Source organism: Poecilia reticulata, chromosome 1 (assembly GCF_904066995.2).
Source record: "Poecilia reticulata chromosome 1, P_reticulata-male-v2, whole genome shotgun sequence".
Classification (NCBI taxonomy): Eukaryota; Metazoa; Chordata; class Actinopteri; order Cyprinodontiformes; family Poeciliidae; genus Poecilia; species Poecilia reticulata.
Window position 1 is genome coordinate 4,511,406 of NC_088830.1, and position 288,358 is coordinate 4,799,763.

At 39.9% G+C, this 288,358-nt stretch overlaps 6 protein-coding genes and 4 long non-coding RNA genes across 37 annotated transcripts in view; 6 read left to right on the forward strand and 4 right to left on the reverse strand.

The window, feature by feature from the left end:
• LOC103458988 (LIM and calponin homology domains-containing protein 1-like) overlaps nucleotides 1-12,968 on the forward strand; it is a 41,620-nt gene extending 28,652 nt beyond the window's left edge. For 3 of the 8 annotated variants that reach the window (XM_008400197.3, XM_081614873.1, XM_008400533.3), the window contains 16 exons: nucleotides 657-950; nucleotides 1,165-1,200; nucleotides 2,501-2,630; nucleotides 2,717-2,874; nucleotides 4,106-4,727; nucleotides 5,758-6,051; nucleotides 7,708-7,798; nucleotides 7,889-7,914; nucleotides 8,119-8,232; nucleotides 9,397-9,489; nucleotides 9,595-9,802; nucleotides 9,894-9,993; nucleotides 10,480-10,554; nucleotides 10,639-10,747; nucleotides 11,010-11,112; nucleotides 11,792-12,968. In XM_008400197.3, coding sequence (XP_008398419.2) covers nucleotides 657-950; nucleotides 1,165-1,200; nucleotides 2,501-2,630; nucleotides 2,717-2,874; nucleotides 4,106-4,727; nucleotides 5,758-6,051; nucleotides 7,708-7,798; nucleotides 7,889-7,914; nucleotides 8,119-8,232; nucleotides 9,397-9,489; nucleotides 9,595-9,802; nucleotides 9,894-9,993; nucleotides 10,480-10,554; nucleotides 10,639-10,747; nucleotides 11,010-11,112; nucleotides 11,792-11,817 — 2,479 coding nt within the window. In that variant the 3' untranslated portion in view covers nucleotides 11,818-12,968. The remainder of the gene's footprint in view (nucleotides 1-656; nucleotides 951-1,164; nucleotides 1,201-2,500; nucleotides 2,631-2,716; nucleotides 2,875-4,105; nucleotides 4,728-5,757; nucleotides 6,052-7,707; nucleotides 7,799-7,888; nucleotides 7,915-8,118; nucleotides 8,233-9,396; nucleotides 9,490-9,594; nucleotides 9,803-9,893; nucleotides 9,994-10,479; nucleotides 10,555-10,638; nucleotides 10,748-11,009; nucleotides 11,113-11,791) is intronic. The other 5 variants (XM_008400284.3, XM_008400773.3, XM_008400849.3 and 2 more) reach the window with 3 other exon arrangements.
• A 501-nt stretch (nucleotides 12,969-13,469) lies between these two features.
• Nucleotides 13,470-27,675, forward strand: tmem192 (transmembrane protein 192). 4 transcript variants are annotated; one of them, XM_008400078.3, is made up of 6 exons: nucleotides 13,470-13,627; nucleotides 15,380-15,535; nucleotides 15,651-15,912; nucleotides 16,653-16,775; nucleotides 25,297-25,402; nucleotides 27,129-27,675. In XM_008400078.3, the coding sequence occupies exons 1-6, from the start codon at nucleotides 13,598-13,600 to the stop codon at nucleotides 27,241-27,243; spliced, it is 792 nt and encodes a 263-aa protein (XP_008398300.3). In that variant the 5' UTR covers nucleotides 13,470-13,597; the 3' UTR covers nucleotides 27,244-27,675. The 4 variants fall into 4 exon arrangements, with proteins under 4 accessions (XP_008398300.3, XP_017161851.2, XP_017161965.2 ...); XM_017306362.2 differs by having other exon boundaries at nucleotides 13,472-13,627; nucleotides 15,383-15,535; XM_017306476.2 differs by lacking the exon at nucleotides 13,470-13,627 and adding an exon at nucleotides 13,659-13,762.
• A 979-nt stretch (nucleotides 27,676-28,654) lies between these two features.
• LOC145554874 (uncharacterized) lies at nucleotides 28,655-30,074 on the reverse strand. Its single transcript, XR_014090914.1, has 2 exons — nucleotides 29,733-30,074; nucleotides 28,655-29,117 (listed from the first exon to the last, which is right to left on the reverse strand). It is a non-coding gene; the product is annotated as an uncharacterized LOC145554874 (long non-coding RNA).
• Nucleotides 30,075-32,663: 2,589 nt separating this feature from the next.
• On the forward strand, nucleotides 32,664-36,529 carry LOC103458856 (uncharacterized). Its single transcript, XR_532636.3, has 3 exons — nucleotides 32,664-32,884; nucleotides 35,712-35,737; nucleotides 36,120-36,529. It is a non-coding gene; the product is annotated as an uncharacterized LOC103458856 (long non-coding RNA).
• Nucleotides 36,530-42,591: 6,062 nt separating this feature from the next.
• On the reverse strand, nucleotides 42,592-49,889 carry LOC103458368 (uncharacterized). Of its 7 annotated transcripts, XR_014090880.1 has the most exons (8): nucleotides 49,563-49,889; nucleotides 46,627-46,870; nucleotides 45,589-45,807; nucleotides 45,450-45,504; nucleotides 45,264-45,377; nucleotides 45,039-45,175; nucleotides 42,921-43,008; nucleotides 42,592-42,797 (listed from the first exon to the last, which is right to left on the reverse strand). It is a non-coding gene; the product is annotated as an uncharacterized LOC103458368 (long non-coding RNA). The 7 variants fall into 7 exon arrangements; XR_532580.2 differs by lacking the exon at nucleotides 46,627-46,870 and having other exon boundaries at nucleotides 49,563-49,878; XR_001776833.2 differs by lacking the exons at nucleotides 46,627-46,870; nucleotides 49,563-49,889 and adding an exon at nucleotides 47,151-47,818.
• marchf1 (uncharacterized) lies at nucleotides 48,129-79,055 on the forward strand. 5 transcript variants are annotated; one of them, XM_008399352.3, is made up of 8 exons: nucleotides 48,129-48,216; nucleotides 64,146-64,196; nucleotides 66,466-66,521; nucleotides 68,630-69,445; nucleotides 70,265-70,445; nucleotides 71,840-71,984; nucleotides 76,511-76,555; nucleotides 76,651-79,055. In XM_008399352.3, exons 1-8 carry the CDS (start codon nucleotides 48,130-48,132, stop codon nucleotides 76,968-76,970), a joined length of 1,701 nt encoding a protein of 566 aa, XP_008397574.1. In that variant the 5' UTR covers nucleotide 48,129; the 3' UTR covers nucleotides 76,971-79,055. The 5 variants fall into 5 exon arrangements, with proteins under 5 accessions (XP_008397574.1, XP_081471192.1, XP_081471235.1 ...); XM_081615066.1 differs by lacking the exon at nucleotides 48,129-48,216 and adding an exon at nucleotides 57,279-57,486; XM_008399521.3 differs by lacking the exon at nucleotides 48,129-48,216 and adding an exon at nucleotides 62,459-62,599.
• Nucleotides 50,340-52,629, reverse strand: LOC145554712 (uncharacterized). The gene is made up of 3 exons (XR_014090703.1): nucleotides 52,412-52,629; nucleotides 52,047-52,208; nucleotides 50,340-51,926 (listed from the first exon to the last, which is right to left on the reverse strand). It is a non-coding gene; the product is annotated as an uncharacterized LOC145554712 (long non-coding RNA).
• Nucleotides 78,458-82,289, reverse strand: tma16 (translation machinery associated 16 homolog). Of its 2 annotated transcripts, none has more exons than XM_008399758.2 (7): nucleotides 82,141-82,252; nucleotides 81,944-82,047; nucleotides 81,823-81,860; nucleotides 81,627-81,711; nucleotides 81,067-81,215; nucleotides 80,924-80,966; nucleotides 78,458-79,359 (listed from the first exon to the last, which is right to left on the reverse strand). In XM_008399758.2, the coding sequence occupies exons 1-7, from the start codon at nucleotides 82,216-82,218 to the stop codon at nucleotides 79,176-79,178; spliced, it is 681 nt and encodes a 226-aa protein (XP_008397980.1). In that variant the 5' UTR covers nucleotides 82,219-82,252; the 3' UTR covers nucleotides 78,458-79,175. The 2 variants fall into 2 exon arrangements, with proteins under 2 accessions (XP_008397980.1, XP_081471531.1); XM_081615405.1 differs by lacking the exon at nucleotides 78,458-79,359 and adding an exon at nucleotides 79,389-80,758 and having other exon boundaries at nucleotides 82,141-82,289.
• A 3,349-nt stretch (nucleotides 82,290-85,638) lies between these two features.
• On the forward strand, nucleotides 85,639-98,276 carry tmem154 (transmembrane protein 154). Of its 4 annotated transcripts, none has more exons than XM_081615468.1 (8): nucleotides 85,639-86,483; nucleotides 88,063-88,137; nucleotides 89,695-89,745; nucleotides 89,844-89,924; nucleotides 90,029-90,196; nucleotides 93,324-93,378; nucleotides 93,737-93,813; nucleotides 97,301-98,276. In XM_081615468.1, the coding sequence occupies exons 1-8, from the start codon at nucleotides 86,408-86,410 to the stop codon at nucleotides 97,303-97,305; spliced, it is 588 nt and encodes a 195-aa protein (XP_081471594.1). In that variant the 5' UTR covers nucleotides 85,639-86,407; the 3' UTR covers nucleotides 97,306-98,276. The 4 variants fall into 4 exon arrangements, with proteins under 4 accessions (XP_081471594.1, XP_081471623.1, XP_081471659.1 ...); XM_081615497.1 differs by having other exon boundaries at nucleotides 85,650-86,483; nucleotides 89,844-89,873; XM_081615533.1 differs by having other exon boundaries at nucleotides 85,651-86,483; nucleotides 89,844-89,873; nucleotides 90,068-90,196.
• Nucleotides 98,277-103,973: 5,697 nt separating this feature from the next.
• On the forward strand, nucleotides 103,974-207,807 carry fbxw7 (F-box and WD repeat domain containing 7). Of its 4 annotated transcripts, none has more exons than XM_017306189.2 (13): nucleotides 103,974-104,397; nucleotides 135,656-135,898; nucleotides 135,998-136,525; nucleotides 177,698-177,780; nucleotides 179,034-179,175; nucleotides 183,286-183,420; nucleotides 183,511-183,634; nucleotides 185,760-185,896; nucleotides 186,392-186,505; nucleotides 195,870-196,051; nucleotides 197,880-198,105; nucleotides 199,385-199,595; nucleotides 205,595-207,807. In XM_017306189.2, the coding sequence occupies exons 2-13, from the start codon at nucleotides 135,725-135,727 to the stop codon at nucleotides 205,861-205,863; spliced, it is 2,325 nt and encodes a 774-aa protein (XP_017161678.2). In that variant the 5' UTR covers nucleotides 103,974-104,397; nucleotides 135,656-135,724; the 3' UTR covers nucleotides 205,864-207,807. The 4 variants fall into 4 exon arrangements, with proteins under 4 accessions (XP_017161678.2, XP_008396813.3, XP_008396735.1 ...); XM_008398591.3 differs by lacking the exon at nucleotides 103,974-104,397 and adding an exon at nucleotides 128,195-128,748; XM_008398513.3 differs by lacking the exons at nucleotides 103,974-104,397; nucleotides 135,656-135,898; nucleotides 135,998-136,525 and adding an exon at nucleotides 140,312-140,709.
• Nucleotides 207,808-288,358: the final 80,551 nt, after the last annotated feature.

A 288,358-nucleotide genomic window follows, 5' to 3' on the forward strand; every position in this document is an offset into this window, starting at 1 on the left:
AGGTAAGCCGGGGCAAGATTATGCAGTGATTTAAAAACAAACATAAGAATTTTTAAATGAATCCTAAAATATATGAATTAAAAAACATAATTCTTACATCAAACATGCAAATATTTAGTTCAGTAAAAAATTAATTATATCCAATCTGATGAATTCTGTGGAAATTCAGTCCAAGTCATAGTATAAAACAGTGAAGAACATTAGTATGGAAGAGGATTATGGCCACTAAAAAAATGAAAGAATTCTTGACTTTTTTTCTCTCTGAATTCTAACCATGATCTAAGAATTCTGACTATTCATTCTTAATTAAAATTTTTGTTGTCAGAGGATTAAAGTCAGGATTTTGAGATTAAACTCAGCATTATGTGAAAAGTCTGATTACTTTTTTCAGTGGCCCTAATCCTCCTAATTTTTAAATCAAACCAATCTCCAATTGTTTTCGTTGTTGTATTTTAGTCAGGAACAAACAAATGTTTTTACGTTCTGAAAGCACAGAAAGGTCCAGTTTGCCCAAAACAAATCAGAAGACAATGATTTAAAATCAGAGTGAACTTATCCTACAAGGCGATGAGCTGGCAGTTTTTGTGGTAGCAGTTCAGTTCAGTGTCGATGTGTTTCTTGTTAATCCTGGCTCTGTCATTGGATCGTTGTTTCAGCAGCTTTGTTGCCATGGCAGCGGAACTTGAAGCTCCGCCTTTCAAAGCCCCATCCAGCCCGGCGTGTCCTGGGCTGGCAGGGAGGCAGGTCCCAGACGCAGCCGTTATCGATGCAATCGAACCATCCTCTTCCTCCTCCTCCTCACTTATACATCCTCAAAGTCCTCCATCAACTCACACCTGGAGTGTGGAGGAGCAGGTAGAGGCGGGGAGAGAGGAGGAAAAAAGCGAGGATGGGAAGATGAGGCGGGAAAAGAAACCATGCTGGCTGGAGGATGAGCTTCCTCCAATGATGTGAGAGTAATGTTTGATTTTTCATCTTTTCTCTGATTTGACCAACAGGACAGTAGCACTGACATCACAGCTGCTCTCTCTCTGCTCGGCTCGCCATGTCTTCATATCAATGATAGAAACGATTTAACTTTGTCTCATTTTCACCTTCCATACCTGCTTCTTTGAGGCGTGCATTCCTGTTATCCTCAAACTCTCCCCTCTGCTGCTGTTATAGGGTGAGCCGACGAGTTGCTTTTCTCTTAGACAACGAGTAAGTTTCACCGACTCGCTCTCACTGACGTCCTGCATGGTGACATATATGCATGGCCTGCATGTCAACGTGTTGGTTAACAAACTGCAAAGACTCAGTTTGCAACACCCAAACGTGCTGGAACCATGTTCACGACTGTTCACATCTCACTGCATTTCTACCGCTGGGCCACAAAGTTTGATTCACTTATTCAAAACAAAAGATCTGTAGTAATTTTCCTCTAGTTTCTTGTACAATATCTTGGTACACTTGAATAATATGCAAGGAAATTTTCATCAAGATGTAGAAGCTTGTCTTAAGTCACTAATTCCTTATATTATAAGCGAAATAATCTGCCAATGGAAAAAAAACACTGTCATTTCAATTTGCGCAATTTTACAGTCAATGGAAACGCAGTAGAAACAGTTGAACGATGGACGGATGGATCACACTGGTCAACAGAAAAGAAATTGTTTGGTGTTTTTCAACTGTTTTGGGTCATGTTGATGTGCTGAATTAAAAAATCACATTGGTTTTGTGCAATCGGGTCAACTTTCTGTTAGTAACTTTTATGTTACTATGGAGTAACATGAGCATCAAAATGCAGGTCTTGTTCTCACTTATGGATCAGTTTCCTGAGAATCTGATAAATGAGTGAAGAGCAGAAGGACAGATTCCATCAGGACAGAAAGGAGCAGAGAATTTTACACAATGAAGACAAAATGTTCAATTCACAGTGTTTATTATTCAATTTGCAGAACTCCAAGTTTGTAAGATTTATTTTGTACACTCTGTTAGAAAACTATTTTTTTCATCTAAAACTTTTTTTGGATGATAAATATTAACATAAATGAACTGATGATGTCACAAAAATGACATCAATTCAGTCAGAAGATCAGATTTCTCTAAATGACATTAAAATAAAAATCTGACCTGATTGAGAAAAATGGATGTCATTTTCAGATTCAGTGCCGCAAAATAGTCCTAATTCAGTTGAAAAAACAGACAACTTCAAAAAATATTTTTTTGTAACTCAAGTGTTTTATACATTTCTAAACCTGAAGCTGATTCTGATTATTTGGTTGAAATCAGTAAATTCCTGCAAATACGTCTTGCTGTTTTTTGGGGGGGTTTTGTCAGTCGTTTCTGTTCACTGTAATTTTTTGTTTTGCCTGCTGCTTTTTAAGTATGGACTGCGCATTGTTTATCATCGCACGTTACACATCGCTCCAAACTATGTGCAACACAAGAAAAACCGACACGTGATTTTTGTCAGACAAAATCCTTACAGTGTTTCCTTACAGTTTTTTTCCATTTCCAGGAGTGTGAGTATGGGAGACATGGCCAACGAGGACGAGGCAGGACACTTCCCTTCGCTGAGCCCGTCGCGATATGAACGCATGCACCAGCAGTACAATGCTTTCGTGGAGGAGGAGGACCAGTGGCAGGATGTGAGGCTCTTCTTGTCTTGAAACGGCGTGCGTCAGGTAGCGTTCAGCAGACTGAAACTGATGGATGCTGTGAACTTTTGTCTCAGGACCTGGCCCGCTGGAAGAACCGCCGCCGCAGCGCGTCACAGGAGCTGATTAAAAAGGAGGAGGAGAGGAAGAGGATGGAGAAAAGGATGAAGGGGAACGGAGTGGACGGCAATAAGAGGAAGAGCATTAAGACTTACAAGGAGATCGTGGAGGAGAAGTAAGTGTAAGACAGTTTTACCTTAAACATGAGAGTAGCACATTTGCAGTCAGAGTTGGGTAGCAGCTAATTACATTTACTTAAGTAACATTTTGGAAAAAAATGTACATTTAAGAGTAGCTTTACTATACTGTACTTTTTACTCTTACGGAAGTAAAATTTCTGGATACTCGATCCACTGAGAGTAACTGCAGTGAATGAAGGAAAAACAAAAAATACACGAGATAAAAAAGTAAGACTTCTTGTTAGTGCTCAAGCTTTGTTTTTCTATTGTTATTTTCTACCTAGGTTTTGTGTTTATTTGGAAAAGCATAGACTGAATCTGTTATTATGCAACTATATCATTTATGTTTTTTCCATTTTAAAATACCAGAATTTGGACATAACTTTACATTTTTGTCTGTCGGGTGACATGATTTGTAAATATCAAATCAGATACTCTGATCAGTTACTCAGAAATCGAGTCGCCTTTTAATCAAATACTTTTGTTACTGTTGAGTAATTTCTTGGATGGCTACTTTTAACTTTTATCTGAGTAAAAAGTAAGTAAAATGTGTTGAAGTAGTGCTACTCTTACTTGAGTACAATTTTTGGCTTCTTTACTCACCCTTGTTTAGGGCTAATTAAAGCGGCAGTATTCTGTAAAGTCAAATTTTTTAAGCTTCACCTCATGTTCCAATCTTATTCCCACATCAAAACATTGCTGCTTGATTCATTCATGTATATTTTAGAAATTCTTTAATCTCCATGGTAACCATTCAATTGTGCCAAACTCCTGTGTAGATACAGCACCACCTTCGAGGATGAAGCTCCTCTTCAGAGCTGCAGTTTCCAAGCAATACTTCCCTATTCCATTCAACTCCTTCAGACTAGCCAGCAGCAATTAGCAAACAGCTGGTGGAACTGCGCATCTGCTGAGCTCATGATAGGAGCTACTTCTCTGAGCAACGTTGGTAAAAACGTTGTTAATGGGTTAATAGAGGAGCCATGTTGTGATGACTTTCCGAAGGCAGAGCTCTTTCAGAAAGAGCAGGAGTTTCTTACAGAGACAGAGGCCTAGTTTCAAGGCATTAAATTACAAAGTTAAAAACTTTGTAAGTTGTATTTTATATATACAGCATTTTTATGACAACTGAAGAAGTAGGAACATGATTGTGCTATAAAATGGCAGTGCGTGCCTGGAAAACACATAATACTGCCCCTTTAAATTGTCTTGGTTCCTGTTTTTCAGAGAACGCAGGGAAGCTGAGCTATGTGAAGCATACAGACAGGCAGCGACTCCAGAGGAGGCAGCTTTGGTTTTACAGCGCTACGCCCTCCGCTTCACCATCAGCGATGCAACACTGGACAGCCTGAAGCTGCCCAGAAGCACCAACAAACCCAAACAGTTCCTGAACCAGACGGAGCAGGAGCACAGCCAGACGTCAGGCGACGGTGACTCAGAGAGGCTGGAGCATCCAAACCAGCCGGACACAGACAGTCTCACCGAACAGGAACGCTGTGGACAGACAGAGGACAGCCATGAAAAACATCAGTCTGGTGTGAACCTCAGCAGCTCTTTGGAACCAGATGCCCTCCAACTCAAAGACACAAACACATACAGTGAGCAGCTCCAGTCGGAACAGCTTCCTGAGCCCCCCTCCCATCTGACAGACCCCCATGATGAGCATAAGAATCAGTCTGACCCAGGAGCCCCTCAGTCCCCCACTGAACCTGCTGCTGCACTTCAACCCAAACACAAACTCCCCTCCCTTCCATCTGCACCCTCCAGACCGCTCCCCCTGCTGGCGGCCAAGCCCTTCTGCCCGCCCAGGTGTTCTGCTCCTGAACACAAACTTGTGGAGGTCCAACAGGTAGGAGCGCTGCATTTCTGTCGTCTCATCCAGTGGATCTCAGGACTGTGAAAATATGTTTTTAACATAAAAATGAGAAGCTAGTAAATTACTTTAATAGCTTTTTCACCCTAAATGTGACACTGATTCTGCACAGCTCAACACAAAAGCAAACATATTGGTTAGGAAAATGATTTTAGCGTCATTGGGGTTTGATTGAAGACCATCAGTTTTCTGATTTTGATAAGAAGCTGACGACGATTTTATTTTTCACCAATTCCCACCGAGGATCCAGATCAACAAAATGATGACAGAACATTTAAAAAAATATTTGTTTAGATTGATTTACAGCAGGGTTGGACACAAAATCAATAACAATATATATCTGGGAGATGTAAGCAGAAGAAAGGCTTTAGCTGCTCCACTTCTCACAGTGAGCTAAACGAGGCTGGAGGCATCAGCTAACTCACTTACTCAGCAACCTGCTGAGTAACTTGTGCGGCAGCAGTTTCAGGTTTTGCCACTGTGCTTCATAACTGCTTAAAAGTAAAAGAAAAAAACAATGTAAAGTGAAAACTGAGTAAAACAGGAAAGGTTTGGCAGAATTTCAGATATTTAAAACAAAAATCTAATCAGTAATTATCAATGTAAACTGATATGAAACACTTATGTTGTGATTTTTCAGCCATAACATCCGGTCCAGATATCATTTTGTCTCCAATAGCTTGTTTTCTTAACAGAATAATTTCACAGATGTTTTTTTATTGTCACACCTTTTAACTAGAGAAGCTGTGATGATGAAGAATGTGCTTTAGAATAACCAACAAAAAGGTCAAATATTCTACAGTCAATTACAGGAATAAAGATCTGAAACCTGGGAGCTTCGGTTCAACATTTATGACCTTTCATAAAAGAAAAAAATACATCTGTAATAACCTGTAATGAACATGTTTTTTTTTTTATAACGTTAGCATAAAATTAGCTGCTTATTTAAAAGCTTGCATCAAAGATGTACTGTGTAAATGCTAACTGCTGTTCTGTTTCCTGCCAGCTGGACGGGTCGGTGCGGCTGAACGGAGAGGCGGCTGAGGACTTTGCTTCCCTTCCGGACCCGCTACAGGAAAACCCAGCCGTTTCCTCCCAGCACACACAGGAACCGGATCCCCCAGAGGACAGCACAGAGCAGCCGGAACCTCCACTGACTGAAAGACCAGCCCCGACTTCAGGCTCCGCCATCAGCTCCCTGATTGCAGGCCGAAACTGCATCATCACCACCACCATCGTAACAGAACTTACAAAGACCTACATGGAGCCGCTCCACCCAGACGTCCAGGACAACGCTGAGGTAGTTTTATGATCACGCTTTTTCTACAGTTTTACAGTTTAAGGTAGCTTGTTGAATGTGCTTTAATAAGTTGAAGGCAGAAACAAAGCTGTAACATAATTTATAGTCAAAGTTAGCATTATCGTGGTCAGTGGTTGATTTTACAGTGAGAAAACCAACAAGTGACTTTGTGTTGTTCAGGCCAGAAACTTATATCTCATCTCATCATATTCTGAGTACAGCAACCAAGGAGAAGAACATGATTTGGTCAGACATAACCAAGACTGAAAACAAACACTACAGATGACCCCTGAACTTATGACCCACAGAGTGACTAAGTGCAGCCCAATCCCAGATGGAAATTTGTTCTAGCCTTCAGATTAGAGATCAGACATTAATATCTGTATCGATGACAATGTGTCTGATCCATGAGGGCAGCTCTTCTATTCTATATCAGATCTATATTCTATACTTAGAGCTCTGAGTGACACCATGTTTTATTATTTAGTCTTACATTATATTTAAAATTTCTAATTGTTCTTTCTGAATCATTTGGAAGAAGGTTGTTTGCAGTTTATTTTTCACCAAGGTAGTCAACTTTTTGTTTTTGTCAGTTTCAGTTTTTATTATTTATTTTCCATTGGCTGTTCTACTCCTAATTGCATTGACTGAGCAAATTAAAGTTGTTTTTATATGTTTGACCAAGCTTGTGAAGCTACCGGTGTATTTAAATGTGATGTACTAGTGTAGAGTTATCAAATAAATTAGTATTTATTTGATAAAAAAAAATAGTGTTCAGTCAGTTTGGATCAGTATCAGCTTGTGCTAGCAAGAAAAACAAGGCTAAAGTTTCAGAGGGTATTAATGTTTCTGCAAGACACTGAAAAACTCTGAGCTGGTATAATGTGTAGTTCAGTCAAAATGAACAAAACGTTTCAATTCCATGATGTAAGGAAAGAAAAACAGAAGGAATACTGAGGAGGCGGAATACTTTCCAGCCTCCTGTAGACTCAGCTGTTTCCTTCACCTCTTAGTTAGCTTTTAGCTTCACTATGTTAGCATGTGAGAAACTGTACAGTAGAGAACATAGAGCTGTTGTTATATCACTTTAATTTCTTCCCTGGGAGGGTTTGTCATGTAAAGCAGGTGTCTAGTTTCTATTTGGATATTTTAACAGACATTTACATGAACAGAAAACAGCGACCTCAATAAGAACAGCACATTGAAAAGATCACCACAATGGTCAGGAAGTGTGTCAGAATGACAGTGTATCAGGGCCATTGTAGATGGGGGAAAAAAGGGAGGAATACATTTCTGCCAAAAACTAAGAGATCTTTAGATTAATACCAAAAACGTTTTCAGAAAAAACAAGGACATTTGAGTTTCAAAAGTTGAAAAACTCAGAAATTTTGAGATTATTCTCAGAAATGTTCTACTGAAAAATATGGGACAAACTCAAAAATGTCCTTGTTTTTTCTAAAAAAAAATTGAGATTATTCTTAAAATATTTGAGTTTTTTGGTGGAAATTTACTTTTTTTTTTACCCATGTACGATGTACTAATACACTGTCATAGTTCTAGTCTTTCACTGTTGTTGCTTCACTTTCTGATAGAGGCAGATACTTGGAGACAGTCTTTTGGCTTTAGTAGCTTATTTATTTTAAATATAACCCTCAGGATGGAGCCACTGAGACACCAGCAGAGAAAGGGAACCCTCAGCCTGTTCAGTCACCCAGCAGTTTACCAGAATACTCTCTCAGTGTCTCTGGTAAGTCTGCTCTTCTCTGTCAGCCATCTTGAAAACTTTGGACTGTTTCCTCCAGCAGTCAGGATGTTTAACATGTTCGTCTTTCCACAGAGGGGCTGGAGGAGAGCAACGTGACTGTAAGTATCTCTACATTTTCAGCTCCATCTCTTCCTTTCTGTTTCTCCTCCATCCTCAGATTTGACCCCATCCTGACCTTTTGTCTCCAGTGGTCACTGTAGTCAGACTTGTGTCCTCACCTTTCCTCTCTTTCTGTCCCTTTTGCTTCGTATACATGTGTGTTTTTTTTTGTGTTGGTGTGCTTGTTGGTCGGGTCTGGTCAGATTGAGACCCCCATGTTGAACTTGGCTAAACGTGTTAATCACTGGGTCTGGGACCCCAATGAGGAGCGTAAGCGCTTGGAAAGCTGGCAGCAGGAGCAGGAGCGCCTCCTACAGGTACTGCAGAGTGAGGTTGTATATCTGGAGAGAAACGATGTTCTGGATCGATCTGTCAAAACTCATGTTGGACATTTAGTTGGGCTTTTTTCTAGGGTGCAGTGATTGTAATTTTCGACTTTTGGACATCTCCTGAGTTTCAAAACCTAAACATTTTTGAATTTTGAAACTCAGAAAGTTCTGAGTTATTTCTAGAACATTTCTAAGAATAATGTCTAAATTTCTAAGCTTTTTCTTGCATATTTTCAACTTTTAGAGCCAAGAAATTTCCTTGTTTATTCTAGAAAATGTATGAGCTTAATCTCAACATTTATTTTTTTGCTAATTTTCAACTTTTGGAGTTCAAAGATTTACAATTTTTTTTCTAGAAAATTTGAGGTTTTTGGCGGAAATTTACTCCTGTTTTTTTCTATCCACAATGTCTCCAATACGTCATCATACAATATATATCATGACATAAAACAAGTCACTATTTTTGTCCATCTTTAATGTTCCCATGCGCTCGATATGAATTGCAGCTAACGCTACTTTGTCACTGAATCGTTTGGGTCCTTCTTGTCAAAGGTGTTATTTGTTTTGGGGTTTTTTTCTTGTTGTTCTTTTGGACTTATTTTTTCTCTATTTTTAGTCATATATATCCTGTTACGTATTATCTGAGGTTAGTCACTACAGTTGCGCAAACCTTAGCCGTTAACATCTCTAACTGCTCTCTGTGCCAAGCTAACTTTGTGTGGTTCTATTTTTTTTAATATATATTTTTGCCTAAAACATCTTTTGGAAGAAAGCGGTAAGGACTTTTTTTTTTTTTTGCCAAAGCCACTTTTGAGAAAAAATAACTTGGGTCATTCTTTTAGGAATAGTACTCGTAGTCCATAAGTGAGCCAGTGTCAGATGAGAGATTTTTGGGCCTTGTACGTATTAGAGAAAACCAGTTGAATCTTTTCAGTTCAGCTCTGATTTGAAAAATGCATCGATGCTGCTTGTTGTATCATTACTGCATCCTAAAAAAACAGCTGCTTATATATTGGAAAGCTTAAACTTACCGTGACGTTCATGTCCATGACACGTGGACCAGAACTGTATGTCTGTGTGTTACATTTGTGTGTGTGAGTGATTGTTCGCCTTTGATGATTGTCTTTGAACATAAACTGTGTCTGTCATCAGGAACAATACCAGAAAGAACAAGAGAAGCTGAAGAAAGAGTGGGAGAAGGCCCAGCTGGAGGTGGAGGAGGAGGAGAGGAAGCACAATGAAGAGGTGGGAGCACATGGATGGAGACGCTGGAAGCAAAAATCATTTTCTTCTTGGCCGGTTTATCCTAGATTTTCCTCTTTCTGTTCTCCATCTGTGTTATTCTTCCAGGAAAGACGCATTTTAGAAGAGACCGTAGCCCCTCTCAGTCCCTCGGCCTCTGTGCAGAGGCAGGCCGAGCGCACAGCCACAGCACCTTTTTCTGTCGAGGAAAACAACAACGGGACAGTGAGAGGGAACGTGTCTCTGCAGCAGAACGGACAGAAAATCCACACAGGAAGTGAAGATCAGCATGTGTCCAAGCTTCATTTTTTCCAGGGTGAGAATAAAGCACACATGCTCAGGACTACGTCCACGCGTTTGTGTGAACCGCAGTGCATGGGAGACATTATGATGTGTGTTTCTGCTAGATTCTGGATGTGATGAACAGCTCCCACAGAAACAGGAAATGTGGAAGACGTCATCTCTGGACCGCAGCCCTCAGACCAACCAGATGCAAAATGTCAAAAGGTGAATGTAAACATGATCAAAGCAGATTTTAATAGTGTTTGCCTCAGGTTACGATAAACATTAAGTGCACCCTCTCTGAGTTTATTACAGTATTTTTACATATGAGAATATAATAATCTTTATCAGGTTCAAAATTAATTAACGTGTAACCTTTTAGTGAACAATGCAAATAGTTTCCTCACTGTTATCATGTAGCCATACTAAGAAATCTATGTTGGGTTCAGACCATGATTTAATATCTTGTAGAGCCATCTTTAGCAGCAATAACTCTTTAGTATTATGTTACTGGTTAATGGATTACTTTCATTTATTATCATTAAAAGTAGAGCAAATATCCTGGAATCTTTAAAGAAGATCTATAAAATACATTCAGGCCTAAACTTGCACAGAAAATACAAGAAGCTCGTCTTTGATGGCTGAACTTGGCGGCTCACAGTCATGGAAGACTGAATGTGACAAAACTTCTTCTTTCCAAATGTAATTCAGATCAGGATCACATGATGCTGTAGCAGGTAACCAGGACGTCTCCCCTTCAGCACCTCAGCCTCCGTCTCCCAGCAGGTAAATAATGTTCACACACCGACACGTGAAGACGTCCAGGGTCAGCAGGTCATGCCCGCCGTTTTCTTCCTGTGTTTGTTTCAGGTGCGTCAGTGGGAAGCGACTTTGTTCGGGCTGCTCCAAACCTCTGGGAAGAGGAGCTGCTATGATCATTGACACTCTGGGCCTGTTTTTCCACATGCAGTGTTTTAAGGTCTGTTTCATACCACTGTTCTCTGCATGTACAAATAGACAGTAGTAGGGATAGAGAGAGTGATTGAATCAAGCCTAAATTTGCTCCTAAAAACTACATTTTGAAGAGCTTGAAAGCCTTTACCACTAGACAACAGATACAGTCTGAACACTTAGCTTCTAGAACTGAAATGGGATTTAGCCTCGCAGAAAAAATGTTTGACTTGGTCACCCAAGACTCCTAAAAAGAAGATGAAAAATAAAAAAAATGTGTCTTTTTTCAGTGTGGCGTATGCAAAGGGCAACTGGGTGACGCTACAGCAGGGACCGACGTCAGGATTCGGAACGGACTGCTGAGCTGTTATGAGTGCTACATCGCATCTCGAGGTGGGAAAACATTCACATTGATCAAAGAAACACACACACACACACACACACACACACACACACACTGGTTTCAGCACTTTGACTTTTGCTCTCAAAGGAAAAAAAACACTTTGAAAGCACTTTACACTATTGTAAAGTATGATCAAATTCAGTAGCTGTATATGTGCTTGGTAAGTCGCAGCACAGCCTTTATCATTTGACTAAATGTTGCCATCGCACTATGAGAGATGAATCATTTAAAATGTGTGGTTAGATCACAGAAAACAATTTAACTTGAAATGAATAAATGCAGTGTCATTGACAGCCTGCTTATAAGTTTGATAGCAAAGATGTCCTCTCTGAAAAGCTAATATTTAGATTAAATGTACGAGGCTAATTGGAATAAAATTGTTGCTTCAACAGCAGCTGAATTGTAAACTTGTTTTTTTCTCCTTTGAGTTTTGAAAAGAATAGATTTCTACTTGAGATTTTTTGGCTGACTCTAACTTTAAAGTTTATTATTATTGTTATTATATTGTTCTATCAGTGAAACACCACCTTTAATCAAATACTTCTTGAATTGTCAGATGCGCCCTCTAGAGGCACAACTAGAAAAACATGATGTCATGTTTTTCAATCCATTCAGATTTGAAATTTACATCCACTTGCTACAGAAACAAAACTTGTGCTTTTTTTTCAGGCAGAGGTCAGCCCACTCCTCTATAAGAACTACATGATTAACTGGAACTACAACACTGGAGGTGCTGACGGGATAAACTCCAGTTCTGTAACCTTGAGTCTGGCTGTTCGGGAAAAGCCTGGAACCTCTGGAATATTCTGTTTTTACTCTGAATTGCACAAACAACAGACTCCTTTTGCTTTGTTTTATTTTTAAACTAGACTGAACCTCTTGACAACGTACTTGGGATGTACTTCGTAACAATAAACATGTAAAAGCCTGTTTTAATGTGACTGGCATTGACGTATTCATGGAGGGGGGGAAAACACATTTAGGGGTTTGTACATCTATGCCTGAAATTTCCTTCGTTACACGCTAACCCCTTAAGCTGAACATTAAATGTTGACCCCTTAAATCCTGCTTTTGGACTGATGCGACTCCATTATTTCCAAATGTGATGCAAGGTGATTCAAATTGAATAACCTAAAGTAGCTTAATGATTGTAATGCCTTACTCCTAACTTTTAACACATAATTTTTGGTTTTGTGTTTACAGTTTTGCATGACGAAAAAAACATATATAAGTTATTGTGGTGTTTTCTCGGAAGGACAGTGAGCCTTTAGTTTTATTTTGACACCATTCTAATCATTTTAATGTTTTACAATCCCTTTTAACTTACAGAAACTGTTCTTCAAATTTCATTTTGCAAAAATGGCTCTGCATGTTATTGATGAATAAGTATTTTCCCGTTTTTGATGTTTTAGCTTTACTTTCTTCTCAGACTGCATCTGAATTAGTGCCTTATGTAATGAATGCAATGGTGAGGTGTTGTACGCTCAGTTTGACCTTTGGGTCTAGGCACAATGTGTGTGAGTGGGTGCATGCCTGATATAGAAGTGTTGTGTGTGTGATTTGATTCAAAGTACAGTTATATACCAGCAAATAATGTCTGAAGAACCACTACTTCCCCAAATAACCCACCGTCTACTTAGAGACAGGAAGTTAATTATTTTCTGGCGAATCAAAATGTCCTGAAACCTCTTCTATTTTGTCTAAGCGCTGCCTCTCCACAGATTTACTCCTTCCTCTGTCTCAGCTTGGTGTAAACACCTCACAGCCATGTTAGCCCTCAGTGGAACAAAGCTCTGATTGTCTTTTATAACAAGTGTATGTTTATCAATAAAACAATTTAATCTGGTGTGTGTTTTTGTCTACTTTCCTTCATTTTATTGGTCCTAAAGTGGTGACTTTACAGTAGTTTTGTAGAGAAGTGAAAAGGCTAATATTAATGCAGTAAAATAAGTTTTCACTTCCTGTCTTGTTGGCTTTCATGTCCTCTGACTGAGGGTGACTTACCACAGTGTTATAATTATAATTAATTGGGAATTTTATTTAGAATTAATTGGGAATACATATATGTAATAAAGATTAGTGGTTGATCCTGTTTTCATTTATTTATTTAGAGTCATGTAACCCCTGGCCTCTCCAAATTGTCCCTAGGTGTGAATGTTTGTGTGTGTGCATGGTTGTTTGTCCTGTGTGTCTCTGTGTTGCCCTGCGACAGACTGGTGACCTGTCCAGGGTGACCCCCGCCTCTCGCCCGGAACGTTAGCTGGAGATGGGCACCAGCAACCCTCCTGACCCCATTAAGGGACAAGGGTGTAAAGAAAATTGATGGATAGATGGATGGATGTAACCCCACTCCTTACCTGTTGGTGGCGGTGATGCTTCATCGGTCACCGCCAATAAAAATCAGGAAGAAGTATGTTGTTACGCACAGATGTGTGTTTTTGGTCTGTTTTATGATCTATAACATACTCTAAGTTCATGGAGTCAGCGAGACCTGCTTTTCATGCTGTAAGTAACCTGTCGTTTTACGGTCATTGGTTGCCATGTTAACGGCCAGCTGTAGCCAGATAGCCTTGGAGCTCGTTAGCTAGTTGGACCTGTGGGTTGTAAACATCAGGGTTAGTTTTTTGGCTCTCTGAGGCAGTAAGTTGTCATTAACTCTTTATGTTTTCAGGACGGACAGTCTGGGAGAACCCACAGAGTTCTATAACCCGCTTTCATTGTCGTTTATCTGTCATTTCTGGGTAATTTATAAGGCTAATGTCGAGTTTCAATTTTACTAGTGCCTATAGTCAGATTCTACAATATCAGCTTGAATTAGTTATATTTTAATCAGACACTCAATGATATATTTCTCTTTAATGCTGATTATTTTAGCGTTCAACTAACAAAAAGCTTAAATTCAGTTTCTCGGAAAAATGTCAATCCAACATCCATCTATCCATCCATCCATCCATCCATCCATCCATTTTCTTACGCCCTTGTCCCTCAGTGGGGTCAGGAGGGTTGCTAGTGCCTCTCCAGCCAACATTCCGGGCGAGAGGCGGGGGTCACCCTGGACAGGTCGCCAGTCTGTCGCAGGGCAACAGTCCATCCAACAAAAGTGTTCAAATCAGAAATGTCAGCCGACTGGAAAAATTGTTAGTTTGCAGTATATGGACTTAATACGAGGTTGGGGCTCCTTTAGCGTTAATGAATGCAAGCTATAGTTATTGTGAAGCAAAGCTAGAATCGGGAAGAGATTCATAAAACGTGAGCTGTGTACAGAACCAGAAGTAAAGGTTGATCAAAACATCACAGAGGCTTTTTGAAATCAGGACCCCAGAGTCTGGAGGAAGATGTACAGAATCAAAGAAGTTTGTACATTTTGGGGATGGTTGGGAAGCCATGTCATTTTCTCAGTCAGAAGTGCTCACATCGGCTTTAATGACCAGGTCACTCAGGCCTTCTTATCTATAGACCTGTAGATAAGGAGGAAGATCAGATATACCAGAGTCAACAATGCAGACAACCTGAAGGGCGTAGTTAAAGGGACGGTATTTTGTAGGCACCAAGTGCCATTTTGTAGCACAATCAAGTGACTGTTAGTTCCAGTTGTTATAAAAATGCTACATATATCAAACATGACTTAAAATAAATTGTGACTTTGCAATTTAGTACATTAAAATTGGGCTTTGGGCTTTTTAAGAAACTCCCGCTCTTTCTGACATTCCACCTTCAGTACATCATCCCTGCACACACTTCATAATTCATTTTATTTGTTATTTATGTTGTTTTATTAATTTATTTTGGATATTTAAAATGTGTTTCCCTTCCAGTGTTAAATGTTCATTAGAATTGAAATTATATTGATGTTTTACTGGGTGTATTTGCATTTGTTTTGCCATTACCACTATACCACTTGAAAATGGTCTCAAAACAACAATATTATCGTTTATCGCAATAAACCATATTCAGATAATATGGTTTATTAACTTCTGGGCCTTTTTATCGCCCAGCAAAATGTGTTATCGAGACAGGCCAATTCGTCGTGTGGCGTAGTTATGGAGTGGGCATTAAATGTATGGAGGCCATTAGTCTTTAACGCAGCCGTGCGGGGTTCGATTCCCAACCTGGTGACCTTTGCTGCATGACTTTTCCTTAACTCTCTGTCCATTTCCTGTCTGCATGCTGAAAAATAAAGGCCACGAATGCCCCCAAAAACCCTTAAAAAAGAGAAAAAACTTTTTTTTTCTTGATCAAGCTGGTGTTCTCCTCCAGCAGGCAGGCTCATCAGCAGACATGACGCGGAGCACAGAGGAGGACTCTCTGGTGGACGGACCACTGATCTCTGCTGATGCCCTCCAGTCTGCCATGAGGAGAGAGTTTCAATCTGTGCCAACAACCTGTCCGGCTGGTTTCCTGTCTCTAATGCACGTACGTAATGCGCGCATTTATTACCTTTCTATTATTGTGGTTAGTGTTTTACATTGCCATTACAATATTCCTCAACTTAAACCAGTTTCTGCGTCTGTTCTCTTGGTGTCCTCAGGTTGTGTACGTGGTGCTGTCGGTGTGTGTGGGCGTGTTGTGCGTGCTGAAGTTCGGCCAGGAGGAGGTGTGCTCGAGTATTTTGGGCAGCGTGCGGGGCGACAGCGTCATCGTGTTCGGGAAGGTGTTCCTGTGGGTGCTGATGCTGCTGCACACCGCCTGGATGCACCACCACCACAGCCGCGTCCGCAGCCGGGGATACCTGAGCTTCTACAGACGGACACAGAGGCTCAAGCAGCTGCCGCTCGTCATACATTCAACAGGTGGGACGGCACACAGCTCTCTGGAGCTGCGTTTTCATTACATCCATGGCGTTAGCACTCATCATCTCTCAGCCAATCAGAGGAGACGTCTAATAGTAACATCTGGCTGTTAATCACTTGTACTGTACATCTTTTTCCATGTAGTTGGAAAACCACCTCATCCTGGCGCAAATCCTCTTTATCGAGTTTATTGAGTTGTTGAAATTTGCGTGTTTGCATTGAGAGTTTATTTTTGTAATTTCAAGTTGCACAATTTTATGGCTAATGGAAACACAGATGGTGCTTTCACATTAATTAAGATGTTTCCTTTTTTCCTACAGCACAACCACAAATTTCACTGTAATATTTCTATTTTGGTATTTTATGTCATGTAGACAAAACACAATGTCACATAAAATTGGGAAGTGTAATAAAAATGATGCAAGTTGTAATAAAAAAAATTATAAAATCTAAACTTGCTCTATATCTATCCATCCATCCATCTATCCATTTTCTTACACCCTCATCCCACTGGGGTCAGGAGGGGGGCTGGTGCCTTTGTCCAGCTGTCAGCGGGCAAGAGAGAGTCACCCTGGACAGTCCATTGCAGCTTGCGCTACATCCATCCATCCATTTTCTTACACCGTTGTCCCCTAATGGGGTCGGGAGCTTGCGCTACATATGAATATTTATGATTTTCTGTAAAGGGTAAATTTCTCCACAAGATGGCAGTAAAGCGCTCATGTTTCTTTGTGTGCCAGGTAACGTTCTGCTGCTGCTGCTCCTGGCTCTGAGGTTACCGCAGACGATCCACATCTCTGTGATGCTGAGCATTCTGGGTGTTGAAGTTCTGGTGGCCGTGCCATGCCTCCTTTACTACACAGGTAAACTCTAACCGCTTACCTGACGCTTAATGTAGATCACAGGAATCTGAAACTCTGCTTTTTGATAAGAAGACAAACTATGGTGACGACTGCAAATTTACCAATTAGGAAAATCATTTATTCAAGGTTTTTACATCTGAAGCAGGACATGAGAGGTGCATCCCTCCACCACATCTTTAAAGATCCATCAATTCTATAAAAGGAATCATGTCTTTGTGGCTATGGATCCACTTTAAAGCTGGTTAGTTTGGAGGTTTTATGTGCTGGTTCCTGGTGAGCTTTTAGTTCTCTTAGATCTAAATGTCTCACTGGTAAAACTCCAAATAAGAGGAAAAAAAATGCCACATTTCTAAAGTTCAAATAAATGAAGAGTGGCTCCTTGAATACAGAATACAAAGAATGAATCACACTGTGTGTGTATCTACTCACACGGTGTCATTTCTTCTGGCTCTACTTCCCAACCATATGGCACTAATGGACAGTAACATTAGTTTATAATCGTGATTCATCAGAAATAATAACTACATAGAAAGATAAAAAAAATCTTAAAAATGCTCAAATATATTTAGTGTAGATTGGTGGGTGAAGAGTGAGAAGTTGTGTTTCCATCGACCTTATGATGTATGGTCGATGATAATTTGATGTTAAGAAAATAATTTCACTCAATGGAAACACAGCAATTTCCATAATAAGTTTTGGCACGAGGATGAAATGTTTTCTTTTTTTGTTTGTTGTTTTTTTAAATCTATATCAAACTTGGTTTATTTTGCAAAAACACAATAGAAACACTTATTTCATGTCACATTAGTCCAGTGGTTCTTAACCTGGGTTCAATCGAACCCCAGGGGTTCGATGAGTCGGTCTCAGGGGTTCGGCGGAGCCTTTGCCGCGGAGGTAAAGACACACTTGTGTAAAGTCGTGATGACGCCCCGCTTTGCCATCACTTGCTGCAGAGGATCACGTTACATTGTTTAGCCAATCAGAGGATCACGTTACATTGCTTAGCCAATCAGTGCTGCGGAGGAGAACTGATTGAAGGAGCTCCACTCTCAGCATGGAACTTGTGTCTTTAATTACTTCAGCAAAGCTCACAGTTTTTACCACATTCTGTAGCTTTCGGTGTACTTCTAAATCTGCTCCTTAGTTGCATCTTTTCAGGGTTGCTACTGCCTCTAGTGGCGTGGGGGTGGTAACACAACTAATATAATTTACTAAATCAGAATACCACAAAGTCTTTATTATTTATTATTAATTATTTATTCTCTTAAGAATATAGAGCTAATTAAATGATCTAAACAAAACCTTAAAGTGGTTCCAGTTTCTCTCGATGGTCAACCTGTTGTAACTGTGGCAAATTTTAAATACCTTGAGTCGTTCCTGGACAGTCAGCTCAACTTTGCTGAAAACACTGACTATATTTTGAAGAACTGTTTTCAGAGACTCTACCTTTTAAGAAGACTTGGTGATCATGGAGTGACTCAACTAGAGTCTAGTTGGGTCACCCCTATGTCTTGAATTTGTGGGGGGAAATCATATTTTATTTATCACTACAGAAGGGTTCAGTGAATGCTCATATGAAACTGGTGGGTTCGGTACCTCAAAAAAGGTTAAGAACCACTGCAATAGTCATAGAGGCACAAACTACGAAGAAGACGACAGGATGATGGTTCAACATTTTTGTCATTGACTTATCATGTGTACAAACCTATTCACATGTGATTTTAATTGCATTCCTTATTCAATTGAAACACTGCACATGCATGCAACATTTTGTTCTTTCAACATTAGCGGAATATAGACAAAGTTTTGCGCACATTTATGAAAATGCATCTCCAAACATTTCCTCGCAACAGACGATGATTAGATTCTGGAAAAATGCTGCTTGGGTTCTTCATACTTTTTATATGAAGTTTACACTGTAACAGTGTTTCTGTTCCAAGTTGTAACCTGTTATTTTTGTTAATTGATTCTATTTGTCTGCATTTTACATGTGGCAGATGGCTCCTTGTTGTACTTGAAGTCACGTATAAGAAGACCGACACAGGAAAATGATCAGCTTCCTTTGCAGAAACACACCTCACAGATTACATTAGACCCAAACACACACACACACACACACACTTCCCCCACTCTATCTGAGCATGTTTGCATCACAATACCCGCCCTGCCTTTCTAAGACTCAGCAGCATGACAATCAGCCATTCAGCTCTGGGTTCATCCTTTGCTGATTCTTTGCTTCTGGCACAAACACTCAGCAAAGTTTTCAGGATTATTCCCAAACCGGTCCAACCCATCCAGTAGTCTTTTCTGTTTTTGTCTCCACTAGAAATCTAAAACGAGTTAGTCACGTTTAGATCTTATCCAGTACTTTGGTCTAGTTTCTAGTGCAAATATCTTAGGACACCTGATATAAGACAAAACTAATTTACAAGTAACTTTTCAGTAAGATATAGGAGCTTGTTTTAAGTCAATAACTCCTTCATATTGATGAAAAATACCACTTTCATTGTCAGAATATTTCACTTAGAACATGACCTTTTTCCCATGTGAACCGTGAAACAATCTGCCATTGGAACGTCCTCAGCAAATCAGAGCAGCCAGAATTACAGCACTTACAATGACAGACATTTACAGAAACGTTTGCAGAAACTTTTCTGTACGAAAAGAAAAAATAATTTTATTTATTATTCATCTAGAAGTTAGATTTATTTTTGCTTTTTAAAGCTTGTATTAAACCTGTCAGAGGAAGTCGGTGTCCCTAAGCCTGCTGGCAGACGGCTCCTGGCCGTTTTTATCTGTTGGTTTAGTCTCTGAAGCAGAGGACATGGATCCCCCCAGCCTGAAAGTTTGGTGAGCTCCTGGCCCCACCCACCATTCATACACACACACTCCCCTGAGATTTAAAAGAGAAAGGCGGAATGCTCTGCAATGACTCATCAGCATTTTTAATTAGTTTTCTTAAAAAAGGGAATTTTATTGGTGCTGTTTGTGGTTAACCGAGTCGATTCACCAGATCGACTCGGTTACAAGAATCAAACCAGGCGTTTTTAAAAGCTTCCTAAAATGACTGAGCGTATTCCAAGCCTGAAGCAAAGTGGCAACACTGAAGTGGACACGGTTGTCCAACACCCAGGTCCAAACATTTTTCACTTGATGGCCGATGAGAAACAACAGCACCTCGTTATTTAAGCCGTCTCGTCTTGACAACCGAACCCACTTGGAGGTGGTTGTAATGGTAGACGACCTGAGTCAGGTAGAACCGAGCACTAGCGGAAAAAATTGGTGTAAGTCGTACTAGTTAATGTGGGCAGCCATGTTTGATTGATCAGAGCTTTGTGGGATGTTTAAAGCTGTAGTATGTAACTTTTACAAAAACCTGTTTTCTCCATATTGGTTAAACTTGTCACCATTTTATGAACGTTTAATATGAGACTGATCATCTGTGAAAAGATCGATCTCCTCCACCACCTCCCTGTGCTTTTGCTGTTTGAAGAAATGAACCGCATGTGATCAAAAACAACCAATCAGGACCACGAAGAGGGGCTTAGCGCTGTTAATCAAGCTTTGTATGCGTTGCTAAATGTGCTAATGGTGGAGAAACAACTTACTATTATAGAAAAACTGTGCAACTAATCGGTGACTGTGCTAATTAGGCTTATCATTCAGGGGCAGGGTTTGAGCAGCGCGTACACAGGAGCAGGTGATGGCGCTGAAACCTTCCTCCAGGTTGTGATTGGTTGTTTCTGAGCAACTTATTTGTTCAGATGACAGCAGAACCATAAGGAAAGGGACAGGCGCTCAATTTTTATTTTATTTTTTTATTCACAGATTATCTTTCTCATACTTATCTTATACTTTCACTACATTTTGAAAGTATAAGATAAGTATAATATGCAACAAAAAAAAGCACATATATTTTTATATAAGTTACATACTGCTGATCTTTGTTCATAATATTCTCTAAGGCCTTCCTGGACCAGCTGTATTCATATGGAGATGAAATGTCATGCAGCTGTTTGCAGTTTAATGAAATGGCTTCACTGCGTGTGACTTACAATTAACGTTACAATTACAATGTACCTTTTGAAAAGCCATTAAAATGTGTATGTTAGAGGCTGTCATATGAACAGAATCTCAAGAGATATTTAAAGTTAAATTTAAATATCTTAAGTTAATTTAACATAAAGTTAAATTAACGATGATATGGTTGATCATTGTTAGAACGATTGAGGATTTTCAATTACTATTACTAGTAATACCACCGAGTGGTAGTATTAGGATTACTATTATCCTACTATTACCTTTCAGCTTTTCTTTTGGCTGTATAATGAGAAAACTGCTGCTGAAGATGATGGATCAGAGGATGTTGCTATCGAAGAGTCTGGAATAAAAGGAAATCCATATTAAAGGTTAGTTTGGCCGCTTAAGGGCGCAGATGCCCGGGGGAGATACCGGCGGGCCACGGAGGGAAGATAAGAGGCACAAGGATTTAATGTAGCCAAAGGGGAGCGCTGTCTCCCCCACCCCCCACAACCCACCCAGGTATTGTTCCTGTGTTTACAGGGCAGCTGATCCAGTCTGGTGTTCCTCTGGGGTGTGTGTTTGTGTTTGACAGTCACATTCCAGCTGGGCTCAGGCTGGTCCAGCATGGTCAAACCATTCTACGTTTCCTGGTAGCTCTCGCTGACGCCAGCAGATGGAGAGTCGGGGTGACACCAGTGGAGTGGCTCCTGCAGCTATGGAGTCTTCACAGGAAGGCCTCGTTCAGTGGCTCTTTGAAGTGCGTCCTGATTGTTTGAGCTCCTCTGTATGTTTCTGCCTCTCATTTGAACGTGAATGCACTCTGCTCTATAGTGCTGCATGCACATCAAAGCCTTCAAAGGACTCCACTTAGAACACATCCTTCTGTTCTGCCAGTGCCGGAGTTAATGTGAGCCCTGCAGGGCACATGGCACCAGCAAGGATGCTGATACCTGCAGCATAACCCTACATGGTTGATGCATTTCTTCTTGGCATAAAGACATTCTGGTAATTTTTCAAAGGGGCAGTTTTGTGTGTTTTCCAACCACAGAGTTTTATTTTGTGGTACAATCAAGTAACTATTTTGCTTTCAGTTGTTATAAAAATGTTGCATGTATTAAATGTTACTTAAAAGAAATTAGACTTTGTAATGTAACACCTTGAAATTGGACCTCTGTCTCTTTAAAAACTAAGCCTTCGGGAAGTCATCACAATATGACTCCTCTATTAAACCTTTAACAACATTTTTTACCAGCGTTTCACTAAAAAGTAGCTCCTATGATGAGCTCAGCACACGTCCAGTTTACCAGGTGTATGCTAATTGCTGCTGGCTAGTCTGAAGGAGCTCAGTAGTGGAGGTGTTTAAGGGGAGGGCTGCTCTGTGAGGCAGAAGCTTGGAAACTGCAGCTCTGAGTTAGCAAACACCTGCTGGAACTGTTCATATACTGAGCTCATATGAGGAGCTCAGCAGATGAACGCCCAATTTCAGGCGTTTTTTTTTTATGATATTTGATATGTATAGCGCTTCCATAACTACTTGATTGTGCTATAAAATGGCTCTGTGTGGCTGGAAAATACAAGATTTCTCAAACGTGCATGAAAGAATCAAAGCAAAACTCCAGGTATGGTTTTGATGAGGGGATAACATAATATAAATCTCCAAAAAGTCCATTTTACGTCATACTGCTCCTATAACGTTTCAGTTATAGTCAACCTAGTGTTTTTCTCTAGTGTTCAGTTGATGCGTTTGACCTTGACAGGACGTTGTACAGAGAGCTTTTGAAAAATGAGAACATTGGATTAATCGGAAAACAAGCAAAGACTTTAGGCAGTTTAGAGTCTGAACTGATTTTTTATCCACAGAGTCTCAGAGAGAAAACCACGTCTGAATGTCCAACGTGTCGAACCCGGAAGCAGACGACCACACTGGGCTTCTCTCCGTAACAAAACCCCAGACCCCGCCCTCCTCCACCACAACGCTCCTGTGATTCCCGTTTATTATCGCCCAGCAGCACTGGAAATACTCTGACTCCTTCGTCTCCTGTTTAAACTCGTGTGGTGCCGTTGGCTGTTAGCACTTCTGCAGCTTCACTGTTATCACCTGGAAATGTGCTCTTCCAGGTGGGTGACAGAGGCTTCAGATGAGAGCAGTCTGAGTGCGTCCAACCATGTGAGAGTCTCTGACAAGAAGGTGTGAAATGTGCCACTTCCTCCACACCGCCTGCTACTGCTAGCTGTCTGTCACTCTGCGTTTGCCTTTCTGGGTTTAAATCTACTGTGACAGTGTTTATTTTATAGATGGGCTGCATTGTTCGTCTACTAAAGGCATTAATGTAGAAATGAAAGCTGTGAAAAATACACAGTTTTTAAATAATCAGCTGTATGGATTTTGGAGGAGAGGCATTGAAACGCTGTGAAGCGTTTCTGTTTTCATAATGTCCAATGTCCAAATGTCCATAATGTCCAAGAAGCTGCAGAAACTTTTAATGAAAGCACAGGATTGACACTAGAAGGTGTGACGTTTAGGCCCCATAATAATTGAAACAGTTGTGACGTTTATTATGAGTCACTAGTTGCATTTCCATTATAAAGGTGCACAAAACATTGTCGATATTCTGCTAATGTCAAAAAAACACGTTCCCAATTTAAATTACACGTTGATAAAGTTTGTTCACACAGTTAGTCATTTAAAAATATTCCGCACCATCATCCTCCAACCACTTCTTGCCGTTTTCTTTGTGGTTTTTGCCAGTGGCAACGTCCGGTTGTGGATCATGTGACTCGTGTGATGCAAAAAAAAAGTCTCCATTGCAGTTTTGCATAGTAAGCCAATTTCAATTCAGGTATAAAATAAAAAAGCATCCTTCGCTTTTATTGAAAAATGGGGGTTTTTTCGAAATCGTTGCGTTTCCCTTAAGCAAATTTATTTTCAAGCTGTCAAATCCACAGGGTCAATGTAAACACAGCTACTGACAGTGGATTAGTTCTGATTTACAGTGCAGAACATCCGTATCGGTTTCTGCTGAGATGATTCCCACACCAGATGTCAGTACCAACCCAGTTAACACACACACGCACACATACAGTGTGTTATGAATGAAACTGTACAGAGAACGCGCTTACTGAGATGAATTATACACTTTGTAGAAATCCTCATTTCATCGTCTCAGCTCTATGGTGTCCGGTCTGGAGGAACTACGGCGCGCTGCTCAGAGAGGTTTTAGTACGTTCTTTCACACCAGCTGTCTCCACATCTTCTACACAATTCCTCACCAGTCATTCTTTTTCCTTTTGCATTTGGGATAGTTTAGCAGCTTTGTTTTCTTTCTTCTAAACCTTGGCTGTGTGTGTTTAGTCGTCTTACTTTAAAAAACACACCCATTCAAATCCTCATCAGGGCTGTTTCAGTGAATTTCACTATTTATTTTCCATTTCTATGAAGTATGGAGGGACAATATGATGCGCCCACCTCCAAATGTTAAGCTCTAATTATTTTAGGTCTGGCTTTTAGTGAAAATATCTTGGTAGAATTGAAATAAAACAAAACTAACTTAAAAGTAATTTCTTTTTGTTAGTTTTAAGTAAATAATACCTTAATTTCGATGAAAAAATCCCAGTCCCACTAGCAAATAATTTCACGTATAACAAGATATTTTTCCCATTTTACAAGTAGTCTACCTAATCTCTGCTTCTCAGAATTCTTTCTCTCCCTCATATACTTCATTTACACGCGCGCACACCCAGATTTAGGACCTCATTATGCAGGAATGTGGAGTATTTCTTTATATTGTGTGGATGCTCTGAAGCTGAACTGCTCAGGTAAAGATAAGGCTCTGTTTCCTCTGGCTGATCACTCTGGAGTCTTATCCCGCTGGCCTTCCTCACATCATCCACAACTCTTCATCTTCTTATCTCGGTTCCCAGCAATGCAGTCGTGTGTTTGTGCTGCGGTTGTTCCCACACCTCGCTGTGAGCCACACCCCAAGTGTTAAGGTGGACGCTCAGGGCGTCAGAATTGGAGGCTGGGGAGCGGAGGACGGCGACTCCTGAGCGTAGGATGTAACGGCTCACGTGAGACTGGAAGAAGACCAGATGGAAAAACAGTAAACAGACAAACGGGAGACGTTTCACACCCAGCTGGAAGCCTCTCATTAACCGCAAATCTTTGTCTAGGTTCCGCTAATGTCGAAGGAAATGCAGTTGCTGTGTTTATATTAAATAAGAAATTATTACAATTAAAATCACACATGAATAAGTTATTGAGAAACTTGCCACACAGTCATCCTTCTGCCACTTCCTGTCATCTTTTCCCCAGTAGCTTCATCCGACTGTTGATCACATGACTCGATGCAAAAAACTGTTTCCATTGCACTTTTGTTAATTCTGTTTTCTCAATTCTGTTGTCAATAGAAACACAGCTATTAATGTTCTTCATTTACTCAGATTACAACCTGAAACCTCTAAATGTGTCGCTGTGTGTGCGTGTGTGTTTTTTTTTTAGTCAGGGTAATGCAGTTCAACAGACGACGAGCTGCACCAGATGTGAGCCAAGAGGAGCATTCACACAGCTACAGCGTCACAAACCAGCCGACTGAGACCGGCTTCAGGTACACCACACACACACACACACACACACACACCACAAGGTCAGGTCATTTAACTGGGGGGGATTTTCATTCAGCAAGTTCAGATTCAACTGAGGTTACTCTAGTTAACTAAATGACATAAATTGGTTGGAGTTTGAGAAGAAGGAGCAACAGAACTGACCGAGGAGTACTTTCTGTGATTGAGAGAAGTCAAAACACACACACACTCACACACCACAAGGTCAGGTCATTTATAAATATAAAGACAACAGTTGAAATAACAGAAAACAATGCAGACTGGAGAGTAGTAGGAGAAGAACGTAGCAGGTTGAGGGAAAAGTGGTCAGTTTGTCCTCCAGCAGCTTTAGCCTGTAGCAGCATAACTCCAGAGATGGATCAACCAGGACCAGGTGCTGTGATGGCAGAGGGGTGAACCACAACCCACTTATGGAGACCTTAGTCCTTGATGCAGCTGTCGCAGGTTCGATTCCCAGCCTGGTGACCCCTGCCGCATGTCTTCCTCCTCTCTCATTACCCACTTTCATGTCAATTCACTATCACATAAAGGCCACTAGAGCCAATAAAACCTTAAAAAAAAAAGAGATCAGGATAAGCTAACTCCTCAGAATGAGGCAGAGCCATGTTGATAGTAAAGCATCCTCTTTCACCATGACAACAACCCAAAGCATTCACTCAGATCAGAAAACGAGCGTCTGCAGTTTCCCTTAAGGAGATTTGTATTTTAAATCTTACTGAAAATCTGTGTCCTGTAAGAAAATCAAACTTCATCAGTGTCAGTTTAATCAATCACAGTTTCATACGTTTGTTCATACAAATAAACATGAGGGTTATCATGGGTATGTAAAAGATGAATTCTGCAAAAGGAGCTTAAATATGATATTTCTGCAGCCAGTAGGAGAAATACGACCTCCAGATGCATCTTTACTCTCATGTTTCTCAAGCCTTTATTGCATCTTCTGACCTGCTGACCCCCACAGAGAGGGAATCCACTGGATATGTCATTCATTACATTCACATTGGTTTAGTTTTAGTTTTAGTGGCCTGTTGTTTTGTCATGAAATCTTTTATGCAACAAATAAAACATGGCAAAGATTTACAGAGCCAGTGTTGTGTAAAATAAATTTTTTTTTAGCTTTAAATCATGTTATGCTATTCCTTCATAAAAAACATCAGACCTGGAGTGTTGCTTTGATTCTTTCATGAATGTTTAAGAAATCCTTTAATCACCTATGGCAACAATTCAGCCGTACAAAATGCCTGGGCGGTCCTAGCTCCGCCTTTGAGGACAAAGCTCCTCCTCAGAGCTGCAGTTTGAAAGCTCCCCAGCTTCTGACTCACTCAGCTCCTTCAGACTAGCCAGCAGCAATTGGCAAACACCTGGTGGAACTGCACATCTGCTGAGCTCGTTATAGGAGCTACTGCTCAGTGAAACACCAGTTAAAACGCTGTTAAAGGGTCAATAGAGGAGCCATGTTGTGATGACTTCCTGAAGGCGGAGTTTCTTAAAGAGGCGAAGTTGACAGTTCAGTGTACAGAAAAAAAGTGTTTTTAGCATCTGCTATCTCCCACCAAACTTAAGTCTGGTTTACAGATCAACTGAAGTATGATGATGGTGGAACAGCTGGTCATAAAAATGAGTAGAAAAGCAACTACAGTCCAAAGAAGAAGAAAAAAGCAGGCAGGTGTTTTGATAACTGAATCTCTGCATGTCCTCTCTGTGTCTCAGAGGCTCGTCTGGTCTGGAGGAGGTGGTGGAGAAGCAGGCCGACCTCATAGAGTACCTGAAACAGCACAACACCTTACTGAGCAAGAGGCTGCTCAACCACACCGCTCAGCACTGAGCTCACCCTGCTGATGAAAGCCTCCAGCTCTCAGGAGGATGAGCTCCACCGCTCTGAGAGGAGATCTAAAGGAATAAAGTGGAGCAAACACACCTGTTCACACACACTGAGCCGGCCGGCTCCACCGCCGAGGCCTCCGCACCTGAGATGGACTGATAGAGGAGGAGGAGGATGGGAGGTAGAAGGAGGAGGTGGAGTCGTGGGTCACAGATCTGAGGTGACGGAGGTTTTTATCTCTGCTCTACAAGCTTCACTGACCTCTGACCTCCAGTCTGTTCCTCTGAAAGCAACAGAGCAGTAAGAGCATCTGCACAAAGGACAGAGAGGTTATCATCTACCTGGGTCAACATGTACTGTTTTATTGATCGCATTACTTTTCTTACATGTTTTCTCGTTAATTCCGTGAATCAATAAAATCTTTGATTTTTCTCACTTCCTTTCGTCTTAACCTGAACTTTAGATCAGCTGCAGCAGCAACAGTATTGTGCTTCATATGTTGAGTTTAAAGCCATGGTAACATGGAGGCCGTTACTATCTGCGTCTCCATTGAAACGGGCAATTTGTAATGGACACATTCTTCACATTTTTCACTTAACCTCTTAAAAAATACAAATAAATATTTAAGTTCTGTTTTTAAGTAAGAAAATAGACATCTGATTTCCTAAAATGCAATAACAGCCTTCCTTAGTGTACTTGATAATTTGTAACAAAGCATGCACCTGCTAAAAATATATTTTTAATATAAACATGAGATTTATTTTTAATTTATTTTGTTGTTTTTTTGTTGTTGTTTTAACATAATTTGAATCTGGTGAGGCTAAAAATATTCCACTTAAGTAGTTCTGGGTAAAATATTTTTACATATTTCTTATTTTATCTGAAAGGTAAAGTGCATTTTATGGGTTTTTTTGTTTGTTTTTTACACTTTTGGTTTAATTACTGCTCTGAATATATTCTTTCAGCAACTTTTTCCTCCAGTAAACAATTATTTCAAAAATCGATTCATGCCGATTAATCCAACTGATTCAGCCATATTTTAACAGATCTCAGGCGGGACAATCTGTCCATAGGTCAACTATGAATCCTGCACTCCACAAATCCAGCTGTAAGGGAGGAAGATGGGTGGTGGTGGCAGCATCATGCTGTGGGGACGCTCGTCTTCAGCAGTGACAGAAGGTCGCCTCTGTCACAGACATAAACTCACAGCCAGAACTGCAATGGAGCCGTCTGTAATATTATTTCACTTATGGACCTTATGACTGTCTTGAAATGGCCTAGTCAAAGTTCAAACTTGATTCCAATTGAGAATCTGTGGAGATACTTAGAAAATTGATCTTCCCAGATGTTCACCATCTAACCTGACTGAGTTTCCAATAGTTTTTTGTTTTGAAGGAAGAATGGGAGAAGTAAAAACGATACAACTGCACTTTTTTTTATTAAAAAGGTGTAAAAGTTTCTCAGTCAGCAGCTAAAGTTCATACATAGATACATACATTATAAACAGACTGTTCAGTCTCTTTGATCTGCAGTGTTTCTGCTTAACGCTGAACATTCTTCATGATAAATCTTCTCTCTCCTGGTTATGAAATGTGACTCCAGGATGGAGCTCCAAGTCTCTGAAGTCACATCTGTGAACGCCACGCCGCGCTGCTGTCAGCTTTTATGGTTTAAACGCTGTCCTGAATGAACAGTTTTTCATCTTAAGTCTCGAGGAGAGGCTGACTTTGAAGTTCTCCCTTTGGCGGGGCGTCATGGTCGTCTCTGAGTGGCATTTCATGGATTTCTCTCCTCCACCGCCTGCGTCCGTCTGTCCTGATCCATCCACGCCGCCCAGGACCACATCCATCCTCACTCCTCTGAAGAGTTTCCTCTGCCTGGGATGGAAAATAAAACACTTTCCTTAATGTCCTGCTGAGACGACGTCAGAGTAAACGAGCAGGAATCGCCTCTCTGGCATTAAAGCATTCCTCTTCATCATTAGCTGGATTTATGCCTCAACCTTTTCCTCCACGCTCCCTTGTTCTGCATGAACCCACTGCTGCTGATCACAGCCACCCTGCTAACTGCCTGGCCTGTAACCCAGCTTTGTTCCATCCACCATGCAGCTTCACTGCAAAAACAAACTCTTACAAAGTATTTTTAGTCTAGTTTCAAGTTCAACTCTCTTAGCACCTTTGAAATAGGACAAAACTGACTAGCAAGTAAATTTTCAGCAAGCTATAGGAGCTTGTTTTCAGTCTTAATATTAATGAATAAGCATTTCTTTCTTTGGCAGATTATTTCACTTACAACATAAGTGAATCTAACAAAAGGAACAAATATTTTCTTCATCAATATTAAGAAAATACCGACTTAAAATAAGCTCATATTTATTGCTGAAAAGTTACTTGTGAGTCAGTTTTGTCTTACGATATTTGCACTATAAACTCGACCAAAATTGACTCGGTAAGATGTCGTGTTTTCGCAGTGTTGAAAGAAACACAGCTCACCTCAGGGGAACGGGACTCTGGAGTGGAGAGGCATGCAGCGCCTGTGAGGACAGTGGTGTCTGTGGTATTTTCTCTTCAGGTTCAGGAAGTCTGAAACAGACAAGATTGTATTCAAAATACACCAACACACGAGACATGGACGAGCTAGGCCCGTTAGCTGCTAGTTATGGCTGTTCAGACATTTAATCCAGCAAATAATCTGGAGGCCGTCCACTTGGGTTCCATGATTTTTTTACACCCCACTGTTTTTTGAACGCAAAGGAAAGTCCATTTAAAATTCATTATAAATATTATAGATACCATTTTATTTTAACCTTCCTGCAGTCTTTGCACGACACTCAGCTCCATCTCTCCCCTGGTTATGAAATTTTATTTTAGAAATATAATACATTTCTATAAATAGCACCATATGCTATTCTGTACGTAGCACATTTATAGAAACGTGTTCCTCACGCTTCCCCAGTGCTATTGTGTGTTCCATCAGACCGTCAGTTCTCAAAACAATACACACAAATAAAAAATAAATAAAAAAAACTTGCAAATGCACACGCTGGGTAAGTTCAACCCCACCTGACTGCGCACAGGATAAAAAGCTTGTGGGGCCCAATGGACCACGTCTCTTAACAGGGTTAAATGAACGCCATTTTGAACTTCTGTCCTCGCCATGTTTAGACCTTAAAAGTCCGTTTTAGCAAACAAAGTATTTCCCCCGCCCCATCCTAAATATAATTCTGATTATTTTCTGAGCATGTTTATGTCAATAATTGGCAGCAACACTGATTATTTATTTATTTATTTTGTGCAAATATTATTGTAAATAATTTTTTTCACCTATTACTTTACTCCAACAACTTGGAAGTTGAAAATGTATGAGTTTTAATTGTAATTATTCTTGCAAAGTTGCTTTTACATAACTTGCAGGAACATTTTTGGCTAATGACGTCATTTTATCCTTTAACATTTTTTTAAATAATCAAAATGATGCCTCAATGCTTAACCTGTATGTCAAACATTACCCCACTGTCTGGAAGGGATTTTTAACAAAACACAAGATTTTTCATGAAAACTAAAATTACTTTAATTTAAACAAATAAAATTTTATGGTTTGAAAAGGATCTAAAATGCTATAGAGCGACAAAAATGCCCTAAATTCAGTAAAATAAAACTTAAAAAATTGTTATGCTGTCTGCATCAACACAGCCGAATTAATGAAACAATTTCTTTAAGCATGTCCAGGGATACGTCTCTATTTCCTGTGGTCAGGTTATAAATGTAACTATACGCCATAAACTTGATCCCTCGTGAACACTTGCAAGTGTTTTACTGCGTGAAGTCATTTAGGAGCAGCTGGGCAGAGCGGGAGAGAAAGAGACCTAACACGTGATTATTTCTGAACGTCCCCAATAAATCCCCTCTGGCCCCGTGGTTCAGAGGCTGCTGGAGGCCGAGCCCAGGAAGAAGGAGGTCCACTGCTGGATGACTTTATGACCCCCACCACCACCACCACCACCACCACCAGCAGCACCAGCAGCAGCACCAGCAGCAGCTGCCTCCCTCCAGAAGAAGCGCCTGAAGCCCGGCCTCCACCTGGCAGAATCTGCATGGCGCTTTAACACCGTGATTAACCAGGGTCGCTACTACATATCATTCAGGTGGATGCGAAAACATAAATCGCCCCCCCCCCTTCCTCGAAAGAGCGAGGAGCGTAAGGGCGCGCTGAAGTATGTGCGAAGACATCATCTGCGCGCCGCCCCCTCCAGACGGGGTTTTGACGCCCCCTCTGGTGCTGCGCCCCTATGCGTTGCATGCGCTGCATACCCACTTTTTGCGCCACTGTGATTAACAAAAGCCCGCCGCAGCGCCGGAGGGGGGCAGACCGGGTCGCCCTCGTGGCTGCTGTGCGATTGGCCGGCGGTCATCTCCATCCTCCATCATCATCATCATGAACCCCGACCGCCACCTCACCCCCTAAACTGCCCAACCACAGCTGGTGGTCTTGAAATTTACCGCAGAAACAAATGAATTCATAAATTCATATTTTATTTTTAGTGCGTTCGCAAAAATCAAATAGTTTAGAGGACCTTTAAACCTGTAGAACACATGGGACCATCTGAGATGGATTAACAGACCCCAAAACAGTCTTCATTTTGCCTTTAAAGAAAAAAAAAAGATTTAAAGATTTCACTGATTGCAAACTTAATAAAAAAATTTTTTAAAAACAGGTTACAGGGCAGACTGATCTAGTGTGGAACACGATTTAAACTAATTTAACAACGCTGAAAGAGCTGCACTTAGCCCGTTATTGAACAGCTAAGTCCATGCTAACTTTAGCCTCTCGCTAACAGCAAAAAAATATTTTTGGCAGAAAATTAAACGTCTATCGGTATGTTTTATTAATTATCTGTTCAGAAACGGTGTTATTATTATTATTATTATTATTATTATTATTATTATTATTATTATTATTATTATTATTATTATTATTATTATTAAATTAAGCTCTGTACTAGCTAGGTATTTTTCACTGTTTAGTGTCTGACTGCTATTTCAGTTGCTGTGGTTATCAGCTGCGGTTTCAACATTTTATTTAGCTTTGGTTTAGAAATGTTTAGCTAAAGGCACAAACTTTATTCATTGGGGGAAGTATTAATGATTTGTTTTCTCAAAGGAGTTTTTACATTTACATCATTCTCAAATTTGACATCTTAAAACTTAATGTAAACCAAGCTGTTTGATTTTGAGGGTTTAGCAAAATGATTGAGTGAATATTATGAGCCGGGTAGTTGAGGGTTAGGATTAAGGGTGAGGTGTGGGTTAGGGGGGGTCAGTGTGTAGAGTCTTACCTGGTCTGACTGAAAACACGGGAGCTACCAACGCTGTGAGCAGCACCAACAAGTACAGCAAGTTGAAAACCTTCATGGCTGAGCTGCTGCTTTGAAAATTTTCCAAAAGTTTGGAGACTTCTTCTGGTTCTGGTTCTGGTACTGGATGGACTGACGATGCTCTGTCTTCTTGCCCTCCCCCAACTTGTTTCTAGTCCAGCAAACAGAGAGAAGCCATCAACCATGAGCCCTTTCTTCCTAGAACTTGTCAGCAGCTCCCAGTAGGATCTGTGAGTCCAGCCAGTGTGAGGTTGTCTCAAAGTGACCAAGGTAACATCTCCCCCCCTTCTGTTTTATACAGTCCTTCAGAGGGAGGGGTACACCCTGACAACACCCCCCTTCCCAGACCCCCTCCTCTCTCTCTCTGCTTTTGACTCACACACTCCCTCTCCAGCACACACTCTCAGGCGCTGCACATATTGACCCCACATGTAGAGAGTAATTCCAGTGCCAGGAAGCACCCCCCTGGTTCCCTCAGTCCACACAGGCTGCTGCTGCGTTTTGCATCTTGACTGATTGATTTGTTCAAGGAGAGCGGAAGAGGCAGGCAGAGAGGATTTATCACCGCCGCCATTTGAGAGGCTGAAGCTGAGAGTAGCAGGTCCTTCGTGAACCAGATCCCTGCAGTCGTCCCCTGCCCCCGCATTAATGAGGAACCACATCTGGGGTTGGGTGTTGCTCTTTGACCGGGACGGGGAGTGGGGAGGGGGAAGGGGGGACAGTTGGAGGGGGCTGTTGGCCTTTTGCATCCAGCGTTTAGGAGCCTGACTGAGTGAAATTCAGAGATCTTTTGCACAAGCCAATTAGCCGACGAAGACTTACTGACTGTCTGTCTGGCTGGGATGCCGTCTGATGTCTCCGACCGTCTGCTGGCTGGACACTGAATCAGAATCATCTTTGTAGTCAGTGTTGCAATAAGGACTTTGGTACTTCTCAATGGCAGCATGATAAATTACAATAGGCTATATATAAAAAATATACATGAATACATACAAAATACAATTCAAAAATCAGTTATTTCGGGATAGTTCAATCGCTCCAAATTTCTGTCATTTCCAAAAAATATGATTCCATAAAGCTGCAGTATGTAACTTTTATAAAAAAATTACTTTATTACATATTTGTCGAAACTGTCACTATATTGTGACAGCTTGGTATGAAACAGATAATTGGTTAAAATGTTGAGCTCCTCGGCCTTCTCCTACACTAACTAGAAACAACCAATCACAGCCAGGGGGCGGGTCTTAGCGCTGTCAGTCACTGTCTCAGTGGTGCTGCTCATTCTCCCTCCCTTGCGTTCTGCTACGCTGCAACTAGTATGGCCTGTTGTGAATAGTTAATCTAGTTAGCACAGCCAGTGATGACAGCGGATAGAGATTTTATGTAAAGGTGAGTTGTTATCAATCAAATCAATCAAATCAATGCCATTTGTATCTGCTTACTGCCAAATTATATCAATCAGTCCATCTAAATCCTTGAGAATTATTGTGGAAATTTATGAAAAAATCAGCAAATCTCCTCACATTTTTGCACTAACAATTGGGAGCTTATTGCAGACTTTTCTCAAAAATTGTCAGAAACTTTCATACTTGTACTATACAGATGCTTCAGCCTTGATTGATGTCAGAATACAGTCCACGCTAGAGCGAGTAATAAAAAGTCACATTTACTGTCATGAATAAGCGCAAGTATTGCAATTATTTCCAAATTAGCACCACAAACACCAAATCCTGGAGGGACTGAAAAAAGATGGTCAATAATATTGTTTCATTTTCAGAATTCATTCAAGTTTTAATAGCACAATCAGCTCTTTAAGAATATTTGCGTTGTGATAGTTTTTAGAATAATTCCCAAACAAAGCATTGCTGTGGGTTGCTGCATTCCAACCCGTTTCTGTCGGCTTTAATTCTGCTGTCAGTGTGGGACTCATTACAGTGTCTCTGTGGACTCAGACTCCCCATTCAGCAGCCAACTAATGAATTAAAACATTAAGATGAAATGTTGGCCATTACATGTGAATGAGGATTAGAAAAGCAGCAGGACACTAATGGACCACATGGCTCATAACAGAGAGAGACTTTGAACAAGCGAGTGGACCGTCGACTCTCCTGGACCTTGACACACAGACTGTTCTTTCTTCAAATAGTTCTTCCTGCTTCTAAAGACTGCTGTCCTCTTCATAGTGTCCCCTTTTATGGCGTTATGATATTTGCAAAAATGCGCCTTGGACCGTCTTGGTTTGGGTCAGACAAACACCCATGTATACACACACACTCATCCTGCTGCAAACACTCGGCCGAGGTATGTAGCTTGTTTCTTTGGCCAGCTCTCTTTGCATATCAGTTGCCATTGTCTTTTAAAGAACTTTTATTTTCCCCCCAACCTGAATATGCTAATTCGGGTCTTGGTTGTCATTCAGAGCCACCCGTATTCACTGCCCCTCTGCCAGAGCTCCTCTTCACCAACTCCCACTCAGCTAGCTCCTGCCAGTCTGCGCTTCAAAACAGAAACGAGACAATCGTATCAAATTCCCCCACCAGGTTTTCTGTGTGAGCGATTAAAGCAAGTTGTAATATTTGCTCTTCCTGGGGATTATACGTCTTTACGAGGATTAGCCAAACACCCCGCGAGAGGGAGGGTAACCTTTCATTAAACTCTGCCAGGAGTTTGGTACGACTACCATCATTTCTGCAGAGGAACCTGAAGGCCCTGGGATGTAGCTGGTGGGTCACTAAGGTTATTTTCTAGACCTTTGATGAACCTAGATAGGGAAATATTCAGACCTGACCAGAAATGATCTCAGATAAATGGCGAGAGCCTGAAATTAAATAACAGAAACACATAAAGACAAATCCCAAAAGATAGCAGAAGAAAATTGCTTCCTAAAAACCCTAAGTGCTAAAAATGTCTGTCTATGAAAATGTAATTAAAAAGTTAAAAGTTGAAAGAATCAACTCTACACCCCCATAAAGTTAAAATTTCAGCATTAAAGAATTGGAAGATGAATAAAAAGCTGTTGATATTTCCATGTTTTATGGGTTGATACACATTAACCACTAGCTCTAATCAGAACTTTTTTATGTTTATTTAACCACAGGTTGTTCAGAAAGACATCCTTTTGAGGTAAGATACTGACTCCTGATCGTTATTCTACAGAACCCTTTAAAAAGAAATCAAAAAACTCAGTTGAAGTGTTGTAAAAATGTTACAGTTTTCAATCTGGTCAAAGTTCCTCAAACTTTGACTAGCCTAAGATCTTAGACTGGTCAATCTTTGACCAGTCTAAGATTGATCAGTACAGCAGTTTGATGACCTGCATCCATTTCCTTATTTCTAACACAGATCAGCACAGATAGCTAAACAAAAAAGTTTTTATGTGGAACATCGACAGTTGGTTATTGAGAAGCAAATCTTAAAGACATTGTTCAAAAATAACTCAAATATTCTATTTCTCAGATTGGATCTTTCTGAAATGTTTGAATTTCCTCATTTTCTTCTTCTTCAGTAGTCTTAGCAGCGCTTAAAAGAGGATCTAACACAGGAAGGAGTTTGGCGTGCAGCAGCTCCGTTTGGTGTGAACGTTACAGCAGTCATAGCCTCCATAGAAGCTGTGATCTTTACGACTGCATTGAAACTTCACTTCATGCTTCCTCTGCCATCATCCTGACCAGGATCCTCTGATAAGGAGCTTCCTCTCTGATAAAACAGGTTACGAAGAACAGCAACTCCAACAAACATCACAATACATTTATTAAAGTCTGCAGATGATGTGACAAAGTGTAAAAAAAATTCAAGAGGTGTAAATGTTATTTTGCAAATACATTAAAGAGACAGTATCATTTGTTTTCCAGGCACATAATGGCATTTTATTGCGTAATTGAGTTACTATGTTACCTCCGGTGGTTATAAAAATGCTATCAAATATGACGTAAAATAAATCTGACTTGATAATCTAATCCGTGGAAATTGGGCCTCTGTCTCTTTAAAAATTCCTACTCTTTCTGAAATTCCGCCTTCATTAAGTCATCACAGTATCTGTCCTGTATTAACCTTTAACAACGTAACAAGAAGTAGCTCCCATAATGAGCTCATTATACATAGTTCCAGCAGGTGTTTGCTAATTACTAATGGCTAGTCTAAAGGAGTGGAGTAAAAAGCTTGGAAAACTGCAGCTCTTTGTTCTCGAATTCAGAGCTAGGTCCACCCAGGCATTTTGCGCAGCTGAATGGTTGCCATGGGAGATTAAGATCAAAGCAACACTCCAGGTACTTTTCTGATGATGGAATACCATTATAACATGATAAAATCCTCAAAAAAGTATCTTTTATATAACACCAACCCTTCTAAAACTCCGTTATTTAACAGAATGCTTGCTTCATAGAGATGACACAGGATCACAAGTTACTCATTAGAATATTTCTTCTTGGTTGCTGTCCCTACTGAAGCATTTGATTTACACAGAGAATGACCAAACGGCCCAGAGCAGTGGCTCTGCTGGTGTAGTCACTGTGTGAGATGAAATGCGCCATGATGTCTGAATGCTTTGGGAGTCGTCCTTCCGTCCACGCGTGCAAGTGTTGATTGTGATCTGGTGGGTCCGCTCGTTGTGCATCGTTAGAGTGATAGCAGCTCCTGTTGTCATGCCACAAGGTCATCAGTGTTAATTAGGCTCTGCAGTCAGCTGCAGCTTAATTACTCTTAAAACCCTTTATCTCTAATTGCCCAGTGCAATGAACCTTCATATGCAAGGAACGCGGCGAGCTGCCAATACGCAGAAACCAGTTGGACCATTAGTTAGTTTGGACTGAAGCAGAGATTCTTCTCCCTGCAGTTTCTAAACAACAGGATGACCTTCCATCTGATTACGTCCGTCTCTGTGGCAGAGCCTCTCCTCTAGACGGCTGGAGTGACAGAAAGCTCACAGGTCAAAGGGCAAACTTGACAGGGAGCAACGTCCAAACACCAGCCCACACGGACTCACTTATTTAGTTTAGGCGTTTGACTTCTCTGGATGTAGTAAGTCTGTTTCTGGATCTCGTTAGTTGTTCACATCGACATGTTCACCTTCCACCCAATAAAACCTTTCTCTCATCTACCAACCACCCACAGTCCTGATCAGAGGAGCCGGCAGTTTATGAACAATAGAAACATAAGCCTAATGAACAAAAGGTTTTGTTGTTCTGGAGTTAGGACAGCTGGCAGATGGTTAGAGTCAAAAAACGTCAGGAAAACAAGAATTGGTGAAGAACGACGAAATCAGTCAGAACTTTTGACATTTTTGATGAGCTAATATGTGTTGAATGTATCAAATCAATGCTGTTCCAGAAAATGACTTTTACATTTTTATACTTCACATCTAAGGAACGAGATACTTTTTTTGTAACCGTTGTCTCAACTTCTCCACGTTTTCTGACGATTTAAAGATTTCTGGAGTCTTTGGGAGCTTGCAGGACAGCCTATTGCTTAGTATGTGGCAAAAAGTAGGAAACTAGATCAAAAATTAAGATTGGTCAGGATTCATTAACAGTCTCCAGTATATATGATGTAAGCCGTGCATAAAAACAAATTCAAGAAGATCCAGCAAACACTAAAAGATTTTAGTTTTTATCATCTCCAGGTAGATAATTATTCTGAGCTTGATAATCACTTTGTTGAGATCAAAATTTTTATGTTTGGCAGTATTTATAGATTTACCTGTTTTTTGACTGAATGTTGGTAACAGGTAAATTTAAGGTAAATATAAAATTTAAGTCTGGTTCTTTGCAAATTTTTATGCTCACACAACACTGGTCATCTTAGCTTAAGAGTTTGAGATCACAGCTAAGTGGCAAACAAGTAAAAATCAGAAAGGCACTGAACAGAAACCGAGTCATGAACCATCTAAAGTTTAAAGAAAACCTCTAAAACCTTCCAGAAAGTCTGGAAGACTTGCTCAAAACCAAAACGTTACAAGAAGGCCAGACTGGCTGGAAGGAAAATAAAACCAAATTAAGAGTAACACAGGACTTTTGCACAGCGTTTGTCTTTCTGTTCAAACGACCACATAAGGTAATGCTGGCATGCTGTATTTTATTGTCAACATGGAATCCTGATGAATTTGATGAAAATCTAAAGAAGAAAAGGGACAGTTTAATGTGTTTTTCAGGCACTTGGTGTCATTTTATAACACAATCAAGTGACTATGTTAACTTCAGTTGTTATAAAAATGTTATATCAAATATGACTTTAAATTTTTTTTACTTAATTTATTGCTTGAAAATTGGGCCTTTGTCTCTTTAAGAAACTCCTGCTCTTCTGCAACTCCTCCGTCTACACTCCTTACCGGTTGATGGCGGTAAGGAGTCTTTTGACAAACCGCGAATGAATCTCAAGAAGAAGGAAAAAAAGAACAAGAGGAAACTGCCTGCAGAAAGTTATAGCTCCTGTTTTAACCCTTTTGAACATATGCTTATGTAATCCATATTACTGAAATACATTAAAAAAAAAAAAAAAAAAAAAAGAAACCACCAAATGTCACGTGAAATGTCTTCTCGGATTGGCTGTCACCGCTTGTTGGAAGAACATTTAGTCATCTGACAAGGGGCTGTCTGCATGTTAGGCGTCTGGCTGCTGCTGTGGCTGCTGGATTTGGCATTTCATTGATTACTCTTCATATTCATTGCTACATATAACTTTACATTTCACTAAGCGGTTAGCTTTTTATCTTTCCCATTTATGTTATCAATTAATTAACTATTTATTTATTTAGTTTAGCTGTTTAAAATATTTTCTTGAGTCGCTGCTATCACGACCGCGGTCCTCCGTTGTAATAATGGATCAATTTAACCATTATATTTACACTGGACCTTGACATTGTGCACACTTATTAATTTGAAAAGATGTGCTCTTCTATTCTGCTATGTTGCCTAATTGATTTTGAGTTTCAGATTTTATTTTTGATTTCATTTTGTGATAAATATGTTAACCGGAAGTAGCATATTTTTGAACTACTTCCGGTAACTGCGCAGTTAAATGAATGAGTTTTCCTAAGGAATGCTGCATTAAAAGCCTCATGATATCTGAACTGGTTGCATAGTTATTTTAAAATGTGTATTTTTGTTTCATTAGTGTTTACCAGTCAGCTGATTTAAATTAAAGATTGGATTTGAAGTGTTGTTTATTGTTTTGGCTATTTTCTGGTCAAGGTTTCTTTTTTTAAATCTACCTTCAAATGAAAATTGAACCGAACCTAACTGAACCAATACCACGCTGTTCTTCTTTATTCCCTTTTGTCCTGGGAAAACACATCTGAACTTTCAAAAATACAGGGAACCACTAGGAACATTGAAAACATATAAAACCACAAATAATTCTGAAACAAAGTCGTGAACAAACTTTTTGAATTAAAATCTGAGACTATGAAACTGTCAAACATTTATAATTTTGAATTTTTGAATTGCATAACAGCTGCTTGGAAAATGTATTTTTTATTTTTTTTTTCTTAATTGCGTAGCAAGTACTCTGAAGATTTATTTTAAAGTTTTGAATATTTTTTTGACAAATGCTTTGAATGGCTATTCCTTCCATTGCTGATGAATTGAACTACATATAATTTTGGGTATATTTTTGCCTTCTCAAAATGTATACATTTCCGTTTTTTTCCATCTGCTGTCTTTATTGGTTGTTGTTCACTTTAATTAGGCTCCATAAAGAACTGTTCTTCTGTGTTGAGGTCATTTGTATTCCTTTAGCCTTGCATTGTCCATTGGGCCACTAGTCTGAAGGAGCTGAGTGGGTGAGGTAGAAACTTGGAAACTGCAACTCCAAGGAAGCATTGCTAGGTCCACACAGACATTTTACCCAGCTCAATGGTTGCCACGGGAGATTAAAGGATTTCTCAAACATTCATGAGTGAATCAAGGCAACACGTTATGTTTTTGATTAGAAAATAACATGATGCAAATCTCAAAAAAGTCCATCTTATATAACACTGCCCCTTTAATGAGGGGAGTTTATAGTTCATTGGGCAAAGACAAATTGCTAACTTCTACATAAAACACAGAGAAGCAGGAAGTTGATCTCCAGTCCCAGTTCAGCTCTGATCCCAGCTTTAAGCCTTCTGTCCAGCCTGTTTGGTGATCTCTCTCTGCTTCTTCTTCACTAGTTGTTTTAACTTCTTGTTTTCATATGCAGCATCTTCTGAAAGAGAGTAGTCATAACTTGCATTAGACAGGTTTACATTTGTTGTGGCGGTTTTTATCTATGCTTACCTGTTGGGTCTTCCTCTTTCTGGATGCAGACCGAAGCCAGACTGAACAGGGAGAAGATGACGAAGGCTAAGATGATGAAGGTGAGCTCAAAGCCAGAGAATGGCACTTCCATCTACACAGCTGCCTAAACAGAGCATGAGGTGAAACTGAATCAAAGCTCACAATAAGATACAGAATTAATAACAATAATAATCACAGAATGTCTCTGTGTCGCTTAGACAACCAGGAAGATTTTACTACTTTTAAGGGGTCAGTATAATGTATTCATCAGACACGTGCTATTTTATAGCACAATGAACTAACTTAAAAGAAAATTGAATTCATGAATGAATGTCTGTGGATTGGGCCTCTGTCTCTTTAAAAACTCCTGCTCTTTCTGAAACTCCGCTTTCAGGAAGTCATCACAACATGGATCTTCTATTAACTATTTAACAATGTTTTTAACAGCTTTGTACTGAGATGAAGCTCCTGCAATGAGCTCAGCTGATGTGCAGTTCCACCAGGTATTTGCTAATTGCTACTGGCTAGTCTGAAGAAGCAGGGCAACACTCCAGGTATGTTTTTAATGTGGGAATAATAAAACATGATGGAATGCTCAAAAAAGTCGATTTTACAGAATGCCCCTTTAAATCAGGTTGAGTTATTTTATCTGGACTCTAATAGAGCTCCAGCTGTGCTTATGATATGATAGAAGCTGAAATGAGGTGATTGTTGCAGTTAATCTTTATGTTTCTATCATAAAGAAACATAAAGACAACTGCCTTGTTGCCATGTTCTATACAAAAAAAATTACTTTAAACTTACATTTTGTAATAAAGAAGATATTTTAAAAACAATTTTACAAAGACACTTTTCACATTAATTTGTACAAACAATATGAACTATGAGAAAATGAAGTTTTGGTTAAACATTTGGCAATTACTGTGCATGACATGGGGCTTTTTCAAACTGCACTGCTCACGTTTCTCCACTAGAGGGCCTGAAAGAATTCTCTAGTTCGTCGAGGTCTAATTTCAGAAACGCTGTGTATTGTGTACACTGTTTGACAGAAATAGTCATTCCTGGTTTGAAAAGCAAGATTTTAAAACCTCTCTTGCTGATTTAAACCTTTATGTATCCATAAACATTTCAGCAGCGTATTTACATCTCATTACTTCATTGCAGTAAAGTTAGACAAAGTTCAGAAACAGAATGATGTTGTGGTGTAAGAGTCGAGGCAGAACTGAGGGAATAATCTGCTTTAATAAAAGGAAAACACATTTTGTGTCAACTTTTAGCAGACTTTACTCCACTAAGTGACACATTTCAAGGTCAGAACTTCTCGGCAGCGTAAACTTTCAGTACAACACCTCAGCTTCCCTGTCTGTAGTGAACCGGACTTTTGTTGTTGACCAAGTGACACGCTTCAAACATTTAATAAAAAGCCAAAGTCAACTTCAAGCAAAAGGAGGCCACATGAACTGTACCTGCTGCATAAATATTTGATCCCTGAACTCATTCAAACTGTTAGGTATAATCAGGTTAAAGCCTGTTTGCAAACAGGTTCAGCTCTTGAATATCCAACGTGAACAAGTCACACCTTCATAACTATTTGACAGCAAACAGGTCCGACCAGCACACCTTTTTGTTTCAGACATGAGTTTGTTTTATAACCTCCATAAGCTGAGGATATATCCACTTTTCTCACAAATAAATAAGAATTGTTAGTTTGTTGTTGTTGGACTTACCGATGGGAGATACACACAGGCTGTTCTCCAGGTTCAAAGTTCACAGAGGAATCTGCTGGTGCTGTCTCTGGACATCCTACAGGACGAGCGGCGAGGCGATGCTGTCGTGAGCCACTTAGTTTGAGCACGTGTCTCTTTCTTGCTTTTTTTAGTTGAACAATTTGGCCACTCCTTTGTGCCTCATCCTGGAAGCAGGTTACACTGAGACTGCAAACAAAGCGCGCGCGCACACACACACACACACACACACACACACACACACACACACATGTTCAGAGGTCGGCCTGCAGGCCCGCTTTTATGAACTGATAAGGATTCACGGCCACACACCAGGAACAAGCTGAGCTTTTCTCACAAGCTGAGCATTAGTTGCTGAGTCACACCAACATCTCCTGGCTCTTGGTTCTCTCAGTATTTTCTGCAAAAATAAGGGGAAAAAAGCCTTTTTGATGTTGTTTGCTTTCCTTTAAAAAAATAAAAATAAATAAAAATGTAAAAAATAATTTAAAAAAAAAAGTAAAACCATATTTTATGTCACAGTAAATTTAAGAATTTGAACATACAAATGAATTTATACCATTTTTAAAATAGCTTGACTAAATATTATTGTGGATCTTGGTTTCAAACAATGTAAGGATATATTCATATTCACAGTTCTATTGTTTGTGAGTGCAGTCAAACAATTAATGCTGTAATTGTTTCCTGTCATTTAATTCATGCTGCACCTTCAAACAAGACACGGGTAGAAAAAAATTTTTTTATTGCCTTCACTGCAATGAAACATTTATTGCAGTGAATAGATGCAATAAATGTATATTTATTCATTGCAATAAATGTGAATAAATGCACATTTATTGGGCATCGGCGCCAGCAGGTGTGTTGAGTTTTCCATGTGTGTTCAGCTCAGCTGTATTCTGAACAGCCGCAGCGTTGTGACTGTAATGTTTTCTAACCTTTTCACTACGATGGCATGGTATGCCATTGTAGACAATGGCAGAAAGAAATTCCTACCAAAACATCAATAATTTTATAGAAAAAAAACTTGGAAAATTCTATTTTAAAAGTACTCAAAAATGTCCATGTTTTTTCTAGAATTATTTTTTTATTTCAAACTTGATTTTTTTTTTCTAGGAAATTGTCTACTTTTCAAACTCAGAAATTTCCAAGTTTTTTCTAAAAAGTTCTTGAGACCAAATTCAAAGTTCTTGAGGTTTTTCTAGACTTTTCAAACCTAGAAATGTTCTTATATTTTCTTGAATATTTCTGAGATTAGGCAAATTTTTTCTTTTCAGCAAATCTTCAACTTTTCAAACTATCATATCAAAAAACGATCAAATGCATCAGCATTTTAATACTGCACGTAGCTGAAGCTGCAATGTCAAACCATGAACATGTCATCTATGTTTGCTGCTGACTGAAAGAAAAAAAAGATGAACCATTTGAAACAGACCCATCATAGATTCCCTTAATGGCCTGCAGCAATTATTAGTAATTTATAGCCAAACCAAACCAAATGTTGCACAGCAACACATATATTCACATTTTAACAACACAAACTAGATTGTTTTTCTCAATATTCCTGCCCTAACATCGCCACTTTTACTTACTAGAGTAGAAATATGTTTTTTTCCCCACAGTTGAGAAAATTTGATGTGCCAACAGCAAAGCAACAGGCAAATTAAAACATGCAGACAATGTTTTAATTGTACTTAACTTATTTTTTGTGAAGTACTGTTCAGGCTAGTTTACATGAACTTCTGGCAATTTATTTATGCCTGTCAACAAATAAATTTTAAGAACAAAATATATCCATAAAAAACAAAATTCATTTTGAAGTTTCAGGCGTTTCCTTTTCTTTTTTTTATTAAAGATCCACCTAAATTATGCATGATTTGCTGATTTCACCTAATATGTTGGATTTTTTTTCAGTTTTAGTTTTCTACAAAATGTATTATTATTACACTGTAACTTTAAGTTATAGTTAATATTCATGCCCTCGGATGTTTTAGATTTAAGTTACCTTTTTGTTTTACCGATGTGTTTCATATTTCTATAAGTAATTTAAATGTCATGTAAAATGACCTGGAAAGTCCTCACCAAAGATAAATAAAATAAATACCAGTGGAAACACAGTGAGCCGTTATGAGAAGGGTTTGGCTGCTTTGACGCCAAGGAATATGTTTCCATATAAATTGTTTCCTATCTGTTTCTTTATTTAAACAAAATGGAAATTATGACACATTTTAAAACGTTTTCTTTTCAGTATTGCTGCTGTACATTGCTTTGTTTTTTGAAACTTGCTTATCTCATTTCCTATATAAAAAAAACTATTCTTGGTTGAATTTAGATTAAATCTAAATCTGCCAGGGGTCTGGATATTTTGGGGGGTTTGGGGAAACAAAAAAACACACATATACTCAACACGTGTGTGTTTCCCTGCAGCCTCACCTTTAGTTTGCGGACAGTCCTCGCTGATCATCCCAGCGAGTGTGAAGAGCGCAAAAACCAGGATGGAGAACATGATGGTCCACGCCTCGAGTTGGGTTATCAGAGAGGCCATGGAGCCGGAGTCGCCTCCTCACCGGCTGTGTGTTCACAGTCACAACACTGAAATCAGCAGCGCTGCACAAAGGTGAGGTCCCACCTTCACATTAATCAGAGTTAAACACTTACCTGCTGTGTCACGGGGGAGAATCGGCTGATCACAAAGCGGCTGCACTCTCTGCTTTGCGTTCCTCTTTCTGCCCTCCTCTCTCTGACACTGCTGCAAAGGCTGTGAAGAGCTGACTGACATCAAAAGGTGTCAAGTTTAAGTGGCGTCGTATTAACTCTAATTATTTATGGGGACCTGTGACTCACTGTGACGATGTGTTAAAACAGACGATTGAACTCATAGCTGAGTTCTCGCTGAATTCTGGGGGTTTTGAGGATCCGGAAGCAAAAGTAAAACCATTATTTTATTTATTTTTTGTTCTTTTAAAGTTTAAGGTTCTGATACCTGTTCTGTTGCTCTGCTGCTGATGTGCTGAGATGATTTGCACCAAAGCGCATTAGTGCGGTCGGTGACCACAGGTTTTGGCGGGTTTGCTTTTTTAGCATTAAACCACAGTGAGTCCACACAGACTTCTCTTTTTGTCTTCCTGGGGTTTTGTCATTTTGCGTCTCTGCACATCGACGTGTCTGTAAGCATGCACTGTAGAGTCGGAGGGCTTTTGTCCTGGAAATTACACGGACAGAAAAAAGGTTGCAAATCTGAAGAGAGTCACTAATGTTGAAAATACACACGCACAGAAAACCAGTAAAAATAATAATAATAAAATAGATCTTTAGCACTTTAATGTCAACAGCCTGTCAGAAACACAATTTGTTTCAATTTCTTCTGTAAAAAAAAAAGAGCCAAAAGTAAAACAATGACAGAAGGGAAAGTAAAGTTTTAGCACAAATGAGGTGATTCCAAAAAAAAACTTTGGTTTTCTTTAATTCATATGTCTTAAAGTCATAAGTTTCAGATGCTGTTTTACGCCATGTGATTATTATTATTATTATTATTATTATTATTATTATTATTATTATTATTATCATATTGTACTTTTAATAAGACATCCTAATACAATTGAAAGAAAAGAACAGAAACTGGGAAATAAAACTGAAAAACAAAACAAAGAAAAACTGCAAGTCTTGCTTTATGACTCAATGGAGGTGAAATGGTTTAGTTCAGGAAATCAGACTCACAAAGTGTTTTTTACTTTGAATTTGCAGCAAGCGAATAAAAAGTGATTAAGTTGATCAGGGTGAAGCAGAAATGTCTTAAAGGGACAACATTACATATTTCTCAGACACATAGCGCCATTTTATAGCACAATCACACATTGTGCTATAATGTGTGATTATAGCACAATAATCACACATTAACTGTAAACTTCAGTTGTTATAAAAATGCTACATATATGAAGTATGACTTATAAGAAATTTGACTTCATAATTTAAAACCTTAAAATTGGTACTTCGTTTCTTTAAAGTCTTTTTGAAACTCTACCTTCAGGAAGTCATCACGTCACTCCTCAATTAGCCATATAACAACATTTTACCAGCTTTGCACTAAGTAGCTCCTATAACGAGCTCAGCACATGCACAGTTACAGCAGGTGTTTGCTAATTGCTGCTGGCTAGTCTGAAGGAGCTGAGTGGGAGGGCTGCTCTGTGATGGGGAAGCTTGGAAGTTGCAGCTCTGAGGAGAAGCTTTGTCCTTGTAGGCTAGGTCCACCCAGGCATTTTGCACAGCTGAATGGTTGCCATGGAGATTAAATGATTTCTCAAGCATGCAACAAAGAATCAGACCAACACTCCAGATATGTTTTTGCTTTGATCATTATAACGTGATCAAAGATGTAAAGCTCAATCAATTTTACATGATACTTCCCCTTTTAATCAATTACATTTCAGTTCACTGTGAGGCATTAGAGCAGCTTCAGGTCAAAAACTTAACAGTTCTCACCATAAAAAAAAACATAAATTTTACCAATGGGTTGTAAGAAAATAATAGAAGTGATTTACTCATCACCAGTTGTTCCGGACTTTTTCCTCGATATCCAGTTTGGACGTTTGAACATGAAGTTTGAGAACCCCAGGTTTACTTCACAACTAGTAACATTTGTAAAAGGCAAACTATGAAAATGTTTACATCTGTTTATTTTTGGGACAGTGTATGCCTCCCAACCCCGGAACCACTGCTGTGTCAGCCATCCCTTTAACTCTCCCACGTTCCTATTATGTCAGTCACAATCCTCATGACCTGAGCCAGTCGCAAAACAGGATCCACCCTTCATCATCCTTCATCATCCTCACACGCTTCAGCAGCACTCTCTGATCGGGTTGATTTTTCACTTTGTGTCCGGTTGGATGTTCCTGTATTCCTCGCTCTAACCTGGAGGAGGACGGAGGTGTTTAATGTCTGTCAGCATATTGCTGCACCGCAGGGAGTCTGAGCAGTGTGTGTGTGTGAGAGAGACTGCTGTCCATGTGAACAAGCTGTGTAAGCTTATTAGCTCCACCGCTGGTCAGAGGAGCAGATTGGGGTTAGTCTAAGCCTTAATCCTCGTGAACCTTATGCCAGTTATACAGGAAGCACGACAGAGACCTTAGCCCCGCCACCTCCTCACAGCCACAGACTGCTCACAGACCCACGCGTCACAACAACACGCGCCGTCCCTGCTGTCTTGTTTACCACTTTACTGGAAGTGGAGGGGGTTGTGGAGGAAGGGGAGCGAACGGCACACACTGTTGAGTAGTTCCCCAGTAGCCATGACGACCTCACACCCCACCATCCTCAGAACTGTCCTTGTTGCCTCGGTGACCTGATCCCGTTTTGTCTCCATCCCTCCGATGATCCGGATTGGGTCGATAAGGGAGCGCAATCCGGCAGCCGGCGTCTGGTCTTCTCCAAGCAGCAGCCTCCGGTCCAGGAGCGGGGAGGCGATCCATGATGGGAATGCTGGGAGCGCTGTGGGAGTAGCACCGGAACGTTGCCTGGAAACAGCAGCATGCCAGTACAGCAGATAACTGTGGTCCCGGCAAGAGAGACGGCCGGCAACGGAAAGAGCGCCCCTCGCTCCAAAGAAAAGAACGAGGTGAGATCCTGACCCACACCAACACCAGCAGAACTCACAGAAACAGTTCAACTCCACTCACATTCCAGTCATCTGGATTTCCTGGTGGCAGGGATCTAAAACACGTTCAGTATTTATATATTTTTTTTCCTTCAATTATCAGCTGTCTACTTCTTACTCTCCTGGTTGTGTGATGGAGATGTACGGAAACCTTCCTAGCCTTAAAACAGCAGCGGCCCTATCACAACTCGAAACAAAGTAGTCCCAGAGTGTCAAAGAACTCTGCTTCAAGAAACCTCATGTTATGAAAAATGCATGAAGCTACAAAGTGATTTAATGTGGCAGCACAACGGAAACCTGAGGTCACAGATTTCCTGGAACGTTTGTGTTGTAAGCGCTCTGCTGATGGCACTCCTGATACACACTGTGCTGTGGTTGATTTGTATCTAGATCAGAGTGCAGGGTGGCTCGCCGTGTTTTCGTTCGCAGCTTTGATATCAGATGTCACACCGCAGAAGTAAGCTACGTCTGACCGTTGGATAGCAAAGCTGCTAAAGAATATTTAGGGCTTTCATAACTGTTGATGCAATCCCAACCTACTTCTATGTACTTCTGTGCTGAAGCAGGCCAAATAGTCAGAGATTAAAATGTATTTTTAAACAAGCTAAGACAATTCACAGACAACAATAGACTAAAAATAACTTCCTGTCCTGGTTCCCAGGTTTTAGCTCTCGCTTTCCCTCCAACAGCAGGCAGCTGATCCTATTGGATGCCGATTTAGAGTTAGAAAAAGTGGACCAATGATATCACCAACTGAGTCTTTGCTTAAGTTTGTCCTTTTTGCTTAAGCTGCTACTGTATCGTTTCTCATTGTGTTTTAGCGAAAATACATTTTACAAGAAAATCAAAAATGAAACATATTGTACGAAAACATGAAATCCTGTTACATCTGCAGTCAGTTATGACCTGAATCACACAGTAACCTGAATCTCCCTCCAATGACAGCAACTTCAAGCACTTAGCACACTGAGGCAAATGAATGAGAGCAGACAGAGCGTCGGCATAGCCTAGCATGAGCTAAAGTAATGTGATCATTGGATCACTGCTCCCACATCTGAGTAATATGTAGGTGTTTTATGATTTTTAGAAGAACCTGAAGGTAATAGAAAGTAGTAAAAATATGAACTCCCCATGGTCACAGTCACCTTTTACTGTGATATTTCATCTGAGTCAAAATATTTTTCTTATTATTCTTATCCATTTTTATCTCATTTATGCTGTATCATTTAAAGGGACAGCATTATGTAAAACTTACTATTTTGAGCTTTACACCATGTTATAATGTTATTCCTTCATCAAAAACATACCTGAAGTGTTGCCGTAATTATTTCATGCACGTTTGAGAAATCTTTTAATCTCCATGGCAACCATTCAGCAGTGCAAAACACTTGGAGGAACCTAGTGCCGCCTTGGAGATGAAATTCCTCCTCTGAGCTGCGGTTTCCAAGCTTCTGCCTCACAGAACAGCTCTCCCCTGCGACTCCCCTGCTCAGCTCCTACTGACTGGCCAGCAGCAATTAGCAAACATCTGGTGGAACTGAGCTCTTTTTAGGAGCTACTTCTCAGAGCAACACTGGTAAAAATGCTGCTAAAGGGCTAATAGAGGAGCCATGTTGTGATGTCTTCCTGAAGATGGAGTTTCAGAAGGAGCAGAAGCTTTTAAAGAGACAGAGGGCCAATTTCTAGTTGTTAAATTACAAAGTCAAATTTCTTTTAAGTCATATTTGACATATAGAGGACTTTATAGCAAATGAAGGTACCGTATCTACACTCTTAAGAAATAATCCTGTAAATTTACAGTAACATACTGGCAGCTATAGACGCCAGAAGTTTACTGTAAATCCACAGAAGCTGTACCGTAATTAATCCTGACGGCAGATTACCGTTCTGTGAAAGAACGGTAAAATACTGGCGTCTGTAGCTGCCAGTAGTTTACCGTTTTTTCAAAAGAACGGTAATCTACCGTTTTTCTGAAAGAACGATAAAAAAAATACTGGTAGCTACAGACGCCAGTGTTTTTTTGTTTTTTTTTTTACCGTTCTTTCAGAAAAACGGTAAAAATAAAAATAAAAATGCTGGCGTCTGTAGAGACCAGTATTTTACTGTACATTTACCTTTTCAATTCTGTAATTACCTTTTAAAGTGGTGTACTGTAAGTAAATACTGTAATGACGCCAACACACCGCAGACGTAGTACCGCCAACAGGGTTTATTAGAAATAAGAGGCTGCAGCTGCGCCTCTAACAAACCGTTACACTCAACTGAATAACACACACTGAACTCTCCGCTCTTCCGGTGTTCTGTCAGCATCGGTCCAGGTCCTCCCGCTCCCCTGATCCCTCGCCCACATGACAGGTCCATCACATGTGAGTGGGAGTCAGCAGTCAGACCGGGGAATCCCATAACACTCTACACATAACAGTGATCACAATGCAACTGATGACAAATACACATAACCATATGGAGCCCAGCAGAACTAAAATACAGAATCGTTAAAATACTACGGTGGCCGACAGGTGCAAACGCACAGCAAACACGAGAAAAACAAATACAACAAAGAAACGACGCAAACAAAAAATACATGCAAAAAAATATATAAAAATAAGTGTTCCAGACCACTAGAGCTTTGTGTCCGAATTCAGGGTCTGCATCCTTTCAAGCTCATTCTTTCTTGGGCTTGAGAAACGACCCGGTCTACGGAAACGGGGTCCTGCGAAGGCAAAGCATCGCAGAGAGAAGCTGTAGCCTTCAGCTAGCTGCCTAGCCTCCACCTCGGCGTTGTGTTGCTTAGCAGCCGTGACACAACATGATTTAAACAATGTTTGTAGGCGAGAATGTAGATGTACAAATCTCACATTTCTGCTCGGTTCATCAGTGCATCACCTAATTGCAATATCTGTCCGACGTTTTCAGAGACGTCTGCTCCCGCTGTATTAACACGCAGCTCCCCTCGCCTGCTGCCAGCTGGTCCAGGTTTAGTATAACCACGGGAGAACACCTGACTCATTTGGGCTTTCCCAAAACACATATATTAAGTGAGGTAACATCTAGTTGTAATATTTTGGTTCACTCAAATATTTAATATATTCCTGAGCAAATCGGTTTGACTGATTAAAGGTTAATTCTAAAACATATTAGTACAGTACAGTCTAGTTTTACGATAGAACATTAATACCTAACCCAGTGTAAGCTTCTTAGAAGTGCTACAATTGGTGCGGTTCTAAAATGCATAATCAGAACTTCACATAACAGAAGAGGATGTGATAACAGTCAGAACAGAATTTTTATTTAAAGGCACCACCCAAACCACATATATTTCCAGTATATTCAAACATTCAAAATAAATAACACATAACCATTCCTCAGAGAACTGGTAAAAAAAAAATAGGCCTTCAAAGTCAATATATAGTTTCACTAACACTGGAATAAAAATTGAAGACTTTCAGTTTACAGCGACATAAACTGGGTTTAACTCATTAATTTCTACAATCTTATGAACATAACACAGTTCTTAAAGAAATATCCATGCTTTGGTTATCACTAAACAAATCAAAGAAAAATTACTTCCAAAATCTAAAATTCAACATGGCTGAAATAATGTGGAATTCTAGAATTTACAGAGTATTAAAATGTGAACTATTAATGGTTTTCAAGAGTCCAAGTGACACTTACTTTATTAGATGCAGATGAAGGCACCGTCCAACATGGAAAAAGAAAAGACAATATAATTTAGATCCTAAATAATATGGAAACAGAAATATTTCAAAGAAAAGAAAAGGACAACAACTAACCTGAATGAGATGCCACTCAAAGTCCATCAGGTTTTTGATGAAGGTGGAAACCTGAACATTGACTGTCACTTTTTCTTTTGAATGGTCTTTCCAGTGTTTTTGGATACCATCTTCCCATGACCGGCTTTTGTGCCCCTTTCTGGGTCAATCGCAATGGAGGGACTAAAAGCCAAAATCAAAAGTGGGAAAATTCCTGAAAATATAAATAGTGTGGCATTCTGAATACAGCTGGTACAATATATAAATAAAGTTGTTTTTAATTACGTGAAGAGAAAACATCACCACCTTTGTCAAATGTTAATCATAACTTGCTTTAAAACCATGTCATTGTGAAAAAAAATAAATAAATACAGGAATGGTTTTACCGTTGAATGAACCAAAGTCTTGGCTGCCTCATTGGAGGCTGAAGATGAAGATGGACAACACTGTCCTGTCTGGAATGTTGGCTGGACCCTCTCAAAGACAATATGGCCTTCAATGCTGACCATGCAGAAAACTGCTTGCCACAGGGACTGTAATAAACCAAGTCCTTAATTGGAAGAACATAAAACAAATCCTCTTATTGATACAGTATGCTATGCATTTAAATGATCATCATAATAAATAGTGTCCACCCTATCAGGTAAAGTAAAAGCAAAGATCTTAAACTCCTCAATTGTCGTGCAAGTCACATCAATGCTGAAAACTGTAGGCTGGATTAATGTACAGAGGTTGTAGAGGAATTTGTACTGAAGGTGAAGAGTGCTTTCAAAGTTCATCAAAAGCTACCTTGGATGATCTTGTGAAGTGTCTTTGGTGCTGCTCTTGTTTTCACCAACATGCAGGAGAATGGGCTGTCCTGGTTGCACAGCAATGAGGAAGGTTTAAACGCTGGCCTGCATCTTGGACATAATGATAAGACAAATAATAAAAATTATTAAATATATTTAGTAGCACAGCTACATTCACATAGCAAACAAAGACAATGAGAAAGTGCTTCTACAAAGCAGAATCATTAGAATAACCACATACCTGCACATATCTGAAAACATAGTCCACAGTTTGACATGAGCTGTTTTGGATTCTTCTTGTGGCCTTTGGCTGTAGGACGAAGCACATGAACCAACAGAAGGACGCCTGGTTTTCCCAGCCTGGAGGAACAGCAGGATAAATAGCAGAAACATTAGGATAATAAATACAGATTTTAAAGAGAAGTGAGCAAAACTAACCAGACCCACCAAAATACTTTGTCCACCCGGTTTACCCTGTAGAGCATTTTTACCACCTACAACATAAAGCATAAAAATGTCAGAAATAATTACCATGAGCACAACTCAGACATTAGGCATTATAGAAATTACTCAGCTTATAGAAGCATTCTGGAGAGGATTTCTTCTACCAACCTGTCAGAAGAAATGTGTTGAAGTCATCATAACAGGCTTCAGTCACCAACATGAAGTACTAATGAAGAAAAAAAGAGGCAGCCAATGTCATTATTTATTATAATTATTATTTATAGAGACAAAAACATTTTGGCTTAGCTTTGCTCGCATAGATCAAACCACCGGTCCAGCACAGCCACTCTCCCCATTATGCCATCTATAGCCGAAAACTTCAAGAAAACGACTCCGCAGCTAAATACTGTTAACTCAAACGGCCTTTCTGACAGTTTTAATATTCGTTTAACCACCGACACCCCGTGCTACACCTGCTTGGCTAGCTTTAGCTGCTAACAAAAATAATAAACCAAGGGTGCTTACGTCCAGTCCTCGAGAGCTACCGTCCTGCAACTTTTCGATGCATCTTTACTCCCAACAGACCAGGATCAGCTCTGAACGGACCTGCTAACCAGCTTTTCATTTGATTCAGGTGTGTTAATGGGAGCAGGAAAGCATCTGAAAGTTGCAGGATAGCAGCTCTCAGGGACTGGACTTGAGCGCCCCTGTACTGAACAGTTGTACCGCAATATTAAAACAAATAAACTTACGTTAAGCATAAGTTGATACTGTTGCGCAAACAGAAAGTTAATGCATTCATTAAAAATAATCAAAATCAAAAACCAGTGATTCTTGAGAATAGGGACAAAACAGGTCCTACGGATAAAGCACAAAATCTGAATAAAATATACACAAAATATAATTTTTTCAAATATCTGACTAAACTAAGCTGGGTCATGTGAGCACAACAATGTATGTTTTCCTGGTGTTTGCTGAATATTTTTTTTATTTCAAACATTGTAGTCGGTGGATGATGCCTGTAAAATCCCTTGTCCAGGAGCAGAACTCAATACATTATAATAGTTTAAAACAATTAAAGAAATACAACAATTATACATTATGACAATTAAGTATATAAATAATTATAAAAGTATCAATAAATTGAATTAAAAATCATTTTTAGATATTTTCCAACTCCGTTGAAATTTGTCCCTAGTTTTTGTCAACACCGTCAGAATTGAAAAGAATGTAAAAAAATAAAATAAAAAATCAGGCATTATTGGGGGGCACCAGAACTTCTGAGGACCCCATGACCTCTTCCTTTCTCTTCCTTTGCTAGGAGGGCTAGTTAGCTCTGGTTAGCTTATGTTATTCTTTAGTTTTTTCTTCTGTTTTATTCTTAAGTTGCTTGTCACAACCATGATGTGTCAACTCCATAAGTGACAATTTTCAAAACTGTGATGAAATTTTGTGAAATAAAAGCTTAATTTTGGTATAATGTAAGGATTTCATGGACCTGATGAGCTACAATATGGCCTCCTTCAGAATAACATCATATAAATTGAGGTAGTTTGGCATTTCGTCAACTCTGTCAGATGTCAACTCCATCAGAGTTTTTGTGACTCTTTCAGTGAAATTGTTGTCAAATCTCACTTAAATGTGCAATTAATTAATTTTAATGTATTTTACATAAATTGCATTACTTCACATGTATCAAGTTTTTCATTTTACTCACTAGTTTGTCACCACCTTCAGTTCTGGGTCAACTCCGTCAGATGGACTTTTTGTTGTTTTTTGTTTTAAATAATATTTATTTTGTTTCTTGAGAAGCATTTGTCTGTAAAATGAGTAAAAATATCACTAATAGGGTATTTTAAAAATCATTTTATATTTATTTTTGTCAGATGGTGATGACAAAGTTCTGGGTCAGGTCGATTATAAATGTAATTAAAAAAAAATGTTGCAACTGGGAGCCTGCACCTTAGCATATTTACATTTCCAAAACATTATTTGTCATATTTGCATACATAAAGTTGAGAAATGATTAAAAAAGGGAAAATTGAAACCCATTTTGTTTCTATTCTCAAGAATCACATGATGATCTTAACATGAAACTTACCTTTTTTTTTTAAATAGATCTTTATTGAGATACAGAATACATAACAGTATAAACGCAGCATATATTGCGATATAATGTCCGCCAGGGAGTTACAAACATTCAGACAATACATCACCATTACATTACATAAATGCATTAAAGAGAGAACATTAAAAAGAGAACATAAAGACCAAAATTTTAATAGCTTTGGGGAACTTACCTTGATAAGCTCCAGACAAGACGCCATACTGCTGCCTCCCGGGCAAACACGTGACGTCACAGATACGTTGCGATTGTGGGGGCAACTCTTTTATTTTTTATTTATTTATTTATTTATTTATTTATTTATTTATTTATTTATTTCGAACAGACATTAAAACAGTCAAAAAAGAACAAGAAAACAAAATAGAATGAGACAAACTCAAAAAATAAAATATAAAACAAATCATTCTGCCCATGTGACATGCAATTCCACATTCTCTGTTCGAAAAGGAGCAGGTAGAAGATACATCTTATAATATCCTGCCCCCCTCATACTTGTCGATGTATTTATCAATTGACTTTCAGATCATCAACAAGAGACAACTTGTTTCCACTTTTCACTATGTTCCCTATGTCACTCTTTATCAAACACCATCTCTTTAGGGAAACTGACAAACCGATCTTTGAATTTGACTAAACAAGTGTTTAATTAACATTGTATTTTTAACATACAACACCAGCACTGGTATTCTAACATTTTTGATTATGCTCTGTAGATTTCGATTAATTCCCTAAAAGATTTATTATGGAAAGTATTTTTTTCTTTCCGTTTAATATTGTCTTTAAATGCGGGTTCTCTAAGATGCAAATACAAGTAAAATGTCTTATGCACTATTATTTGTGCAAAGAATATCTCCAGTTGCCATGGTAAAAGCCTTGAAGCCACTGTGTTATTTATATTTTATTACATGTTACATTTTAAGACTTATGTTTATTTCTACTAAAACCTGCTTAAAGCTGCAGTATGTAACTTTTATGTTTTAAAAATGTTTTTGTTTTTTTACATATTAAAATAATTAAAATAATGAAGTTATTATTATTATTATTATTATTATTATTATTATTATTATTATTATTATTATTATTATTATTATTATTATTATTATTATTTCATGGCAGTATGAGACAGATTATTTGTGAAAAGATCAAGCTCCTCTGCTTTCTCCCAGTGCTCCCAGTACTAACTGGAAAAATACACCACTCAGTCAGAAACAACCAATCAGAGCCAGGAGGAGGGTCTTAGTGCTGTCAATCACTCTTGTACTCACCCCCTCCTACTAGCTTTGTGCTAAGCTACAGCTAATTCACCACAACATAGCCTGCCATCAATGTTAAGGCTAGTTAGCATGGCTACCGATGACGGCCAATAAACAGTGGCAAGTTATATCTCCACCATTAGCACACTGAGCAGCATACAGGAGGATGATTGGCAGCACTAAGCTCTGCTCCCTAGCTCTGATTGGTTCATTTTGATCGTGAGTTGTCCGTTTCTTCAGATGGCAATAGTGGCTTACAGAGGAGGTGGGGGATCAATTTTTGTTGTTTTTTAAAAAAAATTTGTTTCCAATTATCTGTCTCATACCACCATTCTGTCACAACATGGTGACAGTTTTAATAAACTGTCACCATGTTTATTAAACATGGTGACATGTTTAATAAACATGTCACCATGTGACATGTTTATTAACATGTCACATGGTGACATGTTAATAAACCAGGTTACAAAACCTGGTTTTGTAACCTGGTTACAAAACCAGGTTTTACAAAACCTGGTTTTGTAAAAGTTACAAACTGCAACTTTAAACTATAAAGATCTGCGCCTGTTAAAAAGGCAGCAGATTGTATCTCTACTAAGGATTCTTCTTTTTCCAAACATTTATCATTCTTTAAAGCTAAAGCTCATTAAAACATATGCTGCACAAATACAAACGGTGCTTCCCGGGCGCCCGTCTAAATGCGGCTGGAGGTGGAACCAGAATTTATCCGCCGGTCCACGCCACAGCAAGTAATCCCCCTCAGCGCTAACCAGCACATGTCCACACACAGACTGTGTAAAGTCCTCTCTGTGCCTCACACTCAGGTATTCAGAGGAGCAGAGACTCAGGTAAGAGGAACACGTTTACTCTGAAATGATTATTCTAATGCAGTTCTATTTTTCAATGGGTTTTTTAAACAAGATGGGGTGGTGAGTTTTTTTGTTTTTTTATTACGTGAATTTGTGACATTCTCTTTTTTTTTCTTGAATTGTTCTGTAGTGGTCACCTGCTGGTGTTTACTTTCATTGTGCATCTACAGTGCTGGAAGGTTTGAGTACTGTAGGTATCTGTTGACTGCAGAGGCAACCAGAAATGTGTAGAGTAAGCCAAGCCTGTCGCCATAGGCAATAAATCAATCAATTGCATTATAAATTTATTTCCATTTACATAATCTATTGTTTTTCTCTTTTCTCTTTTTCTTCTAAAAAGTGGATGACAAAAGTTTTCAGTCACCAGACTGAAAGCCCTTTTTTAAAAAATGAAAAACAGTTTTGTAAACAGAGACTTCATAATTCATTTTATTTGTTGTTTTTGTTTATTTTGTATATTTAAAATGTCTTCCAGATCCAGTGATAAATATTCATTAGAATTTAAAATGTATTGATCTTTGAGAATGTGTTCTTGCATCATTATCCCCATTACCATTATATGACTTGAAAATGGTCTCAAAACAACAATATTATTTTTATCACAATAACTTCTGGTTATTGTACAGCAAATGTAGTTATTGTGACAAGCTAAGAGTAAGCGAGCAGCAAGGTTTTAAGGGCTTTTATGTAGAAAATTTGGATATTTATTTTCATCCTACTTCTTGGATTAACTTTAATTTCGAAAAAGTTGGTTATTACCAAGAAACATTGAACACTTACAGAAATTAAGGGTAATCCCCCTTTCCCTCCCCCCAGTTTTCAAGGCAAGGCGGTTTTATTTTTATTGCACGTTTTTGGCAGCAAGGCAGTTCAAAGAGCTTTACATCATAAAAACATCATACTTGTTGCTAGTTTCAATTATGAAACTAGCAACTAACATTACATTTTGTCAAATGCCATCATCAAGCAAATAATGTTGATTGATGTTCCACTTACTACTCATCTTACTAAAGGTAATTCGAAGTGCTTTACATGATGAGGACATTAAAACAGTAAACTAGCAGAAAAACATGACTTTACAGGGCAGAGTAAGAGAAAATGACGACACGTCTGTGCTGGAGAAAATAATTCTGCTTGTTGTTGCTGACAGCCAGATCTGCAGGAGTTACAACTTAACTGCTTTTTATTTAAACTTGAACGTAAGTTAGTCGTTTTTAAGTGAATATTACCCAATATTCTGACATTTTGATGTTGTGCTTTTCATGGAATAATAAAAGTTTACCAAGACATTAACCAGTTATTCATTTATGCTGTCCACTCAAGCAACCAGCAACTGCAGCTCATATATTAAAATACATCACTTTTTCTTTTATGTAGAGAATCCCACTCAGATATACAACCTATTTTGCGAGGCGGCTACGGCTGATGGAAATGTTTTCCAAACAGCTGAAGTTGGATTTCTGATAAGCAAAAAAGTGCATTTTCCTTCTTTAAGCCAGCTAATAGACAGTCGCAGCAACAGATGGGGGAGGGGTAATGGTCACATGATGGGTCTTTGCTTCTGGCAAACCTCCAGTTTCTGGGGTGCTTCTATAACTTTAAAATGTAGATATCACACCCATGAGGTATGAGCTAAAAATGTGAAACGACTCAGTTATTATGTCACTGAAAAGATGAGAGCTTTAGTGTGTGTGTGTGTGTGTGTGTGCGTGTGTGTGCGTGTGTGTGTGTGTGTGTGTGTGTGTGTGTGTGTGTGTGTGTGTGTGTGTGTGTGTGTGTGTGTTTTTTTCAGTATCATTAATTATGTGTGTGCAGTTAGGTTTGTGTGACTTTCCCAAAACCATCACATTTCGCTTAGATTTATTGCTGAGGGGGTTCCTGTTTCCTGTTTGGTCACACCACCCACTGGGATTAACACTACTCTCAGTAAATGTACAACAGTTCTAAAATAGTAATAATAATAATACTAATAATTAATAACTGGCCATTTCATAAATGCCAGATCTAAAATTGTTTAGATCTGGCATCTAAACAAATTTAAACCAAGCTGGTGCTTGTTTAGATGTCAGTAAAAACCTTTTCTGTTATTTATTTATTTTTTTACAAACAGGTATTATCTCAAACTATGTTTTAATAAAGAATCCGTATGTAGTGCAGAATAATTGTCCGATTAGGTGCAGATTATGAAACAAAACCCCGTGAAGCAGATCTTTCTCATAGCACTCAGAGGCCACTCTGGTTTCATGCTGTTGTAAACCTTTCTAGACTTTTCTTGCGGATGATAATTCTGACTAATGAGCAAGCATATTAATACTTTTGTGTCCAAAATATATCAGAGCTGCAAAACAGAAAAAACATATTACATTTTGAAAAGGAAACTTGCAACACATTGCAACACTAATCTGTTACAGCGAGTGAGTTTCTCTTGTTTTTACTTCGTCAAAGTTCCTCTCAGTATTTGATCGCGGCTTTTCTTCCGGATGGGAAGACCAGTTTTGATCCAATTTGTAACTGATTAAATACAAATGATTTATAATTGGTATTATATATGTAGGTAAAACTTGTGATACGTATTACTTTATTAGTGGGTTGGTTGTGCAGAAGGAAACAGAAGCCAGTCTTCTGTCAGTAAACCACAGCAACAAGTCATACTTTCGTCTTTGAAAGCGTTGAAAATTTCCACCAATGTGGAACCGAACTGAAAATCACAGTTAGAACAAAGGTCTCAGGAGTCGCGGTTGAGTGGAGAAACAGGTTAATTTTTCTTCTGACTCATCAGGACAAAGTGATCTCTAACTGATGAACCAATAGAGGTGCACACCTCTTACACATGGATGTGTCGGTTGACGGCAACGCTCGCTCTCACTCCTAACAGGACGGCTGGTTCAAAGGCGGCTGGCTATCAGAAAGTCCCTTGATCAGCTTAGAACATGTGTCCTGTTTGTTTCAGTGATTTTCGCTGATTGATATACGTTGCCGTAGCCACCCATAGGAAACTTTCAAAACACCAATTTGCTATTAGTTTTTTCTCTGATTTAATCCATCAAAGTTCATGAATTGTAGGTAAATTTGTTCTAGAAAAGCTCTTACACAAAAAACTGCAACTTTTATTCTGTCATTTTTAAAGCAATATGGGTTTTTTTCTACTAAAGATATATATTTTTTCTGCCACAAAAGGCTCAACAATAATGTTTTTAATCATGTCGTCATTATCTTGTTGGTTTTCATTCTGTAGAAAAACCTCAAGTTGTTGTGAATTTTTCCATCAGTTTGGTTTTTTAAAAAAAAGGTGTTGATCTGATTAGCTCTGTTTCTAGAGTGGTCGATAACATGCTATCAGTTATGAATATAATTTCAGATGTGTATGTGTATTAGAGCTATAAAGTCAGCGGAAATGCCCCTGAAATCACACAAACCTCAGCAGATCTACCTGCTGAGGTTCTGACCTGGGTCAGAAAAATGTCAACTTTGGGAAATGACCACAAATCGTTTCTACCGCTAGCGCTATGCTAATGTGCTTGTTTCTGACCCAGGTCAGAACGGTCAGGTAAAGTTTGAATTTTTTCTGGGGGTGCTGTGGTGGTGCAGGGACAAACCATGACCATATCATGTATTGAGGCCTTAGTCCTCATGCCAGTGGTCGCAGGTTTGATTCCTGGTCAAGCAACATTTGCCGCATGTCTTCCCCCTCTCCCATTGCCCTCTTTGCTGTTTAACTTCTTACAAATAACGGCCACTAGAGCCAACAAAACCTTTAAAGAAAAGTTTACATTTTTCCAAAGCCAACATGACAGACAGCCCTGTGTGGGATGTAATATGGTAATATGTGGGGCGATCACCTGTTTACTTCCTGCCTGTGGTTTGTTTCTGAGTAGATGTGACTCATTCCCTGAACTGTGTTCTGACTAAGTACTCAGAAGCCCACAGTTGTTTTGGAAACACTACATCCCCCCTGAATGCAGGTCATGCAATTCTTCATGGGCTTTTGTCAATCACACTTCAGATTTACTGCAGCACTTAACTTTTATTAGATTCTTTTTTTTTTTTTTTACGTAAGTAACGATCACTACGTCATGACAGTATGAGACAGATCATCTGTGAAAACATCTGTGTCCTCCACCTCCACCCTGTGCTGTTATTGCTGTCTGATAAAATGGCCATGAAACAATCAGAGCCAGGAGGAGGGACTTGGTGCTGTCAATCACACTTGTGTACTGCTAAATGTGTTAATGGCAGAGAAACAGCTCTCCGTTACAGGACAACCGTTTCTGTCACTGGTGGCTATGCTAAATAGCTTGAGCATTCATGGTAGACTGCTGAGGGGGAGAAGTTGTATCGTAGCAGGGACCAAGGAGAATGGAGGCATGATTGACTCCAATCTGGGGCGACTGTGGCTCTATGGATAGAGTAGTTGTCTTGTGATTGGAAGGTTGTAGGTTCAATTCCAGCTTCCTGATGTGCCTCTGGGCAAGGCACTTAAGGCACTGTGTATCAGTGTATAAATGTGAGTGTGAATGTGCACACTGCAGTAAGTACTGCAGTACTTAAAACCACCTAATCATTTTGAAGTGGTCAAAATGATTGGAAAAGTGCTATATAAGTTCAGTCCATTTCAGTAAATGAAAGACCCGCCTCTGGGCTCTGGTTGGTTGCTTCTAGTTGACAGTGGGAGTGCTGTGAAGAGGTAGAGGTCCTCTTTTTTCAGATTATCTATGACATGGTGATTAATATGTAAACACATATAGTTATTTACTGCAGATTTAAATGTTTCACATCATTAACTCAAATTTTATTTCAGACAAAAATGACCTGAACAAATCCAGAAAGTGTTTTCCAATGATGTCACTGATTAACTAGACTCTAAACCTCACTTCATTATGCCCTCTCTGATTGGCTGTTCAAAATAGCCAATCAGAGAGGGCAAAGTTTTCGACACAAACTTTGTGATTTCTGTTCAGCTAATCTGCTCTTGGAGTTATGATGACAAAATAGCGGTAGCTAACGTTTCTTTAGACTTATATTTTTTATACATTTATTTTGCTGTTATTGGAAATGGAAAATGATTTTTCAAACTTCTCTCCTTTGGCCTCAGGTGAGTAGGGTGGATTATGTTTTTGAACCCATTAAAAGCCAGAACATGGATATGTTTAAAAACCAAACAACTAACAGAGGGTGTCCTGACTTTCCTCCGTGGCTAAGTGCTATAAATATTTTCTACTGATCCAGCACGGAGCAGACCCAGTCTGTCAAAGTAATTGCCTAAATCCTGAACCGTTAACTCCTGCAGCGAAGAGCTGAGGTTGATCAGGCGATGGTGTAGTTCAAGGTCTGAGCGATCGCTGTTCTGGGTAAACTTCCTTAAGTTGGCTTTAAATAGCAACGCCCTGATGAACAGCGTGGTGCCCCTGGAGCTGGACAAACGGCTAATAGGATTCGTGGCTTTAGCGCGGATCACGGTGAAATTGTGAGGACATGTGACCTCTGACGTTGGACTTTAAAACTGTGAATACAGCAGGATCAGGCAGCACCGCAGAAACAGGAGGTGCGAAAAGGCGGTCGGATTGAACATTAGTTTGTTTTTTATCCACTTTGGGAGAAATTTTTTGGGAGTAATTACTGTAAGAGGATCTTGTTTGCTGGGTCATGCTAATGGTTCACACATTTTGATTTCATGCTTCTAATCAAACTGGTGTTCAAGGTTAAAGTTTGTTTTGGTGATAAAATCAGGTGGAGTTTCGTCTTCTGGTTTGCAATTAATATGCTTACAGGCATGAAGCCCAGAGCGGATGACTCCGCATATTTTTTTCTGATGACGAGTTATCCTTCAAATGCCTGGCACAACGGCAGACGGATGAAATTACATTTAACACACACACCATTCATCTTTTGCTCATTGGGGTGTGTGTGTGTGTGTGTTTGTTTTTCCAAGCCAAAGCGTTTTTCAGACACTTTGCGCTGTCTGAAAAATTCCAACGGTTTCTGAAAGGGGAGACCTGGCGCTTTCCAGCAAATATTGGGTTATTACGGTAATTTGACTCCCGCCGTTGCAGTTAGCATGTTTTCTTTAGTTTAATTCGATGAAACAATCTTTTTAATAGACTGTTTTAGATTGTAGACGGTAAATTGAAAAGTTCCTGTTGTTGTGGAGAAATGGGCAAATATATTTACTCACAGGACATTAAAAGAACTTCGTACAGTATATATATATATATATCTCCAGGTGAAGATTTGGAACTTAGGCCTGGTTAATTCACTATCTCAAGAAAACTAAAACAGGAAAAACAACCCGTTATATCTAGAAAACCGTCGGAAAATTAACAGATCTTGAGACAATGGGAAGTTTGCTCGTTGTATAGAGAAAAACCATCTGGAAATTAACTTATCTGGAAAAAAAAAACATTTGGGAAATCAACTCGTTATTTTAAAAAATGGGTAATTAACATAAGCCACGGGGGAAAAAAGTCTTTCCCGGCTTCCGTAGAAAACATCACTTATTCTCTGGATAGTTTAGAATTGATGGTAATTGTTTCCATTCTGGAACCGTATGAGTCAAGCTCCGTCTGGGCCAGCAACATTATGAGAAACAATATTGTTTTATGTTTCCTAGTGACTCAGAGTTACCTTTGCCTTCTTTGCAGGGAAGGAAAGCTCCTGGGCGCTCTGGCAGTCGGTCCAGCAACATTTCCAAGGTAATAAATGTGCAAATAATAAAACCTTATCAGCTAAAGACGTCATAATGTCTACTAGTGATGGGCAAATGAAGCCTCATGAAGCAATGAAGCTTTCCAGCCCTTTGCTTTGCAAAAAGATTCATTACTCGATGCTTCATTCATTGCTCACTAGTGACATCTGCTGGTGAAACTGTAACAGCCTTGTCACTCAGTTGGATCATACTTTCAAAAATTACTAAATGCAATATTGTCACAAAGTTTTCATCAAACTAATATTTATTAACAGGAGAATCAATGAAACCATATGTAATTGCCATATGTTTTAATTATTAAAATTATTTGGAGCAAATCTAATCCTGGTTTATGTTGAACGTCAGTGGATGTGTTGGGTTTTCTTTTATGTCATAGACGGATTTGACAATAAAGACATTTGATGTTTTAGTGTCTTCGGAGTCCAGTGCCTGTTGGGATGTTCACTTTTTCTTGGATTTCTAATTGACTCTGATCCCTTATATTTGGCTACATGTTGAATTTTAGTTCTGCAACAGGATTAAATCAGTTTCTGCTGTGAAAGACTGATATATCTTTGCCAATCAGACTACAAATAATAGTGGAACTTTGCAGAAGGTGAGAAATTGGGAGGTGGAGGGTTAATTATTGTCATCTAAAAATAATTTTATTGTGAGGATAATCTCAAAGTATTCCCAGATGTCAGAGATTTTCCTCTTGCTGGCTCCATTTCAGACGACAATCATTTAAGTTTATTTGTGTAGCACATTTCAGCAACAATGCAGTTCAAAGAGATTTACATCATAAAATCACAAAAATATAGCTTTAAAAAAAACATAATCTATAATTGATAAAAGCAGTAACAAACATTACATTTTGATGAGTACCATCATCAATACACATCAAATATGTTGGTCAATGTTCATTTTTTTGGCCACTGAAGACAAATATGCTCCTGATGCTCGACCAAATGGACAACAACCCATGATGCAGCACGGCTCATAGCGCTTTTATTTTGGAAACCGACACGCAAAATGAAGCAGTCACGTGACCCAGGCAATGCGAGGCCTAGTTTGTTGCCAGTCACGTGGTTTTCAGCAAGATGACACAAGCCTAGAAGCGGGGCTTCATTGGACACGCCCCCTTTTTACTCGGTACACGCTTCGAAGCCTGGATTCAGATGGTCCATCACTAATGTCTACCTGCCTGTGTCAAGGCACCATCTGACGTCGGCTAATATTCCAGCAGACTATGCTGAATGGCTCTCTAAGGAAACACTTTGTGTTCTTTAATAATTAATTTTTTATATCAAATTCGAAAGAAGCTACTAACATCTCTGTGACACAATGTCACAAATCCAAAGGTGTTATATAAAATATAAAACAGCTGAAGAACACCGAGTCGCCTCCTCCATCCTTTTGTAATTTTCTTCCAGTGAGTCAGACTCTGCTAGTCTTTTAAAATGGCAACAGTGAGTCTTTCAGGTTTAGATCTAATTATTCCTGTTATTTAGAGACATTTTTATCTGCTGGAAAGAGGTTTTAGGTTGTAACATTTTCTGCTGCCTAAGACAAAAAGCATCTTGTCATGATGTGGTACAAAATGAGTGAAAAAACAGTCACATGTTAAATACAAGCACAGACTGAGCAAGTCTTAAATTATAGTTCATTCACACAGGCTCAAGTATGCACACAGGCCACATACGTAAACAATCCCGTAGTCATAAGAGGTCGATGCACTGCGACCTCAGGCATGTTGTTGCCAACAGCAACACCCTGGCTATACATGTTACCCCTCTTCCTGTCAGAATCGGTACCGGCCCTTTAAACTGACTGGATTCCTGGACTGGACCTGGATTTTTAAGCACAGCTCACAAATTTATGATAAGTTAAGATTGGAGTCATTTCAGAAGTTCACTGTTTGCCAGCTTTTATCTGTGTTTTCATTTAATTTAGTCTTAACTTTTTTTATGACATCATTCCCTTTTTTTGAAACCCTCTCTGTGTCAAAGAACCAGACCCTCAGCATGATGCTACCACCACCATGCTTAACAAGTGACAATGTTGAGCATGCTTAAGGGTTGGGTCTGTACCTGGAAACCAGCCAGTTTGGATAAGTGTTATGAAAAGAGTGGTAGTAAAGTCATGAAATAATCATAAATATAATATTTTTGGTGCATTGATAATATGAATTTAGAATGATAATACCTGACAGACTGTTGTTGGAGAAGAAAATAAGCATAAAATAAATTCTTTATTTTTATTCTTATTCCTTTCAGGTCAGCAACACAGCTTCAAGAGCATCAACAACCCCGTCTGCTCAGGACATCTGCAGGTAAGACGGACGGCTCTCTGGTTGGTGCTACTGCAGAGGAAGGAAGGGCTCTGCATCTGAAAATGCACAAATAAACGCAGTTATTATTTAATATGGAGTCGGGATCGGTATGGAATGAGGAAAAGGAAAACAAGAGCTTGTTGTGGTGATAGTTTGTGGTGCTTTTGGGGGAAACAGGAAATGTGTGTGTGCTTGAACCTTTATGTCCCATCCTCTTCTCACTTCATAATGATTCACTATCCATATCAGAGATTCTCCTTCTGGGTTTTAGCGTGTAAGTTCTACTGCTGTTGGATACGTGTAGCGAAGGAACAATATGCATCCCGCCCAGGAACAGCTCAGGATATTAGCATTTGTTATCAAAAAGTGAATATGGAAAGACTGTGACAACATGTCATCAGCTATCAGAACAGAAGACAAACATTTCTGCAGGAACATCAGGTTTTATTTGCAACAATCTTTTTTTTTTTTACATTTTCTTTGAAGAATGGTGGTGGATGGAATAAATAAAGATGTCTTTTTTTTCTTTTTTTTACATAAAACTGAATTTTTCTCGTTCAGTGGTTTGGTTTGTATTGCCATACCTACAATAAAGTTTTGTTGCATAAAGTTTTCTCCCCAAATCAACATTTTCAGATGCTTATTTATCCATGATGCTCATTTTTTCTGCTTGAACCCAGAAATAAATGAATTGGTTATACTTTTGATGTTATAAGTGAATAGTACAACTTTTTCTTTTTGTCTGACTTGCACTTGTTATATCTACAGTTTTTTTTTTTTTTTTTTTTTTTGCAGCGCTATTAAAATCTTTTAGCATTTCCTTTCCATTCGATATATTTTTGCTGGATTTCATGTGACAGACCAACACAAAGCGGTGTAAGGATGTGAAACGGCAGGAAAAATAGGTTTTGCAAAAAAACAGTGAAAGCTGAAAAATGTGACTTGCATTCAGTTGCATAAAATTCAGCAATCACATAGGACATCCGTGTGTGTTTGATTTCACCTCAGTATAAATCTGAACATTAGTTGGACAACCAGCCTCAAACTGAGAACTCAAGGCTCCAACAGAGCATTTGGCTCAACACAACGTCATCAAAGTAATCCATGGTGGTGGCGGCATCATGCTGTGGGGATGCTTTTCTTCAAGATGTACATAGAATCTGTTCAGTGCACTGCAGATCTTACCAAGTATTTTGATCTGGGTTCTGGTGCAAAGATCATAGTTTTGTCTTAATACACTTAAATTAAGACAAAACTAACGTACAAGTAAATTTTCAGCAAGAAATAGGAGCTTGTTTTAAGTCAGTAATTCCCTAATATTTTCAAAAAGGACAAGTTTTTCACCACTGGCAGATTTGTTTAACTTATAACAAGACATTTTCCCCATATAATAAGTGAAATAATCTGCCTGTGGAACTAGTGTTTTAATCGCTATTAAGAAATTATTGACTTAAAACAAAGTCATATTTTGCTGAAAAGTTACTTGCAAGTTAGTTTTGTCTTTATTTTGTTCTTTTCTCATCAGATAGTTATTTGTAATAACCCTCTATTTTGCTTCCTCTTGCTTCCTCTTTTGCTTTGTCACATAAAATCCCAGTGAAATGAATTGAGGTTTGTGGCTGTAATTTGATAAATGAGAAAAAATTAAAGGGGCAACAAGTTTCTGACGCACTGTAGGGCAGCAACGATCCGAACATGCAGGAGGAGAGGCTGCTAATATTTTCATTCTAATTATTCACAAGAAATATGGTTTCCTCTGTTTTGATTTAAGGCAGAAATTCAACAGATGCACATCAGTCAATCAAGTGTATTTGTTTAGCACATTTCAGCAACAAGGCAGTTCAAAGTGCCTTACATCATAAAAACATCATACAGTAACCACTTGAAATCAGTAAAAAAAAAAACATTTTATCGAGTGCCAACATCAAAATCATTCATTTCCCCAAAATCTGCTGAATATTTTATTTCTTGTTTCCTTCAGTGCTCTTTGCCATGCTTTTTTTTTCTTTTTTGCACATTCAATTCATAACTTTCCCCCCCATTTCTGTTCCATCTGCTATTTTCATGTTTGTTCATGTCCATCTTCATCTGTGTGTTTGTGTGCTTAGCTCTGGCCAGCCGACCCGCTTAGATGATATTTCTGAGTCCCGCAAACCCAGCAAGCACAAACCCAATCCCTCTGCCATGACGGTCACCAGCACAGCCCTGAGCTCGTCGGCCCAGGCCCAGAAGAAGAAGAGACGGCACCGCCGTAAGAGGAGCAGCTGCTCTACCTTCGACTGCGTGGACCTGAGCGGCAAACAGGAGCAGAGTGACCGCAGCCTCAGCTCCGACCGCAGTGAGCTGGGCGAGAAGCGGGAGCGCACCGTCAGAAACCGCAAGGAGCTTCCTCCCCGCCTCAGGCGCTCCGGCGCGCCGCAGTCCGAGTCCTCCACCGAAGACGAGGCTTGGCGGGAAGCCCGCAGCTGGAGCAAAGAGAAAGCCCGACGAGCGCGGCGCCGCAGCGTCAGCAGCCGGGAGAGGGACGCCGCAGGCGGCCGCAGAGCGGGGCAGGACAAGGGGGAGGCCATGGAGCTGCAGTCAGTGAACTCGGACGAAGAGAAGGAGAACCAGCCCCTGGTGGAGGACAGCGGTGGTCTCAAGAAGCGACACAGCACCAGGGGCTCGGCGAAGAGCCCCGTCTCCCAGAATCGAAGGTCCCAAAGCAGAGAGGGGGAGAAGAAGAGCTGCCGGTCCCGGAGCTCCAGAGACAGCTCCTCGCTGGCAGAGGACGGCGAGCAACTGATCACCAAGCGATACCAGGAGAGGGGGTCAGGAGACGGGGACATGTCGGTGCCAATCCCCCAGAACCACTGCGGGGCCGGGGAGGGTCACGGGGGCGCAGCCGGACCCGGTTCAGACGACTCTGAGCTGGAGGTCTGCAGGTTAGTGTGTGAACAGGAAGAGACTTAGAGGCAGACCGACACACCGACGGCTGTACAAAAACACTGAACAGCTGCTTGTTAAAAGTATTCACTCCCCCCCAACATCATTCACCTTCATTCCTGATGTTCTCATAAAACTGCTTTATTTTATGTAACAAAGTAACAGTGGCTCTGGAGGAGCTGCAGAGCTCCACAGCTCAAAACCTACAGACATTTATTCAAACTGTGCTCATATTCATCTACACATCTGAGATTTATTGGAAAAAAAAAAAACTAGGCTGCACATCTCCCTGAACATACCCTAGCCCCAGTGAAACAAGGTGGTGGCAGCATCATGCTGATGGTGATGGAAGGAGCTGAGTATAGGGCAGGTCTGGACAAAATGAACCACAAAAGACTTGATGCTGGGTCAGATGTTCAACCTCAGGCTGGACAATCAGGGAGAGCTAGAGCACCATGGATTCAGATGACGCTTTGATACGCTAGAATGTCCTAGTCAAAGTTCAAAGCTGTGAAAGCTGCCTTTTAAAAGATACCCTCCATAAAGAACAACCGGCTGGTGGACATTTTTCTTTTTATTGGTTAAAAATGTTAAAGCATGCTTCATTTGCCTTTTATTTCATATTTTTTGTTGGTCTGTCAAAAAAAAAAAGAAATGCATTATTCATCAAACACTTCATCAATCTGTTGTAAGTTGACAAAATGTGAAGCAGTTCAGGGACATGAACACTTTTGAAGGGCCTTGTGGATCCCTTTCATGATGTGTGTGTGTGTGTGTGTGTGTGTGCGTGTGTGTGTGTAATGTGTGTTTCTGCGTAGGATCTGCCACTGTGAGGGAGATGAGGACTGTCCGCTGATCACGCCCTGCCGCTGCACCGGCAGCCTGAGCTTCGTTCACCAGGGCTGCCTCAACCAGTGGATCAAGTCGTCCGACACACGATGCTGTGAGCTCTGCAAGTTCGACTTCATCATGGAAACCAAGCTCAAACCTCTGAGCAAGGTGAGCTCAAACACACTCACCGAGCCTCCTGGGAACTCTGCTCTGACCACTGAATACCCAAACACTGAGCTTAAGTAAAAGTACAGATAAATGGACAAAAATGTGCTTTTTACTTGAGTAAAAGTAAGTGAGTTCATGCTGTTAAAAATACCTGAAGTATTGAAAGTAGTGGTACTTGTTATATGTATTTCCTGCACTGCAAACACAAAAATCCTACCAAGTATTTTTGGTCTAGTTCTAGTTTCTAGTGCAAATATCTGAGTACATTTGAAAGAAAATGAAACTAACTTCTAAGTAACTTTTCAGCAAGATTTAAGAGCTTGTTCTAAGTCAGTAATTCCTTAATATTGATGAAAAGGTTCAGGTTCCTTTGGCAGATTATTTTACTTATAACATAAGAAAAATCTTGTGCTATAAGTGAAATAATCTGCTAATAGAACAGATCATTTCTCACCAATGTTAAAGAATTATGGACTTAAAACAAGCTCCTATGTCTTTCTGAAAAATTACTTGTAAGTTAGTTTTGTCTTATTCTAAGTGTATTGAGCTATTTACTCTAGAAACTACACCAAAAATACTTAATATTTTGTTTTTGTAGTGTAATGCAACCGTTTTAAATCATTAAGAGTGCCTGCTGTATGTATTTTTCCTTTAATACATCAAGAGTGTTGTTGCATTTTAACGAACAATGAATATTTTCATTGTGTTTAATCTTCGTTATATAATTCACACTTGGATTTGTGATTCTGTGCATCATAATTTCAGGGACGACCTGCAGAGTTAAATGCCATTACGCTAAATAAGAAAGAAGAATGATTATATCTGAATGTTTTTATTTAAAACAAAGGAAACCGATGTGGTTCAAGTAAAACTTGTTTTAATCATTTCTACTGACACTTCTCCTCCAGTTTGTTGTCAATTCACAGAAATACAGTATGTTATAGCAGACAATATTTAAATTTCTTGATACCAATTTCAAAACTTGGACTGGGAAGTTGTTTTTGTTTTTTGGTTTATTTATTGTTGTTTTTTTTTTTTGAATCGGCTAACTTGAATAAATCACTTTTTACTTTAAAACTAATAAACAATTAAAAAACACTCAATATGGTCCCATCTACAATATGTTTTGCGTTACATTACAAATAATGTAACGCAGTACAATATAGTGGAAGAGAAAGTACTGATATTTAATGTAAAATGTAATGGAGGAAAAGTCACGATGAAACCTGCATACAGATACACAAACAATGTACATAAGTACAGTAATGAAGTATTTGTATTTCACTCCATCACATCACTGATCTAATATTTTAGTTCTAAGTGGAACCTCTCTCACTGTGTCTCTGTCTGTGTCTCTGTCTGTGTCTCTGTCTGTTTGTCTGTCTGTGTTCCAGTGGGAGAAGCTGCACATGACGAAGAGCGAGAGGAGGAAGATCTTCTGTTCGGTTTTGTTTCACTTCATAGCTATAGTGTGTATGTTGTGGTCTGTCTACATTCTGGTCAAGAGAACCACGGACGAGATCCGACTGGGGAAGAACGGTCAGTACGCTCCCATCAGCCTGAAACACAAACCCTCAGCAGGACCCTGTGCTGTTTCCCTCACATTCCTCATTTTAAAAAAATACAAAAATAATAGATGAATAACACTACAAATATTTGGAGTCGTTTCTTTATAGTTGTCTTGGAACCACCCAGATATCAAACGCCTCCGAGATTCAAGGGATGAACTCTTGAACTGTCGGCATTCTTGGCAAAGAGAAAGTTTAGTTAAGAACTTTGTCATCAGCAGTCTAAAAGCAAATAAATCAGTTTCCTTTTCTGGAGTTTAATTTTTGAGAAATAGTAAAGATTACACAACTTGACATTCTGAAGGTCGTCCTTAAGCATCAACCAGGCAAAGTTTTAGCTCATGAAATGTGTCGTACAGATCAAATGCAGGATAATTCATCTCTCAGCTCGTTTATCAGCTGTTTATTTATTAAATACATGAAAGATTCAGGTTGTCTACTTTTTTTCACTCTTGTCTATTTTCTTAATTTTCCATTGATACTGAACTAAAACTCAGTGAAAAGGCAGCCAAACTTCAAACTGATTAGGAGAAAGTTTGGTGCCTTAGAAGCAAAATATAAAGAAAAGACGCAATTCTTCTCTGAGTCGCTCATGTGGAGATGTTCTGACCCAGATTTATTTATTTTTTGTTAGTTTCTGATCTAATTTAAACATGCAGCTGTGAAAATGTGATATGGCTCAAAAACTGTTTTTAGAGCAAAAATACTTTTTTAAAAATCAAAAAATAAATTTTTATCTTGAAATTGCCGTGTTTCCATTAACAAGTTAATTTTCAGGACTGCATTATGATGCATTATGTCCTCCCTCCCAGCTCTAAAATATCTAAATCTGTCCACTGACAATTTGCCCCTAAAAACTCTCAGTCGTAAGACTGAGAGTCTAAAAAGTCTCAGTCTTTTTAAACTGACTTTTAAAAAGTCTAGATCAAATTAAATAAAATTTTATTTGTATAGCATATTTCAGCAGCAAGGCATTTAGATATTGGCTGATCTAGCTAACCTAAATAATGTATCTATCAATATACTCCAAACATGTTTATATGCATTTTGACATTGAAGTGCAATTATTTATCTTAAACTTCGAAATTAAAATGAGGTAAAAATATGACTAAGTGTCTTTGAGTACTTAGAAAAGCGCTATACAAATGAAATATATTGATTTCATGACCTTTAACCTTCATTTATGCCAATCATAGTTTTAGGTCGATTTATTTAAATGCTGACAAGAGAGTGCCGTTGTTTTCGCAGCTGTGTGTGTGGATTAACGTCCTTCTTAATATTTACTTTTCTGCTTCTGTTCTTCATATTTATTTACGTACAGTTTAAAGTCAGTTTAGGTTGGGGGAACTTTTGGATAACTTACTGTCGTCATGAGGAAACATCACAGGGCACCTTCAATCTTTTCACCTGTCTGACTTTAAAGATGTTGTTCATGAGTCATTGCTCTTTTTTTTCTAATTTAGTAAAAATTGTGATTGTGGTGATTAGTTTGTAGTGCCAGTAAAGTTTGGACACATCTATCCATTCTTTAACTATATAAAAGCAGTTTTTTACTGGTACTGAGAAACTCCTGTGGTGGTGGTCCTTTGAAACATTATTCTGTACAACCTGGACAAAAGTGTAAAAACTGAGAATTTTCTAGGATGCATCAAGAGTTTAGAAGAGATTTCCTCAAGGCAGATTGTGTCTCTCACAAGGTCAGGTGTCAATTCTGTCTATTTTCTGAATAGTTAAAGAAGAAACCTCCTGTGTGTTTCAAACTCAATTAAATCATTTTTTTCCAGGCCTGAAATTTTTAAAAAATAACTTTTTAAGCGTGCTTAACCCTGAAAAGCAGCTGACATTTTGTTGTTTAATCAAAATGAGACCCTTCTTACAGCCAAACACAGAAAGATGTATAGAATAATTAGATATTAGAATAACGGTTACATTTTGAAAATGAAATTGCATTAACTGAGCTCATTTCAATCCTGTTGATTTACTTAAAGGTTTGTGAGAAAGTTGAAATTGAATAATAATTTTGGAAAAATATATTGTTTGAAAATCCAAATGAAGGGAAACTGCAAGAGATGGAGAATTGCTGTTCTGTTGAAAAAATAAACTCAAAAGTCAAGATTCAGACTTTCGTGATAATCAGAAAGGCAACAGAAAGCTTTTAACTTCCTCACTGACTAAAATTAACCACAAACACTCCCAACCACCTGACTGCGAGAACGCAGCAGCTTTCAAACTGGTTGGGGTGTTAGATTTCTCCTCCTGTCTGTGGAAGGAAAAGTTGAGGACGAGAGGATGGTTTCACTTATGTCAAGGGTGTAGGAGTTTTCCACTAATGTGGTCAAACCTGTAACCAGTTTTTAAAAGTCAATAACAGCTGCAAGTCATCGCAAGGTGCTGCTTGAGTCCGTCAATGAGGACGTTCAGGATGTGTGGGGGTTAAAGCACAAACATGTCGGCACTCATTCAGCTTCTAGATGTTTCCGTATGACTCTAGTGGTTTTGGACTTTGTTGTTTAATCATTCCTGGAGGAGAAAGAGCAGCACAAACCAGCTGGCTAGCTTCACTAGCTTCTTTCTCATTACAAATATGCACAAAACTTTGTCTATCTTCCGCTGATGTCGAAAAGACACAATTGTGGTGTTCCCATTAAATAGGAAACGCAATTAAAGTCACACGCGAATAGGTTTGCTCACACAATAAGTCATTTAAAACATGCTGTGTCATCATCCTCATACTTCCTGTCATCTTCTTCGTGGTTTTCACCAGTGGCAACATCCAGTTTTTAATCATTTAACTCGTGTGATACAAATAAAGTGTCTATTGCAGTTTTTCTAGATAAACTGATTTCAATATAGCTGAAAACCACCTCATGAAAACCTTTGACGAAAAACAAGTTTTTTTCGAAATCAGTGTGTTTCCCTTGAGCAAATGTATTTTCAAAATCTCAAACTGTGCAATTAAATGATCAATGAAAAAGCAGCTACTGTTGCCAGCGATACGGTTGTTCCAGCCATTTCTATTTAATGGTTTTCACATATTCTTCCTGCCGGGGTACACTGATTAGTTTTATTAAGTACAGCGGTTTGAACTGATTATCTTGGAAGAATCTGAGGAAAATTCTATTTTTTATGTCTTCCTCGAATTCCTTTGATGTTCTCCTTTTACAAGAATATTGGTCAATCTAACAAGTGCTGTCGAATTAATCATTTTATGCACAAAATACTAGTTGCACTCAATCTTGATTATCAGCCAGACATTATTACGCCAAGACCTTGTCAGATGTTGTTAGAGAACTTTTAGCACCATCTGTTAAAAGATTTGGGTAGCTGTTTTTGATCATTTGTAGATTAGAGAAAACGTTTGATAAAGTTACACCTCCGCAAATATCTGTTCAGAAGGAGTTGAGGACTGATGTTGGTCTAAGATCTTTCGACCAATTAGGCTCCAAACGGGTTAAAACATTCGGAACTGTGAACACAGAAATGTTCACAGTTCAGTCCTTTCTAGAAATATTGCGCAGCACCATCTGGTATTTGTTAAAAGGAACTGCAACTGTTTCACAGGATCGGAGCAGATGAAGTCCTGCTGAATTCAACTGAAATGAATTCAGCAGGCAGGGAGTGTCGTTTAGTTTTATTTTGAGAAACGAAGAACAGTTTGTGGAAACGTTAACAAAAAGGTTAAGTTTTAGATCCTCTCTATCGCAGCCTTTTCTGAATTTGGCTATCCTGTACCAGGTTGATGAAAGTAACACCACAGAAGTTCAGTCTGTTTGACTCCATCTTGTTTTTCACATTGAAAGCAAAAACAAGACTCCCAGTACTTTGTTGTGTTGAAGTGTTGTGTGCTGTCGTCATATTTTAGATGCATAAAACATAGATGCAGTGTATTAAACAGAGCTTATCTATTTAAAAATGACTTTAAAGCTACAGTATGTAACTTTTATAAAGAAACAAATGGTAAAACTATCACTATGTCACAGTATAATATGAGACAAGATATAATTTGTGAAAAAATGTAGCTTCTCCACCTTCTCCCTGAGCTGCTACTGCTAACTAAAAGAATGCAGCATTTCCAACCAAAAACAACCAATCAGAGCTAAGGGGAGGGTCTTATCACAGTCAGTCACCTCATGAACCTGCCGCTAAATCGGTGGCCATGCTAACTAGCCTTAGCATTCACAATGGGCTCTGCTGGTGGGGAGAAGCTATATGGCAGCAGACGGAGAGACGGAGATTGAGCAGCATGCATGTAGGCTTGATTGGCAGCAATAAGACCTACTTCTGGGCTCTGATTAGTTGTTTCAAGTTGGCACTGGGAGAAAGCTGAGGAACTTGATTTTATGTATGTCTCACACCATACTGTCACAACATATTGACAGTTTCAACAAATATGTAAAAATAATACATATGCATATATATTTTTATGAAAGTTGCATACTGCAGCTTTCAATCATAGCTTCAGACAAACAGAGAAATTACTCCCGCTCTTGATTGCAGACGAGTTACGGAGATTTTCTCTTCTCAAGTACTATTCAGCTCAGGGTAAGCAGCTCTGCGTACACACACTCCCCCCGTTCTCCAGCGCTCCCCTTGCAGCCCGGCTGACTGTGGACTGGGGGGATTTTCTGTCTCCTCAGGTGTACTGGAGTGGCCCTTCTGGACCAAGCTGATAGTAGTGGCCATCGGCTTCACGGGCGGCCTCATCTTCATGTACATCCAGTGCAAAGTCTACCTGCAGCTGTGGCGCCGCCTCAAGGCCTTCAACCGCATCATCACGGTGCAGAACTGCCCGGAGAAGAACCTGCACCACCCTCCTCAGGCCCGGCCCGGCGCCCTGTCCAACGGGAAGCATGAAGCTGTGGAGGTTCCCGTCGCTCCGGCTCTGGCTCCGGCTCAGGACATGGACTCGGACTTGTCCGTGGAGGCTGCAGTGGCGCCGGACCCAAACCCCGTCTGACCGCTCCTGCTGCGTGCCGGACCACGCTCTGCTCTGTTCAGAGAGGCAGGAGAGAGAGCAAGGCGTGATTCAAGACTCAGGTGGTACATTCTACTCAGCTGCAGAGATAACTGGTCTTTGAGATGCAGCAGATGAGTCTAAGTACTGATCCCGTCCAGGACAGCTGGCATGATGTGGAGGGACAAAACGCAAGAGGTCGGTAAGAAAAGAGAGACAATAAGAAGGGGACTGAAGAGGAAAGACGTGGTCTAATGGCTTGCTGATGCCATGTTATAGTATGCACTTTCTAAACCTGCACTGATAGAAATGATGTAGTTGAAAACTCCTGAGGATGGGTTCAACCAGAGTGCTTCAAATACATCTAGCAAACTGAAATCTGAGTTCAAATATAAAGCTTCACACATCCCACATATACCGGACAATATATAACACCATAAACACATGATCAATATCAATGGATAATGCAGCTGTTAGAAAATTCAATATTGAGAATATTCACTGAACTGCACAGCATTCTGGAAGATGTAGGCAAAGGTTTAGCCGCTCAAGGCTAGCAAAGCAAAGTTGCTGGCATCAGGTGGCCAGGCAACAACCAGGTCCTTGTTCTACATCGTTTGCTTCGTACAGAGACTCTAGATTCTCAGCTGTTGAGAAACAATTGCTTCCTGGAGGCATGGACTCAGGTGAAGTTTTAAATTGAAAATTGTCTTCACTGTAAACAATCGTCCTCCACTGCAAAGAGAGAAGTGCCGAGCTAAACAAGATGGCTGTTAATGGTAATTCAATATTTGGAAGAGAGACCAAAACACACTGTGATCGACTTCGTTCACTTCCAACGCTGCCATTGGTAAAACAGTGCAGAAAATCAGCGTCATCGTTGTGGACTCCTCCTTGTTTCTGATTGGCCTGGTGGAAAATCTACTGGAGGAAATTCAGCGTTGGGAGAAAGCCCAGACTGAAGGCTAGTGGCGTCAACTGATTCACTCACTCATTGGTTACCTAGCAACAACCTGTTCAGTAACTTGAGCAGCAGCAGTGTCAGTTTTTGCCACAGTGCCCAATAAATTCTTAAAAATAAAAAACAGCATGGAGAGAAAACTGGATAAAACAGGAACGGTCACGCCACCAGTTTGGCAGGATTTTAGATATATAAAACAAAAAAGTAATCAGTAATTATCAATAGACTGATATGAAACACTTATATGTCGAAATATCCAGCAGACAATGACGTACATTAGTTGAAATCCTCTCAGCCTGCACTATTAGAAACCTCTAAACGTCACATTTACACGATCAGACCCACTAACTGGTTTTGTCTACATTGCAGAAGTATTCATGCCCCTAAAAATCCCTTCTGCCAAACTGCCCCAGGGTAGCAGTGGCTACAAGCTAGCTCCCCACCATCAGTGTGTGAAGAGCTGTGGAGATGTAGAAAATCAGGACTTTTGCAGATATTTAACATTCTGTCATTACAGCAACAAAATTCCTTCAATTTAACAGAATTTTATTTGATATACAAATACAAAATAAAGTTCTGGATGAGTTTTGATTCATCCTCCCTTTTATCTGACACTACTAAATAAAACCCAGAGCTCCACAGAGCAGTTCATATGAGACTCTGTCCACTGGGCGACTTCAAACACTCTGGGACAATCAGGTCTTCAGACACCAAAGACTTGTAATTATTAAAGCATTTAGTCTTAATTCCAGTGTGGATCTAAATATGTGACCTTTGAAAATGTATTAGGACAGTTTTGTCGTTGTTTGTTTGTGGTTCTTACTCTGCAGGTCAGTGATTTCAATGTCAATGATTAGAGGTTTTACAGTTGCCATCTGTTGGTGTTTTTTCGTTAGACTGCAGCCGTGTCTGTCTAAACCTTAAAAAGGGATGAATGTTTAATTTTCTCAAATTTTCTACAGATGTGATTTCCAGTGTCACAGGTTACAGTTCAGGGGTCAGAGCGTATTTATGTCTTCAATCCACAGTCCGTTCATAGGTCTGATTGGAGACGCTGTGGGTTACATGCAAAACCTTTTCTTTTTTTTTGTCTGTGCAATAAACGGTGAATGTAGAACATAAAAAAAGCTGCTGCTGTTATTGAATCATCAAACGGAAAAGGTTTGGGTGGCTGAATCTGAAGATCTAGCACCATCTTGTGGACAGTCGTGGCAGAGCAGCGTGATCCAGTCAGACTGAGGTGAGTGTTAGTGATACTCGGGCATCTCCATGTTGTCATCCAGTGCCTCCTCTTCATCTTCATCATCATCATCATCATCATCATGCTGCACCTCCTCTTTTTCCTCCATCTCAGTCTTTGTGTCCAAAACTTTGCTTGAAACTTTTCGCATTTTTATGTTTGGAAGTTTCTTCAGATCTCCAGTCCAATCTCTGAAGAAAATAAAAATAAAAAAATTCTATACCTGAGAAACATGTTATAAAAAAATCTCTGTATTTTCAACATGTTTTGTACTTTATTTTTTTTAAAGCATGCCGTTACTAGGAACAAAGGTTGTGAATTTTATCAGATTATATGGATTAAGCAAAATTACACATTAAGCCTTGAATATATACACTTAGGGCTGGACAATAAACCAATATATATTTCAATAGACAAATTATCAATATAAATAGATAATACATTAGGTAGAATAGTCAGTATATAGAATATTCACTGAACTCCAAGTGTTTTTTTTCCCCCGTTTTATTTATTGTTTATGGTTTTATTTTGAACATTTAAAATATCCAGTTCCAGTGCTAAGTGCTCTTTACAAAATTAAAGTTTATTGGTCTTCGAGAAGGTAAACAATTATACCTTTATCAATACGTCACTCGAATTTGGTCTCAAAACAGTGCCATCGTTAATTGCAAGAATTATTGAGGCGATTTATCGTCCAGTAAAATTTATCATCGTGACAGGTTGAAATTCAAAATGTCATATCTCCAAATATTCATCTGGTCACCAGCTGCATTTCCATTACAAATGTGCGCAAAGCTTTGTCAATATCCCGCTAATGTCGAAAAAAAAATCGCAATTATGGTGTTTCCATTGAACAAACATAATTAAAATGACACGTGGATACATTTCTTTACGTGATGAGTCATTATAAATCGTGCCACGCCATCATCCTCCAACTACTTCCTGTCGTCTTCTTCAGTGTTAACGCCAGTGGCAACATCTGATTGTTGATCATGTGACACAAAAAAAGTGTTTCCACTACAGTTTTGCGAGAAACAAATTTCAATACAGCCCCCCAAAAAAAGAAACCCACCTCCTAGCACCAAAGCTTCAGTGACAAACATCTTTTCAAAATTGCCGTATCCGTATTTCTATTACGCAAATTTATTTTCGAAATGTCAAATTGTGCAATTAAATGGTCGATGAAAATGCAGCTATTGAGGCCAAAAGGTTGATATTTTCCTCATCTGACTGTAAAACTTCTCACCAGCAGACATTTGGCTTGCCGATGTGAACAGTTGCAGCTTGAATGTATTTATTTAGCAGGAGTTATTTGTTTTTTGGGTGACACCCTCTGATATTAAGCTTGTTTCATTGTGGACAGTTTGTGGTAGCTCAGGTTGTACCTGATCAATGTCCTCTTTTGTGATGGTACGAGTTTGGGTCAGATGGGTTGAGTCTAGGACAGTGTTTCTCAACCCTGGTTCTCACCGCCCCCCTTCCTGCATGTTTTAGGTGTTTCCCTTCGGCCACACACCTGACTTGTATCTCTGGGTGATTAACAGGCTTCTGCAGTACTCGATGGTCATGCAATCATTTGAATCGGCTGTTCTGCAATAGAGGCACAACAAAACATGCAGAGCAGGGGGGTGGTGAGGACCAGAGTTGAGAAACACTGGTCTAGGACATGACTGCGTGTTTCATTATGATCCCCCAAATCAAAACTGGACTTGGAATGGATCAGTTAGGTCTAATTAGTGTGTCTCAAAATCTGACCTGAATGATTTCAGATGCTTGGTGTTGATGATGTCTGGGATCTCTGAAAAACAAACAAACAAAATAAAAACAACAGGGAAAGATGGAATCTGACTGGAAATATCAATGTGCACAGCTGCTTTGTGTTTCCGGCAGTGACTCACCCAACCCAGTGCCCTCAAACTGCGCCCGCTCTCGCTCTACGCTCTGTTTGATGGCCGCTTCTCTGGCGCCGTGGAGACGACCCTGACGACCCTTGATCCCGTTCACCAACTCGATCTGCTCGAGCTCCGAGTCGAATCTGTGGAGGTACCTGAACATTCCAGACAAACAATCAGTCCTAATAATAACAGCTGAGGGACAAGAGGAAAGCAGAACTGATGAACTCAGGCAGTGCTGGTAACGTTGGTTCTGCTGCTCTGATTTAAGCTCAACATTCAGAGATCATAGAAATCCTTCGAACTTGGACACATTTAAATCATGGAAGGTTCTCCAAAGTCTTGAACTAATTATCCAGATATATCAGTTATAAATGGTTGGACAAGAAATCAATAACTATCTCGCAATAGACACACAATATCTGTTAATAACCATCTACAATTAAGTCTTTGAAGAATTTGGAATGAATGAGTTACAACAACATTTAATTTCCCTTTGGGATCAATTAAGTGTTTCTGAATTGAATTAAACGTCTGGGAAGAGCCAGCAGAAACGGGTCTGGTACCTTTCAACAACCTCACAGGCCTCTCTTTTGGTGTAGTTCGTCTTGTTTGGATCCAGTTGACTCTGAAACCACAGCAGCTTCTCACCTGTGATTTATAACAAGCAGAACCATGAGCTTACAAGCCTCTAACTTCATAACAACAATGATTATTACTATTACCAGTTATTTTTTATTATAAATAGAACCACAAACTCGCCTATGTTGCTCAGGCGTGTTGCTTTTTCACTCTTCATCCTGTAACATTAAAGAATCGACAATTAGCCTAAAGCGGTCCAAACAGCCGGGAGCAGCGCTGGTTCTGGTTCTCATGGACTGACCTCTCCTTCCGCTTCAGGCGGACCTCCTCCCGGTTCAGGTAAGCAGCTTTCCTGCTGAACGGATGGACGACTTTGTCTGCAGCTTTGCTCTTCTGGGCCTTCGGCTGAGGAACACAGAAACAACCAAACCAAACATCAGTTCTCCGTCTTTCTAACCGCGGCTGCTGTCAACACACGGCAGACTCATGCTGCCTTACCATCTTGCTCTCAAGAGTATGCGCGTGGAGCTTGTGCTTGTGTTGACAACTGAACAGGAAACGGAAATGGTCCTTCATTGAAATACGTCCCGGAAGAAAATCCGCTTGCTGTGATTTTGTTCTTGAGTTCCGGATCACTTGGTTCAACTAAACTTAAAGAACCGTATCTTTCGACTACGAAAAACTCTTAACACAGCAGCACAGCCACAATACAAACCTGGTCATCTTCTTAAAAACACATTTTGTTAATTAAACACTAACTCAAAAATAACAGTTTCAGTTTTACAGCAGAGTGGACATGCTGTATAATTCACTGAGTACAAAGCGTTTATTCATTGATTCATTATTTTAGGAATTTGGTATATAATCTCTTTCCTGTATTTAGTAGGAGATGTAGTAGATAAATTGTAAATGGATGACAGAGATAAAAAATAACCATGAAAATAATTCAATTTAATTCAGTTCAGCACGATCATACAGACATTCCAGTTGAATTGTCAAACAGTGCATCAAGTTTGATTTACTATTTAAATTAGCTAAAATGTTTCTATTTAGGGAAGCCGAACTGTTTGCATTAGAAGAGCGCATAGCGACAGCTGTGAGGAAAATCTTTAACAAGAAGAAACCTCCAGCAGAACCAGGACCTGGCACTGAATGAGCAGCCATCTGCCAACACCGACTGCGGGTTGAGAAGATGAGCAGAAACACAAATAAGAAACGGATGAACCAGGTATGTTTTCTATGTTAATGAAAAGTGAAAGTTAATAGCAAGAGAGGGAAAACATTTAGTACTTGGCAACATTATAGTATCATCCCACAAAGTTGTGAGGAAGGCTGGTGCTTCTTTTCAGTAAGTCATTAGACAAAAATGATGGAGATGGAGAGGTTCTTTGTCATTTGTTGGGATTAAATTATTTTTCAATGAGCAATTAAGACCATTTTCAATGGATTTGAACATGAATGTTTTGCTTTCATCTTAAAATGTATAGAAAGTGGAACATCAAAAATATCCAGAAAGTTTTTACTCAAAAGTGGGCATGGCCTACTAACCTTGGTTAAATAGTTAAAATGTTTTCTGTTGGTATAAAAATGTTTTTTGAGCAATAAAATAGAAAAGATGACTCAAAAACTTAGGAAATTCTACATCTTTCCTTTTTAAAGCAAACATCTGGAACCCTGTTACGGACCTACGCTGACTGGTTCTTTGCTTTATCTCATGTGTGTAATTGTCAGTGTTCAGTGTCCAACATCCAATTCACTCCCAGGTCAGAATTGTTACATATTCTAAAATTGGCAAATCAAAAAAGAGCTTGTTGAAAAACAAAACATATTGATTTAAATAAAAATGTACATCAGTCAAGCTCCCACTTTTTCCTAGAGACCAGTTTAGACAAGTCAGACTCCTCCTGCATGCTTACTGGAAAAGAGAGAAAATGGCGTCAGAGTTCTTAAAATAAATCTGTTAAGAAGCAATTTGCTGTAAAATCTTTCATCCCAGTTTAACATTCACTGCCAGGCCCTGCAGGCTGAGGACAAGATTCAAATTTCAACGAGTCAAACCTCGTTTCAGTTCACTTTAGTTCACTATCAGCACTTGAAAGTTTGTCTAGAAAAAAAGAACCAACAGTAAATTTAGAATATTTTGGGGGGGTTTTCTGCAAGACGTAGATCTAGTTAAAACCAGATATTTACATATATGTATTTTTATACAGACACATACCATGTGTCTGTATAAAAAGATGCAAACACATTTTTTCTTTCTCACTGTTTGAAGTTAGGTTAGACCAAACCTTTCTTGTTTTAGTTTAGCTAGAATTGCCAAATTTATTTCTGTTTGCTAAATGTCAGAAAATGTGGCAAGAACATATTTTACATTTACATTTTTGAATTCCTAAAATATATTAAAAAGTTACAGTTGGTCAGTATAAGGGATTTCTTCCTCAAGCTTCTCTCAACAGTTTGTTGGATTGCAATTAACATACATTTCAATAGATAGCCAAAAGTAGTAAAAGTTGATAAGTTTTTCTTCCAGGTTTGTTAACTCACTCAACTCTACTAAATCAACCAATTATTCTGGCATAAGAAGGCTTTAACTCAAGCGGTGAACCAATGCTGTGCTGACATCTAACACAAAACAAGCGAGAAAAAAAAACAAAAAAACCTTTGCCTTTGGATCTTTTGGCCATTTGCAACCAGCAGTCTGTGTGACAAATGCAAAGTTTGATCAAATGTCTTCAACTTTATCTGCCAGCATCTGATAAGGCTTAATAGGAATCACGCTGTGGGCTTGCATGAGGTCATGTGGTGCTCAAAACGTACTGTGTGGGTGAGTGCCCAGACACACACGCGCGCACACGCACACACACACACACACACACACACACACACACACACACACACACACACACACACACACACACACACACACACACACACACAGCTTGATGGGTTACAGTAACTATGAGTACAAATTTCCAGTATCACAATAGCACAAATGTTTTTTAAAAAAAGAAAATGTCCTCTTCTCCCTTTTCAAAATCACACAAAGTCTGACTTGAAACAACACAGAAAAGAAGCAATCATATTTTAGACAACAATTAAAGTTGAACATTTCTCATCTGTCTTGTGTTGCTTCGCTAGCCCACATTTTCACATCTATGAGCTCAAAGTTTCACATGCATTTACTGCAGTCGCTCAGCTGGATGAGGAAGAGCTACTGTCGCCTCATCGCTCAGTTTCCTAGGAAATTAATAGAGAGGGACATTACTAAACTAAAACATTTAGAACAAAAACGATTTCCTTTGAACCTGCCTGAATATAAAAACGTAGAAAACTGATAATCTTCTGACACGTTTGGTTTGAGACAATTAAAAAAAATTGGAGAACAGGGCCAGTTATGGGTAGTTTGTCCAGGGCATCATCACAAAGGGTCTGGGCACCCAAGAACTAAAACATTAAATATTTGTCAGTTGCCCTTTGAACAAATTTGATACCATGCATTGTGGTGTAAGTTTCCCTTAGTTGCTGCTGAGTCCTGAAATTATCTGAAACAAAAAAAAAAACAGATAATTTCTTGCATTTTAATTGGTTGTAGTGAGCAGAAGGTGGGGCTTGCCCAGGCCACCATTCCTATAACTGCATGCATATTTTTATTTTGAGCTCACGAAGTTAGGCATAGTGATTAATCATGTTGCTAGTGCGTGATTAATCACAATTACATGTTTCAATAGATTGACAATGCTAGTTAAAACACAGTCATAACGCAACAATGTCAAAAAATCATCTTGATTGCTCTTATGTAATTTTCTGAGAATCCGAATTTTGTGTTTTAGTGCGCTAACAGCCACGATGATCCAATTAACAGAATGAAATGCCTGACCCTATTGGTAATGGATCTTTTTAACTTAAGTGTAACTTTTTAAAATTAAATCATTGAAATAAATGAACTTCCCCATGATCATCTCATTTATTTAGCCTGATGCAGCTGTCACTGTGTGAACTGCTCGTCTTCCCATACGGACATTTCTCTCTGCTCATCCGACGTATTTTCATCTCGTTTCTGGACCACAACCGAGTCATTTGACGTTGCCCGGCTCTTGTGAAATTCAGCCTTCCGAGGAAATTCTCCAGCTGTTTTGCTCCTCAATGCCACTTTTTGTTGTGCCGAAAAATGAGGCCTGCTTGACTGATGAGACTGGCTGCAGCAGTCGTGTTCAAACACGCCCCGTCTCTGTCGCTGTCCTGCCTGGAAGAAAACCATGTGGAGCCTTGTCTTTTTATTGAAAGTAGGCCAGCAAACCCAGAGATAATCACAGCGGCATGACCCTTGGATGCGTGGTTGCTTCCGGGACCCTGCAGGAAGGACACAACTGTGAACTGAGAGCCGCCTCGCTGCGGCTGTTTGACAGGAGACACCTGACCTGCTGGCATTCGCCACCGAGCCATTTCTGGAAGAAGTTCTTCCTTCCTCAAAGTTAGCTCTCTCTACCCCCCGCCACGGCACCGCACCGCCTTGGTGCCGTTGCCGACCTGACCAAAAGGAATGTGATCGCTGTGCAGATCAGGAGCCATCAGACTTGTAGCAACAAGTACACACTCTGCTTGTTACATCAGATCTGAGAGCAATCGGCGTGAGTCTGTGGGTGTGTTTCGTGTGGCTTGGTTTAAAAAAAAAAAAAAAACGTTAAGTCAGATCAGGAAGTGTGATGCTGTGACAGGACAGGAGGAAGCAGGCTCAGAATGGCAGTGTGTGTCTCTGCTTGATAACATGACGGGCCCCTGGCTGAAGACCCCGGCTCTGTTCCTGCTGCTGCTGCTGCTGCTCGGCGCTCTGACCGGGACAGGTAGGCCGACAAACCGCCGCATCACAGAAAACAGCTCTGTCATTGTCTGTCTCCACTCCCCATGCTGCTTTCCCTTTTTTTCTTCTTTCTTTCTTTCTTTTTTTTTTTTTTTGCTCTGATCCTCCATGACTTTATTGCCACATGATTTCCAGTTTTGGCTGAAAAGTCCAAATCTGAGCAGTCTTCCATCAAAAAGCACAAGGCGTTCCTTCCAGGTTCATCTTCTTTTCACGTAATCTTCTTCATGCCAGAAACTCGTTTCTCTGGAATCTGCTTTCTCTGTCCTGAGATAAGCTCCAGCCTGACTCCTCTGTTCCAAATTTCACAACTCACCAACCGCTCAAATAATCAGGTGATCAGATTAAAACGGAGAAAGCGGAAATCTTTTGGGAATGGCTCCTGTTTGGGAACGCCACCTTCATTCTGTGTAATTAGTGAACTTGGCAACTCCTTTTTGGATTTTTGTTGCAACTGGTTGTTCAGACGGAAGTCCAGAGTTCCTGTGTGACTCATTTTTTGATGGTGTTTTGTTCATCAGAGTTTTTCTTTTCAGTTGCTAACATGCCTAAGTCTAATCTGTAACACTTTCCCATTGTTGGCACATAGTAGCACAGTCAGTTCTAAGCCCAAAACCACAAGAAGTCATGATCCTCTCTGTCGCTTTCATGACAGCTCGCAAAACCCTTTAAATCCTTTCATCCACAGTCTAAACTCGTTACTCTTTCACGGTCACAGGAGAGCAGCCTAATTGTTTTAGTAAGACCAGAAAGCAGAGCGATACAATAACCTGTTTACAAAAAGGTGAGCTAAAGTCTCTGCTGTGGACTAGGAGAGAACTGGTCACACTCTGGCAATTTCCTCCAGATGATGTTGATGATGGTTTGTATCTTTACATCAAATATGTTCCCAATGTTTAAGGAACTGATTTGAATGTCTGCGACAATAACTAAAACTTCAGCTTTGTCTTTATTGAGATCAAAGGACAAAACTAAAATACATTTAAGATTTCGTCAGTGGGTCTGAGGTGAATGTCCTGTCTCCTGATGTCACCAATGAGTGATGCACTGATCCACTTTTTTCACTTCCTGTACCAATAGCTCCTGTAATAAACCTACTCATTAGGTTTAGTATCGGCTGATACCGATCCGATACAGAAAGGCCGAGCTCTAACGTCGCTCAGAGCACAAAGGACAGAATTAGACTGGTCCATAAGTTTTGTCTATATGGACCTGGCACATTGACGCTGATACCCAACCTAGAATTTTTTTTTCAATATTGGGACCCATACAGATATTAATACAGCATTGGTGCATCTCTACACCTAGCTGTAACACAAAAAGATTTTTAAAAGTGTGGAACACCACAGTTTTGATTTTAGTTTTCTGATTAACAGTTTACAGTGTTTACAGAGAATTTTCTGTTATGAGTATAATAAATTAGGACAATTCCATGAATCAGATTTCTTAGATTAGTGTGTCATAAAAATATGCAGGATGCTTCCAAGTGTTGTTAAAAAGAGTTAGTCTGTTTTTGTATTCATGTTAGTGTGCTTGAAGTAATGTGAGATGTTTCATTGCAGCATTTTGTGAAGGTGGGGCAACAAATAAAACAAGAAATGGAAGCGGTTCACCAAATAATACTCTAACTAGACCAGGTAAGACAAGAGAATAACATATAAGCAATAATGCTGATTGAATGCATGCAGACAGTTTTTACTGTTAATCTCACTGCTTAACTGCTTTGTGTAATGCTTCTAATAAGTGACAACCATATGTTAAAGAAAATTTTGTTCAGTAAAGCTTGCAGTGTTGGGAATATAGGCCTTTGTAAAGATTTAACATTTACTGTCTCAAACCGTGTTATTTAAAATTGGCAAAGAGATTCAACTTATATGTAGAATACAGATCAGAAAGTATGTAACATTTTTCTGGTAAGACTAAAACTGAACCTTATAGGCATCTGAGAATATATTTCATGTTGCTAAATTCAGTCTCATTCTATTGAATATTTCCATTTATTGTGATTTATTGACAGAAATCGACAAACAAAGAGAGAACTGGATGATCAGTTTGTTTAGATCACTCAGATTTAGGATAAATGCATTCTCAAGGTGCTTCAATAAAGAAACTCTTGCCATAATTATATATAAAAATATATTTTCAAGATATTACACTGCCTACCAGTTGTATAGACAGCTTCAGATTTAGTGGGTGGGAACACAACTACATCTCACTAAAGGCATTTCCTTCTTTATTTTGTGCTAGTTTCACTTTTTTCGTGTGTGTGTGCGCGCGTGCGCGTGTGTGTGTGTGTGTGTGTGCGTGCGTGCGTGCGTGCGTGCGTGTGTGTGTGTGTGTGTGTGTGTGTGTGTGTGTGTGTGTGTGTGTGTGTGTGCGCGCGCACGTGTGTCTGTGTGTGTGTGTGTACCAGGTTTTCATATCCTTATGGGAACCTATTTCTGTCTACAATGTGAGGTTATGGGGACCATTGCTCCTTGTGGGGACATTTTCTTGGTCCCCATGAGGGAAATTGTTGTTTTTGGGTTAGTGGTTAGGTCTGTGATGGTTAGGGTTAAAGTAAGGGTTAATATACATTTCTATATGTAGAAAAACACTCAGAGAGGCTGATCTGCCCATTTTAAAAACACGTTGCATCTTTTATAAATGTTTTGATAAATAACAACAAAAAATGCAAAACAAATAAAAATAACCCAAAATTGCGTTAATTTGGGCAGGAATCCTGCTAAATAATGCATCTTTTAAATTGAAAATATAACAAAGCAGATTATTGTTTGTTTTTTAATGTTCATATTTCCTCCTTTTAGTTTTATGAAAGTAAAATTTAATTAATCAGAACAAAACTTGGAACAGAATACAACCTACAAACTACTAATTATTTAGAGGATCATTTAGCATTAAACTGTTAATATCGGAGCAAGACCTAGAGAAACAAACTTAGAAAGTACCATGTAGTTTTATCAGAACAAGAATCCAGAGGATTCTTAAAGAAGTCATTTCAAGTCTTCCCACATCTGTACTCTGTTTTCTGTCGTGGTGCACAAACACTGCTTAGGATTAACTGGACCTTTAACTTCATGTTTCTTCATCATCTCCATTTTGCAGGTCTCAATGTGAAACTGAGAGTTTGTCACTGTTTCACAGTGTAACACAAACTGGTAAAAACACATTTATGTTGATTCTGATTCTTTCAGGGAACAGTAACACCACAGATGCTCTTTGCACAAACGCAACACAACCAGAAGGTAAATCCACAGGTCCTTCTCTGTTTTATTAGATGATTCTTTGTGGCTCCAATTTCTTTCTATTTAATTATTTTTGTTTTATTTATTTACTGCTGAAGTTTCTGAAGGATCCGGTTCAGGTGAACCTGGTAAGTCGAGCTATTTGTTTTGCATCTTATGGATTATGTCTGTGGTTCCAGGTACATGTATGCATAAACCTAACCTCCAAGTCAAAGTGCTAAAATGCCTCAAATTTCTTGATCAAATCTGGTCCTACAGTCTTTTTTCTGACACATTTCTGCAGAAACTTCAACATTCAATTTTCCTATAACTGAAAAATCAGAACAGGACGAATATGACTATGTCCAACCCATCCTGATTGGTGCGGCTGTGGCGGGCGTAATCATTGGTGCCGTCATTGTCGTTGGTGTTGTCATCTGGTGGAGGCGCAGTAAAAAAGCGAGGAACCAAGGTGAGTCTGCTGCGAAGAGACCAAAACATTTAGTCTTTTCTGTCTGGGGTCCAAATGAATGTTCATGTGTTTGAAGTCTCAAAACATCCAAAACATGTGAATCTGAGTTTATTTATTTATTTACCTGAGTTTATTGTGTGAATAACAGAGGAATTTAAACTCAATTTCAAGCGTCTTTTATTTATGCCAGCCTCTTATACACTCATATGGCAACAGATGCTGCTGCTGCAAAACTGTTGAAGCTGTAATAACGTCCTCTGCCTTTCTGAAGGTTTTATGCATGTGGGCATCTAAAATGATCTGAGGTTCAACAGTCAGGTCATTCAGACCTAACAGATTCCACGCTGCCGTTAGTTAGTAAACAATAACAAAATCAAATAGTAGAAAAATCTGGTGATCCAACAGCTTAGGTCGTCCTACAGCAATGACTGTAATTTTTCTGTCTGGCTTTATCAGTCATTGTGGAAGAAGTTTGGCCCTGAGGTTTGCAGACATTTTTTTCATCTATGGCTCTTAAGTTTGCACTACCACTTTTCAGTCTGGTTGAGGTCTGGGATTTAATTAGGCCACTGAAGCAAGTTTCAGCTGCAAGGCTATAACACGTTGAGATTTCAACTGAAGATATAAAGGGCTTTATAAATGAAATGGCTTATTATTATTATTATTATTATTATTATTATTATTATTATTATTATTTTTTTTTTATTTTTTTTTTTTTTTAAAGTAGTTTCTGGTCAGCACAGAGCAATTCCCCCCAGCAGTCTGGCTGTCAAACAAGCCCAAATCATCACACCTCCACCACCGTGCTTCAAAGTTGGTGATATGATTGTCATCATCAACTAAAACTCACAAAAAAATGAAAACTGAAATTGAGAAAACATTTTCTTTAATTTAAATAACTAAAAATGGTAATTAATGAAGGAGAAAACAGAACTAACTGGAGTAATACTATGTGTTTATAAAATTAATCAAAATACACTAAAATTATAGATATAATACCCTTTATTTTTGTGTTTATGAATATATTAATTAGCCTTTCCAGCTGATGTGAAATTGTACTTTTCCCCACAACACAAGCAGTTCACGTCAGTTATTGTTAAATTTTGGTATCCCATAATCCTCTTGGTGGCGCTGACACTAGTCCTCAAAATGGCGACAACAAAAGTTGGGAGAAAACACCAGTCAGCTGGTTGTTTAATATATTTTTTAAAAACGGTTTCTTCTGTTGCATATTCATTGTCCAGTTGTTGTTCACACAATCACAACACAAAACTTTGACCTTTTTAAATTCTGCACCAGAAAATGTACTATGAAAAAACTAAAACTACTGCTATAAACACTAATATTCAACTAATGCAAATCAAAAACACTAAAAACTAATTAAAACAAACTGAATTAGACAAACAAACTAAATAGCTAGACTGTAAATAAAACTATAAATAAAACTAAGCTGTAATAAAAACCCTAACACTCTAATAACTGGTTGTAATAAGACGTGTTTGCACTGATGTCGTCTGTTTGGATTTCACCAAACATGAATAATATTTACTAAAATCTGCTTCATTCAGTGGCCATTTTGCAAACATTCTGCTGTCATGTTCTATTAGAGGAACTCTGCCAAACAAACTGCACTTGTTCCTTTTTCTATTAGTCATGTTGTAAATTTTAACACTGAACATCCAAACTGAGTGTTTTTTAGGCCTTTAGAACATCGACATTTTGAACAGTAACCAGGGTTGACGAGATATATGTCCATATCCTTCTTTTTTTTTCAAACAAAAATCTGAAAAGTGTGGTGTGTATATGTATTTAACCCTGTGATGTAGGTGGTAGCTCACTTCAGCTACAACTGTGCATTTCAAATGTTCAAATTCTTCATTAGACTTTGGTCCAGGAGATTTGAATGTTCTGATCTGAAGCCTTTGCTGCAGCTCTGGTTGGATGTTCAGGACTGATGTTCTTACGCCCAACATTTAGCTGTTGTCATCATCTAAAGGACTGTCCTGGTTTTAGCGTCTTTCATCTACCGGTTGACTCTTAACAAGGTTTTCAATCTCTAATGAAGAAATACATCTCAGCATAATGCAGCCACTGCCGTGTTTCACTGGATGGTGTGTTTGTGTTCAGCCACCTCCATGCTTTGTTAGCTTCCTGTCTCACAAAAAGTTACATTTTGGTCTCATATTTGACAGGAGCAGCTTCCTCTGTACCTTCCTACCACTGTTTCACAGAAGTCAGATTTATGCAACTTGTAGTCATTCATTGTGTAAAGAGTTCCCACAGTCCTGTTGAAAGTAACATGCCTTGTTCATGTAGGACCAGGGTTATGATAGTTTTGGGTTATTTATTGTAGCTTAGTTTTAATTTGTTTTGTGTAATTCTGTTAGTTTTTATTAGTTTTTAGAGTGTGTTTGCTAGTTTGTATTAGTTATTACTAATTAGTTTTTGTCACACTTTGGTTCATTTGTAATTCAAAAATAATTCAAAAAGGTCAGAATATTGTGCTGTGATTATGTAATTATCAACTGGGTAATGATTACTCAATTCAATTAAAAAATAATTTAATTCATTTTTTTAAAAACTCATTCAATTATTGTTGAACAACCAACTGAGTGATGATTTCTCCCAACTTTTGCTGTCGCCATTTTGTAGACTGTAAGTGCTGCCAAGGAATTCCATAACTTGACGACGGTTGACTGCTGGGGGGGGGGATTAATTCATCTCTTTATTAGTATTTCAAATTGATGTGAAAATAACACAAAAACGAAGGACATTTCATCTACAATTTCAGCAGGTTTTAGTCCCAGTTAGCCTTTCCCCACCAATTGCTGATTTTTATTTCAGTTAAATTATTTTCTCAATTTCATTGTTTTGTTAGTTTTGGTTAACTATAATAACGTTGTGCAGGACTTCCCTGATATTTGGTCATTTTAATCCTTTAGTTTAACCCAAAGTCAAACCAGAGGTTATAATCAAACCATACAATGGTATCAGTCAAACTAGTGTAATCTTTCTAGATTTGTGTCTGTAATTCTGTTTTTTTGTTTGTTTGTTTGTTTGTTTGTTTGTCTTTTGAGAGGTTTTTGTTCTGCTAAAAGTGACGTTAACTTTTTGGCCTCTCTTCCAGAGCTTACAAAAGAAGACCCACACTTAGACGGACCAAGCTCAGAGAAGGTTCCTATGTAAGTTGAACCGTCTGCCGACGTGAAATGCTGTCGGCTATCAGGCAAAAAGATCTTTTCTGTCCACGGTTTTGCAAAAACGTTACCATGCTGCTGTAATTTCCTGTTAATGCAACCTAGGTCGTGTGTGACTCAAAAGTTGTGGTCAGAATTAACGTCTGAAATGTTTCGCACAATCCGCCGAGGTTTTCTGAAGACAAACGGTGTGTGTGTGTGTGTGTGTGTGTGTGTGTGTGTGTGTGTGTGTGTGTGTGTGTGTGTGTGTGTGTGTGTGTGTGTGTGTGTGTGTGTGTGTGTGTGTGCGTGTGTGCGTGCGTGCGTGCGTGCGTGTGTGTGTGTGTGTGTGTGTGTGTGTCAGGCCAATGTTCGAAGAAGACGTGCCATCTGTGCTGGAGCTGGAAATGGATGAACTGGACCAGTGGATGAAGAAAGACAGTACGTTTCATCTGTTTTTGTTACAGTAACAAGAGTCAAAAATAAACGAGAGGTTATAGTTATAAGACCTAACTATTTCTCCATGTAAACCTGGACTTTATGAAGGAAATGTTTATGGTGGGAAATATTTTTAGTTATATTTTTTGTTTTATTTTTACTTTTTATTTTGCGTCAAGGCACAAAATGCCAACATTCTGGGCTTCTCTTTGGCAGCTCTGTGTGATGAAATAGTTTGTCCAGCAGAGGTCAGTGTTGCTCTGTAAAAACTGATCACATTTTCTGAGGCACTTGCCAGCTTCTCCTGTAAAACTGCGATCATGAAAAAAAAACTTGGAAATATATGGAAGTAAATATGTGCCATCAGAATTTGAATAAAAAATGCATCTGAAACTTGAATGTTGTATATTTTGAATGTTGAATGTTTTTTTTAGGTCGAAATTGTATTCTGAATTAATTTTGAAATTGAAAAAATAAGCACAAATATACAACATTCAAGTTTCAGATGCATTTTTTATTCAAATTCTGATGGCACATACTTACTTCCATAGAAATACAGTTAAACATTTAGTTCTTTATAAATAAATGTTTATATATGTCTTTGTCAGTCTGTTATAAAGTTGCAGGCAAATGACAAACAATGACTTGGTTCTGATCACTAAATTAAAGATATAAGCAAAAATATTTATGAAGTTAAAAAAAAATAAATAATTTAAAAAAAATATATATATATATATATATATATATATATATATATATATATATATATATATATATATATATAACTGATTTTTCAGTTATAGGAAAATTGAATGTTGAAGTATCTGTTTATCTCAAAATGTATTTATTTATTTATTTATTTCATAATGGTGTTTTATTTTGTGATACTTTTGTTAAGCCACTTTACATATTTCATAGAGTTTTATTTCTGTAACTCCGTTTTTATTTCAGTCTTTTTTTTATTTCATATTCTTATGGGAGGGGTTGTGGTTTTCTCTGTGGGCGGGGCTTCGATCTGCATGTGGGTGTAATGTGAGAGAGGGACCACAAGGAGGAGACACAGGAACTCCATGTGTTTTCATCTACTAATTTTCATGTTACAACATTGCAACAGTTGTAAAAAATATATATGTGAAAGAAAAAGAAACAAAACCAAATAAAAAAACAACAACATTTTCATAAAAGTTGCCTACTGCAGCTTTAACTGAAGAAACTGGAAAAAATGCCTAATCCAATCAAAAAGAGGATCCCTAAAAGTCTAAATTCAGTTTATCTCTGAATGACGGAGGTAGTAAGCTTAACAAATAGTAAAAAAGAGAAATGTTTTTTCTGAAAATGAACTGAAAATAATTTTTAAAAAGCAGTAAAACTAAACAGAAAAACACTAAAATACCCTAAACGCCTGAGAAACTCATTGAAAGACATTAGGGCAGAGCTGAAGGAATGGGCAATGCTTTGAGACTTCCAATGTATTTATTAATCTAAATAACAGAAAATATGGATAGATATTGTAAAAATGCATTTGTGAACATTTTTTAATTCCTTTAGTCCTTTTGAAAAAGCGTTTCATGTAGAACAGCCAGAGTGAAAAATGATCAATGATGCAACAAGCTGCAGCCCCTGAAGCCCTAAATATCGACTATTAGCAGCACTCCTAGTGTCCCAGCGAATTAATAACATGCAGGTTTTGGCACGATAAACCCAGATCGTCACTGTGATGTGTTTGTTGTGATGTGTTGTGATGCACCAGCTGCTTTGGGCCTAGCCATGACCGATGAACTGTGGACATTTTCGTCATCTCGTGTGTCTGGGAGCACAAACCCTCCTGACATCTGCTAGCGATTACGACAGACATGCACACTTGGAAGTGTGGTGCAACCTAACCCTGGAACGGTGCTGCTTTACTGGAAACGCTGGGAAGTGAGGTCAAGGTCCACTTGGCTGACTGTTGACCAACCTCATTTAGTGGCTGTTTTGTTTCCCAGGCTTTTACTTCCAAAGCTGACTAAAGGTTAGCCGTCTCTTTGTACACGCACAGGGTTATGTAAGGGATCTCAAAACAGAAGTATACGTGAGGTTGTTGCTGCTGTTGCACAATGCGATGCCATCCTCTGCAGCAGCTGTGCTCTGTTTGTCAAACCTGGGAAATTCCTCTCTCACTCAAGCAAAACTACGACGGCGTGTTAGTGCCACAATAGATAGAAGAAAAAAATGGAGGAGTAAGTAAAATTTTTAGATTAATCTCAGAAATATTCTGGAAAAAAAATTATTTTCTGAGAATATTTTTTGACTTTTGAAATTGAGTTTTGAAAAGTTTTTCTTTTTTCTAGAAAATGTTCAACTTTTCAAACTTGGAAATGTCCTTACTTTTTTCTCAAAAGTTTCTGAGATTAATCTAAAAATTTCTGAGATTTTTGGTGGAAATTCACTCCTCTTTTTTTTCTATCTACAACATCCCTAATACACAGAACAAATGGAAAACAGCTTCACATTAGGGAGCAAAAGAAGCAAATCAGCTGTGTCTGAACCTGCTTTTAAGGTGCTTTTTTCCCTCCCGAAGCAAGTTAAGCAATTGAATTTTCTTCAAAATAAGAAATACTTCAGTCCAACACTAACCTTATAAACAGACAATTCTACAAAACAGAGGTAAACATCTCCGTTTGAGTATTTCAGAGTCAAACTGGTCAAGTTTCAACTTGTTCACTCCACTCGACGGGAACCGCCAACTGAAGCGAAAATGTGTTGAGCAGGAAGAAAACGAAGAATTTGTTCCCTGCAAAACTAAAGCAATAAATAAAGCGGTCACGAATTGTATTATTACAGCTTGATAGCGTAATGCTTAAATTTTTATCCTCATTTATTTCCTCCAACAACTAGAAGCTGCCACAGCATAGTAGTGTCAGCTTCCGGCAGCTGACACTAGGGGTGCCAGAGCTGCTGTTTTGGGGAACATGTTCGTAATATTGTCTGTTTGTAAATAATTATTTCTGAAATGATGATGTTATTGGCTATTAAGACTTGTACTATTTTCACTGGCTTTTACTTGATGGAGTAAAAGGCAGTTTTCACACGCTGACACAACTAAGCTGTGTCAGCTTCCGGCAGCTACCACCGGAAGCGCCATGACTAGCTGCCACTGCCACGGACTGAGCTTCCTGTCTTTCCACCCAAGAGAAAGTTGTTCATCTAACAATATCCCAAAATTCTATCATAATTATTCCTAAAATTCCCTCAAACCGATGCGTGGGAATGATCTGTAGTCAGAGGAAAGTTGTACTTGTCAAAAATTCAAGAATTTCACCAGATACTCAAAATTACCATGATTAACACTTTAACCATTCCCAGCTATTCAATGACCAAATGACCTTCAATGTGAATTAACAGGAATTTTTATGAATGCTGGTGCTTTTGTTGCTTATTTCAACTCCACGTCTGTTTTTAACCTTTCAGTCCAGGTCTGACTCTTGCTCCTTTTGTTTCTCCATTACAGGTTAGAGGATGACGCATCCCAGACCGTGCTTCACTTCCATCTTTCATATTTCAACTCTTTCTTGACTATTTTTCCTCAAACCGGAGGTGCTTGTTTCCTGTCAGGAGTCAACAGTGTGACGCTGGACACAACGCAGCGAAGTGTCGTCTCAAAGAAGCTGCACCTCCTGGTCTTCCCTCAGTGAAGACAAACTGCTACTAACGATGTCATTACTTACGCTTTGTTTAATGTGTTTCATTCAGATCCATGCACAGTGTTTCAATGCACATTTCATCTGATCTTTTACACATAAAAGTAAAAGAAGAAAAAAAAACTCAACCAAATGTGTCCTCAGTGTCTCTAGATTCACACAGTTGGTCTGTGTGTGTTCAGCTCGGCGTGTAATGGGAAAATAACCTTCCCCAGCCCTTCCAGATGACTGCTCACTGCTCCCCCGGTGGCTTTTCCTCTTGCTCAAATGTTACATGACTCCCTCCAGCTGCAGGTTGTAATGACTGTGGGCAGGCATGACGGAGAACATCTGTTTGTTATCGTTTGCAGAACAGATCTGGATTTACACAGAGATCGTTTTTATTCTAAGTCTCCAAGTCGTCGAAGCGATGAGACTCCAGCTTCCGAGACTTTTGATAAATTATTGGCCACTTCGCAGAGGCAGCCCGCTAAAAAGTGGCTGTTGATCAGATAAGAGATACCAGATAAATATCTTGACTAAATTTCTCTGATCGCCTGATGCTTCTCACAGATTTTCTTCCCCGCCGGTTTTGCCTGTAAAAGTTGTCGGATGTGAACGAGTAAACACTGATGGAGATATGAGTCCTTTCAGATTCAGGCAGTGTCAGACGTGAACTTGCACTGTAAATATTTCAATGCCAAAATATGTTATTGTGACATTTCTGTAAATATATAACGTGTGGAGTTTTGTTTGGCTTGTGATGCTCTTCAGTTCCATGATTAAAGTGTCCCAATGAAAAGACGATGTGCTGTGCTGTGCTGCCTTTCATTCAGACTATTGCTGGAATGGATCTTTAATTATTTAGAGATTCATGACATAAATCCCACAAGCCTGAGTCTGGCTTTGGTTCCACATCATTTGGCTCGTGCTTTTAGCTCTTTGCCCTCTCAAGATGACCTTCAGTTTGACCTTCAGTTTGCTAAAGCTCCACAACAAAACTCTCCTATAATCCCATTCCTCTGGCTCCATAATGAGCCAAACCGATGGATGGATGGATGGATGGATGGATGGATGGATGGATGGATGGATGGATGGATGGATGGATGGATGGATGGATGGATGGATGGATGGATGGATGGATGGATGGATGGATGGATGGATGGATGGATGGATGGATGGATGGAAGAACACATGGTTGAACAGATAGCAGCAACACCCATTTTTACTCTTTTCTTCCTCATTAAATGCTAACACTAACATCCATATTTGGTCCTTTTTCAACATTTGGAGCCTCCCAGTGTTTCTACACCTCAGGCCTCAGCGTGTGGTCCGGTCCAGTGTTGAAAATCCACTGCTGAGCCTGTCTGCTTTCCTCCCTGACTCTGACCGTCTGATGGCCATTTGTGCAAAGCTGATTACATTCACACCCGGGGAGGGTCTGAGGGCACGGGAACAGACAATCCAAAGCAATGAATACAAATGAGAAACGAGGCTCTGGCTGCAAACACAGCTCAGCAGGCCCGACTTACTGCTCACACAAACTGATCCCCAAATCACTTTCAGTCTGACCCAATATTCTCCAATTTTATTTGGTGTTTATTGGGAAATCTATCAAATTATGTTCTATCCTCAAGTTTTTAGAAACCTTAAAAATGAAGATTCTTTTGAATGTTTTTGATAAAGGGCCACTGTTTTTTCCTCCAAACATTTGTTATTGCACCAAATCTAATTCCTAAAACTGGTGTCATTCTGGTTGCTGCTTGCAGAAAGAGAAATATTTTACGGAAGAATCTGATTGTGGCCAAACTGTTTTACAAGTAAACAAAACTACAGTTTCTCATTAAACACAACTTCTGATTTTCATCACTTCTGATTTTCACTGCAACAGGTGAGAGAAGAAATGCACACAAGAGTGAGAGAAATAAGACATTTTTCTCCAGAGGATGGGTACAAGAAATCCTATTTTCTCTGTGAATTCTATTTTGTTCATGTTTGTTTCTTTTTTTGACTGAATCAGCGTCTGCCCAGATGTTGCTATCAGTTATGTTATCACTTTATACCTTTGCCAGACACACCAGTGTTCCCTGTTAGTTTGATTTAAGGAGCTACAATGTTAGCTTGGTTAGCATTTCAGACGCAAACATGACACACCAGACGATCCGTGTGTGTTTTTGTCACTGTAGAAGACTTCACTTCACTTCGGTTTTGTTTTGAGCCTGCCTCCGGCTTTAGAGAGATGATTTCCCACAGGATTTGGACAACATCAGACAGATTTGTGTGTGCTTTTAACACCTAGACATCGTGTCCTGCATTTGTATGATAACCGTGAGCAAAGCAGGAGAATAAGAATAAGAATAGCTTTCCAGGAAAGTTGAGACTGTGTAAAAAATGCAGACACAAGGAATGGGGAATGTTCCCCCTTTAGGTTTTCTTTAGTAAATCAGTTTCTAAATCCATCTGGAACAAGCTGCAAATATACTCCCTAATTTTAGAAGTATACCTGACTGGCTTCCTCAGTGAACAAAGAGCTAAATGAACCACCGCAAAATACCTGGTTTAAGAGCATTTGGGAACAAAGTGAGGACATCAACAGCCCTCCTTTGTTTCCTGGGTGTGCTTTTCATCTCACTGACTGCATGCTGGCCTCGGCTGCACACTTCCCAGGATCACATGCTCGCCGTTCGTGAGATCTCAGGGTTTCAGACTCTCCCCTGAGGATCCGCGGGCAGGGCATGAAAATTACTGCAAGCCAAAACTAACCAATGCTGGCACTCCAAGTTTAACTTAAGCTGTACACTAATCCACAACTAAGAAAAAAATTTATATATAAGGAGGCTCAAAATGCTGAAAGGAGTTAAGCCTTTTTCAGCGTGGATGAGTTTTATGAGTTTGGAAGCATCATGCAAATTACTCCCTTTCTGGGTTGTTTGTACATGATTATTCACAATGTTCTGCCCGTCTTAATTTATAACGTAAAAATAAGTGATACTGAATGTTTCAGTTTATTGTAGCATCCTTCAAGAAACTCAGGACGCGTCCACTAAAATGAAACTAACAAACCTTGTCCAGTTTGACTCTCTGAGTGTCGGTCAGGATGCAGAACTGGATCTTACGATCATGCTGTCTTCTTCAGTGAAGAATAATTAAATGTACAATCACTGTATCTCTTTAAGGCGGCATTGTATGTGTCTGTGTGTGTGTGATCCTAAAACACAGTAAGGAAGAATCTCTAAATAACATCAGGAAACTCTTACAGCTAAAGATTCTTACAGTCGTTAATCCACCAATAAGCATGAAGAATTGACTAAATCATAATAGTCAAATACAGCTTAGCGGCCGTACAGATCTACCATCATTGATAGGCTGGATTCTTTTACAGACTGTGAGCTGATAGTTACTCATTAATTACAGATGAGAAACATTTAGTATGAGATTTATGCCTGAAAAGTAATTCAATAAATGTAAAGTAAAAAACAATAAATGAACAAAGAAATATCTCTAAAGAAGTGATTCTGTCACACAGAGACCAAAGCACCAAACTGAAGACTTTCATCATCCACTTTTTGTTTGAAAGAGAAAAATAGAGATAAACAACAAATCATGCCAATGGGAATTATTGAATTTGCTTTAATTTATTATGCGATTAATTGATTATTGTTAAATGCCCATTTAACACATTCAAATGACAGACAACTTTGTATGAACTGTGTGGTGAGGTGAGAGCCCTGGTGGAGCCAGCTGCACATTGTTTGAAATAAAACACAAATATAAACCATCATCCTCCTTCTACCTCCTGCCGTCTTCTTCGTTATTTTTGTCAGTAGGATGTTACCATATGACTGAAAAACCACCTCATCCCAGCGCAAAACCATAAATGGACAAATGTGAGTTCCTTCAAAATTGGCCCGTTTCCATTAAGCATTTTTTTTCTTCCCATTTAAATTTGACTAATTTTATGGCTAATGGACCTAGTATGTTTATATAGATCAGTGACCAAAGCAAATGCAAGTGCTTACTTCTTATCTGGTTTCTTAAATAATTTTTTGCCTCTCCTTTAGAGTCATTTATATGCTTTTAATTTGCCTTTTTAGTTCCCTTCCATTCCAGAACTTCATGTTGATCTTTAGCAGTAGTAGTTTTGGATGAGACTCTCCTCCACTGCTGTTTGGTCAGAAGATTGTCTCTGCAGCTGACAGGAAGACAACAGCATCAGAAAACTACCAACAGGCTACTCCCTTCCTCTGAGAGCATCTTTTTGTTTTGCCAGCAGGTGTAGAAACAGGGTGTCACCCCACCCTCTCTATTCGTGAACTCTTCACCCTAAACCATCAGACCAGAGATTAAATAGCTTCACAGTCAGGGCAACAACACCAAAGTGAAGGTTCTTCCCTTAATTTTCACAATTTGAATTCCAAACTCTCTTCTTGCTCTTTCAGTTTCTTCTTTTTGACACCAAAAACACAATTATTTACTGTAGGATTCTAACAATCTGTCCACTATGGATGAACTGTGGAACTGTAATAAATCTTGCCCAAAGGTTTATATTGAAAAACTATGTTTTAAGTGAAAGTGAAGTCGAACAAGCAGAAAATGCCTCAGGGCCACATGGAAATACTAACTGAACATAGATGGTTCAAACTTTTACACACCCTTATAAACTTAGCCAGATTTGACATATTTTACAATTATTTGAAATACCTTCGTTGTCTTGATGGAGCTAGAGAGTTCTGGTAAGGAGAGGACATATGTGTTTTCTTATAAGACCTTTCACCTTCACAATCTTTAATAAGTAAAGACAACAGCTGGAACTGAAACTATGACAAAATCCATATTTTATGTGTAGTTATATTAAAAGTGTTCTGCTTTATTACAAAATGTATTTGTTTTAAGATTTGTTCACATTTTACTTTTACTTTATTTTATGGTTTACATGCTTACTCCATTTTGAAAATATCAATATACTGCATTCACACTTTTTTATAATTTTCAAGATAATGTAGCAAATCTACATATCACTACAATCTAACTATGCTGCTAAGTGTGACCTACATTCACCAACCAGTTTATATATATATAGACCAGCTGTGCAGCTATATATATATATATATATATATATATATATATATATATATATATATATATATATATATATATATATATATATATATATATATATATATATATATATATATATATATATATATATAATAATTCCCTTCTCACCCTCCCCATCCTCATCCTCTGAGCTCGGGTCCTCTACCAGAGGCCTGGGAGCTTGAGGGTTCTGCGCAGTATCTTGGCTGTGCTAGAACTGCACATTTCTGGACTGAGATGTCTGATGTTGTTCCTGGGATCTGTTTTAGCCACTGCTCCAGTTTGGGGGTGACTGCCCCAAGGGCCCCGATGACCACAGGCACCACTGTGGTCTTCACCTTCCAGGTCTTTTCCAGTTCCTCCCTGAGGCCCTGGTATTTCTCCAGTTTCTCATGCTCCTTTTTCCTGATGTTGTAATCACTTGGTATTGCTACATCCACCACAACGGCTTTCCTCTGTTCTTTATCCACCACCACAATGTCCGGTTGGTTCGCCATTACCATCTTGTCTGTCTGGATCTGGAAGTCCCACAGGATCTTAGCTCGGTCATTCTCCACCACTTTTGGGGGTGTTCCCCACTTTGATCTCGGGGCTTCCAGTCCATATTCTGCACAGATGTTCCTGTACACTATGCCCGCCACTTGGTTATGTCGTTCCATGTATGCTTTCCCTGCCAGCATCTTGCACCCTGCTGTTATGTGCTGGACTGTCTCAGGGGCCTCCTTGCACAACCTACACATTGGGTCTTGTCTGGTGTGGTAGATCTGAGCCTCTATTGCTCTGGTGTTTAGGGCCTGTTCCTGGGTGGCCAGGATGAGTCCCTCTGTGCTGTCCTTGAGTCCAGCTTTCTCCAGCCATTGGTAGGTTTTCCTGACATCAGCCACTTCAGTTATTTGTTGGTGGTACATCCCATGTAGGGGCTTGTCCTCCCATGACGGTACCTCCAGCACCTTGTCTTCTGTTCCCCATTGCCTGAGACATTCGCTGAGCACATCGTCCGTTGAGGCTTTGTCCTTGATGTATTTATGGATCTTGGATGTTTCATCCTGGACAGTGGCTCTCACACTCACTAGTCCTCTGCCTCCTTCCTTACGACTCCATCCTGACATGTGTATCTAGGAATTCTTTTCTGTATTTAGCTTCCAATTTATACCCCCGTATGCACCTTTATTTAAATTTTTATTATGACAATTATTACTAGTATTGTTATTATCATTCATTTATTCGTCTAAGTATAATTTCTGTGATATTTTCTTTTTACATAATATTTATTCTAGGTTTTGCTGGCTCCATGTAAGAATTGTGATGCGTTAAACGTATAATAATAGCAATAAAATAGGTTTTTATTTTTATAAATATTACTACGTCACATTGCGGCGCAGTGGAGCAAACAAAACCGTGACGTCATCACTTCGCGACAACCACTCTTTCCTGTCGGTAGAGACGAGCAAACCAGGCGCTTGTGGAGGAGCCTGTAAACGGCTAAAAAACACCAGCAACTGACGCGCAGTTTGGTCTCAGCAGTGTGCTTTCCCCCTCGTAACGACCCGAGACCACCATAAGCTGAACTCTACAAGAACCGAGCCAAGGGTTCGGGCAGACCACCCAGTATAAGCGAGCAGCTAACGTTAGCGGTGTTTTTGGCTCATCTAACCGGTCGTGCTAACGCATTAGCCTCGGATAGTCAGGTGCAAGCCGACTGCTGCTGCTGAAGGGAGGGAATCAAGCGTTGGCTTTCAGTGTCGAGCTTCCATGGATACATCGTCCTGGATCTACCCGGCCCGACGGAATTAGCGGAGGCTTCTGCTCTCTCCTTCTTCACATCCACCAGGTAAAAACAGTCCAGTGCAAGATCACAACTGCTCCGTTCAGCAGTGAACAGAGGGGCCTAGCATCAACTAGCATTAGCTCGGTGGCTATCCGTTAGCATCGCTAACTTAACGCAGTCTTTTGAAAGTCTTGTTAAAGGGCTGTGAAAGAACATGAAAAGTCTTGTTTTGGTTTAATTCTCTCGGTCTGACTTGAGTTTTTTCCTGAACAAAGCTCACTAGCATCCCGAGCATGCTAACTGCGGAGAGTTAATCACAAGAGCGCATGAACTGGATATCTGGAATTCTGCTTATCTTTATTCAACTATATTCTTTTCTCCTTATGCACAGCGTTCACAACGCTCGAGTCGAGTCACTTTGTGTCAATAACAAGATTTAAATTCTTAAAAATGTCAAATGTAGACGCACTAAGCAGAGAAACCTAGTGGACTAGCTGCATGTGGTTAACCCGGAGAGCTAAGGCTGGACTGTAGCCCATGTGTGCTCACGATACCTTATAAATATAAAGATCTGTTTTATTTTTTTTAACGATGATCAATATCTAAATCGCTGTTATGTCTGCAGCCAAAAGAAACCCCGCCTCCCCCTGATGAATACTTGTAGATGTCAAGAATAGTAGTTACAAAGTGTTTAAGGAGCCGGTGTTTGAGCCTTTTCAAACAACACTTAAGAATTAGTTTCAAGTGACGAGCATCACTGAAAAAGTCTATGAAACTGTAATGTTTACATGTGATGTCATATGAGAGTATTGTTGTCAGAAGTTTGTAGAAAAACTGTTAAGTATTTATTAAAAGGCTTCAAATGCTGAACCTCCAAGTAATGCACTTTGAGACTTTATAATATCAGAAAACTTGGTTTTAAAACCTGCATATCAAATTCATTTTCATATCTCAGGTAGGATAGATGAGATCAATTTTTGTCAAACTATTTGCACACATGGCAGAAGTAACAGAACAGGGATGTCTGAATAAAGATGTCAGCAAAAATGTTCAAAACAAATAACTTAATCTAGAAGAACATTAAGTGACCTTGAAATTCACACCAAGAACATTTTTATTGGTTTAAAATCAAGCAAAATATGTGCGTTGATTTTTGTACCTCCCTTTAGCCTAAAACCTCTGGAAAAGCTGCACAGAAATTTTCTGCATTTCAAAGCATTTTGTCAATGTCAGCTTGGAATGTCCAACAAATGACCTTTGATGAATGTTCCTCCTTTCTCATGCTTAAATGTCTTGTAATAAGTCTTGTTTTTAGCCAAATGGTTATTGTCTTTATTGTTTAAAATGATATTTTTTTTAGAATTTAAAATGGTGGCACTCAATACTCTGCAGTCAAACAGCAGCTGTTTGCTCTTTAGGAATCAAGTTGTTGGGCGTTGCATGCTATTTTAGCTCTGCAGTGTTTGATAATTTTTTGAATGAATAGGAATGTATTTTGTCCTTCTGGCAGGCTGTGTGTAACAAAGTGCTGAAATATTCAAGTGAAAATGGATCCATGGCTGGGCTCTTTGTAATATGAATGAAAGGCTGTTAACATGTGACTGTAGAAAAACAACACACCATGTGCATTGAGAGTATCATTCATTCCACATGAACTATGATTGGAAGTTATTTCAGATTTTGTTTTGACAGATATTCTGGTAAAGTAGAAAGTTTTGAACCCGGTGCTCTCTCTCTCTCGCGCTCTCTCTCTTTCTCTCTCTTTCTCTCTCTCTTTCTTCCTCTCTCTCTCTCTCTCTCTTCTTCTCTCTGACTATCATAAGATGAAAGCAGTAAGTTAAAGTGATGGAGGTGTAACCAGATGAAGCTTTTCTTTCTTGTTGTATGTCACCGTTTTCAGAAATGATCCATCTTGACTTGGATGATTTTAAGCTTGATATGAAGAAGTACTTTTATTTTTGTCAATGATACGACTTTCCATACAGAGAACTGTGTTGGTAGCAGTTCAGATAATCAGTACTAGGGATGCACTAATCTGTTGTCCAGAGACGGGAATCAGCCGATTTTCTCCTGATCGGCTGATCAAATACTGTTTCTTTTTTTTTTTTTTAAAAAGGCAAACTCATTAAAGTTCCTAGATTATAACAAGAATAGATGAAAATAAAAAGAAAGAAAGTTTATTAGCCGGAGTTGACAGTATTTTCATCATTCTTTGAATCCTGACACAAACACCCCCCATTAATCACCCGGTTTGGACATGGTGCAGAAATCAATTTCTATCCTACTGTGATGGATATTTTAGAACAAATGTTTTTTTGTGATTTGGGATTGATGGCTACAGATTTGTTGGTAGTTTTTGTGTTTCTTTAAAGGGGCAGTAGTATATATTCTCCAGGCACATAGTGTCATTTTATAACAAGTCAAATAACTGTTACCTTTAGTTGTTATCAAAATGCTATATCAAACACAACTTGAAATAATTTTGACTTCATAATTTAACACCTTGAAATTGGTTCTCTGTCTCTTTAAAACTTCCTGTTCTTTCTGAAACCTCATGAAGTCATCACAACATGGCTCCTCTATTAACCCTTTAGCGATGTTTTTACCAGCCTTACATGGCATTTTAATATTATTGCATTATAATGAGCTCAGCAGATGTACAGTTAGACCAGGTGTTTGCTAATTACTGCTGGCTAGTCTGAAGGAGCTGAGGGAGTCATGGGGAGGGCTGCTCTGCCTTTGAGGCGGTGCTTGATCTTATAGATTGACTGCAGCTGTTTAGCTTTACCCAGCTGAATGGTTGCCATGGGAGATTAAATGATTTCTCAAACATGCATGAAAGAATCAAATCAGCACTCCATGTATATTTTTGATGAGGGAATAAGATTATAACATGATGGAAATCAGAAAAGTAAATTTTCCATAACACTGCCCCTTTAAATCCATTCTGTGACAAACAGCATCAAATGAAAAGATAAAAACTTTTGGATTTGGTGCTCTCATGTTACCCACTGGGACACTGTAGTTGCTTTGCAATATTGTTAGATTAATCTGGTGTTAAGAAATAGACGAGCTAGCAATAACCTCATCGGTTTGTGTCAACAAGAACAACATCAGAATATATATGATGTATTCTCGTGAAAGAGTTGCAGAACTCATTGGTCGAAACGTGAAACGTTTTCTAGAAAGCCACCCTCGTGTTTCCCCCCTCGTCCTGGCTTGCAGCATTGCGGCTCGGTGATGATTTTGAAAATGTAAAGTGCGAAGATAGGACAATGGTGTCAGGAAAAGAATGGCATATTTTCGGTCCACATGGGGCATGAGGATGATGACATGAGATTTCCTGGCTGATAGCTGTGGCGAGGCCTTGAGAAGTGAGAGACCAGGGCTATCTCAAGAGTTTGTTTGCACAAAGCCTTACATTCCCACACTCCTGACTTGCGCTGTGTTACCCACCCCAGGGCTTTCCTAAGCCCTTTCTCATGTGGACAGTGGGTTTCCTGCCGTTTGAAGACTGTGTTGATAAATTGTGACGTCAGCTGGCGGCGCACACGTGGCATTTCTTCTAACGGGTCAAATTTATCCCTAAAATAGAGAACAGTTCCTAATTGAAGCAACGTGGAGCCTCGTGATATTGAATATTTATTTTCACTATGTAATGTAGTCATTGATATGTCTATTCTGCTGTTTTTAAACTAGGGAATAGGGATGCAAGTTACCAATTATCGAGTTAATCTGAAGTTCATTGATTTTATAGATTGACTACAAATTAATTGATAAGCGGCCATTTTCTTAAAAACTTGAGTTTTCTCTTGTATTAAGAAGGCCGACGGTCTTTACATAACATAAAGGGCAACATTTTTAGAATATACTGAAATAAATAAATAAATACATTTACATTAACTTGTGTGAGTTGTGTTAAATACTGAATAAAAGTAAAATGATGGTTTTCTCACATTATTAATCCTCCCGTGGTTAATAAAGTCCATTTGGCTCCACAAGCTTTTAACCCTGTTTGCAGTCTGGTGGGTCACTCTGACCCCGCGTGCGCTTTTACCGGGCTTTTTTTGTGTGTGTGTGGTTTCGGGAACTGACAGTCTGACGGGACACACTGCCAGCCGCCCGTCTCCCCCCTCTTCCGCTGTCTAACTACACCATTTGCTGTCCTCTGTTTCTGTATCTACTGGCTCCGCTTAAAGGTGACCAGTGGCGCCCTCTGCTGGATGGCGGTCACACCAAGAGAAGGTCTAAGTGTGCGTTATTAATCAATTGGAACAAATTTTAATCTAATAAAACATTAATTGACAACTAATTGTTAGTCAATTAATTATTTTGCTCTCTAATTTATACCCCTTGAAACCTTTCTCATTTATTAGCTTTGTTACCATGACAACCATCAGTGTATTTAATCAGGCATGTGAGTTAAGGGTGTGCCGATCGATCGGTCACCGATCATAATCGGCCGATTTTCGTGAAAAAGTGCATGATCGGTGATCGGCAATCATTGGCTCTTGTTGCCGATACCGATCACCTGCATCTCATTTCGCAGCCTGCTTGTGCAGCTGGTCTCCTCTTTCCTTCACACTGTGCAAATGCGCAGCAACAAATCCTAAGCGATGTGGAACTATAACGCACTGAGTGAATGGGGAAGTTTGCGTATTGTGGCGGAAAATTGATGCACGTCAAAATGCATCAACACAACGAAGCCAATTCGACATAAAAACAATGACATACTTGACGGAGTTTGGCTACATCAAGGCTCACTGCAGTAAAAAAGACATATGGAAGATCAGATAGCAGGTAAAGCAGCGCACAGCTACAAACACTCACCCGGATTAGCATGACGGTCAGAAAGCTAAACAAATAACCCGCAAAATTATTTAAGTCTTCGAGCTGTGATGTAAGAAGCTGGTTCTGCTCTCGCTGTTGAACCGCTGCTACACGCTACAAGTAGTAATATTTGACAGACGGAGCGCCGCTTCTGGTCCACCTGGTAGTGACTCTCACACTGAACCTCTGTTTAAAGCTGCAGCATCTAACCTAAAAAAATACATTTTACATACGTATTAAAACTTTCGCTGTCCTAACATGAGACAGATAATCTCTAAAAAAAAAAAAATCAATCTCCCTGCTCTGCATAATTACTCTTCTCAGTCACAAACAGCCACTCAGAACTAGCAGTAATCAGCTAGCCGCCATGCTATCAGGAAGTTTTCATTCAGTAACTCAGGATTGTTTATTGTAATGAAACCTGTATTTGCCTTTGAATGTTAAGTTTTATACTTGAATTTTTTTGGCAATGTTGAGAGGTTTTATTTTGGCTCTTTGCATTATTTAGCCTCTTCAGAGCCTTCATATGTTATCAGTCTGTTAAAGATAGTACTACCGATAGCAGTACAATTTGCAGAATGCCTGTTTTGTTTAGTTTTCTTCTTGGAAAAAGTTATTAAAAACAAGTTTTTGTCTAAATTGAGGTGAATTCGTGGTTCCTTTTTCCACATAATGTAACCGGTAGGGTTTATGATAAAAAAAAAAAATTAAAATAATTACGTGATCGGTATCGGTGATTGGTATCGGTGATCGGCCCTCATGGGTGATCTGTATCGGCAGGAAAAAACCTGATCGACACATCTCTAATGTGAGTGATGGAGGAGCACAAGATGGTTGTTAAGTGGAGGGAAAATGATGAATGTTTTTTGTTTGCCTTGTTTGTTTTTTGTTTTTTTTTGCTCCCAAAGCTCAGTCAGATTGGATCACGTTTGTCTTCAACATACTGAATATGATTTTCATAGAAGCCAATATGGTGCATCTCTGTGTCCATGGTTACATTGACAGGACAACCGTACGTTTAGCTCTGACAAACATTCCTGCCCTCTCTTACACTCAATCCCACAGCATATTGCTGCCAACGCCAGGTTTTGGGGAGGGAGTGCTGTGATCATGGGGATGTGTTTCCTGACCAAATGGTCAAATTTGGTCTGATCAGGCCAGAACACCGACGTCTGTGTTTGCGCTATTCCCTATCTGAGCTGGGATGTCTTAAAAAAATATCAAGAATGTATTATTTTTCATTTCACTTTGCTGTATGTTGGTTGACCACATAAAATCCAAATAAAATGCATAAATGTCTGGGTTTTTAAATGTAGAAAAGTTGTATTTTGCTCTGATGTTTGCATCATCAGAGCTGCTGTCCTTTGTTTACATTTCTGTTTGTGGGCTTTGATTGCTTGCAATGGAAACAGAAAAGTATGAGTCTCATGTTGTAGGCCAGTGTTTCTCAACCCTGCTCCTCACCGCCCCCTTGTCCTGCATGTTTTAGGTATTTCCCTTCTGCCACACACCTGAATTGTATCTCTGGCAGTACTTGATGGTCATGCAATCATTTGAATCAGCTGTTCTGGAACAGAGGCACATCTAAAACATGCAGAGCAGGGGGGAGGTGAGGACCAGGGTTGAGAAACACTTCTAGACTGAAATCCATCTTGGGTTGTCAAGATTGACTTCATGGATTTCATTAATAATAATAATAATAATAATAATAATAATAATACATTTTATTTGTCAGTGCCCTTCAAAGCACCCAAGGACACAACATTAAAAACACAAATTATGCAGTAAAAATGGCTATAAAGACACAAAAACCACAAAATACCATAGACCCTCTCAATATCACAATAGTACCACAAAATATTGCAATGAAGTTCTAAATCCTTATTACCCTACTCAGGGTTTCCCCCAGAAAACTTGGTAAGCCCGGTGGTCAGGGCGCCGAGGCGGTCCACCGTGTTTTTGTATTAAAAGATGTTAAGTAGACAATAAAAATAAAAATATAACTGGGTAATTATGTTATGGGAAAACGCCATCAGTGAACTGCTATATAAACCTACAATTAGTCTTAAAAACAACTAATCAAAAAATACAATTAAAATAAATATCAATTATGTCCACTTCTGTTAAATCCAAATTAAGTCAGCGGCTCCATCAGGCCTCCCAGGGCTTCAGGGGCCCCATAAATGCTAATATTTTAACATAGACCACAGATATATAAATGGAACATTTGTGTATTGAGATTATCATTGCTTCTAAATTTGACATAATGGTTTCAGCATATATAAATTAAAATACTTTAAATTGTTTAACATTTATATGTAAGATTTTAAGGAGCTGGCAAGTTTACTTTGTAGAAGTTCAAAGAACAATATTCATAGTCAGATTGGTTTGTTACCACAGCTACAATCTGATGCTGTGAGTTTAATCTTCTGAGTTTTAGCTCCGTTTGTTCACAAATACAAATTAGTAAACTGCAGTTATAATTTATTGCTTTTTAGGTTTGCCAGTTAAACTACACCCCTGGTCCTAGATTTCACTAAATCTAACACAGAAGCTGTTAGAGGTGCTGATGTTTTTAGCAACAGAAGGGGCCCCTAAGTCATATTCTGCTCTAGGCCTCATACACCCTTGGACCGGCCCTCCATGATGTGGTAATCCGCTGCACTGCGCAGAGATGCGCAACAAATGGGAGATTTAATTCAATGCTGCTAATGTGTCTTTAGTAGCTCTTTCATTTCGTGTCTGTTGAGTTTTTAGCAAGGGAACACAGAAACAATTTTGGCTGGTCGAGTTTCCAGACGAGTTTTTCAGATGTCCGGAGGCCGCGCGCATTAACTCTGTCTGACTCGGTGGACAAAACATTTGATACGGTTTGGTGCTTAGTGTAACTGGAAAAATACTAGTAATAAAATAATATAAAATCAGAGTGATGCGTGACTGCGAGGAGAGCGCGAAAGCTCCTCACCGGGTTAAACCTGCACGATGAGTGATTAGTGCTGGGTCGTTGACCACTAACGCACCGGCTAACCGGGAACACAGACCTAAACTTTACAGGGAAGACGGGGCCAAACGCTGGGCAACGTGTTGAGATGTAAATGTTACATAATGTTTTGTTCACAAATGTACATCATTCTCACCGCTCGCTCAAAGCACCTCTGAAAGCGCGACTACAAGTTATTCCTGCGGTTCATGTAGAGCTGCGCAACTAGAGGTTTAAACTCTTACCTTAATCAATAACTCCTCATAACTAATCATAATTCCTCACAGGCGGTTGATGTAAATATCTATAGCAGTCAGCCTGTGTCCAGTTGGAGTGAAAGGGGGAGCGAGAGCTGCTCTGAGGTTAACTTTAGACATCCAGCTGCTGCAGCGCGCGAGGCAACGCGCAGAGGCCCTCCGGTGTGATTGGTCCAGCTTTAAATGCATAAACTATAAACATATCTTCTATAAACATATCTTTTAGAAATAAATCTCCTCAGATAGTGAAACGCTCGGAGCAACAGAAACACTTGCAATCCGGCTTAAAAAAAAGGCAATTTTTATTTTATTTTATTTTATTTTCCTAAAAAAAAAATAAACAAGAAAGGCTTAGCCTGGCGGTGGCGCTAGTAAACCATGGCGGGGTTACTAGCGCCAGGCCTATAATACACTGGGGGAAACCCTGTCTATTCCTACTGGATAAAACACACTATCGGTATTTTGTTCTTGTAGAAAATCAGAAAACTGTTCTCAAACCTGATTGGCTGGGAAATGGGATACGTCAGATTCCCACAATTGTTTCTGATGTAAATATTAAAATATGCTTCTCAAAATATTGAGGCAAGAAAAAAATTTCAAACATTAATTGGACATTGAGGTTTGACGCTACAGCGACGAGGTGAAGTTAACAGAAAGACACTGTTAGATCTCCAGAGTTTGCTGTAAATGCTTTTGAGGTGTTGGTCGCTTAGCGATAACTAAGGCGCTGACGCCACATGCAAGCTCAGCAGTTTGGAAATGAAAGACTGGATTGCTGCTGCTGCTGGTGGTGGGGTTTGTTTTCTGGTCAGAGCGTTTTATGACCTCTTCCTTTGGACAAAAGCGGTTTGTCTGAGAAGTCGGGAGTTTTACATTTGTGGAAGGAAATTCAAAGCATTGGAGTCTGAAATGGAGAGGAGGAGCTGGAAACTAGTCCCAGACAGCAGAAGCAAAGTCCCGTCTGTTTTAGTGGTGTAATTTAACAGGGAACCGCTCTGATAACCATCAAAGAAAGAGACGGTGTTGGGATTTAACTGGCTTGGCTTTAGTATTGTATTTAGGCAGTTCAGAGGGTGGAGGAGGGAGGCGAGAGACTGAGAGCGAGGAAAAACCAAATGAAAGGGCTTTTTTTCCCCTGTCTCTCTGGAGGTCCATTAGGGATCTCCCATCTCCAGAAACTCCCTTAGAGGGTGTAAGTGATCAGAACCATCCAGCTGGTTCAGGACAGCAGAGCTTTACTGCAGTAAAGGTCAGGTTGCAGTTGGTTCTCACTCTGAAGCCCGGCTCTCCCTCCTGGTTGGGATCAAGCCTCTTAGTTAATCACCTGCTACAGAAAATAGAAACGCCACAGAGAAGGGATACAGGAATAAGTTCTAAGCTGTAGGTAATGCTATTAGATATTTGTTGTTATTGTTACCAGGTTTTGGACTTGGTAAGGTCTTCATTCGAACCAACTTACCGGATTTATTTCTCACCGTTATTCTTCTAAATTTCTCTGCCTTTTAAAATCCCCTCTGGATCACTTGGTTCTTCTCTACTCACTGCAAAAGCACAAAATCTTACCAAGTACTTGGCAAGATTTTCTACTGCAAATATCAGCACTAAGATTTCCATTGCAAATATAATTTTAGACTTGAAACAGGATAAAACTAACTAAGAAACTTTACAGAAAGCTATAGGAGCTTGTAAATAATTCCTTAATATTGATAAAGTACTTGTTCCATTGGCAAACGATTTAACTTAGAACATGTGGCAAGTGAAATAATAAACTAGAACTTTTTTTTTTAAATCACTATTAAGAAATTATTGACTTAAAGGGTCAGTATTATGTGTTTTCCAGATGCATAGTATAACCTTTGATCTCAGTTCTATATATCTGTATATATCAAAAAGAAATTTTACTTCGTAATTTAATGCCTTGAATTGGGCATTAAATTGGAATTGCCCAGAGAATTGATTCTCTGTCTCCTTAAAAACTCCTGCTCTTTCTGAAACTTCACCTTCAGGAAGTCATTGCGACATGGCTTTTCTATAATCCCTTTAACAACATGTTTACCAGCGTTTCACTGAGAAGTGGATGGTATAATGAGCTCAGCAGAGGCGCAATTCCTCTAGGTGTTTGCTAATTGCTACTGGCTAGTCTGAAGGAGCTGAGTGTGGGAAGTCGCACTCTGTGAGGCAGCAAGCAGAAACTTTGATACTGAACCTCTAAGTTGGAGGTGCTTCTCTAAGGTGGAGCTAGGTGCCCCCAGGCGACTGGCACAGCTGAGATTAAATAATTTCTCAAACATGCATGAAAGAATCAAGGCAACACTCCAGGTATGTTTTTTGTGAAGGAATAACATTATGACATGATGTAAAGATCAAAAAAGTAAATTTTACATCACACTTCCCCTTTAAAACCAGCTCCTATATCTTGCTGAAAAGTTTTTGAAAAGTTACTTATGTTGTTTTTCAAGTCTACTAAGATACTGAGAGAAACTAGACCAAAAATACTCTGTAAAATCTTGTGTTTTTGAAGTGTTTTGTCTTTCTAATATATTAAACTAACCCGGATGTTTGAGCTGCAGCAGCATTTCAGTCGGCTGTGAAGTTGTTAATGACCCTCTGCTCTGTATCTGTGAAATCTGTGACATCTATGAAAGATGTTAATAATTCAGTGCGGGGCATGTATCTTTAAGCTGTTTTGCAAACAGAGAGGAATCTCCCCGGTTCTGATGTGGGCTGTGTTGTAAACATGGGGTGACGGTGCAGAGATGATGGGACGCTGACAGTTGGGGACACAGCAAGTCAGACGCAGTGCTAGAGAATCTTTTCCTCACACTTTGCTGGTGGGTGCAAACCGGTGTTAAAATATGATGAAATGAACGGAGGCGCATGCTACTCTCTCTTCCTGTTTGGTTTTCTTGTCCCACAAAGGGTACCACCAGGAGTCTGAAGTACAGTCAGTCACTGCAACTAAAGTGAGTTTTCTTTCAAATTGGAGCATTTGTTTTCTCCTATGCTTCCATCTTTGATAGTAGACACTTTCTGTACAGCTGAAAATTGCCTGTGTATGAGATCAGTGTGAAAAAACGTTGACAGTTAAAGAAGCAAAAAATGTTGGGAATAAAGTATAACTTTCTTTTAACCCCACATGTCAATTTTCAGTTCACTTTATTTCTACAAACACAGTTTCTTGGGATACTTTACGAAAAAGTGAATTTTATTATTCAAATGAAAAGTTTTTATGACCATGGAATCACCGACATGCAGCATTCACTCCTTCTGGACCAGCACTTAGCGATAGCATGCAGCTAATGGATTGGACTCATCAGGATTTATGGACAGATGTAACTTAGTATCAATAAAATAATGGGGCAAATCAGTCCTGTGCTGTCTGATACATATTTTTAAACAGGAGAGAGTAGAATATGTCATAAATGCATATCAAGAAAGAAAAACTATTGACCTTTTTGTTGTTTTTAGTTTGATTTATTTTTTCTATGTACAGAGGCCAAACATGATGACAGAGGCAGAACTCTGTCATCATGGCATTCTTCCCCCTCCCCAGTGTTCACTGTTGCTATTTCTTATTAAAAACATGGAAATGTAAAGTTAAAAAGTAAATGATATTAATAATACATGTAGCCAGTGAGTTTGGAAACATGCTGTGTCTGCATGTTACATACATTTTGTAGAAAAGAAAAAATAGAACAAAGTATTGAACCTTTGAACTGTTGGCGGTTTCAGCAGATTTTCCCCGGCTCCGTTTCTCCTGTGTGACACAAACAGTCTTAAAATGTACAATTCAAAGTTATGTAGATTAGTTCTGTGGCCCAAATTTCCCTCCGCGTCAATGAATTATTTACAGTCTCTCTAAATTCAAGCAGGCACGCGGTAAGTCAGCTCTGGTCTAAAATACATCATGTATAATTTCATCTTGAGTTTAATCTGAAAATCTTTTCATCGTGTGGAAAACCTCGAGAAACCGCTGGGCTTTGAACTAAATGTTGATTTAAATTGAAGCTTTTTGAATGTTTTAGTTTTATTTAAGCTACTTTACCATGACCATTTATTTAAAGATGGATAGGGGACACAAGAGGAGGTGAAATGCTTGAATTATTAATGTTGGTGTGGAACAACAAGGAGAATGTGTTGGGTTGGTCGTGGCAGGATATCCTCAGACTTGACCTACAGGCAGCTGGCAGCCTGTTAAAGTGGCTTTTAAGTCTATTATAGAGGATAATCCTTTCAATGAGTTTCAGTGAGCAGACAGAGCAGATAAACACTTCCTGATTTCACTTGTTCCACTGTTCCGTTGTGTCCCGGTCTATAATATTTGTCCCATTTTTGTTGCTTTCATAAAAAGAAGACTGATTACCCTCGGTTACCCTGAGCCCTAGGTTGTAATCTCATATTATCAATGCCACAAACATTCTTTATCACACTTCATTTGCTACTGGAGGTGCAGAAAAACATTGATTGTATAGAGAATCACTGTTCCTAGTCATGGGAATCCTGAATCAATTTGAAATGCTCAAAAATTGACTTTGAAACATGTATAAGTTGTACTTCTTTGCTGCTCCTATTTGCGAGTCCACAGCACATTGCATTTTGCTTCCACTCAGCCACCGTATAAATTTTGGCCAACTTTTTGATATTTCTTTTATTTAAGAAAAGCTGCGTAACCAAGCTAACCCAACACTAATAAATGAATTTGCAGAATTCTATGCACAAATCCTTTTTTTAAAATATACGCCGATGAACTTTGAGACATTATAGAATTGTTTTAAATTAATGTTCTATTTGTTTACACTAGGTTTCGATTACAATGTTCCTATTGCTCATAATTTTGTTGATATTCTGCTAATGTCGATAAAACACAGTTTTGCAATTGTGTTGTTTCCATTAAGAAATGCAATTTAAAAAATCACACCTGAATTGCAATAAGTCGTTAAAAAACATGTTTGCGAAATACACAAATTCTGTAAAACCTCCTCTTCGTAGTGCAAAAACCTTTTTAGCTAAAAACTAGTTTTAAAAAAAATTGTTTGCACTAAGAAAATTTGTGTTTGTGAGTTCAGTATACACATTTTATTATCAATGGAAATGCATTATATTCAATTTGGTATGATTTATGCTGAAAACTAAGTCAGACACATAATTTAAACAGGACAACAAGCAGAATTGAAAATTGTTTCTGAATTATGACCCAAAAAATCGTAATTGAATCATTAGACAGAAATATTTGCATCTTTATTTGCTATTCTTGTTATGAGGTTACCTCATACAGATAACCTATCTCTGTCAGCCAAGACATAGGTTATGCCTATCTCTTGACTGACAGTCATAACCTTCTCTTATAAACAAGATGGCTTGCATTTGTTCCCCCAACTTAATTTCAGTTTGACGTCCAAACACATACTTTCAATTAGACTGGTCAAACATCACCTTCTTCCTTAAGACGAACCTGAAACCAGAAGAAAATCTTTCAAGATGATCAGCATGCTGACAAGTTTTTACAGAATTGTCTTATGGTATGGCAAACTTTAGTAAAAAATATTGTTTCACCATCCAAAAAAATGTATGACATTGCCAAAGTTGTTCTTATTTTTATTAGCAAACATTGATATAACATTAATTGGAAGGGTTTAAATAATGTTTAAATGCATTAACATTTATTTATTGTTTTGATTTTACTAAATGCACTAATATATTGTTATGGCCATGAGTCCTAGCATTGATTTTCAGATAAATGTGCTTATTGCCCAGAATATTAAACCCTTTTGTCATTCTGCTCTCAAGAACAAGCTGAAACCAACTGATTAAAGGACAGGCTAACAGTTAGCCACCTGACAGACAATGCTGCTCGCTGTAGAGTCAGAAGTACACCACCCCGATAAGAGTGCTGGGTGGAGCTCCTTTGGTTTCATGTCACAACTGGATAGTCTCTAAACTGCGACATTTATCTCTCCTAAAGCAGAAGTTGCCAGCTGACCGGCAGTGTGCAACAAGTGGGAGGAAAGCGGAAAAGCTGTTCCAAGGAATATTTGTGAAACTCTATTCTCATAAATGATTCACCAGATAACATTTTTTTTAGCTCAGACCAATGCTCATTGTTGCTTTTAAAAAAAATCTATTTAATGCCATCTTTATTATAAACACGACAAAATGGTTCTTGAGTTTATTACATTAAATAGCTAAAAGTCAGATGCATACATTCAATTTTCAATTTGGTATTTGTTTTGGAATTTTTCCCTCCAAAAATCTCACTTTTGAAAATTTTTTTTCCTTTTGTTTTACTTACAACTGTGTTGCCCTGCGACAGGCTGGCGACCTGTCCAGGGTGACCCCACCGCTCGCCCGGAACGTTAGCTGGAGACAGGCACCAGCAACCCTCCCGACCCCACTAAGGGACAAGGGTGTACAGAAAATGGATGGATGGATAGTTACAACTGTGTTTAGTTAAACACAGCTGAATACTGCACTGTCTTTATCCCACATGGACTCATGGGATGTACAATATAAAAATTTGGGTCAATATTAATAATGTTGGTGTGGCCAATAACTTATATTTACTGATATTGCATATATTTTCCTACCCTTTTGATACCAAGAAAATAGGATCAGACAGTCCTGTGTCCCCACCGCTGTCACATGACCAAACCAATACCACATAACGAAGCACAAGTCCTGTACAACTTAACAAACTTGTTGAAAATATCTCCCCCTAAACACCAGATCAGGCTAAGCTTGTCTTGCTATAGACCTGGGAATTATAACACTTCAGGATTTATTGAGGGGATTAAAGAGACTCCGAGACAGAAATGCTAGCAGCTCTACTCTAACTTTGACTCTATAGTCAGCAACTGATTGCACTGAAGAGATTGGTTTTAAACTTAGATGAAATTCTAATCAAAGTGCGAAGCGCTTTGGAGTCCTCTGGACTTGATAAAGCAATACACAAGTACAGGACATTTACTGTTTATTTCAGTGTTTGATGGTGTACTGTTTGAGGAAATTGTTGTTCTTATCAACATTCAGATGATTTGTTTTTAATAGATCCAAAAATAGCTATGAATGTCACAATAACAGAATCTGCTGGACAATAAATTGTCCCAGATATTATTGTGAGAAACAATATTATTTTGTGACAGTTGTCAACTAATAATAATGTTATTATAACCTGGTTCCCCCTGAAAAACTGCTTACCCCGGTGGTAGGGATTCTAGGGCAGTCAAAAAGCGACTCACTGTGTTTTTGTGTTTAAATTTTTTTTTAAAAATGTGGAGGTGCTTGAGCAAGCATCATAATACACTTGGGCAACCCTGAATAATAATGGCTTATTAATTTAAATATGTCCACTCAAAGGTTCTTTAGAAATGAAAGTTTAAAAAAAAAATTTAACACTGGAATTGGAAAGCATTTTAAATATCCAAAATAAACAAAATGATAACAATAATTAAAATGGGTTATGAAGTCTCCTTAATCAAAATTGGTCCAAATTTAAATGATCACACTCATTTTTGTTCACCGTGAGATTAATTCTTATGGTGAACGACAGGTTTAGCTATACATTTTTAAGAAATGAATAAATATCCGTCATTATGTCCTTCATGCAACTTTTATAGGTTTTTAGACAGATAAATTATCATTGTGACTAAGCTGAGAAGAACAGACATGTTTCTTGGCTGCCAGCCGTTGCCCATTGTTCACTTCCTATCTGTGACGCAGAGGAAGAGCTGACACGTGTGACGGTGAGTCACTGCGACATGCTGCTGCAGGTGTTGTATGGTGATCCTCTGTTAATGCTTTTACAGTCAAAAGAAGAAGTAACAGCATTTTCTCTGCCATCTGGGGAAGAGACTGTGAAGTCCCATCATCCTTATCTTGCTGCTCTGACCTCTCTGCTTTCTTCCCCCTTAATGCCATAACATTTAATTTGTTATGACATTAAGAGGACCTGCTGTTTTTCCGTGATCCAACCCTAGATAAGGTAATAATTAGTACAAGTTAGAAGATGTTTTTGTTGAGCCCAAAGACAGCCTGACGTAAATAATTATTTGTAAGGCTGTCAAGTGATTCAAATTCTTAATCTAATTAATCTCAGTGTAGCAGTGAATTCATCATTATTAGTCTTAAACTGCATTTTGTTAAAATGAATGACGTCAGTTAATAAATGAGTTATAAATCGTTTTATTTAGAAGACAAAATTAGTTCTCAATAATTATTCTTTGAAATGAAAACCAAAAATAAATCATGCCACTCCATAACTCTTCTGGTTCTTGCACCATTTATTAAAAAACTGAATGACATCATACTTTCACATATGAATACTAAATAAGGATCAATATTTAGATTCTTACCGAATAAAGTTTCCGAGTTTTAGTGATGAACTGTCACACCCGGATAGTGTTGGTCACTAAGGTCCAGTGAGCTCCTGTCATAGTGACATACCCTGCAGTTTTGCTTCCTTAATTGTTTTGTAGAGTTCAGAAATTTTAATAAGTACTGTGTCTCTTGACTGTGGATTGTAGAATCTGTTGAGATTTTTAGTTTTCAAATCTGAAAACTGAAAATCATGGGCAAACCCCATGTCCTTAACTATGTCAATGGGTCTATAATCCATGGCAGTCCATTCTGCAATAGTTGCAGTGAGCTTGTCAGATATAGATTTATTCAGTTGTCTGCATTTGCTGGGGGTTGTCAGGCACGCACTGGATGAAGCGGAGGCTCCGTCAAATAGGTGCGTGGTGTTAAGATGATACTCTAAACTCGAGGTGGTTGGTTGCAATGAATGTTTCTTTCCACAGCATGTGCAAATGCCAATGTGTTAACAGTCTTCTTCTTGTGTTTTATGCCAATTGGCAGACCAATTGATGGTGCATTACGACCACCAACTGGACTAGAGGGTGAATGCTGAGAGTCAGTGACAGCACTATTTCTCAGATTTGAGATGTTTTATACCTACTAGATGCAGATAGTGAGTGCGCTGGCTGTTCACCACTGCTCACAAGAGAAAAGGAATGGTGAAAGTACAGTTCCCTGTGTTTCTGACCACCTGGTTAGACACACAGTCCTTCAGTCTAAGAAACTGTGGTCTGTTAGTGATGTAGTCAAAGATCCAGTCGATTGTTGAGGCCTGTGTTTTCTGGAGTTTCTCACGGAGCAAATCAGGCTAAGTTGTATTAGATGTTCTGGAGAAATCAAAGAACATGATCCTCACCGTGCTGCCTGCTTCATCCAGATGACAGTGGGTTTGTTGAAGCAAGTGTATGATGGCATCATCAACTCCAACTCCATGGGGATACGCAAATTTCAGGGGGTCCTGATGTGCTGGTTTCCTTACTGGGCCAGCAGGAGTGTCACCAGGACCTTCAGGGCAACAGGTCTATAGTCCTCAATGACTGGTGGGTGAGTTTTCTTTGGTACTGGAACCAGGATGTCTTCCACATCCAGAGTTCCTTCTGGACTCTGAGCTGACGGCATCTGGACTCTGGACCTGCATCTTTGTTTTGGTTCAGTCTCTCCAGATGTCCCTTCATGTGACTTCTAAAGACAGACATGTGAAAGGGGAGGCAACGGGAGCAGCAGCATCTCCTGATTTGGGTGAAGACAAACTTGTGAAAGCAGATGAGTCCATGACTGAGGTGGTGATATTGTTCCGCTGTTGTTTGCTCTTCAGCTCCCTCTGGTACACCTTTCGCTATCTTTAATTTTGACCTTGAGCTGCTTATGTACAGTCCTCAATGATTCTGTCTCCCTGAAAGCTGCTTTTCCCTTATTGATTTGTTTCTAAGGTCAACAGCAAGAGATTTGGACAAAAGAAAAAAACAGAAGACATGCAACTCCTACAGTAGAGGAGACAGCATTTCGTTTAATGGACTGGGAAAGAGGCAACAGTTGTGCTTCCATTACGAATGTGCACAAAACCTTGTCAATATTCCACTAATGTCGACAAAACAATTTCACAATTGCTGTGTTTCTGTTAAATAAGAAATGCAATGAAGAAGTCACGCGTGAATAAGTTCGGTCATGCGGTCAGTCATTAAAAATTATGCCGAACCATGATCCTCCAACTACTTTCTGTTGTCTACTTCATGGTTGGCACCAGTGGCAACCATGAAGTAGTTGTTGGTCATGTGGTTGTTGATCATACACTGTTGTGATGCGAAAAATAGTTTCCGTTGCAGTTTTGCAAAATAAACCAATTTTAATACGGCCAAAAAAATTAAATAAAACCCTTCATTCTAGCACCAAAACTTTTTTGTTGACAAATAAGAGTTTTCCCGAAATTGCAGTGTTTTCATTAAGCGAATTTAATTATATGGTCAATGGAAACACAACTATTGAGGTTCAGAGTCTCTTACGGACTCTTCACCAGAGATAAGAACATGATTCCTCTGTTCCATGTACGGAAGAGCCCACCCTGTGCTTCATTGTTAGTTTCCCTGGCAGGATGCAGACCTTTCACACTTCTGACCAAGACAGAGTGGAAGTTATCAGAGACATTATGAACAGACTTTCACTCTGAGGCATCCTGCTTTTATTGGGTCATTTTAAGCCTTGTCCAGTGTGGACCAAATATTAGAATTTTAAGTTTTTTTTTGTCTGTGCTTGATGCTTGGTGTTCAAAGTTGCAATACTGGGGGTGTGGGGGAGTATTCCTTAAAGCCCAGGCGTGTGGTGCAGCTCCTGAATAATTGATTCCGGCCACACGTTGGTAATCTAAAGGTAAAGTGATAGCGCTCTGCGTTGTCTTCTTCAGGCTGCTGCTGCATTTTTAAAGTGTGAACTGGCACTCAGGTGTCAAAATGTTAACCTTTTCATCTCCTTAAAACTCTCCTGTCTGCTCAGGGGATCCTGAAAATGGGGGACATCAGATAGGATTTAACTGCTGCATCCCTGTTTTTTTTCTCTGCTGTTATACACAAGATAGAATTTTCTAATATGATGACATTTAATATTCACTCTGATACTTGGCATATTTCACAAAGCTTTCTCCTCTTCAAATGTTTGAGCAACTGCTGTGATCTCACTTCACAATAATTGATGAAAGACAGATTAGGAAATATAAAGCTAGAGAATGCAATCATACTAATTTAATTTGATTTGTAGCATTTTCTTCCATTTCTTAGCCCCTGTTTACATGGAGCCGCTCTTTTGAATCAGAATCACTTTAATTGCCTTCAGTTCACCAGGACGTTGTGAAATCTTTCTGTAACACCCCCTGCGGAGGTGTGAAGTACTCTGCTGATGCAACAGTGAACATGCGCAGAGTGTACAGCTGCAGCGTTTATCCTACGCATGAACGGGTAGACAACAACAAAAACGACGGCAGAAAGCGTGCTAAACTTGTTCAGTTTAATTTCTGATGAGGAATATATTCATTTAGATGAGCACTTCGTTCATGGGAGATGGCAACAGGTTACAATAACCCATGTTGCTAGCATGGAACCCAATTATTATGGACATTGGGTTCCATGCTAGCGACAAATAACATGTTAGCATGTTATCATTTCGGCATGATAACATGCTAAAATCACAGCGCCGTGTAGTGACCTGCCATGAACACTACAGTTGACCCACGGTGTCCTGGCGGTGCTGTCAAAACTTTTTCCCAATCAACATCTGAAAATACCTGCAGTTTCCAGTTAACTGTCTTGTGTATAGCCTCAATTGTATCTCTTTCTTACTGTTTGCAATTTATAGATAAATATATATTGTATACATGTGATGTTTTATTCGACGGACGCAGAAAGAAGTCACTGCTGTTGTTCTCCAACAGAGTCCTGTAAACTGCTTTCTGCAGCCGGAGTTGAAAGCGACTGAGATTTAGGTATCCTCTGTGTCATTCCCTAATCAGTCCCACAACTCCCACCCACTCATTCCCTCTAAATAATTTAGCACAACAATTTTCCAGCTTCACGGATCTGGTGGCGAAGCGGGACGGGGGAAAAAAAAAAAAACCTGCTGCAGCTGCATGTCAGTAATAAACAGCTCTGAACGGTTCTGTTGGACCTTTATTTACTACAGTCAGCCTCATGTTTGTGGTTTTGGTTAGTGTGATAAAGGAAATTCTTCTGAAACTATAGAAAATAAATGCTATAAATTGTCATTTTATTTCTGGTCCAACAAGGCATTACTGCAGAGCATTTCCAGCAGGAAACTTTTTCTGTGGTTCATAAATAAAAGTGACTCTTTCCAGATGAATAAGTTTAAAGCTCATGCTGTGTGCATGAACTTTAAATATGTGCATGTGTAACAGAGAAACTGAGTTCAGTTTTTATTACCTTCAGAAATGTGTGTGTAGTTGATGCTTTAAGAGTTTCCAAGCGTAGTCTGGGTGTTTGGGAAATGGGTCGTCTTCTCTTAGAGCAGCGTTCTTATGATGGTCTATAGCCTTATGCCACATTGCAAGAATGCTCGCGATGTGGCAGTCTTTTAGCTGCCTGTCAGTGGATGGTTTTAGCCACTAGAGTGCAGCACATTCATCATGTTTAATATCCTTTCAGGCACTATGATGAGATCTGTCTCATTTGACCTTCACTAAATACATAGTTAAAGAGGTCATATTCAGCTTAAAGGGACAGTAACGTCCTCTTTTAAGTGTCCAGGCTGGATTTTTTAAATATGGAAATTATTTAAAATCCATTTGGTGTGTTTTAAGCACCTAGTACATTAACTATAAACCATTTAATAAAACCAGTTCAACTTCTTGAAGTTAAACTGAAAATGCTAAATTTTGAGTTGATATTTAAGTGCCACTTTTGAAGCACATTTGAAAACAACAAATAGTTGACCAAAGTGCTGTACATCAAATAAAACTACTTAGTGAAGTTAAAATTTTGAACAGACAAAAATAAAATAATAATGTTCTAGTGACTTCACCAGTTGTTCCGATTAGCACCCCCTGACCCAATGCGTCTACTGTTTGATGTGCTGGTGCAGCTGGGCTGCTGAAAGCTGCCGGTGTTGCGCCCTCTAGCTGCAGCTGGGGAGATTTGCTCCTGGTCTTCCTGTGAGACCCAGTTCTGTGGTGCATTGACTCTCCTGTTTATGGATCAATATTGAAGCAGGGAGCTGACACAGTGAAAAGCAATATTCATAAATAATTAATGAGGCACCCTTTCACCTGGCTTTGTCTTCAAGTCCCGAGCAGGAAAAGAACAAAACTCTGAAGATTCAGCCTCGGATTTGTTGTGATGACGGATGAAAATATGCTCCTTTTGTAGACTATTTCTGAAGATTCTGTTTTAAAGGTGTGTTGTAGTGAGGTGATGATAGGCGGCTGTTTAAAGGGAATGTCTGCCTGTATGGCGTCTTCTATCAGGTTCTATGATAACATGGAGATTGTAGTTGCACTTTGAGAAGTTGGCTTTGAGGGCACGCGGGCTGCGCAAACGGTGAGGCATTTACAGCTGACGTTCAGATTGGTGCAGTATTCTTCTAAAAGATAGCTGGCAGTATACTTTAGAGGTGGAAAATGGTTAACAAACAAAAAAACAAACATGACAAAGAACTGTTGCTTTTATGACTTTTAGGCAATCAGAAGAAATGAAAAATATGGCATGTTCGTCTGACTTTTTTCCGCACCGAGTTTAAAAATTTCGACCAGGCGCCGCAATAGCAAGCGAGGCGAACGCACGTGAGGAAGGGTGCGACCGGCGCAGACCTCATGCGCCTCGTCTCACCTGTTCAACGCGTCTGCTGTAAACCTAAATTCAGATTAAGCCATATTATGATGCCTTTTATATTTGTAGTTTCTACTTCCAGACACACAAAACATTAATTTATAGCGAAATAATAAACTAGAACTTATCTATTATCCACCTGGCAGAAGAATGCTGCTGCTTTAAGACAACATTTCATCCAGGGAATGTAAACAGATTTTAGGATCTTCAGCCTCATCATGAAGTTCAGACGTTGATTTGTTGGAACTCGTTCAAGTCAACTTTTTAAGGAGCAATAATTAGTTTCTGTTCTAACATGGATTTTGTTCAATTATAAATCAATGTGTGTTTTCATGATGCCTCGTTGGCCTTTCCCTCTGAAGTGCTTCCATACTACATGGTGGCTTTTACTACTCAGCTCTTAACTAGGTTTGTTAGTTTAGACAGACTCTGCTGACAACAGTCAGCAGAGTTTGTAAATTCAGATTAGCACAGGGTGTTGACCTGAAGCTGCATCATGCCGCCCTTTTAACAGAACAGGCGTCAGCATCTGTCTGAACTGAAGCAGATTAAAGATAAGAGTTGTTCATTTTTAGATGGGGATGATTTTTATGGTGTGTAGTTGAAGGTTGGACAACTTTAAGGACTTTTGTGAATTTAGAATAAATTTAGATTATTCTTGCAGCTTCAGTTGAAGAAGCAGTAAAATATAATTTCTCCAGATAGATGTTGAGTGGAAAAAAATCCTTAAACAAGGTGAACACCACCCAGCTGCCTGAGTTAACTTTGAAACAACACTAACACGTAACGGACAGCTATACGTTATGAAATAACTGTATATAAAGGCTAAATACATAAATATGTCACCGTTTGTGTTCCTTCTTTTACTCATATTATTGAACTCCATTGTTGTGTGTGTCATCTTATCTTTGAAGTTGACCCATGATATGATATGTAAGGTCAAGTTTTATTTTATCTTCCCACAGCCCAGTTTGAGTCTGTGCCGTCTCTCATGATGGCAGGTTAGTCCAGGGTCTGTCTGCAGCGTTTACAGCTTCCCTGTCCCTTCAGACTGATGATGCAGTGCTCCCTCCCCAACCCTCACACCCACCCCCTTAATAGTGAAGTGCTGAGGTTATTTCTGGACATCTAGTTCCATGTGTCATTAGTTAGCATCATTCTACCTGAACTAGAATCATATTGGTGCATCTTTAAAAATCATGATAAACGTTTGTGTCTTGAATCTCAAAATTAACCAAAATTTTACCATTTTCTCATTTTTGAGCAGAAAATAAATTTTTGTAAAAAATCAGAAGGAAACTTAATAACTTCCAAGCTATTTGTGCCATATTCATGTATTATTAATATCCAGCTGTAGCTAGTCCTTTAACTGGAGCTTTTTCTTCCATTATTCCCTCCTGCGTCCCTCCTTGTCCCAAACAGTTAATTTGACCCCTGAGAGTAATGTGGGTATTAAAAATACACATTTATAAAACTCGTGTTTAACTGGCAACTATTGAAAATGCATTTTAATATCTGATATACTACTAGGATCAAAGCATGCACGCCGTTAGCCGCTTAATGACTCGGATGGATCTTAATTGCCACATTTCAGAGGATTTATTTTCCCGTCGCCTCTTGGTCTTTTCCATCAGTGGTGGACGTCTCTGCTTTATTAGGAATTTTTCAGCATCTCTCCCGTTAAGTGTTCCACACTGCATTCACACAGCACTGACATATTATTGCTGTATGCCCCCCCCCCCCCCCTGCTCGCCACTGTGGTATCCTCCCCTGCTTATCGGCCCCTGTAGTGCTCAGAGTGGCTCGGATCTCCTACTGTATTCCGTCCTTCCTCAATTAACGGAGCGTCCGGCTCAGATTTCACATGGAGAAAAGCACTTTTTTTAACAGCGAGTTGGAGGAGTTGAGTCTGAGTGGTTTACTGCTGCAGCCAGGGTGTGTGTGTGTGTGTGTGTGTGTGTGTGTGTGTGTGTGTGTGTGTGTGTGTGTGTGTGTGTGTGTGTGGGTGTCAGAGAGAGAGAGAGAGTGAGAGTGTGTCCGTCCGTCCGGGGGGGGGGGAGGTAGCATCCCTCCCTGCACAGCGGTCGCAGGCAGCAGAGGGAGCGGATCGGGAGACTGCAGGGACCGGCAGCAGACTGCAACCTGGAGAGTTAGTCTGATTACAGAGGAGGGGGCGTGTTGTGGATGGAGGAGAGTTTGTAACCGAGGATGTGGGGAACAGCAGGAGACATGTGCTGCTCCAGGACCATAGCCGAGCAGAAGTGGAGTTGAGAAGAAGCAGGACCACCAGGCACTCTAGTTCTCCACCTGTCCTGTTTTTCTTTGGATGGACCGTGAGCGCCGCCGTTCGTGCTATGAGCGTCTCTGAGTCGCCACCTGTGGATCAGAACCAGCCGGGTACCATTCCAGCTCCGAGGAGGTTACCTGGCGGCGGGAAGCGGGGAGCGGTTGTGTCCCGCAGCCCGTCTCGTCCCCCCCAGCCGCCGCGACCCCCAACGCCGGCGCAACCTGGTCCCCCATGAGCGGGTCCATGTGCGGTTGCGGCTGCAGCATCATCTCCTCCCTGATGAAGAGACTGGGCCGCTCGGCGTGCTGCTCGGACCTCCTCTCCTGCAGCCAGACCTCAGAGCAGCTGCAGCGCCTGGCCGCTGACCGCCCGCCTCCACCCAAGGTAACCACTTTCAGCGCCTCGCCGCCAAGCAGCCGGGGCTATGACTCGGAGCAGGAAGTGGGAGTTTAAAAGGCCAGCGTCCTTTTTTCCCCTCTCCTGTTTTCAGCCTGGAGAGCTGAGCTGTAATTGATTCATTAATGGAAGCAGGTGATTTAACAGCTGTCTGGCTGCCTTGACAACAGTGGACCTGCTTTCAGTTTGCCCATTTATTTAAATGGATGCCTTCAGTCTGCTTGTGGTTGACCATGATTGCTGCGGCCCCCCTCCTCCCACTCCAGCCGAAGAAAAGCTTTTTCTAATAACAACATGCTGGATGTTTCTGAGTTGGTCCTGATCCTGGCGGTGCATTTGAGGGTTACCCGTCTTCTCTGCGGCAGATTGTTCACAGCCAGAAGCCACAGAAATGCTAGTTGTTTTCTGTCTTCCTGGCAGCTTGTCTGTGTTGCACCAGAAGGCCGGTTCTCTGGTTTCCAGGAAAATTCACAAAGGATGCTGATGAGTTGTTGCATGGCAACAACTTAGAGCTGTTTATAGACATTAGTGTCACTCAGAGGTGGGTAGAGAACCAAAAAATTATACTCAAGTAAGAGTAGCACCAGTCCAACATATTTTCATGCAAATAAAAGTAAAAAGTAGCCGTAAAAGAAATTATTCAACTAAACGTAAAAATGTACTGGTTAAAAAAAAAAAAGATACTGAAGTACTGAGTAACTGATCAAATTGTCAATCATTTAATATTTAAAAATTACACAATCATATGGACCAAAATGGAAAGTGAAGTAGACATTTTGGTATTTCAAAGAACAAAAGGACAATTATTCATATAAATAACACAAAATAAGAAAATCAGGCAAAATACATTTTTTTCCAAATCAGTTTATTTTGGTATAAAACTTATGAAACTTTAACAAATTGGCAGGTGCATGTGTCTGATGATTTTTATTTGTTAAACCATGTTTGTTTTTCCTTCACTGGGTAGAGAATCCGGAATTTATACTGAAGTAAGAGTAAAAAGTACATCGTAGTAAAAATACTCAAGTATATGTAGCTGCGTAAATGTAGCTAGTTACTGCCCAGCTCTGGACAATACTGTCACTCAGAAGTGGGCAGAAAGTAAGAACTACTGGATCTGCTTCAGTATATTTTGTACTCAGATAAATGTAAAGAAGTATCTGTCCCAGAAATTACTCAAATTACAAAAACGTGAAGTTATGTTTAATATCTGGTATTTTAAAAACTAAAGTGAAAGAAAAGTAGAAATAAGTAACATGATTTCAAAATAACAGATTCAGGCAGCACTTCAAATCATTAGAACACTAAAACTAATACAATCTGTAATGCAAACACAGTGAATGTTAGAACAGGGTGAAGTACTTAAGCAGCTGGCTCAGCAGGGAGCAAATAACATTAGAAAAATAAAACTTGAGCACAAACAAGAAGTCTGACTTCTGCATGTCATGCATTATTTTTGTTTTTCTTCAGTCAGTGAAGTTACTCACAGTACATAAAGTATCCAGAATTTTACTCAAGTAAGAGTAGCGATGCCCTGTAATACAATTACTCCATAAAAGTAAAAGATTTAGTAGTATAACTACTCCAAAATGTACAATTTTCTCAGGTTTCTTGAGGAAATGTAACTGAGTAAATAAAACTATTTACTACCAACCTGTAGTGTCACTTTTAGGTTGCTTAGAAACTTTATGCTATGTTGTTGAGTAAATTAAAAATAAAAGTTCCTCAGTTGAGCTACTAATGACCATTTATTTATGCATTCAATTTTTATGAATCTAAATAAGCAATTTTCTTAAAACAATTTTAGTTTGCTTTATAAAATTAACTCACAAGTATTGCATAGAACAAAATGCATTTCACTTAGAACAATTAATGGTGTGTTGAATATCAATCCCTGTTGTTTCTCAATGTAATAGCCTGCATTGTCGTGAAGACAGTCCATCCTTCCTTATAATTCAGTGTGTCCACTCATCCTTAAAACGTCTTAAATTATTGTATCTAAAATTAAAGCCTAAAAATGTCTCAAATTAATATTAAATGATGTAACTGGATCACTCATCACAGCTATGAAATTTTGTCATGGCAGAACTATTGAATCTTGTGTGTCGTTTTGGTAACATTTTATTTGAAGGGGCGTGAATAAGACTGACATGACACTGTCATAAACATCTGTCATGAACAGGAATAAGCCTTCATGAATATTTATGACTGTTGTCATAAAGCGTCATTCGGTAAATTGACACTTTTAATACAAAGTTGACATTATTCAAAATGTCTTTGTTATGACAACTTGACATTAACCAAGAAATCATTACTGATATAAATTTGTTATAAAAGTATTACTGATTGCACTTTAAAAATTAGGTAACTTTATGTTATTAAAGGTAAAGTTTAAACAGTAATGATTTCTTGGTTAATGCCAAGTTGTCATAAAGACATTTTGAATAATGTCAACTTTGTATTAAAAGTGTAATAATTTACCAAATGCCGCTTTATGACAACAGTCATAAATATTTATGAAGGCTTATTCATGTTCATGACAGGTGTTTATGAAAGTGTCATGACAGTCTTATTCACCCCCCTTCAAATAAAGTGTTACCGTCGTTTTTTTCTTTTATATCAGGCAACAGTTTGAGTCACGCAGACATCTTTATTGCTTTCTGTGTGGTATGTGTGCAGCTAACTGCTAACATACCCTGGCTAGCTCGCTCTCTTTTTGTGTTTATCATGGGTAAGTGCAAACGTATGAGCAGCTGGCTGGACGACGTTGGTTGCTGAGATACGAGCCAGCAGGATCACCCAAACCATCACGGCTGGTTCTAGTGTTTTTGGTCTTCAATTTCAGTCAGGCTGACTTGCCTGACTGAAATTTGACTTGCTGAAACCTGCAGATACCCTTTAGTTGTTGACATTTGTCCATGTTTCCTCAAGTAATTTTTGGTATTAGTTCCAAGTTTGTGAAGCCACCCTCACATTCAGCTCACTCCAGATTCTTCATCAGGTTCAGGTTGGGACCTTGAAAAGCCTCTTCAGAATGTTAATATCACCTACAATGCAGAGAAGTGGTTTCAGTCTGACCAAGGCGAGGTTAAGAGTGAGTCAGCTGTTCAATCACAAGTAGCACTCACCAAATCAGGAAACTACTTAGTTGCAATATTATTGTTAAAAATTGCCATGGCGATATTCGCTCTGATGGAGCCAGGCTTTTCTTGCTTCACCTTACATGACGCCTCCATCTCCCTCCATGTACTCAACATGGAGATAAGATGTGGGCCAGTCAGTCCAGCTAGCCGGCCTGATGTATAATCAAGATGCACAGAGACAGAATTCCTCGCACGTGAAATGTAACATCTCACTAAATATTATGTTCAAGAAGTAATTTATGATTGGTGAATTTCTCTGCCAGGTACTTTGTTTAATCATTATTAAATGGGATTAAGATTAGAGGCGAAAACTGCCTGGATCAAGACACTAACTGTTCTTCCAGCAATTATGAGCACTGTGGCTGAAATATGAAATATCTCATATACGTCCGATTTTATTTAATGTAAACACAGCAATTGTGAAATTATTATTTTTTCTTTTTGGAAATTGACATTATCAGAATATCGACAGTTTTGCGCACATTAGTAATGGAAACACAGCTACTGACTGCTTTTGCCATCAGCTGATGGGTGTGTGTGTGTTTTGCGTCCTGTCTGTGTTTCGGTGAATGTTGATGAAACCTAGCAGACTCTGTTCTCTTCACCTACCATGACGTGCTGCTGCATTTCAAACCTCCAGGGCTTCTAGAACTCTGAAAAAGCTTCTTTTGACTCGGCTCGTCTGAGACTGAAGAAGACTCTTTGTGCTGCAGTTTTCTTTTGAAACTGTAGTTGATGTGAAGACAAGCAAACAAATTCACACAAGCACAGTTGCAGACAGGTCGTGACTTTTGTTTGAGAGGTTTGGAAACATAATGTTGACTGATTATGGCAAAAATAATTTTTATATGAAGTCTCACCTTACTCTAAAATATGTTAATTTTAAACCAGAGGGTTTAAAATTAATTCCTCTGATTAATTAAAAAAGGACAGTTAATGACTGATGTTAAAAAAAGATCATGGAACGCGTCATAATTTTTCCTAAAATATTCATTAGCATTCTTTATGATGATGGTGTGTAAATCAGTGTGTTGTGCATTTGATGTGGGAGTGGCTAATTCCTGGGAAGATTGGACATACAAGCTTCTGATTAGTTTTTTGAGTGAAATGGACTTCCAAGTATATTGCGATATTTGGTTATATAGCATTGTAATAATGATAAATGTGCCAGTAAGAACTATTTATTACTTCTTTTTTTGGTAGCTGTTTGGCTATGACTTCATGGCACAGCAACCATAATCCCACAAAATACAAATACTGGTCTAGAAAAACATTCCCGGTTGAAATGTTCTTCTATAGGATGGCAGTCACGAGGGCTGGACTATGTGGCTGAAAAATGTATCGCGATACAAGCATTCATATCAGTCAATGTTACCGTTATCAGTTTTTTTTTTATATCTGAAATCTTGCCTAATTGGTGCCGTGACATTTCCTGTTTCATCCGGTTTTCTATCCGCATGTTTGTTTCTTTTTTACTTGTAAGCAGTTATGAGGCACAGTGGCAAGACCTGAAACTGCTGCGGTGCAAGTTACTCAACAGGCTGTTGCTAGGTAACCAAGGAATGACTTGAGTTGGTTCATGACACCAACCTTTCATAGCTCAGCTATTAAAGATTGAGTGATAAAGTTTTTCTTTTTTCTCCCTACATCTCCAGAATGCTGTGCAGTTCTGCATTGGAGTTCAGTAAAATTATTGAACATTCTATCAGATGGATATTGATCAAATATTTTCAGATGTATTGATATTTATTGATACTCTAATATTGAACTAACAATTGCGAAAGATAAATATAATCCTGACAATACAGACAATTTGGAAATTATCCTGACAATGATACAGCAAAATTCTTATGGTAAGAAATGAATCACAATAAATGATGAACGACGTGATAAATATCCATTCCTGAGAAAGCCTCTGTCTGACTGTAGCAGAGCATTGATCTCTCTGTTAGGGACAAAGCAGCTTGTCACTCTTCATGCTGCTTTCTGTTTGCCAGCAGATGTTTTCTCTCCTCATCGAAACACAGTGGTTATTTAATCTGTCTGTTTGCGACACTAAAACAATCTAAAGCGCTTTAAGATTCAATAAAAGAACAATTTGTGTTATTTGTGTTATTGTGCTGTGTTATTTGAAGGCCAACTCTGGAATGTGCTTTATTTAGTGATCAATGTCAGACATTAGTTGTGTTTGCCCGTTTCACAGCATGTTCATCTGCAGCAGCAACTAGGAAGCACAGTTCCAGCTGTGCTAAGGACTGGCTACAGAATCCTGGTCGTTCCAGTAAAAGGCAGAGAAATTTCAGCTATTCATAGTCTTCCTTTTCTAGGCGGTCCCAAGAGACGGGACTGTGCAATCTGAGCTAGGTCTAATGCTTCCCACCACTAAGCAGCAGCAGCACCGGGTCTATCGGCCAGACAGGCAGAGAGGAGAGGCCTTTCAAAGCTACCTGCGAGTCTCTCCTCAAGGTCGAAGCTCTTAGTGTGAACTGGAGACGATAAAGGATGCCAGCATCCTTCCAATATTCATCCATTTTCTGGTGAAGTGGGTTGTGGGTAAACATTAGGTCTTAATTTGTCACAGTCTGGATTAGGTAGAGGTTTTTTACTATTGGTTTCCATGCTTATTTAGACTCTCATAGACACTTTAACAACATTTACAATGGATCTAAACTTGATTCCTGTCACAGATAAGCAATCTGTTGAAGCGAAGGATTCAACTAAAGTTGGTTGATCTTATTGATAAATTAACAATTTATTGACGAGCGGCCATTTTCTTAAAAAACTCTGAGGGCCGACTGTTTTGCCTTAACATAAATTTTCTACATTTTTCATATGATGAATTAAAAAGAATACATTACTTTGTACCTGCTGTATCAAATACTGAGTGAATGAACCAGAATTTGTGCTTTTCACAATAAAAAACTGTCATATTTATAAAGTAACAAAACGGGAACCTCTTAGGTTGCTGAATGGAAAAATAAAAGATGAAAAGAATAAAATATTCTAAGCACTATATTTCTTTGTTCCCCATGAACACAAAGATATTCTGCTAGACGGAATGTTGAAACTTAACTCTGAAGTTGACTCACAATAACCTTGATTATTGACATGCTTTTTTCCAATGCTGTTAAATTTTTTCCCCTCTGCTTTTCTGTCATATTATTCATGGATCATGAATTTTTGGTTTTGCAGCTCTGTTGATTGAGCGCTATTAACTGAAGTTGGTAACTTAAAGAGCTTGAGTGTTTGTATTTCAAACCAGAACAGCAAAAAGCGCAGTTATCTTCCCATAACGAACTCTGGTTGGACCGTTTCTTTTTACCCTTTTTCATCCTTTACGTTTTTCGTCTTGGTATGGCCGCCATCTTTGTTTCTGTATCAGCTGGCTGCGCCTCTTAAGGACAAGTAGTGCCCCCTGCTGGATGGGGGCCAAACTACAACACTATTAGACAGTCGAAGGCTAAGCAGACGTTATTAGTCAATCTAATTTTAATCTGTTAAACCATTAATCGACAGTTAATTGTAAATGTATTCATTGTTTGCATCCCCAATTGAAGCCCAGCTTCCACAGACTCGTGTTTTAAAGAAATTCAAGTTTCAAATGCAGGATTTCAGTATCTGTAATATTGCAGCAGCCTCGGGGAGAAGAATTTGGAATGACCTTTGAACCCCACTCATCCTCTCTCTGAACTGTTTATACGGAATCTATCCAATGTGAACCCACTCTCTGTGTTTCTGTGTGTTTCCTGCAGAATGCCAAGCCCTTCCCCTCCTCAGACAGCCTAGCGAAGGTCCAGGAGGTAGCAAGCTGGCTTTTGGAAATGAACCAGGATCTGCTGTCGGGGGGCAGCAGCAGCAGGCGCAGTCGGGGCCTCGGGGGTCAGGCCGTGCGAGGTAACGCCTCCTCCACCACCCGGGCACCACAGCAGGCGGCCGAGGACGATGAGGACGAGCACGTTAACCGAGTGGTGGAGGAAGAGGAGCTGCGGCAGAGGGTGAGGCCTCGGCAGACGCAACCTCATAAATAGGGACGAACACTTTCTCATGAGAATGTTGTCTGGTTTTTTCCCCTTTTTTTCTCTGGTCCCAATCAGCCGGAGGCGTCGCAGGCCGACAGCGAGCGGGAGCAGCCATGGGCACCCGGCGAGTCCGGAGCCAGCAACGGCCCTCAGAGTGAGGGAGAGGAGGGCCGAGGAGGGCCGCTGAGCGAAGTCACCGGAGACGGCAAGGGAAGCCGGTGGCAGTGGGGGTCGGACCAGCAGAGGCAGCTCCAAGGACAGCGCCCCCTGGAGGAGGACGAGGACGAGGAGGAGGAGGAGGAGAACAACAACAGCAGCAGTCATCAAGAGGAGGAGGACACAGAGGGGAGGACAGAGGGAGGGGAGGAGCATGGGAGGGAGGAAGGAGAAGAAGAGGAGGAGGAGGAAGAGGAGGACGATGAGGAGATGGACCAAGACAGCGATGAGTTTGAACATTCAGCGGAGAGTGGGAGAGAGGAGGAGGAAGAGGAGGGGGGAGAGGGAGAGGAAGGGCTGCGCTCCCCCTCCCTCAGGAACAGCGTGTCCGCCCCCAGTAGGAATCAGGAGACGGGATGTCCACACCAAAGTTCTTCCAGCAAGAAGGTAAGCTGCTGCTGTTGCAGGTTCTGTCCCGCTGCTCTGCAGGCCAGAGCACCCCCTGACCCCTGTGGAGTCAGCTGGGACGTCCCAGAGTTGATCTTAGTGCCACACCTTGCTCACCTGCAGAAATGCTCAGGCCAGCGCCACACGCTGCTGTCTGCTCAGCTGTGAACTTGGTCAGAGTCTGAAATAGTGGCAGTAGCCAAGGGCCAAAAATTTTTGAGGGGGGAGAAGGCATAATTTTAATAAATAAATCATTAACGATATATGTCGCGATAGACATGTGATCAGTATCAATAGATAATACCTCTTATAGAATATTCAATATACAGAATAATCACTGTACTCTGAACCAGAAACGCACAGCATTCTGGGGGAAGGCAGAGGAAAGGCTATAGCCGATCAACCTGTCATGGTAAGCTAGCAAGGTTGGTAGCATCAACAAAGTTTCAGGTTTCACCTCAGTGACTCATAACTGCTTAAAAATAAAAAACATCAGCACTGAGTGAAAACTGGATAAAACAGGAGAGGGGAAGCCACCAGTTTGGCAGGATTTCAAATACTTGAAACGAGAGAAAAATTGACATTGATTCATATTAAACATTTATAGTCTATAAAATTTTTAGCCATATTGTCCAGCCCTTATTGTACTTTATATAGTAGCTGTAGGCCGTTATCTGGTGAGATGTAATAATATTTGGGGATTTTTATGAATATAAACACTCAGTATTTGAAAATGATAGTTATAGTCATTTTATGGGGGAATCACATGTTAATGACCAAGAAATGAATTAAACTAACCGTCATCAGTTCAAACCTAATTATTTATAGAACTACTTATTAATATCCTGTAATTTGCATTAGCAAAATGATTTTTCTCTAGTGGATAGAGTCCAGGGACTCATCATTTTATACCTCGCCCAGCATGGCTCTCAAGTTCCATCTAGTGGGCTAATGCTGCCTTCACGCTGCAAGCAGTAGGAATCACTCTGAATGATAAAAAGAGCTAAATTGTTCATTTTGATTGGACATGTGAGGTATTTGTTAAAGGTGTTTAATGTCCCTGCTGGGGCAGAGCTTAAGGCGGACTGGAGGAGTTCCCAGAGCCAGAAGCTCTGATCAGGATCCTCCAGATTGGAACAAACTTTTCCCTGCCAGGATGCCCGCACATCCTTAAAAAGTCTTAAAGTCATTTGAGAAAAAGTAAGTTTGTGCCTTTAATATGTAATTTACAGGTATTAAATTTTGTCTTGACACTACTGTTTAGGTTTATAAAATATATGTATTTTTAAAATTTATTTACTTTTTAGAGAACATTTGCATTATATATATATATATATATATATATATATATATATATATATAATATGCCGTGGTTCCGTGTCAGGTCATTTTTCTGTCAGGTAATAGTTTAAGTTAGATTTTCACTGTTCTTTAATTCGAGACAGTTGAGGCAACAGTGCCGGTAGCCTCAACTAGTTACTGCTAGGTAACTAACTAGTTACTAACTAACATAGGTCCTAGCTACCTAGCTAGCTAACGAGATACCTAGCTAGCTGACCATGCTAGCTGCTAGTAACTACCTGCTAACATAAGCTCTAGCTACCTAGCTAAGCTGCTAGCTAGATAGCAGACTAGCTAACTAGATACCCATACTAGCTGGGTAACCAGCTAGCATAGGTACATGGACATTTATTGCCAGTCGACTGGACGTGGTCTTAAAATGATTTTTTTTTTTTAATTAAAAATGGTAAATTTAGAGAATTGATTTAACAATAAACAAATCCCCCATTCTGAATGTGCAGTCTCTGCTGCCCACTAGTACGTGGGAGAATGCAGGAAAGTATCAAACTGAACCTTTCTGGGCTCATAAGCAACTTGCGGAGTGTTTCTGTCCTCCCAACTTCTCTCAAGTATTTGAGAGAAGTTACACATATCAAAGATAATATGTGTATCTTTGGTTTTCCACATATTATGTATTACTTTGATTTGTTCGGTTGATAGAAATATGTCAAAAAAAGAGAGAAATTTGGTTAGTGGGATATCTGTCTGCAGTGGGGTGGTGTTATGCCGGTATTTGACACCAGAGGGCGACATTGGTTCGTTAGATTTTTGTGAATTTTATTGAGTTTTATTTTTGTTGCTAGATCCATGTTATTGGTTTTACTGATAAAATAAAAAGTATTGCTTCCTGTTAAAACACAGTAATAAATGTAGTTTGCATTGTCCATCTAAAAGACATGGCATGGTTGTAGTTAAAGGTTAGGACTTTATTTTCTTGGCTTTGAGTACAACTCAAGTGTTTTCTTACCTTCACTTTCTTGTTGAAACTCTGGAGCTTTTTTCACTACACCTGCTTCTGGAGGTGAATTTATTGTGTCCTCAATCTTGAGAAATTACGCTAGCACTGACACATCTTATCTGGAATTAGACACTGGAATGTTAAAAGCAGGACTATGGTCTTAAACTAATTCCTTAAATGTTTTTTATTTTTTGTTTGTTTTATTCTCCTAACTGGAAACGTCATCATCTGTCTGCCAGTAGGGTCTTTAGGTAGGCAATGCCTGTCAACCTTAACAGACCTGAACAAATGTTGATTTATATTGTGTCATAGCTAGCCTCCTCTCCAGAACACTAAGCTGGGAACTGGTTAAAATGTGAACAATTTTTTATCAGCTGAGCTTGTCCAATCCATAATCAAACTAACAGACTGGAATCAAAACCATGTCCAGGGTTTCCATCTGAAAACCTGCTAGCCCTAGTTGTGGGGGCATTAGGAAAATCATTAAGTTCTGGAGTACTGGTGAATAAAAAAAGACATCTGACCTGAATCTCCCTATACCGACTGTACTGTGTTGCCATTGTGCTTCTCTCAAAGAGACTCTTTAGCTCATCTTTGCTATCACTGTTGCTGGTGTACAAAAAACTATAATAAATAAACAAACAATGCCTAGCCTTGGTGGGGGCGCAAGTAAAACCTGGTGGCCCGTCAGGCTGGTAATACTCTGAGGGAAACCAGTCATCTCTGAAGTCTCTCTATCAACTCATTTCAAACTAAAATGTGAAGGAAACGGTTAAACGACCATGCGCGAGAACTCAAGTTGTGCACAAGAGTCTGTCAGCATATTTTAGGTTATCAAGTTACAGCAGGGAATAGTGTGAGAGCAGAAGAGAGTTTCAGTCTCTGGTTACCTGTGCTGCATACTGACCGTAAAGTACAACACCACCCTACTTTTGCTCCACTTCTCCCCAGTAAACTGCTTCATTTGTTAATATTTTTACTAGTAAAGTTCTTGTGTTTAGACTGAGTGACTGAGTCCTGCTTTTCTTTGTATTTTAGCGTGACGTTCTTCTGCAGCTTTAAATAACAGGCGTTCTTGCTCAGGAGCCCATGTTGCTCAGAATAACCTTGAACTACTGATAGCTGCTGCTGAAGCCTGACCAGCCTTCCTCAGCACCTTTCCACAGAGATCCTGAGCTTCTAACAAACCCCTAACGTCTTCTCTCCGGCCGACCCGTGATGTTCAGATGAGGGTTTGTTGTCTGCTGTCTATTTAGGAACTGATCCCCAGTGATATCCAGAGACTCTGGTCTCCAGGTCAAAGGGGTCAGAGTGGTGACAGAACGACCCTGGTGAGAAATCGCCCCGATCACACGCGTGCTGTGTCAGACGAGTCCCGGTGCACATTCCAGCACCAAGGGGTCATGAGAGCTGGGTCTGACTGGGCCCATCCTCTTTTCAGACTCTGACATCAGCTGCTGCGCCTCGCTAAGCTGACACTCTGACCTCACAGACTACTTTAAAGACTGCCAGGCAGACGGCTGGACGAGTTTCTCATCTGGTCGAAGCTCAACAAGCGCCGCTTTGAGATATCTGGACGATACCAAGAGGAGCTGGGAAAGGTTCTTCCGTCTCCTTCTGGGACATGAACCACTAGAAGGTTTACGTTTTTTCTGCAATGCTGCGGCATTGCCCCATTCCCCGTTTCTCGTCGTCGGGTGCTCGGGCAAAGATGCCAAATGCTGCTGCTGAGAAGGAGAAGGCTGTACGTGTCCCGAAGGAGAGCCAGGCCCTGGACCTGCCAGACCCCAAGGACATTGCCTCCAAATCGTTACCGCCCCAGAAAGTACTCAAGATTTTTAGCATCAACATCATCGCGCAAGGTTTACCGTTCTATCGCAGACGGGTGAGTGGCGTCCGTCACCAGAGAGGATTGCACTTTAGTTTCAGTTTTAATCACTGATCCTGAAATATCAGAGACCACTGCAGAGGCTAGAGCTCACTCACGGGCAGACTCAAAATGTCTGCCGAATAACTACACAGTTAATAACTAAAGAGATCTGCTGATTAATGCTGAACAGCTGCAGATGTTTGCTGAATAACGATGAATAACTGCATAGATCTGCTGAATAATGCTTAATAATTACATAAATCTGCTGAAGTCTATTCAACACTTTCTCTGTTCTTGACCACAACTTAGCAAAGAATAATTACCTCTTTCGCTCACAGAGATTGATAAATACTTATCTGACAAACATTTTTGCTAAATTTTATACAAAACTACCAAAGTATTTTAGTTCTAGTCACAATTCATAATTTTAAAATAAATAGGATGTGAACAGCAGCTTGATTTGTATCAGTATTACAAATCAAGCTGCTGTTCACTGAATGTGGTAGGACATTGGTTTGTCTTTTTGTCCGTTGTTTCCGTTTCCCATTTACGGTTTGCTCTCTGTGGCTCCACCCCAAGCAGATGACGACAATGTAGCAGAAAGGACTGGGCCCGAGGGCCTATTTTAGTCTACTTTAACATTCCTGCTGAATTCAGTCAGCTTGATGTTCGTCTAGATTAATGCACAGTGATTCGTAGCGATGTCACAAGACGCCCGTCTGATGTAAAAACTGTTTATAATGTGTGCGTCTACTGCATGTGACGCTGAGGATATGAAAATATATATTAATTCTGCCAATTTGCATATTTCAGAACACTTGACTGCATATTTGATAAAGTTGGTTCAGTTGTCAGACAGATCTATGGTTAGCGATATATATATATTTTTTCCATTTGATAAGGTCTCAAGTCCTGAATGCGTCAAAGACATCAAGAGTTGCAACTTTACACCTGAGCTGCTGTTTCCATTTTAAGATCCTAGTTTGTTTACTGCTGCTGAAGGACCTCTACATTCCCCCCCAAGCCCGTGTGCTTTATCAGTGAAATAATGTGAGCAGTCTAACTCATTAGTGTAACTCTAGAAATTGCTTGGAGGATAAAACTAACCCCCATTCCTAGTTTTATTTTTTCTTCTTCAAGAACAAACATGTAGGCAATCAATATAACTTTTTATTTTGTCACAAATCTTTGAACACAACTGTGGAAAATATCAGGTTAAAAAAAAAAGAACAATCTAATTATAAGGGATCGAGATTAGGTTCAAAGCAGTCATAGTAATTTCTGCAAGATGCATATTTTACGTTTCAGTAGTATATATGGGGCTGAGATGCTTAGACTTACCATAAATGGCGGGAACGTTGTGATAAAGTAGAAAATTCAGAACAAAGCTGTAGTAATCATAGTCGCCATTAATTTCTCACTATTTAGCAAAAGTCCTGCTGATGAACGAACTACTCTGATGGTTGGTAGCTTCAGCACACATGGATCAAAATGGCTCCACACAACAGAGAGTCATAGAAAGTAAAAGCTGTTTCCATGTGTTTGTATCGCTGTACCATATAATTACGCAATTTAACATTTTGGAAATAAATTTGCTTAATGAAATCATGGCAGTTTTGGAAAAAAATAGTTGATTAATAAAAGAAAAACTTTTTGGTTATCTTGAAATTGGCTTGTTTTGCAAAACTGCAATGGAAACACTTATTACGTGATCAACAACCGGAAACTGCCACTGGCTGAAACCATGAAGAAGAAGACGGGAAGTAGTTGGAGAATCTTTGTGCAGTGAATTTTCTCATGACTTATAGCATGAACAAGCTTATTTCATGGAAATGTAGCAATGTTTTTCGACATTAGCGGAATGCTGACAAAGCTTTGGGTACATTTTGTAGTGTAATTGCTGCTAGTGAGAGAAAAGCATCGATTCCTCCATGTCTCAGCCGCCATGCTGCCCTTTGGTTTTCCTGACCCGTTTCCATTTCCTTCTGGTCAACCAGTAAGGGGCCCAGTTCATCTTCATGTAACTTACAGATCAGTTCTCCTGACAGTTAATAATTTTCATTAAGTAGGGAGGGAAATTTCACATGTAATTCAGTTTATTTACACAATTATTTTATTTTTGTGCATTTCCTTCTACACCCTTTCTCCATTAGTTTTACTTCTGATCCCAGAGGAGCCAGTTAACCCTTATGAAACATTCAAACATAACTCAAGCTCAAGCTTTTCTATTTTAGTTAGCATGTGAATGCTGGTTAACGGGCAGAGTTTCACTCTGTGATGACAGAACAGCCATGCAGACTGAGTGTAGTCGCCGACTGGAACCAAACCCAGCTGTATGACCAGGCGTCCAGTCAAAGTAAGAGTAGTTGCTCTGTGCATGTTGTGGGGTAAACTAAGTCATGGTGGTTCATGGATTTCCTGGTCCTGGTCTCCTCTGTGGCCTCTGCTGTGTATGTGGCAGCTGTCAATAAATAGCTTCACAGGGAACTTCCAAGGGCTCCCTCTGGTATAATTTAACTAAATTAGCCTGAAATAAAATCTTAAGAACAAATGGCTGATACCAAAACACAGTTTTAATCTTCGTCCTTTCGTTTCAGTGCCTCATTAGTTCTGATGCAAAGTATTTACTTCAGCAGTTTTCCTTTTTCTTTTTATGTACCATAAATGGTACATAAAAAGACAAACAAATGTTTGTCTTTTGGCATTAAAAAGGCAGGGATAAAAAACAAACTTTCAGTCATTAAACACAAACTCAGAGCAACAGAGTGCAGCTTAAAGCAGCGATTAGTTTAGACTCCTGCTATTATGATGGTTTGTTAATCATGTCTTCCACTCTTGGAAGACATATCCAGAAGTATTTTGCCAGTTTTACAAAATACTGGCAAAAGTATTTTGTTTCCCCAACATCAACCCTGATGTTGGAGACATCAGGGTTTCAGAGCCTTCAACATGCATCTGAAACATTACACAAGAAGACCAAACTATATTAATAAACAGAGCTACTGTCATTCAGTGCAACAGACATTAACATTAGGATAGTTTTCACAAGCTTGCACTGAAAATGGATTCAACTTTCCCTTCTGACTGTCGTCTCTAGTTTTTCCAGCGCAGCGCACAGTAGCCAGCTTCACAGCCAGGCAGGCAGGCGCCAGCAGTGTTGCTTTTTTGAAATAAGTAAGTTTTAATGTTTCATGTTAAATTTATTTTAAAGTCTTACTATGGGTAGTATAAGTTTACAAATATCGACTATGTAAGTAAAATGTTTTACATTGTTTTAATGTAAAAAAGTCCAAGAAAAATTAATTCTGAAGTTTGTGGCGTCATTTATTTAGCCACGGCTGTGCGCTACAATCAGTTAAACGCAGAGGAAACCCTGGACATCCTACTGTCCCATCAAACAGTTTAAAATGCTGTCCATCATCAAATAGAAACGTACATATTTGTAAAAACTCTCAAACCTTTGTTTTTATGAACGTAGAGCTTCTATATTTATCACATTTGGTTTAGAAATATATTACTTTTATTCTTAAACTTTTATTTTAGCTAAACTATAATCTAAAATCCTTTAGCTTTGTTCAAAAGATCTGATTTGAGGTTAAGTCATCTAAGACTTGGATTTTACGATTCAAACCAGCCATTCCTTAAGACAGAGGTCCTCTTCTCCAGGTTAAAGAGCTACAGAGAGAATTCTGTCTGAACTTCCGGAAACAGGAATGTAGCTCCAGCTGTTGAAGGAAATGGCTGCCATGATATAGATCCTTAATGACTGGAGGTTTTAGCTGCGCTGCCACTTTATCACGCCCCTGCTCCATGAGCTGCAGGCCTGTCGGGTAAGGCAATCTGGACGTGCCCACTGCAGCTATGTCTGCATCTAGAGCCATCAGCAGAATGCATCTGCCATGTGAGCAGGTGTTGTGGGTGTGCTGGAGCTTTCTTTAGCCGCTTCCTCTCAGTGTCCGGTTCCCTCCATGAGAGAGGTCAGCAGCTCCAGAACTCCACCTGGATCAGATGGATGGTTGATGACCAAGCTTTGGTCAAACTGGCTGACAGGCCAAGGAGGTCACTCAGCCGTCTGATTCAGCTGCATTGGAGCAGCAGACTGGAGTTGCTGACCTCTGACCTGGGCATTTATCTCACACCAATGTGGTTTGATCTAACCCATCCCACTGTCGCTCTGGTGTCATATTAAGGGTTGCTCTCCCGCTGGAAACTGAAGCTCTGCCCAGGTTTCAGGTCTTTATCGGCATTTATTCCGATAAATGCCGATAAAGCATTTATCGTCTTTCCCTCATTTCTCCTGTCAGAATGAGGAGCAATGTTTTGTTTTCCATAGTGGTGCGTTCACACTAAACGTGTCCAACGCTTCAAGTTCGATGCAGACGCTTAACATTTTGCTTTACACCCAGTGTTTCAGACATCAGGCGCGTCCGGTTTACATTCAGAGTCTGTATGGAGGCATGTGGAGGGTCAAAATAGCCCTAGCCATTGTTTTCAGTGGCCGACCTATTTGTCAGAGGCATCAAACGCTCAAAATGCTTCAAATTGCACCACACTAGATGACGACCCTCTACGTGCCTCTGCATAGACTTTGAATGTAAAAAAAGACGCTATCAATGTTAATCTAAAAAGTTTTACATGTTATTACATCACGCTGATTAATCTCATCACCTAGAAGCCAGTGGAGGATTACCCAGATCACAGCGCCGTATTACACGGTCCATGTTATATTGTACTGTGGTCAACCCTAACCCTAACCCAAACCGGAGTGAAAAGCTGAGCTAGGAGAGTCAGACTGGTGTGCAGCAGCAGTTTCACAGGTTTTGCCACTGTGCCTAATAACTGCTTAAAATGAAAAAAACAACGGCATGGAGTCAAAAAATAGATGTAGTACATTCACAAAGTTAGTGGTTTTATGGAAAAACCATAAAAAGCATGGAGTCCAAGCATTATCGATACTCTTGTGTATGTTGTGTCATGTCAGCTGCAACATCATATTACGACACAGACCTGGATGTGGACCTGGAGTCAGATGATCTGATGAATCAATTCCTTAAAGGGGCAATATTATGTAAAATTGACTTTTTTTAATCATTAAAACATATTATAATGTTATTCCCTCATCAAAAGCACACCTGGAGTGTTGCCTTGATTCTTTCATGCATGTTTCAGAAATCCTTCAATCTCCCATAGCAACCATTCAGCTGTGCAAAACACCTGGGTGGACCTACCTCTGCCTTCCAGACGTAACTCCTCCTCAAAGCTGCAGTTTCCAAACTTTTGAGCTTCCACCTCAAAGAGCACATTTCTTTTACGTCCTACTTGATAAATATACATCATTTCATAACAGCTGAAAGTAACATAGTTTCTTGATTGTGCTATAAAAGGGCACTATGTGGCTGGAAAATACATAATACTGCCCCTTTAAGAAGCTACATATGAATTCCATTTACTTACCATTTATAGTTTTTACAAGACAACTTCCAAAATGATGTTATTTTTTTAGACTTATTTACGTTAGATTTGTAAATTCTGCACCGCCATTGATCAGAAAATAAAGTATAAAGCATCAACATGAGCCTTTTAACATGCCCTGATTACTATAGTTAACCTTATGGGGGCACTTATGAAAGTTTTCAGTCTCACTGATGTCTCTGCCTGGTTCAGAGTTTTTAATCTGCAGACGTGTTTATTAAGCAGTGTGGCATGAAGGAGCAGCTGCGTTTACCGTCGGCGCTCTCTGTGGACCCGAGTGTACAGAAACCAAAGCTGGCCTGCAGGCATCCTGCTGCTCCACAAACAACCAGACCTTTTAACTAGTTCTGTTTAGTTTACACATAGCCAGATGCATAATGATGAGCATGACGGAGTGGAAAGCTAATTAGTCTTTCCAAGTTTTTGTTCTTTCTTCCCCAACTTCTGTATGTGATGCAAGGTATTGCAACACGCTGGAAGGAAGTCTGGATGAAGCTGTGAAGAGTTTAGATCAGATGATGAACTGTTTGATGTGAGAAGTTCATATTAACATGTGAACATGCATAAAGTACATGATGGAGATGTCAGCAATGATTAGAAATAATAGACGTGGAGCATCCTCATCATTACTGAAAGTTTAAGCTGACTTTAAGCTTCAGCATCTTTTCTTTGCAGATAAAGGATGATTGAAGAGATGAAATATTCTGAGACTTTATGAAAAAACAAATTCAGATCTAGAACTCTAGGGATTCAGCTCCTTCCTAAAGCCAGCCACTTTTTATTTGCTTTAAAAATGTTATTATTTAAACAAAAAAACTTGTTGATAAAAAGCTTTGGCGATAAAATGATATATATTTTTTAGCTGCATCAAATTTTTTTATCTTTCAAAACTTTAATGGAAATACTTTTTTCATATCACACGAGTCACATGATCAACATGTCACAAACCATGAAGAAGATGACAGGAAGTAGTTGAAGAATCATTGTGCAGCATGTTTTTTAAAGGGCCACTTTTGTGTAATGTTATTCCCTTGTCAAAAACTTACCTGGAGTGTTGCTGTGATTCTTTCATGGATGTTTGAGAAATCTTTTAATCTCCCATGGCAACCATTCAGCTGTGCAATTTGAGTGGTGGGACTTAGCTCCACCTTCAAAGGCGAAACTCCTCCTTTGAGCAGCAGTTTTCAAGTTTCTGAACTTCGGCCTCACAGTGCAGCCCTCCCCACTGCTGCCCCTCTCAGCTCCTTCAGACTATCCAGCAGCAATTAGCAAACACTTAGTGAAAATGCACATCTGCTGAGCTCGTTATAGGATCTGGTAAAAACGTTTTTAGGGGTTAATAGAGGAGCCATGTTGGGATAACTTCCTGAAGGCGGAGTTTCAGAAAGAGCAGCAGCTTCTTGAAGAGACAAGAGGACCAATTTCAAGGTGTTGAATGACAAAGACATATCTTTTAATTCATATTTGATAGAGCATTTCTATAACAGCTGAAGATAACATAGTTGTGTGAATGTGCTATAAAACGGCACTGTGTGCCTGGAAAATACATAATTCTGCCATTTTAAAGATTTAGCTTTTAGCTAACGGTCTGTGGTGGAGCAGCAGCGCAGCGCAGCGCAGCGCAGCGCAGCGCAGCGCTGCAGGATGGCGGATTCTTTACCCTTGGGCTGCAAATAACCCAGAGCAGAGTCATCTGCCATTGGCTATTCTGAGAAGCTGCTCCATTCCGGGGAGGCGCACGGATCTGGCCGACTGGCGGCCCAGACCCGGGTTCGCCCGAGCAGTTGTGTTTAATCTGCAGGTTGCCAGCAGGAGCACAGGCTGCAGTAGAGGATCAGTCGAGGCGCTTACATCCTCCTGGGTTATTTTCCTCCTCATGTCCTAATTATTCTGATTCCAGCATCAACCAGCTCATAATGGCTGAGCTGACACTTTTTTGGTTGAACTGAAGTCTGGTTAAAATATGATTTGATGGTGCACAGTATCGTTATAGTGTTAAACGCTGCTTTACATGCAGTGAATACTGGATGTTGTCGTTGCCTCAGCTGCTGCAGGCTGCCTGGAAGCTCTGACAGCTCCCATAGAGGGAGGAAGAGGCTTCTTCCATCGGTCACAGACCTTAAATATGGTTTTACCTTCAGTTTAAAGGTACACTAACGTTTGTTTAATTTTAAGATAAATAATCTTGACTGAGGTAGTGGTGCGCCTATCCGCTTTTTTCACTTCCTGTACCAATATCGGTCTGAAGTTAGGCATCAACCAATACCAATCCAATACAGAAAAACAGCTCTGGATTGACTTAAAACTTAAAAAAATATCAAATAAATGTACTGAATTACAAATTTATTTGCTAACTCTACAGCTGAACAGCACACTGAAATACACCAACAGCTTCACAAGCTTGGTCAAACATCTAAAAACTTTAATTTGTCCAATCAGTTCAGTTAAGAGTCGAAGAGCCAGTGGAAAATGATCTGACATTGACAAAAACAATAAGTTGACTATGTTGGTCAAACATGTAAAAAATAAACTGCAACAAAACTTTTTCTTTCAAATGGTTGAAGTGTAAAAGAAACCATTTGATCAGACTTACTTTGTCAACAATAGTTTGCAAAAGCTGCTTTGACCAATATGTATATGATTTCATTAAACATTATTATTTAAATGGCAAAATTGACCATTTAAATAAGGGTAAGTGTATTTACCAGAAAAAGAAAAAATAACTTTTTTTGAAAAGAAAAAAATTCTTTAAAAAAAATTAATTTTTTTGGTGAAATTCCTCTTAATCATATGTTGATATGGATTAAGATAAATAAGAAAGGTGCTGGAAATGAGGGTAAAATAATCTGGGATAAACTGTAACTTGTTTTCAGCTGTCGGCCATGTTTTCTCCGCCCGACCTGGTTCTTTATCAGCCTGGATGGTGCGAGTGGTAATTTAGGCCCCAACGTCCATGTTTTGCAAGTTCTCATCTTCATAATGACCTTGGCTGTGTAGTAATCTGCCTCCATGTCTGACGGCGGCGGCGGTGTTCAGACCAAAAATATCCATCTGTCAGAAACAAGGAGCCGCTTCGGTACAGGTAGTACCGATGAAATACTATACGGTCCAACAGATGAAGGCTTATCACGTCCCAGCTGCAACACAGAAAATCTTGGAGAACGTTTCACCATGGTTGCCGAGGTAAACAGTATTAAGAACACTCAGATTTCACCGATGTTTCAAAAAATCACAAACATTTACAGCAGAAATCTTTAACTCGTGCTTATTCACTCTATAGTTCTCACACTATTCTGTGAAGACAGTTCTGACAATTCAAAGTTAAATCACTCTTCCTTGTCCCTATTTATTATTAAAGATACGCTTCCTGCATGTGTCTCGGGCTCCCTTTAGCTCACCCTGTGTTGGCTCAAACAGGACAAATGCTTCCTGGCTGGCAGAGGATTAGCTGCTGGTTCAGAAATGAAAGTCATCTCTTTTTTTTGGCACTGCCAACGTGTTTTATATTACTTTTGAAATTTGGCTCTTGATGTCTTTTTTCCATATGTTTTCTTGGGGGGGGGAATAAAACGTTGGCAAGAAATCCCTTTCCACCTCACTGGAACCACATTAGAACATTGGATTTTAAAACTTGACGGTTTCATACACATTTCAAGTATAACTGACATTTAGCAATACGTGATACTTTTCCTGAACAAAAGTTGAAACAAACGAATATGTGTAGGGCTGGACGATATGACTTAAAAACGTATCACAATATAGGGTTTCATACTATTCTGTGAAGTATGAAACCATTATTGATATCAGTCAATATCAACAACTATTGATGTTTTTGTTTTAAATATCTGAAATCCTGCCAAACTTGTGGTGTCACCTTAACCTTTTTATTCACACTTTTCACTTGTGTATTTTTAAGCAGTTACGAGGCACAGTGGCAAGACCTGACACTGCTGCTGTACAAGTTGCTCAACAGGTTGTTGCTAGGTAACCAAAGAGTGAATGAGTCTTAGTTGAGGCCACCAACTTTTCTCTCGCCAACCGTCTTTCCATAACATAAAGGAATACATTTTCATATGCTGAATGTAAAAAATAAAATGTTAACTTCATTTTGTCAGCTTTATCAAATATTGACTTGATAAACAGAAAATGTTGGTTTTCTCACATTGTTAAACGTGGACATGAAGTGATTTAATTTACGCCTGCCCTCAATATCAACCTTGCTTATTAGCGTCATATTTTTTTCCACCATGTTACAATTTTCCAGATTTAACACTTCCGCTTTTCTGTCGTCACTTTCTCTCCTTTGTAGCGTATCAGTAATTTATGAATGAGAAGTTCCGTCATGCAGCTTGACTGAATGAGCGCTTATTAAGGTGAAACACAAGGAGCTTGTCGAGTGTTTATATTTCCAAAGATAACCGGATAAATTGCTACTTTTCATCCCACAGCGAACTCTGTTTGTACAGTTTCTCTTTCTTGTTCTGGTATGGCCTCACCATATTTATTTCTGTATTAACTATCTCCACTTAAACATGACCAGTGGTGTCCTATTCTGGATAGTGGCCAAACTACAGCACTGAAAGAAAGTCTAACCGGATGTTAATAATTTAATAGATTGGAACTAATTTTAATCAAACTAACCATTAATCAACAATTAGTTGTAAGTCAATTAATAGGCTGCATTCCAAGTTGGAAATAAAATAAGACTTAAACTTAGTTTTAATGGCTGGGATTCAACGTGGCGCCTAGAACAGCAGACACTGCATAACTGGCATTTTAGCTAAAGCAGCATCAGCTTAGCTACTTAAAAGAAATAATAATTTCCCACTTATGAGGAACCAGCAGTGATGCACAGTGGGCCCAGAGCTGTTGGGGGTGGTGAGGGGAGGCAGTGTGTCTTGGGCAGGTTTAGCTCCAGGTGGTTCCGACCGCAGCGGACCATCTGTCCCGTCTGCAGCAGAGAGGGAAGCCGTCTGCTCCGGGGTTCCTGCAGAGATGCAGGAATTCTGGATCAATTCTAGCAGACATTGTTGCCGTAACAACACATGGCTGAGTCATTCTGGACGTCTTCTCCAGGAGACAGAGGAGCAGCCTTGATTTGCTCAAATGATAAAAACACTCAATGAAACATGACTCATTGTATGACTCATTGTATGGTTCAGATGAGTCAGACCAAGAGCAGGAGCTGGAGTTGCTTCCGAACAGAAGTTTACAAAAAGTCTTAATGCATTTATATTAGGCTAATTTTAAACTACAGCGTTTAAGTGATTATTAACAAAGGGTAACAAAGTATGTATAAAAAACTGGCGGATAAGAGACAAGTGACCTGAAGGTCACTTGACTGTGCTATAAAATGGCACTAAAATACATAAAACTGGTCCTGTAAAAACACCTAAAAGAGATTTCTGATAATCTGTAATTCAGCCTTTGAAACGTCTATTGAATCGTACTGTAAACTGTAAAAAAGAAGAAAAAACAAAGGCCTTTTAATTACTGAAATCTTTCTCTTATTTTTTTTTCTGTCTCCTTTCTTCCGGTTGGACGGGAACATAAAGGTAAGAAAAAGTTTTGTTTTCCTGTAAATGCTCATGCTGTGGTTTCCTTTCTCTTTTCTAATACTTTATTCTGAACCACATTTGTTACAAACACATTTTGTTCTCAGGTGCAAAAGCTCAGAATATTTCTGTGACCAATAGGGGGCAGCATGACCTAAAAACTGATCACTTTTAGAGCCTTTGTGTGTCAACCAACCATGATCCATACATTCAGCCTCAGCTTTTTGTGCACCACTTTGTCTGATGTGTGAATTTAGTTGGCGGCGACTCCGTCCTTCCTTCCTCCCGCTGGTTTTGTTGTTTGTGCCGATTTTAAAATTACGCCATTTCCTCTTCTGCCCCTGTTAAAAAAAAAAAAAAAAAACATCCATCCTCATCTCTACTAAAGCTAATATGTAAAAGCAGTCCTGGTGTCTGCAGACACACCTGGCTAAGAGCTTTGATAAACGTTCACAATGTCATGGCCGTGATTGCAGCACTCAGTGCCATATTAGTGGACCAGATCCACTCCTCCATCTCCCACATTAACGCAGTGGTAAGTATGCAGCAAAAAAAACAAAAACACATCCTTTTGTACAAGGTCAATGCTAACAGGCCTGTAGCTTTTGTTAAATACTGAAGCAACAACTTAGCTTGAAAGCAGAATAATAAGCAGACAACTAAAAATCAAATGTACATTAAAATAAGTTGTTAAAAGTAAAGTTTTCTTAAAGATTCAGCTGTTTAATGTGAATTTCCTCAGGAGGACGTTTTTCTTACACACAACTGCTTTTAGAGGAAGTTTGATGTATTTATTTCTAAATAATATTTCTAACAAAATATTCTTTGACAAATAAAGCTGACATGATTTAGCCATGTTTCTGCTGAGTTGTGGCTAATGTGCAGTCCCAGCAGGCCAGAGTCAAAGACGGGGCTTAGCTATAATCATGCAGTCTAACAGCATGATTAATATTATTATCATGATTAATATTATTTCAAAGTATTTATATATTTAGAAGTAATTTTAAAATAAAATGCAAATTACAAATACAGTCCATAACTATAATTATAAAAGAAACTTATTTTACCTCATGTACTTACAAAATGTTTGATACATTGATGCCCTCAGACCCAAAACGTTGTTGTATTTATCTTTAAAAAAATCATCTTCATAGCATGAAGATTTATCAAAATTATGTAATCTGTTTAAAATTTAATGACATTTTTTGTCCCCAATAAATGATAATTTCTTACATCTTGACTCCACTGTTGTTTTTTGCAACAGTTTCCCTTCTCATGCGTCTTATTTACACCATATAATGTGTAATATGCGCAAATATGCGTCTCAAATTTTACTGGGAAAATCCTAGAAGATATTAATTGGCTTCAGTAAACGACCCAGAACAAAGACATAACAATAAAACTTGATATATTTGTGTATCAAATACTACGGCACACTGTTCAGAACAAATTTTTTGGCTTCATCCGAAAAATTAACGATGCAGTTCACTCATGGCATCACTTTAAAAACAAAATAAAACTGTCTTGCATTAGAGTTTATAGTAGAGTATTTTCAACTCAAACTGCATCCACCTAGGAACTACATCAGACCAAGGTTATTAAATTTAACTAAAACCAATAAAAACTGAAACCGAGAAAACATTTTTGTTAACTGAAACAAATAAAAACACTAATGAGGAAAATCTATAACTACTTGGACCTATGTCATGCGTTTGTAAAACTACAACATAGTGAAGTTATTATAATATTCTTCATCATTAGCCTTTCAAACTGAACCTAAATATTAACCAAAGCATGGAAAAACTAAAAGTAGTGCTAACATAAAAGCTAAACTAAAGCTAAATATGTAACTAATGATAAAAAAGTACTAGCAAAGACACTAAAAACTAATTAAAACTAACTAAATTAGACAAACAAAAAGCCACAACGAAATCAAACTGAACTATCATGAAAAACCCAAAACTGTCATAACCCTGCACCAGACGGAGAGTCTGCCACACAGCTGGGGATGATTTCGGTGCTGATCAGCCATCAGAGGGATGAGCTAAAACATTAAAGTCCCGTTTCCAGGCGGTTCATCATGCAGAATGCTGATGTGGCGTTAGCTGATGCATGTCTGTATACTTTTCACTGTGGAGGACGGAGCAGCCTCTCTGACAGTTCTGATCCGCTGTGCGTTCCCACTGCCGGGCCCATGACGGATCCATATCATCTCTTCTCTACAGCAAGAGAAGAACCTCATAAAAGCTTTTCATATGGATTGTTTTATACGTCCAACCGCCTGAATGAGACTGACTCAGAATACACTTTATCTCAACATGGAGGGAAAAAAAATTCTTGCTCAGGGAAAATAATCACAGGTGCGTGCGTGCGTGCGTGCGTGCGTGCGTGCGTGTGTGTGTGCGTGTGTGTGTGCGTGCGTGCGTGCGTGTGTGTGTAGGAGCAGTACTTCAAACCCTCCAGTGTTCTCTAGAGTGCTATCACCGCTCTATATTCCTAGCTGTTGAGCAGAAACGTGGCGTTAAGTACAAGACAGTGTTCAATTATTTTCCATCTCTCTTTAAGTGCTTTTTTTCTACCTTCCTCTTCATTTGCCATTGGTTCTTAAGAGAGGAATATGCTTCTAAATATGGCAAATAGTGATAAGAAATTAGTTTTCTGTACATACATTTTCATCTGTGCCATTGAAACATTTGGTAAAGAGTCATAAACCTTCATATGGTGTAACGTATTTCTAACCAAAACTGCATAAACTTTTTTGCTAAGTTATGGAAACCCAACATGACTAACTAGATCTATTGCTTCTGGAAATGCAAATTATGATTAATTAGTTGATCTATCGATCTTATTGATCGATTGATTAATTGATAAGCGGCCATTTTCACTCATATCAATATTGCTAACCGTCTCTCCATCATAAAGGGCTATGTTTTGTCAGCTATACGAAATAATGACTGAATAAGAAGAAATTTGTGGTTTTCTTACATTATTAAGCATAGACTTATTTACGAAATATAACAAAACGGGAAAAGAATAAAATATGTGAAACACTAAATACACTATGTCCAGAGCGATATTCATGCAGAAGTATCTGTGGTTGCTCTGGAAGGAGTTTTCAAACCTGGCTCCATGAAGTGCGTCAAGTACTCACAACAGAAAATAAATATATCAAATCTAATTAAAAACATAAATAAGTGATCAGTTCTTTACTGTTATGGTCTGTAAGATATATTAATTCTCAGTACTAGATATGGTCTCAACAAACCCATGATATTTCAACAATATTATTTTACCTTTTATCTGGAAATAGTGTCTGTTTATTCTTGCTATACAATCCTCTGTATTAATTATTGCTCGAAAGGTCTTGCCATACCAGTTTATTCCTCTGTATTTACTTTAGTTTCTTAGTTTATTCTTACATTGTATTGTTCATTCATTTCCATTTGGTTTCCTTTGATTAATATTATCCTCTCTTGGTTTATTGCTATGTCCACTTTAGTTTCCTGTTGCTATCACCTGCTGCGCCGCCTAATCGTCATGTGTTTCACACCATGTGTTGATTTATAAGCGGACGTTGTTAGTTAATCCATTGGAACTAAATTTAATTGAATAAAACATTAGTTGGCAATTAATCATAAGTCAATTTATTGTTTGCATCCCTAGCTGCTTCTATAGAATTTGTGCACATCTACAGTGCATTATCATTTTGGGTAGAGTAGTTGTCTTCCTAGAGAAACAGGTAAAGTGTCATCTTTGAGTTTTTCAACCATACCTTAAACTTTCTCCTCTGCACAGGCTATCCACACTCATCGTACATCCATAACCTGAAAGGACTTTGCACATTAGCTGTATGAACAGACATCTAGTTTTCACATTCTTTTGGCCTCAATGCCAACTCGGTGGATGGATGGATGGATGGATGGGTGGATGGATGGATGGATGGATGGGTGGGTGGGTGGGTGGGTGGATGGGTGGGTGGTTGGAGCTAAGTCAGCATTTCAGTAAAAGCCTGTGGATAGACTTGGTTTGACTCTTTGTAAGAGCTTAAATACACAAATACTTTGTGCTGTACTTAGCATTTTCTGTTGTAAGAAAATTCTATCGGAAGTAATTTTACCCTGTTTTAAAAATAAAAAGTCTCCATCTGCATCAACCACCTATGCTGGACGGGCCAAAGTTGTGTCCAAGGCCACAAATGGCTAAAGCGCCGCACTTTAGACACCCTTGGCCTAGTCGAAGGAACTGTGTGTAGTAAAGTTGCTTGAAGACACCAGAAGCCACATGTGTTGACTCTTCACCATCCCAATCTGGTCAGGATCTCACCCAAGCACATACACTCCCTCCCCACACACACACAGATGTACACCTCCTCCAAACATCAGCATGCTACTCTGGATAGAGCAGAAAGTGCTGATGTAGTCCAACTGGCCTCTTTAATTTGTGATGAGCGGGGCCAGCTCGGGACCGCCAGGGCCTGATGGCCAGACTGTTCCACGCCCCCCTCCAACTACTCACCCTCTTACAAGCCAGTTGTAGAAACACCTGCTAAGTCAGCAGCAGCTACAGAGTTCATCTTCCCGTTCTCACTCCTGAAAAGACACACATTTGCAAGCTCAGACCTGAACCCTGTGTAGAGGCTCGGGAAGTGTCAGCTTCACTTTTGCTTGGTCTCACTCTAATAATGATTAACCAATGACCAGCTGTTATGTTACATTGCTAAATATAGTAGAGTCACTATCTTAACTGAAAGCCGAAACTTAAAGCTAATCTCACATTTTTCTGAATTTCCAAAGATTAAACCGTCACATTTTTGTTGCGAGGATTCCACGAGCTGTGGAATTCTTCACACAGGTGTGAAGAATTCCACAGGTGTGAATGCACACATGTGCAGAACGCGGCTGCAAAGTTATTCTTTACATGAACAGGCAGACAACAACAAAAACAATGGCGGATAGCATTTTTCTGCATTTCGCTGTATTGTGCTACTTAACCTGTTCAGTTTAACACAATTCCTGATGAGGAATATATGTGTTACAAAAGCACTTCATTCATGGGAGACAGAGACAGGTTTCTCTTTATAGAACGCGGAAGCTAAGGGTCAAATCACATGTTTGATGACATGCTAAAATCACGGTATAGTGGCCTGGCAAGACAACTGCTGCTGTGACTTTAGGAGTCTTGGCAGTCCCATCTAAATCTGGAACTTTTTCCTTAATCAACACCTGAAGAACAAGACATTAGATTTGTTTTATGCAAATATCATGATTTGTCTCTAAACCAAGACCTCCTCTGTGGAAATCAGATCACAATCTCTGTTCTGAATGTAAACCTGACTACTTGTTAGAAAGACGACTGTTGCAGTGGTCACAAGAAGCCGAAGAAGCCCTACAGACTGATTGGATTGCTCTTTGCCAGCCACATGGAGAGGACATCAATGCCATGAATGAGTGACAACATAAACTTCTGTGTGTACAGCACCATCCCCACCAAAACAGTGACATGCTCTAATACATCCTGGATCACCAGTGAGCTACAAATTGTATTCCCCTTTGGGATCAATAAAGTACTTTTGAATTTGAAATACCATGAGGCAGTGGTCTGTGTAACTAGTCTATGTCTAAGCAGCAGTGTCAGGAAAGGAAGAAGTAAATCTCATTTTCAGTCTCGTTCACCTGTGTGGGGGTATTAATGGGATATCTGGGTGAAGGAGGCAGTGAAGCTGTTAGGTTACACGGCGACAAGTTTCTGGTTTATTTCCAGCCTCATATTCTGGTCATTGCTCCTAAGAAATGGAGTTTGCGGACTTTAGCGACGAACGGGAGTCTTCTCCTGAGATGAGGCCAGAGGCAGCAGCACACACTGCAGACTGAAGGCCAGGCACAGCGAAGACTGTTGCCTGGCAACAGTTTACAGAGTCTAGCGGGGTCCTTCAAGGCTGCCCACAGCCCTGCCTGCCCTTCGTCATCGTCACATGAAGATTAGGTCTGCAACTTGCCTGGCCTTGAATTATTTATCTGTTATTTTCTGGCAGCCTTCAGTGTTTCAGTCTGCTGGTCGTGCTTCAGGTATCCACATCACCTGCCACTGATCTGAAGTCTGATGTAGATCAGATCAGACGCCTCTGTCCAGCCATCTGCGGATCGAGGAGTTTGAAGATGGATTCAGTCAGGCTCGTTTCTTCTAAAGACTGCAGCAAAGGGAAATACTCCTTCACCCCCAATGCGTTTGATGTTTTCTGTTTGTTAGTTCCTTCTCCCTCTGGGCTGTCTCTGCTGCTGCTGCTGATCTGGGGTGCCCGCCTCTGATTATTTGTTTCCTGAATGTCTAATCTGCCAAGTTTATGCCTCTGGCTACCCCACTGAGAAGGGCTTCCTTGTTCTGCGTCTGCCTGGCAATCCCAGCGACTGCTGCTGTCCCCAGCCTCTTGTGCACATTACCATACAGCTGTCCCCCAGGACGCAGAGAGGCAGACACCCAGGAGCTTCAGAGGGACGCCGGCCACTCCCTCCGCCCTCCCAGGCTGGAGCTGCGGCAGATGGGCCGTGCAGATTAAACCACCAGGCACATGGCGCCCATTGTGCGTAGCCTATTGTGAAATCGGAAAGGTCACCTGTTGGGGTCAAGGCTGAATTGATTGCGAAGAGCACTGCCTCTCATCCACGATCTCTGCTGGTGACGTTTTTGCTAATGTTAGTTTTATGACTGCAGGGAAATATTGAGCAGTAAAGGTTTTGTTGCTGTGGTGTTGTAAAACAATTTCTTCACTAACCGAACCAAGTAAAAAAATCATTCAGGCTGGTCATTTCTGTGCCTAAATTATTATAATTAGCTAAAATTGGTGAAATAACCAAAATTGAAATTGAGGGAACTTTTTTGTTAACTGAAGTAAATAAAAACGTCGGTTAATGGGGAAAAAACTTTGACCAACTGGAACTGTATCATGTATTTATGATAATAACTAAAACATACAGAATTTCTAGATATAATATTCTATGTTTTTGTGTTTATGAATCTGCTTATTGGCTTTTCGAACTGACGTGAAAGGCTAATAAACTATGCCAGCTGTTGGCAAATTACGGTCCTCCATACTCCTCATGGTGGCACCTATTCTAGTCCGCAAAATGGCAACAGCAAATTTGGGAGAAAACTTTTTTTTAATTGTATCTTCTGCTGAGTATTCATTACCCAGTGAATCGGTACATCTATCTATACATAATCACAAAACAATATTTTGACCTTTTTGAATTCTGCACCTAAAAATGAACCTAAGTGTGAAAAAACAAACTACTACTATAACAAAAACTAAACTAAAACTGAGCATTTTTTAAGTAATAACTAAGAAAAACTAGCAATCACGCTCTAAAAACTAATTGAAACGTACTGAATTTGACAAAAATCACAACGAAATAAAACTAAACTATAATGAAAAACCCAAAACTATTCTAACCCTGCTATGGACAATACATGCAAACACATCTCCTGGACTACATCTTGTAGTGAGACTCCATTAAAATGTTTAATAGAGTCCATTTCAAGGTGCTGTACTATAGGAGATATGTGCCACGTTGAAGTCTGTAGCGCCAGCATACCGGGTGCCCACTCTGACCGCTGTGCCACGCTTTGCCCCAAAAATCACCTTTCCTGCAGCATAGTGTGAAGATTAGAAATGCTCAACATTGCATCCAAACATGTGAATATGAACCCAACACCCTAAAAGGGAGATTTTTCTGACTTTGGAGTCAGAAAGATGAAGTGAAATGTGTAATATAGACAGAGGTTTGTCACCAAACCCAGCATAGAAATCCAGCTACTATTAGTTGCAGTAATAAACACTATACTACACTTCTTGTGGTTTATTGTTTTTATATTAAATCCATGGTGCGTAGTGTCCTTATCAACACAATTTATTGGTGGTTTCCAGACCTGCACCTGGAGCTCTGGTCAGTTGGGTTTAATAATTCCCACATCAGAGTTTAGACATGCATCTAGAGGTGAGGCTCCATTAAAATGTTAAATTGAAATCATTTCAGGGTCCGTTGTTAATTTTCTGTTCAAACTGTTACCTTCTGGCAGACGGGGTAGAGTCGTAACATCCAGAACTTCTATTTTTTTTAATTCTTCCATTTTTTCCATTTGCATATCATTTGAAATGAGTTTTAATTATGTCATTCAATGCCTATCAGTACTATTTAGTGGCATTTTTCAATATTTGTTGTACTGTTTCAGTGCAGTGACGGTAAAGGCTCTCTATTCTAATTATTTTTTAAAACTCACATTTTAATCAAATTATATGTTGATAAAATAAGCAACACGGAGAAGCCCGAGTTTCAGACGGGTTTTTGATGTGTTGCGTTCAAATTCCAGATTCTGAAAACCTTAAAAGTTAGAAGTGGCTCTTGGCCTGAAATCTGTTGAACATCATGAGCTCACATGAAAGTTCCTGAATGTCCCGCACCCAACACTGCACCTCATCATATCTAAAACCCATTAAAAATACATTTTAGCCACTATGAGAAACGTAATCTCCACTGTCAAACACCCACTCATGTTTCTGTTTGTATCCAAAGTAGAGTGTGTCGGGACAAGCAGCTGGAAAAGTTACTGTGGTTCAGGTAACCCCTCATGCTGTGGTTTCTTTTCAGAACGTGTTAAATCCACTCATGGGAGGATTAAAGTTGACCAGTTGGCTGATAAAACCTTCTCCTGTTAATGGGAAACGTAAATAGAGGATCATCCTCAAATTTTGGAAAGATGCTTTTAAAGGGGCAGTATTATGGGTTTTCCAGTCACATAGTATCATTTTATAGCACAATCAAGTAACTATTATCTTCAGTTGTTATAGAAAATGTTGAGTATTGTAAATATACCTTAAAAGAAATTTTATTTTGTGAACACCTTGAAATTGGGCCTCTGTCTCTTTAAGAACTCTAGCTCTTTCTGAAACACCGCCTTCAGGAAGTCATCACAACATGGCTGCTCTATTAACCCTTTAACAACATTTTTACCAGTGTTTCTCTGAGAAGTGGTTCCTATAATGAGCTCAGTAGATGCATAGTTCCAGCAGGTGTTAGCTAATTGCTGCTGGCTAGTCCAAAGGAGCTGTATTGACCCAAACGTTTAAACTTTTTTTCTGGTATTTATTTAAACCGTAGAAACAGTTTGGCTTTAATTTTTTAAAACCTTTTGTTTGCATAGATATAACCAGCTTATCCCTGATCTGCATGTATCCACTGTTTAAACAGAACTTTATCCTGCTTTTTAAAAGCTGCATGTTTAATTTATGCTCTGAATAAAACTCAGCAGTCAGTCACTCAGTGGCATATTAATATCAGCCCATACCAGAGGAACTGCTGTGCTGTGCTGGTTGTATGAGTGAGTATCTGTCCCACATGTTTCAGTCTTTTGGGAGAAACATTGACAATTTTTCTGAATTATTTAAAGCACAAGACATAAGCAAATAGAAGCAGTAAACAAACAACCCTCCGGCCTCTGGAGGGTTCTCCCATTCCAACTGGGAGTCAGGAAACGCGTGCGTGCGTGCGTGCGTGCGTGCGTGCGTGCGTGCGTGCGTGCGTGCGTGCGTGCTTTTGGAGGACTCTGTGAGTTTGTTCAAACTGAAATGAGTTGGAGATGGAAAGGATTGGAGCAAAGCATACTCTCAGTCAAAACTGCTTCCAGTGCCTTTTGTTATAATTAAAGCATCTCTTGTGGAACTAACGATGGAGAAAATAGTAAAAATGTTTCCAATAATGTCCTTTTTTAAAACTTCAATAATTAAAATTTATCGAAGCAATATGGAATCAAAACCTTAAAAGAAATTTTCACAATCAATGATAAAACATACGATAAATGACCAACCCTTTCTCAGCAATCCCTCATATTGCGACAGTGCAAAGGGAAAACATCCCTTTAACAGGAAGAATCCTCCAACAGAACCACAACCTGGCTCAGTATGAGCGACCATCTCCCTGATGTATGTTCATAAAAATAAAAGAAAATATATTTTTAACAGTAGAATTTTGCTGGATTAGGGAGCAACTGGAAGTGTGGATTATCTTGTACACAGAATAACACCAGAAGGAGTGAATAATACTAAAACAGTTGGGCTGTGGATGCTAATCCCAACACACTGTGAGCTCCTTGAAAGCAGATCTGGGTCTAGAGACGACGGGAACACCTCGTAGTGACTAATAAGCTCACTTTGCCTCATCTGGGATGCAGAGTAGAAATTCTGGATGATTAAAGACGTCATTTTGTTTCTGTGTAAATGTTTCTGCCAGCTCTGGCTGAGTTTCATCTGGCTTGTCAGACACTTCTTTGCAATCATCTTTTCTTCTAAACAACAGACTGCTCAAACCCCACCTATCAGGTGAGAGGGTGAAATGGAGGAGCAAGGAAGACTGTTTGCACCTGTACTATCAGCAACTCATGCGGAAGAAAATTGATTCCTAGTTCTGTAAATTCTGAATTGATTCAAAATGCGCAAATATGGATTTTAAAATGCGTTTAAGTTGTACGTCTTTAATGCTCCTACTTGTGAGTATTCTCCACATCGTGTTACTCATCCACTTGGCCACCATAGAACGCTGTCTCGTTCACTGCATATATTTGGAATAATTCTTTGATATCTTTTTATTTAAGATAAAGCCAGCCAACAGAGCTAACCTAATACTAGTAATTCAAGTTAAAGAATTATATGCACAAACGTGTATTTATTCAAATATAAACTAATAGGTTCTATGCTGTATCAATTTCTTATAGAATTCTTTCAAAGGGACAGTATGCATTTTATATTGCCATTTTATAGCACAATCAAGTAACTGTTACTTTCAATTATTACAAAAATGCTATACATATTAAATATGATTTAAAGGACATTTGACTTTGTAAATGAACCCTTAGAAATTAGGTCTCTGTCTCTTTAAAAACCTGCTATTTCTGAAGTGCCACCTTCAGTAAGTCAGTCACTTAAACAGAATATCTACAGTACATCATTTGAAGAGGAAAATTGGTTTCTGAATCAAATCAGGACCCTAAAAATCTGAATCAAGTCACTACATATTGAAATATTTGCATTTCCAGTATTTCACTTTAAGGTGGATATTTATTTGATTTTACCTTGAAGTCTGTTAGAATGGTATTTAATAGAAAGATTTCAAAGTTTTCCAGACTTAAGTGAAACATTTTCCATTTCCTCCATTTTGACATTTCCTTGTTGTGCAAGTACAGGTCTGAGTCCAGTGGTCCTGAAAAGCTTTCTGACCGCTCTCCTGGTTTCTCTCAGATGCGGTGAGCTGAAGCGGGTCACTCTTTTCTCTCTGAAGCATCTTTTAGTCTCCACCGAGCCTCTTACACTGAACTGCTGCGTCACCCCGCTCCTTTACTGTTTCAGCGTGACGCTTGTGGCTCGTCAGCATCATGACCGAGGGCATCATTTAGCAGAAAAGCCACTCAAACCCAGTCATTGATTTCTTGTACTTCATTACTTCTGCTGCTGCAAAATGACCACATTGAGGAAGCTAACGAGGCAGTGTCCATCTTAATCAGCTCTCCCAGTCATTGTTCTCCCATCCTGGCAAGACTACCGGGGCATGCAGCTGATAATACTGCTGTCATCTGCTGCCGGGAACAGCTGGGATTGTGGCATTGTAATAACTTTAATAAGGCAAAAATAAGGAGCTCAAGTTTCCTTAAAGGTGGAGTATGAAACTTTTATAACAAATGTTTTTTTTTTTTGCATAAAACCGTCACTATGTTGTAATAGTATAGTGTGAGACAGATGGTCTGTGAAAAAAATAAAGCTCCTCCAACTCCTACCTGAACCACTATTGTCGCTGAAGAAATGCACCACCCTGGTCAGAAACAACCAATCAGAGCCAGGAGGAGGGCCTTAGCGCTGTCAGTGAACCTCGTGTACGTGCTGCACAGTGTGCTAATGGCGGAGAAACAACTTACTGTTTCTGGAAAACTGTTTATTCACTGGCATCGGTGATCATGGTCTCTAGGCTTAGCATTCACAACAGGCTTCAATCTAAATAAAAACTGAAGCTCAAAGCGGTCAGAAGACACTCAAAAAATCTACTCCGTGGGTAATATTATCCTTTTTCCAGGGATATAATGCCATTTTATAGCACAGTCAAGTAACTGTTGACTTCAATTGTTATAAAAATTGTTGTATTGTTTTATGTTATATAATTATTGTATGCTCAGCAGATGCATAGTTCCACCAGGTGTTTGATAATTGCTTCTGGTTAGTCTGAAGGAGCTGAATGGGGTAGTAGCAGGGAGGTCTCCTCTGTGAGGTAGAAGCTTGGAAACTGCAGCTCCGAGGGGGAACTTTGTCCGAGCTAGGTCCACCCAGGCGTTTTGCATTTCTGAATGGTTGCCACAGGAGATTAAAGGATTTATCAAAAAAAGCATGGAATAATCAAGACAACCCTCCAGGTTTGTTTTTAATGAGAGAATAACATTATGTGGTGTGAAGTTTAAAAAGGTTGATTTTATGCAACACTGCCCCTTTAAGTACAGCACTCAATTAGACATACTCCATTACTGTCCACCCCTGGTTTTAGCCGACATGCGTCTGCTCAAGTTGTACAGAAGTGAAAAAGTCATATCTGTTGCATAAATATTAAATAAAACTTTGCTTCTCTTTTGTGCTGGAAGAAAACTTTGAAAACAGTCAAAAGGCTCAAAGAATATTGATTTACAAACCTTTCATTCTTCAGCCTCCAGGTCTCCTGCTTTGTTTCTTTCTGCTATATTTGGGCTGTTTTCTGGGTGATGCTTTTAAGCTGAAGGTGAGCAGACAGCAGCGTATGACAGCATGAGGGGGCCTGGTGGTGTAAAACATGTCAAAACAAAGTTGTATCCGCCTACTTACTTTTCTGGTAAAATATCTCCGCTGTGCACACATTTTAGATCCGAATAAAGACTCTCACTGAACATCAGTGACACCTTGTGACAGGACTTTTAAGGTGGGTTTGGAGGGAGGAGTCACGTTGAAAGACCCAACAGCTATGATCAGGATTGTGTGTCACTAATCTGGATTCTGTGGGAATATGTTCTTGCTGGTACCAGAGTCCATCTTATTTCAAATGATTGACTTAAAAACTTAGCAGTAGTAATGTATTATTTTTATAGTTTTACATGGTCTACAGTAGCGGTTCTCAACGTGGGCGGTACCGCCCCCCAGGGGCGTTCAGAGGACGGCGGGGGCGCTGGCAGAAATTTTTTCAAAAGGGGGGCGCTGGGATTCCTTTGGGGGGCGTTTGGTTGAAGGTAAACTTGACGCCTTTAAATGCACAACAATGCCAGTTTAGACTTTGAGCAACTTGCTAAAACTGTATTGTGTAACATTAAATCATGCTTGGCTGCAACTGTATCGATGGCAGCTCTTCTATTCAGTGTAGCTTTTGGCGCAGCTTCGTGGTCATGCTCCTAGTACCTTCACCGCATCAGTTCAGCGTTACACCGGCTGATGACGTTGCTGTGATTCACTTTGTCTGGTATTTTTGTACATATGTTTGGCCAGTTCTGTGATCATGTTAAGCTGCAACTTATATTAAAAAGTGCTTTATTTCCATTTGAAAGCTGCCCACTTCCATGGAAGAACAACAGAAAATCGCTCTTATAAACATGTAATTACTAAAATCACTATACCCTCACTTAGTATCCCTCTGAAAAATGAACCCATTTCAATAAAGAAATCCCTCCATGGGTGATACCTCAATAGAGGGCATTCATTTTATAGCGTTAACACCGGTGCTGTAAGAAGTCCGGTATGAAACGGGTGTGATAGAACAACGGTACCACAGCACTTTTAAATTTCAATAATCAGAATACCGAAATTGTTTTTGTTGTTTTAAAAGGTTTATGTCAGTCTGCCCTTTTCCCATCAATACGCTTCCCGACCGCCCTGCACCTTAGGGGGTTAAAAAAAAACCAAAAAAAAACGACGCGCACATTGCGCAAACTCTGAAACAGGAGAAGCGGGACATAAAACAGAGCGACGAACTAGATGTGAATTATGGCATAAAAACAGAGAATCCGACGCTGAACAGTGAAAAATCAACACATGATGTGAAACACATGACGATTAGGCGGCGCAGCAGGTGATGAGATTACTGATGGTCAATTAACGATAAAATAAATGTAGCAACCTGAAAGAAACTAAAGTGGACATAGCAATAAACCAAGAGAGGATAATACTTATCAAAGGAAACTAAATGGAAATGAATGAAGAACAAAATGCAAGAATTAACTAAGAAACTAAAATAAATACAGAGGAATAAACTGGTATGGCAAGACCTTTCGATCAATAATTAATACAGAGGACTGTATGGCAAGAATAAACAGACACTATTTCCAGATAAAAGGTAAAATAATATTGTTGAAATATGGGTTTGTTGAGACCATATCTAATACTGAGAATAAATATATCTTACAGACCATAACAGTAAAGAACTTATCATTTATTTATGTTTTTAATTAGATTTTATATTTTTTTTTCTTCAATATTATTTTTCATGTCAGTGTTAATGTCATGAGGCTGATGACTCCATGACACTTTCAATTTGACTCATGAGGATTTGATCAAGAACCAGATTTGTTCTTTGTAATTTCTGTCCAGTAAAACTTTTAATCTATAAATCAATAGACGGGTCTATATAAAGATATAATCCATGTTTCTGTCTCACATTTGTATGGCACTAAAACTATCTGGAACTTTTATTTTTCCACTGAAAGCTCCGGTTTGCACCGGAGCTTTTCATGTGGGTGAGGTTTTATGGATGATACTCTGATGTCCCATTCTCCTGAAGGCAGCACAGAGCTGCACCACCAGAAACTCACAGAAACACTGAAGAGAAGAAGAGCTATGATTAATGTAGTTACAGTTCTATCCATGTTTTAATGTTGCAGAGCTCAGTCGTTTTGCAAATAGTTCAGAGTTTAAACTGGCATGTTGAACATCTTTTATCTGGTCATTCTGTGGAATATTTAACAACTAGAAAATGGCACAGAATAAGAATATTTTTTCCACTCTGATTGGCTGCTGTTAGGCCTACCAACTTGAATGTTGAATGTTTTAACTTGAATGTTCATTGCATTTTTCGTAGACACCAGTGAAAATAATTTCTATTCCCATGTCTTTTTTGTTCTCTGGGAAATTATTTTTGATGATAAATACAGAAACAAGCATAAAAATCAAAACATCTTCAATAGTGATAGTAATATTAATAATAAAATAATGGTCAGTGCAAAATATCCTACAAATTCTTTGGTGTGGGGCGGTGAGGGACCTGGATAAAGGCTAGGGGGCACTGGGCTAAAAAAGGTTGAAAAACACTGGTCTACAGTTTATTTACTGCATCATTATTTGTGGGAGGGTTTCTGACGCTGACTACAACCTTACATTTCTAATTTCATTTTTGAATTGGCATCCAGCTGCAGTCTAATGAATTTATATCTTTTTTTCTAATGCTAGGCTAACAATAACATATTTAGTCTGTGTTTCCATAGAGCTTATTGATTATTTAGCTTTTTAAAAAATCCGCTTCCAAAATTTCTCACATTGAACTCAATGACTAGGTGGAGGATGATGTTTCGGACTGCAGAGTTCCACCTGGTGGAACTGCGCATCTGCTGAGCTCATTGTAGGAGCTGCTTCACAGAGCAACGCTGGTAAAAAAAAATTTTGTTAATAGAGGAGTCATGTTGTGATGACTTCCTAAAGGTGGAGTTTCAGAAAGGCACCAAGTTTTAAAGAGACAGGCCCAAATTCACGGCGTTACATTACAAAGTAAAATTTGTAAAAAAAAAATTTTAAATGAATAAAAATGTCATATACAGCATTTTATAATAATAAATAGCTACTTAATTGTTCTATAAAATGCCACTATATGCCCTTTTATTTATTCTCAAGAATATAGACTAAACACCTGCAAAATGTTAGCATAAGTGCTTAAGTAACGATGTTTATTGTGCGTAGTATACGTTTATGTAGTTATCTGCTTTTTATAAGGACTCACTGGTCAAACAATCCACACTATATTCATCCTTAAGTCATTTAACACTGTCTAGGTTTTTAGTATACATCTGCATATGTTACACATTTACCTCTGTGGCAGTGTTGGAAGTCTCATCTAATTCTGATAGATTATGGATAGGAAGTAAAACTGCAAATATTTGACTGTAAGCACTCCAACAGGAGAGCATACAAAGGTCTTTTTCTTTAAATTTTCTCCAAAGCTAATTAGTCTAAGTCACAATACAGAAATATTGACATTGACGTTGTCTTTGTGTGTGCAGTCAAACGAGACGGTATTTGCATTTACCCACAAGCTATCCCCTGCACCACTCTGTAGCAAGTTTATATTTATACACCTGCGGCTGTTCAAATACTGCAGCAAGTGTTTAATGAGGATGTTCACCTGAATTTGCCTGATTTAAGATAACTTGATTTAGTTTTACACACAATACACCTGCCCTGTAGTTTCCTTCTACAGTCCCATAAAAATAACAATACACAAAAATAGCATTAATCCAACATCATGCAAAATATGGAAAACATCCCAGGACACAGCCATGGTTCACTAACCAGTAGAAAAAGAGTGACGGCCGATCTAAAGGCCACAGTCGCACTTCCCTCGCATGCCAAGCATTCCAGAGTGCTGTGTAAAGGTTGCAGCGATGTAGACCATCAAGAGGGGCTTCATCAGCAGAGCCCCATTAAAACACACAAAGACCCCAAACTCTGTTTCATACACTTAAACATCTCATGACTCCCCCAGCTCTTTCACAACTGAAGTTCCACTAAACCTTTGTGCCCCTCGAACGACATCCATTCCTTCACCTTCTAGTAAAAAATTAGCATTTCACAAGCATAATGGAAGAAGGGTGGGACTTCACTAACAAAATAAAAGTCTGTTGAATAGTGGCCCATTTCAAATTTTAGACTGCTGCTAGATGTGAACCTCCAACTCCAAGTCACTCAGCAGCTACTGGTGTCAGCAAGCGGTGCTTGAGAACTCTGTGTTCCATCACCTCTGAATTAAGTCCTTCCCTTGCTAATTCTTTATGAATTCAAAAGAAGGAAATATTGAATGTGATTCAGTTTAAGCAGGTAGGTAGACTGGTCTATCGAAGCCTTTAAAGACTCCAACATACTTCATGCGAAGTGCTGAAATCACTTCTCATTGATGTAAGTGCTTGATGAAAGTTGTGTCATTGTGTTCGCAGGCATGCATTCGCTTGTCGCACTCAACACCAGGCCCTGGTCATACTATTTCGACAAAGCTCTGTGCAAAATGTGGTGTGATTAGTCAGAAGTTTGTTGCTGTGCTTTATACTGAAATGCTGTCTGGCATTTCACTTCAACTAGTCCGCTTCCCTATCCGGTTTTAGTACCTGCAGGAGCCATGGTGACTTTTGAAGAACATTTATCTGACGCGGTGAGAAATTATGTACATTTGTGTGATTCTTCACTAAATAACTCCTATTAAAATTCGTCTGGTGAATGGTTAGGTTAACTTCTGAATGGAAATTGTAATGTCGTTCACCGAGGAGGATGTCTGCAGAAAAATGTGGTGCTCTCTCCATGACCATTTTGTTAAAACAAAATGGTCATGGTATATGTCACTCCGCGAGTAGTGGAGTGACATATACCGAAGCAGGAAGGGTGTCCCTCAGGTGGTCTGCCCCATTATATGAAAGGTGTGATCAAATATGAACATAAAAAAGTCACATGACTGTTTGGCTTCGGAAGGCTGCATCTTTTTAAACCTGTCACCATCAGGCATGAAAGAAAAAAAGTCTGCTTCTGGTCCAAACCAAAGGGCTTTCCTGGTGTGAATAAACCTTGAAATGGACACTAAATGTTTTCGTGGACTTTGTTTATTTATTCCTCCCTGTTTATATGCTCCTACATAAAGGTCAAAGCAAACCCCTCACTGGTGGTTGGCTTGATGGGAGAAAATGTCCAAGTTTGTGACAGCTTGCATCGCCATAAATATAAGCTGCCAACTCCAGGTTGTGATATTTTTCCCTTCGGCTGCTGTAGTTGACGTTGGGCTACAGGCGGTGCTCAGTCAGTCGTGGATCATCATTTGGAATTTCACTCACTGCTGTTCTGACAGAAGGCAGTACAGACTACATCTATCAGATATGACCCATGGAGTCATTGGCTGACTGTAGAGAAAACATGATCCATTAAACCAGATCCCCTTCATCCACCGATCCTTGATCCAGTTGTGAAGCTCAGTGTCCATTCTCACCAGTTCAGCCATCTTCCATTCTTGGGCTACTTTTGATAGTTGGTGATCTCAGCAGACTGGGAACATTCCCCAGGAACTCTGACCCAGCTGAGGGCAGTTTGGTCCTTGTTAAACTTGCTCACATTCTTGTAACTTCCCCCTTTTCTCTGCTTTTGATCCAAGAATTTCAGCACAAAATATTAATTTGCTGTTGTCGCAAACATGCGCCATAATCATTATGTAGTCTACTTTTTTTTTAGCTTTACATCATGTTATAATGTTATTCCATCATCAAAAACATGCATGGTGTGTTGCTTTGATTCTTTGATTCATGTGTAAGAAATCCTTTAATCTCCCGTGGCAACTATTCAGCGTGCAAGACGCTTAGAGGAACATAGTTCCAGCTTTGAGATACTATTAACTGCATTTTGCAAGCTTTCCTGCTTGCTCCCCATTCAGCTCCTTCAGACTAGCCAGCAGCAATTGGCAAACACCTGGTGGAACTGTTGAGCTCATCTATATGAGCTGCTTCTCAGTGAAACGCTGGTAAAAATGTTGTTAAAGATGTTAACAGGGGAGCCATGTTGTGATGATTTCCTGAAGGCGGAGTTTCAGAAAGCGGAGTTTTAAAGAGACAGAGGCCCAATTTCAAGGAATAAAATTACTAAGTAAAATTTCTTTCCAGTCATATTTGATATTTATAGCATTTTTATAACAATTTAAGGTAACACAGTTACTTGATAGCTATTTTATAGCCCAATGTGCCTGGAAAACACAAATTGCTACCCCTTTAATCACTTCCCCTGCCAGTGGTCATAATGTTGTGCGTCGTCAGTGTGGCTGAGAGGATGATGTTTTGAGACGTGATCTTCATATGTGGATCCATCGGTGTGATGCGGACCGGTTGAAGCAGAGCCATGAAGCCACTGGGGTTGTGTGTTCGCTGCGGTTCGCAACAAGTGAAGCCTTTGCGAGCAGACCGTACCCCACCCTGCAGCCTCCCCCTGCTCTCCTCTGCTCTGCATAACCCCCCCTATCAGCAGAGGATGCGCCGCACACGGTGCTGCTGAGGAGACGTAGGACTGCACCATTCCTGCCGCCTCCACCGGGGAGGCTGTAATCCCATCCTGTAGGGAGGAAGAAGAGGAAGAGTCACTGCTTTGCGCTCTGACGCTCCGTCCTCTCCTCCCCCCAGTTTTCCTACCGTCTCTCTCTCTCTCTCTCTCTCTCTCTCTCTCTGTGTCTCTCTCATCTGTTCCCTCCCCTGAACGCAGAGGCTGCTCGGTCGCAGCTCGCGAGCCTCCGGGATCATCGTATTGTTCGCCCACCACTTTCCCCCCAATCTCCCTTCTCTCCCGGTTAAATTGAAGCAACACGGCGGACCTTTTCTCCTTTTCAACCCCCCTTCCTCCTCCCCTTCTCCTCTGGACGTCCTCACCGTGGGAATCTGCTGCAGCCGAGCCAGTCCGGTGACGTGCCCGAGCATGTTCTTACCAGAGGCGGATTTACCTGACAGTCCGCCGCTGCCCTCGCTCCCCCGCCAGCTCGCACATTTGGACTTCACCAACCGTCACTGAGGAGGAAAGGAAGGAAACACACCCCGGCTCTAAGGATGGGGTTCTACGGCACTTTAAAGATGATTTTCTACAAAGTGAGTATGGTCGGCTCCGGCCGCTGCAGAGGAAGAGTCGCGGTGTGACGGACCCCCACCTCCCCCTCTCCTCCTCAGGGGCGGCTCTCTAACTGCCGGGGCCTTCATATTATCACGGGGCACGGCGGGCACCGGTCACTGCTTCACTGCATCGCTGTGATTTGTCCTCTTCTTCGTCTCTCTTAACTTCAGCTGTAGTGAATTAAAGCCTCTGCTCCCATATGGTTTGGAGAACGATGTTAGAAATGCTAATAATGGTTGGATTTTTTAAAAATTATTATTATTCACCAATATTTCTGGAGAAATATCTAGATTTTTTTCACACACGAGAGCAGCTCTGCACATGAGCTGCTGTTCTGCCTTTCTTAAACCACCTGGATGCATTTCCAAGCCACATCCAACCGACACACAGCAGACCGAACCGCTAGCTCTGCTTTTGTAAAATTAGACTTTTTAATAATAAGTTGGAAACAGGGAGCTGACAAACAGCCTGTCCGCCTGCAGGCCAGCTTGCAGGGTTATCATAATTAGATGTTATGCAGCACTGCTCATCTTCCTCTGAGCGAAGTGATTGCTGGAGATGTGTGCATGTGATCGGCGCGCCTCTGCCTCTTCCCTGACATGGTGCTCCTCGCCTGAGGCTCCACAGCACAGATAATGGGTCACTGTGTCAGACCGGGTTGAGCTAGAACCTCCTCAAAGATGCTTCCTGTGTTACTGGAGCTCATTTAAATGGTGACACACCATCCAAGCTGCTAAGTATTACATTAACCGTGCTGTGATCTAAATAAAGTAGATCATTTATATTCAATTTCTAGCTCTGTTCTTTAGAGACTTTTCATTTGGTCCAAATAATCATTGAGATAAAAATCTCATAGTAGGAAGTGATTTTTATAGTGGAAAATATTTGCTCACTGTGCTCTAATCAACCACCTGGAGATGGTGATCCTTAGTAGCAGTGAACCGATTGCAGTTTTCTGGCTGATTGCTGATACCGATTTTGACCGATATTTTTTTTGTTTGAAACTTTGCTAAATATAGCAAGAAAATCGCTGAGCTGGCAAAAGAGTTGGTGACTGTCAGAACGTGCAGACTTGACCTGGTGGGTGTGTCAGTAAAACCTCTCACAGCAGAACAAACGAGAACAGTGGTTGATTTTTAGACCTTTGCTGAGGTAGATAAGATCAGTGGATAACATTGACTTCATGTTTTGGCTGATCACCGATCTCCCAACATGAAGGAAATCGGGGGCAGATTTTTTTTTGTGCACTGCAAATCCTCAGATCTGATCAGCAGGTTAGATCGGTTCTCCTATTAAATGTGTCAAGACAGGAACGTCAATCACTTTTCCTGTGTTTTTCCAACCACTTTTCCATATACTTTCATGCATGATTATCAATGAACCACTTTTTTTCCTCATGTTGGATTGAAAAGTACTTGTGCTTGAGCAGTTTTTTGTGTGCTAAGAACCTCAAAGCTTAACTTTGCCAGACTTTGCTTTCCTTCAGGAAAGCCCTGAACGTGAAGTGTCTAACAGTGATGTTAGTTTGAATATTTATTCTCTTCTGTTTGGTTTCCATTGTGGTTTTTGAAAATCATAGTTTAGATTTGAGTGGGTTCCGTTGTTCTAGCTCTATTTTTTTAAACTATTTTTGAACAGAACTGTTCTACATGCTGCCTTAATGAAAATGCCCACAATCCCTGAGAGTGGTTGCTTCTCTGAGAACGCCGTTAACCCTCTTTGTATCCATCCCGTGGTTCTTTATTGGGTCGGGCAGAAGAGAGGGAACCCAGCGGTGATGAAGGGGGAGGGAAGAGGAGCGACACGTTCGTAGTGATTTCCAAACACTGCGTTCTCTCAGTCTCGTTAGCACAACAAGCTTTTTCTACTCTTCTTTCCTGTGCTGATGTCCAGTTTCAGGTTTTCTCACAGAGGCACATATTCTCAACCCAACCAGTACACCCTCTTTTTTTTTTCTTCTCTCCTGTCTCACTCTGAAACACACACACAAAACAATACCACACACAAACACACACCCTCCGCATGCATACACACACCCAGGCTCTCCTTGGCTACTGAACTGCCGATGCAGTGAGATCACCACTCTAAGAACAAGGCTTTTGGGTCTTATTTGCTACCCTAGATATCTAATAACTCACCCTAATTACACCGTCTTAAATTAAGTCTGACATAGGTTACACACCTGATCCAGCTTAGAAACTCCCTGAGATGTTTCTGTAAATTTTTCTTCATCAATTAACTGGACGTTTTTCTAGTAATACTCCCCACTTTTGCATGCATGAGATGAATTTTGAGGAGAAATAAGAAAAAACTGAAATAAGTGGAGCAGGAAACCTTTAACCTACAGGACATTATGTGTAATCATTTACACACAGGTTTGGTTTCTTGTCATTTGTTGTGGTCTAAACTTGTTAAAACTGGATTCCAAAAACACTTTGTTTAGAAGATGAATTTATCATTTTCAAGTGAAAATTGCTTTTATGAGCAGTGATTTAAAAGTGAGCCTGTAAAGCTGTGATGAAATTGGGCTGCACCAGTGGAAAACGTTACTCTAGACGCCTGCAGTGCGTGCGTGTGTATATATATTGTTTCTATGTATTATACCGATTGGCCTAAAAAGATGGACATTAATATTCTAAGTTCTAAACTATACATGTTTAATTTGAAGGTTTTGGGAAGCTTCTTTAAACATTCATACCTTTGAATATATCATGCTTGAGTTTCTAGAGGGGAAAAAAAAACATCTTACATTTAGATTTGGTGTTCATAACATTTCTGTAAGCCCAGGAAGCTGAAACCACAAACAGACGCTCAATCTTTCTCTCCCTAAATTATAGTGATAAACAAAAAAAAGCACATATCTGGAGGTAGACGTGTAATCATGCCACTGTAGAGCCAGACAGCATGGAGTCAAATGTCCAGTGTTGTTCCCTGAGTAGAATACAATAGCACAATAATAAACCTGCATCCAAATGGCATTGTCTGCCTCTAAAGGGAAACATGGGTTGCTTTTGGTTTCTGGTTTCTATGAGCCATCATCTAATTATGCTCTGACTTGGCACAGATGCATGTTTTCCTGCACAGGTTGTGGCAAAACAACTGAAAGCGACACAGTGGACAATGGCTAGTTTTGCTACCAGTCTACTAACAATGTACTAAGTTGGCCTGGAAGAAAAACCAAAAATAACTCATGAATTTTTGGTTAATTTCGAAAATTAACAGACAAATTGCTGACGATGACCAAAGTCACTTTGTCCTAGTCGGTATTTTTGGTATTTTAAATAAAAATGAAAAGAAAAGGTTGTTTTTTTTTGGCTTTGTAAAGGTCAGCTATGCTACGACACAGTGCTACTTGTGCTGTCTGTGGTCACATGACTCCATCACTTCCAGTCTTTAAACAAAAATCATAAAGAGTGAGGTTTGCAAACAGGAAGTCAGTTTAATGGCTCCTGTAACGAACAATTAATATCCTCGACAATTGGTCACCTGAGAAAAGGAGAGATTGTGACGATATGTGACGCGCGTTTTTATTTTGAAAAGTAACTGCACAGGGGGCTTAAATTCACCAGACTGGCAGCACAAAATTAGCACTTTGACGTCGGAGTTCTCCAGGCCTTATCTGCTTTGGTCAAGGAGGAAGAGAAGCTGCTCAAAAAATAAAATGTCATCATTTGGTAACGTGTTCATCAAGGACATTGGAAGTTAAGTTATTTTATACTTCTAAACTTGTTCAGCTGTGCTTATTTGTTCAGTAACTAATAAGCACATTAACAAAATAGCTAAAAGTACACAGTTCCTTCATTTATGTTCAGATGCTGTAGTTTTAAAGTGACAATAAAATAAAAGTGGCATATAAAGGATGGTGGTTCTTAAGCAGAGATGAATTCATATTTGAGCTTCAAAGATGAAGTTGTTCCTAAAATGGTTCATGTTTCTCTGCTAAACCAATTGAAAATGATTACAGTAAGGCCAGGCGGTCGCATGTGTTGCGTCTCGTTGTGGCAAGACATTAGAGGAATATGATCACTAATTCCTCTTGCTGATGAAGGGAGGGCGATCACTCGCGTGTTGGTTAGTCTGGCCAGGGAGAGTGGCAGGCATGGGATGAAGGAAACTTGGCTGGCCCAGGCCCCACACACAGCCTCTTTTGTTTGCCCAGTCGGTGGGTTGTAATGGGGACCTGAGGCAGCACGCACACGCAGGTGATGAAGAATGATAAAGAAGCCATCATCATCATGTTGTGAGCAGTCGATGTGAATCACAGCCAAAGAATGCGGCGTGTGCCCTCCTCCTGAGAGTTGCCGTATTCTGTGGTTATTTAACGAACATTCTGTACCCTTGGAATCTGGGCGTGAATGTGTTTGCCTCTGGAAATTATTGTTGGTCTGGTTGCTTAGGGATCACCGTTCCCTGTTCTTGTGGATATCATGTTCAGCATGGGAACTCAAACACAGTGAAACATCCAACCACAGTGCACTTTCTTACAGTGATGACTCTTTTGGTCTACCCATGGATCTGGTTTCTGTTTGGTGCAGCAAAATGTAGAATGTATTCTGTAGCCAGTAGATTAATTTAATGCACACACATGTGTCCATGCAGTGGTGTTGATGTTTGAATGTCCTCAGTTTCACACCTAATGCTGACAATGTTTCTAACTTGCAAAAGCAGTCCTCCGTCTTTAAAAACATTCCTGGCCTTCTTAAGGTCCCGTTCAGAAATATTCATACGGCCTTCATCCCACCTGCTGGTCTTCTAGCTACAGACATTTTTGGGGGGGATCTCTCATCTGGAGATGAAAAATGTTGTTTCTCTTTGCAAAGTCACTCAAGTTCAGTCAGACGTAATGGAGAGTATCTGTGAGCATGAATTTTTCAAGTCTTGCTACAGATTCTGAATTGGATTCACGTCTGGACTTTGATTGGACCATTACATCTCTTCAGTCTGGTTTGTCTGTACCTGTGACTGAGTAGAATAGAAATATCCTTTTATTGTCTCACAGTGGGGAAATTCTGGTTCAACAATGTCAAACTCATGGGGAAAAAAAAATAAAAAATGAGCTAGCTTTTTTTCTAGCTTCTCCGCCTCCCGTCCGAAACATTCCTCCTCTTCAGGTAGCTGCAGCGATGTAATGCAGTCGCTTTTGCTGCATTCTTTCGTTTCATCCCGTTCTGATCCAGAAGCTGAGGTGAGACCAGCGACTGCCTTGTCATAGAAGTTGCCATAACAACTCGTTGTATAACCACAACTCCTTTAGTAATAGAAGCGTGTGAATGGCCAATAAAACCCAGTTTGTTGATCAGCTGTGAGTTTCCGCCACACCCCAAAACGGCTCAGATTTACTCTGTAAACGAACTGCATTCAAACACAAAGTTTATCTTTTCAAAACCTCCCAAACTGCTATTTAAAGTATCGTGGGAGCGATTCTTCATAACTGTAACTCGTTTATTTGGTAGGAAAAAAAAAAAATTATTTTGTCAGAAAATTGTTTGTCTTGAAATTTTTGTTTGTCTTCTCTTTTTGTCCTCTGGTGACGTCTTCCTACTTTCTCTGTTGCGCGTCACATTTATGCATTTAAAGACAATAGGCTATTTGCAATATGTGGAAAATAAAAACTGTGCAAACACCAGAGATGTGCGAACACTAGCAGGGCTGTGAACACTTACTGAGTTTCTAGAGCCTAACAGCTGCTAGTTGGAAGGATCTAAGGATCTTCTTTGTGCAGCGTTATCGTGGTTGTGACCCCTCTGGAAAGTAACCCCTGTCTCAAATCAACCCCACAGAACGAGGCTGCCACTATTTATGGTGATGATTGTGTTTATTGTCACATTGTAATTCACATTTATGCTTTACTTTGGTCTGTCTCTTCATCATAAGGTTCAAAATGAAAAGTGTTTTTAGTTTTCACATTTTGTGGAAAGGTTTGTCACGTCTCAAAACGCTGCCTTCTTTAAAAGAAGTGATTTATTTATCTTTTTCCTTTCTGAACATAAACTTGAGTGGTGCCATGTTTTCTAACGTTCTCCCTTTATTTCTCTCCTTTTCTCCTCAGATGAAGAGAAAGTTGGACCATGGCCCAGAGGTCCGATCTTTCCCTTCAGGAAAAAAGCCCTGCAAAGGCCCGGAGTATCCGAGGTACGCTCAGAGATCCTGCTCTCTGCCGTTTTCCTGAGGTCACCAGGTCCCGACCGTTCCTTTGTTTGCCATCTGCCTCACAGTGTAACGGTGCCAATGAAAATGTCAAGTGTTCTGAACTCTGGGAGCTGCGTTCGTCCTCCAGCGGGAGGCCGGTTACGTCCACAGCGTCCTGCCTGCTGCTTGTTCCTCTGGCGCTCGATCTTTAATGCATGAGATCACATGTAGCTGCTTTAAAATTCAAACCCAACACAACCACTTCTGCGTAAACGGTGTGCTGTAACTGGCTCCCTGTGCCATTAAAAATTAATCGATAATGAAACTGACCCCCTGGCTTCCAGTTTTTCCTGCCAGCTGACTGAACCTGAAGCATGGAGAGGTTCTCCTGCGGTTCGGATCCGGATCAGTGGTTCTAGAAACCTCCTACCACAGAAATGTGCTCTTGCACAGTTTGTCAAATGAAATCTCTGACTGAAAATAAATGTAGCTAAGCAGAAACCTTTGTGTATGTCCAGATTTAATTTGTATTTAAACGTTTAAAACAAAATGATTTCCGTTAAGCCTTCCTGAGTATAACAACATGGAAACCTAAGAGTTTCCATGAGTTTCAGAAATGTTTGGTTTGAGACGATAAAACATTTTCTTGAACAATTTTTTAAAATATTCATAAAGTGGCAGTTTTGATATGGGTTATATGGGCAGTTGTGCAGGGCAGAGCACCTAAGAACTAGAGAATAAAATATATCTTATCTGTCAGTTGTCCCCTGAACAAGTTTGCTACTACTTGTATATGCATGTGTAGTGGAGTAAGTTTCCCTTAGTTGCTGTAGAGCACTGGAAGAATACACAGCCTGCTTTCTGATGGGAACAAAAAAAAAAAGAAATCAAACAGATAATTCTTTTCATTTGAATTGGTTGGAGTGCTGCAGAAGGTGGGGTTTGCCCAGGGCCCCATTCCTACAAGAACCAGAAGTGTGGGTATATTTATATTGTGAGCATACGAAGTTAGGCATAGTGATTAATCACAGCACTAGATTAATTTGATTACATTTTTTAATCGACTCACTGCACTGATTTAAATATTTGTCCGGGTCGCAGCAAAGCATTACCAGATACTCCCATAATATGTTCCTTATTGTTGGTGCTGAAAGCAGAGCTTCCTCTGCTGCCTGTTCATGCGCTCCTTTCCTGTAGAGGAGCAATAAGAGAGCCGATGCTGACTTTAAAGGTGCTTTGTTGTGTATGAATTGCAGCCCAACAGGAATTGTCCCGTGTCCAGCCACACCCACCACCTTCGGCCACATCAGAGCGGCCAATGGCCAGGGCCAGCAGAGACGACGAATCACCTCAATCCAGCCTCCTACGGGGCTCCAGGAATGGCTCCGAACATTTCAGGTGAGCCACCTCTGGCGGGCCGTCTGAGAGCAGGTGTTTGTCCCATCACTGCGCTTTTAGTCTCCCACATAATTTTTGCCTTGTTGTGTCGGCCCAGCACATTATCAGGAGCATCGTGGTGAGGGATTGGGATGAGCTAAAGCTCTGCTGGACAGAACAGCAATGAAAAGATGAGAGTTGGTTCAGAGCTAGCTCTTTATTAAAGCTTCACCTGAATCTGATAACCTATATCTATGTTTCTGATAGTGATGTATCGATCCTTTTTTTCACTTCTGATACCGATACAGATATCTGAGGTTTAGTATCGGCTGACACTGATGCAATACAGACAAGCAGAGTTGACTTAAAACGTTTCTTTTTTTAAAAACACAGACTTAAATGCACTGAATTCTAAATGTATTTGGTAACTCTGCATCAGTACAGCACACTTAAATCCACCTATAGCTTTCCAAGCTTGATAAAACATGTAAAAACAACTTTAATTTGTTCAGTCAGTGCAGTTACGAGTAGAACAGCCAATAGCTCAGTTTCCATCACAAATGTGCACCAAATGTACTCAAAATATCTAATTTTGGATGTTAGCAAAATTTTTGCAATTACTGTGTTTTGATTAAACACAATTAAAATCACACATGCATGTTTGTTCCCATAAGGCTTTAAAAACATGCCATGCCATCATCCTGCTACCACTTCCTGTTGATACAACCAAAAAACCACATCATCTGAGTGCCAAAACCTTTTATTGAAAAATTTACTTGTGTCTTGTTAGTCTGGAGCTGTAATGACTTCCGACCTCAAGGAAATAAGATGCAATATAAACTTATTAGCCCTGATAATCCCGGTGATTTCGTTGCTGTAATGACTTGTCATAGATTTCATTTCCACAGAGAGTTATGACTTATCTTCTAATAGCTGTGTAAACCTGTGACCCCTCTGTGTTTGTTCTAAACATTATTTCATCAAAAATATTTCTGTTCTGACAGCAACAGGGAGATGAAGTTCCATGTGTAGAGGCTGGACGTGTTTTCCTGTTATTACTGGTTTGTGGTGAATTTAAGGAATAATGCGTTTGATACAGTAGGCCGCAAGCTAGCAAAGAATCACAAAAATGGACATCAGTTCCCTATTTTGTTCCCCACAAATACTCTAATAAATGCGGGGGGTAAAAAGTGTATTCAAGTGTTCCTCTGATCATGTTTCAGTCCACCAAATTTTTGCTGCAGTTGTGAAAGACGGTTTATAACAAGGTAGACATTTTAGAAGAGAAAATCATTTTAATCTCAGGTTGAGAGGACGGACCTGAGGAGGAGAGGCTCGTGTTTGAAGCTGAAGATCAGTGGCTGGAGTTGATGTAAGAGTTAACTATCTGTTGCTCAGCGCTGTGTTTGTGGGCAGCTCTCTGCAGCCCCTCATTACCCTGAGAACCAGCACCTCCGGCTAAACCTTTCAGTTGCCAAATTACAGGTGTAGAGCCAGATTTTCCACTCCGCCTGTAATCAGCGTCAGAGCCCAGCTTTTCCAGGGCAGGGGACCTGCGTCTACCGGCTTCAGCAAACACCTCAGAGTGTTGTTCTGAAGAAACGGTTGAAATGTTGAAGCTGGAGGAATTAAACTATCGTTTGGTGCTGCAAAGCAACTTTATGGCGTCAAACTTTTTCACTGATGCACTGGTGGAAAAACCCAAGACACCTGGAGCACATCCACGCCTCACTTGCTGCCTTTCCATGACAAATGTGCGTAAAAATTAGCCTATATTCTGCTAACATTGGAAAAACTCAATTTAGCAATTGAGAGAAATTAAAATAAAATCACATGTAAAGGGAGAGTATTATATAGCACAATCAAGTAACTGTTAACTTCATGCTATATAAATGGAATATGTTTCAAAATAAAATAGACTTTGTAATTTAATACCTTGAAATTGGGCCTGTGTCTCTTTAAAAACTCCTGCTCCTTCTGAAACTCTGCCTTCCAGAAGTCATCACAACATGGCTCCTCTATTAACCCTGTTTTTACCAGCGTTGTACCGAGAAGTAGCTCCTATAATGACCTCAGCTGATGTGCAGTTTTCCCTGGTGTTTGCTAAATCTTGCTCGCTAGTCTGAAGGAGCTGGGTGAGGTGAAAACATGCAAACTTTAGCTCTGTGGAACAACTTAGTCTGAATGCAACGCTAGGTCCACCCAGGCATTTTGCAGAGCTGAATGGTTGTCATAGAGATGAAAGAATCAAAGCAACACTTCAGATATGTTTTTGATGAGGGAATAACATTATAACATGATGTAAAGCTCAAAAATTTATATTTTACATAATACTGCTGCTTTAAAAAACATTTTGTGTCATCATCCTCCAACTACTTCCTGTCATCTCATTCATGGTTTGCGCCAGTAGAAACATCAAAAGTGTTTCCATCACAGTTTTGCAAAATAAACCGATTTTGATTCGGCTAAAAAAACACCAAACCGCCAAACCTTTGACAAGTTTTTTCCAAATTGGCGTGTTCCCATTTATTTTCGAAATGTCAAATCGTGTAATTATACAGTCAATGGAAACGCAGCTGCTGATGGACTACTGTGTTCTGTTTGCTTCACTTTTACACTTTCACCTCCAGTCATGCTCGGAGACGTGGAGGCGATGCTTTCAAGGCACTGCTATGTGTGAATACTTGTATTGCTGCCCTGCAATTCGCACTTTTCTTTTTTTCTGAATAATATCTGCAGAAGTGATGTGGTTTGGAAATAAAACCAGTTTATTACAGAAGTAGATCAGAGAGAAAGTGTGTTTGGCTCATCTATCTGGTTCAATAGAGCCTTGTTACGCTGCGCAGCAGAATGTCTATAACTGGCTCAGTGTTTCATATCAACAACTACATAATATAGACAATCCAATAAAATAGCTGTGAGCCTTTTTACTGAAAGATGAACTGCATTTGGCTTCCCAATTCCACCAGTACCACAGTGAGTTTATAGAAATGTCAGCCTTTAATTCTTCTGTGAAGTCAGTCGGCTCTGTTTGCTTGTACTTCATACTTTTCTTGCTGAAAATGAACTTTGACCTCTGTCTTTGTCACATTTTCTTCTCAGCCTTCATTCATTTGCCTTTTGGAGCACCTTTGTTCAGCTAAACTTTATGGGTTGGAGCAAAGCATGCTGGGTAAAGCCTGAGATGTTCAACTTTTCTTGCATTAAACCACCTTGACTCAGGTGGATGAATCCTTCTGGGAGTTTGGAAATTATTCACTCTGGTTATTTTTGATCATTATAAAAAGAAAAAAGTGTAACATCAATGAACTCTCAACAATTATTGTTTTCCTGTTAAATTAATTTGTTTCTTCTTCTTTCTTAAATTTGTGCGCGTTCCAAAAATAATCTTCCATCAACATCAAGGGCGTCAAACTCATTTTAAATTTTGGGCCTTATCAAAAAATCTGAATTTTGTTAAAGGGCCAGTTGTGCCAGAATGTATTGATGGAACCCATTAAACTGTTTAAATATCAGTAAATATATGTTGGTTTGAGAATTCAATAAGTGTTCCTTAAAAATAAATAATTGAACACCTTTTCAGTCCATCCAGAATTTCTTGATTGTTTTTGTGTTGTTGTTTTTTTTGCAATCAAAATCACAGATTTTCATTGTGCTAATTTAGACATATTTGATTTATTTATTTATTTATTTTTTGCAGTATGTGTGCTAATGTAAAACGTGAAATGTGACTTTTTATTTATTACTGTATCGATCACAAACTACAGCTTGACATCAAGTAAAACCAAGGCATCAGTCATTTAAACACAATGTTTTTGGCCAATTGTGAGAAAAAAATTACAGCAAAATCTGAAAATTAAAATAAAATAAAATTTGCATGAATTTTATGGATTTGCAAAAAAGTAGAGGGACTTATTGATGTAATTTGGAGTCTAGTGTGCCACATAAAAAGCTACGGTGGACCAGATTTGGCCCCGGGCCTTGAGTTTGACAGGTGTAATCTACATCCTTTTCCAGATTGATGCTTTAATGATGAATGTCATCCAAAACTGAGTGCGTCCGGTGTCGTTGTAACCCGGTGTCTGGCCCCTGAATGAAACCCTTCTCTACGTTTGCTTGTGCTGTCTGCAGAGCTGGAGCGGCCCGGAGAAGCTGCTAGCGCTGGATGAGCTGATCGACAGCTGTGAGCCCACACAGGTCAAGCATATGATGCAGGTGATCGAGCCGCAGTTTCAGCGCGACTTCATCTCCCTGCTGCCCAAAGAGGTGAGCGCCTCATATTGCCTGGCCCTCTGCCTGCTGTCCTGTTCTGTTGTGAGTTTGCAGCCCTCTAACGTTGTCTTGGTCCGTCAACAGCTGGCTTTGTACGTACTTTCATTCCTGGAACCGAAGGACCTCCTGCAAGCGGCGCAGACGTGTCGCTACTGGCGCATCCTGGCAGAGGACAACCTGCTGTGGAGAGAGAAATGCAGGGAAGAGGGTGAGTCTGGCTGCATCCCACTGGGACTGTTGGAATAATGGATGCTAGAAAATGAATCACTAAAAAATACTAGCATGCATTAAAATTGATGTAAACCTGCAAACGTAGCTCGTCCACTCCCTGTAGAATCACCCAGTGAGCTGAGGGCATCCAGAAATGACATGAGTCACTCTCTTTAGCCAAGAAGGTGAACACAAGCGTTGTTCTGCATGCTAGCTTGCTAACACAACACGCTAACTCTACCAGACTGATGTTAGAGAGCAACTTAAAAAGGTCAGGGGATCTCTCGCACATCACAAGCTTAACAGCTAGTGATTAAATGTTAGCGTCACAAAGAACTCAGAGACGGTGCTTGGTTTGTCTGAGCTACCTGTCTAGATGAGCTTCCCGGGCTGAAAAGTTCCAAACAAGGCTATGTCCCGTTTCCTGTCCTGCTACACTCCGTTTCATGTTCTGTGACGCTCTGTTCTGATGTTCCGCTCATGCGACGCAACGTTCCGTTCTGCTGTTCTGGTCCCGTTCCAGTGTGGTGTGAGTTAACACAGGAAAATGTCGATCAGCTGAGACTGATCTGCTACTAAACAGGAAGCAGTGAAACAGCCAGAGCTCCAGTTGTAAGGGTAGCTAATAATAACAATGGTGGAGCCAGGCTGGAGCTGACAATTAGAGCAGAAAGAGCAAGTAACCCATAGCAACCCACCCTGCCGCTATAGCTGATCACTAAAGAAATGACTGTGCAAAAATTACCATCCGGCAGAAATTGTACAGAGCTGCTGCTGAATACATCGTCATAGACCGGATCCTTGTTTACACTGTAAAAATGTGTTTTATTATACTTCAGATCCGTGTTTGATTTGAAGCAGGTTATTTTATTTTTGAATTTATCTTTTATTGCTGTCTCAGGAACACTGATTTGGGCCAATAGCAAATGAACAGACAGATGGAAGAACTCAGTGTCTCACTAAAGATAAGCAGTTGTTATAAGATCAAACAACTGCACACTTGAATCAAAGTTCATCCTCCCGTAACAGATATTATGGAAGGGTACTTCTATGAAGTATCATCTTGTCTGTTTTACCAAATGGGGAAGTGACACTTTTAAACTTTTTATTTTTGCAAGTGAAGTCTGAATTCTCCTCTATTCGTACAAAACGACCGGATGTGTGGTTGCATTTAATGTGCATATAGTCGATCCATGTCTCAAAATAATATTTTTGTACTCTACACATTGTAAATGTGAGCATCAGAAACAGCAAAAGATGCATTAATAATCAGATTATTAACAACAATGTGCCTCCTTCTCTGCTACCTGCTAAGTGTGACGCATAACAAACAATAGGAGTGTTAATATGAGCAGGTGCTGTCTATAAAAATGTGATTATAAATATGGTCACAAAAGCCGAGATTGCGTTTACTGAAGTACAGCAGCGACTCTGAATGTAATTTTCTTTGTTCAGTCACAGGTGTTGCAGCAAGAAGAAGTAGATAGAAATAGATTTGTCATATTAGTCCACAGGTTTGTCTACAAAGTACACATTTTGACAGCAACCTGTTCAATACATTATTGACTAAGTTATTTTAAGAAACATTTGAAAACATCCTTACTGCTAATGGAGTGATCAGAGTGAGTCTGTGCTGTATTAGATGATCTGTGTTTGCTTCCTCTGGATATTAGCCAGCCACTCGTCGACTCCCAATTTACGGTAACAAAGTTTGCTCAGTTTCACTGGATGAGATGAAAACGTCAATGTGCTGTTTTATCACATTTTTTTTACACCCTTGAATCCAACAACATCCAACCATTGCGGTTCTTGAAGTGGAAAGCTGCTTCGGCCTATCAAAATGGTGGCGGGAAACCCAGATGCAGGAAGTGTGACGTCCTGTGGGAACTATATTCATTAAGGAAGTTAAATATTTGTCATAATATAATAAAACATGCTTATTTGCTCTTATCTAGACAGAAATATCTGCCTTCAAAGAAAAGTTGCAACGTGTTTTTGTTAGAATTTGTGTTGAGCTTTACGTTTGACCACAGTGACCACCATGGTGAGGGCGGTGCAGACCTTAGTCACTGCTGCTATTTTGTACTGTGAAGCACATTGAGCTCGTATTTCTCTCCATTCAGGTATCGATGAGCCTCTGCCCCCACGGAAAAGGAAGGTGGCCAAGCCGGGCTTCACCCACAGCCCCTGGAAGAGCGCCTACATCAGGCAGCACAGGATAGACACCAACTGGAGGAGAGGGGACCTGAAATCACCCAAGGTAGCTTCCTCTACTGATTCCCAATGGGGTTAGATGATGATGAAGATCTGTTATCAGACACCTTAAAGTTAAAGAAAACGGCTTCAAATGAGGCCTGAGGGTTGGAATTGATGGAAAATTGTGATAAGTCCATGTCTGCAGTGTTCCACTGTAATAATAATGGAGCAGGCTCTCAGGACCGTGTCCTTCAGTCTGAGGTCTGGTTTTATCTTTTACCTGTGAAGAAAATTTTCTTCACATCATGGCCCTGAAAAATAAAATCTTTAGGAGTCCTTGGAGGTTGCAGTTGCTTCTGGGACATTGTGAGGTCATTTTAGGACACAGATTATCTTCCTGAGGTTTTTGCTTTCTTCTGTGTGGGCATATAAACTCAACCAAACACTTCCTCTGAAACGGCCTCCATTTTCCTCTTATCTCACTCTGACCCCTGGAGACACGCCACCATTGACCTCCTGTTGTCTTCATCCTGTCTCACCCCGTCTCTCCTGTCCCAAGGTGCTGAAGGGACACGACGACCATGTGATCACCTGCCTCCAGTTCTGCGGCAACCGCATTGTCAGCGGATCCGATGACAACACACTGAAGGTCTGGTCGGCCATCACAGGAAAGGTAGTTCTGTTTCTATTCTTTAGCTGGGTTTTCTGAAGTCAGAGTGTTCACCAGGCCGGTTTTCAATTTATGGCAAAGATGCATGGAAATATTTTTGCAGCAGTTTTTGGCTGAAACTTTGAAGGGGACGTGTTATGCAAAATTAACATTTTTGTATTTCCATTTGTATTTCTACTATTTGTAAAAACAGCCAAAGACCTTAAAAAATCACTTAGCCAGTTGGCAATAGGTTGATGTTGTTTGGTGTAACGTAACCTTCTGGAATGTAACGTCACAAATCAGCAGGCACTGCAACCTCAGGAAACCCCCAAGCGCTGCTGATGTTTGGTCAGCTTGTTATACTGCTGTATGCACTGCAGAATGGCTGCTGGAAATGACAAATGTTTTCTTGTTGACTTACCATTCAGAAACCACTTGCTGCGTTCTTGTTGGCTACGCAGGAGGCTTCACTTCTGCTTTTCAAAGATAATTGAGCATCTGTTTGCAGCCATTTTTATGTGCGAGTGTGAACGTTGAGTTGGGGAGGCGTGGCCAGCAAAAACTTATTTGCATTTAAAGATACAGAGACCCTAAAACATTATGAAAGGAGCTCAAAATAGACTAAAATTTCATTATCTAGGAATGATTTTGTGCAGAAAACGTGTTGAATGTTCTTTATAGCTCCTAGACCAGGGGTGGGCAATCCTGGTCCTCGAGGGCCGGTGTCCTGCAACTCTTAAATGTCTCCCTGGTCCAACAGACCTGGATCCAGTAGCTGAATCACCTCCTCAGTGCAGTCAAGTTCTCCAGAGTCCTGCTAATGACCTCATTATTTGACTCAGGTGTGTTGAAGTAGAGATGCACCTAAGAATTGCAGGAGACCAGCCCTCAAGGCCTGGAGTTGCCCACCCCTGCCCTAGACCTATCCTGACCTGTTTGGGAAACATTACAGGTCACATTTAAAAGAAAGACAGTCAGGAATGAGCTTGAATCATCCCAGGTCTAAGTGTGTGTTTAGCTGATGAAGTGTGAGGTGTTGGTGTCCCGGATGTTCTTCTGAGGAAATGATCCCTTCTGATCAGTGAATGTAACATCATGCAGAATCAAAGCTGATTCTCAATAACAGCTGTGATCAGTGGAGACTTTTCCTCTTTCCAGAAATATTTACTCTGCTGTTGTTGCAGATTAAATCCTGTTAGAATAAAGCATTTTTGTTTAATGGTGACAGAATAAAACAAAAATAAACCACCAAACATTATGATTTATATCATTAAGCTGCACACCGTAACTGATTCTAAACAGATTCTCAAATTTACTGATATTTATTGATTTGCTCGTGGAACAAGCGGTGGAGAAATTATCAAAAATAACATTTACATCATACTTTGTTTTGTTTTGTTTACCGTCAATAACTAAAATTTATAATGACAACGATAAATCAAAATTATCAACATTTTTCACAATAGTTTGCTTTTCAGTGTTGATTTGATTCAGTCATGCAGGCATAAAAGAAATAAATACAGCAATAAAACATGAAAAGCTTAATGATTACTTGTTCCTTGTGCCGTATGTACAGAAATATTTGATTTGCCCCATGTTGTTTTGAAAGGCAGCATGTTCACCGCATGTCTCAGCTGGAGGAACTCACAGCAGCAGGCTGTCGGTGTCTCTGGTGATCAAAACTTTTCTCTGCATCCAGATCCAATCTTCTCCTGAAGAGCCTCACCAGTCTGTTTTGGCTTTTTACGTTGATGCGTTTCGCAGCGCTGCTCCACAGCATCCGCCTGCACACACTGTTGGTATTCATAGCAGGAGCTGGAGCGGTCACACTGAGCTGCTGCTTTATTAAAAAGGAGGTGGAGGTGTGGAGAGGTTGCAGATCAGTGTTTATGCCTCCCTGTTGGTCTCCTGTTTAACCAATAATCTATAATGATCATCTGAGCACACAAATGGAACATGTCTTATGTTTTTTTTTCTTCACAAAATTAGATCCGTATTCGGGAACCATCTTTGTGGAGTTCTTTATAGACACGTTGCAATGCGACTCCATGCGCGTTAGATCCCATCCTTCGGCTCTCTGATGGAGGGCAAAAACATTGCTTACTGACGATAACTAGTTGTCAAGTCGTCAATATAACAGGTAAAATCTTAAATACACGTGATATATAAAAGAAAAAAGGGTGTGGAGCTTTGCTGCATACAAGACTATGACATTTCACAGGTCAGGTGTAAGTTTAAAAAAAAAAAAGAGGAAGAGGGAAGTATGGCAAGTGTGCTAGCTTGACTTTGACAACTGTAACATGTAGATGTGCTGTGGAATTGAGAGTGTTGTGGTTCAGTAAAAAAAAAAAAAAAAGTGACCTACACAACAACTTTGGTTGTATGGGAAATGTTTGTGTGATTTTTGGTGTTGAATCCTGATAAATCAGTGGAGCTGTTGTCAGTTAGTTGCCATGGCAACAGGTATGTGTTTAACTTAGTTGACAGAGAACAAGACAAAATAAGAATGCGAGTGGTTTTTAGTTGTTCAATGGTTTGTCTGTGTTATTTTTCCCTTTGCTGTGATGCCAAATTAATACCTACATCTCCATGTTTCATTTAGTTAACTGAATTGTTCTACCACCTCAACATGGCTACAGATGGCAAGTAAAAGAATCATCTTTTTGCCCTCCAGCGTTGCACAACATTTCCAGATGTAAACAATAACACTCAGCGTGTCTATAGGCATCTATGCTGTGCATTTTCACTCAGTTATGGATTTTTGGCATTCTTTGCATACAGTAGGGGAGTGGGGGAAGCTTTTTATGGATGCAAAGATTCTCCTTTACACATGCTAATGTTGGCTCTGGGCCCATGGCTAATTATAAACCCACCAGTCACAGCATTTGCTGATCTGAGTCGATCTCACCAAGGTGATCCGACGGGCAGGGAGCTGGCTTTGGCTCGGCTTCACTAAAACCCAAACGTCTAGCTGACAGGTTGCTGAGTTACGGGCTCAGCGGCTGCATGTTGGGGGAAGGAGTGTGCAGTGAATCGCAGCAGCAGGATGAACCACCTTCATTCAGACCGGCCAGCTTGTCGCCTGCAGCGTTTGAACTGCCTCACCATTGTTTGCTTACAGCAGAAAAACGAGCTGGAATCTGTTTGTTTGGGTGCTGCAGTCAGACCACACTGCCCCCTCACACTCCCATCCTCACACCCCCAATTCTTCTGAAAGAACAGTCAGTGAGGCTGAGTCAACCCTTTCGGTGAACCGTCTGTCGATGCTCATAAAACCAAAGTAAAAATCCTATAAGAGTCCAAGCTCTCATCATTCCTCCTTCTTCTTCTCTGTTGCCAGCCTTTATTAGTCTTTACCTGTTATATGGTTTCACCTTTAAGTGTTACCTGTCGAGCAATGAGGCATGTTTTAGAGAAATTCACTGATATTAGTATCTGTATCTGTCCTGATATTGACAAAAATTCTTGATCGGGTATCGATGAGAACAAGCCCAATCCATAAAGGCAGATCTATTTAGTCTAATTCTATGCTTTGTGCTCTGATTGCTCTTTATTTTACATTATACTTAGAATTCCTAATTGCACTTTCTAAATCATTTGAAAAAAGGTTTGTTGCAGTTTATTTTTACATGTTTAACCAATGCAGTCAGCCTGATTTTATTACTCCACATTTTTCTAAAGCGTAAATTTGGTTCCAGCAAAAATCCTTCTGATATATGACGTCAGAGGAGCAACAGTAAAGTTGTCCTCTAGCATTTCTTCCATCAACATCTACAATAACTCTTGAAATGAGCTACAACTTTTCATTTTTTGAATAGAATTGGATTAAAACAAGATTGGGGAAGAGTTGGCCTGTGATGAAGGAAACCAAGAGCTGATCCGCCATCAACCCAGCAGGTCTCTAAATATTATATTATAGTTATTAAGCTCATCTATGTGAAATCCTGCTCCTTTCAAAGATGAGCGAGTTAGAGACGTGATCTAAATGTTAATATTTTCAACAAATTAGAGCAGCTAATTCCTGCTCATTTTTATGTTTTGTTTTGCTCCATTTGTTCTCTCCTTGGATTATATATTTGGATGAAACACTAAATCGAACCCACGCTGAGAGACAATCAGAAAATTAACTCTTATTATCTCAATATTTGTGAGTATAAAGGAAAAAGACAAGGTAAACAAAACTGCCTTGTATTTGTCTTCATGAAAGTAGTTTTGCTGCTAACTTGTTCCTGTGGAGGTGTTTAAAGATGCTGTCTTTAGTGGAGGAACCTTTTGTCTCGGCGTGTCTCGGGCTCGGGCTGGAGCTGTCAGTCTTCCATCCACACACACTAACAGGTGCACACACATCTCATCGCTTCAAAGGTGGCTGCCTTGTGTTTAACAGAGCACAGCTTGTCCTTGGGGTGCCTGTCAGCAGCAGGCTCAGTTGTCACGCAGATTTAAGATGGCAGACCGGTGGACTGATGTTGCATCCAGGGAAGAGGGGGCGTGTCCGCTGGGGAGCTGCAGTGATCCGCGCTTTACCCTGTTCTTTCCATCAACAAGACAAACGTTGCAGCTTGCTTCTTCTGAGGCTATCACTGATCATTTAAGACTGGGGAATTTATACAGAGTCATTATTGGGTAACACTTTATTTGAAGGGGGGTGAATAAGACTGTCATGACACTGATATAAATTTGTTATAAAAGTATTACTGATTACACTTTAAAAATTGGGTAACTTTATGTTATTAAAGGTAAAGTTTGAACAGTAATGATTTCTTGGTTAATGTCAAGTTCTCATAACAAAGACATTTTGAATAATGTCAACTTTCTATTAAAAGTGTCATAATTTACCGAATGACACTTTATGACAACAGTCATAAATATTCATAAAGGCTTATTCATGTTCATTACAGGTGTTATGTCATGTTTATGACAGTGTCATGACAGTCTTATTCACCCCCCTTCAAATAAAGTGTTACCCATTATTGTTTTATTTAAATGTTTGGAGCAGGTTATTGACCTCGTTGAAAATACAATGCATACTAAGCAGAGTTTCCTACCGGGCTTCACAACAGGCTAAATGTTGTCTGTTTATTAAAGGTTCTTTTATTCACCAGTAAGCAGAGCCGGAATAAAGTCTCTTTAGTAGAACTGTTGGAAGCACAATGGCAACATAGTACGGTCAGTATGTGGACACAGAGGAAGACTGAGGTCACATGTATTTTTTTATTTATTTTTTTAATTCACTGTAACTTTGTGGCCACTTCCTGTCTTTAATGGTCTGCAAGCTAACAACTTTGGCAAAGAAAGTGACAAGTCATGGATAATGGATGAAACATTTGTTATATTTGTTGTTTAGGTATTGTTGATAATATCTTCTAATAACACGTAAATACCAAGTTACATTTTCACATTTTTTGTTGCCTTTAAACATTTTTAGCTGAAAAGCACAGTAGGCTGCTGGCATTTCATCCAACGGGAGGGGTGTTGTGTTAGCATTAGCTTTCTGTTTCCTGTACTGAACACTCACAGCCTCAGGCTCAGTCAGGTGTGATGACCACTGCTCTATATCAAAAGAGTACATACTCATGTTTTTATTGCACAATATTAAGTTACTGTCTAAAGCACTCCACCAAATTAATGCAAGAATGGTTGGAAATAATGGCATACAGGAAGCTAAATGTCAGTATTGATTGCTATTGATTGTTTTTAAAGAAGAAAACATTTAATCTTTGTTTGGATAAGGATTTTTTTCAAAGCATTTTATACATTTCATGACTGTACCCAATATATGAGGAGGAATAATTAACTCTAGTCGTCCCTACTGACGCATGTAAACTCTTTTGTTTGATGTGACAATAAGACGTGAAGGTGAAACATGTCTCCTTTAACAGTTGGTTGGCGTTTCTGGATCTTTCAGTGTCCTGGAGGCAGAGCAGGAAAAACATTTATTCAGCTTCCACGTGTTAGAGCGTGTTTCTTTTATGCGTTTGTAACTTTGGCTTTGAGGCTTTTCCACCCCCTGAGACTGACGCGTAACATTTCTAACCTCTTTCTCCTGTCGTTTTTGTTTCAGGCTGTCTGGTAAGAAGATGAAACAGTAATCCTCAATAATCTTTGAATGATGTGGCGTTTCGTTGTAAATATGTAGAATCTTGTTCCTCACCTGTGGCTGTTATGAAACCCAGGAACACCTGAATATAGAAAACGTACGGGGAAAGAAAACAGTTCAACCATGTAGATAGCTGGATACAAGTATTTTTGAGACAAAAATGTGTTTTCAGACTTTTTGTTTTTGTAATGTCTCATGAAAATGTAATCTTATATAATGAAATTATTTAGTATTTTGTACAAGGGTTGCACAAAAAATATGTTCTAAGTATTATGTAGAGTTAGGCCTGACAGGATAACAGCGTTTCCTGGGCGATAAATTGTCCCAGAAGTTATTGCGATAAACGATAATATTTTTGCTGTGAGAATATTTTCTTATGTTATAATGGTAATGACACGGTAATACAATTATAAGACATTTTAAATATGCAAAATAAATAAACAAAACAACAGAAACAGCAAATGAAATAATTTTGTTTTATTAAACAAAATTGTCTTTAAAAAAAACCAACACACCAGACCTAAGACTTTAGTCAATCGGATTTTGGTGGAAAAAAGAAAAACGATAAATTATGTAAATGGAAATGATTAAGGTCGTTTTAATTTATCATGCGATTAAACTAATTTACTGCTTATTGCAGATTTCCCATCCGGTAGCATCAAAGACTGAATAATAGAGTTCCATCTTTAAATTTGAGTTAAAACCAGAAGAAAAGTCAACATTTATGGCGTTTTTTGTTTTGTTTTTTTAAAACTGAGACGTAATATTACAGCACAGTCTTACAGGGTTAATCTTTGCTCAACATACATTTGGCTCTGTTTATCCTTATTATACTCCCCACAACGTTCATAAAAAGTAAATTTCTTTATTGATATTTAACGCAGAGACACAATTGACCCTCTTCTGTAGATCTGCATCAGCAGCTGCATCTTTAAAGCGGGTGTTCACAGTTTGAGTGAAGAACGTTAATCTTCCTTCATTCTCAGGGAGAGGCTTGTTTAACGTTGGATTGCTGAGACGTTCATCTCAGACGCAGTCTCTTCCCACGCAGTGTTTGAGGAGCTCTAATCACACGGATTCTTGTTCTGAGCTTCCCTCTGAAGCTTTAATTCACCCGGTGAATCCTGCATCCGCATGTGTCCACCGCAAATTACATAAAGGTGCAGCCCTCTCAGTATCAGACCCAAAACTGTAGAATCTATTTGTCAAAAAATGTGATTTGGAGGGATTTTATTACACTGATTTTTAGGCATTCAAATAGTAAGCTGTACTGTGCAAAAGTAGTAAACCAACTGTGACGGCTAGTAAGAAGTATTTAGATTCTCATGATGGGATAATATTCAGTAAAGTATCAGTTCAAACTCTGCTATTTTACATCTAATATTTGTGCCTTCATTAAAAACAGGAGTTATTCTAACTGCTGAAAAAAATTATTTGTTACTGATTATAACTACTGTTTAATTCATAAACATGAGCTAAAATGTCAAATAAACTCTTGCTAAATATTTCAGTAGTTTTACATTAAGCATGCTTATTGGCATGCTGCTGATGTTAGCTGGTTAATTAACTGCGTTTCTGTTCAGGCAGCCTGGCCTGCAGTCTGCTGCTCTACAGACACACTCCTCATACCCTGCAGTTTTAAAACAGCTTTAATTATGCTATAGTAGGCTTTAAGTTGGAAGGTTGTGTGTTAGATTCCAGCATTCTCACGTCTGGTATCTTTAGCCATTTTTGTATTGACTCAACAAATGAAATGGGGAGCAAAGTCCATACCAACTGACTGGAACAAAGAAGCAGATTAAAAATGTCTCTTTAGAGAGTTGTCTATCCTGTATGGACTTCAGTAGACAGGTTCATGTCTCCAGTTTAGGAGTTGGTTTGTCTGAATAGGTTATTTGTTAATGGAGTGACTTAAAAATGAAACCAAGCAACTCCTTAAAAGGGCAGTGTTATGTAAAATTGACTTGCTGAATGCAACCATTCAGCTGTCCAGAATACCTAGCCCAACCTTCAATGACAAAGCTCCACCCACCCACCCATTCAGCTCCTTCAGACTAGCCAGCAGCAATTAGCAGTTCCTCGTTGAACTTCACATCTGTTGAGCTCATTATATGAGCTACTTCTCAGTGCAACTCTGGATAAAATTTTTTTTTATGGGTTAACAGGCAAGAGATGTTGCGATGACTTCCTGAAGGTGGAATTTCAGAAAGAGCAGGAGTTTCTTAAAGAGATAGACACCCAATTTCAAGGCATTAAATTACAATGCCAAATTTATTTTAATTCATGTTTGATACAACATTTTTATAAAAACTGAGGGTAATAAGTTAGTTACTTGATAGTGCTATAAAATGATTCTACCTAGACAGAAACAGCATAACATTGCTCCTTTAAAATACCTGGGTAGAGAAACCTTTTAAAGAACCTCAGCTTGATGTGAGCAATTTATGAGAAAAGAAGCAAAACATAAAGAAGGTTGGAGAGGTGTTTGTTTGGATGCAGCTTGTTTGAAGTGCAGAAAGTGCGTCCAGTGAAGCAAGATAAGATATTGTAACTGGACGTTACGGTTGCGTACAGCGGTCAGTGAAGGTCCACTGTCCCTCACGGGAGAAGAAAAGTCTGCCGCTTAATTTTCACTCCTCTATCTGCGCCGATGTTCCCTTCAGCTGGAGCTTATCAGGCGCAGTCAGAGGTCACATGTTCTACAGCGGAGCGACAAGCTTCAGCCTGACGCTCAGAGAACCACAGCTGTTGCCCCCCACCCACCCAAACCTCACCGCCAGAGAGTTTCACTTTAATGCATTTAGGATAATTAAATCGACCCAAACGTGGGACAAACTGCAGAGACGCAAATTCAATTGATCAGAAAGATTTCCATAACTGCTGTAATCAATAGCTAATCAGGCATCCCTAATGAGGATGAATGGACGTGTTTTATTGAGGATGGCTGTCAACCCCTTTCTCAACAACAATGAATTGTCTGCCTTTCAAACGGATAAGTGAGAGCGATTCTAACAGCTGGCTGAGGAACGGGGTATTTTGCCCGCGAGCAGGAGCGCCGTGCAGCAGGTCTTTCTTCCAATAAAGGGTCGCAGAAATTGAATTTTTCTTTCTTTTTCCCTCCCCTCCCCCGAAGGCAACATGAGGTCGACGGCAAATGAAATCCCAAATGAGATTTCCAGTTGTGAACCTGATGCTGGTGTGTGTAAATGCAGACTGGGGGGCCGGTCCTCCAGGAGTCGGCGAGGAGTCCTGACTCTGTCTCTGTGTCCCCCTCCCCACCCCCCATAGTGTTTACGGACGTTGGTGGGCCACACCGGGGGCGTGTGGTCGTCCCAGATGCGAGACAACATCATCATCAGCGGCTCCACCGATCGCACGCTCAAGGTCTGGAATGCAGAGACGGGAGAATGTATCCACACCCTCTACGGGCATACCTCAACAGTACGCTGCATGCACCTACACGAGAAAAGGTAGGAAGCCGCTCCGCCCATCAGCCTCTGACTGCTGTGCTTCAGGAGATGCTCTGTTACCGTTTTCTAATAGGAACTGAGTCCTTTAGAAATCCACCTATCCGATTTTATTATCCGTATCGGTGTCTATATCGAAACACATTCTAGGTTGGGTTTCTGTAACAATGTGGCCGATCCATAAGGGCAGATCTATTTAGTCTATGTCGTGCTTTATTATTTATTATACATTATGTTTAGAATTCCTAAATGCACTTTCTGAATAATTTGAAAGAAAGTTTGTTGCAGTTTATTTTTACATGTGTGACCAATAAAGATGCGAATCTTTCAGTGTGTAATGATTCGATCCAATTCCAATTTTTAGGGTCACGATTCGATCTGTTCTACTCATAATAGCACCGACTGAACAAATTAGAGTTGTCTTTAAGTGTTTGACCAAGCTTGTGAAGCTATTGGTGTATGCAAGTGTGTTTTACTGGTGCAGAGTTATCAAATGAATTAGTATTTCAGTACATTTATGTCTGTGTTTAAAAAAAAAAAGGAAAGAAATGTTTTAAGTCAATTCAGCACTGTTTTTTTGGGGGGTGTTGTATCAGATTGATATTGGACCTCAGATATCTGTATTGGAAGTGAAAAAGCGGAATCAGTGCGTCCCTACAGTTCATGCAGTGTGTAACATTCTAGAGCAAAAAAATTTATGTTCAGTTCACAAATATTTTAATAAATCCGATTTTCTGGTTTGGCATGATTTCTTAAAACGCAGACTAAATATACTCCTGCAGCCATTATGTCTTTATCTACATACTAAGCTCATCATGGTTGACACCTGCTTAGTGCCAACTGTAAAAAAAAAAACCAAACAAACAAAAAACAAGCCTTGAGTCGTTTATTCCTGTTCCTTGTGATTAACAACCGGCAGAGCAATCAGGCAGAAAGAGCAACAGCAGCTCTGGAGCAGAGGCCTGTAGCAGTTCTCCTGCCTCTGCAACAGGCAGCTCGCGCTTTCACAGCGAATAAACGGAGCCTGTGAGGCGTTTTAAGTGAACTGCTGCTCACTTGTTCACGCTGTAGCACTCTGGAGATTCAGAAGTGCTCTTTTTGCCTCGGGGCCAGCCGAGTTTTTATTTTTTTGTGTAGTATTTGATTACTCACCGGGTGGAAAGAACATGTCAGTGATTTCCATCTTTTAAAGCGCTGCGAGGCGTTGACTAAATAAAGAGCGTGAGCTTTGTAGTTATTGCTGTAATATTTTCTATCTAAGCGATTTACGAGACGCACTGGAAGGTCTTTGGGTGTTTGTCTGCGGTGTTCAGTTCACGGCTGATCGAGGTGAAGCCGTGACGGGCGGCGACCAGACTCTCCACTTTGAAACCCGTCTCGAGGCGGCCGTTTGAGCTAAGGAGCACATTCTGTACTTTCAAGTGTGAACATGAATGTTGCAGGATGAGGGACAGAAACGTGTTTTTTTTTTTTTTGTTTTTTTTTTCAGCACAGCTGGCCACTGTTTAACTGACGACCGGTGGAGAATGTTGAATCTTAGAAAATCCTTATCATGCCTGGGTTTATATGGAAAAAGAATATCCTGTCAAAATAAAGGGTTTTCAGATTGCCACCTTCCTAAAATAATGGCCTACGTTATTTTTTTGCCTAATACAGGTGATGATATTTAAGGTAGGTGTTGATATGTTGATAACGATGCATATCACAATATAAAACAAGTTACTATTTTTCAACTCTAACTTCATGAACATCTAATCTGAATATTTCTGAAGCAACAGAGTTTTGCTACTGCAGCTGAATGGCCACGTCTGTGTTTGCGGTTGATCCGCAGGGTGGTCAGTGGCTCTCGTGACGCCACGCTTCGTGTCTGGGACATCGAGACGGGTCAGTGTTTACACGTCCTCATGGGCCACGTGGCGGCGGTGCGCTGCGTCCAGTACGACGGACGGCGGGTTGTCAGCGGGGCCTACGACTTCATGGTCAAAGTGTGGGACCCAGAGACGGAGACCTGCCTCCACACGCTGCAGGGTCACACCAACAGAGTGTACTCCTTACAGGTGAGCCGAGTCAGCTGCAGGAGCCGCCTCTAGGTGGCATGTGTCTTCCTCACGCTTTGTGGGCCGTTTAAAGTTCACCAAAGTGAATTTGGGAAGGCTGATTGATCTTTTGTGACTTCTGGAAACATTTGTTAAGCTCTTTAAAATGACAGAGGAGAAATGACCTTTCATGACCTCTAGAAACTTTTTTTAATATGTTTTTATTTATTTTTATTTATTTTAGTTTGAACATAATAGCAGAATAAAAGAACAGACATGAACAAGGAATGCAAAAGTTATTTTGTACCACAATAATCTTAACATGCTTGAAAAAGAGTAAGAAACTTATAAACTCCTACCCCATAAACTCATACCACGTTTTCAGATGGATTAATAAATGTTTCCAGACATCATGAAAAGTGGACCAAGCCCTCGACATTTACCAAATCAACTGGTAAATGTGCTACGTTACTGGTGGTTTGCGCAGCAAAAATATTTCTTTGTGCTGCTATCATTTTAAAGATACTAATAATTTATATATTAATAAATGTTTCCAGCCCCCCAAATCAACTCTGCTACATTTTGCTGGTTTGTGCAGCAAAATGTATCCTCCTCACCCCCACACACATTAACAAAATCAAACAAAATTGTTTTTTTTTTTTTGTTTTTTGTTTTTTTGCAGCTAAAAAAAAATAGTAGCAGTTGACACAAAATTAGTTGAAATGTGGTGAGAGTTGGTTGATCTTTCGGGACTTCTGGAAAAATCTTTAAAATGATTTCCCCATTTTAAGGAAGATGGAAAAATCCATTATAAAATGGCAATTTTTTTTTGCAAAATCCATTTTGCAAACAAAAAACATTGCTGTATAAATGTAGCACAAACATATGACACCAGTTTTGTTTGTTATGAAGAAGTTGGTGGGGAACTTCAGTCATGTTTGGAACTCAGTTATGTTGATTTAATTTGCTATGTATTTTTTACATTTTGTATAAATGAAAGCGGTTTTCTGTCTTTAAGATGTTCTCCAGCGAGTAATGACCAATTTGTTTACTCTGCTAATAGATGGATTTTGCGCCGCCTCCTCTGTACTCTTCTACTAGACATACAGACAAAAATGATGAGCTCCAGCAGATCAATAAAATTCGATCCCTTTCAATGAGTTTAATCAAAAATTTGTAAGCGAGAAAGCTGCTTCAGCTAAATGTTTTCTTTTTCTTTTTTTTTTTTTTTTTGCAATCAGCTGCCAGCTGCAGTTACCCTGCCTGAATATATTTAAAGTGATCATTTTGATTCTCCCAGTTTGACGGGATCCACGTTGTGAGCGGCTCCCTGGACACGTCCATCAGGGTCTGGGACGTGGAGACGGGGAACTGCATCCACACCCTGACGGGTCACCAGTCCCTCACCAGCGGCATGGAGCTGAAAGACAACATCCTGGTCTCAGGCAACGCAGACTCCACTGTTAAGATCTGGGACATCAAGACGGGCCAGTGTCTCCAAACTCTGCAAGGTGAACACACATGGCTGCTACTTTCACGCAAATAGATTCTATTTAAAAAATATATATATTATATATATATATATTATATAGTATTTATTTATTTTATTTTTTTTACATATTTGTTAAAATTATTATGTTGTGATATCGTAAGACAAAAATCAAGCTCCAATACTAACTGAAGAAATACACCACTCAGTCAGAAACAGCCAATCAGAGCCAGGAGGAGGGTCTTAGTGCTGTTAATCACTCTCACCCTCTCCCACTGACTCTTTCCAGCCAGTTCACCATAATATAGCCTGCTACCAATGCTATCAGTACTATGGCCTCTAATGATGCTGGTAAACAGTTTTTCTGTGGTGGTAAGTTGTTTTTCCACCATTAACTCATTTAGCAGTGCGTTCACAAAGTTAATTGACCTAAGACCTAAGCTAAGACCCTCCTCCTCGCTCTGATTGGTTGGTTTTGACCTGGAGCAATGTATTTCCTCAGATGGAAACAGTATCACTGTGAGGAGGTGGAGGAGCTTTATTTTTTCACAGATTATATTTCTCATATCGCACTATCACAACATGGTGACAGTTTTCAAAAATATGGGGCAAAAAAAGTATTTTTGTGTAAGTGTCATACTGCAGCTTTGATCACACAAATAAAAGATTACCAGCACCAGGGATGGAAGTAACTTATCTGACCCTTAGGGTTGATAGATCTTCTGTTTATTCACCTGAGGTAGAAACACCTGCTTAGCTGTTTACTACAGGAGAATCTGAAGATGATTGTTTTATTATTGATGAAAATGTGGACATCCTCACCTTTGTGAAGAACTTTGATGCACAGCAGAAATTATTGATGAGTATTTAATAGAGATGTGCCGATCAGGTTTTTTCCTGCCGATACTGATTCCAATCACCCATGAGGGCCGATCACCGATACCGATCACTGAAACCGATCACATAATAATAATTTTTTTAATCAAAAGCACTACCGGTTACATTATGTGGAAAAAGGAACCCTGAATTCACCTTAATTTAAACAAAAATTTGTTTTTTATAACTTTTTCCAAGAAAAAAACAGGCATTGTGCAAATTGTACTGCTATCGGTAGTACTATCTTTAACAGACTGATAACATATGGAGGCTCTGAAGAGGCTAAATAATGCAAAGAGTCAAAATAAAGCCTCTCAAAATTGCCAAAAAATTCAAGAATAAAACTTAACATTCAAAGGCAAATGCAGGTTCCGTTACAATAAACAATCCTGAGTTACTGAATGAAAACTTCCTGATAGCATGGCGGCTAGCTGATTACTGCTAGTTCTGAGTGGCTGTTTCTGACTGAGCGGAGTAATTATGCAGAAAAGGGAGGAGGCAGAGGAGATCGATTATTTTTTCAGAGATTATCTGTCTCATGTTAGGACAGCGAAAGTTTTAATACGTATGTAAAATGTATTTTTTTAAGTTAGATGCTGCAACTTTAAGCAGAGGTTCGGTGTGAGAGTCACTACCAGGTGGAGCAGAAGCAGCGCTCCGTCTGTCAAATATTACTACCTGTAGCGTCTTACACCACAGAACTAGCGTCTTACATCGCAACTCGAAGACTTAAATAATTTTGTGGGTTATTTGTTTAGTTGCTAATTCGGGTGAGTGTTTGTAGCTGTGCGCTGCTTTACTTGTTGTCTGATCCTCCATATGTCTTTTTTACTGCAGTGAGCCTCAATATAGCCAAACTCCTCAAGTATGGCATTGTTTTTATGCCATATTAAATTCGTCGTGTTGATGCATTTTGACGTGCTTCAATTTTCCGCTGCAACACGCAAACTTCCCCAGTTACTAGGTGCGTTATAGTTCCACATCGCTTAGGATTTGCTGCTGCATGTTTGCGCAGTGTGAAGGAAAGAGGAGACCAGCTGCACAGGCAGGCTGCGAAATGAGATGCAGGTGATCGGTTTGTGTGATCGGCAACAAGAGACAGTGATCGGCGATCACCGATCATACACTTTTTCACGGAAATCGGACGATTATGATTGGTGGGCGATCGATCTAGTTTTTAATCATTCACATCTCCTGATAAAACCGCACAAGTTGTAAACATGTGGTGCGGTACGTGGACTGCAGCTGACCTCAGGTCAGAAGAATCAGAGCTGTTTTACCATGGGAAACACAGGGGATTTCTGGAAACAGCATGAGCTTGTTGATCAGCTGCTAGGTCAAAGGATTATTAGTTATCATTATGCAGACAGTAGCAAACAGCAGCTGCTATCACATCCATGCTGGCATCACCAGCATCACGTCTGTCAGACATAATGGAGGAGCATGGCTGCCAAACACCAACGCTGCTTCCAGTCAGAAACATGTTGGTAAAATTAAAGGATTACTTTCAACCTAAAGATGCCGGGGGTATGAATAATTCTGAGCTTGACTGTATATTATTGAATGCCAACTACAAATGTGTTGCTTTTATATATTTAGCCAATGTGTTTTGCAAGTGTGTCCAGTAACAACCTTGCAAAGACATCGTGATGGTGATAAATGTTCTATTTATTCTACAACCATAGATATTCTAGCAAACACTGATACTGTGACATATTTTCTGTTCATTTCACACTTCACCTCCTTCTAATATTGAAGCATAATAAACAGCCATCATACTGTGTAAAAGCTAATGATGGTGGGGCTAAACTCAGTTTGATTGTGGACCAAAGTTGCAACATTTGTTACATTTTTAGCTTCTGCAGTTCACTTTCACACTGCACTGACTCAGATGAACCAAACTCTTGGAAAACCTGTTCTCCCCCTCGCCTGTGGTGGCGCTGCACCAAGAACTACTGAAGGAATCGACATGAAAACCTCTGAGGAAGACATGAGCGCAACTTCCGTCTTCACAAAATGTAAACAAAAATGGAGTGGCGTCAGATTTTAGCGGTTGTAGGATTTCTCTCTTGCCTTTGGTCAAAGTCCAGAAGCCATTTCTTTAACTAGCACAAGATTTGTGTGTTGCATTTACCCAGAATGCCATGCGGTACAGTCTGCCTCCTGCTTTTAGAGGGGTCTCTGGTCCGCTTGACGTTCACACATGCATTCAAACCGCACCAGAGTTCATTTCAGCTCAATGAAGTTCACACCTCCTCAAACCAAGTGGATTGGACTTTCTAGACAAATGAGCTAGAGTTTGACTGAACAAGCCTGGTGTGAATGCACCCTAAAACTTTGATCGTACGTCGGATGCCGATAGAATGACAACTGAAGAGTGGCCGTGTAGTCATGGACCTCGGGTCAGTGGTCTTGGAAAACTGACCCGATTCCCCCCAGTTTCAGTCAGGCCAGCTGTGTTCAGTCCATGTTGTCCTCTGATGCAAATCCAGTTTCATAGCAACCTAACATTTTGTTTTTGAGAAAAGAAAACTTTTGAAGTTGATGTGAACCAACCAGGCGCTAGCATCGTTTTGAGGACTTGAGTTACATCAGTGATGTTACAGATCCTCCTGCTGTGTGTTGAGATCCTGGTTCTTCTTTTCTTCTTCTTGCTGCTTGTTCCCTTGTTCCCTTGTGTCCTTTGTGTCCATTTGAATAGTTTTATCTCCATTACCAGGACTTAGTGCCTCACTCTAAGACCAAAGTCCTTTTCCTGAATACCCGTGGCTGTCATTGGTGCCCCGTCTCTAAATGCCCTCATTAGCAGCCTGCAGCCCAGTGAGCTGGCCCCCCACATGCCAGAACACCATCTGAACAAAAAGATGCCCCAGTGAGAGCCTGGAGAGACGAGACGGGGAAGGAGAGGGCTCCAGCAGAAGGGGCTACAGATCTTTGTAGGTCAAATAATCAGGTCATGATGATTCCTGCCGGTCATTAGTGTGTTCTGAATAGACCATAGTGAAACAACAAGGTCATCACTGTCACTGTACCAGGATGAGGGTTCTGATGAAGCTGCTTTGTAGTGTCAGAAAGGAGGCCAGCATGGTGGTGGGAGCAGGGATAGGTTCTTAGGGAGGGGACCCAAACCAGAGAATTTATCCTCATACTGAAATATTCTTTAAAGGGGCAGTATTATGTAAAATCCACTTTTTTAGCTTTACATCCTGTTATGTTATTCTTATACGTTATGTTATTCCAAGTATGTTTATTCCTTATAAACATACTTGGAGTGTTACCTCGATTCTTTTATGCATGTTTGAGAAATTCTTTAATCTCCATGGTAACCATTAAGTTGTGCAAAACACCTGGATGGACCTAGCACCACCTTCAAGGATGAAGCTCCTCCTTATAGCTGCAGTTTCCAAACTACTGGGCTTATGCCTCAGAGCAGCCCTTTTCCGTGACTCCTCCCACTCAGCTCCTTCAGATTAGCCAGCATCAATTGGCAAACACCTGGCGGAACTGCATCTGTTGGGCTCATTATAGGAGCTACTACTCGGTGCAATGCTGGTAAAAATGTTGTTAAAGGGTTAATAGAGGAGCCATGTTGTGATGACTTCTTGAAGACGGAGCTTCAGAAAGAGCAGGAGTCCTTAAAGAGACAGAGGCCCAATTTCGAGATGTTAAATTACAAAGTAAAATGTCTTTTAAGTCATACTTGCTATATACATATTATAAATGTATTATAACAACTGAAGGTTACAGTTATTTGATTGTGCTATAATGGCACTTTGTGGCTGTAAAACCCATAATACTGCCCCTTTAAATGCCCCTTTAAATTCATTATTATTTTAAACTAAATGATATCTGCGTTTCCATCCATCCACCCACCCTTACATTAGCAGCAGCTTTTATTGCATGTTCAGTCTTCCTGATCTGTTCCAACTAAACTTTTCAGGACCTTCAGTGGTAAAAAATAATAAAAAATAGTACTTTTTTCCTGTAAAGCTTTTTAGGAGGTGATAAACCTCGCTGATCCAGACAGACTAATGTGAAACAAAACGGCAGTGGAAACCTCGCCAGACGCAGCCGTTGGCTCTGATCACTGGGACTATAACTTGGCTTATTAATCTAGTTCTCTTCAGGCCAGCAGACATGATCATGTTGTAGAAACAAATTGTCCAACATGACAGGAATGCAGTTTTAGAGATGTTCACTTTCACACCGACTTAAATGGTCCACGAGACACACCGAGCCGAGCTCCGCCTCCCGCGGAAGGAACGACTGTTACCAGTTCACAAGTTTGGAGGAAGTAATTGACGGGCTGGAAAATCTAATTTTAGTTGTCACTAAAAACTAAAATGAGAAGGAAAAAAAACCAGGAGGTGTCGGTGAGCCGTTCTCTCGCTGCATCAGACCAGAACTGAGCAGAAGAGGCTTAATATTTCAGTACCTATTTCCTCATTTCCTTCCCGTCTTCTGGCAGGAAGCACAGAGCAACTGGAAGGTGCAGGGGGTCAAGGTTATGATAGAAAATTATTTAAATCAAAAAAGTTGGATCAAAACTCAGGAGCCGGATCTCTCAGAAAGACCAGTTGGATGGCAAAACGTTAACAAACATGTACTTTGAATATTTGTCATAAATGATGTCAAACTGTTTCAAAATAAACTAAAAAACTTCTGTTGCAAAAATATTCCATCACATTTCAGCAACAAGGCAGTTAGTGATTTACATCATGAAAACATTTTAAAAAATCATAAACGCGTCATAAGACCAACTGCGAAACCAATAAACATTACATGTTGATTGGTGCCATTAAATCTGTGCAGGTTTTAGTATAAATTTAAAGGAGCCCAGTGTTTCAGCTGTTTTGTGGAAGTTTGTTTCAGATTAGCGGTGCATAGAAGCTGAATGCTGCTTCACCTCGTTTGGTTCTGGTTCTGGGGATGTAGAGGAGAAACAGAACCAGGAGACCTGAGAAGGTTTGGAAGGATGATAAAGTCATATTTTCACAACTACTGTTGTTTTGTTGGTGTGTTTTTTGACGGTCTCTCTTGGTTTTTCTCATCTGGTGAAGTTTGTGTGCTGAAGCCCAAACGCCGCCAAACAAATTCCTCGTCCTGTCTTCTCCTAACTGTCCTCTCTCTGTCTGTCTGGTCCAGGTCCCCACAAGCACCAGAGTGCCGTGACTTGCCTCCAGTTCAACAAGAACTTTGTCATCACCAGCTCTGACGACGGCACGGTCAAGCTGTGGGACCTGAAGACGGGCGAGTTCATCCGGAACCTGGTGACCCTGGAGAGCGGCGGCAGTGGCGGCGTGGTGTGGCGCATCCGGGCGTCCAACACCAAGCTGGTGTGCGCCGTGGGCAGCCGCAACGGCACGGAGGAAACCAAGCTGCTGGTGCTGGACTTTGACGTGGACATGAAGTGACAGGAAGTGGTGCGGGAGAACACGCTGTGGAAGGATGAAGAGAGCGACCCGCAGAGAGAGAGAGGAGGGGGACGGGAACCCGGAGACCCAAAAAACTCTTCACCTACACTCAAGAGAGTCTACAATCACAAAACCCGCCGCTGTCCGCGTCTCCCATTTGAGTTCCTGCTACGGGCAAACTCAGTCCAGTCCCCTCTGACCCCCGGCCCCTCCTGCTGAAGGTGATCTGGAGGGAGAAACGGAGCGAACTCCCCTGAACCGGCCGGCTTCGCACAGAGGACCCGCTTTCGCTCGAGTCGGACAGATTTTCAGATGTACAGAGAGATATTATTTTTTAAAACTCCCCCACCCACCCATGCACCCCCTCCCTCCCTTCCTATCAGAGCGTGTGCATATAGTCATCACACGGCCATGATGACTGGCTTCCCCTCACAGTTCCTCCCAAAGAGCTGCTGGACGTGGTGGGGGGGGCGTCGGGGTGGTCCGGCCCGTTTCCGTCACTCAGTTTCTGTTCTCATCGCTCTGCACTCGGGTTTCTGGACTTTTGATTTCTCCACATAAACACAACTGTGAATTTCAGGATCTGAAGAGTTTTTTTTTTTTGTTGTTGTTGTTGTTGTTGGTTTTATGCTACATGCAGAATTTCAGTATTAGAGGATGAATCTGGTCCAGTCCGTTACAGTCCGGTCTCTGTTACCGTCAGTGCTGTTCAGCTCTGGGGGGGGTTTCCTCAGAAGCTGGAGGGCTGAGGACAAACACCTCAACTATCCACTGACCCTGACCCCGCCCTGCCCTGACCCCGCCCCCCCAAGTGGCCAAACTGAATCTAATGCTGCTAGAGGAACCGGAACCAGAGAACGGAGCTTCTACTTGCTGTGACGTTTTAGTCCACAGGCGAAATTCCTCACAGGACTCTCTGTACGTTTGGACTTAAACCAGAAACGCGATGTGACGTGATCACCATCCTCCGACCTTTTGTTGTTTTTTTTTTTTGGTCTTTTTTGTTTTGTTTTTTTTTTGCCACTGAAACTTGAGCCAAACGTGCCTCTGCGTTTGAGGCTACGAGGAGGGAGCGCGTCCGACAGAAACTGACAGGAGACACAAACGAGGGGGAATTGTAACACTGTTAGAGAACGTGCGTGTGAGTGCGTGTGTGTGTGTATGTGTGTGTGTTAGCTGGCAGCTTGTTATCACATTCCTTGGGACAATGCTTCTCCAGCCTGTTCTTTGGGAAAAATGTCAAAATGCTGCGTGGACTGGCTTAAAAAAAAAAAAAAAAAGAGGTTAAAAAGAAATCAAACTAACAGATGTACTGATTTTAACTTGTGAATGAGAGAATGGCCCATATGTCTGTGTGAGAGACTTTTTTTTTTCTTTTTTTCTTTTGCCCCTCCACAGGTGTCTGAAGCAACAGAGGAGACCACCATCAAGCATCAGCTGGCAGGTCGGGCCGCGGAGCGTCTCGGTGTTCCACCGAAACGAACACGGACAAAACACCTTGTAGCCAAAACAAGTCGTCTCAAAACCTCCCAGAGTCACAGCTCCAGCTGAACTGTGAAAGTGGTATAACACTGTATATTAAAAAAAAAAAGAAAGAAAGAAAACAATCTCGCTCTATCTCTCCTCTTGTTGTTTTCTCCGTCTGTTTTTAATTTATGATCTGGTTTGAGAAATCAGATTTGTTGCAGGTGTTTTTATTTTGTTCAGTTCATGTAAAACTGCCTGGCAAAAAACAGCAAAAAAAAAATCTAAAAACAGACAAAAAAAAAAAACCTGAAAGGGATTGTGTATTTGTTTGATTCACTTAGAATTTTATTTTCTTATAACTTAAGTGCAATAAAATGTGGGTTTTTCTTTTTCATTTCAAGCATATCAGTTGTCTGTTTTTGTTTACCTCTGTGAAGGCATCTTATATGGTCAATAAAGCAAAACTATTTGGTTAAATTCTCCTGGATGGTTATCATCTCAGCTCCTCAGTTATCCTAATTTTTCTGGGATGAAGTGAATCAAAAACAAATAACAGCAATGATTTTAAAACCAAGAATCAAGTGGAGAAGTTTCAAGTTATGGACTTTCTCAAACATGGAAGCTGGAAGCTCAGTTACCTCACAGAGAGCCTGCTGGAGTCTGCATGTTCTCCCTCTGCATTTGTGGGTTTACTCCAGCTTCTCAAAGGCATCAACCAGTTGTTTTTGTTGAGAAATGTGCAAAAAACTGTCGATATTCCGATAATGTGGAGAAAACACAATTGCGGTGTTTCCATTAAATAACTCAATTAACGTGAATACTCACACGATAAGTCGTTAATCCTCTGACCACTTCTTGTCGTCGTCTTTGTCGTTTCAGCCAGTCGTAACTGTTGATCACAAGCGATTTTTTTCCACATCACTCGTGATATAAAAAAGTGTTTTGATTTGAGTTTTACGAAATACATCAATTTCAATACAGCTGGAAAAACCACCTCATCCTATCACAAAAACTTATTGAAAAATGTGCCTGTTTGTTTTAATTGCCGTGCTTCTGTTAAGCAAATTTATTTCTGTAATTCCTATTTGCGCAATTTTAAGCTCTACCTTTGGGTTTTTGTCTTCCATCGGTGATGCATCATGAGGCCACTTAGTTCGAGCAGCAACAGAGTCGGCCCAGTGCTGCAGGTTTCCCCCTGTTGCCTAGCGATGGCTGGTTTCTGGCCCAGGAAACAGTTTACTGTGTGGGAGCGTTGAGGGGGCTGCACACAGTCACATGAATGGATGTGTGTGGGGGGAGAGGGAGACGGGGGTCTTTACTGTGGTTGGCAGGTCACTGCAACTGTTGCTTCCCAGACCTGCATCATGTTGTGTAAACAGCTGCTCTGCTCCACTCAGGTGCATCTTTCCTGCTCGTAAATTAAATGGATGTAATATAGATTTATTTACTCATTTCTGCTGTTTAGTTCTTGCTGAGTTGGCCTTTTGTTTCAAGTTTAGATGCTGCAGTTGGTCACTTTTACCTCCAAACAGTCAGACCAGGCTTGTAATCTTTAAAACCAGTGTGTCAGGATTTGCAGAGGTCATTCTTGTTTCTGAGCTTTTGCTGCTCTTTCTCCCATCATTTTCAGTTCAGTGGCCAACTTCTATTTTCAGAAGAATGCCTTTTTGTTAACATGCAAAGCATACAGTGGCTCAGAAATGTGTTGTTGACACAGTGGAGACATTTCTAATTCTTTACAGAGAGAAACCTTTGCTGCCATTTCTCTATCTGAATTGGTTGAAAACAGTAATGAAATAATTTGGCAGCCAGGAAATAGACGAAAGAAGTTTGGCACCCAGAAAACACTGATTTTGACCACATTGTAAATGCTGATCAGCAACAGACATGTAAAAAATCTTATTGGTTGTGATGTGAAGAAAAAAAAATCAATGTTCAGTTTGGTGCAGATCAGATGAAATATGTGGAAATTACAGTCAAACCTATGGCCATGGTGTAACCAGGGGTGAAAGTAAGGGGGTACGGCAGGGTACTGCGTACCACTAAAAGATTTAGCGGGGGTACGCAGTACCTGCAAGAGAGTGGAGCGGCAGTCAGCTGTAAAAAATCTATGGATTCACTGTGCAGCCGTGAAAGCACCCATTAATCAGCCGTGACTGATTAGTTTTTAAGAACAACCTAAAACATGACTTAATCAGTTAATAACTTTTTTCCCCATTTCATATTGTTTCTGAACTGTTCGTGCTTTGCTAGAGCAGCGGTGCAATATGTCGATCGCGGAAGGTTTTGAGTCGATCTCCAGAACGTCCTCTGACTCGCTTAAAACGTTCGTAACTTTATTAAAGAACAACAAAAAAAAAAACAACAAAACGTGCTCAAATTAATGACCCAACAACAATAATAATCTCAGTAATTATTGTTTCAACAAGGTGTTGTGCAATTCTGTGCGTTTCGGATCCATTTCCAAAATAACGAGCAGAGCAGGAGTTTAAAATTAACTAATCAACCTCCGCTGTGTTCATGAGAGGTTTATTAATGATAGCAAAATAAATATGAAGCCTGAAAACCTAATATCGTAACGGACTAAGTGTTATGTTTTTAACATAATCTCTGGGCGGCTTGTGGAGCGCAGGAGGTTGCCATGGCAACGGGTGTGCTTAAATGACACAAAGAAAGAGAATAAAAAAGTGAGTGGTTTTGAGTTGATCACCTGTTCAGGTTGTTTTACCTTTGCTGTGGCTCTTTACAGTCGCTGCTGTTTCTGAACGAATAAACCTTGTTCTTTGTGAGTATACGTCATTTACAACAAACATCAAACACGGTAAATATATTTCATTAAGTATTTAACAATTTAACAAACAAATGTCTTCTACCGTGATAATTATGTGAAATTTAATTGTCTAATATATAAAAAAATAGTTTGGTGCTGTCGGGCTCAGAGCCTGAGAGGCTTTTCCTTTATCAAACAATTGTTTTTTTTTTGCCTCTTATTTAGTGGAAATATTAATGTTGAGATTTTCTCCAAAATGATAACCTTTTTCAACCTTCATAGCTCCACTGTTGAAAATGAGGCTCTAACATTCACAAATGACATTGAAATAAAATCCAGTCCAACATCTGGTTTGAGGTGATTCCTCTGGAACTTGTTGGAGGAAAAATATCCCAACTTCAGAAGATGAGCTTTAATTTAACAGAGCTCTGTGGTTCCTCCTGTCAGTATGAGAGTCAGGGTGAGGAGGCGCCATGTTAGGAAGAGAAGTGGAAGCTGCAGGATCTTCAGAACAAACAGGTCATGATGCTGGGCTACTGATTATCTCTCTGTCTGGACACAGGACCAATATAACCAGGTTAAAAGCTAAAATTAATAATTATACGCCAGATATGGAAAACTGGGATGCACTCCATGCCATGATGTTCAGAATTTAGGTCTCATGGCATCTCAAGGTGTCAACATGAGGGAAATACAGCTTTATTTTGTAGCAATTCAAGAGCTATTGCTTCGCAAAAAAATTAATCAGCACAGAAACTCCAAAGCACACAAAAAAGCAATACGTATATATATATATATATATATATATATAAATTATTTTTCTTTTTTTTTGGCATAGTACCCCCTAGAATTTAAAACTACTTTCACCCCTGGGTGTAACCCCACTTCAACCGGCAGGAAAAGTCAGGACTTTGATCACTTTATATCCCTAAACTCACCAATGTTCAAGCCAAGAAAAGTTCAATGAAATACAGAGCTTAAAAACGACAACAACAAAAAAAGTTCAATCCACCATGGCTGACGTCTTGTTTGTTTTAGACCAGGCTTGGACTTTGACCCCAGCCCACGGCTGCAGGAAACTTCTGTAGGTCCTGGGAAGTTCAAAGAGTAATGCAAACTTCAGACTTTTGCAGTAAGGTAACCTAAATAAGAACGATGTCTTGAAAGTTGCCAGGTGGCGCTGTTGAGCTCTTTCTGTTGCGACTTTTGCAAAACCATTATAGTCATTTTCACTAAGACTGGTAAGCCAACAAAATTTGGTGAGTTTTCATATATTGTTAGACCTTCAAAAAGTCAATATATTCCCTGCTCAGGCCTAATAATGAAAAAATATGCTTGTTTTTGTACCAATAATTATGCAACTAATAAATTTGTTTGACATTTATTAAAATGAGCCTCGGTTATTTGGCTAATTTTAATAGCCAAATAATTAAAATGAGCAGTAGACTTTGAGAAATATTTTAGATGTAAAAAAAAATAATGCAGTGAAAATACCGTAGGCTATTTGGTTTTCATAAAAGTAGTCAGAGACGTGGCGTGTTGTTGGCGCTGCGATGCATTCTGGGTAAATGAGGTATGCTAGGTCCAATCGCGCTATTTCCGTCCAGACAGAAGAGCAGTAGGTAACGTTTTAAGCTTTCTCAATTTGAACCGTAGCACTCTGAAACTGTAGAAAACATGAGGAGGACCAGACGGAGGAAGGGGAAGAGTTGCCCGAAGAAGTTGCTGTTTATGCTGCTGCTGCTGCAAGCTTCGTAAATGAAACAATGAATGACGCCTGCCTTTGGTCCCACGGCAAGTCTTGTCCGGTCTTCAGTCAGGTTAAACCTATTTAGGTTCTGATCTTCAGTGCGGTGTAGGGGCCATGGTTTCATATTCGGTACCTGCGGCAGTGGAAATAATTTTATCATTTAAAAGAGCTTCCAGCTGCCTGCCTTTAATGTTTCTCCCAGCGTCTTTCGTTCAGTAGCCGGAGTTTTAGTTGCCAGCTAGCACGGCTTGGTTTTAGCTTTAGGGTAACGACCACCTGTTAGCTCCTTCATCAATTTTGCTCTTACAAATGACTTCATATTTTTGAAGTAATTGTGAGTTATCACAAAGAGAATTTTTTTGTTGATAGGAAAATGACAACACATTTAAGCCACCGTGTTTAATTAATATGGCTCATTTTAAAGTGGGACGCTGAATAAATGAATGCAAATTAAAGGTTTAATTTTTTTTCTTCAGTATCAGATTATGATGTTGCCACAAAAGGTTAATGCTAAACCTTTTTACACATCGTTTGTATGCAGAGACGGATTCATTTTGCTGAACAATAAACAAATATTTTATCACTGATGATAAAAATCTACTCATTGAACAACCAGGTTGTTAAGCATGATGGTATCTTCCTCGCTAATCTCAAAAGCTACAATTATCCCAGTTGACTGGTTAATTCTGCAAACTGCACTCTTCACTCCTGTTTTTACCCATATCTGCTCTATGTTCACTGAAAAAACTTTGTTTTAATTGAGATTTTTATTTTTTTTTAATGGGTGTAAACATTCAGAGTTCACACAGCGTAACAAACAAGATAGTCTGCTCTGTAGCAGACACTGATGGATCCCCACTGGCGGTCCTTAAACGAGCGTAATATCAGGAAGAGATGAATCATCTCATTTCTTCAGGTGATTAGCCATTTATCTACTTTACTCTTGCTGCCACAATTGCGCTGCGCATCCTGTTGATGAATGATTGTGTCCCTTTTTTCCCTCCATTCTCAGCGCTCAAACGAAGCACGTCTGCTTGCCACCCCAGCAGCACTAACTCATCCAGACACAAACAACACGGCTTGAGGGACGGAAAGGGTGACGAGATGCTCTCCGCCAGGAGCTGATGGCGCGGCAAAAGGTTCAGGGAAGGGAAGAGCTTTGGATGCTTCGTTCAGTGTATCTCCCATCTCTTTGTTCGCTAATCCTGCCCTAAAGCGCTGCAGCCCCTCTAATTGTGAGCAGATTTTCTAAAAGGACCGTAGCATCAGTAGTGGTTGTGTTTCACACTTCAGTCTAATCCTGTTTGGGAGGTTTTGTTGCAGCACATCAATGGGTAATGACAAGGTTTAATCGCCATAAAGCTGCCAGTCAGTGGTTGATGACGGGAACATTTAAATCTCCTTTGGTTCCTTTTGGACAGCTGATGTTCAAGTTGGTCATTAATGCTGACCTCCTGATAAGGTCAGGAGGTTCCTGCAACCCCACAGCTGCATGACTTCACCAACTGTTACCCTCATCCTCCCTCCCCCACTGCTACTCGGGTATTTCAAATTCTTCAGCTTTAAAGGGGCAGTATTATGCGATATCAATGTTTTTATCTTTACATCATGTTATAATGTTATTCCTTCATCACTAGAGTGTTGCATTGATTCTTTAATTCATGTTTGAGTAATCCTTTAATCTCCATGGCAACCATGAGGCTGTGCAAAGCCCTTGGGTGGACCTAGCTCCGCCTTCAGGAACAAAGCTCCTCCTCAGAGCCTCATTTTTCAAGTTTCTGAGCTTCTGCCTCACAGAGCAGCCCTCCTTCCACTCTGCTCCTTCAGACTAGCCAGGATAAATTAGCAAACATCTGGTTGAACTCTGCATCTGCTGAGCTCATTATATGAGCAACCTCTCAGTGAAATACTGGTTAAAAAAAACAACTTTGTTTCAGAGTTGATGGAGGAGCCATGTTGTGATGACTTCCTGAAAGTGGAATTTCAGAAAGCGCAGGAGTTAACGAGACAGAGGCTCAATTTCAAGGCGTTAAATTACGAAGTCAGTTTTCTTTTAAGCCCTATTTGATTTAGTATTTTGTAACATTTAAAACCCGTGTAACATAGTTACTTTATTGTGCTATAAAATGGCACTAGGTGGCTGGAGTAAACGTAATACTGCTTCTGTAATATCAAAAACTACCACAAGGCAAAAGGTGAGAAACCAAGAGGAGCTGCTCCTCCAGAGTCAGCTGTTATAGCACGTGAATTGTGTGGTTCTACCTGTGACGTGAATGTAGTTACCCTGCCTCAAAGGTGAACCTCCACCTCTGTTTACAGCCTCCATTTGCTTTGTTTATTTCCATCCATTTCCCATCAACTCTAACCAGATTCTCCGTCTCTGCTGAACAGAATCATCCCCACAGTATGAATGTACCACTGCCATGATTGTCCTCTTCTTCAGGGTGTCACTTATTGTGACCGTAACTCTTAATTTTCATCTGATCTGTCATACTTCCAGTGCCTCCTACATGGCATGAAAAGTTTCATAATCTAGCAGAAAAAATCTTCAAATTTTCTATAAACCACCTAAATATTGTCTCAGTCTACAACCGATCCACAGCTTCTGGCCTGTTTTTCGTCTTCTTTGACCTTGTTCCTGCAGGTTTTAAATGTCTCGCAGTCAAAATGTGTTAGCATGCGGCGGAGACCTGCGAAGGAGCATCGGGCTTCGTGCCACACCGGAGCCCATCTGCAGGGCCCGTGTGTGTGGGTGGTGAAAGTACATCGGAGGAGAGGAGAGGATGCCAGCGCTGTAGGTAGGAGCCCCCCCTCCCCGTTGACTGTCCGACACCACCTGTCCCACTCAGCTGAACCGATGAGAATAAGGTGTGCGGCGGTGCGCTGCTTTCATTTATCTGCAGAGGAGGAGATGAGTAAGCAAATCCACTCCAGTGGTAATTATATGCCCAATTTTCTGCAACAGAGAGCAGCGTGAGCGCTGCAGCGATACATCCACTACGTTCCTGGTTTGTTCTAAAATGGGACAAGACTTAGTAGGGTTCAAAGTGATCCAGTGTCAGATGAATGTGTCTGCACCCTTTTCCCCCCTGGTTTGAAAGCTGGTAAGTGTGCGCTGGTGTGCGCGTTTGTTTGTAATACATTGTGGGGACCATTTTCCTGACATACTACAACGTGGGGATCCACTGCTCCTTGTGGGGACCGAAGCCTGGTCCCCACAAGGGGAAACACTGTTTTAGGGTCAGGAGTTAGATTTAGGACTCAGGCGTGAATTGAGTTTTGGTTATGGTTAGGTATGTAATGGTTAGGTTAAGGGTAAGGTTTAGGCTGTAGAAATGAATGGAAGTCAATGGAAAGTCCCCACAAAGATAGCCACACAAACATGTGCGTGCGTGTGTGTGTATATAGCTGGGGCTCCATGCTGCCTGCTGCGTTTGGCAGTGACACTATGCGGCTCCTGAGCAAGAAACTGAGAGCTGCAGGTGGAGTTTGGGCGTGACAAACCCTTCTGAACTAGACATGTGATTCAGCTGAGCTACTTAAAGCTGCAATATGTAACTTTTATTTTTTATCTTTTTTATTGTTTTTTACGTATTTGTTTAAAACATTGCCATGTGGGAGACGGATAATCTATGAAAAAAATCAAGCTCCTCTGCCTTCTCCCAGTGGTTGCTAGAAACAACCAGTCAGAGCCAGGAGGCGGGTCTTGGCACGTCAATCATGCTTGTATGTCTGCCATTCACCCCCATTCCTATAAACCCTGTTGCTCCTTGCTATCAAACATCTTCTCCCTGTCAGCAGAGCCTGTCATGAATGCTAAGGCTAGTTGGCGTAGCCGCCGCTGATGGCAAATGAGCTGTTTTCCTGTAATGCTGAGTTCTTTCTCTGCCATTGGGACATTTAGCAGTGAGTACATAAGATTGATTGACAGCACTAAGACCCTCCTGGTTCTGATTGGTTGCTTTGGGTCGGGCGTGGTGCATTACTTCAGACTGTAGTAGTAGCTCAGGGAGGTGGAGGAGATCAATTTTTTCACAGATTATCTGTCATATTTAACTGTCAGCATTTTAACAAATATGTAAAAATCATATTATTTGTTGCATATTGCAGCTTTAATGTCCTGACCTCATGAATCATGAGGTCACCATTGAAGTCATAGTGCAGAAGTCTTTAACATCCATCTTTTATTTATAATTTTCTCCTGCAGGCAGGCTCCTTCTGGTAATCTGCTCAAATGTTTCTGATCAATAATTATCCAAGCCTTCTGAAGATGGAGCCTAAAGTAGTTCTTTAGGCTCCATCAGCTTTTTTAAACATTTTCTGTTTGAAAAAGCCTTGTAGCACCCAGTCAGTGAGCACAGGTTGTGTAGAGCAGTGGTCCCCAACCTTTTTATTACCGCGGACCGGTCAAGACTTAGAAATTTTGCTGCGGCCCGAAGGTGGGGGGGGGGAGTTTTAACTTTCAGATAAGGTTTCTGCATGTTGGTGTTCCCGCTAAAGCCTGAATATACCCAATTTGGGTTGTCTTGGCCCTATTATCGCAGCCTGTGGGGTTTTCCTTGACTGGGAACGAGAATACAATCTGTTGAATGTGACAGGTAGCCAATCAGCACGGTGACGTAAGAACAGAGGAGAATTCCAAACAGCTGACATATCGCGCAACTGAGAGTACGGTGGATATTGGGAGATGATATGTGGAAATGTTTATTATTATATGTAATAATAAACATATAGGTCATTATTATATATGTTTATTCAGTTAAAAATGTTAACTATGAAAAAACATTCACCTCCAAATCATAGTGCAGCAAATAGAGCGGCTGCTCCCGTTGTCTTTCATCCACCGCCTTTTCTTTTTGTTACATCTTTTATCTCTTAAAATGACTCCACAAACTATCACTATTGCTTCTACATCGTCATCCGTGTTTGATTATTTTAAATTCCCGCTATGTTGGGGGGCTTACTGAATTATCCTCTGGAATCAGGATGTTCGTGACTGGAATCGGTTAGTGTTGCTCCTGCCTTGAACCCACGAACCGATCGAACCTGTTGTACTTTTATCAGCTCTGTGGTCACAGAGGTTTGGAGAATCGGCTGATGATTCTTAAATCTTTCCGTCTAAACCAGACTTAAGACTCACAAGCTCTACTCATCTCCTCTCGACCACTGCCCAAACACTCTGACTCTGGTCGCTATGGTAACGTTTACATATCCCTTCAAAATAAGATACAGATGCGACACAAAAACAAACATTTTACTTTCGTGAAAATTTAAACTCACGATAATGACTAACGGGAGCCCTGAGCTTGTTTCTCTCAACGAGACGGTCCCATCTGGGAGTGATGGGAGATAATAACACCCGAGGTGTGTTGCTTGAGCACAGCGTTGGTCTCTACTTGGCAAAGCAGTTTGAAGCTTCATTGCCTCATAGCAGCCGGTCGCCGCATGTTATGCAGAGCGGGCTTGTAATGTGGGAGTCACCTACCGGTCCGGGATAAATCCATTCTCCTGTCTCTTCTCTGGACCTTTTCCCCTTTGCAAAGAAACTTTCAAAAGACGTCTGATCTGTTTCTTACTCATTTGGCTCAATCTGGTTAAAGGATTTTCAAAATAAAAGATCCTCCAGACTCCAATAATACATAAAATGGAAATATTTATTTGTTGCACGGCCCGGTACCGGTCCGCGGACCGGAGGTTGGGGACCACTGGTGTAGAGCAGTGTTTCCCAACCCTGGTCCTCAAGGCACACTGTCCTACATGTTTTAGGGGTTTCCCTGCTTTAATGTGCCCGATTCAACTGATTGCAGTTCAACAAACACCTGTTAAGCAGCCATCGATAGAAATCAGCTGGACTGAAGCAAGGGAATATCTAAAACATGCAGGGCAGTGAGCCTTGAGGACCAGGGTTAGGAAATACTGGTGTAGAGGGTCTTCAACAATGAAACAAAAACTGTTGGGTCTGAAAGAGTATAAAAGCTGAACTGAATGCTGCTTCTCATTTGGTTCTGGTTCTGGATGCAGACCAGAACCACAAGACCAGAGAGGTCTGGAAGGTTGATGCAACAGCAGCAGATCTTTAAAGTATTGTGGTGCTAAGCTGTTCAGTGATTTATAAGCCAACAGCAGTATTTTAAAGTCTATTCTATCATTGTAAGGACTGTAGAACTGGGTGATGTGCTCTATCTTCCTGGTTTTAATCAGAACACCAGCAGCAGCGTTCTGGATCAGCTGCAGCTGGAAAATTGATTTTTATTTTTTTATTTTTAGGTAGGTTTGTGGTGGAAAAAAAACATCCAGATTTTCCAAAAACTTAAATAGTCATTAAAAGAAATCAATTCATCACCCAGCCTAATATCTAGTTGCTCTTTAAAGACCGAAGCTCTGGCAAATCCAGTCGTGCGTTTTCTCATAAACACATACAGTAACCTGATCCATGGGGGTCCATCCAAACTCAAATTTATTTAAGGTAGCAAGTAGAAATTCCAAATTAACCTTGTTAAATGTTTTTCTGCATGTAATGAAAACAATTCTTATTTTGGATGTTGCAATATTCCATTAGATTAGTATTAATAGTCAATGTGCTATTACGGAACAATCTTCTGCATATCGTCATGGATGAGTTATCTGAGGGATTCTTTCTGGCCTACTTAAGCTTTCTGGGTCTGCAGGGACAACCAAGGACAGATGTGTTGGAAATGACTTTATACTGTGTCCAAACTGATGGATGTTGATGATTTTGTTCCTCCTCTGTTCTTGAATTTCTTTAGCCGGGATGTGAAGTGTTGTTTTGTGAACTTTCTTTCCTTTTCAGTGGTACCAGATAGGTTCTATTTAAGGTTTTTCTTGATTCTGCAGATCTGGCAGTAATCAGGCCTAGGTCTAACTAGCATTAGCATTAGTGGCAGGCTACACTTCCAAATTAATGTAGTGGACCAAATGTAGTGGATCAACCAGCTGTAGTTGTTCACCACCAGCGTAGCAAAGAGCAAACGGGAGGGAGTGAGAATGAGTGATTGACAGCATTAAGACCCTCCTCCTGTCTGTGATTGGTTGTTTCTGAATGACTGGTGTATTTCTGCAGTTAGTGCTGGAACACAAATTATCTATCCTATATTATACTGTCACAACATATTGACAGTGTTAACAAATGCTAAAAATAACATATTTGGTTCTAAAAGTTACATGTTGCAGCTTTAAATGTCACCCAGAGAGTGCACTACTTATTATACTTGTATTATTTGGCTGTTGTTGTGTCGTGTTGACAGTTTCCTCAGTCTCTAGTTGTCTTGCATGTCACATCAGAAACAAAGATTGTTTGTTATAAGTCAAAACGGAAAGAAGATATTTTAGTTTGAAACCAAGTGCAAAATACATTTAAACCCTCGTCAATGTGATTAAAACAGCATAGCGTAACCTTTCTGCAAAGGAACTAACATTACATGCAAAAATAATTGCGACTTTTTTTTTGTTTGTTTTTGTGCTTAAGCACTGATTTAAATCACCAGATTTTCTAACCAGCTTTTGGGAATTTAAAGGCTCCATCTGTCTGGTAACTGAGAAAGCTGTTGGGTTGATGAACTGGATGCATTTCAATGCACAATTTAGTATCGGGCCATTAGGAGCTCCACAGACCAGGAACGGGATCTTTAAAATCAGAACAATACGAGACAGGAAGCAACTGGAGATGTTGAAGAGATATGGGTAAGGCTACAAAACATTTAGAAAACAAATCCAGCTGGAACAGAATGATGATCAGGAGCTACTGTTCGTGGAGGTTGGGGGGGTGGTGTTTGGGCTGCGATCAAAGATTTTACAATGAGTATAAAACCTTTAAGGACTGCAGTGGAACTGCTGTGTCACCTCAATCCTGAGCTCTTGAAGCAGCTGACACTTCCAATCATTTGGAAAATATTAGGAGAAAAATGAAAAATTACTGATTGTTGCTCTCTCAAAGAACCAAAATCTGTTTTAAAGTATACATGATGGATTTGTTGGACCTTTGTGTTGACATTTTTATCTCCAAATCCTGTATTTTGTTCCCCTAGACCAGTGTTTCTGAACCTTTTTCGGACCAGCGGCCCCCCAGCCTTTATCCAGATCCCTCACCGCCCCCCACCAAAGAATTTGTAGGCTACTTTGCACTGACTATTATTTTATTATTAATATTACTGTCACTATTGTAGATGTTTTGATTTTTATGCTTGTTCTGTATTTATCATCAAAAATAATTTCCCAGAGAAAAAAAAAGCCATGTGAATATAAATTATTTTCACAGGCGTCTACAAAAAATGCAACAAACATTCAAGTTAAAATTGGTAGGCCTAACAGCAGTCAGAGTGAAGAGGGATTTCTTTATTTAAATGGGTTCATTTTTCAGAGGGATACTAAGTGAGGGTATCGTGATTTTAGTAATTGCATGTTTAAAAGCGATTTTCTGTTGTCCTTCCATGGAAGCGGGCAGCTTTCAAACGGAAATAAAACACTTTTTAATATAAGTTGCTGCTTTGACATGATCTGTCAACTGGCAAAACATAAAATCCTCAATAAAGCATGAAATATTTGAAAATCAGACACCAGACAAAGTGAATCACTGCAACGTCATCAGCCAGTGTAATGCTGAACTGATGCGGTGAAGTTACCAGAAGCAGGAGCGGAGCTGCGCCAAGAAGCTACAAACACTGAATAGAAGAAGAGCTGCCATCGATAACGTTGCAGCCAGGCATGTTTTAATGTTACACAATACAGTTTTAGGAAGTTGCTCAAAGACTAAACTGTTATTGTTGTGCATATAAGGTGTAAAGTTTACCTTTGACCAAACGCCCCCCAATGGAATCCCAGCGCTCCCCTTTTGTAAAAATTTCCGCCAGCGCCCCCTGCCGTCCTCTGAACGCCCCTCGGGGGGCGGTACCGCCCACGTTGAGAACCGCTACTGTAGATTGATGTCGATTAATTTTTACATTTGAGTGAAGCTCTGGGGAGGTGGGGGGTGAAATACCCCACCAGGGAGCCAGCTCCCCCCGCTGGCCCTGTTTGATTACTCTTAATAGCTGAAACAGTGTAAGAGCAAACAGATAATAAAGGCCATAATAACTGCGGTGCTGCTGCTAATCCCCTATGAAATTCACAGGGTTTTCTTTCACTCGTCATTTCTTTCTTAATTAGTCTCACATCAAAGGAGTTGTTTTATTCCGTAAACAACTCCTTTTGCTAATAGCCACAAGACGAGGAAAAGAGACTGTGCTACTTCCTGCATCACACATACTGGCTTTGCTGTTAGCAGCTGGGGTTATGGATGCAAGTCAGCACATTTGTGTTTTCCAGCAACATACTGCCATTTTATAGCACAAATCAAATAACTATGTCACCTTCAGTTATAAAAATACTAAATATATCAAATATTACTTTAAAAAAACTTTACTTTGCAATTTAATGCCTTGAAATTGGGACTCTGTCTCTTTAAAAACTCCTGCTTTTTCTGAAAGTTATGAAGCCAGTCCTTCAGAAAGTCATCAGAACATGACTCCTCTGTTAACCCTTTAACAATGTTTTTACCAGCGTTTCACTGAAAATTAGCTCCAGAAGATGCTCAGTTCCACCAGGTGTTTGCTAATTGCTGCTGGCTAGTCTGAAGGAGCTGGGTGGGGGAGTTGGGGTGAAAGTACTCTGTCCCGGAAGGTGGAGCTAGGTCCTTCAAAGTGTTTTCAACAGTTGAGTTGTTGCAACGGGAGATTATAACATGATGTAAAGCTCAAAAAGTCAATTTTATATGATGATGCCTGTTTACAGGCTACGTGAACGTATTTTATTGATGTTAGTGAGAGGAGATGAAAGAAAAAACACCAGTAAAACAAAACAAGCTCATGTTGCTGGGCTGGGGAAGCTCAGACTGCTGGGAGAGGCTGACATCAGACGAACAAAATGGGAAGAGAAAGACGTCAAACACAGACAGTTCAAGTGAATATAAAGGTTGAAGGTTTAAGTTGGAGCTCCAGAATGCTGTCAGGGAGACACACACACACACACACTGCAAAATCCAGAGACACATCTTTTGAAGTCAGCAGGACTTTTACATATAATTAAGAAAGCTGCAGATGGAGGTTGGCGTACTGCAGTGCTCAAGACTGTGTTTTGATTGATAATAATGATGGTGGCCTCTGGCTGTGTGAGAGGACTCGCATGATGTGCATCACACAAAACTGATCAAAGTGTCTGAAAATGAGACGTGAAGGCTAATGTTGGAAATAAGAGCGAGAGAAAAAACTCAAAGGGAGGAGAGAAAAAAACCCAGGAACCTGACCATGGAGACGGCAGATGTTTTACAGAAACCGTCTAGTTTCTCTCAGTAAGGGGAAGGCCGAGTGAAACGGAGAGGTGGGGGGGGGGCGGTCCGCTTCTAAAACGCACAGCAGAGAATGTCAAGATGCAGCGGGCGTTTCCTCTGCAGAGAGTTGAAGAAGCGTCGAATCTGCAACAGGCATTCAGTCATTTCATTGTTCCACCAGAGCTCTGTTCTATGAGAAGAGGCTCCTTTAGGAAAGAAAAACAGAAAAACACCCACATGCTATCCCAAAACGTCCGTCCTCATAATCTGTTAGATTTCCACACTACTGCCAATGAGACAGGAGGCTTTGTGGTCAGTCAGACACTGAGTGGGATGAGACGATGAGCCGGCACCGCCAAACATACCATATCCGGTCTGCGTCCTGGTTTCTGCTGGGTTTCCAAAGCTGCTAGAAACGTTTCCTGTCAGAGGCGGCACACCTGGAGTAGGTGGGGGTTTCCGAATGATATTATCCAGGGACGAATAGATCAGGAAGGGGGCTGGTGTTCGCCTGCCAGCTCTGCCTGAAGCTACCTTCTCCAAATCATTCTGACGATCGTGCACAAGGTTCAGTGCAACCAGATCAAGGAGCAGATAGCAGGCACAGTTGCTGGGACAGGTTCTGAAATCTTTGGAGCTGCTGTAAAGTGTAGCATAATGCTGTACAGGTGCAGTTAATGCATGATCCACAGTGTAGTGCTGCCAAGAGGTTTTGCCAATTTATGCGAGAAAACGTGGCAGAGTTTGGTTATTTTCACCAAACAAAAACGTGTAAAGTTATTGAGTTGGTTGAAGTTTGATCAGTCTGTACGCAGGATTTTCATGTCTTAGTACAAAGTGGTTCTGATGGGCAGAAAGCTTTGAATTGCTTCTTTTGAGATATATATATATATATTTATCAATAATATTATGGTTTGATAAACACAAACAGGAGACTTTATGCAGCAAAATATATTTTTAGTATTTTGTAATGTATTTATATTTGAGTGGAGTGCTGTTGACATTACTGTCAACGGCAAAAGGCAGTTTTTGTTTTGTTTTACTGAGAGAATAAAGTTTAATCAAGACGTACTGTAATTTTTTTGTGCCAAAATGTTATATTTAATTAGATATTTTGGCTTTAATCAGTCATTTTTGGGGGTTTTATATTAGGAAACCTTTAATCTTGACAACTGTTAATTTCTGAGATATTTTTATTTAGACGTTAACAAAACAATGCTGTTCTTCATTTTGCACTGCAGTTCTCTAACTCAAAGCCCGTTGCAGAAGCAAAGGGAATGGCTAAAAATGGCCGGAGAGTTTGGGATTCTGCTTGTGCTCCGGACTTCAGTCGGCCTCTAATTGAAAACTTCTAATGAGCTTGAAGGGAGCTCAGCCGAATCAGTCCAGCTTGACTCAATTTCCACATTAAAACCCACTTGTACTTGGACAGGACCAAACCGTGTGGAAACAGATTCTCACTCCCTCTGTTTACTGACTTTCTTATGAAGCTTCAAATGAAAGCTGCGCAAACATGCAAATGAAACGAACCAAATCAGTCTGTATTATTCTTTTCTGCTGCGCGTGTAATCAGTCCGTTTAGAGTGGTGGGAGGAAACGAAAGGGGAAGAAGAAAAAAAACAAAAAAACAATGCATGCATATTGCATTAGGGAGCAGACGGCTGGGGAGGAGCATCATTAATCAAAGGCTCACAGGCGCCGCTCATAACGTTGAACCGGCGGATGTTTTCAAAGACGTGGAGGCATCTAATGAGCAATTTATCTCTACACAGGTTTTCTACAAAGTGGAGAGATTTATGGCCAGATATGTATTTAATTAGCTGTGCAAACATCTGTATGAGCAGCAGAGGTTCCTCCCATCGTCGCTGCAGCGCTCCGACTTGAAGAGAATCCTCTGGACGTTCCAGGGAGGTTCTGATGAAATTCCTCAGACGTCTTAACTATACACAAATAAATGTGTAGATGAATGTCGGCTTTTAATTTTTTTTGCAAAAGAAACTCTCCCATAAACATCACAGCAGGCAGACAATCGGCTCCAGCTCAGTCGACCTAAACAGGTTTCCTACTGAATGAATGCAGCTTTCTGCTCTGGCTCTGTTCCTCAGCAGACTGATATTGTAAATGTTTGAGGAAAGCTGCACCTCTGGTGTTCTCGGAGTCGTTTGGCAGAAAGCTAGTTCAAAGGTGGTGCATATAGAAGAGGAAGATGAGGAAGAATAAATTATTCATCAGGCTCGCCTCCCTGCTGTTAAGAGTTTGTACAAACTGGTTTTGTAAACAGGACGGCGTACAGAGAGAGGATCCAGATTCAGGGTTCTCTCTTTAGGTCAACCAATCAGATCCTCTCTCCTTGTTCTGGATTTAGGTCCTGGGTCATGTAAGACGGTTGGTTTTGTGTGTGAATAAATTATAACTTCTGTGTTGGATTGGACCTTTTATCTTGAAAAACCCAATGAAGACCAACACTTTTCATTTAAAGAGACAGTATTATGTATTTTCCAGCCACATAGTGCCATTTTATAATGCAATCAAGTTTAGCCTTCAGTAAAGATAAATGAGTAACATTTTTGCTTTTTTATGTATGTACTCTGAGTGTAAGCTGTAAATCAATGCTTTGGTGTTAATAGGTTTAACTACTACCCCACCTCTCGCCCGGAACGTTCGCTGGAGACGGGCACCAGCACCCCTTCCACCCCACTTGGGACAAAGGTGTAAAGAAAATGAATGGATTGATTGATTAACTACTACATTACCGCTAATGAGTGGAACATCTTAGTTCGACTTCTGGCAAAAAAAAACATTTTCAGTTTTGCCTTCCTTGGCTTTATGTTCAGTCACTGTTTTTAGTTCTGCTTAGTTAGGAAAAAAAACTAGGATATTTTTGCAAAAGGTGGGAACCGTTCAACACAACAGGCTAGACAATTGATCAAATTTTTATTTTATTTTTTTTAAGTGGAAAAAGCATACTAAGACATTTAAAAGACTTTAAAAATTAGTCTGATAGCAAGGAGGCTTCCGATTTTTGGGGACAAAAAGCAGGAGAAAGCAAAAACATGAGTTTACTCTTGCAAAGCCCAGAGGAGCCATTTTCTCAATCATTTATGAAGATGAAGATGCTATGATTTATGAAGGTTCACGCATATCAACTGTGGTTGGGAAATATTACAGGCAAATACCTTATGGCTTTAATTCAATGGCCATGTTATGTCTCTATTTTGATGCTTATTAACTTTCCCATAATGAACTTACTGTCTGATCTAATACTCTGAAGGTTACTTTGATAGAAATATCAAAGGGAAAGAAAAGATGAAGCAAATTAAAGCTCAAAAGTCCAAATGAACCCAGTACCATCGTTCCCACGTGAAGCTAATCGGTTTTGTTGTATCATTTCACTCGGGACGTGACATTCACAGTTACCTCCATCACCCCTCAGGAAGGAAACTTTGATAGGAAAATCATAAAACTTGAAAGAGGGAAGCCGTCATTAGCAGGTTTGTTGTCGTTTCAACTTAACTGCCAGTGTTGAGAGCATTTTTGAGCACAGACCCAGGCGCGGGGCTGAGGGGGCAGCTACCCCCCGGCCTGGGCCCAGATGGGTGCCCATGGGGGCCCGGTTCTGGAGGTGCCAGGGAGGGAGGAATCGTTTTAATGTCTGATTATAGACGGAGAAGGTGCGTACTCGCCTGTTCAGAAAGGTGTATGTAATGTTAAAGTTACTGTCCCTCAATGGAATATATAGTAGTCAGTCCCAGTGACTGTTTGACTCATGGTTTAGCCAATGTGATTCCTGGGTAAAAATGAAACCAGAAACACGGCCCAACCGCACACCCCCACCCCCTCAACAGTTTCCAGCAGCGCAGGTGACACACGCGAGGGGCCCGGTCATTGGCCCCGCCCCCCGGCCCGACGCTGACTTGTTCCGGTAGTGTGCAGAAGTATGTCTTTTAGGCACCTTTAAAGTGTGTTTAATGTAATATGTAGGCATACTTTTTAAGTAGGCCTACCTAAAAATGTGAATTTTTAAGTGCCTTAATAATCTTTTACTATTTATTAACATTGCATACAATAAAAAAAATTATAATCATGATGTAATTTTTAAGAAAATACCCAATCCATTTTCAGATGTGTGATGTAAAACCTTATAATCAACGGCATTAGCTCCAGTTCATACTCCAGACCAGATGGTGGCGGTATTGCACACTTTCATTTATTTAAAAAACGCCACAAAGAGAAGAAAAAACTTGAACGCAGGGAACGGTTTGACCCAGCACGTTGGGTTAAATTGACTTGTTTAAATTGGTTAAATTGACCCAAAATTGGGTTACCAACACAAGGGCTATTATACCACTATAGTTGGGTTAAAAATTTTTTATTTATTTAGATTTATTAAGATTTGACATTTGTTTTACACGTTATTTGCCTAATAGTCTGACAGTCCGGGGCATTTAGACAAGATGAGTGTCAAACTGGATGGAGATGAACCTAACTGTTGCTAATTTTCCTTCAGTGCTTTCTCAGCTTTTAGCGCCTGTTTCAAAGTAAGCACATGTAGCTCAGAAACAAAATGATTTTTTTTTGTATTACTACGTACCTTTTTGCTCTCCTGGATGCTCTCAGGCCCAGAATGATCATTCTGATAGCAAACTGCTGCTCTGTTTTCATTAGCAGTCCTCTCTGGGCCTCATTATAATCACTGCATGTTTATTGCTGGTGCAATCACACAAACTGAATCATGATGTTCCTCTCCCCTCTGTCATCACACATCATGTTACTTTGAATGCATGTTCTGCTCCTGAAAACTACACTGACGCTGTTGTTAATTGTGACTATTAAGATGGGTTTTGTTGTCAAAATACTTCAAAGAACGTTTGGTAGCAGCACAAAATCTGTCTAAGAAAATGGTGGTGGCGTTCAAGAACCATCTAGAATCATACCAGAGAGAAGGTACGCCACTCTTAGTCTGACTGGACTTTACCTCTTAGAGGTTACTTTCCAGAACTTTTCTGAAATGTTTCCATATAAATTTTTGAACTTGCAGTAACAAACCTGTCTCTGGTTACTTACTGACTACATTCTAAAACTTTCCTGATTTGTACTTTCCTGTAACATAGATCCTACTGGATATTTTCTTGGAACATTTGTAGAAATTCCCATTTATGGAGTAATTTTCTAAAACTTTCAAATTGCTGATTAATTTGTTGCAAATTACCGGTTGCTGTCCTGCAATATACTTGATACTTTACTTACTGGTTGTATTTTATAACTTTGGGGGAGAGTGAATGCTTTCTAAGAACATTTGGGAAATGTATTTACCAAGGACTTTTTTGTTGTTTTTTTTAATATTGTCTTCCCTTAATTAGTGTTCTCTTTCACATCCATATTTTAAAACTTGCATTAAATTGTTTTTTATTAGGTGACCATATGCCCAACAAGGGACTGATAAAGCAAATTAGCTAGCTTGGGCCAAAAATGTTCTAATAATGGATTTTATTTGTTAGCACCTTTCAAGACACCCAAGGCCTTTTTACAAGGAAGGGAAAAGAATAATCCAAGAATGCACAAAAAAATGAAAAAAAAAAAAGGTAAAAGGAAAAAAAAAAGATTATAAAGAAAAGGCTAACTTGAGCAGATTAGTTTTGAGTTGCTTTTTGACAGTAAGAAGAGAGTCAATGTTGCGGGTGTCTTGAGGTAGAGGGTTCCAGAGTTGGGTTGGTGCTGAGGACCAACCCAGCTGGATAGCAGAGGAAGAACGTTGGATTGTGAATGAGTGTTGATGTGCAGGAGGGAGGATGGAGTCGGTTGATGTTACGAACAAACTAGACCTGGTAATCTTATCAATGTGAGAGTGAAATTGCAAACTACTGTCAAGAATGACAGCCAGACTCAACCTGAGTGAAGGAGAAACCAAGGAATCATCAAGAAGGGTGAAAGTGAGGAGTTTGATGAAGCAGTTAAGAAGAGCTGAGCATCATCAGCAAAGTAATAGAAACTGATAATGAATGTATGGAAAATACTGCCAAGAGGAAGAAGGCAGGTAATAAAATGAAGGGGACAAGGACATAATTTTGGGGCACACCTTAGCTAACTAGGAAAGTGTGAAATCCGAAGGATTTGAGTTGGATGAACTGAGAAGGTCGTTAGTGATTCTCAGGAGAGCAGACTGTGCTGTGACCGGGGTGGAAACCAGACTGGAATAGTTCACAGAATCTGTTTTTAGATAAATGAGGATGGAGCTGTAAGGCAACCGTCTTTAGTTTTTTTCAAGAATTTTGGAGTCAAATGGAAAGTTGGAAAGGAGACAGAGATTATTGGAGATGTTAGGATCAGATCCAGAGTTTTTGAAACTTGGGGTGACAACTGCGGTTTTGAAAAGAGTTGAAAAAATTCCAGCTGGGAGAGAGGAGTAGATAATGACAGAAATAAAAAGAAGAAAAGAGAAAAAGGCAAGACTTTACAAGAGGTAACAGGATCTAGTGAAAAAGAACATAAGGGAAGAAGTTTCAGCAGAGTAAACTTGAATAATGTTTCATATCTTTAAAAAAACATTACATTAAATGAATTATTTACTTTTCTAAAACTTACTGGGTACTTACAGCGAGTAGTTGTTAAATTTCACAAAAGTAAACACTAACTTCTGAAAAGTACTCAGTTATTCGTATTAGAAACCTTTAAAAATAAACAATATGTTCATTTAAAAAAAAACCCTTGGGTATATCGTCCAGAAATAGTTTTTTGTCCAAGAATATTTCAACTCTTAAGAATTAAGCTAGCTATGAAATAACAGCTGTGATCGTCTTGAGACAGAAGTGATTGTACAGCTTCTGATTAATGCTAATGATACACTTTGTAATGCCATCTGTTAGATGGGAAATCACAAGAACCCAACTTAATGTACCAGAAACTAGTTTCGCAGACCATCTTCAACTTTTAGAATTAAAAGGTTGGATTTGGTAAGCATCTTCAGATTTCAACTAAATAATTACTCCTGCTCGTTTCTATCAAGTATCCTTTGTTTAATTAATATCTCAGTCAAGCAAAAAGGGGAAATGGTAAACACTGTACATTTCCAGATTTCTGTTTCTTCCATGCTAAATGAAAAGCAAAAATATGAAGAAACCAATCAGTACCTCCTGGAATCTGTACTGTTCAACACACTGCACTGAATGCAGCCAGAAAACCTAAAGTTAAATATAGTGAAAATTACACACTTCAGCAAGCATAAAAAGCTTTGATGATGATGAATAAAAAGTAATTATGACAAATTAAGAGGAGCATGAACAACTCGGCGATTAAAGACAGTGAATAATATTTTAGAAGTAGTCGGATCCATATTTTGCTTTTGGACTTTGATTTCTTATCAGCATACAAGAATATTGAGAGTCTTGAGGTGGAAGACAACAATGTCCCCAGGATTAAAGCTCCTAATCGGGCTTCCATAGATGAGGATAATGGGTGTGTGCCTCCAGTCCAGCCCTGCTGCTCTGACAGCCCGGTCTGCTTCACAGGCCTCATTACCATCCTCTGAGCCCTCCTCGTCTTTTCTACACTCTTGCTTTCCCCGCTGTCTGGCCGGATCCCTGACTGCCACTCCCATCTATTTGTGGGTCTGTCCACTGCCCTGAGTGGCAAGTAATTACCAGCGAGGTGACAGCAGGCTATTCCAAGAGCTGAGAGGTCATCAAGGCGCTTTCTGGTGCGCAGATTTCCTGGACTAACCGAACTTTCTCCCATTGAGAGACATTGGGGGGTGGCAGCTTCCATCCACATCGTCTGAACTCATCTTCTGTCATCTGACTTACACAGACTGAGAAGATTCACCTAGTCTTACCTGTTGCTAGTTCAAGTGGGCAGGAATGTAGGTACTTTAACTGAAAAATGTAAGAACTGTTAAAGTGAAGCAATAGAAAATTGTGTTGAAAGGAAGCTAGATGCATTGCAGGGAACGTATTATACAAAATTCGCTTTTTGCACCCTTTTATACTTCTATTTGGGTTCCTACTGCTTCTAAAAACAACCCAAGCCGTTAAAAAAAAAATCCAGCCGGTTTTTGGCAGTAAGTTAATATTTTATGGTGTCTGGAAAATGAGCCATTTGAAAAACCTCTGGAATATACTGTCACAAATCAGCAGGCACTGCTCCGTTACTCAGCAACCCTGTCGCCTAACAAGCCAAGCGGAGCTCCAGCGCATTTGGTCAGCTGGTTTTGTCTCTGTATACACCTTACAATGGCTGCTGGAAAAGATGAATGTTTTGTTGTTGACTTGCCATCCAGAAACCACATGCTTGAATCTTAATGGTTGTGTAGGACGCTCCACTTCTGCTTTTCAAAGATGTATAGTTGTATAATATCGCAACTCTTTGCAGCTATTTTCATGTTTGAGTGGCCAGCAGCTTATTTAGATTTAAAGTGACAAGACGCCCTAAAGCAGCTCATAGGCAGAACTGAGCAAACTAAAATCTCATTATCTAAGAATGATTGTTTCCTAACCTGTTTAAGGAAGTAAAATATGTCAAAATTAAAGTGATAGGTATAATGGTGTATTCACACCAAACGCATTTCACGCATCTGGTTTACATCCAAAGTCTATGTGGAGGCACGTCGAGGGTCCGTTGTGGAGCGTCTAATACAAGTCATATCAAGCATTTTAAGTGTTTCACATGTCCGACAAATTGTTCAGCAACGGAAAACAACGACTAGAGTGATTTTTGACGTGTCTGACGTGCCCTCTGCTTCCACATAGACTTTGAATGTAAACCTGACACGCCTGATGCGTGAAACGTTAGGTGTAGAGTAAAATGTTCAAAGTGCACATGTGTCAAAACTTGAAGCGTCGGACGCATTTGGTGTGAACATCTAGACAAATGGAGCTGTAGGAGTGTTTTAATAATAGAAACAATGGGCCAGCAGCTCAAACTGTCCTCATTAAGGAGAAACTTCCAGTTAGAACTTGCTAGCTCTTGCTTGTTTGTAGTAAAATTAGCCACATTATATTTTTGGGGAGGTATAACCAACTATATCAGGTTGTAATCATATTTTAAGTCTATTTTTTTTCTTTCACCATGTATCTGCTCCCAAAAAAACCCCCAGAAACTCAGTCAAGCCCCAGTTCTGTTCACCGTGAGTAATACCAACATGTCTTCTGTTTTCTTCTCCTTAGACGAGTGTTATCGTACACATCCACTCTGGTTACATAAGAGGCCTTTATTTAGCTTGAGAAGGCTCCAATTTGAGGTGCGGCATAAACCAGGCAGGGTAATGAATGACGTATGTAGACACAAAGAAGTGGAAACATTTCCACTTTTGGTACAGGGAGTCACCAACACGGTGGCAACGAGTTTCAAACCGGGACATCTGGCGCCTCTCATGAGAAAATAATTCAATATCCGTCTTGTGAATCAGATGTTTGAACATGAAAGCAGAGCTCAGGAAACCTGGGGGTTGAGGGAGGCCGGGTAAAAAAATAACTTTAAAAAGAGAAATGCAGTCAGTACTTTGAATCTGTGACAGAGACGTGAGGGCGGGGTGGGATCCACCAGACAAACACCACAGAACAATCTGGAAACTGCTGAGTCATCTTGACTTGAACCACACTGCCATGTAAAGCCATCATTTACTAACAAGACGGTGGCTTTTCCACCATCTGACCCGAGTTCCCACTTTGCTGACATGACCTTTCCTCGTCTTAAAATTACACTACTATTCATTTCCGCCGTGCGATTTGTAGACGCAGCAGCAGGCAACACGAGGCTTGAAGTTCCCCGCCTGCGGCTCTGTGATGGATCTGCACCCTCGCTCCGATTGATATGCAACAACTGTCTTCAGATAGGCTTCTGCTACTGCTACTGCTGCTGGAGTGGATGAAGAAGAAGAAAAAAATAAAGCACGTGCAGGCAGGCAGACGCAGAGCTGCAGCAGAGACTCGGATAAAAAAAGCTTACTTTGTGATCCCACTTCTCTGTTGAGCCCTCGGAAAACAGAGCAGAGCTGCACTCTGAGCTGAACAGACCCGCGGATGTAGGCTGTTAATCTAATGTAAACCTGCGGCTGCTTTGCATTCAGCTCCCTTTTTAACTCATACACTCACTTCATTTGAGATTCAGAAGTCAGAGAGGACGGTCTCTAGATGCGGTTGGATTTCCCGCAAAAATCCCTCCCAACAAAAGGCTTTTCTGGGGATGGAGGTCAGATAAATGAAGTCTGCCATTTTTGGTCAAAGTGTTTTTTAACTGTAAAGTGGACTGTGGTCCAATCAAAATGACTCGCTGACCTCGCTGTGTTTTTCAGATGAAGTTAACGTTCTTGGTGCTGCTCTTCATCACCATTTTATCTGCTGTTTCTATGGTTAACACACCATCACCGCCTTTTAAAAGTATTCATATCCCTTGACTTTTACTGTGTAAAACTGGATTTATACTGACTACGTTACGCACATGTTGACTATTAAATTGTTTTTTTTGTATAATTTTTGTCCAGGTTAACATAAAAATGAGCTGCTATTATTACTGGTTAATTAAAACTGCAGAAAAATAATTGTGTTGATACACAAATATTAAAATTTGGCCAATGTTTATCCAATGATAAGACTGCTGTTATGATAAACTAAAATATTGGTAAATTCTATCAGATTTTTATCCGATTACTTGATTAATCATCAGAATAAATTGATAGAATACTTGATTACAAAGATAATCTCTCACAACAGCCCTAATATATATTTACACATTAGCAAGGGGTATCAGTCAATAATTTTTAATTGGATTAAAACAACTTTGCTGTGAATTAGCCATGACTAATCATTATAAAAAAGGGACTGAGTTAATGAGTTGTAAATGCTTGTCAATTTATTAAAATATGATCTAACAGGCAAAATATGGCATCATTTCTCATGTCCGTCATGCTTTTATATTTATTATTGTTCGTGTTTTTTTTGTTTTACAACAGTTTAGTGTTGCTTCAGTCATGAATGGTAAAATGCACACAAAATGCATGGAAAATGTTGTTTTGTCTACAACAGTAAAATAATTCTGGGTTGTTTTTGTGCTGTGAGCGGCACAACGCAGCACAGAGTAGGAGCAGGAGAGGTGAAGAGAGTGGAACCGTTTTCAGAGATGACTTTTTTAAGAAACGATACATCAGACCCAAAGAGAAGCAGCTGAAACAGAGAAGGAAATCACATTCAAAGTACACAAACCTATGCAATTAATCCCACGTTAAAAAGAGATTAACAGCGTTAAAAGAATGTGAATTAATGCAGGATTAATGATTCATTTTGACAGGCCCATACGATATATGTACATTCCAAGTGATGTGAATACTTCAGTAAAATGTTTCCTTCATAAATAAATAAATAAACCCTTCTACATCAAAGCCAGAGCAACGTCGCCTTTAAAAGGTGACTAAAGAGGATTCGACAGTTTACATAAACCTTAACATATATATGGACTGTAAGCCTAATCAATAATGGCAAAAACATCTTCTTAAATGAAAGTCATTACTTTTGACAAATCCACTATTAAAAGCACTAATTAATTACACACAAAGCTAATGTCCCTAATAACGGAAAGTAGGCAAGAAGAATGGAGGAACGATGATGGATCCGTTTACTGCAGCTGAGGGGATGAGAACAGATGGGTGTTGGTTTTGCTCGTTCTGCTGCGTCTTTCCGAAGCTCGGTTCGGTGTCCCGCCCAGACCACTAAGCTGCGTAGCAGAGGCGTGGTGTCAGCCGTCTGCCAGGCGATGGCAACAACTTTGTTTAGGGAGGTAAATGAGTCTGTTGGAGCTCCTGCAGGGGCCATCTGTTGACGTAGGCTCGGTGACAGCCATAGCAAGATGTAAAGCTCCGGCAGCACTGCTTGTTTGACTATAAAGAGCAGGAAGCACGCGTGTGTGTGTGTGTGTGTGTGTGTGTGTGTGTGTGTGTGTGTGTGTGTGTGTGTGTGTGTGTGCGCGCGCACTCACACATGACGAGCATGCTATTGTGACGAGCATGCTATTGTTTTGGAATGCAGGATAAGTGTGTGTTTGAGAGCATTAAACATTCATCCTGGTTGTGCCCCTCAGACGTCATCATTGCATCTAAGCCAAGACAGTTAAGCATCTGTGTTTCAAAGACAGTAAACACAAGTTGTTCTCTGGAAAGCAAGAGCTTTTTATTCATAAATAATGATGTGGCTCATTTGTTTGGGGCAATTGTTATCTCAACAGAATCTGGAAGTTAAAAAGGTTTTTGAAGAGATTTTTTGTGTTGCATGTTTTTAAGAGTTACAAAGAAGGTTCCATTTAAATTGAGGTCTAGGATCCTTAGAGAGGTGGAAGAAAAATTCACCATCTCTGATTAAAAAAAATCTCTGTAGTAACGTCTTAAAACAATAACAATTTCATCATGTGCCATTTTTAGCACAATCAAGTAACTGTTAACTTCAGTTGTTATAAAAATGCTCTCTGTATGCATCAGGAAGTCATCACAACATGGCTCCTCTATTAACCCTTTAACAACGTTTGTACCAGTGTTGCTCTGAGAAGTAGCTCCTATAATGAGCTAAGCAGATACACAGTTCCATCAGGTATTTGCTAATTGCTTCTGGCTAGTCTGAAGGAGCTCAGTGGGTGGAGTCATGGCAGGACCTGCTCTGTGACGAGGAAGCTTGGAAAGTGCAGCTCTTTCCAAGCTGGAGGAGGAGGAGCTTCATTCTCAAAGGTGGAGCTAGGTTCACCCATGGAGATTAAAGGATTTCTCAACATACATCAAGGCAACACTCCATCTATGTTTTTGAAGAGGAAATAACATTAGAACATGATGTAAAGCTCAAAACAGTTGATTTTAAATGACACTGCTCTTTTAAGACCTGGATATAAGATGGCCTTTTTTTTTTTTTTTTTTTTAAATAATGAATCTTTGAATGAATAAATAATTATTTCTCTCATGTTTATGTATATAAATTTAGAAACACCATTTTGAACATCCCATGCTATATTAAATATCAGATACTCAGGACCGGTTTCTGTTCTGCTAATATTAATGGCTTATTTGCGTTTTTTAAATTTGCATTTCTCATGTTCTGCAACTGGAAAGCCTATTTTCCCTTCACATCAGAAGGACCCAGACCGTGCCATCGTTATCGTTTAATGCCGACCGACCAGTAAGACCCTGCAAAACGTCTCGGTGTGTGACTTGTCCTCCCCTGACTCCAGAGAAAGACACAGATCCAAGCCGGCCCGGCACAAACAGGCGGCGACTATCGATGGGCAACATAAACACACAGCAGCTGTGTTCTTCCCTGCTCTTTATCTATTGCTCCAAAGCACCGGGAAGCTAAATAACCTTTTACCAGGCCCAGGCAGGCGAGACAGATGACTCGCCTAAATGAGTCTTCTGCTGATGCCGGGCCTTAAATCAATGGAGGTGGCAGGCATTGAAATGAAGCCCCTGCAGCTCTTGCTCATGGTTTTCCTTCAGTACAGCCGGAGGAGTCGGCCGTTCCTCTTCTCGGGTTTTCATGTTTTATCTCTGGCGCGCTCGTTCAGTCGTGGTTTAGCCATGAGCAAAGTTACGATCGAATCTCGCTCCGATTCACCAGGACGGTCCTAAATATTTAAAGATTAACGCTTCCCACTGTTTTACATCCGCAAAATGTGAAAACTTAAATTGTGATTTGGATGATTTGGAGCATTTTTGTCATTGTACATTTTTCCTAAGTTTGAACCAGAGGTTTGCATACTCTGAATAAAAAAAAAATATACTTTTTTATTTTTCTTCACTGTCAGAAGTTAAATCAGACCAAAATTCTCTTGTTTTTCAGAATCACCACAACTATTTGTGTTTGCTAAATGCCTAAAAAATGAGTGAAATATGTCAAAGATTTACTTGTTAGGCGTTTATGTGTCGTGGAGGATCCAAGAGCAAAAATGTAGTGAAGCAAGGATTCTCTATTTACAGCTTAGAGCAGAATGACAGTCAGCACAGAAAGTAGGAAGGAGATAAAACGCAGGAATCCGTGAGACCCAAGGCAACCTGAAGAGCTTAAATACTAAGGAAGAGTTGGAAACGACAAAAGAGGCTAGAAAAGCTAATTACAGCTGAGTAGATGCAGCTGGGGAAGGACGCAGGAGTGACAAAAAGGAAAAGACTGAAACTAGCTGCGTTTCCACTGACTGTATAATTGCAGAATTTGACATTTTGAAAATAAATTTGCTTACTGGACATCCTGCTAGTTTTTTTCTTTTTTTGGCCATATCGAAATAAGTTTATTTAGCAAAAACTGCAATGGAAACGCTTTTTTTTTGTATCACACGAGTCACATGATCAACAACCAGATGTTCCCACTGATGCAAACCACAAAGAAGACAACAGGAAGTACTGTAGTTGGAGGATGATGGCACAGCATGGTTTTTAATAACTTATCGCATGAAGAAACTTATTCACGTGTGATTTTAATTGCGTTTCATACAGCAAAACCTTGTTCTTTTTTTTTCACATTAGCAGAATATCCAAAGTTTTGAGCACATTTGCAGTAGCTACTGATGCATAAATAATAAACAGAAACTAGAGACCAGCCAAATTGACAGAAGAGATCAATTACAATGACAACACAGGAAAACAGTCAATACAGAAATGATAAAGACAGAAAATAACTGAAGCGAAAAGTTCAAGTATGTCTGCGGGTCACGACATCAATAGGCCGTACGTCACTCTGAAGCTTTATTTTCCCCCTGCGCTGTTTGGTGTCTGTTCTTACTGCTGCTGCTTTATGTACATCATGTCAGCTGACACTGATGGAGTTGCTTCTGAATTATTCTTCACATTCTACTGCCTGTACAGGTTTAGATGAAGATTTTGCAGGATGAAGGAAAATGTTCCCACTGGAAAAATAAGAAGCTGTAATTTTCTGCAACAGAACTAGTAATGATTTTTTTTTTTTACTGTGGCTTCACTTCAACTTAGTAAAGTGACTCCAGACTGTGAAAAGGTTGAGCTGTAAAAAGTATTAATTCATTTCACCAATGCAGACTTAAGCTTTCATTGCATTTGAACTCTCGTATTAATTATTGAACTGCTGATTCTTTTGCAGAAGTTACCCTCTGAAGCAGCATTGAAGTTGCAGTATTATGTAAAACATACCTGAAGTGTTGCCTTGATTCCTTCATGCATGTATGAGAAACCCTTGAATCTCCATGGCAACCATTCAGCTGTGCAAAACACCCTGGTGGATCTAGCTCCACTTTCTAGGTGCAGCTCCTCCTCAGGTCTGTCGTTTCCAAGCTTCCACCTCACAGAGCATCCCTCCCATGTGACTCCCTCAGCTCCATCAGACTAGCCAGCAGCAATTAGCAAACACCTGGTGGAACTGCACATTAGTTGAGCTCATTGTAGGAGCTACTTCTTCTGAAACGCTGATAAAAATCTTGTTAAAGGGCTAATAGAGGAGCCATGTTGTGATGGCTTCCTGAAGGTGGAGTTTTAGAAAGAGCAGGATTTCTTAAAGAGACAGAGACCCAATTTCAAGGCGTTAAATTATGAATTCTATTTTACATACATCATTTTTAAAACAACTGAAGGTAACATAGTTACTTCATTGTGCTATAGAATGATTTTATCATACTGCCCCTTCAAAATCTCCTTCAGCCTTGAGAGGATTAAAACCCCAAATTACTTTTGACTGGAGGATTTTTTTTTCCCTGTCTCCACACACGACTGAAAATACAAGTATTACATTAATAGTGATACTTGTATCACTATTAATAGTGATACTTGTATCACTATTAATGTATCACTATTAATGATACAAGTATCATTAATAGTGATACTTGTATCATTACTTGTATCATGCTCTTTAATGATACAAGTATCATTAAAGAGTATTGTGTTGCTCTTTAAAATTTAAAGAGCAACACAATATTTGAACTGCAGAGAACTTTAAACAGACATCACCCTCAAGGTTCATAATCTCTTGCCTCCCAAAATAGTTGCAGATGCACCTTTTCCTGTAGAAAAGGTAACCTGGAAAAAGCTAAACCTCGAGCCTTTTGAAAGAGTTCATCCATCCATGCACAGAGGAACTTGCAAATTCCAAACACAAAGACCCCAAAAAAGAAAGAAATGTGATAATTTAAGACTTTTTCACAGGACACAGTGTGTGTGTGTTTTTTTTTTATTGCGCTGGAGAGTTTTAACTTGCCTTTTTGGAGCTCTGCCCTAATTTTTGCAATAGAATTGTGTCTGCTTTCAATAACAGCCGTCTGAACTGTGCTGTTTTGTGAAACCGCGCTGTGTAAATGAGCCTGTGTCTCCATAAATTTCTGTCCCGGTCAAAACATTATTTGTCTCCAGTTTGGACATTTAATGTTTTGCATGCTGAGACATTCAGAAAGCCTGACCTGCTGTGTTGGGGCTTTTTATTGAGATGCAAATGTTGTCCCAGGGATTTTTAGCTTCCAGTCAATGGTTCATTGTATTCGCCTGACTTCTTGGGCTCTGCAAATTTATGGTGTTGTTTGTGACTCTAATAGATCCACCAGGGCGCCGGGTGTGTGGAAGCTATTTGTGCACATTTGATCTGAAACACTGGATGGAGAATTTGTACATTTCCCCTTTTTTCTGTTTTTTAGCTTCATGACAAATGTCTTTAACGTGGCGATCCATCACTTTGCATGATGGCAATTTATAAAACCTAATTTGGTATCAAGAAAATAATGGGCACTTGGAGATTTGATCATTAATACTTAATGAATAATTTTCCAAATGCTGAAAGTGATGGCATGCTAATAATATGAAAGCAATTTACTTTGACAGGTGGCAAATGAGGTTCAGAGAGACTGGATGGATGGATGGATGGATGGATGGATGGATGGATGGATGGATGGATGGATGGATGGATGGATGGATGGATGGATGGATGGATGGATGGATGGATGGATGGATGGATGGATGGATGGATGGATGGATGGATGGATGGATCTGTCTGTCTGTCTGTCTGTCTGTCTCGTAATCAATGGAAATCTTAATAAAAGCAAAGAAACAATCTTATCTGCATTACATCATTGTCAATTTAGAAAAGTTACTGAAACTGTTTCATTAGCTGCATTTTTATTGACCAGATAATTATGAAAAATGTGCTCAATGGAAATGTGTCCATTTAGAAAAAGCTCTCTTTTAAGTTTTGGCACTCGGATGAGGTGGGGGGCTTTTTTTGTGTGTTTTTTTTTTTGGCCATATTGAAATTAGAATATCTCGCACATTACAATGGAAACACTTTTTTTTTTCACTTCACACACAAGTCACATGACCAACAACCAGCTGTTGCCACTGGCGCAAACTACAAAGAAGAAGACAGGAAGTAGTTGAAGGGATGTTTTTTGATATTGACGTTTTGCGCACATTTGTAATTGAAGCACAACTAGTACTGACCTCCTCTGTCCTCCATGTTACATTATTACCTCCCTTGCATGGTCTTTTACTTGAATTCATCAATAGTTCTAAAGATATTACCCCTCATAATCAAACACCTGTTCTAGAAGTCAGCTCATATTCATAACTACCCTCCTCCCCTCCCACCTGCCACACTGATGCTTTGCTCTTTCTTGCTTTGAGGTTCAAATGAAAAGTGATCGAGTGACAAAACTGTCTATCAAAACGTGTTTCGTGACCACCAGCGAGACCCTTGTGAAAATGTCCATGGCTCTGCAGCCAATGTTCCATGAAGAGGCAGCAGCAGCCGGCCTGACTCGACTGTAAATAAGTTACAAGACTCTCTGAACTCAGGAAAATAGTCTCAATGCAACCGTGCTGCGCCGCACTCAAAGCCACTGCTGAGCTTGTGAATACGGACAGCCTATTTGTCAAGTCTTTCAATTACGAGCGTTTAATTGTGCAGTGTGCCCAGCCAGGAATGTGGGTTTTTAAGATGTATAAATACATGGTAAACACCCTTATTTACCTCAGTGTTCTCAAACATAATCACCAAGCTTGGCTCCACACTCTGTGCTCTGCATGAAATTAGCTGGCTATTGATTCCTCAGACATTTCCCCATAGTTCTCAACATCACAGGGCCCTAATTGGCAAACTTACAGAGTTTCAGACAAAGTGACAGTTTTGTTTCTAAGAGTTTTTTTTTTCCCTCAGTTTGAGAGATTGCACAGAAACTGTGCAGTCTTTTTTATTATTATTATTTATTTTGATCACATTTTACATCGCTTGCTGTTCTTGATGTGACATTTGGTGACATTTACCACAGGAATTTGAATGACTGAGTCTTAACATGAAAGGTCATGCCATTCATGAGAGTTTGCCCACTAGAGTTGCCTTATGTCAACATTTCCTGAGTTGTGCAGAGTGTACACACAGTGTTGTTCGGGCTCCTTCTGTTATGTCTGATTAATTTTTTGCCCTTTGAGTCGGGTTGTAGTTATTGTTTTCAACAGGCTGTAAAAGCCCACAAATAGTTGTCGTATAATAAACTGACACTAAACTGTCACTGTATGCATGCTTGGTATGAGGGATTGCTGCAAAGTCAACGACAATGCAACGCCCCCTGCTGGTCCAGAGGATGGAATAACATATTGCTATTCTGAGTTTCCTTAGATAGAAAACTGTCACAATATTGGACAGTTTAGGTTTTGGGTTTCATTTGTGTTCATAATTTGATTATTTCCTTGTTTATGTAAGCTGAGATCTTTACCTGTTAAATTATTTCTATTTAGTTTCTCTGTTAATTTGTACTTTACACATTTTGTGTATTTTATGGCCCCTTCAGTAAATACCACCTATTTCTGCTAGGGATGCAGAGCTCCACTTTTTTTCACTTCTGATGCCGATACAGGTATCTGAGGTTTAGCATCAGCTGATGGTTCTGGATTGACTTAATTATATGATAACTGCACCAGCGCAGCACACTTACGCACAAATATATTCACAAACTTGGTCAAACATATAAAAATAAACAGCAACAAGCCTTTCGAATGGTTCAAAAGTTCAATTAGGAATTCTAAATATAATATAAAATAAATAAAGCATGACGTCACTCAGAGCACAAGGCATAGATCTAAACTGTACAGAACAGCCACCACTACCTGATCAGCTCTGATTAATTCTTACCTTCTCTGATTTTTATTTTTGCAGATCTTGGGCACAATGAAGAATAAACCACCGCCTCTTGACTCCAGAGACAAAACAAATACCTTAATGATTACTTTCTTTTAGTCTGCATTTTGAAATTTTGGCACCAAACGTCCGCAGAAATGTTCAATGCCAAAATGTTGATTTGTCACATTTTGTTTTCGTAAATTGCACTTTATAAAATTTGGGGTTTCTCTCGCCAGACTAATGGGAGTGAAGTTTGGCAGTGACCGTAATTGGACGGGGACCGCGAGAGGACACTTCTGATACGGCAGACAAAGACGAGGCAAGCACGGCTGAGCAGCGCCGTCTGTGGGAGCTCTTGTCTAAGGAAGAATCAATGTGTGCTTCTGGCCCCGCTGAGGCCTCAGTGAGGCTACATTAGCAGAGCTAATTAAAGCTCATTTTAAAAGTTAATTTGCTGCTGCTTCATCGCTGCTGTTTGCTTCTCTTTTTCTTTCGTCTCCACATTGGCTCATTGATGGAGTCATCGCTATATTCGTAGTTCGTTATTAAGTGTTAGCAATCAGCATGCGCTACACTACTCAAATTACCGATTCAAATTACATCCAGGCGTATCCATGCCATTCATCCAAAAGTTCCTAAGCTTGCCAGAAGTTGTTCTAGATTTTCCAGAGCTTAAATAAAAGAATTTTGAATATCCACATAAGAGAATTTCCAGCCGGCCAGCATCCGCTTAGCTGAGTTTCGGTTGCAGTTTTACAAGACAACACGATCCAAGATTTTTCTGCTGTGGGATTTTTCCCAGAATCCAAAGCCGCCTCGTTAGATTTTCAACAAGAATGTTTGACCCAAGTTACCAAGTTCAAAGGCAGAGGCAGCAAATACTGAAGAAATACATGTAAACCTTTGATATGGAAGACATTTTCTCTCATTATTGAAGCGTTTAGCAAATAACTTTAATTAGGCAATTCTAACTGACCTGATACAAGATGTTAGTTAACTTCACAGTGAAAAAAAAAAAGTGGTTGTATCTTTTTATTCCGAGTATGTAGCTTTAGCATGTACAGATCAGATGACATGTCTGAGAAATTCTTCATTTGAAACTCTTTAGACACTTGAGAAATGACTTGTGAACATCTCTGCAGGTGAAGTCCTGATCTGCTAACGCATCTCCTGGTCCATTCTTTCATCCTGCACTCATCAACAGGGAAGCCGTGCACCTTAAATTATGTAAAATGAACTTTTTTGAGCTTCACATCATGTTATGATCTGGAGTGTTGCTTTGATTCTTTCATGCATGTTTGAGAAATCCTTTAATCTCCTGTGGCAACCGTTCAGCTGTGTAAAATGGAAGGGAGCGGCACATTAACATGCTCACAGAGCAGCTGTGCCACTCAGTTTCTTCAGACTAGCCAGCAGCAATTAGCAAACACCTGGTGGAGCCGCACATCTGCTGAGCTCGTTATAGGAGCTACTTCTCAGTGCAACCCTGGTAAAAACCTTGTTAAAGGGTTAATAGAGGAGAATGTTGTGATGATTTCATGAAGGCGGAGTTTCAAAAAGAGCAGGAGCATATACATATATATATATATATATATAGCATTTTTATTATAACTGAAGGTAACATAGTTACTTGATTGCTCTAAAATGACACCATGTGGCTGGAAAACGCATGAAACCGCCCCTTTCACTCCTCACCCTCAGCCCAACCCGTCACTCGGCTCCGATTTAAAGAAGCTGACCTTAAAGTTACGACTTAAAGAAAACTAAAAAACTTCATATAAACAGCTCAGAATTTGTCGTTGGTCCCACAACAACTCCAGTGTAGCACCATGCAGACTCAGCACCAGCTCACGTGTTGGTTACCGCTGGTCCAGACAGCCCTTCTGAGATGTTCTCTGTCTCACACACAGAGCCTGTCCTCATTGGGAATCCAGAGGTACATCCCTCCTGCTGGGCCGGCCGGGCCTGAGCTGACGCGAGAAGACAGGCTCTCCGAGGGGAGGTGAGAAGGCTGTCGACTGGCTCGGCCCGCGGGGAACCGAACAGCAGCACAGAGCACTGCAGCTGTCTTCTCCAGCAGGATGTGTGATAGGTTGGAGCGTTACACGATGCCAGAGGAAATAACAGGATGCCAGACATGGATATGACTTAAACATGACTCAGGTTTGTATTAACATTTACCTTAAATAGGACGTTATTTCCGCACTTCCTCATAGCCAAACCGATCGAATGATTTGCTCTTCAGGTCATGACTGCACCAAACGGATTTATTCACAGCTGGTGAGCAATTAAATGGAAAATTTAAACGCGTAGTAGTTTTGTACATCACTATTTTAAAACCTATTGCTTCTGAGAAAACTGTTGTGAAACCAGAAAACAAATACCTTCCAGTATCTCTTGTCTTAGAAGTAGTTGCAGTTTCTCAAACGGAAAAAAACTTTAAAGTGCAACTATCCTGGTAAAAGCCGTCCTGTTGTTCTACGGGTCACTTCGTACAGAGTTTACTCTCAGCTGTTGAGAACCAGTTGCTTTCTGGAGGCGTGGACTGTGTTGAGGTTTTACAGTTTACCAAATCACTAACGTTTACCCATGACGTATGTAACGCACCACTTTGATGCTGTGACACTGACTGGAAATTGTGTGAAATTGTGACTGGCAGGGCACAGGTGAGAGTCCCTTTTCACCTGATGTCACACTCTCCAGAACTCTGCCCACTCCGCCATGACAGACGTCAAAACAACCAATACGCTCCTTTAAAGCTAGTGTCAAAAGAGACATCTGTGGTCTAATATCGCTTCTATTCAGTTGATCCATCCATCCATCCATCCATTTTCTTCCGCTTATCCGGGGTCGGGTCGCGGGGGCAGCAGCTTCAGAAGGGAGGCCCAGACTTCCCTCTCCCCAGCCACTTCTTCCAGCTCCTCCGGGGGAACCCCAAGGCGTTCCCAGGCCAGCTGAGAGACGTAATCCCTCCAGCGTGTCCTGGATCTTCCCCGAGGCCTCCTCCCGGTGGGACGTGCCCGGAACACCTCACCAGGGAGGCGTCCAGGAGGCATCCTTACCAGATGCCCGAGCCACCTCAACTGGCTCCTCTCGACGTGGAGGAGCAGCGGCTCTACTCTGAGTCCCTCCCGGATGACCGAGCTTCTCACCCTATCTCTAAGGGAGAGCCCAGCCACCCTGCGGAGGAAACCCATTTCGGCCGCTTGTACCCGTGATCTCGTTCTTTCGGTCATGACCCAAAGCTCATGACCATAGATGAGGGTGGGAACGTAGATCGACCGGTAAATTGAGAGCTTCGCTTTTTGGCTCAGCTCTCTCTTCACCACGACGGACCGGTACAACGCCCGCTTCACGGCAGACGCTGCCCCAATCCGCCTGTCGATCTCCCGTTCCCTTCTTCCCTCATTCGTGAACAAGATCCCCAGATACTTAAACTCCTCCACTTGAGGCAGGACGACCCCCCTGACCCGGAGAAGGCACTCTACCCTTTTCCGGCTCAAGACCATGGCCTCGGATTTGGAGGCACGAGGGACACGGTCGAACGCCTTCTCCAAGTCCACAAAACACATGTAGACTGGTTGGGCGAACTCCCATGCACCCTCCAGGACCCCGCTGAGGGTGTAGAGCTGGTCCAGTGTTCCACGACCAGGACGAAAACCACACTGCTCTTCCTGAATCCGAGGTTCGACTATCCGACGGACCCTCCTCTCCAGGACCCCTGAATAGACCTTACCAGGGAGGCTTAAGAGTGTGATCCCCCTGTAATTGGAGCACACCCTCCGGTCCCCCTTTTTAAACAGGGGGACCACCACCCCAGTCTGCCAGTCCAGGGGAACTGCCCCCGATGTCCATGCGATATTGCAGAGTCGCGTTAGCCAACACAACCCCGCAACATCCAGAGCCTTAAGGAACTCCGGGCGGATCTCATCCACCCCCGGGGCCCTGCCACAGTTGATTTCCCTCTAAAAATGGTTATAGGGTGAGACGCAGACAAGGATGCAAACCAAACTTGTGATTTTATTGTATAACTTAATGAGGAAGGATACGGCAGCGATGGATAGCAGCTGTCAATCATAATGACCATCAGCCCTCGGTGGAATCGCGGATTTGCAGCGAACACTTTTACAAGGTTAGATTAACGTTCATCTACTTTATAAGTAGGTGTAATTAGAAAGATATCAAATATCGCATTATGGAGAAGGTACGCGTCTAACCATTAGTAACCATGGAGACAATGCCTCCACATCATGTAGCCTAGCATGCATAGAAAAAACTGGTTAGCATCTCGTCTTTTGTACGTTTGTAAGGTTTCTCCTGTTTAAGGGGAAATAATTTTGATGACATAGTGACATAAATCATGTGGTGTGAATTCAGGCAAAGTCAGGAATTTGATCAACACGTCAGGAGGAAGAAGGTATGAGTCGGTTTCTATGTTATTTCCAACTTGTGTAAATACCTTGTATGAGCCCCAGCTGAGTGTGTTACTTTCACAGACAAAATGAGCTCAACTCGAACAAGTAGAAGCCATTAAAGAACTGGCAAAAACAACTTGGGAAAACAGTTTTTCAGTGATCCGACGTCCATCATGGTGCCTGGATTGATTAAGTGACGTAGTTGCAAAGGATCAATAGCTCATATAACTGTTTTACGTCCGTCACTGCCATGATTTTTAATGACTAATTCACATTGATTTTTATTTCATTTCTTATTTAATGAATAAGAAATGAACACCGCAACTGTGAAATTGTTTTGTTTTGTTTTTTCTTACATTAGGGGCATATAGACAAAGATTTACACACATTTGTGATGGAAACGCAGCTAATGACACACCGAGTGACCCACACACAACTCTGCACTCAACACTACGCTGACATATTATCGTCATTTTTATTGTTTCTCTCTCTGTCTTCTGAAAATTCCGGTTAATGCATTGCTAATCTCGTCACAGATCTCCTTCACAAATCCTGACGACTGGCTGTTGCCTCTCTGGGAGCTCTGCACGTCCCTTTTTTAAAAAGTCAAGGTGAAACATCAAATTCTTAAGCGAAGGCGGGGTGAGGTGGTGAAGTTTGGATTTTAAAGCTCCTTTAAACAGCTGCATCTGAAGTAGCCCAGCTCCCACTAACTGGTCTCCCCAGAGAAAGCTTGAGAAGTCGGGGAAAGAGTCAGACAACTATTAACGAAGCGAGGAGACAGTCAGTTTTTCACAGAGTAAAGTGGAAGTCACAGTGACTGGTTTTAAATTTAGTTTGCATCTAAATTTATGTAGTGTCTAAAACGAGAAATAAGTAATTTATTTTTGATTGTGGAAACACTGTACAATCAAAAAAAGCTAACTTAGCTTTAAGTTTAAATTAAGTTTCAGTTTGAAGCATTCAGGTGGATTTTATGTCAGATTAATAATTTGTTGTTTTATGCATAATAACAATAAGTGATATGGAAGAAATGCCCTACCTCAGAAATAAGTGATTTGTTAGATTTTAGATGAACTGGTAACTCGGTTAATGACCAACAGTACGGTGCACTCTGTTGTTTGCTAACGCCTGGTAGACTTGAAGTGTTGAAAATTTAAAGCGGAGGAATAAATCACACTCAGCTGTCGGTTCAGAACCGGGGCTCTGGGGATGTTTGTCTTTATTGGCCCTGAATCATTCAGCTTCAGCGCGGCTGACCTTGTCTAGACTCGCTTATGGCGCCCATTCAGCGAAGGACACTTTCAAAATAGCGTCATGCAGCAAAGACATCAGCAGGTAACCGTGCTGCCTGTAGGTTAATACCCTATATTCTGCGCTGGTCTGCCTCCATCTTTTATTTTCCCTGAGTTGGGATTTCTTCCCCTTTCTGCTGTCGGCACAGAGATAACTGCATCTTTCAGAGGAATATTACATTCCAATCACGTGAAAACACATTGTGAAATGAATGCAAATCATCAATGCGAAAATTAGACAGAAGTTGATGAATATGTGTGGATGTAAACTGCATAGAGACTGACATGGCAGCTCTACATGCAGCTTCTAATGCCAAACATGCAGCCAAGAGAAGACGCTGTCTGAGTTTCCATTGAACATATAATCACACAATTTGGCATTTCAAAAATAAGTGTGCTGAATGGAAACACATCAGTTTCGAAAAAAAGCTGTTTTTTTTTTGGTTTGTTTTTTTTGCTGTATTGAAATTGGTTTATTTAGCAAAGCTACAAAGGAAACACTTCCCCCGCCCCCATCACATGAGTCACATGGTCAATAACTGGTTGTTGCCACTGCTAGAAGTAGTTGGAGGACTTGAGAGGTGTGGAAGGTTGACGCGACAGCAGCAGATCTTTAATATATTGTGGTGCTCATCTGTTCAGTGAGTTATAAACTATCAACAGTATTTTAAAGTCTATTGTCTCAGTGGAAGGACTGTAGAACTGGGCGATGTGCTCCAACTTCCTGGTTTTAGTCAGAACTCCAGCAGCAGCGTTCTGGATCAGCTGATGGCAGACCTGTGAATTCACTGCTGCAGTAATTGATGCAACTAAAGACAAACACACGGATGAGTTTCTCTAGAGCTTGCTGAGACATTAGACCTTTAATCCTAGAAGACAGAAGGCTGACTTTGTAGCTGTCTTTATGGGCCTCTGAAAGTTCAGGTCAGAGTTCATTACTACGCCCAGATTTTGGGCCTGATCTCTAGTTTGTAATAGCTGAAGCTGTGTGTTGACTCTAGATCATTTATCTTTAGGACCTAAGATGATAACTTCAGTTTTATTTCAGTTCAGCTGAAGAAAACTAAGGCTCCAAACATCGATTTGTTCTAAACATCTGTTCTCTGCTTGGATGAGTTCAGAGTCACCCAGTGACATCGTAATGTAGAGCTGCGTATCATCTGCGTAGTCATGGTAACTAACCTTACAACTACTGTAGTTGATGTAAAATGGCATGTTGAAATTTTCAAGAGTAAATACCTTTGGGAGCCCTTGCATCTATTTTTATTGTTTTGCGATTAGCACTGTAATTATGTGTTATTTCATCTGTATGACCTGCTTGGACTCAACCTTTTGTACCAGCAGGAGGATAACTAACAGAGCAGCTATGGCCGCCAGCCCATCCAATCATCCTTGCTATTGATTTATTGCGGGACGATGGCCTTTGGCTCCGAGATGCGTGCTGCCTGACCCTGCTCCCAGTCCGTGGATCGGTTTCCACTTTCATGTTACACATTGCCCTGAGCTGAAGCGACACGTTGTTAATAAAGTGGGGCCAGTAACTCAAATGACACTTTTGTTTTCTTCTGAGTGCAGTCAATATGCTTGATAAGATGCAGACTGTGATTTGATTTTATGTTTACGTGAACATTTTCAGGGGTTAGAGTTTATTTACGATGTAGAATGTCATTGAAAGACACAAGTACATTACAATGCTGTTTTAGTAGATTCATATTCTGCATAGCCTCTGATTGATGACTAGTGTTTTAATTGAAATATGTTTCAATTATCCGTGCTGATGGAATGCAGATCTAATGCTCAGCTGAACCACAACGGATCTGTTCTTGAGGGGAAACTGAATCATCTCCTGATTGTATTTTATGACAACGGGTATTCACTAATTCACTTTGTTGGAGCAAAATGCTTTATGCTTCTGGCCTCTCTTCCCCCCCCAATGGAAAAAAAAAGTGTTTGCAGTGCTCAAGTGTTCATGTGGATGAAAGTGGCATCAAGGCCAGGCATGGAGGCTTCTTGATACTGAGACAGGGGCCGAAAACGGGCCCTAGTGGGCCACCATCATTATTCATATGATATGCGAAAATACTTGTCATACCAGAGGATGTGTTATATGAGCAGTCTTGTTTCAGAAGTTAAAATAAAACACAGCAACCTACAAAGAAGAGAGTATGTGTGTTTTAAATAAATGGATGTGGTCAGTAAAAATACTGTTAGAAAAAGTCAAATGTAAAGTAAAAGTACTTATGCCCTACAATTATTGGCTTCATAGATCCGTCTGATGATCTATATCAGTAGTTTTATTGTACAGAAATGACAAAGAACAAAGGAACAAAACTGGTTCTAAATCAAATCCACACAAGTCAAATTCAAAGTGTTTAACATTGAAAAAATGCTATTTTCATTTCAGTTTTTAAAATACCAAACTTTGCACATAACTTTATGCTTTTTGTCAGATTATACAATTTGTAAATATTAAATCGAACGTCATAATCATGTTACTCAGTATTTGAGCAGACATTGTTCAAATACTCTTTTATTGTTGAGTAATTTCTTGAATGGATGCTTAAGTATGGACATTTTGTTGCACTCTGCCCACTTCCTCATATTTTCTGCCATATTAGTTCATTCCTTGAGATTTATTTCATAGTTAATTGTTATTTTTCCTCCTCCTGAATACTTATTTCCTTTAGGTTTTTTCCCATCATGATCTACTGTTTTTACTTTAGTTCAGATCTTGTCATATTCTGTTCAGGCCCCTGTATTAACTATTGCTTGAAATGTCTTACCATAGAAACACTATAAGATTTGTAACAATGCGGAAACAATGAGAAGTAGGACCATAAATATCAGTTAACTTGTATAAACGGGTGCGAATGCATTAATTTAGAGGAAGAATGTCAATTTTTTTAATCAGTGTTTGACACCTAGCAGACGGCTAACTAGAGGCTGCAGTGGTTCCAGTTCAACAGGGAAACTCATTTAGATGTCACCGGTTGTACTCAAGTCATTTTAATACGGATGATGCTGGGGAATATTGCCAGCATGAAGTCATGAAACTTTGAAGCAGGACCGCGTGGCGGGGTAAACACCGACCGGGTGGCAGGGTAACAGGTGAGACGAGCACAGCCTGGTAGGTTCATTATCAGCCGGTGGAGCTGAGCTCTGCAGGGCGCGGCAGGTGGAGGTGAGGCTGCTGGATAATTTAGGCTGCTGGATATAGTGGAGGCTTCCCTCCACTATACTCCATCACCCTGACCGCGTCACCAAAGCAGGGAGGGAACTGTCTGAGCTTGGTTCAGGGGAAAGAAAGAGACTTTTTCTGTTGTCACAGAAGAATTGAAAGCGGACATCTGTAGCAGAGTGTTACATGGATTTAAAATGCAGTTTGGAAAAGAAACTGAAACTCAGCATTTGTCTAAAATGAACAGATTTTTCACCAGACTGCATCATGGTTGTAAGGCTGAGGACATTTTTTTTTTTATTATGAAACATAAATGTTCGTTACGTGAAATTGACATAAAAATGTCAATTTCATACAATACCACCTCCTATATCATGGCAGTGTTATGTAAAATGTACTTCTTTTTAGCTTTACATCATGTCATAATGTTATTCCCTCATCAGAACTGAACAAAATCCTAAAAAAATGGCTAAAAATGGAAAACAAATGTTTGTGCCTCATCCATACAGACTAGTAGAATTATTTCTAAGTGATTCTGAGTCTATACTTCGCATGACCTGGAAGCTATTGAAGAAAACATTATATGATTTAATATTAAAATTATTGAAAATATTGTATATGACTTTAAAGTGTAATAGATGATATTGTGTCTCATGTAAAAGCATGAATTAGCACTTACAATTAGTTGGTTACAATTCAAGGCATTTATTAACATTTCTTTGCCATGAATGTTTGGTTCGGTAATTTGTTGACAGTCCCTAAGTAAACCTTCAGGCGCTGCGGCCAGGAGTTGTGGACCACCTCTTCCGGTACAATTATCACACATTCAAAAAACAAGTCTCGCTCTCACACATACATAAAACGAGTCTTAGTACTGTGTGTGTGTGCAACTTTAGTCTTGTGTATGTGAGAGAGAAACATTTGTGTGCGTGTGCGACATGTTAGTACAGTGTATGTGTGCGAGAAAGATAGCATTTGTGTGTGTGTGTGCGACATGTTAGTACAGTGTATGCATGCCAGAAAGATAGCAGTTCTGTGCGTGTGCGAGATGTTAGTACAGTGTATGTGTGCGAGAAAGATAGCATTTGTGTGTGTGTGTGCGACATGTTGGTACAGTGTATGTGTGCGAGAAAGATAGCATTTGTGTACGTGTGCGAGTTGTTAGTACAGTGTATGTGTGCGAAAAAGATAGCATTTGTGTACGTGTGCGAGTTGTTAGTACAGTGTATGTGTGCGAGAAAGATAGCATTTGTGTACGTGTGCGAGTTGTTAGTACAGTGTATGTGTGCGAGAAAGATAGCATTTGTGTGTGTGCGACATGTTAGTACAGTGTATGTGCGAGAAAGATAGCATTTGTGTACGTGTGAGAGTTGTTAGTACAGTGTATGTGTGCGAGAAAGATAGCATTTGTGTGTGTGTGCGAATTGTTAGTACAGTGTATGCATGCCAGAAAGATAGCATTTGCGTGAGTGTGCGAATTGTTAGTACAGTGTATGCATGCCAGAAAGATAGCATTTGTGTACGTGTGTGAGTTCTTAGTACAGTGTATGTGTGCGAGAAAGATAGCATTTGTGTGTGTGCGACATGTTAGTACAGTGTATGTGTGCGAGAAAGATAGCATTTGTGTACGAGTGACAGTTGTTAGTACAGTGTATGTGTGCGAGAAAGATAGCATTTGTGTATGTGTGCGAATTGTTAGTACAGTGTATGTGTGCCAGAAAGAAAGCATTTGTGTGTGTGTGTGCGAATTGTTAGTACAGTGTATGCATGCCAGAAAGATAGCATTTGTGTACGTGTGAGAGTTGTTAGTACAGTGTATGTGTGCGAGAAAGATAGCATTTGTGTGTGTGTGTGCGCGAATTGTTAGTACAGTGTATGCATGCCAGAAAGATAGCATTTGTGTACGTGTGCGAATTGTTAGTACAGTGTATGTGTGCGAGAAAGATAGCATTTGTGTGTGTGCGACATGTTAGTACAGTGTATGTGTGCGAGAAAGATAGCATTTGTGTGTGTGTGTGCGCGAATTGTTAGTACAGTGTATGCATGCCAGAAAGATAGCATTTGTGTACGTGTGAGAGTTGTTAGTACAGTGTATGTGTTCAAGAAAGATAGCATTTGTGTGTACGTGCGACATGTTAGTACAATGTATGTGTGCGAGAAAAATAGCATTTGTGCAGGGCCGTGCAGAGACCACTAAAGGGGCAGGTGCTCATCAACAAAAAACAGGGCACGTCTAACCGCATTCTAGGACAGAATATTAACAAAGCCACAGAGCTTTCAGAGTTTAATAAACTGTTACAGCCCCCCCTTTGTGAAGAGGAGGGGAGTAACACGACAACCACAAAAATTTGACAGTGTCCAGGTGAATGTTTTACAAAGAAGGGATTTATTGATAACAAAAATCCCTGAAGGCTTGTAGAAACTGTGGGGGAGAAAGGGACGGTTAGGTGGTGCCAAATCAAAGAAAATAATAAAACAAAACAGGGCCTAACTACTGTCTGTGCTAAAGAAAAGAAATGGAAAACAAAAACCCTGTCTACCTAATCTAACAAAAAGTTTCCACCAAACCTTTACATTGGTGGCACCCACCTACTTACCTAATGTATCTAACAGAAAAACAACTACGTGATTACATGTACATGGTACCCCAAACTTACCTCGCCCTCTAACTCCCACCACAAACCTTCACACAAAGAGCAACAAGACATGCGTCAGGTAACAAAGCCAGTTGGAGAGAGATCTCCCCAGCTCCCCAGCTGGGCTGCTTTTATAAGGCCTCCCTGGATGCTGAATGGGCCATGGTTTGACGAGGATCAATCAGGGCCTGTCAGTGTCTGTTGTATTTCATTACCTCTCTTCTTAAGCCGCTACTCCGTGCTGAAGCACAAACAATACGTTCAACGTTTTCCGTCATCTGACAAGTAGCAAGTCTACCCCACTTTATTCACCAAAAACTTTTTTTTGTTTTTTTTATAATTCACCAAAAACTGTTCTGTAATCTGGAACGTTCGCTACGTTGAGCTCCAGTTAGCCGCCTCATCTCACTGCACGAGAGGCAATTGCGTCATGCGTCACGGGCAAAAGGTCAAAGGTAACAAGGTGACCGGCTTATTATGTTGTACAAAAAAGAAACAAAAAAGCAAAGAATTTTAGCACATGTTTTTATGTGTCAGAAGAGGGCTTAGAAAATAATACCAAAAAATAATAATAATAATTTGACCAAAAGGGCACTTGGGGGCAAGGAGCAAAAAGGGCAGGAGCTCAAGCACCCTCAGCTCCCCCCTCTGCACGTGCCTGCATTTGTGTGTGTGTGCGACATGTTAGTAACAGTGTATGTGTGCGAGAAAAATAAAATGTGTGTTCGTGTGTGACATTTTAGTAGTGTGTATACGCAATTTGAGTATTTTTTGAGGGTGCGTGAGGTTTTTTTTGAGTGTGCTTGAGTTTTTTCTAGTGTGTGAGAGACGAAACAGATTTTGTCTTAAACGGCCCCTCATACCTAGCCCCTCCTTCAAGAAGAAGCTCTTCCACAGAGCCTCTCTCTCTCATGACTCCCACATTCTGGTCCTTCAGACTGGCCAGTGGCAATTAGCAGTGCAACACTGGCAAAAAAAAAAAAAGTCAACATGGCTTCCTGAAGGTAGAGTTTCAGAAAGAGCAGGAGATTTTAAAGCGATAGAGACCCAAATTCAAGGCGTTAAATTGCAAAGTCAAAATTCTTTTAAGTCACATTTGATGTATCGAACATTTTTATAGCATCTGAAGTTAACATAATTACCTGATTGTGCTATAAAATGGCAGTGTGTGCCTGCAAAACACATAATACCGCCCCTTTCAAAGTCATTTTGATCAAACTTAGGCCAGATCTAAAATCTTTGAGGCACATGCAAAGAAACACAGAACAACAACTAACCACAACATAAAAAAAAGTCTAAATATGTATATAAAAAAAAAGAACTTCACATCATTAAGACTTTTATTTATTAACGAGGATATTTATGACAGTTCTTACTGTCTGAACAAGGCTTTTATTGGAGCCATTTGATATGTATACTATATAAATATCATAGTTTGTGTTTGTCCCCAGATGACAGCAGTCAGGCCCGTCAGGCAGCATGCAGACGTCTCCACAAGTGATGCAGGGTGTTGAATTTTACTCAGGTTGGGTGACGAGGGCCCTGTTTTTAACTCCTGATTTCTGGTGTTGTTGTGTTGACGTCGTCGGACATCAGATTAATCAGCACAGCACGCTGTGGAAACAATCAGCTGCAGCTGCAGTGGTGGATAGTGATGTGATGAAGGCTTGACTTCCACGCAACGCCATTAACTTCCCCACTTTCCACCGCCGTTCTTTCTCACATTTCTCTCCTAGGCTGCCAGTTAGTTCACTTAATTCTGAGCTGCAATCAAAGAGAGCTTTCCGCAAGGTCAGCTTCACAGAAAATGTCTTTGAGAAGTTCCCCAGACAATTTCGCTGCAGTATGAGAGTACTTTTCACTGTTATCTTTTAGTAGAGGAGGTGGAAGAAGGAAGTCATGCAATATCAGCCTGCAATATGTTTAGCTGAGAGTAAGAAATAGCCGGGCTTGTAATTGCTTTGGGACAAGCAAGGATGGTTCTTCTGGCAGTGGGAGATTTCCAACCATGAGGGCAATAAGACAGATAAGAAAAAGAGAGAGAGAGAGAGGGAACAAAAAAGAGATTTTCAAAAAAAATTTAAACTCTGCAGACTAAATAGAGGTATTATTCTCCCATGAGTTTACAACAAAAAAACACCCCACAGTTTAAATAAAAAGTTTTAGGGGGGAAATATTGAATTGCCAAAAGAGAAGAAGTTTAGATTCTGTTCTCTTCTTATTCTGAAAATCTTTTACAACCTTTCTCAGCCTGAGCCGAGTTTGACAAGAACCCTCAGAGGAACCGTGTTGCCGTCTCAGCTTTCAATCAACATCTTTTCTCCAGCTGGGTTCAGGGCATTTTCCAATCACTTCTTCACAAAATCGAACCCACCAAAGGAAGAGAGAAAAACACTGAAAGAAGCACACCGGCTGCATTTTCATTACAAATGTCCGTAAAACGTTGTCGATATTCCATTAATGTCAAAAAAACACGACTTCACAATTACAGTGTTTCCATTTTGCGATTAAAATCACACGTAAATAAGTTTGTTCATGCAATAAGTTATTATAAAACATGCAGTGCCATCAACCTGTTGTCTTCCTGTTGTCGTCTTCGTGGTTTCTGTCAGTGGTAGCATCTGGTTGTTGATCATGTGACTGGTGGGATATGAAAAAAGAGTTTCCGTTGCAGTTTTGTAAGATAAACTAATTTTGATACGGCCAAAAAAAAAAAACTATTGCCAAAACATTTGTCAAAATATGTGTTTTTTCCAAAATTGTTGCGTTTCCATTAAATAAATTTATTTTCCTAATGTGAAGTTGAAAAATATGTTATTGATCCCAAAGGAAAATTAAATGGTTTTGTCCTGTTTGAACAAAGCTTTATTTGGAGCCATTTGATATATAACCTTTTTGTAATTTTGTAACTAAATTACTTCCAGGTTTTTCAAGAATTATTGTAGATGGTGGATTTCCTGTAGTGGTCAATAGTTTTATGTTTCCTTTAAAATCTACAATATTTGTTTTGTTCACTTTCAAGTTGAGATAATTACTTACAAGTATTCTCTTGTTTTTTGTCACATTTCAATATTTCTTTCTTCAAAGTAAGTTAAATATCAGATGAAGACAAGCTGAGTAAATACTAAAACCAATTGAAATCATAGTCTGCCATTTTATATTAACTCTGGATTCAACACGTTGGAATGACACAAAACGTTTTATGAACTGTGTGATGCTGTGAGAGATCTGGTGGAACCAGCTACACATTGTCTGGGGAAAAAAAACCAATAGTAAACCATCATCCTCCTACCACTTCCTGTCGTTTTATTCTTTGTGGTTTTCACCAGTAGTAACATCCGGCTGTTGATCATGCGACTCGTGTGATGTTAAAAAAGTGTTTCCATTGGAGTTTTGTGAATTGAATGTTTTGATGCTGCCGAAAACCTAGAGCTAATGAGTTTTTTAGAGATTACTGTGTTTCAGTTTGCACGATTTTATGGTTAGTGTAAAGGACATAGACAGTGTATTTAAGCAAGAACTCAATGCATGTTCTCCTTGCTGATGTTCAAGTAAAAGCTCTAAAACAGACTCTAACTCTCGTCATTTCTGTCTTGGTTATTTTTCCTAAACAGTTTTTTCTAACAAAGACTTATTGCAGGTATAATAACCACTTGATGCCAGTATTTGCTACCCAAGATGGGACAAGCGTTTATGTTTACACAGCAATTTCTTGTTTAATAAATCAAGTTATGATTTTATAACCTACAAAAAAACATAAAAACCCCAAAAAACTAAAGAAATCTGAAAAGAGGCACATGTGCTTTCTCATAGCTCTCTTTTTTTTTGACCAGATGCTCAAATGTTGTTCTTGCAATTTACTGTAGTCATATTTTAATTAAAGGAACAAAGACTGTTTGTAATATTGTCTGTTAATGGAGAATATTACCCTGGAGAAAACATTTAATCGCCCATACCCTGAATGGAGAAAATCTTCTCCTCTTTGTCAGTTTTCCCTGCATCTCCTAATGAGATACAACCAGCTTATTAAAGTGAACAAGGCTGCCTGGAGCCACCAAACACCACATCATTTTATCTCCCTTTGTTTTCCTCCAGCAGGAATGTGTGGGGAAGATCTGCATCATATCGTTCTCTGGTTTTCATGCTGCAGCCAAACGCCGCGAACGCGTTCCTGTTGCTCTGCTCCAGCAAATCATAACAAACGTGCACAAACACAGGAGCTGCAGAGGTTTCTCTGGCTCCCCCGTTCACTGCTTTATTTCCCCAAACACACATTTTCCAGTTGGGTAGTTAATTGAATTCTGTGCTGGATGTAAAGTAGTGGGTGCTTAGATACAGCTGCCTGCTCACACAGTATGAAGTAGTGGGGGGAGGAGAGGGGGGGGCTTACCTGCCAGATCCAGCCTCAGATCAAGGAGGCAGTGGTGCACAGGCACACCCACAGAGAAACTGATGGGCAAAACCTGCTGCTGGACATCAAGGTTCAATCCAAACACTTGACTGTAACCCAGGAAAACACCCAGGAGTTAGGTACAGTCCAACTAACTGGAGGCATGCAGGATGAGGCTCTGTATTCTGAAATGCAACATGATCATGTTTTGTTTAAAGATTAGCAAAAAAAATTGTTTTATGTATTTATTATGTAGCATTTTAAAGGGGCAGTTTTATGTATTTTCCACCAGGTACATAGTCCCATTTTATAGCAGAATCAAGTTACTTCAGTTGTTATAAAAATGCTGTATATATCAAATATGACTTAAAAGAAATTTTACTTCATAATTTATCCCCTTGAAATTGGACTTAATCCAATATAAGTTTTAAATTTTCCCACTTTCTGACTTTTTTTTAAACAAAGTTGTAATTCTAGTTCACCACAAACAAGAAGAGTCCAAATAAATCATTTGCTCTCCTGGGGTCTTAAGAGACAGAGTCATTTGGACCGCAGAAGTTTTTGTACTCTGTGCGTGGTCCGACATGGTTCCATTGACCCCACATGCTGTTACGGAGTGAAGCTTCTTCAAACAAAACGGAGGCTCGTATGTCTTTCACTGAACCTTTCTGTTCAGTTCTTTATTGAAGAGCTAAAACGGCGACCGCTGATAACGGCAACAGCTGTTCGTAACCAAGACAACCAAAATATCAACAAAGCAAGATAGTGACAAAACAGAACCAGATACTTAAGCATTCTTCAAATTAAAAGACTTCTTCTATTCAAATAAATCATGTCTTGCACTTAAATATATTTCACTTCATCCTTGTAATTATATACAATCATGTTCAATTCAATTAATAATAATCATGTAATTTATGCTTAACATATAATTGTAAATCACTCACTTATCATACTGAACAACATATAAGTGTAAAAAAAGTCACAACACATGCGCTTTTATGAGGTTTTGTGTGGTATCAGGAATTGACAGTCTGACAGGACAACCTCCTGCTTCACATGTATGCAGACTTGAGTGTAAAAATGATTTGCTTGTGCTTGACTGGGCTTTAAGTTTAACCTTCCTGAACTGGGCTTTTAAAATCACACACGTAAAGGGACAATGTTGTGCATTTTCCCACCACTTAGCTGATTGTGTCATTTTATAGCACAATCAGCTAACTATGTTAACTTCAGTTGTTATAAGAGTGCTGTATATATCAAGTTATACTTGATATCCTTAACGGAGAAAATCTTCTCTTTTTTGTCAGTTTTCCCTGCATCTCCTTGCGCCTTGAATTGGGCCTTTGTCTCTTTAAAAACTCCTGCTCTTTCTGAAACTCCACCTTCAGGAAATCATCACAAAGTGGCTCTTCTATTAACTCTTTAACAACGTTTTTACCAGCTTTGAACTGAGAAGCAGCTCCTATAATGAGATCAACCGATGCTCAGTTCCACCAGGTGTTTGCTAATTGCTGCTGACTAGTCTGGAGGAGCTGAGTGGGAGGAGGTACAAGGGAGAAGGACTCTGTGAGGAGCTTCATCCTCAAAGGTGACCCCCCCAGATCACCCTAAGAGTTTCACACAGCTGAATGGTTTCCATGGGAGATTAAAGGATTTGCATTGAAGAATCAGGGCTAACCTCCAGGTCTGTTTTTGGTGACTTTATAATGTGATGTACAGCTCAAAAAAAATTTTTTTTTTTTTTACAAAATGTTGCCCGTTTTAAATAAATGTCTGCACTTGCCTTGATAGCCTCTCAAAGCTGTGTTTTTTTCACACAGCAACGCCTTCCTCATGTAATTACTCTTCTTAAACGTTCCTCTATTTTTATCTCATAGTCTTTATTGCATCTTAGAGGCGGAGCTAAAATGTGACAAGCCCTCGCATAAGTCAGGCGGTCTGCGTTGTAGCGCTGCAGCCCACCTGACCTTTCCGATAGCTTTGATAGCGTCTGTAAAAATAGCGCTGGCTGTCCGCCTCTTCCCCCTCGCTCCTCACAACGGGCCACTGTCAGTGTGTCACACCTGCTGCCGAGAGACCGTTACATAACCGCCGCCGCTCACGCAGCAGATCAGCGTTTTCCTCCGGCTTCACGCTGCGTGTGCCTCCAAAGGCTTCCACATGACAGCAGCAGCCAGACCTGAAGGACGCTGAAGGTCGACACTGGCATCAAAAGGGACAAAACAGGCTTTCTTTGGGTGTCTGTGTGTTCTCAATAATTGTGGGACATACCAAAAGGACAATAATCTATAAAATAGATACATATATAAAAGAGAACACAACATGAACTAGACATAAAAAAATTAACCAACATGGCAACAACTAGGAAATAGGAGAAAGTGAAATTCACACAAAATCCAAATACCCATCAAGTGGTTCCGTTTTTTGTTTGTTTCAATCACTTGCTTCACTTAAAATGTCTCATATTTTAGGACAAATTGTGGCCGCTTATCAAAAAAAAAAAAAAAGACCATTTGTGCATTTGCTTTAAGACTGGAGCTGAAATGAAACCTCAGGCTGATGACGGAGTGAAGAGCTGCAGGGAAAAGAACAAACAAGCAATTTATCTGTCCAATGAGGTGTTTTAGGCACCAATGGAGAGCGCTGTGATTATTTCAAACAAGCTTATTTATTGCTGTCATCCATCAGCACTGAAGAGCTGTTTAAACCTTTTTTTTCTCTACGTGATCCCTAAAACAGATGGCACTGAAGCAACACCAAATATTATTTTTAGGCTCAGCGAAAGGACAGGAGGCTCTGGATCAAAGTCGGTCATTGCTTGAATCATGAACTCCGTATTTTTTCACTTAGAATTTAGGGCATCAAAAGGGACATTTAGAGTTTTTCTCTTTATTTTTAATAATGATTAAAAATAATTGCTTTTGCCAGATTTCACTTAATGAACTTGATAATTGTTTGGCTTGTTTTCATGCAGTGGTATTTCAGGCGCCTTGGACTGATACTGAAGGAATCATAAATGTGCACAAATCGTCGTCTACTCTCAGCTAATGTTTTGTTGCCATTGAAAAGGAAACAAAATTACAATCACATGTGAATATGGTTGTTCACAAAATCAAAACTGTGAAAAAATAAAAACAAACCATCGTCCTCCTACCACTTCCTGTCGCCTTCTGTCATTTCCGCCTGTAGTAACATCTGGCTGTTGATCACATGAGTTGTGTGAAGCAGAACATTTTTTTTTCTAATTGCAGTTTTGCAAAATACATCCATTTTGATAAGAGGAAAAAACCACCTCATCTGAGCTCAGAAACATTTTTATGGAACAAAAAAAGGTGATTTCTGGTGGCCACTGACCAGAAACTGCATGTTATCAATTCTGGCCACGGTCCTTTCAATAAGCCGGTTGTTTTGACAGATTCTCTCTCTTCGTTTGTTGATCTCTTGGATGCTCTCTGAACATTGCTCTCCTCAGTTTAGTCGGATAACCAAGTTTCAGTATTAATTTGTACCAAACTCTTCACTTTCAGAGGATTTATTGAAATGGGCTCCTTGATATTTTCTTGCTGTAATAAATTTGAGAAAATTTCCTCTCGTTTCCATTTTTAATTTAGTGACAGAAACAGCAAATGATATATTAAAAAGCTGAAGAAGTATGAAGACTAACACAAATGTGACATTTTGAAAATAAATTTGCTTAATGTAAAATTCGCCAGGTTAGAAAAAACTAATTTTTCAATAAAGTTTTTGTGCTAGGATGAGTTTTTTTTTTTTTCTCCCCACATTTTTTACATCACACCAGTCACATGATCAACGACCATGAAGAACCACAAAGAAGAAGACAACAGGAGTTGGAGGATGATGGCACAACATGTTTTTTCACGACTTATTGCGTGAACAAACGTATTCACGTGTGATTTTAATAGTGTTTCTTATTTAATGGAAACATTGCAATTGCAAAATTCTGTTTTTTATCGTTAGCAGACGATTGCTGAATAAGTTTTGGGCACATTTATAACGAAAATGCAGCTACAACAGATAATATGACTCTTTTCTTAGCACAGACACAAAAAATAAATAGATGATTCATAACATGTTTCATGCAGTTCTTTTTAAATTACACTGCCACTAAAATCAACACCAAGCAGGGGTAAATTGTGTGGACATTGGTTTTGAAGTTTTGAATTAAAATTTTAAGTCTGAGATAATTGGCTTCACAAAGACGTTCTCTGCAGTGGAGTCTTCTGGTATGTGAAGCAGAAAGAAAGGCCTCGACATTGATGTCACTCTTATGCTACTTTGACTTCATAAGCTTCACAGCAAATTGGTTTGGGGACATTGGGTCTTTTGTCTCATGTTAATGACTGATCAAATCATTTAAGCAAAATCATTTTTGCTAATCACATTCATTCTCTATTCGCTCCAGCCTTGTCTCACAAATAATTAGTGAAGAGCTGTGGAATCACTGGTGCAATCTTGTCTGTGTGGGGATGTGAGTCTGAATGTGTGCTGCCTCATGCACATCTGCAAATAACAGGATTTTTAATGATGGTTGTAGAATGTAGATTTTAATGTCATTAAAAATGTACAAACTGAAAGAAATTATGTTGTATGGCTCCAATAATAAATAAATATATGTAAAAATATTATATATTGATACTTTTATAGAAAAGTATAATTTTCTAGTTTCTCTTGTATGAATATTGTGTTAGTTTACCTCAAGAAATGTACATGAATGGATGTTTGAATGCTTTTGTAAAGTCTGTTTGGTATGAACACAGCACCACTAAACAGGGTTTTCCTCTAGACTGCATTTAACCGGGTCTTCCATGATCAACTACCTGGACAATAAAAAGCAACAATTAAAAGCTGGTGGATCAGCTCTGGTATCAATGGGACTATTTGACAGCTGTGGTGTAAATGAGATTTCTCTGACATGCACTGGTGTCACTCGGCTGCATCTCTAATTGGACGTGTCTGTCAATCACCGCGGGGTTTGTTAGCAACACGGTGACGACCCAGATTAGGAGCAGCGTCTCCGGAGATTTGCCGATCTGCCGGTCAAATAAACAAAGCAGCTGCTAAATCAGCTGATTTCGTCATGTGTCAAGATAGCGAGCTGCAGAATCGCTGCCAGTAAGCACAGTTCCCAACAACACTGTTAATTATCTTTGATGCAGAATAAAATGTTATTGCTACTACAGCTAACGTGGCTGGTTTCAGTTATAAAGAGTTACTGCTGTATGGTTTTCAGATGCCGAGAATATCTTTCTCAAAATCATTTTGACCATAAAGGGGTAATATTGTCTTACATAGAGCCATTTTAGAGAGAGTAACACAAGAGAATCCTAGCCAAGACTGGCAGCAGCACATGGTTTTCATTCCCAACAAAACCGAAAAAGTTAACATCATAAATAAAATGGTGGTAAGATCCCCCAATTAAAACACTTACAGAGAAATTATTCCTTCTTAAAAATCATTCATGTTTGCTGATAATCAGTTATGAATGTTGCTCTGGTTTACATGACATGTCTGTTGCTCTGGTTAGCATAATGCTAATGCTGCTTTGGATAAATGTTTCTAAGATGTCATATTTAAAATTTTTATTGGTTATAGTCCTCCTGTTTTTGAGCTTCTGCTGCTCCTTTTATAATGTTAATATTTGCTTGGTATGTTGTTTATGGGTGCAGATCCTGTTCTGATGTGATGTTGAACAAGGAAGAGCTGAGCTCCTGTTTGCTGACTCAGATCTATGAGCTCTCATAGATCTATGTGTTTGATTAATTTTTATTTAAATGGGACACTTGAAATAAATGAACATACAATATTGTAAATATATTGAATTTAGCAAAATGCCAATTTGTAGCTTGATCAAGTAACTATGTGCCTTGCAGTCACATAATACAGCCCCATTACAGCAGACAGGTGGACCTTTCTAATGGTAACAGGTTCCAGCTCTTACATCCTTTATGGATGGACCGTTCTGTGAGAATGAAGACTCTCTAAGTTATACTGCTATTCAATAATCACAGTTTACAGATTTTGCTCTCAGATTTTGGCAGAGCGCCTTATTGTCGGATAAATCCTGGACGACTGATCAGTGTTGTGGTTCCACCAGGATCAGGTTAAGTCCATCATTTTATGTCAGTAGCTGTTATTTCATCCTTCAGCAGTGTGTTTAAATCAGAAGACCTCTGCTGCCTGGTGTCAGTTTGTAGACAGTCATACATTAGTTTGTAGTTTTCACAGGTTTGATTCAGAGTTAGCTCTACTGTACATACTGTACGCTATGCAAGTCACTGAACAGACGTTTGGCTTTTAGCTATTTTAATCCTTCAGGTTATTTTGCTGTGGGTCGTTTAACAGGAAAACACAAAAGGTGTTTTGTATTTTCTATTCTGCAGAAGGAGAAGAATATTAATCGGTGCCTGTAATGTTAAAATAAAAAAATCTTAACAAGCTATTGGCATTACATCAATGTCAGTTTCTGGACATATCGTTGGTTTTCCAAAGAGCTGTCTGCTTTTGTTTTAGGGAATCACTGATGTGTTCACATGTGCCGGGCGTGTCGGCGCTCAGGACGGTTTTAAAGCCAGCTGTTATCTGTGTGCTCGGCCATGAGTGCTGCTACAGGCAGGAAGCTGCGGACGATAAAATCCCTCCAGTTCCTGGGCAAGACTTCTCTACATGGCTGATTGCACACTCAGTGTTGCGGTGCAGCTGTAGCTCACAAAGCTCACACATCAGAACAAGAATAAGGACAGAGAGAACTTCGTCTGTTAGGTTTTTTTTACAGAATACAAAATACAGTTGAACCCAAAAGTTTACATGCACTGATTAAAAACACACTTACATACATAAGCTGTGTCTGGAAACCCGGAAGGTTTGACCCAAGTCATACAGTTTAAAAGATGCCGAGCAAAGGTATGTAAACTGCTGAAATTGATGAAAGTTTTAGACTAAAAAATGTTCTTCAGTTTTCTGGCTTTCAGCAAATAAAAACACTTCTGATGACACTGATTTGCCTAAAACAAGAAAAGTTTGGTCTGATTTACATCTTTATTAAAAATTTTTTTTTTTTGTTAAGTTTGTTTTTTACTGATCTGTTGTAATCTGAAATGCTGCACAGCATAAAATAATCACAACTAACAGAAATTAAGTATTTATTAATAATATTCAAATGTACTGAATGCCACTGCAGGTCCAGTCCAATGAATAGTGGTATGAATAAGTTCATAATTACTAACATAAACATTAGGAATGAGTTGATAAATGAATTAATTCCATTTGACACATTTTTAATTAACATCTAACTGAAGAAAAAAATTTGATATTGACTTCAACATTATTGATGTAGACGTCAACATTAATAAAAAAAAATTAATGTTCAGATGATTATGTTGTTTTTATACATATTACAATATTGAATTTAAAAAAACAACTAATTTCAGTCAGACTTCAAATAGTCTGATCTTGCAGTGATCATCAGGAAATAAGCCATAATCATGATTCTCCCGCTTGCCCCTGCAACTGGTCCATTACAGGTAATCATACATATGTTTTTGTTAATGATAAAACATTACTTTTATGAAACAAAATGGACTTCTTTGACTCTGAAAGTCTTAATGTTGTCAGAGACCTTTCATCTTGTTTCACTCAGCGTCTGAAATCCATTCAGGAGGCGACTTTGATGCCCAAACTGCTGATTTGTGTCAAATTATTTTGACTGAAAGAAAAGCAGAGTGAGGATTATGTACCAAACATTTTTGACAAAAGATCACATTCTGTAAGAAATGCAGAATGTGCTAATGTCAGCACACTCTGAGTCAATAGTTGTCTTCTACATTCTTCTACACCTTATTTATTATTACTATTGCCTCAGTAAAGACAATAAAATAATTATATAAACACTGCTCAAAAAAATAAAGGGAACACTTAAACAACACAAAATAACTCCAAGTAAATCAAACTTCTGTGAAATCAAACTGTCCACTTAGGAAGCAACACTGATTGACCCGATGAGGGTCCCCATTGTCAATCAGTGTTGCTTCCTAAGTGGACAGTTTGATTTCACAGAAGTTTGATTTACTTGGAGTTATTTTGTGTTGTTTAAGTGTTCCCTTTATTTTTTTTAGCAGTATATATATACACACACACACACACGATATACACACACACATATATATATATCTATAAATATATATATACATACATATATGTGTGTGTATAGCAACAGCTGAAGGAACTTGATTGTGCTATAATATGGCAGTATGTGCATAATTCTGCCTCCTTAAGACTTGAAGTTTCATTTACCTTTTTCTCAACCCCTCTTGTCTTAACTTTCACACTTTTACTGCAAGCTAAAACAATCCAACAGGTTACTCAGAGCATCAAAAAAAAGTTTTTTCATCTCATGTTGCCACTGACTGAGGTTTCGGTTTTCGAAATGTAACTAAAGGTCATATTTTCTTTTCCATGTTTGTAAAAGGAAGACCCTGGGAAGAAAGAGCTAGAGTCCCACATCTATCGATGTTTTTTTTACTTCACTTGAACACCATTAATCTCATTTAACGAGAAATAACGATGCTTAATTGTTTGCAGTATCAGAAGCTCTGTTCCTCAGTGGAAATTAGCCGAGCTCGGTTCCCGAGGCACAGCTGGGGAACACCTCTGGTGGCTTGTTTTCCACTAACAAGGATGCCATAGCTCAGATAACAACCCATGCATCACCGTCTTCTGTGACTCACTCAGGGACACCCACGGCAAGAGTTGCCAGTGAGAAAATGTCAACCGTGTAATTGTCACTAAAGAAGAAGAAAAAAAAGAAAGTTTAATTTGTGGCCAAAAAAAAAAATAATCCCACAGGCAGATGCATATCTTTAAATTTTGTTTCCCTCGAAGCGTCTCTCAGGGCCAGGGCACATGGCGACCGCCGAACATTCATCTTGTCACGTTTGCTCATTACGGGGAGCTGCACACCAGCTGGGACAGGATTCATGCTTCCACCGAAAACTATACAAACTCAGCAGCCGTTCCCTCTTCAATCACACCAAACATGCGATGAGCTGTTTCTCACAAATGAAAAAGGGGAAACAAAAAAAAAATAACAGAGTAAGAGTCAAACAGGAAGAGGAAGAGAAACAAAAGCCCGGAGCAGTCTGTCAGGTGAATAAATTACACAATCATGGGAAACATTTTTTCAGGCCCTGGAGGTCTGAACCACCTTTTTGTCTCCGTTGTGATGGAAGACAGAGCAGACTGGTTGTTCATATTCATTTCATTTCTATATACTGAAGAGTTGAGCAGAGGTTTCCTAAAAACCCAGCAGGTCATATAAAAATGATTTCAATTTCCTTATTTTGAACCATTTCTTTTTAAAGCATATACACAAATACACAGTCGTAGATGAAACCTCTGCATATACTGGTCTGTTGTATCCTGTTTGTTTTTGTGACAAATGAAATAGCAAACAGCATACCGCTTACTGATTTTTTTGTTTTGTTTTGTTTTTGCTCTAATGTCACATATAAATGTTTCAGATCAGAAAATAAATTAAAATATCAGAGAAAGGTCATGTAAATAAACACTCAAGTAGTTTGTAAATGATCTCAACAGAAAATATCTTGGCATAAATGTTGTTTCCCCTCATGTTCAAAGAAAAGTCACCCACATTTTTCTTTATTTAAAAAATGTTGGTTTTGTTAAACCTCAGTGCAGTATTTGACACTGTTGACCAGAACTTCTTGATCCGCATGCAGAGTACTGGACTGGTTCCAGTCTGACCTGAAGAACAGGGACTTCTTTGTGTCAATAGGTGCTTCCTGATTGGAACAGACAAAAATCTGATGTGGGGTTCTCCTGGGTTCAATCCTGGGACCCCTCTTGTTTAATATCTTCATGTTAGTGCTAACTCAGATAATAATAAGTAATACGATTAGTTACCAAAACTACACAGACAGCTCTATATTACGATGTTGCCAGAAGCTTCCGAAATATGACAAATTAATAAAAACAGGATTTAAAATAAAATATTTAGCAGCAGTTTTCATAAGGAATAATACAGACATAGATTTGTTAACTAGTATTAAAGTGAGGATATAATCAGATTATACCCTTAATTTCTATCATTTCAGCATTGTTAACTTCCCATTTATCCTCTATTTACAAAATTTTTTTGATAAACAATCTGACCTCCAAGCTTTAACAAAAAAGAAAATAAAACTTCCTTTTTGTATCGTGAAACATTTTTCTTTCACTTCCACAGACTGTGGTGTTTAAGACCACATGCAGAGTGACGACTGTAGAGAGAAAACTCTTCATCTCTGCTGAAACATTCAACCAGTATGATGCCTGTGCTATATCAGATTTAATTATCTTGAGTGAACATAATCTAATTACACAAAGATGTTTGTGCGAGCGTTAGTTTTATATTGATCTTGTTGTATCTATTTGTCTGGAAAGGATTTAATATAAGCATAACAAATATATACATGTAAAAGGTGCTAAAATATAGTTTTAGTGTTTTCATATCAAGATGTCTTTTTGTTTTACATTTTGTAATGCAGTAAAATTTTAAAATGTTGGTGTTGCCTTATTTCCTACATTATTCAATTAATATCTTCAGTGACACAAAAAAAAGTCTATTGTTCACATGGGCAGCTGTGAGGTTGTCCCGAGAAATCCAGAGAGTGATTCCTGGGAACTCATGAAGAATTTCAGGAGGTCAAACGACGGAACCCAAGATCTGGAAAACCCACGAAGACATGGAGGGTCGGCCGCGCCGCCGGAGGATTCCACCACAATGTCTGGGTCGGTTGTGGCAATGTAGGGAACCAGGAGACGAGTGGTGAAGAAACCTTGGAGGACAGTGATGGAGAGGATACAGAGGCTGCTGATGATTGCACAGCTAGACTGGAGGCGGGCAGCAAGTCAGGAGGACCAGGAGGCAGATGTTGAAAGAAAACCAGGAGTCTGGTAGAGATGGTCTGGATAGACGAACGAACTTGGAGATTGACAACAAAGGTCAGGATGCAAAGGAATCATGAGTTTCCAACAGTGGATTGTAACCCACCAGGTTTATCATCGGGCACAAGGGTATGCACACCAACTCCGCAATCCCCACCTGTGTGTTGATCTTGTTCGCTGTCACACCACCTGGTAGTGCATTTTCTCTGTAACTTGCTGTGCATGGTGCTCGCAACCTTTCACTCAGAGTGATCTATTTGGAAGGTGCTCTTGCAGTGCAGGGTCGTCTGTACAGCCATTTATACGATCCCTCTAATGAAGGCTGTCGTTTCGGAGAACACTGCAGCAAGTATGCCTCTAAAAGCGTCACTCCGAAGGCAATTCTGGACCGGACAGGACAAGAAGAAAAAGTATTTTGCCCTGTCTACCTCTGTATTATCGCATCATAAGACTTTTCCATGAGATCTGTTTAATTTGTTGCTGTTTTTCTTTGCAAGAAAGTAACGAGTGCTGAGGCTACATGTTGTCCGAACAGATGAGACTGTCATTCCCTAAAAGATTGTTTGAAATTAACTGTGAGACGGTAAACAAGGGTGATTGCATCAGAGAATGTGAGTTATAGTTTTTCTTGGTAGATAAGATGTTTGTTTGAACCTGATAAAACTGAACAACAGCGGACTGATGAAGAGGAAGGAACAGAGAGAGAAAAGGAAAATGTTCAGAGAGCACAGAGTCTACCTGGTGGGGCTGATGCAATGAGTGTATCCAACTGTCATCACATCCCAACTGCTATTGCTGTCATGAATGAAACGTGACAAGGACACAGCTTCACACCGGGATGTCAGCTCCTCACACAAAAGCCTGTAGCCTCATGCACACTTCTCTAAAGTTGTCCATTTTCCAAAGATAAATCGGAATAAAAAACTATCTGACATCAGAGACAAAAATGTCAGTCCTCCCATTAAATCTGAGGTCATAATGGGGGGAAACTGTCACCAAGGACTCACTCCATCAATCAATCAAGTTTATTTGTTCAGCAACAAAGGGCTTTACATCATACAAACACGAGAATAAGAAGTCATGCAGTCACCAATTGAGAAACCAATGATAAACTTTACATTTGGACAAGTGCCATCATCAAGATCATCAATGCACTTTGAATATGTTGGTCAGTGTTTCATTTATTATTGTTCAAATTCAGCTCTAAACAGCTGGGTTTTCTTATTCCTGATTTAAAGGAACTCATTGTTTCGGCTGTTTTGCAGTTTTCTGCTAGGTTTGTTCCAGATTTGTGGTACATAAAAGCTGAATGCTGCTTCTTCATGTTTGGACTTAATGTTTGGTTCTGGCTTATTGTTATCGGATCCAGTTTGAAATGTGTAGCCTAAGCATGTGGTGCAGGTTTTACTTGACTTTCTTTGTTTTAAGGCTGAAGTTGGTAACTTTTAATAAAATACGTTTTATAGTTATTTGTTAAAGAGGCTGTAGTATGTATTTTCCAACCACATAGTTCATGTCATAGCACGATCGAGTCACTATGATTTCTCCAGTCGTAGAAATGCTGCATATATCAAGCATGACTTAAAAGAAATTTGACATTTTGAAAGAACCTCCTGTTCTTTCTGAAACTCCGCCTTCAGCGTTAGATGTATCCACAAAGGTGTGTTGTTGTTTAGGCTGTGGGTCCACATGGATGGACAGACTTCAGCTGCGACTATAGTGTTGTCAAACCTTTTAGCAATGTTGCACAACTGCATCAACCTTAAACAGATTCCCTCCTATTGGGAATACTTTATTCCTGAAACTGCTTCTCACACACTGAACACCGGCAACCCTGGACAGAAATAGCTGCGTGAAATCCAAACTACCATTTACTTCCACGTGTCGGCTGCACGGCTGAAATCCATTATGCTCCTGCAACGTGCATGGCTGGAGAGGATGGAGACAGAGGGAGCTTTGAGGGGAGATAAGCCACGGAGTCGTGTCAGCTTTGATAATTACTGTTTCCACAAAGGAAATGAGACTTTAATCAGGAGAGCTGGGTGTTGATCATCGCTGCTCAGTGTTCCACAGAGGATCATCTGTCAGCTAATCAAGTCGCTGACCCAAAAGCTTGTCGGGCAAAGGCACCGGGAATGGGTGCGCTCTCTCACTTAACTCTTTTTTGTCTTTTATGCTTTTTACGTTAAAAAACTGTATGCACAACATTACGAGTGTTGTCCCTTTAGCAGTGGAAGTAACATTTAGAGCTGTTTGCAGCAATAACTGTGCTGCTTCAGCTTTGTTTGTCCTGCTGCAACCACAAACTTCAATATATGATCAGTGATTTTCAGTTGTATTTACACAAAAGCCGTGTGTTTTATTCCTTCACATCAACCTAGTTCTAGTAAGACAATGTTCTCCTCTGCTCCAGGTTGTTGGTGTTTTCAGAGGCAGTTTCAAATATGCTGAAACTTTGTGTGCAGATCTTTTCCTCCACTGATAGACACAAACTCACAGAGAAAAACTCAGAGGAAGCTTCTTACGGAGACATTTATTTGGTGGGATCTAATCCGCAGCTTGTGGATATGATGTGTCATGAAGACAGCTCCATGAATCTAAGAATACCCTGCCATCACTCATTCTTCAAATCAAGTGTGAAATGTGCTTTAAATTGCTTTTACCCCAAGCAGTGGTGTCAGGATGACGGCCTCTGGATCCCATAAAACTGTCCATCATATTAGTTTAGGATGAAAACAACCGGGTAATTATTCCGGATCTATCTTTGAGGAAATATGCTAACTTCTTAAAAACCATGCAGACATGTTGATAAATGCTTTTAGAGGCTGCAGTTTGTGTTGCATGTAAAGAAGGAAGCTGTGTTTTGTGCATAAGTGGATAAATATCAAACAGAAAACCAGAGATTCATCTCTGTGTGGTGTTGCCGCCCGGGGCGTTCATGTGTTATTTATCACAGACTTGTATAAAAGTAGCTCAAAAATCAGTTAGTTATCACTTATAACAGTCGTATTTGCTGCTCCTTCTGTAAACAAGACTGACATCACATGATATGAAGCAACAGTAGCTGCAGTTTCATTGACCAGATAATCGACCAGACAGTTGGCGATTTGACATTTCAAAAATAAATTCAGAATCACAGCAATTTCAAAGAAATTTGTTTTCCAATAAAAAGTTTTGCCCCTGTAATATTTTTTTTTTTTTTTGCTGAATTGAAATCAGTTTATTTCACAAAACACTTTTTCACATCACTCGAATCACATGATCAACAGCCAGATGTTGCCACTGGCGTGCAAACCACAAAAAGACAAAGACAGGAAGTAGTTTGAAGATGACGGCGCAGCATGATTTTCATTTACTTATTGTGTGAACAAACTTAATCACATGTGATTGTGTTTCTTATTTAATGGAAACACTACAACTGCAGAATTGTGTATTTCTGACGTTAGCAAAAATTTGGACAGTTTTGCGAACGTTCGTAAAGGAATCGCAGCAGCTGACCCCAGGAAGCTCTGGAGAACGTCTCATTTAAAGCTGGTTGACCTCTGGTTTGTTCAGCAGCAGAGGAGTGATGCAGCTGCTGGACAGATGGTGTCAGAAATCACACCTGTGGCACGCCGCCAGGTTCCCTCCCAGCCGGTCTTCACGTATTATTGGCTTCCAGCCGCTACAATTAATCTCAGCTTTGTGTATTTCTCTGGGAGATATAAAATGACTCGGCTCCCACTCTCATCTCATCTCATCTCATTCTCCGGAAGCTGTCTCTGTTGTGATGAATCATTTCATCTCCCGCTCATCCCCGGATGGCAGAGAGACGGAGCAGCAGGCGTCTCTCAGACAAATGTTTTGCGCTCTAATTTTTTTCGCCTGCAGACGGTAGACACTGAATCTAAAAGCTGAGTATTAACGTTCCTTCCCTGCACAAAAAGGTTTTTTATTAAACACCTTCCATACACTTACAGGCTGCACACATATGCTCACACACACACCTTTAGTGTTTAAAATGCAAGCTACTCTACCCTCCTCACTGACTGCACAGTTTTTCATCACGGGCCAAGATATCAGGACGACAACTCTGGATCTGAACAAGTCTTCGTCCTTAGGGACGTCCCTCATTCAAATAATTATCACCCCGTTTAGGAAGGAGATGGGTTTGTTGTCCCGGTGATGGAGGTGTTCATGCGTTTTGGAGTGATGCAAGACTGAGTGATGCACTCCAGAAGAAAAGCCAGTAATCTTGTGAAGATGCTGGCTGAACATGGTAAGAGACTCAGCCTAAACTGACACTCAGAAAAGAGGAAACTTTTTCTTTAATAGAAAGGGGGGGAAACTGATTCCAGTTTGCTAACGCAGGCAGAGAGTTCACACCAAACACCTTTTGGGCATTAGGCACGTCTGGTGCACATTCAAAGTCTATGTGGAGGCGTGTTGAGGCCTCGTCGCGGTGCGTTTCATGCATCTAGCGCAGCGCAATTTGAAGTGTGTGTAGCTTTAGATGCATGAAGTCCATCTGACAAATAGGCTGGCAACGGAAAACAACGGCTGGAGCAATTCTGATGCCTCAGATGCGCCTCCACTTATTCTTTGAATGTAAACCTGATGCACGAAACTCTAGGTGTAGAGGAAAATATCAAGTGTCTGCATTCAAAGTGCACATGTGTCAAACTTGAAGCATCAGACGCGTTTGGTGTGAACGCACCATTAGGAGGCATCTTCTGTGGTCAGTGCTGGGCTGTAATGATCATTGATATATTTTGGAGAAAAAAAGGGAGAGACTCTCAAGCCACAGCCCAACTGTAACTGTGTTTCCATTGACCAAAAAGTTGCGTAAATTGGAAATTCAAAAATACTTCAAAAACTTGTTTAAAGGAAACATCAGTTTTGAAGTTGAAATTTTGAAGTAGGATAGATTTGAGTCCAACTTGCTGAAGTAATACAGTACATGCTACAAACTGACACCATTTCAGCCTTTGTTAATGAATCCTTTCAGAAGAGCAACAACAGAAACACGCCACAAAATACTAAGATACCCCATATTTAGATATGGATTTAGATTTAAGTAGTTTTGACACGCCACTGTCAGCTCTCCTCATGTACTAAGGCAAGAAATTTTAAGGTAAACGAGTGCACCATCATGTTGTCAGACAAGACAGACACACAACTTGATGCTTTATTTTAAAACGTAATTTAGTTGCAAAGCTGCTTTTTCTGCCAACCCCACACTGAGCTCTTCAACTCAAAACAAACACAGTGATGGCTAAATGGATGTAAATATTGCAACTATGAGTCCAGCTGTGCTTCTTGATTTACTGAGATGTAGGATGAATAAAATGGGATGGCAGTTCTCAGCTTGATGCAACGATTGTAGCTTCCAGTCAACATTCGGTTTTATTGCATCACAGTTTACAACCGTTTCTAAAATGGGTTCATCTGCAGTGGCTGGAGGTTTGAGAACTAGAAGAGCGGAGTTTGGATTAAATACTAGCTTTTAGGAAATACTTTTGGCAAATTCTGAGAAATAAATTAACAAAGCACAACAATGAAATATAGCAATGTGTCTGCAACAAGAAAAGTTTTATAAACTACATGTAAGTTCCTCCTCCTGTTGTATTGAGAACGTTCTGCCTGTCATTGCGTTTGATTTGATCCAAATAGTAAACTCATTCCTCTCATCAGATGTTTTCCCTCAGGCTTTAAAAGCAGCTGTTATCAAACCACTGATATAAAAGAACAATCTGAACAAATCACTACTGCAGAGCTACAGGCCGACCTCCGACCTCCCATTCATCAGCATTGAAAAAGCAGTTTCAACAGTTAAGCGGCTTCAAATGACCGACCACTTTGACGTCTTTCAGCCCGGTTTCCGTGGTTACCACAGTACGGAGACTGCCCTCGTCAAAGTGTTCAATGGTTCAATGACATCCACATAAATACAGACTGTGAAAGAACCACACAGTGCTGGTTCTGTTGGACAGGAACTTATTTGTGTCAACAAGTAACATCTAATCAGAGCAGCCAGAGGTACCCCAGGGTTCAGTCCTGGGACCCCCCTGTTTAATATCTACATGCTCCCATCAGCTTCAGTGATAACAGCTAATAAGATCAGGACAGAATAAAAACATCAGCTTTCTTTCATCTGAAGAACATCTCCAGGATTAAAGGACTAATGTCCCAGCAAGATCTAGAGAAACTCATCCACGAGTTTATCTTTAGTCACATTGTTTTTACTTGTCTATAAATGGATCAAATTTTGCACAAAAGCAGAATTTATGCATTTATTTTTTTATTTTTGGGTGCAATTTGTAGGAAATTACATATTATGCTTCAAATGATCCTTTACTGAACAGAACAGACGTTTCAATGCGTGCGTTTGAACAACTATGTTTTTTGTAGGTTAATTGGATTTTGAGTAGCATAAGCTAAGCATGAGTGCAGTCTTTGGTGTAATCCTTCATCATTCACATTGGTCTGATGAATAAAGTTGAAAAAAAAAAAGAATCATACGCAAAGTAGGAACTCACTATGTTATGTCTAAAAAGTCATAATGTTGATTTATTGCCAAAGTAAGTAAGACTACCCTTACATTATTAGTTTTCTTTGCCCAAACCTCACACAGCATTGCAAGTTTGGCATAAAAGAATAAACTGAAACCAATTCAATAGACCGTACTTTGCTTGCAGAGAGCAGAATTGTGATATGAAAGTCAACAAATTGTTCAGGACAGATTCTGGAAGCACGGTTAGTCACAGCAAACCCAGAGAGATAAAACCGCAACACAAACAATCACCGTCACTCTGCTTTACAGAGTCTGCCTTTCACTACAGAATGATAAGCTAAGAAAAAAAAATAACAGCAGGAATCCTTTAGTTCAGCATCTGTATTGTGAGGAAAACCAACAGGTCGTGTAAATGGGAAGAGGCTCTTGGCTCGTCGTCATGCCGCTGGTGTCTTTTGTGTGTAATAACTCACATTCAGTTGTTCAGAGGCTGTTTCCAGGAAACTGTGGAAAGTGTGAAGAGTTCAGCATGAGGTTTTTACATCAATAAAACTGAAGAAGTTGTTTCCTTTCTTTTTTTGTGAAGTTGTTTTTCTGAGGTTTGTCAGAAAAACAACTTCACAAATGGTTTTTGAAACAGTCACTAGTATTAAACAAACTGGGTTTTTGTTGCAGCTGCACTGTATACAGTATTAGTGTATGCAACGCCGAAAGGGACTGAATGATAAGGTTATCAGGACACAATGCTTCACCTGCCCGTCTCTCTTTCCATCAAGTCATTCTTTGTTGATTTATATTTATGTTCTAACTCACCTTGAAGTTTGGAACAAAATCCTCAGTTTTAGTTGTTTTTTTTTAGCAGATCCCTGAACATTTTAGATTCCAGCCTGACTGGAATCTGATTCTGTTTATGATCTAGTCTGCCTTGGTAAAAACATTTCCAACTAAGGTGTTCTTTTAGTTCAAAACATTGTTGTTTTTGCACCTCTTTGTAAATATGGCCCAAAAAATGTTGTTTGGCTTCATTGAGTCAAAAAAAAGATTGTGATAAATTTTAGATTTTCCTTCCCTTCCAGCCATACTCCGATTGTTAAAACAGACATTTGGACCGGATCTGTACCCTAACCCTCTAGAAGACGAACACACTCTAATGTGAGCTTGAGATGAATTTTGAAAAGAGTAAAAGTTAGATTCATGTAATAATTCAGCTGCTCGGCAAAAGAAGGATGTGTGTGTGACCTTGTTTAGCTTGAAGTGTTTTTGCTCAGTGTGAAAAGGCAACATGGCGCACAAACCTCTTGACTCTGTTTTATGGGAACTACTCACAGCAGCTCCTCCCACACTTCAAAGGACGATGTTGCATCTCTTGGGCTGCAATTTCACCATCACACACGCACGCACACGCACACACACACACACACACACACACACACACACACACACACACACACACACACACACACACACACACACACACACACGTCTGTATTTCTATCCATATTAGGACTTTGTATTGACTTCCATTCATTTTAGTAACTGCATTTATTTATTGTTCCCAACACTAACTATTACTAGTCTATTCCTAACATGAACCTTAATGCAAACTTAAGTCACAGCTCTTTTCCAAACCTAACCTCTGACCCTAAACAAGGGGGTCCACTGTACTGGGGGGTTTGGCCCCCATCGGTCTTCAGAAGGTTAGTAAATATGCCAGAAATAGTCCTAAGTAGGATAGCTACACAAGTACACAAGTACACACGCACACACACGAGTGAAAAAACAATCCCTGTTACTGACATGTTGAAAAGCATGTCGATGTTTGATCATATTACCAGCTTCAGAGAAATAATTGATATTCAGGTTCCCTCTGTGTGGAGCAGCACCAATGGAAATCAAAGAGAGACGGATATAAAAGACCTTTGACCTCAGACTGTTTAAAAAAGATCATAGTCATAAACAAAAGGTCATCTGTCTTTTTATGCAGTGTAAGTAAATATCTGGTACACCTTAGCAAACTTTGATGTTGCAATCAAAGTTTACTGAGAGTCAAATCCAGAGGGATTCAAAAATGGCAAATGGTCAAAATGTATTTTTCACTTTTGACTTTTCACTTTCAATGTTAAAATCAACAAATTAACTGATGGAATCTTTAAAAAAAAGCATCCATTCCAAAGTAACTGCACACTTATTCAGGTTTTGGATGCGTTTCCATTACAAATGTGCTCAAACCTTTGTCAATGTTCTGCTAAGGCCGGAAAAACACAATTTCACTATTGCAGTGTTTCTATAAAATGAGAAATAAAATTAAAATTACACGTGAAGAAGCTTGTTCATGAAATAAGTAATTAAAAATCATGTGACAGGTTTAAACAGCTACATGAGACACAGTATATTCATAATTCAGCAATGGCGCTAGCACTCATCATCTTTCACTTTCCACTCAGGTTTTGGATCCACAAGCCCTTTATAATAAATATGCTGCATTTTGGGGAAATTGTAGTTGGCCATTTTACAGAAGAGCTATGGATTCAATATGTTGGAATGACACGTAACTTCTTATGAACTCTGAAGTCATTTTTAGAGACACCTTCCTCCTGTCGTCTTCTTCATGGTTTCCGACAGTAGTAACATCCAGAGGATCACTTTTTTGATCCCGTGACTTGTGTTGTGCAGTTTTGAATAATAATATATTTCAATATGGCCCAGAAAACCCACTTCAGCCTATTACAAAAACTTTTTATTGAACACCACCAAATTGGTGTGTTTCCATTAAACAAATTTATTTTCATATACTTTCAATTTGCGCAATTCTATGATAAATGGAAACAGAGCTACTGACTTTCTGCCACTTGGAAACGGCTACATTAGCATCTCTGCAACCTGTTAATCTAGATATTGATCTCAGTGAGTCTCCCATGTGCTCTTTATCTGAAGGGCTTCAGAACCGGCTTGTCGCAGAACACACAGACACACACACACACACGAGGCAGCAATACGCCAAAACCTGCAGTCATGGCATCCCTGCACCCAGGATTCCTGTTCAGACTGGAGCAGTCATTCCCCACCTTGGCATGAGCTCTGCCTCTCAGCCTCTAGATTGAACGCAGCTTATGTGGCAAATCCAAGACCACTCCGGGGTGTTTGGAGTCGGCCGTGGCTCCCTTCCACGGCAGTAGATTGGAGCGTTCCCACTGGAGGGCGTAATTGCAGACAAGCGTGGCCAGACTGGCAGCCCACACCACGACACAAACACAGATCTCTCTCCCTCTTTCTCACATACACACACAGACGTTTTTCCCCTCTCTCAGAGGTGCCATAATGACACTGCTGACAGTATTTTCATCAAAGGGAGGAGAATTGGCCGTGAACAACAATAAATTTCCACATCAGAGCCATTCGCTTGTTAACGGAGATGTTCTGATGAGCTGAATAAACAACATCACTGCTGTTGATGTCATCAGAGAGGCATAAAGGGAATTGTAGTAATGATGCCTTGTGAATTATGTAGACCTTTGATTCAGTGTTTTCGGTGAAAGCAACATGAAAAAAGCAGAGAAACACAGATTTTATATCACGTCTGTGAACGCAGCCATCAGTGTATCGTTTATAAATCACTGCAGAAGAAGATGCTATTAGTCGTGCTACGAAGATGGGATAACTCTTTTCATCCACAGCTACGGTCACTGGTGAGAGTAAACAGAAGTGCAATAAAGTTGAAATTTGTGGTGATGCCTAACTACAGGGTGAGATGAACTGTGTTCTGCCCTCATTCCACATCAGCTAAAACTCCAGAGTATGACATTACGTTTGATCGCCCCCCCAACCCCTCTTTTCCCCCTCCCCCCCCCCGCTCCCAGGATCGCTTCTGTCAAGCATTCTGTGATAGCGATGCAATCAGAGAAGTTGCATCCAAGGATTAACTGGGGCCCGGAGAGAGCGCGGGTTAAAACGGCTCAAACTGAGAGGGAAAACTTTGATCATCTGTTACTGTGGGTTACACGAAAGAGTTTCCAGAAATAATTGTGTTTGCCTTAACCTGCCACAGCTATGAAAGAGAAAGAGGGGGAAAACTTCTCCCGTCTGTCCTCTGGGAGGAAAAAGTCGGAGGCAGAAGTTTGCCGGCAGTAACATTGTCTTTGGAGGAGGAAGTGGAGACGATGCATTATTCATCGTGACCGGTCAACTTCAAAGAGGAGACGTTAGCAACGGTGAGGTATCAATGCTGGAGCGCCATCACCACGCTGTGTGTTTGCTCTACAGAAGCAGCTTAAAGAAGACGTTGCCTCAGGAATCACAGCTCAGAGAAAAGAGAGAGAGAAGGAGACTGCTAATTTAGTCGTCTTCACCTGGTTTCCTCAGAGCAGGTAGCCGCGTTTCCATTACAGATGTGCGCAAATTTTTTGTCGGTGTTCAACTGATCTTGAAAAAAACGCAATTTTGCAATTGCAGTGTTTCCATTATGTGTTTCCAAAGGACTTTAAAATCACATAGTGAAGTTTGTTCACAGAATAAGTTGTTAAAAATTATGGCAGTGACAGATGTGCATGAGGTATATTCATAATTCAGTCATGGAACTAGCGATCCTCATCTACCAACCAGTCAAAGGAGATGTTATTCAGGTGTTTGAGCTCCTCCTACTTGGTAGCAGCTACCAGAAGAGCTATGGATTCAAACAAACCATCATCCTCTTGCAACTTTTTCATCTTCCTCGTTTCCACCAGTAGTAACATCCAGTTATTGATCACATGACTCATGTGATGTCACACGAGTCATGTGACTCATAAAAGTGTTTCCATTGCAGTTTTTCTGAATACTTTCATTTTGATGAGGCTGAAAACCAGCTCATCAAAGAGGAAAAAGTTTTTTATCAAACTACTTGAGTTTTTTTTAAACTCGTGTTTTCACTCAGTAAATTTATTTTCATAATTCCAATTGGTGCAGTTTTACGGTTAATGGAAAAACTGCACGTGATTCACCTCAAACTTTCCTCATTGTAGACCCTTTACCATTCAGTGTGTGTGTCTCAGATTTCACAGCATCTTCCTCTATAGCTTGACTCCTTTCGCAGCTGAACGTTTGTCTGTTTGGGAAGGTGACTGGTTCTCCTGCAAGATGAGCTCAGCATCTACATAAAACACATGAGTTAACATGAATTGTTCTAAAATATCCTGGCAGATGGCTGATTTTGGGCTCAACTTTACCAACAAACACGTTTTGGCTTTTGCCCTTGTTAGGATTATATCAACTCAAACACTGTTTATGTGAAGTCATGTTATAAAAAAGATCAAGAAGCAGGAAGCAAAATTTCTTTTAAATCATATTTGTCTTATTATAACATTTATAGCATTTTTAGAACACCTGAAGGTAACATTGTGCAATAAAATGACATAATTGTGCCTGGAAATGCACATTACTGCCCCTTAAAGAAATTATTGATGTAAAACAAGCTCCTATATCTTGCTGAAAAGTTGCTTGTAAGTTGCTATGCTTAAAATTAAACACTAAGATATTTGCACCAGAAAATAGACCAAAATTAATTGGCAAGATTTGGTGTTTTTGCAGTGTGGGCCGCGCTAGAGTGTACGAAGTGGACAGAAAACTACTTAACAAGCAGTCAAAGGCCAAAGAAAAACTTTCAGAGGCCTGAAGATCTATTGATCCAGAATACTTTAAAAGAGTACAAGAAAGTTTGACTGCATGGAAGTCAAAACAAAACGACCGGTTTAACTGAGGGCTTGGAACAGAAAGATGGGCTTAGAGAGAGCAGCATGGAGCAGTTTGCTGCTCCATCTAATTAGTTTGAACGTGAACTAAGGATGACGTTCATAACATCAGGGACACAAACTTCTTACAGCCCCCGTATTCCTGCAAGAGCCTTCTTAGCACTCATACATCAGAAACCTGCTACCAGACCATAATATTTCCTGCTCCATTTTTCAGACCACTGGGTATACTATAAAACAAAACATGCACTCCACATAAAAAAAAGAATCCAAAAGCGCATTGTGATGTATGTGTATTTTTTAGGGAGGGATAGCAAAAGAAAGGCAGTGAAACAAATGGACAAAAAAATATACGGCTTTATGTTGAATTTAATTTCACAGGACATAAAGCCGGCCTTTATTGTTTTTTATTTCTCTCCGACTCCAGAACCCACACTAATGCCACAGGCCAGAGAATATGCTGCGTAGGGGAAATGGTGGAAATAAAACCATAAACAATAACTACAAGTTCCTCCTGCGCTTTACTCGTCATAAATTACATTCCCCGAATCCGTCGTTTTCCTTAAGTCTCAATCGATCTCAGAACAAACTACACGAGCAATTTCTTTGCTCTTTGTGCTCCCAGCAAGTCATTAATATGAGTGGAGGAAGTTTAACGAGAGACGGGGAGGGAGGAAAGAAAACTTTTCTGATGTTCGATGCAGAACGGAGTGGATTAGGATCTGGCGTCATTAGCAGCAGGTCCCCTAACTGGGTCGGCTGAAAAAAAAAAAAAAAAAAACATTTAATGAGAGTGCACTGCAGAACAGATGGGACAAGGAACATATTTATAGGCTCTCTGTTTGTGTTGGTTACTGAGAGGATTATGTGTCAACCTTAGACAGGAGCTGAAGCAACAGAACTACATTGTTAGGATGCTTTATTTAAACGGCTTCTTTTTACGATTTACAACTCACACAGCAAACAGGATAGATCACCAATAGCCGCGTTTCCATTAACCATGGAATTGAGCAAATTGAAATTATGAAAATAAATAACTTAATGGAAACACGGCAAAAACTCACGTTTGTTGATAGAAAGTTTTTGCTCTACGATGAGGTCGGTTTTCAGTCGGATAGAAATGGGTGTATTTTGCAAAACTGCAATGGAAACACTTCTTTATCGCATTGCACGAGTCACATTATCAACAGCCGGATGTTACTACTGGCAAAAACCACAAAGAAGACGATGACAGGAAGTGGTAGGGGGATGATGGTTTGTTTTTGTTTTTTCAGACAAGGTACAGCTCTCTCCACCAGAGCTCTCTCATCATCGCAAAATTAATAAAAAGTTGTGTGTCATTCCAACGTGTTGAATCCATAACTCTTCTGTAAAATGGCCGACTACTGTTTCCCCAAAACGCTGCATAAGTAGCTGCTCCCAAGTAGGCGGGGCTTGTTGCTCCAACACCTGAATAAGATGCCGACTCGTTGCAATTCTGCAAAGATGAGTGGAACAACATTCCTCCACAGTTGGAAAAGACTAGGTTTAGATTTAATTACTTTTTCACATACAGTGGGGCAAAAACGTATTTAGTCAGCCACCAATTGTGCAAGTTCTCCCACTTAAAAAGATGAGAGAGGCCTGTAATTTTCATCATAGATATACCTCAACTACGAGAGACAAAAGGAGGAAAGAAAATCCAGAAAATCACATTGTCTGATTTTTAAAGAATTTATTGGCAAAATATGGTGGAAAATAAGTATTTGGTCAGCTACAAACAAGCAAGATTTCAGGCTCTCACAGCCGTGTAACTTCTTCTGTAAGAGGCTCCTCTGTCCTCCACTCGTTACCTGTATTAATGGCACCTGTTTGAACTCGTTATCAGTATAAAACACACCTGTCCACAACCTCAAACAGTCACACTCTAAACTCCACCATGGCCAAAACTAGAGAGCTGTCAAAGGACACCCGAAACAAAATTATAGACCCGCACCTAGCTGGGAATACTGAATCTGCAATAGGTAAACAGCTTGGTGTAAAGAAATCAACTGTGGGATCAATTATTAGAAAATGGAACAAGACCACTGATAATCTCCCTCGATCTGGGGCTCCACGCAAGATCACACCCCGTGGGGTCAAAATGATCACAAGAACGGTGAGCAAAAATCCCAGAACCACACGGGGGAACCTAGTGAATGACCTGCAGAGAGCTGGGACCAAAGTAACAAAGGCTACCATCAGTAACACACTACGCCGCCAGGGACTCAAACCTGCAGTGCCAGACGTGTCCCCCTGCTTAAGCCAGTACATGTCAAGGCCCGTCTCAAGTTTGCTAGAGAGCATTTGGATGATCCAGAAGATGACTGGGAGAATATAATATGGTCAGATGAAACCAAAATAGAACTTTTTGGTCAAAACGCTACTTGTCGTGTATGGAGGAGAAAGAATGCTGAGTTGCATCCAAAGAACACCATGCCTACTGTGAAGCATGGGGGTGGAAACATCATGCTTTAGGGCTGTTTTTATGCTAGGGGACCAGAACGACTGATCCATGTAAAGGAAAGAATGAATGGGGCCATGTATCGTCATATTTTGAGTGAAAACCTCCTTCCATCAACAAGGGCATTGAAGGTGAAACGTGGCTGGGTCTTTCAGCAGGACGATGATCCCAAACACACCACCCGGGTAACGAAGGAGTGGCTTTGTAAGAAGCATTTCAAGGTCCTGGAGTGGCCTAGCCAGTCTCCAGATGTCAACCCCATAGAAAATCTGTGGAGGGAGTTGAAAGTCCGTGTTGTCCAGCGACAGCCCCAGAACATCACAGCTATAGAGAAGATCTGCATGGAGGAATGGGCCAAAATACCACCAACAGTGTGTGAGAACCTTGTGAAGACTTACAGAAACGTTTGATCTCCGTCATTGCCAACAAAGGGTATATAACAAAGTATTGAGATGAACTTTTGTTATTGACCAAATACTTATTTTCCACCATATTTTGCAAATAAATTCTTTAAAAATCAGAAAATGTGATTTTCTGGATTTTTTTTTTCTCCTTTTGTCTCTCATAGTTGAGGTACATCTATGATGAAAATTACAGGCCTCTCATCTTTTTAAGTGGGAGAACTTGCACAATTGGTGGCTGACTCAATACTTTTTTTCCCCACTGTAGGTAGGTTTGGATTTTTTCTGCCTTAGTAATAAACACTTTGATTTAAAAGAAAATAAAGTGCTACTTTACAGAGAAGAGTCCTCGCTCTCTCATATATTGAAGAGTCTTAGACTTGACACCTCAGTATTTTCTTTGGCTTTTCAGTCATTTGTCAAATCACAAAATGCGTCTTGTGTCAAGTGTTCATTTGCTAATTTTCATACTCGTCATCCTGAGCATTTTTCTAGTTTTTATTCAGATTTAATGAGTTAGCTGAGTTTTCATTTTGGATGTCCTTAGTCTGCAGACTAAATTGCGGCCCTGTCAATATTTCTCGGCAGAAATCACACACGCTTAATTCATTCCTGTCTTCACATCGTGTTTTTCAGTGGCTGCAAAAACCCAAAGACAAGCTATGTTTGAAGTTCACCTTCATATTTACTGTTATTCCAACCTGCACACATTAAATCTTGCGTCTGCAGCTGTGTTTGGCCGGCTGTGAAATGTCTGCCTTCCCATGAGCTGTTATATAGTCAGATTTCACAGCTCACTTAAGGCAGACGTGCCCAGTCGGCTCCAAGCAGCTTGAAGCAAAATGGATAACTTCTATAAAACCTGTTTTGCTCTCCGGCTGAGGGGATTTTATTATAATGTTTCTGTATTTTGCAAAGATTGTCAATTATTTAAGACTTCTAGTTGTCGGATATGGGAACAGGAGTCATAATCCCAAAGGGTTTGAGCGTACTGAGCTTCATAGTACAATAAGGAAGCAATGGATTTGAATACAAGCCTGGGTTCTCTTTGACTTTCCGTGTTTTCCCGTACATGTCTGGTCTCCTTCCAGTTACTCCAACTTCCCCGCAATTAAATGTACGGATAGTTTTCTGTGTTCCTTAGATCGTCTTCTAATTGAGCGTTTTCCTTCCTCAGCTGGCCTTAGGTTTCTGATCCCCACAGTTGTAATGCTCCCTGGAATTAGACTTCCCCCATGTTGCATGTGTTTAGTCCATTGTTTTTCAGATCCTTTTGTTTGTCCTGAGGGTTGCCCTTCTGTTGCTCATGGTTCCTGTTGTTTTCCGTCCAGCTGAGAGTTTGGGGACTATACCGCATAAAACAGCTTTTCTGTCTTCATCATGTTGCTGAGTCTTTTGGGTCTTTTAATGCCTCACATAATGACATAATAAATCGTATTCATCTATTCAGGAACGCTCTGTGCCCGCTGGTTCTTTATGGAGCTGAAAGCTGCCCACACACCATCAGACATGAACAAGTCCTGCATGTTTCAGACTTGACTTTGCCCACTCCCCTCTCCTCTCTCTGTCATATGGTTGAATTATGCCATAAACAAAGAGGTGAGGAGGATCATGGATGTGGCGTAAACAAGTGGAAAGATGCTGGAAACCTGCCTCGTCTGAGGACACATCTCGGTGGACGATGAGCAATCAGCATGAGTGGCGGGTGTGAGCACAGATCGCTGCTGGCCGTACAGACCACCCACTGAGTGGTGTGTTCACTGAATTAAGGAGGATGAGTACATCGCCAATATTATCCCCCAACAATATTTCAGTCCAAAACAAAAGTGGAGATCAGCATGCAAAACAATAAACCCTGCAGCTGCTGGACAATTGCTAGCTGAAGATGAAAGAAATTAGTAACACTGGACAAGACATGACATGGACGGACATTAGGATAAAAACAAAGAATAAACAGAAAACCATGGAGCCGACCTAAACGGCGGGTTAAATAATGATGTTTTTCAGAATTTTATTCATTCTGTAAATCAGAGGACTGTGTTTGCACATGGTGCTCCCCAAACACACACTCCCTGCTTGACCCCAGAATGCTCAATCATCTCGCCTCCCTTTGCTCAGCCTATGACAGAATATCAAAAGTGATGGCCGGTCAGCAGAGGGAGATATTTCTGCCAGTGTGGCTGTAAATTGATTCGTCTCTCTGGCTCTGGTACAGCGCGGCTGTGCGATGGAGGTGATCCCTATTCCTAATGAATTCTTTGGGGGTCCCAGGTGCTGATACTCTGTAATAAATACAAAAACCCATCTGTAAACCGGTAGGTGTGAGTTTCATAAGACAGGATGGACAGTCAGATCTAAAACTACAGATCTGTGTCCTCGTGAAGTGCTTTGTGAAGCGCCATCTTTTCACGCTTCTGTCAATATCAGGCTGATTGTCACCGTTTATTCATCATTGCTCGTTATTTTGCAGAAAATCACCTAAATGTGGCGTCTGGATTTTTAGGCTCGAGTGGCCCAATGAGGAAACGTTTTTCTTTTTGTAAAACTGCCAGACTGTTGAGGATTGATGGGAGGAAGAAATGAGGAGCTTGTCTGGAGACACGCCAAGCAGGAGATGGCTGCCATTAAGACGAGAGGGCGGGAAATGGTCCGTCCCGTTCATCGGACTTGCACTGTAATATACGCTGACAAGTTTATTACCATGTCCCATCGTTGAATGAGCTTCATTAACTGTGCCAAGTGCTGATAGTGAGCTGAGCCTCATCATAAGATTGGTAAGATTTTAGGAGGGAATCAATTAATTACCCAGTGTGTTGACGGCTCAGAGGGAAAGACTGCAAGAAAAATGATAAAGTAAAAATGAATATTTACACAATTTTACTTTCTATCTTAATGGCATTGATAAAAAGAACATAACATCATAGAAAGCTCAACAAAGTTGATTTTACATAAAACTGCCCCTTTAAGTCATGTGTGATTTAAAAAGCATTTTTTACAACAGCTGGAGATCAGTAGATTTTAAAATCTACTGACTAACTCATGACACCTCCCAAACTTTAACTTTACTGCAGTGTAAAAATGAAGATGGACACCGCCCAGAATAAAATAAAAAAAAAAGTGAATGAAATGTTTGAAGTTTGAAACAGAATGAGCAGCAACACGACACACCAGCTGAAATCCTACTTTCCCAGCCTGGTCACACCTTCCTGCAAATTATACTGCTTATTATCCTTCAGCGTTCTATCACAGCCCCTGAATCAGACGGAATTATGGGAGCGCAGCCTCAGCCGGATGACAGAGCAGCTCCGCCGAGATGTGTGACAAGCTCAGAGAGCATAATCTGACTCGCTCTGTCCGTCTCTCTTTCATCCGCTTATTGTTAGAAGCAATAAATGCAAAAGCATTTATTGCTTCTTACAATAAATGCTTTTGCCTCTTCCCCCGACCATCTGAGCGAGCCTCAGAAACGTTCCCCTGCTCTTTGTGGCGTGTTTTAATTTTCTCTGACCTCTTTTACTGGCCTTGTCTGGTGCAGCTGGAGCTGCTGCACTCGCGCTCTCATCCAGACTCTCCTCTGCAGAACGAGTGCTTGTTGAAGCTTAGAGACACACGAGACCAAAGAGAGTGAAACACAAACACACAGCAGAACACCTCAGTCAGATTCAAAATCGCTTTGAAAATCTTGATCAAAGATTGCACAACAATTCAATTTTTTTGATCCAGTCTTGAAAATTCAACAGCTTTGTTGATTAAATATGCAGCATTCAATAAACTTTGGAGGAAAACATCTCCAGGCAAAAGATGCCACATCACGCCAAAAAGAAAGTACACCCCGTTTCAGATAAAGATACAAATAAACTGATTTTCACCAACATTCAAACGTAGTTCAAACTGTCATCAACGGTAGAAATCTGCAGCAGATTCCTCTCGCTTGTAAATCAACTCTACCTAAACAAGCAGCCTCACGGAGCACCTCTCCCAACCCCCATGTCCCACTCTGCTCCTTTAAACTAGTGGCAGTAGCGATTAGCAAACACAGAACATTGTGTTGCTAGTCTGCTCCAAAGAACATTGGAAACGGCATAACGGAGGGGCTGAAAGAGACAGAGGCCAGTCAAAATGTCTTTAGCTGATGATGTGTCTGCAAAGATCTCTTTATCTGTCCTTTTTGCAAAAGGGGAAGAACTGGACATTATCCTGTAGGAAATTTGAATAAAGTTTGAAATACTTTTGAACTTTGTCTAAGGTTCCGGAGGTTGCATAATATGTGTTTTTTTTCATCTGGTCAATGGTGTTTTTAGCATGCTGAAGTCAGAGAGACTGTGTGCTATTTTAAGCTTGAGACATGATTTTTTTATACATTAGGGTAAAAGTGACAAATGAGCACGCATCAGGATACTTCAGAGGAAATCTTGGCTGACTGGACAAATCTGCTACATATATGACTGGATGGACAGAGTGCTTATATTAATACATTTATATAGTCATCTTTTAAATAAATAAAGATGAAAGGTAAAAATGAGGGGAGTAAAGTTAAAATAAGTAGCCTGATTTGATAATATATACATGATGAACTGAAATAAATATAAGGGATTTATGTTGGGGGGTGGGGGGTTTAAATAAATGAAGATGATGTAACTTAGTGTAGAGACTGATTCACCTAGAATGATGTTAATGTGATAGAAAAAAAAGAATGTGGAAACTTGAATAAAGAGTCAAATAAATCTAGAAACAAGCTAAAACCTGGTTGTTCTTCCTTCAGAAGCAAAACTTTCTCACAGTGATGTTGGGTGAGAATCCACAACAAAGATTCATGGCTAAAAATGATACTAGCAATAAATTCCTAACTTAACGGTACGGAGCTCCCTATGGGGACATTTTTTTCTTTTTTGTTCCCTCACTAAAGTGTTGCATTACCTCACAGTAATAGTTCATGTGGGATCTTGAATACTGATAGTCTTTCTGCTATAATATAAGGATTTATTAAAGGTTTTTCCATGTGTTGATATATCTGAAGTTTTACGGGTTTTTTTTGTTAGGATGCAAATGCACCATAAACCTATGTGGAAAATGCAAAAACAAAACGGGTCCAACATGTCTCCATCTTTTTCCATTCAGAAACTTTCC

What these genes read in the sequence shown, in the direction of transcription:
- tmem192 (XM_008400078.3), top strand. Translation starts at nt 13,598, where the DNA reads ATGGAGTCAGCGAGACCTGCTTTTCATGCT. An exon ending in CGAGACCTGCTTTTCATGCT is followed by an intron (nt 13,628 to 15,379) that starts GTAAGTAACCTG and finishes GTTCTCCTCCAG; the next exon opens with CAGGCAGGCTCATCAGCAGA. An exon ending in GCTCGTCATACATTCAACAG is followed by an intron (nt 15,913 to 16,652) that starts GTGGGACGGCAC and finishes TTTGTGTGCCAG; the next exon opens with GTAACGTTCTGCTGCTGCTG.
- marchf1 (XM_081615066.1), top strand. Translation starts at nt 57,337, where the DNA reads ATGCGGCTGGAGGTGGAACCAGAATTTATCCGCCGGTCCACGCCACAG. An exon ending in TCTGAGCTGGAGGTCTGCAG is followed by an intron (nt 69,446 to 70,264) that starts GTTAGTGTGTGA and finishes GTTTCTGCGTAG; the next exon opens with GATCTGCCACTGTGAGGGAG. An exon ending in CAAGTACTATTCAGCTCAGG is followed by an intron (nt 76,556 to 76,650) that starts GTAAGCAGCTCT and finishes CTGTCTCCTCAG; the next exon opens with GTGTACTGGAGTGGCCCTTC.
- tma16 (XM_008399758.2), bottom strand. Translation starts at nt 82,218, where the DNA reads ATGAAGGACCATTTCCGTTTCCTGTTCAGTTGTCAACACAAGCACAAG. An exon ending in AACACGCCTGAGCAACATAG is followed by an intron (nt 81,712 to 81,822) that starts GCGAGTTTGTGG and finishes TATAAATCACAG; the next exon opens with GTGAGAAGCTGCTGTGGTTT. An exon ending in GCCTGTGAGGTTGTTGAAAG is followed by an intron (nt 81,216 to 81,626) that starts GTACCAGACCCG and finishes TGGAATGTTCAG; the next exon opens with GTACCTCCACAGATTCGACT.
- tmem154 (XM_081615468.1), top strand. Translation starts at nt 86,408, where the DNA reads ATGACGGGCCCCTGGCTGAAGACCCCGGCTCTGTTCCTGCTGCTGCTG. An exon ending in AAACGCAACACAACCAGAAG is followed by an intron (nt 89,746 to 89,843) that starts GTAAATCCACAG and finishes TTACTGCTGAAG; the next exon opens with TTTCTGAAGGATCCGGTTCA. An exon ending in AGCTCAGAGAAGGTTCCTAT is followed by an intron (nt 93,379 to 93,736) that starts GTAAGTTGAACC and finishes TGTGTGTGTCAG; the next exon opens with GCCAATGTTCGAAGAAGACG.
- fbxw7 (XM_008398591.3), top strand. Translation starts at nt 128,596, where the DNA reads ATGAGCGGGTCCATGTGCGGTTGCGGCTGCAGCATCATCTCCTCCCTG. An exon ending in AATGGCTCCGAACATTTCAG is followed by an intron (nt 179,176 to 183,285) that starts GTGAGCCACCTC and finishes TGCTGTCTGCAG; the next exon opens with AGCTGGAGCGGCCCGGAGAA. An exon ending in TCTCCCTGCTGCCCAAAGAG is followed by an intron (nt 183,421 to 183,510) that starts GTGAGCGCCTCA and finishes GTCCGTCAACAG; the next exon opens with CTGGCTTTGTACGTACTTTC.